The 288,358-nt window shown below is 39.6% G+C and overlaps 3 protein-coding genes, 2 long non-coding RNA genes and 1 pseudogene across 14 annotated transcripts in view; 4 read left to right on the top strand and 2 right to left on the bottom strand.

Annotated features, from left to right (window-relative positions):
* Positions 1 to 3,792: 3,792 nt before the first annotated feature.
* Positions 3,793 to 4,153, bottom strand: LOC107522146 (small nuclear ribonucleoprotein G-like; annotated as a pseudogene).
* A 64,340-nt stretch (positions 4,154 to 68,493) lies between these two features.
* Positions 68,494 to 94,789, top strand: RAB14 (RAB14, member RAS oncogene family). Of its 2 annotated transcripts, none has more exons than XM_007539923.2 (8): positions 68,494 to 68,810; positions 75,814 to 75,872; positions 78,764 to 78,817; positions 81,440 to 81,617; positions 85,472 to 85,538; positions 90,890 to 90,977; positions 91,407 to 91,437; positions 92,512 to 94,789. In XM_007539923.2, exons 2-8 carry the CDS (start codon positions 75,821 to 75,823, stop codon positions 92,687 to 92,689), a joined length of 648 nt encoding a protein of 215 aa, XP_007539985.1. In that variant the 5' UTR covers positions 68,494 to 68,810; positions 75,814 to 75,820; the 3' UTR covers positions 92,690 to 94,789. The 2 variants fall into 2 exon arrangements, with proteins under 2 accessions (XP_007539985.1, XP_060056059.1); XM_060200076.1 differs by lacking the exon at positions 68,494 to 68,810 and adding an exon at positions 68,867 to 68,989.
* A 3,418-nt stretch (positions 94,790 to 98,207) lies between these two features.
* On the top strand, positions 98,208 to 98,937 carry LOC132540911 (uncharacterized). The gene is made up of 2 exons (XR_009552089.1): positions 98,208 to 98,542; positions 98,574 to 98,937. It is a non-coding gene; the product is annotated as an uncharacterized LOC132540911 (long non-coding RNA).
* Positions 98,682 to 200,672, bottom strand: CNTRL (centriolin). Of its 7 annotated transcripts, none has more exons than XM_016185013.2 (43): positions 200,557 to 200,672; positions 195,652 to 195,905; positions 190,997 to 191,127; positions 188,801 to 188,931; positions 187,758 to 187,899; positions 185,359 to 185,545; positions 181,346 to 181,539; positions 175,334 to 175,453; positions 172,383 to 172,611; positions 171,196 to 171,305; positions 170,306 to 170,500; positions 164,922 to 165,075; positions 163,373 to 163,593; positions 153,862 to 154,038; positions 151,460 to 151,594; positions 148,947 to 149,092; positions 147,322 to 147,529; positions 146,561 to 146,740; positions 143,532 to 143,711; positions 142,507 to 142,623; positions 142,077 to 142,227; positions 140,066 to 140,214; positions 137,860 to 138,040; positions 137,346 to 137,656; positions 134,484 to 134,689; positions 132,402 to 132,594; positions 128,058 to 128,188; positions 127,800 to 127,940; positions 127,568 to 127,694; positions 126,147 to 126,311; positions 124,166 to 124,325; positions 121,728 to 121,843; positions 121,429 to 121,646; positions 119,922 to 120,079; positions 118,937 to 119,010; positions 116,566 to 116,754; positions 115,935 to 116,160; positions 110,779 to 110,984; positions 108,853 to 108,993; positions 104,831 to 105,103; positions 104,596 to 104,658; positions 102,116 to 102,325; positions 98,682 to 98,927 (listed from the first exon to the last, which is right to left on the bottom strand). In XM_016185013.2, the coding sequence occupies exons 2-43, from the start codon at positions 195,872 to 195,874 to the stop codon at positions 98,913 to 98,915; spliced, it is 6,984 nt and encodes a 2,327-aa protein (XP_016040499.1). In that variant the 5' UTR covers positions 195,875 to 195,905; positions 200,557 to 200,672; the 3' UTR covers positions 98,682 to 98,912. The 7 variants fall into 7 exon arrangements, with proteins under 7 accessions (XP_016040499.1, XP_060056052.1, XP_060056053.1 ...); XM_060200069.1 differs by lacking the exon at positions 200,557 to 200,672 and adding an exon at positions 199,401 to 199,447; XM_060200070.1 differs by lacking the exon at positions 104,831 to 105,103.
* Positions 135,544 to 166,624, top strand: LOC132540910 (uncharacterized). 3 transcript variants are annotated; one of them, XR_009552088.1, is made up of 5 exons: positions 135,544 to 135,656; positions 139,604 to 139,675; positions 142,459 to 142,639; positions 147,449 to 147,532; positions 165,751 to 166,624. It is a non-coding gene; the product is annotated as an uncharacterized LOC132540910 (long non-coding RNA). The 3 variants fall into 3 exon arrangements; XR_009552086.1 differs by lacking the exon at positions 165,751 to 166,624 and adding an exon at positions 160,637 to 160,933; XR_009552087.1 differs by lacking the exon at positions 165,751 to 166,624 and adding an exon at positions 149,340 to 149,939.
* An 18,054-nt stretch (positions 200,673 to 218,726) lies between the features above and the next one.
* The window catches only part of C5 (complement C5), a 94,695-nt gene continuing 25,063 nt past the window's right edge, over positions 218,727 to 288,358 (top strand). Inside the window, exons 1-27 of the mRNA XM_060200064.1 lie at positions 218,727 to 218,831; positions 223,439 to 223,631; positions 227,427 to 227,589; positions 229,928 to 229,998; positions 232,809 to 232,900; positions 234,940 to 235,022; positions 237,386 to 237,476; positions 239,271 to 239,385; positions 242,229 to 242,355; positions 242,937 to 243,052; positions 244,869 to 245,051; positions 246,472 to 246,675; positions 248,510 to 248,719; positions 248,821 to 248,970; positions 251,401 to 251,530; positions 252,693 to 252,755; positions 253,592 to 253,789; positions 256,120 to 256,210; positions 257,149 to 257,222; positions 259,624 to 259,763; positions 264,069 to 264,296; positions 275,752 to 275,812; positions 277,670 to 277,759; positions 280,951 to 281,163; positions 281,621 to 281,696; positions 284,046 to 284,205; positions 288,155 to 288,250. Coding sequence (XP_060056047.1) covers positions 218,767 to 218,831; positions 223,439 to 223,631; positions 227,427 to 227,589; positions 229,928 to 229,998; positions 232,809 to 232,900; positions 234,940 to 235,022; positions 237,386 to 237,476; positions 239,271 to 239,385; positions 242,229 to 242,355; positions 242,937 to 243,052; positions 244,869 to 245,051; positions 246,472 to 246,675; positions 248,510 to 248,719; positions 248,821 to 248,970; positions 251,401 to 251,530; positions 252,693 to 252,755; positions 253,592 to 253,789; positions 256,120 to 256,210; positions 257,149 to 257,222; positions 259,624 to 259,763; positions 264,069 to 264,296; positions 275,752 to 275,812; positions 277,670 to 277,759; positions 280,951 to 281,163; positions 281,621 to 281,696; positions 284,046 to 284,205; positions 288,155 to 288,250 — 3,483 coding nt within the window. The 5' untranslated portion in view covers positions 218,727 to 218,766. The remainder of the gene's footprint in view (positions 218,832 to 223,438; positions 223,632 to 227,426; positions 227,590 to 229,927; positions 229,999 to 232,808; positions 232,901 to 234,939; positions 235,023 to 237,385; positions 237,477 to 239,270; positions 239,386 to 242,228; positions 242,356 to 242,936; positions 243,053 to 244,868; positions 245,052 to 246,471; positions 246,676 to 248,509; positions 248,720 to 248,820; positions 248,971 to 251,400; positions 251,531 to 252,692; positions 252,756 to 253,591; positions 253,790 to 256,119; positions 256,211 to 257,148; positions 257,223 to 259,623; positions 259,764 to 264,068; positions 264,297 to 275,751; positions 275,813 to 277,669; positions 277,760 to 280,950; positions 281,164 to 281,620; positions 281,697 to 284,045; positions 284,206 to 288,154; positions 288,251 to 288,358) is intronic.

The raw sequence follows: 288,358 nt of genomic DNA, 5'->3' as shown, positions 1-288,358 counted from the left end.
TGGTGTTGGGTTGGAGGAGAGGAGGAGCCCCAGGAAGAAAGGGAAGGCTACAGATACAAGGAGACAGCACTCCCTGGAAGCAAATGAGAGTGGGTGTAGCAGCTCCAGGAGAACTTTCTAACAGACCTGGGTCCGGATGGAAGAAAGAGTTGAGAGTTCCTCGTAGCGCCTTTATACACGGTGAAGGTATTACTACCCTGGAGTCAAAGATCCGTGGAGCAGGCTCCTACAGGGCCACCGCCCAGGAACTCAGGAGCCAAGCCTGAACGCCCCACAGAGACACCCCGAGCAGCCCTGCACCCCACCTGCAGGGGCGGGGACGCGATGAGCGCAGGTGCCTGCACACAGTGGGTCTGGGGAGTTGGGGGGATAAGACCTCGCAGCCCTCCTTTCTCTTCTCACCAACCCCCGCACATGCCCAAGTTCCATCCCTCTAGGTGCCCTGAAGGCAAGCGAGGTGGAGGAGAAAGGCTTTGCCGCAGCGATGCCCCCCGCCCCGGGACGGAGCTCCAAACGCGGAGGGGAGAGAGTAGAACCCAGAAGTCCGGGTCCCCCCCAGCCTGCCAGGGTCGTGGCCCCCCTCTTCCCCTACCTGCTGCTGAGCGCTGGCGACTGCGGCTACTGGGTCCAGCTGCGCTCAGCTGGTTCCGGGCGGCCGGGCGTGGGCGTGCGGGCGGCCGGGAGGGGGAGGCCTGGCGCGGGGAGCCGCCCTCCGGGCGGGAGGAGTTCGGGGAGGAGCTGGTCGCTCTAGGCAGCCAAAGGCGGGGAGGGGGGGGGGGAGCGGGTTGCGACTTTGGGGCTGGGCGGGAGTCCTTGGAGGGCACTGGGAGTCAGTCGCTTTGCCAAACGTCCCCGCCAGGGAGGCATAAGGCTCCCCACCTTTCACGCGAGGAAACTGAGGCCCGGAGCGTGGGGCAGAGGAACAAGCGCCTGCGATGGGTTAGGACCCAAAAAATGTCTTGGAGAGACAGCTTTCAGGTCCGGATGAGGAAGGACGGGGCAGGCAAAGTCCTCAGAGGCGAGGCACGGGTTCCCCGCAAAAGGAGAGGTGTGCAAGCAGGAGCTAGAGGACTCGAGGAGGATACAAAACAAAAGCACAATTTCCTTCTTTACTCGGGATGGAGAAACAAGAAATGCCAAAATGCACGCCTGTCCTTCCTGGAGAACACGAATCAGGGGTTTCGGGGTAGGCCTGGGTTGAAACCGCTTGACACTGGTCCTTTCACTTTGGCCAAATCATTTAACATAGTCTGGGTTCCCGCATCTGTCACAGAGGAGTCATAACTGCCTCTTAAGGAAACCAGCAGGGAAAATTCAGTGAAAGTAAGATCCTACACAACCCCAGGTATTCTGGGTTCCCTGTAGATGTGGTGCCAAATAGTGTTTTAGATGACTGAGACAATTTGTGTTGTCAAAAAGATGAGTGTAAACATTTTTGTAAGTTTATTTATTTTTTATTTACAAAGACAACTAGAGCATCACTCTAAGATGCCACTGATCAACTTCAACCTCACGCATGCAAATTTGGTGCTCTCCTCCCTGCCCCACTTGCTGGTTCATGCAAGAACACTTTTTTTAAAAAAGGTATACTTATTTCTTTTTTTAATAAAAGAGAGAAAGAGAGTGATCTGGCTTATGCCAAGTTGAGGGTTCAACTTTGGGCATCACACGTGCAAGTCCTGCACTCTGAGGAGGAGTCAGGACTGTACAAAGTCACTTTTACATAATACCTCAAAGTAAAAGAAAAAAATAGGTAAAAATAAAAAGGGCAGAGGGGTAGATAGCATAATGGTTATGCAAGCAGACTTTCATGCCTGAGGCTGCAAAGTCCCAGGTTCAATCCCCTGCACCACCATAAACCAGAACAGTGCTCTGGTAAAAAAAAAAAAAAAAAAAAAAAAAATTAAATAAATAAAATATTTAAAGGCACCTCTCAAGCCTTTGAGAAGTAGCACTGTTTTTTGGTTTTTTTTTTTTTAAAGATTTTATTTATTTATTTATTTATTTATGAGAAACATAAGGGGAGAGAAAAAGAGCCAGATATCACTCTGGTACATGTGCTGCTGGGGACTGAACTGAGGACCTCATGTTTGAGAGTCCAATGCTTTATTCACTGTACCACCTCCCAGACCACAATAGCACCATTCTTGATGGTGCCAGGAAAAGGACAAACTTTCAACAGCCTGGTACAGATGTGTGTGCCTCCAAGTTGAAAAGACTCACCAACAGGAGAGTGGTAGACCAGATGACTTTGAAGTCCATCCCTAGCAGCAGCCCCAGTGTTCAGCTGAGAAAATCTCCCTCTAATACAAGGTACAATGCACCATGCCAGTTATTTCCAGGTGCCAGGAAACCTAGCAGGAAAAGCTGATGTTGATTAGGCAGCAAATAAGATAATAATATTCACTTCCCAATTTCTCCTGGTTTTCCCGTCGGGCAGCAGCCTGGCTTTTCCACCTCCCTTTTCCTTTCTACAACACTCATAATTAGAGGAACCACTTCCTGGACATTTCTTGCCATGCTCTGGGCTTCCTATGTGTCTTTCATCCTCAACTCCTCCCCGCCTCCAACACAGGCTTTACTTTGTGTAGTTTTCAGATGAGGGGGTCAAGGTGTGGATAGTAGAAATTATCTCTCTCTTTTGGGCTCATACCAGTGACATCTACATGCTTGAGTCCTTGGCCCCTCTCCTTGCTCAATGTCCTCTGTCATGTTCTGCCACCCTCTCTGGCTTGGGAAATCCCCCAGTTCCACTTTCTCTGAGAGCTGAAGCAAGGTGTCCACCACTACCCAGGGAGGCAGACACTCTTTCTCTGCTGTTCTCTGCTTTTTCCAATGGCTGCAGTTGCCCATTGTGGAACTGGTAGAGAATTTCCAAAATTTTAGCCTCAGACTACGTGCTTATAATATGATTGTGGTGTGTTTGTAAGAAGGCCTCAACATGGAACAGAAGTGAGAATAAAGGGTTAAGAATGTGTAGAAAGACTGAGTGCATGCAGAAACTTTGAGACAGAGCAGGTAGTTGTGTAAAAGTAGAAGGCTGAAGTAAATGAACACAAAAATTGAGACAGAGAAGGTCAGGCTGAATTTTATAAGCAGAGGGTCAAGAAAGTAAAATGTTTCCTATAGAAAAAGCAAATGTGTCAACTTGTATCTATAATAACAAAGGTTACTGCCATATTTTGTCTTTAATTACTTATCACATCAGCTTCTGTAACCCTGGCTAGCTTCTTCTCCTAAAAGGTACCCCCTCTCTAGTGGTGTATCTTCTGCTGAAACTAAACTTTCCCAGACACAACTATGCATGAAAGATAACAGGTAACCATAACAGTGACTAAGGTAACCAGCCCCTGAGCAATGGGTACAAGTCCCACCTCCTTAGCCTTGCAGCCTCTGCTTCTGTAATAATGTTTTTTGCTCTCAAGCCTGCGCCTCCTATATAAGCTTGTATCAATCCTTTGTTCGAGGCCAGAGTTATCAGAATGATCTGTATTCTTGGCCCACACAATAAACACACACACACACACACACACACACACAAAAAAAACCCTCCTTTCTCCCTTCACCCACCTCAGCTCCAGTCTTCTTGATTTATAGCTGATTCCCTTAACAGAACATGGGGGACTGGGGTGTGGGTGGAATAAACACAGATGATTTGGTTCTGAACTTTTGATTATAGTCTCTGGCATACACATGCCCTGAAATTATCTAACATATCATTTCCACTCCCAAAGCTTCTCTCAGGCAAAGAATAGTAGACATTTGATTCTGCCTTTCTTTTTTTAAATTTTTTATTATTACAAAAGTTTATTTAACAAAACTCAGTAAGAAAATGTACATAACCTAATTTTTATATCAAAGTGAAAAGATGCAGTGGAAGAGGGGACATGTTGAACAGTCTTCTTGTTGAACAGTCATTGTGTTTATACTCATTCCAAGGCTTCTAAAATGATGATGCTATTTCCATGTATTACCACCATTCCAATGTTGTTTTGTTGCCCACTAGTTGCCATTTCCACACATTCATCTATCACAAGGTTCATAAACGGGTCAAATCCCTGCAGAATTCCTTGGACATGTCTACCGCCATTTAATTTCAATGACAACTTCTTGTCATAAATTTGTTCAGTTCGGGAGGATGAGCCTTGCTCATGGTGTCTACTCTGTGAGCTCAAAGACACTTTCCAGACAAAATTCTTGGCTTCTTCCACACTCCCACAGCAGAACCGGCGTCTGCCTAATTCTGCTTTTCTGTGGGACTTGCAAGTATAAAGTTAAGATGGAAGAAATGTTGGAGGACATATGGTTCAACCCTTCAGTTTAGAAATGGGGAAACAGAGGCCAGGTGGTGGCACACCTGGTTAAGTGCACACATTACAGTGCACAAGAAACCAGGTTCAAGCCCCTGGTCCCCACCTGCAGGGAGAAAGCTTCATGAGTGGTGAAGCAGGGCTGCAGGTGTCTCTCTGTCTCTCTCCCTCTCTATTACCTCCTTCCCCCTCAATTTCTGGCTGTCTCTATCCAATAAATAAACAAAGACAGTTTTTAAAAAGAAAGAGAAATGATTACTTAAAAAAAGAAAGAAATGGGGAGACAGGCCAAAAATGTAGAGGGTCTTGCTCTTCAACCCTATGTTTGCTCCATTTGGGACTTGAGCTGTCCAGAAGTGAAAGCTGACAGAAATAATTTATAATAATAATAATGATAATGATAATGATAAAATTATCATTACTTACATACAAGGATCAAAGCCGGGGTGCTTGACTTGATATATACCAACACCTGTGTCTCTACATATCCTAGTCAGGATAAGCACACCTTAGAGATGAAACAAACTTCACAATAAAGTGAGTCAAATCAATTTTTTGGTTTCCCATTACATGTAAAAGTTATGCTAGCAGCCGGGCTGTAGTGCAGCAGTTAAGCGCAGGGACTGGCATATGGATACAGGTTTGAGCCCCCGGCTCCCCACCTGCATGGGGGTGAGGGGGGTTGCTCCACAAGCAGTGAAGCAGGTCTGTAGGTGTCTTTCTCTCCCCCTCTCTGTCTTCCTTTCCTCTCTCAATTTATTTCTGTCCTATCCAACGACAATAGCAATGACAATAATAACAACAACGAGGGCAACAACAAAGGCAACAAAAATGGGGGGATGGCTTCCAGGAGCAACGGATTCATAATGCTAGCACTGAGCCCCAGCAATAACCCTGGAGGCAAAAAGAAAAAACTGAACACTGTAGACAAGCATTGCTGCCCTTATGCCCCCCACCCCTGAGAAAATGGCATTCAAAAAAGATCTGAAGTAGGAGGGGAAGAAGGGAGCTACAAGGATATCTGGGATAAGAGTCACAGTGAGTGGGGTAGATAGCATAAAGGTTATGCAAAAAGACTCATGCCTGAGGCTCCAAGGTCCCAGATTCAATCCCTGTACCACCACAAGCCACAGCTGCACAGTAATCTAAATAAATAAATCTTATGCTGACAAGGTACAGTAGCCTATGAAGTATGTAATAGCACTGTGTCTTGGGGCCAGTCATGTATTGCTACACTCAAGGACCTGAATTCAAATTCCTAATTCCCAACCGCCAGGGGGAAAGTTTCACAAGTGGTAAAGCAGTGTTGTAGATCTCTCTTTCTCTCTCTTTCCCTTTCCCTCTCTACCGCCCTTCCCTCACAATTTCTCTCTGTTCTAGCAAATGAAATAAAGTTAAAATAAATATTAAGGGGCCAGGCAGTGGCACATTGTGTCTTTAAAAATACATATACTTCTGAGTCCAGGCAGTGGCCCTCTGTCTTAAGTGCACACGTTACCATGCACAAGATCTCAGGTTTGAACCTTTGGTTACCAATTGCAGGGTAGAAAGCTCTTCTGATGCAGCCCAATTCACTTTGGCTGATGAAATTAATTTCTTGTCACTTTCTTCACTTATTGTGTCAGTAACATTTATAATAATAAAATAATAAATAAAAACAATAATAATAATAATAATTAAAATTATAGGGCCCAGCAGTGGCACACCATTAGAGCTCACATATCATCACGCTCAATGACCAAGTTCAAGTTCTGGGTCCCCACTGACAAGTGAGATGCTTCACAAACTGTAGAGCAGTGCAGCAGGTGTGTCTCCTCTCTCTTCCTCTTGCTCTCTCCCTCCCTTTTATTTGTTCTATTTATTTATTTATTTATTTATTTATTTATTTATTGATAGAGACAGAGAAATTGAGAGGGAAGGGGGAGATAGATAAATAGATGATAGATGATAGTTAGGTAGATAGATAGATATAGCTATAACACTGCTTCACCACTCATGAAACTACACACACACACACACACACACACACACACACACACACACACACACACACACAGTCGTAGTGGTCCCAGAGGTGGCTCAGTGGATAAAGCATTGGATTCTCAAGCATGAGGTCCTGAGTTCAATCCCTGGCAGCACATGTACCAGAGTGATGTCTGGTTCTTTTTCTCCTCCTATCTTTCTCATGAATAAATAAATAAATTCTAAAAAAAAATATGAAACTATAAGTTCCACTGGTGGTGGAGGATATAATGTTCATTTTACTATTTCACTTCAGTCATGTAGCTACTGTTAAGATAGGTATTAACTTCAATTTTGCAAACAAATGAAGCGGTTCCAAAAAAGACAATTGACCTGCTTAAGATTCCAGAGCTGGGTAAATAGCTGATGGTCAGATTCCAGGTCAATCTGCAAAAGACCCAGGGTCTTGCTATAGCCAAATGGAGGAAACTCAAGGGAAAGAGAAGGCCCCGCCTCCTATTCAGGGTGGGGAATTATTTAATTTCTTCTTGATAGTGTTTAGAGCCTAGTATTAGGCCCATCCCTGAGCAATTCATATAATGAACAATAACAACTCCCTGTTTCTTGATAGGAAAGATGGTTGGAATTGCTTAAGAAATACTGGACTACTTTAAGGAAAAAAAAAAAGTGAACTGCTATGCTTTAGAAATGAAAAGTAGGACCAGCAAAATAGCTGCTAGTGTTCATGCTTTGGTATATGTGCAACCCTAGTTTAGGCCCAGCCTCCAATGTATTGGAGGAAGCTTCAGTGCTGTAGTATCTTCACCCCTGCCCCCATCACTGTCTCAACCAGGAGCCATGAAGCTCTGGCAATGAAAAGATAAAATCTACAACAATAATGATTTTTAAATTAAATCATAAATAAAAAAGTAGGAAGTCGGGCAGTAGTACAGTGGGTTAAGCACACACGGCATTAAGTGCATAAGGATCCCAGTTTAAGCCCCCGATTCCCCACCTGCAGGGGAGTTGCTTCACAAGCAGTGAAGCAAGTCTGCAGGTGTCTATCTTTCTCTTCCCATCTCTGTCTTCCCCTCCTCTCTCCATTTCTCTCTCTGTCCTATCCAACGATGACGACGTCAACAACAACAGTAAAACAACAAGGGTAATAAAAGGGAACAAATAAATAACATTTTTTAAAAAGTGTATTATTAAAAACACACATAGAGGGGGTGGGATTGTGGTATACCCAGTTAAATGCACATTGTACTATGCACAAGGACCCCAGCAAGCATCTATGTTCAAGCCCCAGCTCCCCACCTTCAGGAGGGACAATTCACAAGCAGTGAAGCAGGTCTACAAGTATCTGTCTTTCTCTCTCTATGTCCCCCTCCTCTCTCAATTTCTCTCTGTCCTATCCAATAAAAACAAATGGAAAAATGTCCACCAGGAACAGTAGATTCATAATGCCGGCACCTATTCCTCTGCTTCTTTCTAAATAACTAGGCTATTTTTTTTTTTCTCTGAGTAAGGGACTTAGGCTCAATTGGAGTGATAATTAGCTGATCAAGCAGGCCTCACCCAGGCTGGGAAAGACTGCTTGGAAGTTTTTTGTTGTTGTTGTTTTGTTTTGTTTTATTTTGTTTTTTCTTTCTTAATCAGTTGTCTAGACTCAAGGTGCATGTGCTAACTGGGAGCTGTCCAAGCTGTAGACCCACTGCTTGGGCTTTTTACTCTGCTCTGTTTTATTATTACTATTATATATACATGCATATCCCTTTGCACCCCCCCCCCAGGTTGACCAAAATTAACTCTTAGTATACTTTCCATTGCTAGGCTACGAGGTTTCTTACTCATTGTGAGAGAAACTTGCCTCACTCTTCATACCTCCTCCTCTAACCACTCTCTGCCCTTCTCCCCTCTCCAAGCCAATTAAAAAAAAAAAAAAAGCCTCTCCTTTCACTGCTTTTTTTTTTTTACTGTTTTCTTCTTTTCTTTTTTCTTTTCTCTCTTTTTTTTCCACCTGTCTTCCTTTTTTTCTTCCTCCTCCCTCTGCTTTCTGAATTCACTGATACTCATATGTGAACTATTTCAGGGAAAAAAATCTGACTCAGAGTGGACTCTCTTTGAGTGTGTCTCTGCTCTACTTCCCTTTCTCCTCTTGCTACCCCTAGAATCTACAGTGGACAGTAGATTTGCATAATTGTCTATTCCTGCTATCCCTTTTTTCTTTTCTCTTTATTTTTCATTTGTATTTGGTTGCTATTTTTTCTTGAACTGGAGACATTGTGGGGCTAACTAGTATTAGTTAAACTGCTTCAGTCATAGCTTTAGTTACTATTGTAATTTCCGAGGGTGGTGATTGCATTTGTCATAAGGGTATTTAGTATAGCGAGGCTTGTACACAAAACACAACAACTGAGGAACAACAGAACATAAAAATAAAAAACACATTTAAAAAATGGGTAATCAAGAGCAAATAATGCCAGCACTGAGCCCCTGCAATAACCCTGGAAGCAAAAAAAAAAAAATACATAGACAAAAAAAAAATCTTTGAAGCAGGGCCATTTTTGTACTCTTTTATTTTGTATCAGTAGGATAAAAGGCCTGTGTCTTCTGTTTGTCCTTGGCTCTTAATGCTCTCCTGAGTATCGCATCCCCTATCTGTGGGTCTGAGGACAAAAAAGACGAATTAGTCCTAGGTTCAATCTTTGTATGGCCTGTGACCAAGGAAACAATTACAGAAGAGTGTCATGGGAAGTAAAACAGGAAGTTTGGGGTGGGATGAATGAGCAGCTGGGGGAACACAAACACAGTTCAAGAAGATTACAAAGGAGATGGATGTGCTCTTTCTTTTTTTTTCTTTCTTCCTTTATTGAGGATTAATGGCTTACAGTAAAATATAATAGTTTGTACATGCATAACATTTCTCAGTTTTCCACATAACAATTCAACCCCCACAAGCTCCTCCTCTGCCATCATATTCCAGGTCCTGAGTCCCCCCCCCCCCCTCCCACCTCCACCCCAGAGTCTTTTACTTTGGTGTAATACACCAACTCCAGTCCAAGTTCTGCTTTGTGTTTTCCCTTCTGATCTTGTTTTCCAATTTCTGTCTATGAGTGAGATCATCCCATATTCATCCATTTCTTTCTGACTTATCTTACTTAACATGATTCCTTCAAGCTCCATGGTGGATGGGTTTTTGAGGATGCTTCTTCATCTGATAATAATGCCTACCTCAAAAAAGTTGTAGGAAAATGAAATGGCATGCATGTCCTCCGCTTGCTGCAAGGCCTGGAACATAGATAGAAAGGGCAATGTAGGGGGCTGGGCGATGGTGCACCCGGTTAAATGCACGTAGTAAGAAGTGCAAGGACCTGAGCAAGGATCTTGGTTCCAGCCCCAGGTTCTTTTCCTGCAGAGGGGGTCACTTCACAAGCAGTGAAGCAGGGCTGCAAGTGTCTCTGTCTCTTTCCCCATCTCCCCCTCCTCCTTCAATTTCTCTCTGTCTTATCCAATAAAAATGGAAAAAATGGCCACCAGGAGCAATGGATTTATGGTGCAGGCATTGAGCCCCAGTGATAAACCTGGATGCCAAAAAAAAAGGGGGGGAGGAGGCATTGTAAACAGTAATTGGTATCTTATGTGCCTTCCATAGGTAAAGGAATTTTTAAAATTTTTATTTATAAAATGGAAATATTGGCAAGACCATAGGATAAGAGGAGTACAACTCCACACAGTTCCCACCACCAGAACTTCATATCCAATCCCTTCCCTTGAAAGCTTTCCCATTCTTTATCCCTCTGGGAGTATGGACCAATGGTCCTTGTAGGATGCAGAAGGTGGAAGGTCTGGCTTCTGTAATTGCTTCTTTGGTGAACATGGGCATTGACAGGTCAATCCATACTCCCAGCCGGTCTCTCTCTTTCCCTAGTGAGGCAGGAGTCTGGGGAGGCAGGGTTCCAGGACACATTGGTGGGGTCATCTGCCCAAGGAAGTCAGGTTGGCATCATGGTAGCATCTTTTTCAGCCACCTAGTGGCTGAAAATGAGTTAAGATATAAAGCAGAACAATTGTTGACTAATCATGAACCTGAAGGCAAGAATATTACAGATGAAGATTTAGGGTCTCCAATTTGGAAAAAGCTAGTAGGTCTATTTTAGATATATTCCAAGGGGCCCACAACTTTACTAGTTTTAAGGCATGATCTTATACCAGCATACATGAGTAGAATTATAGCAATAAAACCAGGTTGTGAGAGGACAACCAGGTTCCTGGGCATCTGCTCAGGACATGATTGCCTTCAAACCTGACAACAAATTGTCCCAAGTTGGATCAACTCTTACTCCCAAATTAGAGAAACTGAGGATCAGAGAGCTGGAGCCACCTGCTTATATTGCACAGCTGAGAAGTGGCAAGGGTTGAAAGAGAAGCCAGATTTCACCCCAAAGCCACACTTTCTTGGGTATAGCTGAGAACACACCAGGGACTGAGGAACTGCCAGAAGCTCTCATGCAGGATGCTGGGGCTGGCTCTAGAGGTTTCTGCTGAAGGGCACAGGGCCCATTGGCCTCTTAGCCCATGCCTGCCAGGAATGAGCCGGCTAGCAGGAAGAGCCGGCTTTTGTTCTAGATGAATCAGCCCAGCTGTTTCTGAAAGCCCAGCCCCACTCTTCTGGATTCAACAGACCAGAAGGCATTCAGCTGTCTCTGCAGGTCACTAGTGGGGTGGAAGGGAGCTGTACTTTGTATACTGGACTGCACCATTTACAGAGAGTTATATTATTACAGTGTGGAACAATGGGCTTTTCAAATGTTTTTTTTGCTGCATCGTGTGCTCCAAGTTATAGTGGAAACACAATCATCTAATTGCCTTCTTCGGAATTTGAGGAAACCAAACACACACACTCACACACAGACCAGCTGATCAGGATTTGGAAAAATGGAAAATATGTACATAACAGCTGATTGGATTAAAGTGTAAACTTGTAAGTTTTTCTTTCTCCTCCTTTCCCTTGTCTCTATTCCTTCAATCCTGTTTTCATTTTTCTCCTCTGCTGCCCATCTTTTTTTTTTAATAGAGAGAGAGAGAGAAAGAGAACACAGCATTGAAGCTTCCTTCAATACAGTGGGAGCCAGCCTTGAACCTGGATCATGCACATGGCAAAACAGCACACAATCCAGGGGAGCTATTTTGCTGGCCCTCCTTCACCTTTTCTTTCCACCACTATCTTCATAAGTAATAGTACTTATCTAGAGCCTAGATAACCTTGACCAGGGAATGAGGACAGTCAAATTCACTCTCTCTCCCACCCCTATTTTGCAGAACAATCCCAGGCAAGTCACTCACTCTTTGTACCTAAATTGCTTCATCCGCACACTGAGACAGCAGAAGGAGCCACCTCAACAAGAGGTTATACCTGATTCATGAAGCCAAGGCTTTCCCACCATCCACTTTTGCAACACTAGTCCTGACATGTTCTTCCTGCCCAAGAGGAGACAGAGAGTGCCAGAAGAGATAAAAAAAAAAAAAAAAAAAAGTTCTACAGTGGTGGTGTATACACACAATGGAATGCCACTTACTCAGTTGTTAAGAAGAACACAGTGGAATTTCTCTTTTGCTGCAACATGAATGGGAGTAAGCCAGAAAGGGAAGGACAAAGGGACAAATCCCAGATAAACCTTCTGGTAGGTGAGACCTAAAAAACAGAGGAAGGGACAATACAGGGTGAAATTTCAATACAGGAGGTGATGTGTGTCTCTCAGGGAAGACAGATCCAGTGCCTGTGTCCTATGGTGGAGGAGGAGGATGGTTTGGTGAAGTGTGTTAGTATCTGTCTTGGGAAGGTACTGAACTATAAACTGCTGTGATAATAATCCTCATTTTTGTAAATATAAATCAACATTTTCTCAATAAACTCATCTAAAAAAGGGAGAAAGCAAGAGAGGAAAAAAGTAATTTTAGATACTTAATTTAAAATGTGTCTTAGTCTTTATGAGAACTATGATGATCACCAGAGGGAAGGGGAAGCATAAGACCTTGGTTGGTATTATAATTATATACACAGTGTAGATGTAAAAATATACCCCTAAACTCTTATGTTTTTGAAAATCACTATTAAATCATTAGTAATAAGAATTATTTTAAAAGAAATGAGTTTATTTTTTAAGTCTTCAAAAACTCACAGTGCAACTGCAAGCACTTTAGCTCTCTCCTTCAACTTCTCCCCCTCCCTTCCCTCCCCCTCCCATCTACTCCTCCCCCTCCATCTCTCTCTTTCTCTCCCCCCTCTCTCTTTTTCTCTCTCTCCTTCATCCTCTCTTCCTCTCATCAAAATACAGTTTCTCTGGTGATGCTTTTCTTTCCTCTGATATGCTCCCCAAACTCTGAGCTCAGAGCTGCCCTAACAGAAAGGACACCAAGCAGGCAATCTGAAGTTTTGCTAACTCTAACCTCAGACAGATGATCTTGCACCCTCAACTCCCCCAACACATACCTTCTGCCAGGCAGGTGCCAGGGTGTCTGGGAGCTGTCCAGCTTCCTTACTGCCAAGGCCAGGCCTAGTGCTCCATTTCTCAGTCATTCTTCCATGTCCCAGCCAGCCAGAGTTACAGGAGCTCTATATCAGTCTTTGTCAGCAAGCCCACCTGAAATGACTCCGAGAGCCTCTCTCTTCTATATGAGTTTCCAGATGCCCTTTCAGTGAAAGTGAAATTGTCTTGAAAGGACTTGCAAGTTTGTTTTCACCTAGTAGTAAAAGAGGGAAAACAATTAAATTTTCAAGGAGATGCATGTGACACTGCTCTTAAAATACACAACTTGATTATAATAGAAAATACAATCAATACTCAGCAGTGGAGTGCCTGCCTTGTATGTGTGAGGTCCTGGGCTTAATTCCTGGCACCACATGAAAGTAACATAACCAGAATGAATTGAATTCCATGAATGGTGGAGTGATGCTCTGTTCTTCCTCTCAGAAAAATTACAATCAGGACCAGCAAAATTGCTTACTTGGATAGGGTGCTTCTTTGTATGTGTTAGATCCAGGTTTAAACCCAGTCCCCAACCCACAGCACTGAAAGAAAATTCAGTATTGTAGTGTGTCCCTCTCCCTCTCTTTCTCTCTCCCCTTTCTATCTGAAAAATGTCATACCATAGGGGTGAAGCCCTGGAGATGACAAAAAGAAAGACAAAAGTTACGACCATTATAATCTAGCTGTGTGGCATCTCTGACAATCTCTTAAGAATTTCTGGCACTAAGAGTGGGTAAGCTGTACATTATAACACTCTTGAGACAAATAGCAAACTTTATTAGCCTGGCATTAGTAGCCATACACGGTAAGACCCTGTTTTATCTCCCCAACCTCCATTTGGGCCCTGTATTCCTCTGCTGCTCACCCCTAGAAGGTCATATTTTCTTTCACTGCAGTACTTCAAGGTCTCTGTGCTCCAGTTCTCCATCTTGGGACTGCCCACTTGGAATTTTTCAGACTAAACTCATTCCTATCTTTTCAGACTTATTTTGGGGAAGTACTATTGGCAGAGCCTTCCTTGATTGCTCCAGGTTTCATTGTTTTAAGCATTTATTTATTTATTTCTGAGAGATAGGGTTGGGGGGGGGGGGAGACAAAAGAAACCAGAGTACCACTCTGGCACCTATAATGCTGGGGACTGAATTCAGGACCCCATGCTTGACAGCCCAACATTCCACCCACTAAACCATCTCCCAGGCCACTCCTCCAGGTTTGATTATATTACCATCCCTTTGCCATGCTCTCAATCCCCTTCCCAGGTCTCCAACATAATGTCTCATGGACTATTCTGTTGAAACAGGCTCCTTGGTTCTTTATCCAGAACCCTGCTTACTTTCTTTATAAATGATTGTCATTTGTAATGATTTAATCATTGCTTTGTTTACTGTTATTCTGAACTCCCTGGGTGAAGGGCTAGATGTCTCATTGTCTACTGCCTTTATGGCTTTTTAAAATATTTATTTATTTATTTATCTATTTATTAAAGATGGGGAGGGAGAGAAATAGGAAATGTTACATGTGATGCCAGGGAGTGAACTCACAACCACATGCTTGAGAGTCCAATCTTATATCCACTGTGCCACATGCTTGGTCACACACTCTCTATTGCCTGTTCTGTTTGTTTGTTTCTTATTTAAGGAAAGTAATGATTTACAAGCCAGTTGTCACATGGGTGCAGTTTCTCATCTTTCCATGATAAGTGTCTGTATACCACTTCCACCAGCAGCCCAGGTCTCCCTCCACCATGGTGCATGGGGTTCCCCAGTGCCTTCTCAACCACCTTTCACCACTCACATGTCCTTGTCCTTGCTACAATAGAATAGGCATGTCTAGTTCAAGTTTCACCCTTCTTTTTTTGTTTGTTTGTTTTATTTATTTATTATTGTATAGAGACAGAGAGAAATTGAAAGGGAAAGATAGAAAGGGAGAGAGACAGAGAGACACCTACAGCCCTGCTTCACCACTTGTGAACCTTTCCCCCTGCAGGCGGGGACCAGGGGCTTGAACCTGCATCCTTGTGCACTGTAATGTGCATGCTTAACCAGGTGCACCACCAGCTGGTCCCTTCACCCTTCTTTTTGAGGTGGCCAATTTGGGCAGAGTAAATGCTTAATACACTCATACTTGTCACTCAGTGTTACAATTGTCTACTTATGCTTTTCTAGCTACCAGCAACACTTGTGGCAGGGATCAAGTCTTATTCACTGTTATGCTTCCCAAGGCCCCAGTGAAGAATATGGCACAATGTAAGAGGCCAGTAAGTGTGGAATGATGACAGAGAACTAACATGAAATCAGGATGAGCAAATGATCAAAGAAACAAATTCGAAATACTCTGTCTAATACAATTGATGGATAGCAGTTATTCTGACTACTTTGAAGTGGCTCCTCTCTAGATTCTGCTTGCTTGACTGCTGAAATTATAATGGAGTTGGTGAAGGCTAACGTTAAAAAAAAATCACCACCAAAATCTACTGACTAGTGTGGCCTTTTATGAATAGGCAAGACATTGATATCAATTTACACTAATTAGTAAAGCTAGGGAACTGTCTCAAAATGTCTGCTTCCTTAACTTTCTAGATTAATATCAAGTATCTCCCTCTGGTTTTTCTAAGCTTTATAATTTTAAAAAGCTTGACTCACTACAGAAGTGTAGTATGGTACAGTGGTGTGTGTGTGTGTGTGTGTGTGTGTGTGTGTGTGTGTGTTGTGAAAGAGACACTATTACTTCTTTTCTCTTCACTTCTGATGTCATTTACCTAGAGTTAGCACCAGATCCCACAGGCTAAAAGCTCAGTCTGTGGAACCTGGAAGTTGACTCAGCAGGTAGGATACATGTTTTGCATGTTTGAGATTCTGGGTTCAATCACTGATGAAGCATTTGACCAAATGGTGCTCTAGTCTTTTTCCCTAATAAAAATAAATAAATCTCCTATTTATTTATTTAAGTAAATGCTCAGCTCTGAAGGATTCTTGTGTATCTGTCCATGGAGGTTGGAGTATTCTAACACCTCCCCCACTCCCCCCCTCACCACTACGACAAAGCAATCTGGTCCCAATGTCCTGAGATAGCCAGGAGAGGGGTGCCATCCTAGTCTGCCTAGATTCTTCCCCTTCTTCCTGGAGAAAGTGGAATCTGCATTACAGTGCCTTCCTGGCCCTTCATTCACCTAAAAATCCTCACTGCTAAAAGCATATCCACACAAACATTCTTGTTTCTGTCTAGTGGACTTTTGATTCTTCATGAGTTTCTGTTTCAGAAACATAGAAATACTCAAAATGATAAAAATCTAACTGGAGGGAGTTGGGCTGTAGCGCAGCGGGTTAAGCACACGTGGCGCAAAGCACAAGGACTGGCATAAGGATCCCGGTTTGAGCCCCTGGCTCCCCACCTGCAGGGGAGTCGCTTCACATGTGTGTGGTGAAGCAGGTCTGCAGGTATCTGTCTTTCTCTCCCCCTCTGTGTCTTCCTCCTCTCTCCATTTCTCTCTGTCCTATCTAACGATGACATCAATAACAACAACAATAACTACAACAACAATAAAAAAGGGGGCAACAAAAGGGAAAATAAATACAAAAAAACATACTGGAGAGATAGCTCACACAGTAGGGAGTGTGTATTGCCATGTTCATGATTCAGGTATGAGTTCCATCACCAAATGGGATGTCTCTGTCTGTGTGTGTGCATGTGTGTATGTATGTGGGCTATTGTTCTTTTTTTTTTTTTTTTTTTTTACCAGAGCACTGCTCTCTGGCTTATGGTCATCCAGAGGATTGAATCTGGGACCTGGGAAGCTTCGGCATGAGGGTCTGTTTGCATAACCTCTGTGCTATCACCCTTGCCCTCTATCTCTGTATCTGTCAAATAAATAAATAAAATATAGAAAAAACAAAAACACTTGACTCTCTCTTAAAGTTTCCAGTATGAGGTAAAACATGAGCTATTTGGGTTTCACCTAGATGAGTGATACATTGCCCTTTATGCACATACTAAACTTGAAATTTAAGAGTCACCGGTAAAATATATCCATGTCAATAGAGAAAGCTCCAGCTCTGTGTGATCTCTTCCCCTCTGTCTGTCTGAATGAAAAGGTGACTCAGGAACTGGGTGGCTCACCTGGTAAAACACACACATTACCATGCTTGAGCGCCTCTGTCCGCACCTGTAGGTAACCCCCTACATCTCCCTCCTTTCCCTCTCACTCATATCTATGAAAAACATAAAAAGAAAAAAAAGTGGCCATTGGAGTTATGGTGCAAAAAAATAGTAGCAAAAAAAAAAAAAAAAAAAAAAGAAGAAAAGAAAAGAAAAAAGAGGAAAAGGAAGGAAAAAATTGAGCACGTGTTAGACCCACCAATAGTAATAATTACACCAATAGTAGAAAGGAAACCCATATTATAGTGACACACCAAAAACTGCTACATGTGTGCTGTTAAAGGACTAATGAGAAGAATTCATCTCTTGAAGAAATTTCTCATGCTGGAGGTAAAACCCCTTCCAGCTGTGCTTATGCAAAGTCAAAACCCAAAGCCCAGTGTGGAAAAGAAAAGTTAAAATCATCAGCAAGAAAGAACGCTTCTTGAGTAAAGAGGTAATTCTGATTATAAATGACTCTTCCATGTTCAGTGGGGAAGCAATTACAGAAGCCAGACCTTCTACCTTCTGCAACCCTCAATGACCCTGGGTCCATGCTCCCAGAGGGATAGAGAATGGGAAAGCTACTGGGGAGGTGGTGGGATATGGAGATTGGGTGGTGGGAATTGTGTGGAGTTGTACCCCTCCTACACTATGGTTTTGTTAATTAATCCTTTCTTAAATAAAAAAAATTAAAAAAAAAAGAAATTTAAAAAAAGAAAAAAAAAAGAAATTATGTGTGTGTGTGTGTGTGTGTGTGCATGTGATGTCATCTTAGGGCTTCACAGCTCCTGGTTGACTTTCTCAGACAGGAAGAAAGAGAGAGAAAGACTGAGGGAGAATGACATCATAGCAAGAAATCTTCCCCAAATGCTACAGGGCTCCCATGTGGCATCTTGGTGGTTCAAACCTTCGTTGAAGGCAGGGCAGAGCAGGGGCAGTGCAGTCCAAGGTGACCCCAGAAATACTGACCATTAAATAAAAAAAAATGACTCTTTACCTTCTCTGGCTCAGGCTAAAAAGAGGAGGATTTAGTGCACTGGAAATGGGATGGGATGGGATGAAAGGAAAAGAAAGAATAGGGACTAGATAGGATTATGAAATAACAATGGTTCTCTAGGGTTGACTAGACTCACTACAACAGTGTCAAACTACATTGAGACTTTTAGAGGAAGTGACAGTTGCTTTGTGGGAGCCAGAACTTGCTATTGAATGTGTGTGACAGGATGTGAAGGCTCAAATGGTTTTACTACCACTACAGTTCAGTTTGTATTCGTTGCCCTTTCTTTCTCTACTTATCACATTATTTTCTGCTCACTTATGGAGTTTAGATGTTGAATCCTCCCTACCATTAAGAAAAGAGAATCCTAGGAGCTCAGCGGGTTAAGTGCACATGGTAAAGCACAAGGATTAGTGTAAAGATCCTGGTTCGAGCCCCCGGCTCTCCACCTGCAGGTAAGTCGCTTCACAGATGGTGAAGCAGATCTACAGGTGTCTTTCTCTCCCTTTCTCTGTCTTCCCCTCCTCTCTCCATTTCTCTGTCATATCCAACAATGACAACATCAATAACTACAACAATAAAACAACAAGGGCAACAAAAGGGTAAATAAATAAATAAGTGAATCCCGGCATAGGATCCCTGCTCTAGCCTCTGACTCCCCACCTGCAGGCGTCTCTTTTCATATGCAGTGAAGCAGGTCATATGTCTTTCTCCCCTGCCCCCACAGCAGCAATAACATCTTTCTCTTCCCCCCGACAGCAATAACAACAATAATAACAACAACAAACAATAAAAATGAAGGCAATAAAAGGGAAAAAATTAAAGAGAGAGAGAGAGAATCTTCTTTTACTCATGTGGCTGGTTTGTATTAGTTGCTGATGATCCCGACTCTAGATTTACTAAGCCATCAAATCTCCCTTTAAATAAAAACAGAGGAACTAGAAGAAAGAGGGAAGGACTATTGAGAAGGTGGGAAGAAAAAACAGAAAATTTTCTCAAAAATTGGATATCTGAGTGTTGTTTTCGCCGGGCTGGCTTCACAGGCGGGTAACAGACAACCAGGGACTCATGGTTGAGCTGTAGGCAGTATCTCTTTATTCATGCAGGACACAGCACAATCTAAGCCGAGCTAAACTAAACTAAAGGTACCGTAAAACTCACAATGCTGTCTTTATATATACTTGCCAAGTAGGATGGAAACAGGATGTGACATAGAGAGGGTGGAGAGAAAAGTGGTGAAAATCAGGGTGTGACAAGGAGAGGATCAGGGTGTGACAAGGAGAGGGGGTGGAGCAGGCGAGAATTCTATCACTGAACCACTAATGCCCTGGAGGGAGGGTGGTGCTTGTTAACAGCGGTTATGTAAATAGAATGAAGTGGTTATGTAAATAGAATAGTGTTAAGCAGGGGGGATTTAAACCAAATGAAACAGAAGGGGTCTCATGCATACCAACATCTGAGAATAGAAGAAGGACAAAGTGACAGGGAGGGTAACCACAAGAATCCCACTGAGCTAGTAGCTAATCTGGGGCAGTTCATCAAAAGAAATGAGGATTGGGCACTCAACTGAGCTCAGTAAATGAAAGTGGCTATGAGCTTTAAGAGGTAGTGTCTGAACAACAATGAGCCAGGTGAGAGTAGATTCATACACCAGGGGTCAGGCTATGGCACACCTGGTTAAGCACATACATTACAGTGTGCAAGGATCCAGGTTCAAGCCCCTGGTCCCCACCTGCAGGGGGAAAGCTTCATGAGTGGTGAAGCAGTGCTGTAAGTATTCCTCTGTCTCTTTCCCTCTGTATCTCCCCCTCTCAATTTCTCCCTGTCTCTGCCTAATAATAAGTAAATAAATAAAAAATATTTTTAAAAAAGAAAGTATGTGCACCAAGCTCTCCTATGTATAATGTGTTTATCTGTGGGTAACTGGTCAACAAGCTATTCTTTGGTATCAGTAATGCCTGTTCAGCTAGAAAGACACTCATCTATACTATAGAACTTCCAAAGGAAGGCTCATCACTCCAGATGACACACACCTACACAGTGCTCTGGAAAACACAAACCCAAAACAAGAGCATGGAACCCTGGCCCCAGGAGCGAAGATAAGAAAGCTCTGGACATTGTACTTGGTGGATGGGAGAGAGAACACAAAAAGTAAGATCTGAACTAAGAAGCTTAATTCCTTTTGAGATGGGACACTCCTGTAGAACACAGATAGGGAGTAGTCTGGATGAGTACCTGAGAAAACTGACAGTATTACTCATATACTTAAAACTTTCTGAGCAATGCAGGAGTTGGCATAATGTTTGAGCTCTGGATTTGCAAGCGTGAGGTCCTAAGTTTGATCCCTGACACCACATATACCAGAGTACTTGTTCTGGTCTCTCTCCACCTCATAAAATAGCTCTTCAAAAAAATTTTTTTTTGTTTTAATATTGTAAAGGCTCCTCTCCACTTCCAGGGTGAATTCCAAATTTCTCAGCTGGGGGTAGACAAAGTTAGGCTGCAGTAACAACTACCAGATCCTAATGAGTTAATACAACAGGTTAATTTCTGTTTCACAGTATGTATTTCAGCATGTGTCTCACATAAATCACCATGACCCAGTCTGATGGAAGAAGCTGGTGCTCCTGAACTGCACCATTTAGAATACAGGACTGCCTTATGGTCACTGAGGAAAGGTTAAGAGAAAACTTGTTTGCTGTTTTATTTTATTTCATTTCATTTTATTTTTGCCTCCAGGGTTATTACTAGGGCTTGGTGCCTGCACTACAAATCCACTGCTCCTGGAGGCCATTTTCCCCACTTTTTAAAAAATAGGATAGGACAGAGAGAAATTGAGAAGGGAGGGGAAGATAGAGACTGGGAGAGAAAGATAGATACCTGTAGAATTGCTTTATCGCTTGGATCGACCTTCTCGTGGTGCATCCCGTGAGTACCCATTCATTGGGGAAACTGACGATCCTTCCTAGCCGACTGAATCCACATGGATCCCAGTCACTTTCAAAGCCAGCAACAAGCAGCTCCTGACAGCTTTCAACCTGACCTGTTGACTGGCTACGGAAGAAGGGCAAATGCTAGAAGAAGAAGAATCACTTGTGAAGTGACACCCCCCCCCCCAACGCAGGTAGGAAGCCAAGGGCTCAAACTGGGATCCTTGCACTGGTCCTTGCTCTTCATCCTATGTGCACTTAACCTAACCCAGTGTGCCACCACCCAGCCCCTTTGTTCATTTATGTACTTCATCCCAGAACTGAGGTCTGTGACTTCTGTTTATAGCCCACTTGTGAAACAAGTTATGTAGTTACCTATAGCAAGAATATGGAGGCAATGTGAGGAGTGAGGGCTCGTTGGTGAGTGCTAAGTATCACTATCACAGATAATATTTGACACTCTTTGTGGTCTGTCCCTAGGACTTCTTTCACCTTCAAGTCCTTCAGCTCTACTGCTCCACTTCCCAACTCAGTCCAGCTCTGGTCATAAGCATCTTCTTGCAGCTCCCAAGTCTGTCCATCAACCATCAGTCCCTCATACTTTCACACATGCTGGTTCCTGAACATAAAGTGTTCTTTTATACCTTCCCCATCTGCTGCAAACATTCTTTCTTGTTGGTAGTTGTGGTGGTAATAGTGATGGTGGTGGTGCTGGTCATGGTTGTCACTGGGGTTTCACCATTCCAGGCTCCAGGTCAACCTTTTCAGTTAGAAATACAGAGACAGGCAGTGACACACCAGGTTGAGCATACATGTTGCAACATGCACTGGCTCAAGCCCCCAGTCCCCAACTGCAGAGGGAAAACTTCATGAGCAGTGAAGCAGTGCTACAGGTGTCTGTAGCACTGTATGTCTGTATGTCTTCCCCTTACCTCTTGATTTCTGTTTCTATCCAATAAGTAAATAAGTAATTTAAAAAAAAAATAAATACAGAGGAAGAGAGAGAATGAAGGACACCATACGGCTAAAGCATTCTTCATTGTGGTGTGGGCCAGAGTTATACCCACCTATCTGCAAATATTCTACTCCTTTTAAGTCAGTTCCCAATCTCATATCAAGTCCCTCAGGATAAAATCAATTTTACCTTCTCAGCTTCAGCTGACAATACCTCTTTTTTATTTACCTCCATTACTAAGGTCTGTGGAACTAACTTCCTATCATCTTCCACATCAAGGATACTAATTAAATATTTTTCAAACAGGAGCTTCTACATGAGACATTTTCTTTTTTTTATAAATATTTATTTATTCCTTTTTGTTGCCCTTGTTGTTTAATTGTTGTAGTTATTATTATTGTCATCATCGCTGTTGGATAGGACAGAGAGAAATGGAGAGAGGAGGGGAAGACAGAGAGGGGGAGAGAAAGATAGACACCTGCAGACCTGCTTCACTGCTTGTGAAGTGACTCCCTTGCGGGTGGAGAGCTGGGGGGCTTGAACTGGGATCTTTAAGCCGGTCCTTGTGCTTTGCGCCACCTGCACTTAACCCGCTGCACTACTGCCCGACTCCAATGAGACATTTTCAAATGCCTTCCCCTACACCAAACAGGTTGTGAATTCTGGACGGTTCAGACTAGGTCTTATTCCACTCCCTCATTACCTATAGCACACACACACACAAAAATTAGAAAGTGTTTGGGTGGGGGTAGGGATTGATTGATTTGGCTTTGTTTCATTTTGAATGTTGATTTTTAAATAATTGTAAATAGGTCTTTGAGAACTGAACACTGACTCTGTGTGTTCTATTACCACTCAAAAGTATACTCTAGAAACAAGATGAATAAGTCACCCTCAACACACACAAAAGAAAATATTCAGAGAAAGAACAGAGACTCTTTTAGAAGATTTAGTCATTGGTGTATGAGTTTTATAATAATACCTGTAGGAAAAAAGTATTAAAGTTCTGTTGGGTACATTAACATCACCAGAGCTACCTAAAAAAGACGGGAAGCCAGCTGTAGAAGATAGAGGTTAGGTAGAATCAAGGCAAAGCACACAAAGGGCAGCACACAGAACTCACTTTTGCGTCTGTTTCTTTCTGGGTATATAATTTACCATTGGTACTCATTAAAACCCAAGTATTTCTACTTCCCAGACAACAGCAACTTGAACCATCAGACCACAAGTTGCTGAGTTTCCAACTCCTTTCAAGCCAGTCATATTCTTTGACTTAGTTTCAAAACTACAGAAAAAGAGCTGATTGGTGAAGCTGGCTCACATGCCCACCTGACCCAATCATAGGTAACCAGGGAGGAAATTCCACATACCACAGCTGTTTCTTACCATGACCTTGAGGTTTATGAAGGAACCAAGCTCACATACAGGAATGAAAAGAAAATAACAATGGTCGCCCACTAAATTGAGGAAGGAGAACTATTTTCAGAGAGAAATAATAAATAAATATATCTACTGAAAAGAACAGCTCATAAGGGCACATTATTGGTAAAGGAGTTAGAATAGCAAGAACCCTTGCATCTTTTTATACATCATCCTGCCAAGTCCTGTCAGTTTCGTCTTCTAAATGTCTTATGAAATATCCTCAGCCCTCACCACCATCACCACCACCAGTTCCATTGCCTCAGATCCTACCTTACCATCTTCAGTCCAAATTGTTGCAACAGATTCTTTGTATGTATACCTTTTCTTTTTTAAATATATTTTTAATGTTTATTTTATTTATTTATTCCCTTTTGTTACCCTTGTTTTATTGTTGTAGTTATTATTGTTGTCATCATTGTTGGATAGGACAGAGAGAAATGGAGAGAGGAGGGGGAAGACAAAGAGGAGGAGAGAAAGACAGACACCTGCAGACCTGCTTCACCACTTGTGAAGCGACTCCCCTGCAGGTGGGGAGCCAGGGCTTGAACTTGGATCCTTATGCCGGTCCTTGCACTTCACACCACCTGCACTTAACCCGCTGCGCTACAGCCCAACTCCCTTCTTTTTTTTTTTTTTTTAATCTTTTAAAACCAGGTTAGGTTTATTTGGACCTGTTGGCATGGTAAGAACTAGAAGAGTGTAGACAAATAAGTGGCAACTGTATGCAAGTTCTCTCATGTGGTAATAGATGAGCCCTTGGGTGCTGACAGTCTTTCCCCAGTGTCACAGCCTGATCACCTATGGCCCCAGGTTTCCAACTCCTCAGGGGCTACAGTGAAAACTGAACTTCAGTTTGCCTCTGTGAGAACCCAGGTGGCAGCAGGGAGCCAAGTCTTCTCACTTTTTGAATTCTTTTTAATTATCTTTCTTTATTTGTTGGATAGAGACAGTCAGAAGTTGAGAGGAGGGGGAGATAGACAGATAGGTAGATAGACAGATAGATAGATAGATAAGTAGATACCTGTAGCACTGCTTCACCACTTGCAAAGCTTACCCCCTGCAGGTAGGGATCAGGGGCTTGAACCTGGGTCCTTGCTCATTGTAACATGTGCACTCAAACAAGGGTGCCACCACCCAGCCCCATCACTTTTTTCTTATTAGTGATTTTATATTGATTTACAAAATTATAGATAACAGGGATATAATTCCACACCTTTCCCACCACCAGAGTTCTGTGTCCCCATTCCCTCCTTTGGAAACTGGTCATAGAAAGGGGTTGACTATTATTTCTATTACTATCTATCTATATTTATATATATTTGTCCCCATTTTTCCTATGGTCCTTCCTTCTCTTCCTTTCTAAGTCACGTCTACTACTTCTGAGTCCGTCCCCGCACCCCCCCCCCCCCCCGCCACTTCCTCCCCGCCCCTTCTCTCTAGGGATTTTGAAGGAATTGCAATTCAGAGCTTTCTGTCATCTTCCCCTAGCACTTACCCTCTAGAGTATGGACCAAAATTCTTTATGGGGTGCAGAAGGTAGAAGGTCTGGCTTCTGTAATTGCTTCTCTGCTGGATTTGGACATTGGCAGGTCAATCCATAACCCCAGCCTGTTTCTATCTTTCCCTAGTGGGCTAGTGTTCTGGAGAAGTGAGGTTTCAGGACACATTGATGAGGTCATCTGCCCAGAGAGTTCAGGATGAAATTGTAGTATTATCCACAACTTGGCAGCTGAAATGCAGTAAGATATTAAGCAGGACAAAAACGTTTAACGAACAGGAACAGGAATAGAGCAGATAGGAATAGAGATTTTAAGGGTGAATAGAAGTTAGAAAGTCTAAGCTATGTTCCTAGAGGGCGGAGATAATGGTTATTTTTGCTGGAGCTTGATAGCTAGCCTACAGATGAACTAAAAATATTGTCTGGGAAGATGGTGTCAGAATTGAGAACAGGACTAGAAATATGGATCAGGGCAGAGTATAGCTCCCAAACATGAAGAAAATATATAAATACAATTAGCTTTACCACATCAGTCTGATCCAGGGCCTGTATCTATTCATATTTAGCCCAGGAGCCTGTGTAACCTCTGAGTCCCTGTCAGTGTGAGCTCACAGTCCATGGTCACAGCTGGGAACATTCTATATGCACTCACTTCAGGACCAGTTTTCCTGAAGTGGAAGGGTAAGATGACCCAGCCTCCTTTCAGTGAGTGCAGCAGTCCTTACCATTGCTAGTTCATAGTGAGGGTAGAAGAAGCCTCAAGAGGGCTTTTAATGATGTTCCTGATGGAAGTGATTAATGATGGTGGAGAGAGGGATCTATTAGAGGTCTAGGCCCACTGAATATATGGAGGAACCCAAGGATTCTCTAATTAGGGCCCCAGCTGATGAGGTGGCCTGGCAATGACCAAAAAGGCCATCATTAAGTGAGCCAGTTTCTTGCCCTTTTCCAGTTTTTGTAGTCCCTTTTTACCTGACAAGCTTAGGCTTTCTCCTACTTGTTAAAGCATTGAGTGTCATTTGCTGTATCCAAATTGGTATTAAGTTTATAGGCTCTGGCCACAGGTTAGGGAGGAAGTACACCTAGGATTTTAGTGCAATCTAAGCTAACCTTGAGTTGTACTACATTTACTTCTTTGGTGATTCTAATAAAGGTTATCATAGATGTACCTCAGAGAAAGGATACATGTCTTCTATATAAGACGCCCTGTGTTCAAGCCCCAGCAGTAACATAAATAAATAAATAAATAAATAAAATTTAAAACACACATACTTACAGAACATACTCCAGAAGGTAATATTGCAAGATAGAGACCAGATTAATGGTTGTCAGGGTCTGAGGCAGAATGGATGGTTTGACCATAAAGGGGCAGCATGAAGGAATTTCCTAGGATGACAGAACTAATATCCATCTTGACTGAGGTGTTAATTATACAACTACATGTATTTGTTGAAACTCGTAGAATTTGGGCTGAGGAGACAGTATAATGGTTATGTGAAAGGATTTTCATGCTTGACTCAGAAAAGGTCCCAGGTTCAATCCTCAACACCAGTACAATGGAGAGCTGAACAATTCTGTCTCTCTTCTTAAAAATAAATAAGGGGTGGAGCAGTAGCGCTCATAGTGAGAAGCACAAGGATCCATGCAAGGCTCTCGATTCGAGCCCCAGGGGCAGTTCGGGTCATCTCTGGCTCCCCACCGATGGAACATAGCAGCGCACCGGCCATGGCCTGTTCGATAACGATTGAGGAGGACCCAGTCATAACGTGCTAGGTCAAAGCCAGGTTGACACTTGCAGGGGTCTGTGATGAGGTGTTTGTTCTTTACCTCAGCTGACTGCCAGCTCTGTTTCCAAGAGTCTGGAACAGAGAAGTTCAGTGTAGGCATAGGGGACCAGATTGGGTGACGAGACGTCAAGCGTTGGACAGGGTGGGCAAAGATATCCGCGTATATTGGCAGGTCCGGTCGAGCATAGACGTGGGAAATGAACTTAGATGATGCCGCATCCCGACGAATATCTGGTGGGGCGATGTTGCTAAGAACTGGCAGCCATGGAACCAGGGTGGAATGGATGGTTCCAGAAATTATCCTCATGGAGGAATATAATTTGGAATCGACCAAGTGGACATGGGGGCTACGGAACCATACTGGGGCACAGTATTCTGCAGTGGAATAGCATAATACCAGAGATGATGATCGTAGTGTGGAAGCGCTCGTGCCCCATGAGGAGCTGGCCAGTCTTGCAATGATGTTATTCCTCGCGCCCACCTTTGCTGCAGTTTTTATGAGATGTTCGTGAAATGACAGAGTGCGATCGAGAGTAACGCCAAGATAGACTGGCTGGGCTTCATGCCGGATTCTCGTATCACCAAGCTGCACATTAAGCTCACGCGAGGCCGAGGCATGGTGTAGATGGAAAACAGATGATACCGTTTTTGCAGTGCTAGGGATTAGTCGCCATTTTTTACAGTAATCAGATATCACAGACATGAGTGTTTCCTCGAGGATGTCGAACTTGGATGCCTGAGTTGCACAGCAGATGTCATCGGCGTAGATGAACTTCCTTGAAGAAGTTTCTGGGAGGTCATTGATGTAAATATTAAATAGTGTAGGAGCCAGAACAGAGCCCTGGGGGAGGCCACTTGAGACAAGTCTCCATCTGCTAGACTTGTCACCCAGATGCACCCGGAATCTTCTGTTTTGGAGAAGAAACGATATAGTGTTGGCCACCCATGGAGGCAGGCATCTTGAGATCTTGACCAGGAGACCACGGTGCCAGACCGTGTCATAGGCTGCTGTGAGATCAACAAAGACAGCACCCGTCTTTAAATTCTTCTGGAATCCATTTTCAATGTAAGTTGAGAGGGCCAGGGCTTGTTCGCAGGTAGATCTTCCTGGGCGGAAACCAGCCTGGGTGGGTGATAGGAATTTCTCTGTAAGATGAGAAATATGTGACAGAAGCAGCCTCTCAAGGAGTTTGTAACACACGGAGAGGAGAGAAATTGGTCTATAGCTGGCGGCCAATGTTGGGTCTTTCTTTGGTTTCAAAACCGCTATAATCTTCGCACGACGCCAAACTTTGGGCACAGCTCTCCTCAATCGCTATGGAACAGGCCATGGCCAGTGCGCTGCTATGTTCCATCGCTGGGGAGCCAGAGACGACCTGAACTGCCCCTGCGGCTACAGACAGACTATGACCCACATAGTCAACGACTGCCACCTCTCCAGATTCAAAGGAGGTCTCGAAACTTTACATCAGGCTCAACCTGATGCTGTTGACTGGCTACGGAAGAAGGGCAAACGCTAGAAGAAGAAGAGAAGGGGAGAGAAAGATAGACGTCTACCGGCCAGCTTCACTGCTTGTGAATTGACCCCCCCTGCAAGTGGGTTGCTGGGGGCTGGAACCGGGATCTTTGCACCAGTCCTTGTAAGGGTCCTTGTGCTTCACACCATGTGCGCTTAAGCCGCTGTGCTACCTCCTGACCCCCAGATAAAACTTTTTTTTTAATATTTATTTTTTTTTATTTATTCCCTTTTGTTGCCCTTGTTGTTTTATTGTTGTAGTTATTATTGTTGTTGTCGTTGTTGGATAGGACAGAGAGAAATGGAGAGAGGAGGGGAAGACAGAGAGGAGGAGAGAAAGATAGACACCTGCAGACCTGCTTCACCGCCTGTGAAGCGACTCCCCTGTAGGTGGGGAGCCGGGGTTCGAACCGGGATCCTTCAGATAAAACATTTTTAAAAATAAGAAAGGACACTTGAAAAGAAGGACATTAGAGCAGTGGCATCTACCTGGTAAGCCTTACTGAGATGACGATGAGTTTTTTACTTGAACTGCTCTGTTTTGTTAGGGTGCTAGATTCTTTGGGTTATCATAATAATCATAATATCATAATAATTAGATTCATAGCACAGTGGGTTAAAAGCACATGGCGCAAAGCACAAGGACTGGCATCAGGATCCCGGTTCAAGCACCAGGCTCCCCAACTGCAGGGGAGTCACTTCACAGGCAGTGAAGCAGGTCTGCAGGTGTCTATCTTTCTCTCCCCCTCTCTGTCTTGCCCTCCTCTCTCCATTTCTCTCTGTCCTATCTAACAAGGACAACAACATCAATAACTAGAACAACAATTTTTTGAAAAAGGGCAACAAAAGGGAAAATAAATAAATGAATATTAAAAATAATTTAAAAATAACTATTCGATTCAATCTCTGGTACTACACATCCATGTCTGGTCTGCACAGCCAGATGTTTTTCACACAGCATGCATGGGCATTAAGAAAGTCTCTGGTAAAGCTTATGTAGTTAATGATTTCCATATGCAGTACTCTGGCTGGTCTCTCTCTCTCTCTCTCCCTTCCTCCCTCCCTCCCTCCCTCCCTTTCTCTCATAAAGTAAATAGGTCTTCAAAAGCATGCCAGAGCTGACGTCAGCATGGAAGAATGACAAAAAAAGCAAAGCTATCTTGCTGCCCTGGACCACTCATCACAGGAGGAATAAGTGTATTCTATCTTGTATATTTGTTTGTTTATTTTTGACACCAGGGTTATCAGTGGGGTTTGGTGCTAGCACTATGGATCCACAGCAGTCATTTTTTTCCTTTCTTTTTTTTCTTTCTATTTTATTGTATAGGACAGAGAGAAATTGAGAAAGGAGAGGGTATAGAGAAGGAGAGAGACAGAGAGACACCTGCAGACCTGCTGCTTCACTGCTTGTGAATCGTGGCCCCTGCAGGTGGGAAGTGGAGGCTTGAACCCAGGTCCTTGTGCTTGGTGATATGTGTGCTTAACCAGGTGTGCCACCACGTGACCCCCCTAATTTGTATTTTTACTAGAAGAGTTTAGCTTTGCCTCTATGTAAGCCAAGATTATTGGACAGAGACAGGAGTAAAATACCAAGGATATTGATCCTATTCTAGAATAGGGTCTAGCAACCCATAGAATACAGTGATAAAATTATCTATTCTAATCTTTTGTCTCTTTGGACAAACTAAAGCCCAAACTCAGCAACATAAAAGGGAGATGAGACATGGTGATACCAGTAAGGTACCTATTTCCAGAGGCCTTGGGTGTTTAAAACTAGAAGAATGACAAGTTCAAGTCTTGAAAATTTGTTACAATATTGAAACTCAGGGCCCAAGGACCCAGGTTCAAATTCCCAGTCTCTCTCTACCCAGGGAAGCTTCCTAAGTGGTGAAGCAGTGCTGCAGGTGCATCTCTTCCCTCTTTCCCCTAGATTTTTCTCTGTCCCTATCCAATAAATTAATAAATTATTTATTTATTCCCTTTGTTCTTTTACTGTTGTAGTTATTGTTGTTGTTACTGATGTCCTTGTTGTTGACTAGAACAGAGAGAAATGGAGAGAGGAGGAGAAGACAAAAAGGGGGAGAGAAAGATAGACACCTACAGACCTGCTTCACTGCTTGTGAAGAAACTCTCCTGCAGGTGGGGAGCAGGGGTCTCGAACTGGATGCTAACCTGCGCTTAACCTGCTGCTCTACTGCCTGACTCCCAATAAATATATTTTTTAAATAAATAAACAGTTAAAAGACATGGAAACTCAAGGCTTTTCTATAGTCAAGTAAATAATATCTTATCAAGGTCATGAGGTTGAGATCACTAGAAGTGAAACTTTGATTCAGGAACTCATCGCATTTCATATAGCACACCTGCTTTGTCAAGCATATAGCACAGGTTCAAGCCTAAGCCCCCACCCACACACAGACACACTGGAGGAAGCTTCAGTGCTGTGGTGTCATTCCCTTCCTCCCTCTGTGTCTGTTCCTCCCTATCTGAAAAAGTAGGCTCAGACTAGTGAAGCTCCTATGACAATAACAAAAATATAGAAAAAATAATTTGACTTCAAGAAATTCAGAGATGTGGAGAATGACATACCAATAATTTCTGAGATATTCATCGTAGAAGAAAAGAGAACAGGAAAAGGGGGGGAAAACCCAAATGTTCAGCAATGAACAATGCTATAATGTAGTAGTAGTTAAGAGGAATGAATTCTAGCTTGTCCAGTTCTCAGCTATGTGACATTAGACAAGTTTATACATTTCTCTGGATCTGTAGTTTCTTGTTGGGTAAAAATGGAATGATCGGAGGCTGGGTGGTGGCACAGAGGGTTAAGTGCACATGGCGCCAAGCACAAGGACAGGAGTAAGGATTCTGGTTCAAGCCCCGGTTCTCCACCTGCAAGAGGGTCGCTTCACAGGCGGTGAAGCAGGTCTGTAGGTGTCTATCTTTCTCTCCCCTTCTCTGTCTTCCCCTCCTCTCTCGCTGTGTCCTATCCAACAACAACAGCAGTGGCAACAACAATGATAAACAATAAGGGCAACAAAAGGGAAAAAAAATAGCCTCCAGTAGCAATGGATTCATGGTGCAGGCACCAAGTCCCAGCAATAACCCTGGAGGCAAAAAAAAAAAAAAAAAAAAAAACACGAAAAATGGAATATTAGTGTTTCTGAATCAAAGGTTTATTTTTCTCCTCTCAAAATGTGAATTACTTAAGAAGCAAGGCAGGAAAAAAAAAAGAAGCAAGGCTGGTACAAGTTTTTTTTTAAAGTTTATTTCAAGTTGTTGGAAGGTGGTAGGTTTATCTTTCAAAGAACCATCTTACTCTGAGACTGGGGTTCAGGGGCTCTAAGGGTAGAGGGCCTGTGGCAGAAGGTGTTCAGTCACAGAGTCATCTGACTGACACAAAAGGTACTATCATAAGATTATCCACCTGACTGAAGGATGTCTCAACACAAGGTGGTTTGACTGGTATTATTCCTGTCACAAGGAGTGAATAGCTAGTGCCTAGTGGTTTATAAAACTTGGAGACAGTAGGGCACCAAAGTAAAAACACTGTGGTGTGGGGAAGGTGGACATTCGGCTTCCCGGGGCGGCCGGGGGTGGGGGTGGGATGGGATACAGCCTTTGGTGGTAGGAATGGTGTTTATGTACACTCCTATTAAAGTGTAGTCATATAAACCACTATTTAATTAATATGAGAGGGGAAAATTGATCATATGTCTCAAACTTTTTAAAACACAGACTGAGTCTTTTTAATACATAGGCTGAGTCTTTGATATGTTGACTCTCTCAAAAGCCTAGACCAGGGAGAATAGAAGCAACTGGTGGCACAGCTATATACAAGATGCTGGGTATTATACAGCAAACCCTAACAAAGGAACTTTTCAAAGTTAACCCAATTACTAAATAACGTGATGATAACAATAACTGTCCATTGTCTTCTTGAACCCTAAGACAGCAGGAAACTCACATTTCTACTATAGAGCCTACATTTCCCCCAGTCCTGGAACCTTAGGGTGGGGCACACTTTCCTGCATGCTTCTCTGAATTCATATCAAATAATATTGCATCCACTGATCACAACCTAATCTACGCAACAAGTGCCACCCCAGCATGCTTCACTTCAGACTGTGTCCAGAGACTTCAGGTGTGGAATGACAACCCTTCAGCTTCATCACTCAGGTAAGACCTTTCCTTTTACAGTATTCTCTAATTCCATTCCAGGTGGTCCACTCCCCAATAAAGTCCCCAAACCTAGATATAGACCAGGTCCCCTGAGATACAGCATATGTTCACACGTGTCCATTAACCAGGGAAAAATATATACCTGAAAGCGAAAGTACACAATAGTCTGCAGTGAGTACCCACCAACACTTCATCTGCACTATTCTAGCCTTTTGGTCCATGATTGTTCAAAAATTTGTTTGGCTTTGTATGTTAACTCTCTTTTCAGCCACCGGGTTCCTGATGTCAGCATGATGCCAACCAGACTTCCCTGGACTGACGACCCCACCAATATGTCCTGGAGCTCCGCTTCCCCAGAGACCCACCCTACTAGGGAAAGAGAGAGGCAGACTGGGAGTATGGATTGACCAGTCAATGCCCATGTTCAGCGGGGAAGCAATTACAGAAGCCAGACTTTCTACCTTCTGCAACCCACAATGACCCTGGGTCCATGCTCCCAGAGGGATAGAGAATGGGAAAGCTATCAGGGGAGGGGATGGGATATGGAGATAGGGTGGTGGGAACTGTGTGGAGTTGTACCCCTCCTATCCTACGGTTTTGTTAATGTCTCCTTTCCTAAATTAAAAAAAAAACAAAAAAAACACAAAACCTTGGAGACAGTCAGTAAACAGTAAACAGACCCTATGGTCTCCATAACAACTTCATTGTTTCCTGGTGGTCTAGTTGACAAAATTCTGGTAAAAAAGTATCTATGTGGAGAGCAAGATGGCATCTGTAATGCTTGCTCATGTACAGTAGGGTCTACCATCAGGCCATGGTGAGGATTAAAAGAGACAAGAATTGGACTGGAGGGACAGCATAGTGAGTACACAAAAATTTTTCATGCTTGAGCCTCTGAGGTCCCAGGTTCAATGCCAGCATCACCAAAACCCAGAGCTGAGCAGTGCTCTGTATATCTATCTCTCATTAAAATAAAATATTTTTTAAAAGGAGATAACTGTTAAAAAGCACTGTTAAAAACCAGAAAAAAACAAACAATGTGACCTCTTCACAGAACCAAGCCAAATATTTTCTGACTCTTGGCTGACATACAGTGAGGATGCTGGATTTTAATCAGTTATTCACTGCAGGCCTTTGTAAATTTCCTTATAAATACTTAGAACAGTGTCTGACACATAGCAAACACTCCCAAAATATTAGCCATTAGAGACAGATTATATTTTTAGATGAAAAATGGTGGAGCTTTATTAAATGTCTTTTAAAAATATTTGTTTACTTACTTAGTGGAGAAAGAACCAAACCATATACATTTCCAGGGAGTGGACTCAGGATCTCATGCTTGAGAACCCAAAGCTTTACCAACTGCACCACCTCCCAGGTCACAAAGTGTTCTTTGAAAAGAATTATCATTGGGGACCTGAGTCTGTCACTGTTCATGATTAGACTATTTCAAAGATCTATAAACTATAGAAAAGTGGTAATAATGAAAATTATTCTTTCCCATACAAACTGAAATTGACTTTGTCTTATAAATGCACAATTTAATAGATGATTCCAACATCACTTTATTACTATAATGATAACAAACTTTGCATCTATCAACAAGTTTATTTTTGTATATATGTATTTTTCACTGAACTGACATTAATAGAGTACCTTTGATGGGGAAAAATTATCTGATCTGTGGAGAAGGCAGAACTTAAGGTTTTTCTTCTAGCTTGCTTTTGTTTGTTTTTATTTTTGTTTTGTGTAACTTCCCCTCCATCTGGTCTCTTCTTTCTTCCTGGAAGAACTTGTGTCAATTTAACTGACTCTCCTTTCTTTCTCCAAAAGTCAGGAAATATTTAAGATGAAATCTAACACATAATTTGGTGATGGGTATGGTATAGAATTATACACTGCAAAAATCTTACAGTCTTGTAACCCACTACTAATCAAATATATATATGTATATTTGCCTTCAGGGTTATCACTGGGGCTCTGTGCCTGCACCACGAATCCACTGCTCCTGGAGGCTGGTTTTCCCATTTTGTTTCCCTTGTTGCGCTTGTTGTAGTTGTTATTGCTATTGTTGTCATAGCTGTTGTTGTTGTTGTTGGATAGGACAGAGAGAAACCAAGAGAGGAGGGGAAGACAAAGAGGGGGAGAGACAGATAGACACCTGCAGACCTGCTTCACTGCTTGTGAAGCGCCCCTCCCGGTAGGTGGGGAGCCAGGAGTTCCAACTGGGATCCTTATGCTGGCCCTGGCACTTTGCGCCATATCCGCTTAACCAGCTGAGCTACTGCCAAGGCCCCTCAAAATGATTTTTTTAATTTAAAAAAGGAGATCTTATTTTTTAAAAAAGGATATCTTAGACCAACAGTTTTTGAAAAGTAAGATCTAGAAAAGGGAGGGTCCCACACAGGAATCACACAGCAAATTAGATATTCTTCCATTGGGACCCCAGATCCAGAGTCTTTGCCTGATGAATGTCTTTTCAAAAATTCATTTACTTAGGATAGTTAGATAGACCAGGGAGTCGGGCGCTAGCGCAGCGGGTTAAGCACACGTGGCGCAAAGCTCAAGGACCAACTTAATGATCCCGGTTTGAGCCCCAGCTCCCCACCTGCAGGGGAGTCGCTTCACAGGCGATGAAGCAGGTCTGCAGGTGTCTATCTTTCTCTCCCCCTCTCTGTCTTCCCCTCCTCTCTCCATTTCTCTCTGTCCTATCCAACAATGACAACAATAAAACAACAAGGGCAACAAAAGAGAATAAATAAATAAATATAAAAAAAAAAGATAGACCAGCATTCTGGCATATGTGATGATGGGGATCAAACTTGGAACCTGATGCTTATGATTTCATTGCTATACCCACTGCACCACTTCCAGGTCCACTGCTTAGAGCATTTCAAGTAGAAACTGTTTATTTTCCATTTTCTTTTTAAGAACCTATAGAAGGATAGCTTAAGGCCACTCACACCACCACACTGGACAAATATGTAGCCCTGAGAAAAGCAGGTAGATGGAAGAGAACTTTCCAGGAACAAGTATAGAGCTGTACTTCAGAGTTTTCACTAAGATCAGGGAAGAATATATCCCTCCCTTCTGGGAACTGGGCCAGGAAAGGGGAGCTACTTTTAGGACCCAACAGGTTTTTAGTAGACTGAAAAGTTGCCTGCCATTTAATTGGATCGTGTGTGTGTGTGTGTGTGTGTGTGTGTGTGTGTGTGTGTGGACTTGTAAGCAAAGATAGAAATCCCCTTGAAATGGAAGAATTTAGGACAATAAGGGCAGAATAAAGGAAAAGCTGAGCTCTTGCTGTGTGTCCAGGGTTATGCAGCCCCCCCCCAAAAAAAAAAAAAAAACAGAAGGGAGAGGGGCTCTGTGAGATTGAAGAGGCCAGATTAGACAATGAATTTTGACCTCCAGTCTTAAGTTGCTTCTTATTTCAAGACTATTCCTCTGTCTTCAGGTCCTGAATCTCACATTTTTGCCATTTCAATAAACTAACCACAATACTGTTGACTTAATATTTTCCTATGAGTCTGTTCACTTATAATAACCAAAACAATTTTTTGAAGAGCATTTAAATGTCTACAGCATGGGAAGTCAGCCTCATTTCCATACTAATAAATAACTGGAAAGCAAAATGCTGTAATTAAATTCTAGCTAGATACTATCATCGGTTCTCTTTTTAGACAAGACATTGCACACATCAGAGAACTTTTAGAAGGAGATTAGAAAAAAACAAACAAACCTAAGCCTTTCCTTGATTTAATCAGAAGGAATGTAAGCTGATCGAGCATGTAATACCTCTGTGTGAAAAAGCTTTAGTAAACTTTCAGTTCTACCACTGATCACTAGCCAAGCCTTGGAAAAATGCTTTGGACAGAGGACCCCTCTCTTGTGCATTAGCTGAGTGACCACGGGAAGGATCCTCAACCTCTCTGATCTTCTGATTCCTCACCTGGAAAAAGTTAACTGCCAAGTGATACCCTATTCCCTAGGTGTCTCCAAATGGCAATAAAGGTGATAATGATGAGGATGCTGAGATGCCACCAGGAAGGCTTTGGTACAATGTCTGAATCTGAACCTTCTCTTCTTAGTGGGTCTGCCCTCTAACAGATCCCTCTCTGTCACCATCACTAGTCATCTCCATCAGGAACAACATAGTGGATCCAGTTGTGGGCCTCTCCAGGACCTTGCCCTAAATGTGGGTCAACAATATTAAGGACTGTCCCACTCTCCGAAGGGAGACTGGGTCAACATACTCTGTCACTTGAGGAAGATTGGTCTTGTAATGAGTGCAAGCTAGAATGTTCCTAGCTATGACCATGAAATGTGAGCTCAGACCTACAGAGATGCAGAGGTTATACAGGCTCCTGTGCTGAATATGGGCCCCAGAGCAGATCGATGGGGTTTACAGTTAATGGTATTTATATACTTGTCCCATATTTGGGAGCTACTCTCTTCCCTGATCCAGCTTTCTAGTCTTATTCCCAACTCTGACACCATCTCCTCCAACAATACCTTTAGCCCACCTGAATGTTAGCTGTCGGGCTCAAGCAAGAATTAGTAAAGTCATGGGCCCCTTGGAATACACCTAAAGTAGACTTCCTAACTTTTCCCAAAATGGAGAGCCCAAATTTCATCTTCTATATTCTTACGTTTAGGCTCCTGATCACTAAACAATTTGTTCTGCTTTATATATTACTACTTTTCAGCCACCACATTTCAGATGCTACTATGAAGCCAACCTGACTTCCCAGGGCAGATGACCTCACCAATGTGTCCTTGAACCCCACCTCTCCAGAGCCCTACCCCACTAGGGAAAGATAGAAAGAGACTGGGAGTATGGATCGACCTGCCAACACCCATGTCCAGTACAGAAGCCAGATCTTCCACCTTTTGCACACCCATAATGATCCTGGGTCCATACTCCCAGAGGGATAAAGAATAAGAAAGCTTCCAAAGAAGGGAATGGGATGCAGAACTCAGGTGGTGGTAATTGTGTGAAATTGTACCCCTCTTATCCAACGGACTTTTCGTTCTTAATTAAATCAATTAAAAAAAAATGTGGGTCTGCTATCTGGTGCCACAGAAAGTCAAACACTAAAAGAACAGCTTTTAAAGGAGGGGCAAGACTTTTTTTTTAAACTAACCAAGGTCTCACCCACTCCACTATATATATATATATATATTGAGAGAGAGAGAGAGATTGAGACCACAGTCTCAGAACTGTGGCACTACCACACTACTAAGTGGTGCCAGGAGACCAACCTGGGTTACACACATGACAAAGCAGGAACCCTACTCAGAGAGCTATTTTTTGGGCCCTGGAACAGACTTTTTATTGCTGTTTAGTTGTGCAATTGAGGGCTGGAGAAATAGCTCACTTGGATACTGTGATGCTTTCAACATCAGCAATAACCTTGGTGACAATCAATCAATTAATAAATATAAAAAATAAAAATAGTGCCAAGTGAAAAAATTCAGCTGAGGAATTTAAGGGCAACCAATGGAGGAGATTTCTAGAAGGCAGAGATGATGCATCTTCAGATAACAAATTTTCTTGAGTTGCAATGTTTATTAGATTATCAGATATTTAAAAAGAAAAGAAAAATAAAAAAGGACTTAGCCTTGAGTCCTATCCAGGTATAGTCACTGTAATGAATTGTCTGAAGTCTGTATCAAGAGCCCTAGCTCCAGTTTGTATGGTTTCATAAGAGACCATTTTTATTTAATAACCAGTTGCTAACCAACCCAAGTGAGAAAAACTGGAAATGTTAACTTGGAAGGCTATAGCCAGATAGCAGAAACATTTAAGATTTGTTCAGGTATTTATAGGCCAAAGAAAACACTTCAAAAATGTTTAGAGGATCTGAATCTGATATTCACAACGTATGTTACTGAAACAAGTGTTTTTCTCTGCCTTCATCCCAATTCTCACAAATAATCACAGTATAAGTAGTTCATTTGCAAATGAGGTTAGTTGCCATCAAGTTGGCTGGTTATTTTGCAGAAGCACAGTAAGAACCAGAGATAACCATACCAGTTCTTTCTATTTACTTTGTGGAGGAATCCTTGTAAAGGAATTTTAGTTGGAGTTCTCAGTAGTCTCTCAGGATCCAGGAGGCAGGTCAAATCTCACCATCAGAATCCATCTGTAATATCTATATTTGGGGGTTAATCCTTCTTCTTGAGGTTCCCAAAACTTCCCCTGGAATTTCAGGACCTGCCAAGAAGCTACTTACATTGTTCTCTCAGTAGAATGGAGAGTAAGATATTGGGCTGTTGGGCAGGGGAGATAGCATAATGGTTATGCAAACAGACTCCCATGACTGAGGCTCTCAGGTCTCAAGTTTAGTCCCCTGCACCACCATATGCCAGAGCTGGGCAGTGTACTGGTTAAAAAAAAAAATCTAGAAAAAAAAAAAAGATATTGGGCTGTTTTCTTCTTTGTTGTCTCTGAGATCAATCTTTATGCCTGGAACAGTATGGCCTCTAATACTTAAGTCAAAGCTCTGGAAAATATAATCAGTTGGTTTCTATTACAGGGAAAGATAAAAGTTCTTCCTTGATTTATGCAAACACACATTCCCAGGAGAAATAAGCTTACTGAAAGTTTTCACATTTGATGATATCAGGAAGAGAACAAAATAAGTGTTTGTGTTTTACTTACATAAAGATGTAATTGTTGCAGGTTAAGTCAGCTCAAACAAGGGGAAAATTCTTAAATTTTGGAAAGGGAAATCCTCATTTTAAAATACAAAATCATTAGAAATTATATTCATCAGAGGCATAAAGAATAGGGAAACTTCCAATGAAAGGGATGGGATATGGAACTCTGGTGGAGGGAATTGTGTGGAATAGTATCCCTGTTATCCTACAATCTTATTAACCATTATTAAATCTAATAAAATTTATTAAAAAGCAGAAGACGTATTGATACCACTACATGAAAAAAATTATATTTATCCTCATCAGTTCATTCATTCTCATGTACAAATATCTTGACCTCTTGTTGGTAACTTTTAAGAGTCAATTTTTTTGTCTTGTAAGCTCTGAGATTTTTTTATCCCAAGTTTCATGATAAACTTGTACGTATAAAGTCTTTGACAAAGTCTTTTCCTGTGAATCTTTCTGAGTATAATGCACTGGAATAAGTAATAGTTACTGTAAGTGGCAAAAGGCTGTAAATGATCATAATTAGTACCAAAGAGACAGCTCACTTTGTAGGATGCCTGTAGGATGTCTACATTCAAGCCATGGCTACACATGGGAGGTGCTCCAACAATGGAAGAAGTTTTTATACTGCAGGATCTCTCCCTCTTTCTGCCTCTATATCTGAATGAGAAAAGTGACCAGGAATGTTAAAGTTGCACATACGGTAGGCCCCAGTTACAGACACACACACACACCACACACAGGCAGGCACACACACACACACACACACACACACGCAACACACACCTAAATTAAAGATCTTAATATATAGCAACTGATAAAGAAATTTGCTTGAGTGTGTGGCACATTTTAGGATAAACAGAATTGACTAGAACATGTAGCCTCTTAATAATTTTCTGGAGTAGGGCACCAAAGTAAAAACCCTGGGGTGAGGGTGAGGGTGGATATTCAGCTTCCCAGGGCGGCAGGGGTGGGTGGGTGGGTGGAATGGGACACAGTCTTTTGGTGGTGGGAATGGTGTTTATGTACACTCCTATTAATTTGTAGTCATATAAATCACTATTTAATTAATATGAGAGGGGAAAATTGATTTTATGTCTCTAAAGCACAGACTGTGTTTTTTAATACATAGGCTGAGTCTTTGATATGTTGACTCTCTCAAAAGCCTAGACCAGGGAGAACAGAAGCAACCAGTGGCACAGCTATATAAAAATAATGTCAAAGGATATAAATTATGGTGGTGTTTGGATATGATACAGCAAATTCTAACAAAGGGATTTTTCAAAGTTAACCCAATTACTAAATAATGTGATGATAACAATATCTATTGTCTTCTTGAACCCTAAGACAGCAGAAACCTCACATTTCCACTATAGAGCCTATATTTCCCCCAGTCCTGGAACCTCTATGGTGGGGCACACTTTCCTGCATGCTTCTCTCAATTCATACCAAATAACGTTGCATCTGCCGATCACAACCATATCAACGCAATGAGTACCACCTCAGCATGCTTCACTTCAGACTGTGTCCAGAGGCTTCAGGTGTAGAATGACAACCCTTTAGCTTCATTACTCGGGTGAGACATTTCCTTTCATAATATTCTCTAATTCCATTCTAGGAGGTTCACTTCCTGACAAATTCCCAAAACCTAGATATAGGCCAGGTCCTGTTAGAGCATATGTATCCATAAATTAGGGCAAAATATATACCTGAAAGCAAAAATACACAATAGTCTTTAGTGAGTATCAAGTTCATAATGAAATAGCATCCACTTAGACTTAGATGCCCTCCTCACCTACCTCCTATTACAGTTCTCTCACTCACCCCAAAGCTAACCTTAGCAAAGCAAGGACTGCAAAAGCTGAATAAGGGCAAGAGACTGGCATACTTTAACGATGACTCTTTAGTCACTATCAGGCCATTCCACCAGCTGGGGCCCTAATCGCGGAGTCCTGAGATTCCCAAACAGACATGATGGGTCTAGACCTCAAATAAATCTCTCTCTCCATTGTTACCAGTCATCTCTATCAGGAACAACAAAATAGACCCCTTTGTGGGCCCCCATAGGACCTTGCCCTCAACTTGGATCAACAACGGTAGAGAATGTTCCATCCTCCAAAGAGAGGATGGACAACATACTCTATGCAACACCTGAGGAAGATGGGTCGATATTGGGGCAGCTTGGAATGTTCCTACTGATGATCACAGAATGTGAACTCAGATCTACAGGGATGCAGAGGTCACATAGGCTCCTAAGCTGAATATGGGCCCCAAACCAAATCAAATCGATGGGGTTTACAGTCAACAATATTTACACCCCTTTCCCATTTTAGGGAGCTACTCTCTTCCCTGATCCAGCTTTCTGTCCCTTTTCTAGCCATGACATCACCTCTTCAGACAATAACTTGGATCCACCAGCATATCAGATTTCAGACTCAGGGGAAAAAACCAAACAAACAAACAAACAAAAAAATAGTATAGCTACAGGCCCTTTGGAATATAACTAAAATATGCTTACTAGCTATCCACAAAATGGAGGGCCCCCAACACATCATCTGCACTATTCCAGCCTTTAGGTTCATGATTGTTCAATAATTTGTTTGGCTTTGTATGTTAACTCTCTTTTCAGCCACCAGGTTCCAGATGCTACCATAATGCTGACCAGACTTCCCTGCACAGATGACCTCACCAATGTGTCCTGGAGCTCCGCTTCCCCAGAGCCCCACCCTACTAGGGAAAGAGAGAGACAGGCTGGGAGTATGGATCGACCTGTCAATGCCCATGTTCACCGGGAAGCAATTACAGAAGCCAGACCTTCCACCTTCTGTAACCCACAATGACCTTGGGTTAAAGAATAGGAAAGAGGGTTAAAGAATAGGAAGGCTATCAGGGAAGGGGACGGGATACGGAGATCTGGTGGTGGGAATTGTGTAGAGTTGTACCCCTCTTATCCAATGGTTTTGTTAATATCTCCTTTTTAAATAAATAAATAAATAAATAAGAAAATATAGAAAATTAATTTTTACATAATTTTAGTACACTTATAATAATGTCCACATATATTCTTAAAAGGGTACTAGGCTCAAGTCTGGGTCACATGCATGGAAAAGCAAATGTACTATCTACGTGAAGTATTTTGTCCACTTTTGCTTTTACCTTTCAGGGAAGTTCCTGTGATATACTAACATTCTTAGCTGACACTGTTTTAGTCTATAACAGAACAACTGAGAAAGTTCAGCTTATCTCCTCTCATAGCTAAATCTAGTATCTGAGATGAGTTCTCTACTTTCTGTATTTTCCTTTCTGACAAACCGTGGCAAAGGAACCCACTCAGATATAATTGGATCTCTTTTCTCATTTTCTTTTCTTCCTTATAATATCCAGATCAATTAGACTCTTATAGTTTCTCTTTTTTTAAGCTTGCAATACTGGTTTTCTGAAGGAACATCTTGTTTTAAAAAATGTCAGAGGGAGGGGCAAAGTTACATGAGAAGGACCTGTATTTTCCTCGTACCTCAAGTAAAGCAGGGCTATAGTTCATTGACTGACCCATATAGAAATGGACATGAAACACAGGCAATCTTCCACAGCAACAGACAAGAGGTCTTCAGGTACAAGAACATGAGGAAATATTCTTCCCCAAGAAGAAAAGTGTGTGAAGGTAGACCATGACTGGGCAGGGATCTATGTGGTACAGACTTTGATCTGTGCTGAGTAACCAGTGACCTAATCTTTGTATTATTATTATTATTATTATTTTTGCTTACAATAGAAAACAAGAAACTGGAAGCTGTGAACAAGTAGGAGGTCCTGACATCAAATCTCCTGAGGACTACCACAGCTATGCTGAGAGGTGGAATAATAGAGGCGATATTAGAATCTAACAGACCCTAGGGACAGATCCAGGAATATTCCACCCTTAGCTAGCAGAAGATTTAGTTGGAAACTCAGAGATATTTACCAAGATGGCTAACTCCTGGCCGAAAAAAAACAGACCATGCACTTATCAGCCCACACCCGACTGCTAGTAAGCAACCAGTACCCTTATAGTCAACAAGTGGCCTGCAGACCTCCCAAGGTGTACCCAGTCAGTAAGGAGACCTGACTGATTGCTCTGCTCCCTTGCCAGCTAACATTCTACCAGACTCTATTCTCTGCCAGCCCCAAGGTGTAAAAGTTGTCATTACCTGGACTAAGACCCCGATCTCCTTTCAGACCTGAACCCCACAGAAACCTAGTGACTGCTAAGTGTTTGGAACATTGAACCCTTTGTTGATTGCTATCTAGGTTGACCTTAGTGCTATAGCCTCTGTCAAGCACTTGTGCCTGAGAATTTTTGCTCACTTCATAGGCCTGCTCAAGTACAGACCCCTGATCCAGGTCTTCATGAAGTCTCAGAGGAAGTGACCCACACTGATGAACCAAGATAGCAACTTGAAGAAAACCCCAAATCCAGCATAGCTATCTAATACCTAAAGAAGACGTCAAAGGGAGTCGGGCTGTAGCACAGCGGGTTAAGCGCAGGTGGCACAAAGCACAAGGACCGGCATAAGGATCCCGGTTCGAACCCCGGCTCCCCACCTGCAGGGGAGTCCCTTCACAGGCGGTGAAGTAGGTCTGCAGGTGTCTATCTTTCTCTCCTCCTCTCTGTCTTCCCCTCCTCTCTCCATTTCTCTCTGTGCTATCCAACAACGACGACAACAACAACAATAAAACAACAAGGGCAACAAAAAGGGAATAAATAAATAAAATAAATAAATAAAAAGAAAACATCAAAGCAATGATCTTAAGGATGCTCACGGAAATAGTTCAATAGAAGGAAAATCCAATAATCACAGAAAGTATGAGAGGATTCATAATAGAAATAAGAATGGTAAAGAATATCATGACTGAAGAAATGGCCAGCAGAAAAACAGAAGTTAAAACTCTAAGTGGTAAGTTGGAGGGTAGGGCAGAAGAAACAATAAGAAAAATAACAAAGAACAAAAACAAATGAAGATAATTATGGGATAATATTAAAAGGAGCATTTGCGTCATAATTGTACAAGAAGAAGAGAGGAAAGAGAGAGAAAGGGACAGAATTTTTTTTTTTTTTTGGTGGTTGGGGGAATGGCTCCAGGAGCAATAGATTCATAGTGCAGGCACCACGAATCCACTGCTTCTGGAGGCTTTTTTTTCCCCTTTTGTTGCCCTTGCACATTGTTATTGTGGTTATTATTATTCTTGTCATTGATGTCATTGTTGTAGGATAGGACAGAGAGAATTGGAGAGAAGAGGGGAAGACAGAGAGGAGGAGAGAAAGATAGACATCTGCAGAAATGCTCCACCACCTGTGAAGCGGACCCCCCTGCAGGTAGGGAGCTGGGGACTCCAACAGGAATCTTTATGCCGGTCCTTGTGCTTTGTGCAGTGTCTGACCCCTCTTTCCCTTTCTGCTTTCCGTCCCTTCTCAATTTCTCTCTGTCGTGTCAAATAAACTGGAAAAAAGAAAGAGAGAAAAGGGAAAAATGACCTCTGGGAGTGATGGATCTGTAGTGCTGGCCCCAGTGATAACGCTGGTGGCAATAAAAAGAACAATAATAAAAGAAGCCTCTCAGCTGATTTATCAATAGCAATTCTGAAGACCAGAAAGGATGGCATTGACATATTCAGCATTTTGAATGAAAAAAAGATCTCCGTCCAAGAACACTCTACTCTTCCAAGTTTCTACTCAGATTTGGAGGAGTGATAAAGAACTTTTTTAATAGAGAAATTAGTCCTATAAGAAATACTACAGGGACCTCTATAAGAGGAATTACTTCACTTGTTGGGAGTATATAAACAATGTAAGACCATAATCAAAGTCAAGTGAAAACAAACCTTTAAACTTGGACTGGAAAATAAGGTTACTGGGGGGTCAGGCAGTAGCCCAGTGGTTATGCACACATGGAGCAAAGCGCAAGGACAGGAGTAAGGATCCAGGTTCCAATCTCTGCTGGGGGTCTCTTCACAAGCGGTGAAGCAGGTCTGCAGGTGTCTGTCTTTCTCCCTCTCTGTCTTCCCCTCCTCTTTCCATTTCTCTGTCCTATCCAACAACAACATCAATGGCAACAATAACAATAACAACAGCAAGACAACAAAATGGGAAAAATGGCCTCGAGGAGCAGTGGATTCTTAATGCAGGTACTGGACCCCAGCAATAACCCTAGAGGCAAAAAAGAAAAAGAAACAGAAAAAAAAAAAAAGAAGGTTACCAAAGGTGACTTGGAGGTGGAAATGGTCAAATACACTGAAGAGGAGAAGTATTTGTACTTTTGTGTTGGGTGCAGGGAAGAATGGTAACATATTTTGAAGGGAGTGAATGTGTATTTCTAAAACTTATATAAACTCCTAAACCAAAGTTACTTTAAGGACAAATAAAACATTTCAAAATTTTCCATCTCCAAATGCCCAAAAATGTTCACCACAGGATTATTTTTTGAAGAGTCCTTTAAAATACCTTGTCGGGGCCGGGTGGTGGCGCACCTGGTTGAGCGCACATATTACAGTGCACAAGGACCCGGGTTCGAGCCCTGGTCCCCACCTGCAGGGGGAAAGCTTTGCGAGTGGCAAAGCAGGTCTGCAGGTGTCTCTCCCTGTCTCTCTCTCTCCCCCTCCTCCTCTCAATTTCTGGCTGTCTCTATCCAATAAATAAATAAAGATAATTTAAAAAATACCTTGTCAAGCTTCTTTTTTATTTGTTTTTCGCTAGGGCCCCACCATTTTGTATTCGTGTTTTCAGAAAGAAAGGGAGGGGCTGAGAGAAAGCAGGAAAAGCAGCACAGCATAAAAAGCTTCCCCCAGTACTGTGGAGACTAGATTTGAGGTGCATACATGCATAGCAAAACAGGAACCTTCCTAGATGAACAATCTTGCTGACCCAAAAGATGGATTTATTTATTTATTTATTTACCTATTTATTTATTCATTCATTCATGAGAGAGTACCAGAGTATACCTCTGGTATATGCAGTGCCTGGGATCAAAGCTGAGATCTCATGCTTGCAAGTCTACTGCTTTATCTACTGAACCACCTCAGGATATCTTGTTAAGCTTTAGTCAAGATGAACAGAAAATATTTCTGGCAATGCTAGAAAAGCTTAGAATCATTTCACAAATTAATAAAAGACCTAGCAAAATTTCCTTAAGTTCTAATAATGGGAAAGCCCTGTCTATAGTTAGTTATTTCAGCACAAGCAGTTCTCAAGATGGCAACAAGAGTGAGTGAGAGCTGTTCAGTGCCATGATTTCTTTCTCATGAAGGTGACAAAAGGTAAATCAGTGGCAATGGTGGACACAGTAGGAGGAGGATATGTAGAAGTACTGAGGCTTCCTATCTTATTTTTGGGTTTTTTTTTTTGTTTTGTTTTGTTTTGTTTTGTTTTTTGCCTCCAGGGTTATTGCTGGGGCCTGGTGCTTGCACTCGAATCCACTGTTCTGGAAGCTATTTTCCCTTTTCTGTTGCCCTTGTTGGTTATCGTTGTTGTTGTTGTTATTGCTGTCATTGTTGTTGGATAGGACAGAGAGAAATGGAGAGAGAAAAGGAAGACGGGGGGGGGGGTAGAAAGATAGACACCTGCAGACCTGCTTCACCACTTGTGAAGAGACCCCCCCTGCAGGTGGGGAGCAGGGACTGGAACTGGGATCCTTGAGCCAGTCCTTGCGCTTTGCTCCATGTTTGCTTAACCGCTGCACTCCTGCCCAACCCCCAGTAGGGAGGTTTTAGCATCATTTTTGTGAATAGTTTTTAGGTCTTAAAAACCTTGCCTGAGAGTCGGGCGGTGGCACAGTGGGTTAAGCCACGCGGCGCAAAGCGCAAGGACCGGCGTAAGGATCCCGGTTCTAGCACCCGGCTCCCTACCTGCAAGGGAGTCGCTTCACAGGCGGTGAAGCTGGTCTGCAGGTGTCTATGTTTCTCTCCCCCTCTCTGTCTTCCCCTCCTCTCTCCATTTCTCTCTGTCCTATCCAACAACGAACAACATCAACAATGGCAATAATAATAACCACAAGGAGGCTACACAACAAAGGCAACAAAAGGGGGGAAAAATGGCCTCCAGGAGCGGTGGATTCATGGTGCAGGCATCGAGCCCAGCAATAACCCTGGAGGAAAAAAAAAAACCTTGCCTAAGGCTAGCTAAGATGGTATCACTACACTTTTTTCTTTTATTAATTTAGTCTTTTCCAATACGCAATTTAGTTTGGGAACACTCTAAAATTTCTCATTCCTATTAATTGGGACTCAACCAAGTGACATTTTAAAAAAAATTTTTAAATCTTTATTTGCTGGATAGACAGTCAGAAACTGAGAGGGAAGAGGGTGACAGAGAGGGAGACAGAGAGACACCTACAGCACTGCTTCACCACTTGTGAAGATTTCCCACTGCAGGTGGGGACCAGGGGCTCGAACCTGGGCCCTTGAACAATGTAACATGTGCACCACCACATGGCCCCCACCAAGTGACATTTTTATAGCTTATCCAACAGTGCAACATTCACTCCCAGCATAAGACACAGCATGACAAGGTAATTTGTTGCATATTAACAGCTTTTAGATAAGTCTTGAATCTCTTGGAGCTGAAATTATAATTTAGGAGAGATATGTTATTATGTTTGAACGGTGTTTTGTTTGACAGCATATTTTTCAAGATACATGGATATTTTCGAATAGGTAGCAGGTACTAATTTAACTCTATTCCATGACCAAGTCGTCCTTCCCTCGGAGTGTGCTTCTTTTCTTTATTTGGAGAGAGGGTCTTTAAAGAGATAAGTTTAGAGTGGGCACTAATCCAGTATGACACATTTATTTATAGGAATAGGAAATTTAAGACACAGGCCCTGCTAGCACCTTGATTCTAGACTTCTAATTTCCAGAACCATGGCAAATTACATTCCTATTTATTATTGAGGTTTTTATTTTATTTTATTTATAATTATTATTATTTTGCCTCTAGAGTTATATCTGGGGTTCGGTGCCTGCACTATGAATCCACTGCTCCTGGAGGCTTTTTTTTTTTCATTTTGTTGCCCTTGTTGTTATTATTATTATTGTTGCCATTGTTGTTGTTGGATAGGACAGAGAGAAATCGAGAGAGGAGGGGAAGACAGAGTGAGGGAAGGATAGACACCTGCAGACCTGCTTCACCACTTGTGAAGCGACCCCCCTACAGGTGGGGAGCCGGGGGCTGGAGCCAGGATCCTTACTCTAGTCCCTGCATTTTGTGCCATGTGCACTTAACCTGCTATGCGTCTGCCCGGCCCCTCCTCAGGTTTTTTTTTTTAACAGGGAGCAGATTAGCCTTATTATAGGACTATTTACACTTTATTTATTTATTTATTTATTACTAGAGCACTGTTCAGCTCTAGCTCATGGTGGGGACAGGTGGTTGAACCTGGGACTTTGGAGCCTCAGGCATGAGAGTCTTTTTACATAACTATTATGCTATCTATCCCCCCATTTATTGTTGTTATTGTTACTATTACTACTGTTATTATTATTAGTGTGTAGTACTCCATTACATATGCTGTAGGGAATACAGTGGGGACCCCTATACACCCTTCCAACAACAACTTGAATCAAAAAAGAGTGCCTCCTCCAGGTGAGTCTCTAATCAGGTGACACTGCTCATTCTTCCCAAGGTGCCAGGAATTATCAGCTCATGCCACAGCAATAGGAAGAAAAAAGACAAGACACACTAGGAAGTTAAACTAAGTTGATCAGGGACAACTTGAACATGAGGTCTGTAGTAAGGCATGGAATAACTAAAGAAAAACAATGTCTTTTCATGAATGCTAGGTTTTTGAAATTGGAAATTCAAATTAATTTTTCTCTGCTCTTAAAACAATCATTTTCACATCATCGTAGGGCATAAACTAGCATTTACTATTATTGCATGTTATGTTTTATATTATTGCCATGAACCAGGTGCTGTGCTAAAAACTTTCAGATGTTGTACCATTTAACCCTCCCCACAAAGCAATGAAAAACTCCATTGGGGGGGCCGGTTTAGACACCAATAGTACTTAACGCAAGGACCTGCACAAGGACCCAGGTTATACCCGCCGCTCCTCACCTGCAGCAGGGATGCTTCGCAAGTGGTGAAGCAAGTCTGCAGGTGTCTTTCTTTCTCCCTTTCTATCTTCCTTCCACTCTCAATTTCTCTCTATCCTATTGTATAAAAAAAGAAAAAAAAAAAAAAAAGGAAGTGGCCTCCTTCAGCTGTGGTTTGTAGTGCAGGCACCAAGTCCCAGCGATAACCCATGGAGGCAAAAACAAAACAAACAAACAAACAAAAACTCCTTTGTATATGAGAACATTGAGGTTACCTTCACTAGATTATAAGAGCTAACCCCTATTCATTGACTACAATGTGCCAGGCACTGAACACTTTTTATGTAAGTTTATTGAATAATAATAGTACCTATCTCCGTTAGTACATCTCTTTATCTCCTTTGACACATTGACATGAGGAAACTGAGGCCCAAGTAACTTGCTTGAGTTAGTGCTGAAGCTGACTGTAGTCTGTGTTAGTCCAGATCCAATGTCCTTGTTTTATAAAGGCAGCTTGTAGATGAAAGACTTAAAAGAATATTAGTCCGGGGCCGGGCAGTAGCATAGCAGGTTAAGCGCACATGGCGCGAAACGCACGGACTGGTGTAAGGATCCCAGTTCGAGCCCCCGGCTCCCCACCTCCAGGGGGGTCGCTTCACAGGCGGTGAAGCAGGTCTGCAGGTGTCTATCTTTCTCTCCCCTACTCTGTCTTCCCCTCCTCTCTCCATTTCTCTGTCCTATCCAACAACAATGACATGAATAACAGTAATAATAACCACAACAATGATAAAACAACAAGAGCAACAAAAGAGGGGGAAAAAAGACTTTCAGTCTTATTGTTTTCTCATTCATTCATTCCTTGGTGAGTGCTCTGATTTTATGCTCCCCCTCCCACCCCCCATTCTTGCTGAGCACTGCTCAGCTTTAGCTGATGGTGTAGGGGATTGAACCTGGAACTCCAGAGCCTCAGCCACCAAAGCCTTTATACATTTCTGGAAGGAGGCAGTTAAATTTAGCAAAGTCTCACAGATGCAAGTGGTCTAGCTTGGATCTCAGGGACCCCATCTATGAAACGTGAGAGGATCTAGCAGTGGGTCTCTCGAGGACCTTCTGGCATCAAGAGTCTACAATTCTGTGAATCCCTGGTCTTGAGAAGAGGTTGCCAATTAGTGTTAACTCTTGAACACATGGAAGTTAAGGCCACCCTACACATACTCCTTAGAAATCTGGGTATGATTAACAGTCAGTACTCTCTGTGTTTGGTTCTGCACTCATGGATTCAACCAACCCACATCCTCATGGTTGGTTAAATTCATGAATGCAGAAACCATACAGAAAAATATCCACTTAGGGGCTGGAGACAGTTTACCTGGTAAATTAAATGCCTTGCCATATATGAGGCCATGCATTTGAACCTAGTGCCACATGAGAGCATCATGGAAGTGATGGTGCGGTTATCTCTGTCTTTCCCTCTCTCTAAATAATGAAACAAAAAAAAATTATCCTCAAAGCTGTTCATTGGTGATATCTCACACACAAAACCCAGGTGCAGTATAGAAAGGGAAGGGAAGAGAAGGGGAGGGGAGGAGGGAGAGGAGGAAGGGAGGGAAAGGGGGAGGTGTTGGGCCTTAAAGCCAGCAACCCAACAGGGAGGGGAGGGGAGGGTAAGGGAGGAGAGGAGAGGGGAGGGGGAGGGGAGGGGAAGAGGAGGGGAGGGGAGAGGAGGAGAAAGGAGAGGGGAGGGGAGAGGCAGGAAAGGAGAGGGGAGGAGAGGGAAGGGGAAGGGGAGGAGGGGAGGGAGGGAGGGGAGAAGGGGAGGGGATGAGGGGAGGGGAGGGGATGAGGGGAGGGGAGGGGAGGGGTAGGGAGGAGAGGGGAGGGGAGGAGGGGAGGGGAAGGGAAGGAAGAGGAGAGGGGAGGGGAAGGAAGAGGAGAGGGGAGGGGAAGGAAGAGAAGAGGGGAGGGGAAAGGGAGAAGAGAAGCGGGAGGGGAGGGGAGAGGAGAGGAAAGGGGAAGGGAGAGAAGGGGAGGAGAGGGGAGGGAAGGAGAGGAAAGGAGAGGAGGGGAGGGGAGAGGAGGAGAGCTGAGAGGAGGAGAGGAGAGGAGAGGAGAGGAGAGGAGAGGAGAGGAGAGGAGAGGAGAGGAGAGGAGAGGGGGGAGGGGAAGAGAGGACATGAGAGGAGAAGGGAAGGGGAAGAGAGGACAGGGGAAGAGAGTGAGGAGTGGAGAGGAAGGGAGAGGAGAGGAGGAGAGAAGGAGAGAGGAGAGGAAAGATTTCATTTACAAGTAGACCTGAGTTCAACCTTTGTTTTTTTCAAAGATCAACTGATTTCATACAATATATGCTAGATTGCCAATGACAATTGAGTGATAGAGCTAGGATTTTGGCGTAAATCCACTGGCCTCCAAAAGCTTTTCTACTTCCTCCTGGGAAAGCAGAGGAACTGAAACAGCGACTGAGCAAATACCAGAGCCCAACCAGTTCTGCACAGCAACATAAATGGAACCAAAGGCAAATGACCTAGAGCTCTGGCTGGGGATCTAGCTGGGCATGGACCTGTTTCGCCCTCTTGTGGAGCACTTCCAAAATGTTCTGCCCTGTCTGTCTTCTTCTTCTTCTTCTTCTTCTTCTTCTTCTTCTTCTTCTTCTTCTTCTTCTTCTTCTTCTTCTTCTTCTTCTTCTTCTCCTTCTCCTTCTCCTTCTCCTTCTCCTTCTCCTTCTCCTTCTCCTTCTCCTTCTCCTTCTCCTTCTCCTTCTCCTTCTCCTTCTCCTTCTCCTTCTCCTTCTTCTCCTCCTCCTCCTCCTCCTTTTTTCTTTTTTCTTTTTTCTTTTTTTTTTCTTTTTTTGATATCAGATTATATGAAAGGAGGGAGTGGAGAAGTAGCTTTTCCCAAAGGTGTAAAAACCCAGTAACCAGGGGTCGGGCAGTTGCTCAGCGGGTTAAGCGCACTTGGCGCGAAGTGCAAAGACCAGCTCAAGGATCCCGGTTCCAGCCCTGGCTTCCCATCTGCATGGGAGTTGCTTCACAAGCAGTGAAGCAGATCTGCAGGTGTCTTTCTCTCCCCCTCTCTGTCTTCCCCATCCTCTCTCCATTTCTCTCTGTCCTATCCAACAATGTCGACATCAACAACAACAATAATAACTACACCAGCAATAAAACAACAAGGGCAACAAAAAGGAAAATAAATAATAAAAAATAATAATAATCCAGTAACTATAGTCATTGTCCTCAAACAGAGACTGCTTGAAGGTATTAGTTACTTCTAGTAAAGTTCAGCTGCTCTTTGGTCATGTATTAATAAAACAGGAGTTTTGTTTTGTTTCATTTGTTTACTTCCATGTATACACAGTAAACATACTTGTCACCAGGGGTAAAACAAAGAATCCAACAGAAATGGCATCTTTTTTAAAAAAAAAACTTATTTATTTATTCCCTTTTGTTTTATTGTTGTGGTTATTGATGTCGTTGTTGGATAGGACAGAGAGAAATGGAGAGAGGAGGGGAAAACAGAGGGAGAGAAAGATAGACACCTGCAGACCTGCTTCACCACCTGTGAAAGAACTCCTCTGCAGGTGGCAAGCCAGGGGCTCGAACCGGGACCTTTCCAGCATTCAAGCAGAAGTTCCAGCATTCAAAAAATAAATTTCCTTTTTTAATTTTTTATATTATCTTTATTTATTTATTGGATAGAGACAGCCAGAAATTGAGAGGGAAGGGGAAGATAGAGAGGAAGAGTGAAAGAGAGACACCTGCAGCCCTGCTTCACCACTCATGAAGCTTCCTCCTGCAGACAGGGATCAGGGGCTCAAAACTGGTTCCTTTTGTGCCATAACATGTGCATTCAACCAGGTGCACCACCACCTGGCCCCCTCAAAATAAATTTCTTTATTTTTTTAAATGTAGATTTTTAAAATATTTATTTATGTACCCTTTTGTTGCCCTTGTTGTTTTATTGTTGTAGTTATTATTGTTGTTATTGATGTTGTTGTTGTTAGGACAGAAGTGGAGGGAGGAGGGGAAGACAGAGATGGGGAGAAAAAGACACCTGCAGACCTGCTTCACTGCCTGTAAAGGGACTCCCCTGCAGGTGGGGAGCCGGGGGCTTGAAACGGGATCCTTACTCTTTGTGCCACGTGTGGTTAACCAGCTGCACTATGGCCCAACTCCCCAAATTAATTTCTATGTGTTATTTGGGATAGGAGTGAGATTAGGAGAAAGTTGAAAAGGAATAGAATCCATCTGTTTGTACCTTCCTGGCAGACTGAGACCCCTCAACCTGAGGAACATTAGACTGTATTGTTTTCTGACATCAACAAACCTCTGTGGTTACATATGGGGTGGGGGAAGCAGCCCTGGAGAAAGTACAGTGGATAAAACATTGAATTCCCAAACATGAGCTCCCAAGTTCAATCTCTGGCACTGAATGTGCCTGAGTGATGCGCTTATTATTTCTTCCACACCCATAAGTACATAAAAATTGGGGGGGGGAGATAAAAACCCAGAGAAGGAAATGACATATCCAAGGTCACATGCCTGATTTAATTTTGTTTCTATTTTACTATTTTATTTTTATGGTAACCTTCATTTGAAAGCTTATAAGTGATCTAGAAATATATATTATATCCTTCTCAAAATGCATTATACCACCACAAAGCCCATTGGACTACTCCTTCTCTGTGATCCCCCACAAACCCTTTGTTTACCTCAGTTATAGTCCACAGTCTTTGTTGAGTTTTGCTTGGTTTTTTTGTTTGTTAGTTTTTAATTTTTGCTTTGTTTGCCTATTCCCTATGTGTTAGGTCATTCTATATTCTAACTTGACAGAAGGTCCTTTGGTATTTCTTATAAGGTGTGTTTAGTATTCTAGCTGCTATTTGGAAAGCTCTTCAGCTGTCTTTCAAACATGATCTATAACCTCACAGGATAAACTATTCTTGAATGAAGGTCTTTTCTATTCAGAACTTGAAATCCATCCATTCAATCCTTCCTAGCCTTTAGAATTTCTGTAGAGAAATCAGTTGATAATCTTATGGGATTTCCTTTCTAGGTGATACTTCTTTTTTCTAGTAGTCTTCAGAATTATCTTTGTCTTTGATCTTTGGCATTTTAATAATTATGTGTCTCAGTAAGTGTTGGGAATACACTATATTTGGACTCACTTTTCTTAGTGCTCTTTTAACTCCCTGGATCTAGGTCTATCTCCTTCTTTAATTTAGTAAGAATTCTCAACTGACACTTCTTCAAATATGAATTTTGTCTCATTCTCACTCCTCCTGCTTTCCACTGCATAGCCTGGTATATGCCTGTCTACAGGTGTTGCACTCATTTTTGTTTTTGCTTTTTTTAATTTTTAAATTATCTTTATTTATTTTGTAGAAATAGCCAGAAATTGAAAGGAAGGGAAATGTAGAGAGGAAGAGAGACAGAGAGACACCTGCAGCACTACTTCACCACTTATATAGCTTTCCCCCTGCAGACAGGGACTGGGAGTTTGGACCCAGGTCCTCACACATTGTAACATGTGCACTCAACCAGGTGTGCCACTACCCAGCTTTTTAAAACCTCAACTACTACATATTTAATTTTTAAATTTTTTTTTGCTTTTTTTTAAACCTCAACTACTACATATTTAATTCTGATCACTTCTATGAATTTTTCTTTTTTTACTTTTCTTTTATTTACTTATTTATTTTTTGTCTCCAGGGTTATTTCTGGGGCTTGGTGCCTGCACTATGAATCTACTGCTCCTGGAGGCTATTTTTTCCCTTTTGTTGCCCTTGTTTATCATTGTTGTGGCTATTATTGCTGTTGTCATTGTTGTTGGATAGGACAGAGAGAAATGGAGAGAGGAGGGGAAGACAGAGAAGGGGAGAGAAAGATAGACACCTGCAGACTTTCTTCACTGCTTGTGAAGCGACTCCCCTGCAGATGGGGAACCAGGGGTAGGACAGAGAGAAATGGAGAGAGGAGGGGAAGACAGAGAAGGGGAGAGAAAGATAGACACCTGCAGACCTTCTTCACTGCTTGTGAAGCGACTCCCCTGCAGATGGGGAACCAGGGGTTCAAACTGGGATCCTTGAGCCAGTCCTTGCACTTTGCACCATGTGCGCTATTGCCCAGCCCCCACTGAATTGTTCTATAATAGTTTCCCTCATCATTTCTCTGGACTTATCTTCCTCTATAGTTCTCAATTCAGTGAGTATCTTTACAACTATAGCTTTAACTTCTTCAGGAGGTCTACTGAACTTAGGGTTTTCTTCCAGCTGGATCTTGGTCCATCATTGTATGTGTTTTCCTCTGTCTTTCTGTTATGTTTGATTTTCTGTAAAGATCAGGGTCAGAAATCCTCATGTGAGCAGGTCTGGGCAGTGACTGGCTAAGGCTATATTGCCAGGAAGTTTAATGGTACAAGTGCATTGCAAAGTGGTGGGAGAATTTGGCAGCCTTCACCAGCGGGTTTATCTTTGTGGCTTCATCCCCCAGGGTCCCACCTCTATACAACTCTGTGTCCACAACTTGAGTCCCCCAATGACTATTTTAAATCACTAGCAACTTCCTTGTGTTACCCTTTTTCTTTTTCCCTTCTCCACTATTGTAAAGTTGTGGACACAGAGTTGTATAGAGGTGGGGCAAGTTAGACACACAACAGTGGAGGTAGCCAATCCACAAAGGCAACCAGACCTGGGCTGAAGTGGGTAGCAGCAGTGGAAGTCCCAGCTAGCCACTGCTGGACTGCCTAGCAGTCAAATGGGCATCATCAGGCAACCATGGCAGAGGTCCAGTGGGGGGCAAGATGCAGTGTCAGAAGCAGCCTTCTGGGCTGGGTAGGCAGGAAGTACAGTGGATGGTGGAAGTGAACCTGGTTGGGTGGTATGAAACCAAGCAGGTAGTGGATCTTTATCTTAGATGGGGACATCTTGGGGTTGGGCAATGGCACACCTGATTGAGCTCACATGTTATAATGCTCAAGGATCTGGGTTCATGTCCCCAGTCCCCACCTGCAGTGGGAAAGCTTCATGAGTGGTAAAGCAGGGCTGCAGGCATCTCTCTCTCCCTCTCTGTCTCCCATGCCCCTCTCAATCTCTCTCTGTCCAATCAAATAAAAATAAAATAAATTTAAAAATTGATTAGCTGATTTCAACTGAATTAAGTCAAGCCCTCATTTTCAGTTCAGGGAGTTATCTATCCCACTCTCATATTATCCTCATCCTCAATTAGTCAGCAACCTTTACACCTAGGAGCATTCAAAATCACTAGGATTTTGAAGACGTTTGATTTTATTATTTTGAGGTAATTATATTTTGGAGTACATGTTAGACCTCTTCAAATGCAAGTTACTATACTGTGCCCACCACTACAGTAGCACTGTCTCTCCACCACTGAATCTCTTTGCCCTTTGCTAGTACTCCTCCCACCACTGGTAGCCTCAGTTTTGCTTCCAGAATCCAAAGCTGTATTTGTTTGTTTTTATCACGTGAATTCACCACTGCAGGCCAACTTTTGGCAGAGACAGCAACAGAGGTATGGAGCACCAAACCTTCCTTCAGTAAGGTGGGGGCTGGGTTCAAATATGGGTTGCACACATGACAAAGCAAACACTCTTCCCAAGTGAACTACTGTGCCAGACCTGGTTTAGTCTTGTTAAATACATATATTTAAATTTTTCTTCCTTTTATTGCCCTTGTTTTTTATCGTCGTTGTTATTATTGTTGTTGTTGCTGTTGTTGTTGTTGGATAGGACAGAGAGAAATGGAGAGAGGAGGGGAAGACAGAGGAGGGGAGAGAAAGATAGACACCTGCTGACCTGCTACACCACCTGTGAAGCAAACCTCATGCAGGTGAGAGCCTGAGGCTTGAACCAGGACCTTTAAGCTGGTGTTTGCACTTCGTGCCATGTGCACTTAACCTGATGTGCCACTGCCCAGCTCCCGTTAAATGTATTTTAAGACTTTTATTTCTTATTTTTGTTTTATGAGAGTGTATATGTGTCTGCATGTGTGAGCAAAGCACTATTCCACTACCCATGGGCCTCTCTTCACTTTGCTGGACATCAAACCTAAGGTCTCATGCACTCAAAGCTGAGGTTCTGTTGTTGAGCTACATCCCCAGAACATGGATAACATTTATTTATTTATTTTAAAGGATTTTCTTTTTTAAAAATTATCTTTATTTATATATTGAATAGATACAGTCAGAACTTGAGAAGGAAGAGAGTGATAGAGAGAGATAGAGAGATAGCTGCAACACTACTTCCCCACTCTCAAAGCTCTTCCCCCGCAGGTGGGGACCAGGCACTTGAACCCAGATCCTTGCACACTGTAACATGAATACTTAACCAGGTGTGCCACCACCGAGCCACACAACGGTTACTTTTAAATTACTAATTTTTCCATTTAATTTAGATGATGATGATGATCAGTTGCAACCTAAAAGTAGGTACCCTAAACTTGAATCCAAACTTCACCTCAACTTTGTGTTTAAGCCTGTGAAATGGGGTTATTAACCCCTATTTCATGTTATCATGAGGACCAAGTGAAGTACTGCATATGCCAGGAGGTGATGTTGCAATTAAGCCCAACATGTCATTCCTGAGCAGAAAGAGAGGGCTGGGCACTCAATACAAAGTTTTAATCACCCCTGACTGACTCAGACTGTTAATGAAGCACCTTCTTGGGAGTGCAATATTTTACAAATTAGCAAACCACCTTTGTACCTGTGGTCTCATTTCGAATTCTTATGTTGAGGTTCACAGGACAAATACTGCTATGTCCATTTCACTGAGACCAATACAATTTTAGAGATGCCCCAGGGTCAGTTAGCCAATAAAGAACTCTTACTGGCTGTACCCAGCTCTGGGACTTGTGTATACATGGAAGGGGAGGGAGTTGGAGAGCTAAATTGAGTAACGATACACCTCTATACAAGAGAGAATTCTTTTTTTAAAAATTTTTATTTTATTTATTTATTTTAAATTTGTAAATTATTATTTACTTTCCCTTTTGTTGCCCTTGTTGTTTTGTTGTTGTAGTTACTGTTTTTGATGTTGTCGTTGTTGGATAGAACAGAGAAATGGAGAGAGAATGGGAAGAAAGAGAGGGGGAGAGAAAGATAGATACCTACAGACCTGCTTCGCCACTTGTGAAGCGACTCTTCAGCAGGTGGGGAGCCATGGGCTCGAACCAGGATCCTTACTCCGGTCCATGCGCTTCGCGCCACATGCGCTACTGCCCAACTCCCTATAGGAGAGAATTCTATACAGGAGAGAATTCTATGTCCCAGCTGTGTCTACATGATGTCAGAAGACTTGCCCTGGCTAACCAGTTGTGAGCAAAAGTGATATGTGTCACCTTGGGAGAGAAGCTTGATGTTGCTGGGTGTAGTTCCTCCCTCTACAATGCCCCAGTCCCCTTTCCTTCTTCTGTGCAATCTGGCAATGTTCCAGAGAGAGTGAGTAAGCTAAAGAGTGCTCATGTAATAGGAGTGAGCAAGAAATAAACTCCTGTGGCTGGAAGACATTGAGATTTGGGGGTCATTTGTTACAGAGTAAATGTCTACTTTCTTCTGCTTATACATCTATAAAGGCAAAAATTCTTTCCTGGGTCCAAGGAGTAGAGATGTTAGACTCTGGATAAGCATTAGCTGGCTGGAGTGTGGTGTGTGTGTGTGTGTGTGTGTGTGTGTGTGTGTGTGTGTGTGTGTGTGTGTGTTTTGACACAGTGAATATGGGAAAAGAAATGTCTCATAGGTAGGAGCTGGATGACGGGCATATCTTACCAGCAAGAGCCCAGGCTCAAGCCCTGGTCCCCAGCTCCAAGAGGAAGCTTCATAAGTGGTGGAGCAATGTTGCAAGTGTCTTCTTTCTCTCTCCCTCTTCCTATTTCTGTCTCTATCAGAAAGGAAGAAAGAGAAAGGAAGGAAGAAAGGGGAAAAAAAGAAAGAAGGAAGGAAGGAAAAAAGGGGGGAAAGGCCACTGGGAGAGGTGAGTTGTCATGTGGGCATTAACCTTGGTGGAAAGAGAGAAAGAGGGATGGGATGGGATGGGATGGAGTGGGATGGGAGAGAGAGCAGACAAATATGGAGAAGTCCTTTTTCCTTTTTCTATCCTTCCTCTTTCTCTCTTTTTTAAAAATATTTTATTTATTTATTAATGAGAAATATAAGAGGAGAGAGAAAGAGCCAGACCTCACTCTGGTACATGTGCTGCCGGGGATTGAACTAAGAACCTCATGCCTGAGATTCCGAGGCTTTATCCACTGCACCACCTCCCGGACAACTATCCTTCCTCTCTTAAAAATTATTGTTATTCTGCAGGGACTGTTCTAATCTCTGTTACATTTCATGATAGGTGACAAGTGTTTTTTCCCCCCTAATTTATATGAGGAAATTGTTTCAGGAGCTATTGATTGGTTCTCAGAAATACTAATAGCAGCTACTACTTCTAGAGGTTTCATTTACTACCAGACACTCTACTAAGAGCTTTTTGTGCCTTACTTCATTTTCTCCTTACAACTATCCTAGAAATTAGCTACAACTATTTCCTTATTTAGAATAAGGAAATGAAGAATTTGAGGCCTTAGGGAACTTATCTGAAGTTACACAGTTTCTAAGAGGCCAAGCTAGCATTCAAATCCAATTATAGTGTTGGGTTACTTCTGATTTACCAATTTGTATCCCTTTTGGATTTGTAGTCTTTATTATAATTGCTTTCTTTCCTATTTCTCAATCTACTCTTTTTTGTCATTTTTTTATTTTTATTTTTTTATTTATTTAAGAAAGGAGACATTAACAAAACCATAGAATAAGAAGGGTACAGTTCCGCACAATCCCCATAACTCGATCTCCATATCCCATCCCCTCCCCTGATAGCCTTACCATTCTCTATCTCTCTGGGAGTATGACACAGACTGAGTCTTTTTAATACATAGGCTGTCTTTGATATGTTGACTCTCTCAAAAGCCTAGACCAGGGAGAATAGAAGCAACCGGTAGTACAGCTATATACAAGATACTGTATATAGCTATACCAAACCCTAACAAAGGGACTTTCCAAAGTTAACCCAATCACCAAATAATGTGATGATAACAATAACTATCCATTGTCTTCTTGAACCCTAAGACAGCAGGAACCTCACATTTCCACTATAGATCCTATATTTCCCCCAGTCCTGGAACCTTAGGGTGGGGCCCACTTTCCTGCATGCTGCTCTCAATTCAAATCAAATAATATTGCATCCGCAGATCGCAACCTAATCAACACAACGAGTGCCACCCCAACATGCTTCACTTTAGACTGTGACTTCAGGTGTGGAATGACAACCCTTCAGCTTCATCACTCGGGTGAGACCTTTCCTTTCACAGTATTCTCTAATTCCATTCCAGGTGGTCCACTTCCCAATAAAGTCCCCAAACCTAGATACAGTCCAGGTCCCCTGAGATAGAGCATAGGTTCACACTTGCTCAATCTGCTCCTTATGCACCATGGAAGGAAGAGGGGAATCTTTTCTCTTAAGTCCTGGCTTCAAAGAAGAAGAGTTTTTGTTTTTGCTTTCTGTTTGTTTTTGTTTTTCCCCTGAACACACATTTTTAAAAAATGTTTTATTTATAAAAAGGAAATATTGACTAAACCATAGAGGGGTACAACTCCACACAATTCTCACCACCAGGTCTCTGTATTCCATCCCCTCCCTTGATAGCTTTCCTATTATTTAACCCTCTGGGAGTAGGGACCCAAGGTCATTGTGAGATGCAGAAGGTGGAAAGCTTGGCTTCTATAATTGCTTCCCTGCTGAGCATGGGCGTTGACAAGTCGATCCATACTCCCAGCCTTTCTCTCTCTCTCTCCCTAGTGGGGAAGGGCTCTGGAGAAGCAGAGCTCCAGGACACACTGGTGGGGTTGTCTGTCCAGGGAAGTCAGGTCAGCATCATGCTAGCATCTGAAACCTGGTGGTTAAAAGAGAGTTAACATACAAAGCCAAACAAATTGTTAACCAATCGCGCAAAGCACAAGGACAGGCATAAGGATCCCGGTTCGAACATCGGCTCCCCACCTGCAGGGGAGTCGCTTCACAGGCGGTGAAGCAGGTCTGCAGGTGTCTATCTTTCTCTCTCCCTCTCTCTGTCTTCCCCTCCTCTCTCCATTTCTCTCTGTCCTATCCAACAACGATGACAACAACATTAATAACTACAACAATAAAAAAAAACAAGGGCAACAAAAGGGAATAAATAAATAAAATAAAATATTTTAAAAAATTGTTAACCAATCATGGACCTAAAGGCTGGAATAGGAGCACACATTCTTAACTTAACTTCTGTCTCCACTTTACCCACTACTATTAATTTTAATTTACTGAGTAGATTAAGGGTTGGTCCTCTTGGTAAATTTCAGAATATCTGGTCAAGCTCAACTAGGCACTGTCTTTTATGGGAGAGAGCTACTCCTGGGGTCTAACTCTCCTTCAGCAGTAGGTTCTGTGAAGATTTTTTTTTTATGTTAGAATTTGTTTTTAAATTAGCAATTTTTTTTTCTGTGAAGATCTTTACAGACAACTTCTGGGGCCTTGACTTACATAATAATAGAGGTAATCTTCCCCCCCCCTCATTTTTTTAATCTGTGATTGTGAGTTATAGGAGTGTAAGATTCAGAGTATATAGTTCCACACCACACCCATCACCAAAGCTCTTTGTCTCCAACCTTTTTTTTTTTTTTTTCCTCTCCAGGGTTATTGCTGGGGCTTGGTGCCTGTACTACAAATCTAGTGATCCTGGAGGCAATTTTTTCCCTTTTGTTGCCTTTGCTGTTTATTGTTGTTGTGGTTATTGTTGTTGTTGCTGTCATTGTTCTTGGATAGGACAGAGAGAAATTGAGAGAGGAGGGGAGGGGAAGACAATGGCAGGGGGAGGGAGAAAAAGACAGACACTGCAGATCTGCTTCACCACTTGTGAAGCAAACCCCCTGCAAGTGAGGAGCGGAAAGCTCGAACCAGGATCCTTATGCTGGTCCTTGTGCCTTGTACCATGTGTGCTTAACCTGCTGCACTACCATCCAGCCCCCATCCCCGACCTTTTGGCCTCTCTCTGCTTATCTTTGTTTTAATTTTTGACTTGTTCAGAAAACAAGAAGACAAATAAGATGCTATTTATTCATAATTCCCCAGAGAAGTCAAAAAAAGCATCCTGAAGGAATCAAGGTGGTTTCTCTCCATGTGTCTTCCTTTACTTAGGAAACATTGGGGTAGAGAAGATCAGTATGTCTGCGGCCCTGGTTATGAATGTGTATGTGTGTGTGTTTCCTCTTACTGCATACACACCCCAATCTTTTAAAAAAATATTTGTTTCCTTTTGTTTATTGATGTCATCATTGTTAGATAGGACTGAGAGAAGTGGAGACAGGAGGGGAAGACAGAGAGGGGGAGAGAAAGATAGACACCTGCAGACCTGCTTCACTGCCTGTGAAGTGACTCCCCTGCAGGTGGGGAGCCGGGGGCTGGAACTGGGATCCTTACGCTGGTCCTTGTGCTTTGCGCCACCTGCATTTAACCTACTGTGCTACCGCCTGACTCCCGACACACCCCAATCTTGTGATTTTCTTGGAGCCCTTCTTCGGTATTTTAAAGAAGGTATCCAGTGGCTGAAGAGGTGGATCAGTGGGTAGAGCACAGGATTCGTATTTATGATCTCTGGTACCGAATATGCTGGAGCAATACTTTTACCTCCCATTCTCTCACTGACATCTTAAAACATTTTTAAAAGGCATACCTCCCACCCCTTATGTAAAGGTGAAGGGTGGTCCCTCCCCCTACAATACTGCATGTTTTCCTAAAGATTAACATCCTCTCTATCTCTCTATAACCCCTCTCCCCTACCTTGCAGAATGTAGGTTTGTCATATATAGCTTGTTTCCAGATTTGGGCCTCAACAACAGCTACAAGACAGTGGGAAAAATCTGTCTTAAAAATCCAGTTACATGAGCACAACTCTATTCTCTCCTCTTTTTTATAGTATAATAAATGCTGACATACTATAATACTTCTTTTCATCTTCTCATTCTCCTGTTTAGGTATTTCCTAGAGATCATTCTACATTAGATTATATACATGTGCCTCATTCATTTTAATTGCTGCATGTATTCCACAAAATGAATGTCCTAAAATTTATTATAACAGGTGTTCATTGATCCTCTACGGTCTTGCAACTAAGGTGTTACAGTGAATATCATGTGCACATGTATCTCTTTTTGTATAAGCAACCTTTAAAAAAAGTTAACTAGAGACAGGGTGTCAGGGATTATACAGGCTTCTGTGCTAAATATAAATAAATATGGGCCCAGATCAGATTGATGTGGTAAAGCTAATTGTATTTATATTTTTTCTTTAAGTTTGGGAGCTGCTCTCTGTCCTGATCCAGCTTTCCAGTCCTATTCTCAATTCTGACACCATCTTCTCAGACAATAGTTTTAGTCTACCTGCAGGCTAGCTATCTAGCTCTAGCAAAAATTATCAATCATGGGCCCCTAGGAAAATACCTAAAATAGTCTTTCTAGCTTCTATCCACCCCAAAATCCCTGTTCCCATCTGTTCTATTCCTACTTTATAGTTCATGTTCATTAAACATTTTCTCCTGCTTTATATCTAGTTGCATTTCAGCCACCAAGTTGTGAATGCTGCTACAATTTCATTTTGAACTCCCTGGGCAGATGACCTCACCAGTGTGTCCTGAAACACCACCTCTCCAGAGCACTACCCTACTCGGCAAAGATAGAAACATGCTGGGGTTATGGATAGACCTGCCAGCACCCATGTCCAGAGGAGAAGCAATTACAGAAGCCAGACCTTCCACTTTCTGCACCTCATAAAGAATTTGGTCCATTCTCCCAGAGGATTAAATGTTAGGGGAAGATGACCAGAGTGCTCTGAACTCTAATTCCATCAGAATCTGGAGAGAGAAGAGGAAAAAAAGAAAGTGAAGAACACTCAGAAGTAGGTATGACTTAATAAGGAAGAGAAGTCAGAACCATAGGAAAAAATGTGAAAGGACAGATGGTAAATAAGCATAATGGTTAAGGAAAGAGACTCTCATGCCTGAGGCTCCAAAGCCCCAGGTTCAATTCCCTACACCACCATAAGCCAGAGCTGAGCAGTGTTCTGGTTAAAAAAAAAATGTGGGAGTTGGGCAGTAGCACAGTGTGTTAAGCAAGGTGATGCAAAGCGCAAGGACCAGTGTAAGGATACCAGTTCGAGCCCCCCAGCTCCCCACCTGCAGGGGAGTTGCTTCATAGGCAGTGAAGCAGGTCTGCAGGTGTCTATCTTTCTTTCCCCCTCTGTCTTCCCCTCCTCTCTCCATTTCTCTTGGTCCTATCTAACAACGATGACATCAAAAACAATAATAACTACAACAATAAAACAACAAAGGAAACAAAAGGGAGTAAATAAAAAAAGCCATGTGCTTTAATTTTAAAAAAGTGCAAAAAACCATGTATATATATATATATATATATATATGTGTGTATGTCAACCCTTATCTGCTGTTTCAGTTTCCAGTGGAGGGAATGGGGAAACAGAACTGGTGGTGGGAAAGGTATGGAATTATACCTGTTGCCTTACAATTTTGTATATAAATATTAAATCATTAATAAAAAATATTTAATATAAATATTAAATCATTAATTAAAAAAAGTTAAGTGGGGGTAGGGCAGTAGCATAGTGGGTTAAGTGCACATGGCACGAAGCGCAAGGACCATGTAAGATCCAGGTTCAAGCTCCTGGCTCTCCACCTGCAGGGGGGTAGCTTCATGAGTTGTGAAGTAGATCTGTAGGTGTCTGTCTTTCTCTCCCCCTGTATCCCCTCCTCTCTTGATTTCTCTCTGTCCTGTCCAATAACAACAACAATGACAATAATAATGACAACAACAAGGGCAACAAAATGGGAAAAATGGCCTCCAGGAGCAGTGGATTCATAGTGCAAGCCCCAAACCCCAGCAATAACCCTGGAGGCAAAAATAAATAAATAAATAAATAAATAAAAATTTAAAAAGTTAACTAGAAGCACTGACAGCTGCTTAATATCCAATAGATAAGCCTCAGTTATGCTATAATTGGTCACGCAGCTTTTACTTAGATAATTCTGTAACTTATTACAGGAATTAACTCCTTCTACTGTTTTTAATTGAACTGCTTAGAATGTGAGGTAAAGAACAAACACCTCATCACAGACCCCTGCAAGCGTCAACCCGGCTTTGACCTAGCACGTTATGATTGGGCCCTCCTCAATCGCTATCGAACAGGCCATGGCCCGTGCACTGCTATGTTCCATCGCTGGGGAGCCAGAGACGACCTGAACTGCCCCTGTGGCTACAGACAGACTATGACCCACATAGTCAACGACTGCCACCTCTCCAGATTCAAAGGAGGTCTCGAAACTTTACATCAGGCTCAACCTGATGCTGTTGACTGGCTATGGAAGAAGGGCAAACGCTAGAAGAAGAAGAATGTGACAGGCACTCTGCATTGACAAATTTCTCTTCAACATAGCATCAAAGTCTTTGGCAAATTTCGGTAACAATTAAGGGTCTACATTTCAAATGCTGCAAGTGTAAATACAGGATAAAGTATGAACAGTGTTAGGAATAACATCTCTGAAGTTATATGTGTTCAAGTTATAATAACATCTCTGAAGTTATATGTGTTCAAGTCTCCAGCACTGTCAATTTTTTACTTACATGACAGTTTTGTCATTTATAAATTGGGATGAATATAGTACTGACTTAGTGGAGGGGGTTACTGGGATTAAATGAGACCATAGCATGATTCTTGGGATGGTTTTTTTTTTTTAAATTTATTTATTGGGGAATTAATGGTTTATAGTCGAGAGTAAAATACAATAGTTTGTACATGCACAACATTTCTGCTTTCCACATAACAATTCAACCACTAGGTCCTCCTCTGCCATCATGTCCTAGGACCTGAATCCACCCCTCAACCCCAGAGTCTTGCTTTGGTGTAATACACCAACTCCAGTCCAAGTTCTACTTAGTGTTTTCCCTTTTGTTCTTGTTTTTCAACTTCTGTCTGTGAATGAGATCATCCCATACTCTTCATTTTCTTTCTGACTTACCTCATTTAGCAAGATTCCTTCAAGCTCCATCCAAGGTGGGGTGAAGAAGATGAATTCACCATTTTAAATAGCTGAGTAGTATTCCATTATGTATATATACCACAACTTTCTCAGTCATTCATCTGATGTTGGACACCTGGGTTGCTTCCAGGTTTTGGCTACTACAAATTGTGCTGCATAGGTATACACAAATCTTTTTGGATGGGTGTGCTGGGTTCCTTAAGATATATCCCCAGGAGAGGAATTGCAGGGACTTAGGGTAGGTCCACTTCTAGCCTTCTGAAAGTTCTCCAGACTGCTCTCCACAGGGGTTGGACCAATTTACATCCCCCCCCCCCCCAGCAGTGCAGGAGGGTTCTTTTGTCTCCACAACCTCTCCAGCATTTGTTGCTACTACCTTTGGGACAGTTTTTGATACATAAGCATTTGGTTAGCGCTAGCTGCATATAAAGATCTCAATTCAACTAACAATCGGACATACAGAAGCTTTTTAGCCAGGTCTTAATTCATTGTTAGACAAATAATGATTCAGAGCTTTCTTCTTTATTTGGCATAGGTAAATTTATGTATTACTATTTTTATTCATGTATCTTTGTTATTTATTTTGGATAGAGACAAATAAGTTGAGAGGGAACGGGGAGATAAAGAGACACATCTGCAGCACTGTTTCACTGCTTATGAAGCTTTCTCTGTACAAGTGGGGACTAGGGGCTTGAACCAGGTCCTTGAGCACTGTAATGTGTGCAATGTACCAGGTGTGCCACTGCCTACACCCCAGATAAATTTCACAATTTCAGAGACATTAAATTGTGACCACAAACAGCACTTAGAATTAAGGAATATAGGAACAGAAGCATAGACCTATTGGACTGGAAGAGATTTCAGAATTACCTTATATTAGAGTATTGTGGACCAATCATTTTTACATGCCTTCAATTTTTACATGCAAACATCTTTGCATATATAATCTAAGTAATTTTCATAAGAACCTATGTGAGATATATAATCGGTATCGTTCTTATTTTGTAAATGAAACTCAAGATCTGAGAAATCAAATGATATGCTTAAGGGTGTATCATCAATAAATGGCAGAAAAAGGACTAACACATAGAGGTCTTGCTGAAAATAAGCAGTTAGTAAAGTAGCATACGCTTTTCCAATGAAATTGGATTGCTGATGGCAGAAGCTGTTTATAAACATCTCAAATATCAAGAGGGAGCTGCATTTCATTTTGGGGGAATTGGATGATAGGCTGTCTCAACTATTAGGCACAGCAGGCACAAAACTTAGCCTCCATAATACTTTAAAATATATTTTATATTTTATGTTTATAAGACATGCACATGGTCCAAAACACTGTTCAGCTCTGGTTTATGGTGGTATACGGGGGACTGAACCTGGGGCTTCAGAGACCCAGGTAATGCAAGTCTTTCCCATACCATTATCAAAAAGGAAAAAATGAACTATCTGGCTGAAGAAAAATGCTTTGTGATGTAACTTAATAGTCAAGTCTCAGTCAATCATTAGTAAAATATAAGCATGCACACATACATATACACACATATGCACCAACTAAAACAAGTGCTTGTTTGCCGCAGGAATCATATGGCCTGTACCAAGGTGTGCTAGACATTGAGATTGCGATAACAGAACACTGTTGGAAGATAGACCCCACATTCTGAAGAATGTGATCAATTTCTCTCTTCTCTACAAAGGCTTCCCCAGAAGGAGGGAAATAAGGCCAGAGGTGAAGAATACAGGGCAGAACTGTATGTGTCACAACCTAGCTGTGTGATCCTGGATATGTGGACCAAGTGACTCAATCTGAGCCTAGTTTCGCCATGGTGGGGGGGGGTGGACCTCCTGGGGTTGTTGTCATCAATATACAGGAAGCATTAAAAAAGAAATCAGTGTTGAATGAATGCACTGTCTGTTTAGCACAGTGACAGGTGTTAAGCGTCCAGTCCGGGAATTAAAAAATAATCAAGCGACCCGGAAGGTGGCGTAGTCAATAGGGCGTTGGACCATGAAGTCCCCGGCTCCAAGTCGGGGTCGTCTGTGCCAGAGTGATGCTCCGGCTCTTTCATAAGCATTGTTATTATTTTAAAGTTCTCTGACCCACTGTCTCTCTTTCCTAGTAAATAAATAAAATTAATGTTAAAACAAAACACAAAGCAAAACAAAACTAAGAGCGATAATCATACACCTGCGAGAGCAAGAATCAACCCAGCCGACTGTAGGCGAACCCGCGCAGTAACTACCCCGTGACTCGCGTACCCACGACCGCGCCTGCGCCCACATGCTTTCCTCCGCCTAGCTGGACGAGAGGGGTGGAGAGGCGGGTCTCCCGGCGGCGCGACGAGTCCAGAGAAGAAGACTGAGGAAGGGGCGGGGCTAGAGGGGCGGGCCAGGCCACCTTCTTCCGGGCTCCGCCGGATGCGCACGCACCCTTCTGCCCCCTTCTTTTGTGGTCCGGCCCATTGCGAGGGTGACAGGAAACCCTGTGCAGGGTGCGCCGCCATCTTGGACCTGCCCGAGGAAGACCCTGAGGGAGCCGCGAGGGCCGTCTCCGCCGCCACCGCAGTGCCGCGAGCGCGTCCGCACCTCTCCGGCCAGCCCGCTACCTGCCGAGACCTCGGCCGAGCGCCCCCGCCCCCGCGTCGCTGCGCCCGCACTCCTCTTCCTCGTCCTGACGCCCCCTCCCGCCCGGAAAGCTGCCCAGCCACCAGCAACCCCCCAGGTATCGCAGGCGGGTCTTCCGCAGTGTCCGTCCGGCCGAGGCCGCCTCGCCTGAGCCTCCGAGGCCGGGCAGTGGGGACGCCGGCGAGCCGGGGTGGCGCCGCAGGACGGGCCCTCGTCAGGCCACGGCGAGCGCGGGGTGGGCGGCGGACGCCCGGCCTGACAGCGCTCCCGGGCGGGGTGAGTGTGTCCCCGCGCCGCGCCCGCCGCAGCCCGGGGTGCTCCCTGCCCGGCGCGGAGCCGCGGGAGCAGCGGGGGAGGGTGTGTGCCGCCGCCCGGCCGGGCCCGCTGGCTTCTCCCCCCTCGGGCCCCGCGCTCCTGGCCGCGGTTCGCCGCCGCCGCTGAGGGCCACCCCCACGGCTCCCCAGCTCCGCCCGCCAGCCCCAGACGGGGCCGGTCCCGTCCCGCGGGCCGCCGCGGCTCCGGGCTCGAAAGGCAGCCGCCCCGGAGTCCGGGGCGAGGTGGGTGGGCCGCTTGTGCGCTCGGGCTGGGACGGGGGGCCGGCCTGCGGGGCTCGACCTCGGATGAGGCCTAGGACATCTGATAAAACCCGGAGCTCAGATTAGAATCTAAGACCAACGAAGGCAGAAAGTTTTTTTGCATTTCTGGAATTTCAGGAGAGAGGGAGAGAAGGGGGGGGGGAAGTGGGAGGGGAAGTGCAAGCGTCTTTTCAGTGGGTTGCTCTTAGCTCTGTGCCAGACGCGGATTTAGGTGGTTTTTTTTCTTCGTGCTCTGGTTGATGTCGCCCTCGCTGGTAAGTAAAGTTAATTCTGTATTTACAAGCGGGGAAACTGAGGCTTGAAAGTTGTGATGTGGCTCCGTGAATGACGGTCCGGGCAAACTTGGCTCCCTGCTCTGTGGACCGCGGTGTCCGCACTCCGCTTGTGAGTTGAGCTCAACAGACGTGACCGCAGGCATTGCAGCTCCGACTTCATTTCTCATTTCTCCTGTGTTTCCACTGGATGACAGCTTCTCACTCAGCTCTCAGCGGCGTCGTCCACGGTCTCACCTCAGAGGCACGGCGGGGTTTTCATTGAATGTTTACGGCGGAGCCCGGGGTTACTGGAGGGCAGGTGCCGTCCTGCTGGCCCCACATCAAGTGTTGAAACCGAAGTTTATGGCTTATTATTTTATTATCCAGACTGCTTTTTGTCTAGAAGTGGTTCTCGAGGACAAGCTTGACCTTGGAGTAATCCAACTCCAGCTCTCTCTTCCCTGCAAGATGTTCCAAATGTTTTTCTTCAGAGCTCTGCTTAGGCATTTTTTTGTAATTGTGTCTTGAGACGTGTTAACAGATTTGGGTGATGTGGCCTAGGCTTCTCGCGCCAGTACTGCCACTTCTCATTTAGTGACTTTATTCTAGTTACTTAACCTTTGAAACTCAGTGTCCTTTACATTTTAGGCTGGTTTGGGATGGGGGTGGGGGGTGGAGTTAAATAGAAAGAGTAAGTGCCCCATTGCCTGTAGTGGGTGTTCAATAATCAGACAGATGAGAGGAACATACCGTGGAGAATTGTAGAATTATGTCTTAGCCTTATTTTTAGCTTTCTCTTTTAATAGTACACGGCCATGAATATAACGCCTGAGCTGATATCTTTTTATTGGTAGTTGACATTTAGACACTCAACATGATAGTAGTGATAAGAGACAAAATCTCAAGTACAAAATTCCCTGGGATTAAAGCTACGTTTTAATTTTTTTCTGTGTCTTCTTGGAATCAGTTATGTAAAAATTTACAGTTAGCATCATATGTTCTAAGGAGTAGAATAAAATAGCTCTGTAACAGTTGTGAAAGGATTAGTCATTGCATAAGTAATACAGTATGGAACCAAACAAAAAAATGCTTTCACTTATTGGGGTGTGTTTATTTTTTCAGAAAAACTTAAATGACATTTCATATTGTGTTCTCCATATTATTTTTGGTTAATGTGGAAGTGATGCTAAAATACATGAATGGAAATTTTTGAATTTTAACATTTTATTCTGCATAGACAGTTTATTCAGTCATTTCCCTATTGATGGCAGCATAGATTGTTGCCAGATCTTTTCCAGTAAAAAGGATGCATTAAGTGCATTTGTACCTCGGCCTCCTGTGCTGAAACTTCAGTCTCTGTAGGGTACTTTTAAATTGGTTTCTTGACCAGGGTGATTTGGATTATTATTTTTTTTAAGAATATATTTTGAACTTTTTAAAATATTTATTATTTGTTCCCTTTTGTTTCTCTTGTTTTTTTTATTGTTGTAGTTATGATTGATGTCGTTGTTGTTGGATAGGACAGAGAGAGGAGGGGAAGACGGGGGAGAGAAAGACAGACACCTGCAGACCTGCTTCACCGCCTGTGAAGTGACTCCCTTGCAGGTGGGGAGCCAGGGGCTCGAACCACAGGTCCTTGTGCTTTGCGCCACCTGCGCTTAACCCTCTCTGTGCTACTGCCTGACTCCCGATTTGGATTATTTTTAAGATTTTAACAACATATCAGTTCCATAAAAATGTGGCAGAGCATATTTTTCCCCAGAGGATATGAAATTGCTTATCTTCATATATCTGCACACTTCAAAACTTAACATTTGTTTATCTGTGTAGCCTTATTTGAAGGTGCCTGTCTCAACATTCGGGAGACTACTTGATACTTGTTTGGGCACAACATTGATTAGTATTTAATATGCATATAGAGACTATTTAAACTTAAATGTGTTGGTTTGGAACTATATCCAAGATTTTGTTAGCTAAAAAACATGATGCAGAGTTTGATAGCATGTCACATCTTAAAATATATTTCTCACTTTAACTGTGGTATGTTTTATGCTCAAGATACATGGTTGGAAGAAAATCTTTGGCTAAAGCAGTATTAAGCACAATTAATTTTTAAAGGGATTACAAGGCAATTAGTGCTTAATATATAATTAGTAAGCTTTTATCTTGATAGCAGGACATTTAGAGCTGAATTTTACAGTAAAACTAATTTTTGAGCATAATTATCTTTCTCTGATATTTGATTTTATTTTAATAAATTATCGTAGAGAAAAATCTTATCATCTTTGGAATCAGGCATGAGTTCAAATTCTAACTCTCTTATTTACTAACTTGTAACACTGGCCAAATGACAGGTTTTCTCTCTGTCTCTTCACTTACGTGAACATAATGCAGACTTACAAGAACCAGGAATTTACTCAGCAAATGTTAGCTTCAGAAACTTTAAGTAGCTAGAATGTGAATTATTACTAGTGGTTATGTATCAATATTAACAAATCTGATTACGTGCATTCTGACTATAATTTAATACTGATTATTGAGACTATTTACAACAGGTGAGTGAAGTGAGAAAAATGCTTGTGTCTTAGAGTCACACACTGTTTCAAGTTTGTCTCCTAATTGAGAAGAATGTTTCAGTCAAGTTTGCCTCCTAACTGAGGAGAATGTTCCAGCGGTTGAGATGGTTCATTTTAGTTAAACAGTCCTAGAGTCAATGCAGACTTGACTACTTTTGTGACTTGGGCTTATTACTCCCCTGTTGAGTATGTTATCTGCAAAATAAAAGACAGTAGCAACTTAAATTATTGCCACCAGGGTTATTGCTGGGCCTCATTGCCTGCACAGTGAATCCACCTTTCCCAGCCACCTCCTTTCCTTTCTCTCTCTTCTCCCCCTCCCCTTTTCTTCCTTTCTTCTCATTTAATTTGACAGAGGGAAATTGGGAAGGGAGGGGAGATATAAAGGCAGAGGGGAGAGAGAAACATAGACACTTGCAGAGAGGTGGGGAGCAGGGGTCCATGCATATGGTAATGTGTGCACTCAATTTTTAAAAATTTTTTATTGTATTTATTTATTTATTCATTTCCTTTTGTTGCCCTGGTTGTTTTATTGTTGTAGTTATTACTGTTGTTGTCATTGTTGGATAGGACAGAGAGAAATGGAGAGAGGAGGGGAAGATAGAGAGGGGGAGAGAAAGACAGACACCTGCAGACCTGCCTCACCACCTGTGAAGCTCGAACTGGGATCCTTAGGCTGGTCCTTGCGCTTTTCGCCACGTGCGTTTAACCCGCTGCACTACTGATGTGCACTCAATTGAGCACGCCACTGCCTGACTCCCTGTAGTAACTATTTTAAGGGTAGTAGTAATTCTTAAATATGATTACATGTAAAATATCTAGCATATTGTCTATCATATGTAGAAATAGTAACTAACAATTTTGCTAGTGGCTTACTGTATATTTAATGACACTTGTTGACTGAATGTAGTAGTTTTTCTTAAATTAGAGGCATTAAAGTAAATTGTATCTGAAATTGTGATATTTCCCTTTTAACTAGATATAGTTTATATTGACTAATGCATGGATATGTATTAATTTGAAATTAGTCATCTCAGTAAATACTTAATCCTTATGTGGTTATTAGCAAGTCTACAAATTATTACAACTTGAGTTGTAAATCCACTAGCCTTTAGAGCATTTTGAGTAGAAATTAAGATTGTTAGAGGTCATAGTTATAATATAAAATGGAAGGACACAAAGTATGCAGTGCAGCAACTTTTAGAACAGTGGAAGGAAATGGGAAAATCAGAAGGGGACAAGAATGAGAAAAATAGTAATTTTAAGATGACTGACTGCATGATTACTTTTCCTCAAGTTTATTTGGGAAAGAGGAATTTAAAAGAATTAAAGTTAATTAGAAGGAAAGTCTGAAAGAAATGCATGTTAAGAAGTTAATAACCTTTAAATGTAATTTTTGTTATAAGATTATTTTTTCCTCGTGTCTGGGATCTGGCTTAGATAATGGTGAATAATCTAGAGCAGTATTAGCCTTAGGATCAAGCTCATTCTTAAAAGTTTGAGCACCTAGTGTTTGAAAAATAAAGATTCAGTTGCGATCAGAGTCAATTAATCTAACTAGAAAAACTCCCTTACCTGAGAGAATAATTTGAAGGAGTATTCTGCATTGTGGAAGACTCATTAAAAATGTGTTACCACATGTCAAGATGAAATGGGTAATGAGGCATCTACTTTTGTTGAATGTAAATCTTGCAGTTGAGCGAGAAGACTTAAATTGCATGAGGTGATTAATAATTTATTGTAATTAACAACTGACTCTTAACCTTATGATAATAATAATCATTTACTTGTTTTAAATGTGTACTTTTTCTAGAGCTTAGTTTTTCTAATTACATGGAGCTATCATTTGAAACTTGATATGTAGTAGGTACTAGCGGCACTATAAATTTCTTCAATCTTGTCAGGTGCCTGGGTTCTGAAATGTGACAGCTTTCTAAAAACAAAAACCAGATAAAAATATATTGTCAATCTTACATTTTTAAATAAGGTTAAACTGTCACCCAGATGCAGGATATATATTTTTTCTTAAGATAAAACTGGTTTGAAAACAACTTTATTAAGCATTAATACTAATATTAGAGTTCACCTTTTGTTTCTCTAGCACCTAACACTGTCTGACACATTTAAGCCATGCATTTGAATAAACTGGAGGTGTTTTTTGTTTGATTTTGGTTACTGGAAGTATGAAAAAAAAAGTAAATGAGAAGTCTTTTAAGTGTACGAGGGTATGGAGTAGACTGGTCTTTTTAGAATTAAAAATTAAAAATTTCACAACTACAGGTAATATTTTATTATTTCTCTTCACTCCTAGAATAGTATACAGCAGGCATTTGGTATAGTGCTATCTTCAAATCCTAGGTTAAGCTTTATGAAATTCCCAGTCATTAACTTTTTTAAAAATAACTTTTTTCTTTTTTAGTATTTTTATTTATTATTGTATAGAGACAAATTGAGAAATGGGAGATAGGGAGAGAAAGAAACAGACAACTGCAGCTCTGCTTCACCACTTGTGAAGCTTTCCCCCTGCAGGTGGGGACGGGGGCTTGAACCTGGGTCCTGGAGTACTGTAAAGTGTGTACTTAACTAGATGTACTACTGCCTGCCCCCCCCCCCCCAGTTTAGTGACTTTAAAAAGAATATGTAAGAATAATACTTGCAGGAGTCGGGCAGTAGCACAGTGTGTTAAGCGCAGGTGGTGCAAAGCGCAAGGACCGATGTAAGGATCCCGGTTCGAGGCCCCAGCTCCCCACCTGCAGGGGAGTCACTTCACAGGCAGTGAAGCAGGTCTGCAGGTGTCTGTCTTTCTCTCCTCCTCTGTGTCTTCCCCTCCTCTCTCCATTTCTCTCTGTCCTATCTAACAGTGACATCAAGAACAACAATAACTACAACAATGAAAAACAACAAGGGTAACAAAAGGGAAAACAAAGAATAATACTTGCTTTTGATTTTAAGTCAGACATTAATTTGGGTGCTACGTTAATCACTTTTTTAAACAAGTAGGTAAGGGGCTGGGTAGTGGTGCACCTGGTTGAGCACATGTTACTGTGCACAGGAAGGAACCAACCCAGCCAGGTTCAAGCCCTTGGTCCCCACCTACAAAGGGGAAAGCTTCTTGAGTGGTGAAGTGGTGCTACCGTTGTCTCTCCCTCTGTTTCCCTCTTCCTCCTCAATGTCTATCTCTATGCAATAAATAAAATTAAATAGACAAGGTTTTATGTGTTTGTAAGTTGGTTACTTTGTATGACTGTTTTGTAAAATGAGAGTTCTGAGCAGTAGACTATCTGTACTTAACTCGACTACTGAACGGGGTAGGAACCTTAAGCAGAAGTGCAGAAGTGCTGTATATGTATATGCTAAACTTAAGTTTATAAAGATGTCCTTATTTGAAAATTTCCAGAATAACATTTCTTATTGGGTATTTCTTAAATTGATGTATTGAAATTGTTTTTGATATGAAGGATAACAGATATTTTTCTACTATATACTAATAGTTAAGCAGTCTTCAACTCAGAATTTGCATTTAATCAATTTGAGAAATGCAATTTTAGTCTGATTTCTTATAACCAACTGCTTGTTTATATTCAATTTAATTTATTAATGCCTTTTTAAAGGATTAGCAGTGCCGAATAAGTTCTATGTACTTCTGAAGTAACAGCTTTTTTTTTTTTTTTTAGTGCCACCATGGCAACTGCACCATACAACTACTCTTACATCTTTAAATATATTATTATTGGTAAGTTTATTTAACTTATTTTCCTGTTGTACAAAGGAGGTTAATGGTTGAAGTATCTAAATGTACTTTCTAACAAGCTGTTCCAGATGTGAATGCATTTACAGCAAAATTAAAAGTAATTTGATAAGGTTTATTTCTGTATTAACAATGTACTTTCTGTATTTGGGTTCTAGTTACTTCTGTAGTATAATATTGGGTACTTATAAAATGATGCTGGTTGTTCCTTTAAAAAGTTTTTTTTAAACAATTTTATTTATTTATTTATTAATGAGAAAGATAGGAGAGAGAGAAAGAACCAGACATCACTCTGGTACATGTGCTGCTGGGGATTGAACTTGGGGCCTCATGCTTGAGAGTCTAATGCTTTAGCCACTGCTAAAGTGTTTATTTATTAAATGTTTAAATGGACCACGAAAAGTGTTTATTTATTAAATGTTTACATGGTAGAATGCAAAGAAAGAGGACCTCTCTCTGAGTATGACTCAGTTCTGGCATAAGGTTTGCCAGGGGCCTAAAGCACTTCAGTTGCTGCTTTCACAGGCTGCCTGAGCTGTCTCCCGCTGTCCCTACCCCCACCCCCAGAGATAACCACTGTAGTTCTCCCACAGTCTTAGAGGTTGACACTTTTTTTTTTACATTTGTATGTTCAGTTCTCTATTTTGCATATGAGTGAAACCATTCTATAGTTGTTTTCTCCAATTCAGTCTACTTTACCCCCAAGGACACAGTATTATCTTCTTCTTTTTTTTTAATTGTCTATATGTCCCATAATTATTTTATCTAGTCATCTGTTGATAGGCATTTTGGTTGTTTCCCAAGATTTTGCTACTGTGAATAAAGCTGCTATAAACATAGGGGTGCACATATATATATCCCTTCAAGTCAATGTTATTATAATGTCTTTGGGTAAATGCCTAGGAGTGGAATTGCTGGATCATGAGGTATTTCCATTTGTATTTGTTTAAGGATTCTCCATACTGTTCTCCATAATGGCTATACAGATTTGCTCTCCCATCAGCAGTGTGGTAGAGTTTCTTTCTCTCCACATCCTCTCCAACACTTCACTTCTCTTGTTTTATTGAAGGAGCCTATTGTCACAGGTGTGAGATGTAATTTCAGTGTGGCTTTAATTGCATTTTCTCTAATGTTGCTGGCTCTGTTCATTTTTATGAGAGCAAGACCAGAGCACTAATCAGCTGTGGTATATGGCTGTGCCAGAGGAAACTGGGAATTCTGAGTCTCACACTGAACTAACTTCCTACTCCTGACGGATATTCTTGAGGCATACCTGAGAGCTTATTAATGATACAAATGAGATTAATTTCCTAAGAGTCTTGATACATTCCAGAAATATAATGAAGGCCCTCTGACTCCTCCAGAATTCAGAAGTTGATCGAGAGCATTAATTCAGAATTATGTAGTTTATATGAAATGTAATGTTGGTGATTATTCCATAGGTTTCAAGATTTTGTTCAGATTAAATGGCAGTACTATTGTTACAAGATATCACTGGATATCATAGTTTTTGGTTATCACATTAGAACAGTTGGTTTATTGTTTCTCTTTTTACGGTTGTCATTTTTTTAGATCTTTAAAAAATATTTTAGTATTATTTTTTACTTATTTTGGATAGAGACAGAAATTGAAAGGCAAAGGGGAGATAAAGAAGGAGAGAGAAACTGATACCTGCAGCATTGCTTCATGACTTGTGAAGCTTACCCCCTACAGTAGAGTTTGGACTGGGGACTTGAACCAAAGTCCTTTTGCACTGTAATGTGTATACTCAGTCAGGTGCGTTACTGCCCTGCCCCTGTTTGTTTTACTTATTTTTTTAAAAAAATTATCTTAATTATTGGATAGAGACAGCGAGAAATCAAGAGGGAACGGGTAGATAGGGAGAGAGGCAGAGAGACACCTGCAGTCCTCCTTCACCACTTTTGGCCCTTTCCCCCTGCATGTGGGGACCAGCAGCATGAATCCGACTCCTTGTGCGTTGTAATGTGCGCTCAACCAGTTGCACTACTACCTCGCCCCTTGTTATTTTTTTTTTTTTTAATGAGAGAAGAGCACAGGAAAACCAGAGAAGCACTCCAGCCAGGGCCACACAGTGCAAGCCAATTGGTTTGAACCTATGTAATTATTCATTTATTCATTATTTTATTGCCACCAGGGTTCTGGGGCTTAGTGCCTGCACAACGAATCCACCAGATTTTCCTATTTTTCTTTCTTTATTTGATAGGACTGAGAGAAGAGAGGGAGAGAGACGCTTGCAGTACTTGTCCTCCCTGTAGGTGGGGACTCTCTAGTCTTTGTACACAGCAATGTATTCGCTTAACCAGGTACACCACCATCCAGCCCCCATGTGGCTATTTTATATTGATTCTCTAACAAAAGGCAAAAATTGTTGTGATATAGTCAGATAATATCAGTTTTTTTAAGGTTTTCATGCAGTAAATGCATATTTTTTTTCCTGGAATTCTCTAAGATCTGTGAGATAAGATGGACCTAGTGAACAAATTTCTAAAACTTATTCTCCTTATTATATTCTATCTCGTTACACTCAGAAGTCTTTTGCTTTTTTATACATGGTAAGGAAAACGAGAACTTTGAAACAACTTAAAATAAATATTACCATTACAGTGGTCTATTTAAAAATATTTGCCAGCTAGTGACTTCTTAGTAACACAGTGTATGAGCAAAATCCACAAAGGTTGGGGTAATCAATTTGTACATCACTTTGAAAATTGGCCAATAGGATCTTTTTGATAGGACTTTTGAATGTCCCAGTAATTAGGACATGATGTCCTAAGGGGTAAAACAGTCATTGCATATAACTATCTATAAAAGAATGAAATAGAGACTTTTAACTGCCACTTTTTTTTTTTTAACAGGGGACATGGGAGTAGGAAAATCTTGCTTACTTCATCAGTTTACAGAAAAAAAATGTAAGTTCAATATGTAAAGCTTTAATAAGTTGTTGTCACTTTCCTTTTAGTCACTTTCCTTTTAAAAAATATTTTCAGTGTATTCTGCATTTAAATAAAATTCTTCCCTGTATGTTCACTTTCACCTTTAGGGAGAGAATGTGTTTGTTAATTTCAAGTCTAAATTTTTCTTGTTCTCTGAATATCTTTTAGAGAAATTACTTTTTTTTTTTTGTGCAGATCAAAATTTATTTTTACTTTGTCACCTCTACCTTAACAGCTATATATTCTTTTCAGTCAGTATACAGTCAGTATATATTACATTTTAAACATTAAAATTAAAGCATAAGGCTTCATTTAGTGTCCCCCCCCCAAAAAAAATCACATTCTTGAGGGGGATGTAATTTTTTTGTGTGTGTGTATGTTTGTTTTTTGTTTTACCTATGGGGCTATCGCTGAGACTCAGTTCTGGCACTACAAATCCATTGCTCCTGGTGGCCATTTTTATTGGATAGGACAGAGAGAAATTAAGAGGGAGGGAGAGGGGAGAGAGAAAGATAGACAATCTTCAAACCAGCTTTACCTCTTGTGATGCATCTCTGTTGCAGTGGTAATGGTGGTGGTGGTGGTGGGACACTCGAATACGGCTTCTTGCTCAGGTGCATTTAGTACTATGTATGTGTAACTGGGTACGCCACTGCCCAGCCCCTTGGGAAATAGTGGTTTACAGAGTTGTTGTCACATAAATAGTTTCTTACCTCCCCATGTTAGGTGTCTAAAACCTATCTAGTGAGGGAGAATTGACTATATATAATTTATTAGCTAAGAAATAATAAATTGGGGACAGGTGGTGACACACCCATTAGATTGCATGCATCATTACTGTGCGGTAGGACCCAGCTTCAAACCTTTGGTTCCCACCTGCAAGAGCAAGGGAGATGGGGAAACTTCATCAGAACTGCAGGAATGTTGCAGATGTCTCTCTTTCTCTTTCCCTCTCTGTATCCCCCTTCTTCTAAATTTCTGTCTCCAAAAGAAAGCAAGCCAGTCAGAGGAGCAATAGATTTTGTGCAAGTACTGAGCCCCATCAGTAACCCTGGTAGCAGTTACAATAATAATATATAGGAAATAACTTAATTTGGAATTCTTCAGTCATTAGAGTGCAGATCTCTCTTTGAGTGGAAGGGACAAATTTATTTATTTTCTTAATATTTTATTTTCCTTCTTTGTTGCCCTTGTTTTTATTGTTGTGGTTATTATTGATGTTGTTGTTGCCAGATAGGACAGAGAGAAATGGAGAAAGGAGGGGAAGACAGAGAGGGGGAGAGAAAGATAGACATCTGCAGACCTGCTTCACCGCCTGTGAAGTGACTTCCCTGAAGGTGGGAGCCAGGGGCTCAAACCGGGTTCCTTACACTGGTCCTCCAGTTTCGTGCCATGTGTGCTTAACCTGTTGCACTATATAGCCTAACCCCCTGGGAACCTATTTATTTTATGTACAAGTATAGTTTAAGTTGTGTCAATATAATTGAAATTGCTCCTGGAGTATATTTTTACTTAATGTAACATTTTATCAAGTATTTAGTAGTCTGTGGGGGTTTATCAATTATAAGGAAACTTGTCCTAGTAGATTGGATATACATAAGTTGCCAACGTACATTATAAATACATACTAAACACAGTGGTTTTCTTTTTACAAATACTTGTTACGGGTGAGAGGAGTGGAATGAGAGGATAAGAATACTGCTCAATGCTGGTGTGAAGTAGTGCTGAGGGCTTGAACCTGTAGTCTCTTGTCAGGGAGCCTGAGACATGCAGATTGAACTATTTCATTAACCCATTTACAGGGTGATTTTCTTTGATATATTTTCCAGGAAAAAATTTTACTTGATTACCACTCCCTAGAGTTCTTTTTTTATTAAGATTTTTTTCTTGCCATGAATAATTTAAAAAACATTATTATATTATATTTATTTATTTATTTATTGGCTAGAGACAGCCAGAAATTGAGAGGGAAGGGGGTGATTCAGAGGGAGAGAGACAGAGACACTTGCAGCACTGCTTCACCACTTGTGAAGCTTTCCCCCTTGCAGGTGGGGACTGGGGACTTGGACCTGGGTCCTTGTGCATTGTAACATGTACTCAACCAGGTCTCTCCCCCCCCCCCCCGAGTTCTTGAACCCTGGACTGACTTTTATCTAATGATTATCTAAAGGCTAACTAGTATAATGTTGGTATTATGAAGAGTTTATTGAAATATTTAAATAGTAGATTCTATTAGGCTAGGATTCAGTGAACTATAGCCTGTAGGCTAAATCCAGTCACTTCTTGTTTTGTAAATGAATTTATTGGAACACAGTCATATCCATTTTATATATTAGCTGTGACTACTTCTGTGCTCCAGTAGTAGAATCGAGAGGTTGTGACAGTTTTGAACCTACAAAATTTAAAATATATTTTCTCTGTCACAGAAATTTAATCATGTTTCTGTGATTTTCTTTACCCCCCCCTTTTTAAACTTTAGTGTATAACCTGCAAGCAGTAATAAGTAATTTGATTACCCAGTGAACTTTCCCCTTGCTATTCTTTATTTTAAGCTTTCTGGAAGTTGGAATATAATGTATTTCCTTTCCCCTTTAACAGTTATGGCTGATTGTCCTCACACAATTGGTGTTGAATTTGGTACAAGAATAATTGAAGTTAGTGGCCAAAAAATCAAACTGCAGATTTGGGATACAGCAGGACAGGAGAGGTTTAGGGCTGTTACACGAAGCTATTACAGAGGAGCTGCCGGAGCACTTATGGTGTATGATATCACTAGGTAAGAGTTTACAATTTTTTCATCTTTAATAGTTTTAAAAGAAAATCTTCAGGTAGTCTGCTTTCATTGATTTAGGAGTTAAGAAATTTGTAATACTTTGACAGTACACTTATTTAGGTTTTATGGTTTCTTCTCAAATTGTTTAAGATTTGATATAATGTTGATTTCCTTTTCTGAAAGTGGGTATGACTGAAGAAAACCTTTATGCTGGTGGAGCTAATAGAAGAATATTGTTCTGAAAAGCAGCATCAGTTAAATTATTTGAGGTGAAAAAATATTTTACATCAAACTTTGTTCTTCTTATCTTACTAGAAAGCACATTTTTGAGTTACTGTATTCAGCTTCTAGTGTTGAAGTTTATGTTCTCAAAATAAGGCTTGAGTGAAGAACCAAGTAACTGCTAATGCAGTATCATCAATTTTTAAAAGTTCTATGGTTGCATCTGTGGGTGTTTGAATAATTGTTATTTGCTTATATTTTTTGTTCTTAATTGAAGTGATTTATATAATCATGCAGGGAGATTAAATTTATTTCAGTATTGTTATTTCTGGAAGCTAGGAACACTTTATACAAAGTAACAAAACAAAACCATAAAGGTTTGACTTCAGAGTGGAAAATGGTGGCATCTCGTTAACTCTGTGCTGTTGGCTGGAAATTAGAAAATGAGGGGCCAGGCAGTGGCTGCCTGGTTGATTGCACTTGTCGCAATATGCAAGCACCTGGGTTCAAGCCCTTGGTCCCCACCTGCAGAGGGAAAGCTTCATGAACAGTGAGACAGTGCTGTAATCGTCTCTCCATCTCTCTCTCCCCCCTCTCTCTTCCCCCCCACCCCTTTCTATCACCCCCCTCCCACTCCCTTTCCCTCTTCACCTCCCTCTCCCTCTCTCCCACCTCTCCTTTTCCCTTCCCCCTCCCTCCCACCCTCTCCCCTTTTATATATCTCCTTTCCCTCTTGATTAAAAGGGGGGTGGGGGCAGGGCCAGGTGGTGGCACACCTGACTGAGCACACATGCTACAATGCGCAAGGACCCAGGTTTGAGCCCCCAGTTTCCACCTGTAATGGGAAAGGTTTGAGTGGTGAAGCAGAGCTGCAGTTGTCTCTGTCTCCCTCTCTATTTTCCCCTTCCTTCTTGACTTCTGGCTGTGCCTATCCAATTAAAGATGAGGGAGAGGAAGAGAGAAAGAAAATGGGCTGAGTCATCTTATATGCAGCAATTTGGTTCTTGTCTCACTTTTGGGGTGGAGGTGGGTAGGGATAGGTAGTGGGGCCAGGTGACAACCAGATTTTTCAAACATATTTCTTTTATGAAAATGTTCTATACTGTTTCCACTTGAAGAGTCATGACTCACATGAACATATTAGAACCCTGAGAAGTTGTGCAGTAGAGAAATTTGGGAAATGCTACCTTAGAGTAAAGATCGCAAATGATTATAGTGCTTGAAATCTCAACAGATTCTAGAATTGGGCAGCTGTTTCAGGGTGAAGCAATTGAAACAGCTTTAATGATCTTCTATAGCCAGGCAATTGGTAACAAGATCAATAAATAGCATTGTGTGAAGAGGATTAGCTGTCATTTGCACAGGACATCCTTTTATAGGAGTGCATTCTTAAAGACCTTCATAAAGATTCCATTCATTATTAATGTTAATAAAATTTTACATGTGTCGGTGTGTGCTTATACTATTTCAGTTTATAGTGTTGTCTAGTTTCTTGGGTTTTTTTGTATATATGATCTTGCCCCCAGCTACTTATTGTGATAATTGACAATTAACATTGTGTAAGTTACTTAAGAGAGATAAAATAATGATTTGATAATGTATGTTTTGCTTTTAGATATACCTTTTAGGGATAGTAAATACATTTAGTAAAAGTTTTGTTCTTAGCATCAAAAGTAATTCTGCTGGAATCAGCCAACATGTTAATTACCTGATAAAAACAAATGTGGTATGTCCATACAATGGGATATGATTTTTTTAAATTTCTTTATTGGGGGATTAGTGGTTTATAGTTGAAAGCAAAGCACAATAGTGTATACATGCATAACATTTCCCAGTTTCCCATATTACATTTCAACCCCACTAGATCCTTCTCTGCCATCATGTTCCAGTATCTGAACCCCCCCTCCCCCCAACCCAGAGTCTTACTTTGGTGTAATACACCAACTCCAGTCCAATTCTGTTTAGTGATTTCCCTTTTGATTTTGTTTTTCAACTTCTGTCTGTGAGTGAGATCATCCCATATTCATCCTTTGTTTCTGATTTATCACACTTCACATGATTTCTTCAAGTTCTATCCAGGATGGGTTGAAGAAGGTGAATTCACCATTTTTTAAAAATTTCTTCATTGGGGGATTAATGTCTTATAGTCAATAGTAAATACAATAGTTTGTACATGTATAACATTTCCCAGTTATTTTGAAAGAAATACATATTTTATTTTTTTAAATATTTATTTTATTTATTCCCTTTTGTTGCCCTTGTTGTTTTATTGTTGTAGTTATTATTGTTGTCGTCGTCTTTGGATAGGACAGAGAGAAATGAAGAAAGGAGGGGAAGACAGGGGGAGAGAAAGACAGATACCTGCAGACCTGCTTCACTGCCTGTGAAGGGACTCCCCTGCAGGTGGGGAGCCAGGGCTCGAACTGGGTCCTTACACTTTGCGCCACGTGCACTTAACCCGCTGCGCTACAGCCCGACTCCCAGAAATATATATTTTATACCAGCCTTGACAGTGTGACTGTATTGGTTTGCAGATGCAAAAATGTTTCTATTGAATATCACTCGTTAGAAATTTTGATATCATTTTGACTTCATCTTGTGAAGAAAAATTGATTAAAATAATAAAAATAATTTTAGTTTTTATTTTATACTGAATTTTGAATTCAAAATGGTTTCCTTTTTATTTGTTTTTTGGCCCTCCAGGCTTATTGCTGGGGCTTGGTACTTGCACTATGAATCAACTGCTCCTGGCAGCCATTTTTTTCCCCCATTTTATTGGACAGGGCAGAGAGAGATGTGGGGGGGGGGAGAGACAAGTGGAGAGAAAGACACCTGCAGACCTGCTTCACTGCTTGTGAAATGACCCTCCTTGCAAGTGGGCACTCAAACCAGGATATTTATGCTTCTGATTATTTGCGCTTAACCTGGTGCGCCACCACCCGACCCCCTCAAAATGGTTTTCCATCAGGTTTCTGTCATTCCTTACTTGTTTACTAGTCTGTTTACAGATGTACTTTTACTTTTTTTTTTAATTGCTATTGACATTGAGTAGTGGTATACTGCACATATACTTTTAAATTTAAGTAAATAATTTGTTTTTGACAAAAGTTATTCACAGAATTGTTGAATAATGTTATTTAATTTTCCCCTTTTTTGTATTTGTTAGTTTGGTTTTCCTTTTTTTTTAAATTTGTGGCTTAATAATAGTTTATGAAAAAAAGCCAGCTGAGACCTTGTGAGAACTGTGATGGTGGCAGGGGTTGGGGGAGAAGCTCAGAACTTTAGTGGTGAGTGCTGTGTGAAACTATTTCTTCAATCTTCTAATCTCATGAGCCACTATTTCTCACTAATAAAATTCTAAGAACAATGGTTTGTAAGATTATAGGGCTATAGGAACATAGTTCCACACCGACCATCAAAGTTTTGTGACCTCCACCCAAGTAATATGGAGTTATTTATTTTAAAGTGGTAGGTTTGACTAGGTTTTTGAATGATAATGTGCTTATATTCTGTAACTATTCTTTAGGAATCTAGCCTGCTGATTAAAGTGTATATTTAAATTATTTTGAAATCTCCTCCTTTTGAAAATGGCAGTGTATATGGTTCATCACAAATGTAAACTTTAATTTTTGCAGAAGAAGTACATATAACCATTTAAGCAGCTGGTTGACAGACGCAAGAAATCTCACCAATCCAAATACTGTAAGTTAAATGCTGCCTGTTAAACAGGAAATTTTAAATCTTAAACTTAACCAGAAAAGGAAAGTCATTTGCTAGTAGAGTTTTGCATTTAGGTGCTAAGAATAAGTATTTATTTTTAAATTATTTGAAGAAAACATCTTTTCAGTGCTAATAACCTACGTCAGGTTTTGTGTCTTATTTTGTCTTTTTGTTTACATTTGTACTTTAAAAACATGAAAGTTTTAAAGGGTTGGAGGTCTTCATTTAGAGACTGACTCTCACTTCAAAAGGAATCTGCATTCATTTAATAAAATGTCATTGGAAAAAAATGGACAAAATTTGTAGATTTATATAAATACTTGTATCTGATATTTCTTATAACTGTATTAAAATTATCTCAATAAAATTTAAGAAGAGAATTCTACATGCTCTTAACAATTGATGTCTTAAGACTGGGGAGACAGTGTAATGGTTATGCAGATGACTTCTTGCTTGAGGCTCTGAGCTCCCAGGTACATTCTCCAGAACCACCATAAGCCAAAGCTAAGCAGTGCTCTGGTAAACAACTTTCTGAACTAGTCTGAGAAGATACTAAGGTTTTTTTAAAATATATTTTTTAATATTCATTCATTTATTCTGTTTTGTTGCCCTTTTTTTTATTGTTGCAGTTATTGATGTCGTTGTTGGGTAGGACAGAGAGAAATGGAAATAGGGCTTAGACAGAGGGGGAGACCTGCTGACCTGCTTCACCGCCTGTGAAGCGAACCCCCTGCAGGTGGAGAGCCGGGGGCTCAAACCAGGATCCTTACACTGGTCCTTGCGTTTTGCTCCACCTGCGCTTAACCCGCTGCGCTACAGCCCGACTCCCAGATACTAAGATTTTAAAGACTAAGCACTATGCTAGACTCTGCATTATACAAAGAATAACGTGCATCTTTGAGCTTCAAAAGTTTAGTAGGAAAAGAATCAGTGGATACACAAAGAACTATTCTTCAAAGCAGAGTGAAATATGAGTATGGAGTAGTGATGGCATAGTGCTGGAAATGCCCAGGATGAGCAGTGTCAACTACACAAACCAGATGTTGTTTGAGCTAAGACAGGTGCTGGGGGTGAATACTGTTACTGCATAGTATATAGACTTTCCAGAACAAGTGAGGATAGGCCCTGAGCTACACTGACTTTGAGCTTCTCCAGAATAAGGCTTGTGTTTTACTTAGCCTGAACCCCAGCACCTGATAGAGGTTTTCTTCAGTGAAAATGACTTTCTATAGTCATTGGTAAGATTGACTTTCATCAGAGTCAATTAAAATGTCAAAATTATAGAGAGGGTGAGCAGATTTGTGGTTGCCAGGGTTTTGTGATAGGGATGGAGAGTGTGTGGTGTGTGACTACAAAGACATTTCTAGTACTAACATTTTTTTTGTAGTAATAGACCAGGTCTGCATCTTGATTGTGATAACTTACATCTGTCTTAACTGCAGTGAGATCACATAGCACTGTACATGTGAGAGAGTGTTAAACTAGTAAATCTGAATAAGGGCTGGAGCATACACCAATGTTGTTTTCTTGGTTTTGAGAATGCCTTTTGACTATTAGGGAAGCTCAAATAAGGGCGTACAGGATCTCCTGTTCTGTAAGCTTTTGCAGTTCTATAGTTATTTTAAGTCTTATAATCTTGCAGAATAAATTCTTTTCTTAAAGTTAATTTACCCATAAGTACGCCAACCCTAGACAGATATGCCAAAGCCATACTACATACACCTAAGGCTACTTTTTTTTTGTCTTGAGAACTTTTTTTTTGTTTTTGCCTCCAGGGTTACTGCTGGGGCTCAGTGCCTGCACCATGAATCCACTGCTCCTGGAGGCCATTTTCCCCCCCTTTGTTGCCCTTGTAGCCTTGTTGTGATTATTATTGTTGTTGATGTCCTTCACTGTTGGATAGGACAGAGAGAAACAGAGAGAGGAGGGAAAGACAGAGGGGGAGAGAAAGATAGACACCTGCAGACCTGCTTCACCACCTGTGAAACGACTCCCCTGCTGGTGGGGAACTGGGGGCTCGAACCAGGATCCTTCTGCCGGTCCTTGTGCTTTGCTCCACGTGCACTTAACCCACTGCGTCACCGCCCGACCTCCCTGAGAACTTTTTTAAAAAGTAACACTCTTTAAAATCTTTCTTTTTATGAGTGTGAAGGGATGAGAATAAGCAGAGCACTGCTCAGCTCGGGCAAATGGCAGTGCCAGGGATTGAACCTTAGGCCTCACTTCACACATGTCAAGTTCTGTGTTCAAATGCTTAGTTCTTTCCCTGCCTTCAGAAATTCCACATTTATATAACTTCACATATGTAAATTATCTCAAAGTGGATATTGATATTAATATTTTGCTTTGTGTTGGTTTGTCAGAAAAATCATGACATATTTTTCTGTTTTTCTATGTCAGAATGCTTTTCTAACAAGTCAACATTTGAATTTACTGCTTATGTGTCACCTTAGTCTTTCTACCATTGTGGGTATATATACATGTTATGAGTTGCTACAAATTTATTCCTGCCTAGGAATAGTGAAGAGTAGGGCAATATTTGTCTAAAGGTTATAATTTGGAGTTTCTACTTGGTTTCTAATATTCTACTACCAATTCCCTAAAGATGTTGATTTTCAAAAATTAATTGCCTTAATGTTTCCCTATATGTGGCCTGAAGGAATTGGCATACTGGTCTTTAAAACTTTTGAAGTTCCCAGAAACTTTTGAAATATATAATGGAAGCCAACAAGACTTTTCAATGAATGCCTTTGTTTTATAATAAATTTGCTTAATTTCAGTGTATTAACATATCCCTTAGAGCTTGTGCATAGGCCCTTAGTAATCATAATCCTTGATCTAGAGCAGGTATACTTTATGGTCTTTTTTTTTTTTTCTTTTATTTGTAAAATAGAAAGTATCGACAAAACCATAGAATAAGAGAGGTGAAATTCCACACATTTCCCACCACCAGAGTTCCACATCCCACTCCCTCCATTAAAAGCTTTCCTATTCTTTATTTCTCTAGGAGTATGGACCCCCAGGGTCATTATGGGGTGCAGAAGGTGGGAGGTCTGGCTTCTGTAATTGCTTCTCCTGTGGACATGGGCATTGACAGGTTGATCCATACTCCCAGCCTGTCTCTATCTTTCCTTACTGGGGCAGGGCTCTGGAGAGCTGAGTTCCAGGATACATTGGTGAAGTTGTTTGTCCAGGTGAGTCAGGTTAACATCTTGGTAGCATCTGCAACTTGGTGTTTGGAACATATATTCCTTTGCTTCCTCCTTGTAAGGTGGGGTTGATTGTGGCAAATTCCTTTAGTTCTTGAATATTTGAGAAAACCTTTATTTCTCCCTCATATTTGAAGAATAATTTTGCAGGATACAATATTCATGGCTGGAATTCCCTCTCCTTTAGAACTTTGAATGTCATTCCACTCTCTCCTGGCCTCTAGAGTTTGTACAGAGAAATCTGATGAAAGTCTTATAGCTCTGCCTTTGTATGTAACTTCTTTCCTTTCCCTAGCAGCCAACAAAATTTTTTCCTTGTTGTTGACTTTTGATAGTTTTACAATAATATGCCTTGGCATTGGTCTTTTTGTATTTGTAAATCTGCATGATCATTCTGCCTCTTGGATGAGAATGTTCTGATGGTTTCTTAAGTGAGAGAAGTTCTCAGCTAAAATTGCTCTGAAAATGGACTCTGGGTCTTTGGCCTTGTCTTCCTCTTCAGATATACCTATCATTCTTATATTCCATCTTTTGATGGAGTCTGCAGTTTCACAGAGTTGCTTCAGTCTTTCTAAACCATTCCTCTCCCTCATCTTTCAATTGAAAGAGCGGCCTGGCTGTATCTTCTGGACTGGAGATTATTTCTTCTGATTGTGTGGATCTATTTGCTAAGCCTTCTACCTGGGCATAGGTTGCAGTTAGGGTGTGTTTTACTCCCTGGAGTTCTGACTGAAGTTCTTTTAAGAACTTAGTGATGTCTGTTATAAGTTCATCTCTCATGTGTTTTAATTCCATAGTAACGTGCTCTTTTAATTCTTGCTTAAATTCTTAGAGAGCCCTTATAATGAGCTCTGTGTAGTCTGTCTCTGAGAATCTCTATAAATCTGTAATTCCTTGGATTTGTTTCATTTCTGTTTGACTGATACAGCATAGTTGACTGTTTAGTTGTTTCTCCACCTGCACATTTTTTGTGCTGGTTATTGATGGCCAACAGGAGGTGCTGTTGTAGTCTCTAGGTTTTTCTTTATGATCTGCAGTGTGTGGGATGGGGTGGGGGGTGGTGGTTGTTTTGGGCTGCCTTGCGTCACAAATGCACTGATTTATGTAGTGTCCTTGCCTTGAATTCAGAAGGCTAAAGCCCCCGTGAGTCAAAGACTGAGAGGTTTTAAGTCCCAGTCTCTCTTCTTCCGGCACTAGGAACAATGTTGCTTTGCTGCGCTTAAAGTGAAATCGCCAGAATGCCCACACTGCCCAAAATTCTGATTTGACTTTGCTGTTCTTCAACCCGCTCCCACACCCCTTTCTGTTCTGACCACACACAAGCACCCACCTGAAGCTGCAGAACTTTCAGCTGTATATTATGACTTCAGTTGGGTCTCTTGTTGTATTTATTTGTTGTTTCAGAAGGAGAGGTGATTTGGTCCCAGTTATTCCACGGCCACGTCTCCCGGAAGTCCATGGTCTTTTTTTTTTTATATATATACATATATTTATTTATTCCCTTTTGTTGCCCTTGTTGTAGTTATTGTTGTAGTTATTGGATAGGACAGAGAGAAATGGAGAGAGGAGGGGAAAAGATAAACATCTGCAGACCTGCTTCACTGCCTGTGAAGTGACTACCCTGCATGTGGGGATCCGGGGGCTTGAACCAGGATCCTTACGTAGGACCTTGAGCTTTATGCCACGTGTGCTTAACCGCTGCCCTACCGCCCGACTCCCCATGGTATGTTTTTTATCTTGTGTTTCCTTTTTCTTTTTAATGACTTAAACTAAGAATGGTGCTTATAGTTTAAAAAAAGAAAAAAAATTAAATGCAGTATATGCATATTGTTGAACCCACACACCTGTTAAGACACTTTCCACCTTTTACAGAAAGTTTGTATTTCCACCTTTTACAGAAAGTTTGTAACCACTGACCCTGGTGATTAATGAGATTCCACTTACTAATTTCATGATTCTGTAGTCCTGTGTTATAGATAATTGCTAATACTTAGTTTTTTGGTGGGTTTTTTTTTTTGAGGTGTATATCTTTTTCTATAAATAGATTTGTATTTTAGAATTTTTATTATTGACTTAGATGGTTGCTTTTGTTCTAAGATAACTTTTCTTTTGGTCACACATTAGGTAATAATTCTCATAGGAAATAAAGCAGATTTGGAAGCACAAAGAGATGTTACATATGAAGAAGCCAAACAGTTTGCTGAAGAAAATGGTAGGTTTCTTTTAAAACTTTAATGACTACTTAGGATCACACTTGGGAGGGTTTCTAGAGATGAGATTTTGACACTACAACTTACCTCCATCTCAAATTCACTCTTTCATAAAGTAGCATGGTAGGAGTAGTGACAACTGATGGGATTTGGATTTTATCTATTGAAAAGACTGTCTTGTAAATTAATTTGAGGGGCTGGGTGGTGGTGTACCTGGTTGAGTGCACATTTTATAATGGTTCAAGCCCCGAGTCCCTACCCGCCGGGGGAAAGTTTTGCAAGTGCTGAAGCAGTATTGCAGGTGTGTGTCTCCTATTCTATCACCCCCTTCCCTCTGAATTTCTGGCTGTCTCTATCCAATACTTAAATAAAGATAGTAATAAAAAATTAATTTGAAAGGTCTTAATCAAAATCTGAATTTCACTTTTTAGGCTTATTGTTCCTTGAAGCAAGTGCAAAAACGTAAGTATGGCCAGTATATACATCATTTTAATTATATCTTATAGATCATTTTTAATTATATTAAACTTCCTGAAAGTAGAACCACATATTGGGTTGCTGGAGAAGTCGTAACAATATTTTTTCTGTTTTCCTGTACAAAAATGCATCATACCTTTTCCAAAAAGCCCAGAATATGAAAAATGTATAATGTTTATAGCACCAAAAGTAAACAATTTCTCTTGTCTCCTGTTTTCACATTTCAAAATAGTTTTTGGTACTTTATCTAAAAAATTATACTTTGATTATGCCCACTAGTAATCCAGGTTATTGAAAGTGTATTAGCAGTAAATAAATAAATAAAGAAAGAAAGAAGCCTGACATTTAAAAGTAAGGGTAGGTTTGGCATCTTGCCTTCAAGCTTGGTCAAGCCATTCAGTACTTTTGATTATTATAAGAAGCATGACAAGAAAGTAATGTCTTAGGAACAGTCAAATAAATTAACATTTTTCCAATTTTTATCCCACGTCCATTGAGTCCTAAGACTCCCATTATAATTTTTATTAGTCTAAAAAAAAAAAAAGTCTCTGCAGTGTTGAGAAGTTAGTTCCTCTTTATCTATTTAGCCTCAGCTGTATTGTTACTCCTAAGAGAACCATATTTAGGTGTGAACTTGGCTAAGCTTGAACATATAGCACTATCACATGATAAAAGCACCACAGTTCATGCTTGGCTAATTAGACTACACCTCCCCAAAATCCTATTTTATATATTTAGAGTACTAAACATATATATTGTTTTGAGTACTTGCTATTATAACAGAAAAAAGCCAGTCATAGCTGTCTAATGAGTAGCATTTAATGATTAGGTAGGGTTTGTAGAGACAGCACTTAGTACTGTGTTTATATGCTTTCCATAGAAAATATTTTTCCATGTTGTTCTCTTAGCTCAGTCTTCTGGTAATCTCTTATTAGATGACAGTGGCTAAGTTGAAGACATCATGGCAGTTGACTAAAGGTTAGCAAAAGGTCAGTGTATAATGTCTTCTCTTTTGTAGAAAGCTGTGGTTCTTGAATAAGGTTGTCACTTGCCTTGTAGGGGAGAGAATGTAGAAGATGCTTTCCTTGAGGCTGCCAAGAAAATCTATCAGAACATTCAGGATGGAAGCCTGGATCTGAATGCTGCTGAGTCTGGCGTACAACACAAACCATCAGCTCCACAGGGAGGTCGACTAACCAGTGAACCACAGCCCCAGAGAGAAGGCTGTGGCTGCTAGTGACCTCTTTGCAGTGGCACTCATTTGACCTTTCACCTCTTGTCTGTTGGAAGCAGTACTTTTTACTGCCTCATTGTCTTCTGTACATCTTACTGGGTTTAATTAAAAAAAAGAAAAAACTACTCTGTTTTACAAACAGTTTAACACAATACTAAACTGCTAAACAACTAGATGTAATCAGGTTATCAAAGGCAAGTAGAGTAATAAATCTCTCCTGCATGGTAAATTTAGATTTCCCCCCTTTGATTGTCCTTGTGATAGGTATGTCACCAATACATGATTTAAACTGAGCACTGATCCTGGACTTCATGATTTCTACTCCTCTCTCTTTTTGGTAACACTTTGTCTCACTGTACGGTTTAATTTGGTATCTTAAGCCTTTCTCCCCATCTTTAACTGTTCACATATGTTTGTTGTAGTCAATAAGTTTATTGCTGTGAAATAATTTCTGATGGTAGAGAAGAGGTTCTGTAATTGCTTTTTGTTTTGTTTCTGTCGGGTAAATTCCTGGTTGTGTAGCTATCAGTTTTCTAGAGGAGGTTTGCTTGTCTTACCCTTACACTGGGAAAATACCCATTTATCTTTTTTTCTTGTGCTTTATTAGTAGCTTTGTCTTTTTTTTTTTTTTTTACATCATATTATCCTTTTCTCTTTAGCAGAAAGTAAATATGTATAAAATTTGAAGGAACCGAACTAACGATACGTTCTGTGTATATTATTTTAATGAAGAAAATAAAATGATTACTGGCATTGGAGCAGTATAAAATACCAGTTTGTACAGTATGACCTGTATGTGACCATGTTATTCCCTTCCATTTCACACAAGGAAATAGAGACAACTGCAGTTCACAAATAATACTGGCTCCACTCTTTGGTGCTGGCAGTTTTGGGGACATTATGCTGGAAAAAGCTCCTAGCATGAGAGGATTAACACTAGCAGATTCTGTTCCATCTTTGCACTGTGGCTTACCTGCTGATATTCTGAACTATTCTTGTGCAATCGACAGTGTGCTAACCTGCTTTTCTCTTTTTGTAAACATTTTGCATTACAGGCTGCATTTCTTGCCTTACTGTATAGAGAAAGAAAAAAGACTGGGTTTATTGCACATTTAAGCTTTTATACCTATATCTTGGAATGGTAAGATTATGAACCAGACAGCCAGAACCACATGTCTGCTGTTAAGGGATTTTAAATTGTGCATTTTTAACACTACAGTGAAATAATTTAAGATATCCTTTGTGTTCATAATATGAGGGGATATTTTATGTCTCTTTGGCATAAATTATTTTGTGAAAGGGAAAGTGTTTGTAATGGTGTTTCAATGTTAGTATCAATACAAAGTTATGACTTTGTGCTAAGTGGTTTGACCACTGAAAGAATACTGTAATACAAGGGAAATAATCTTATTTCTTTACACAGCAAATTTATGTTAGCACGTTCTTTACTTTCCTTGATTGATTTCTAATTGAGTTTAATGGTTTGGGTTGGTACTTGAGTCATTTGTAGTAGGAAAGGTAGACCATAACATATTCTATCAAATGCACTTAGATCAACTGCTGTGTTTAAAATACACATTTTAAATCCCTCTTTACAGACACTAAAGTATAAAAAAACACATCTATCTGGGTTGTAAACACGTGGTAGTACAAGAGTATTGTATAGTCAATGTTAAATAAAAGCCAAAACTGGAATGTGCAGAAAATAGGGTTTGGTTAATTTGTGGACTTACCTTTCTTTTTGTCTTTAATTTTTTAAAAACAAGATTCCTGAAGTAGGTTGATAAATTCTGTTAAAGACTTAACAGTGATCCATTTTGCTTACACTGTTGCATCACAGGGGACTTGCCCAGGGACCATGACCTGCTGGTGTGTGTATATATTTACAAAAACAAAACAAACAAACCACCCTCTGGGATATAAGGTAGCAATCACAAAAACTGCAGCTTGTCTAGGTGCAATACCCTGATTCCCAAAGTTAGTTACAGTGAGTCTTATGTTTTTGTGACAGGATTTATTCAGACTGCTGTACTCTTCATTTTATGTAACAAAATGCTATTAATCTAAATATTTGTAAATAAAGTACCTGTATCTAGATTAAAATTGTTTTGTATTGTTTTCTGAACCATAACAGGATTTCTTTATTTTATTCAGACAGTTATTGGCACTAGTTGTCAGTTTTTGTTGCAAAATTGTTATTTGTGGTATAAAGGGAGAAGTCTAGCATATAAATCTACATTACTTACTAAGCTAGTTGTTATCCTTATGTTTGTATCACACTTAGAATATTTCAACCCTTTTCAGTGTGAGATTGGCACAGTTGGTGGCTGATAGTATTTTTCTTTGACTGTACTTGGGGCCACATTCTGTTATTTGCATGTGCAATCACTATAATAAACTTGGGTACTCCAAAATAAGAGAATCAGATTGTCACAACATTTGTGAGTGAGGCACAGGATGAGTACAAGAGAATGTAAATCATTTCAATGTTTAATCCATGAGAGTTTGCTACACATGTATCTGATTCTCTGAGATGAGTTTTATAAACTATTTATCTTCACACTTATCTGACTTCTCTAATTTTATAAGATTATAGTGTTGAGAACTTATATATTCATTGTTTTAACTTACAGTGTTGAGAACTGTGTATTTATTGTTTTCAGTGTAGTTTTTATATAGATAGAGGTATGTGGTCAGTTTACTTCCCTTAAAGAACAAGTGGCTACTTTCTATTACTATTTTTTTGTAGGAATGTAGGGAGGGTTCAGGTGGCAGCTTAGAAAGAAGGTTACCTTCATTCAGCACATGGATGGAATAGGAAACTGTTCCTGGAAGATTTCACTAATTGTAAATAGGCCAAGCTTCTAAGTGCTGTGCTGACACTTGTGAAAGACAAAGGAAATGTAAGTACAAAAGACACTATCACATTTACTTTTATTTCAAAAGTAAATGTCTTCTAAGTAACTTACTGTGTATTTTGTGTCAAACTTTTTCCTAGAAGAGTGTTACTTATTTTAATCAAGGGGGTTAATGCTTTACAGTGCAATCATTAGTGTATGCATGCAATTTAATTATATAATAGGCACCTAAAGTTTTCTCCCTCTCCTCCCTTCCTAGAGTGCTTTGCTTTGGTGCAGTACACCCGTGTCCAGTCCAGGTTTCATTTTGTGCTCTCCCTGTCCCTACTTTAATAAGTGAGATCATTTGATATTCCACCTTCTCTTTTTAGCTCCTCTCACTCAGTGTGATGTCTTTATCCAAGAGGAATGCAAAGGAGACAACCTTATCCTAAATAACTTTTAGGATTATAAACCTCAGTAGGTGGTGAGATGTCATAAAACTGTGCTAACCTGTATTGTAACACAGCACTATACCAGTTATGGCTCAAAAGCTGAGCACCTAGAAAAGAGGTTTAGGGAATACTTGAAAACTAGGTCTATTACATGTATTTTCTTGTGCCACTTACCTCTTAGGAATGAGTATTCCCTTATAGCTGCGACAATGATTGTTGGCTATTTTTTTTTTAATAAAATACTTAATGGGTCATATAATTGAGCCATTAATTTATTTTATTTTATTTTTTGCCTCCAGAGTTATTGTTGGGGCTCAGTGCCTGCACTACAAATCCACTGCTCCTGCAGGCTGGTTTTCCCATTTTGTTGCTCTTGTAGTTATTGTTGTCATAGCTGTTGTTGGATAGGACAGAGAAATGAGAGGGGAAGACAGGGGTGGGGGGAGATAGACACCTGCAGACCTGCTTCACTGCTTGTGAAGCAACTACCTTGCGGGTGGGGAGCCGGGGGCTCGAACCAGGATCCTCATGCCGGCTGCTTATGAAGCAACTCCTCTGCAGGTGGGGAGCTGGGGGCTGGAACTGGGATCCCTACGCTGGCCATAGCATGTAACCCACTGAGCTATCGCCCAACCCCCCAAAAAGTTCAAAATTTAAACACCTGGAGTAATTTGAATTTATACCACTAGCTAAGAAGTTCCAGTTTCCTGTTTTTATTTGAGAGAAAACACCACATATGCAGTAGTTCTTATATAGATTATTTTATGAGAGAACTAGAAGATACTCTGACCTACACGGGGGTCAGAAAATGGACTGCGTGCATGCAAATCCTGTACTTTACCCAGTGTCAGCGCCCAAGCTGCTGAAGTATAAGAATTTTATAGTAGATACTTTCTTTTCTTTTTATCAGAGCACTGCTCAGCTCTGGCTTGTGGTAGTGCAGAAGACTGGACCCTGGTACTTTGGAGCCTCAAGCATTAGAATCTCTTCGCATAAGAATTATGCTATCCCTTTGGTGATGGGAATGGTGTTTATGTACACTCCTAGCAAAATGTAGACATATAAATCAGTAGTTAATTAATATGAGAGGGGGAAATCAATTGTATGTCTCAAAGGTTCTCAGGAGACAAACTGAATCTTTTTAATAGATAGGCTACGTATTTGATATGCGGACTCTCTCAAAAGCCTAGACCAAGTAGATTGGAGGCTTCCAATAGCACAGCTATATACAAGATACTGGGTACTGTACAGCAAACCATAACAAAGGGACTTTTCAAAGTTAACCCAATTAACAAATAATGTGATGATGATATTAACTATTGATTGTCTTTTTGAACCCTAAGACAGCAGGAACCTCACATCTTCACTATAGAGCCCCTACTTCCCCCAGTCCTGGCACCCATGGATAGGGCTCACTTTCCCGTATGCTTCTCCCAATCCATACCAAATAATATTGCATCCGCCGATCACAACCTAACCAAAGCAACGATTGCCATCTCAACATGCTTCACCTCAGAGTGTATCCAGAGACTTCACGTGTGGAATGACAACCCTTCAGCTTCATTACTCGGGTGAGACCTTTCCTTTTATAGTACACTCTAATTTCATCTCAGGTAGTTCACTTTCTAACAAAGTCCCATAACCTAGACATACACCAGTTTCTGTGAGAGAGAGCGTATGCGCACACGTATCCATAAACTACTGCAAAATATATACCTGAAAGCAGGATTACACTAGAGTTTGCAGTGAGTACCTCCCCAACACTTCCTCTCCACTATTCCAATCTTGGGATCCATGTTTGCTCAACAAATTGTTTGGCTTTGTATGTTAACTCTCTTTTCAATCACCAGGTTCCAGATGCCACCAGGATGCTGGCTAGGCTTCCCTGGATTGAAGACCCCACCAATGTGTCCTGGAGCTCAGCTTCCCCAGAGACACACCTTACTAGGGAAAGAGAGAGGCAGACTGGGAGTATGGACCGACCAGTCAACGCCCATGTTCAGCGGGGAAGCAATTACAGAAGCCAGACCCTCTACCTTCTGCAACCCTCAACGACCCTGGGTCCATGCTCCCAGAGGGCTAGAGAATGGGAAGGCTATCATGGGAGAGGGTGGGTTATGGGGATTGGGTGGTGGGAATTGTGTGGAGTTGTACCCCTCCTACCTTATGCTTTTGTTCACTAATCCTTTCTTAAATTAAAAATTTAAATAAAAAAAAAAAAAAAAGAATTATGCTATCTCCCCTGCCTTATAGTAGATTACCTTCAAGTGATGAAAGGTTTTTTTTTTTTTTTTTTAAGTATTTTGATTTTGAGAGAGATGCAGAGAGAGAGACAGAGAAACACCAGAGCACTACTCAGCTCTGGCTTATGGTGGTACAGGGGATTGAACCTGGGACTTTGGAGCCTCAGGCATGACAGTCTCTTTGCATAACCATTATGCTATCTACCCCTGTTTGTGATGAAATGTATTATTTGCACAATATGTTTATTTCTAGGCAAAAGTGGAAAGCTAGTTGGAAAGTGGTCATTTTCTTAGATTTATGGTTAGTGTGGATGCTTTATGGTATAGTAGATTTGGCAAACGCTAGAAGAAGAAGAAGTAGATTGGTGAAAAGTGAATCTAGACAACAGACAAGTTTTATTTTTTATTTCCATATGAAAATAAACTTTAAGCAAAATTCCAAAAATCAAGATTTTTATAAAAAACAAAGTACCCTCAACAATATAGTACCCTGGTTTAAATTATATATTAACTATTCTGATATGTACAAGATATTTACAAAAATCCTGGCATTGATAAATTACAGTGGAATTTTTGCATCTAAATCCACTGGAACTTGATTCAAAAAACCAAGTGGTGTTCCAATTATGAAGTTGAGGTAGTGGAGAAGGTATTTCCTCAAATTTATGCAAGATGATTGTTCCTCATCTGGCTAGGTCAGTCTTTCCTAAATAAAGTAAGAAAAAAGGAAGGAAGGATGAATTCTTGTTAACTAGATCTTAAATTAACATAAAATGACATGATTTTTCCCTTTAGACCTCTAGATACAGAAGGTGAGAGACAAAGCAGGTCTTTGTGCATGGTGATGTATGCGCTTTACTTGGTCAGCTAGCTGCTGTCAGGAGCTGATGAGACCAGGTCATCAATCTCAATGCCTGCGCATCTTCTAAATCTCAATGCCTGCGCATCTTCTAAACTATAAGTTGTCTTATTTGCAAAGACATCTACTTTTCAATGTCCACCCTTTCCCCACCCACTGTTTTTTCCCTCTTCTTTCCCTTTTAAATATTTTACTCACTCCTGTGACTATTTCCTTAACTAGTGTTTGGATGTTGACCTCATTATTTTGTGCTTCAACCTTTGGGGGCTTTTAGCTGGACTCTTGTCCTAGTTCATTTCTCCAATTATTTCTTCCTGTTGGTTTAACCATTTTATATAGTACATTATGAGGTCCCTCTCTCAGTACTTTGCAAATTACTGATCACTCTTGCCTGGATTGACTTGTGTCTAAGTAAAGTACATAAAGGGTTCATAGTTTTGGGAAATGACAGTTGTTTCAATAGTATTTTAATCCCTGAGTTGGAGTTCAGTGCTTTAAAAGTCTCTTCGTTTTCTTCCCTGTAGGCTATGGGAGCCTGAGGGCTTTTAAACTATAAGTAGGCTTCTTAGACTCCTGACCAAGAGATAAAGCAGGGTGTGGCAGAGATAATCCAGTGGTTATGCAAAGAGACTTTCACAGCCCCACCGCTAGGCCACCAAGCTATAGATCTCCTGAGCTATAGATTTTCTCCTAAATTTCCTCATTCTCTGTCCTCTGGTATCAGCACAGCCCCCCCCCCCCCCCCCCCCCCCCCCCCGCTGCTCCAGCCTCTGAGGGCAGTAGCAATGGAGACTCACAGTTGCATTTGGTGAGTTTAGGGGAGTCCTCTCTTCCCTTCAGTTGTCCCCTTGTTGGTGAAACAGACTGGAGGTGGTGTCTCAACTGGTAAACTGCCAGACTGTTACCAGCCATTTAATCTCTTCCCTTGGCTCCTCTCTGTCCACGAGCCATGTTGTGGTCCCAGGTGGTCTCCTTTGGTATCCCTCCCTTTTAAATATTTTATTATAAGAGGAAGAAACCAGAGCACCACTCCACTTTTGTATACTGCACTCCATTGCTGAGTCACTTCCCTGACCATGCCATGACACTCTAAAGGCCTAACCTGAAACCTAGGAAGGATTGGGCCTGTTTATACCATAAAGGGTTTTATGGTCTATAATTAAATCTGGGCTCAGCTGCTAATGAGTGCGTGCCTACAAAAAAGGTAATTGTCCTTGGATATTCCTTGTGGCTTAACCGTATAAAATACTGCTCTGCTAAGTATTGATTAGCCTATAAGTCCTGATTTTGTCTTTTGCTGTGGCCTTTATTTACATAGTTTTCCATTTTATATAATTTCCTTCTCTGTAAAGCTTTTTTTTTTAAATCATCTTTATTGGATAGATGACAGCCAGAAATTGAGAGGGGAGAGGGAGACAGGGAGAGAGAGACACCTGCAACCCTGCTTGACCATCTGTGAAGCTTTCACTTTGTAGGTGGAGACCGGGGACTCAAACCTGAGTTCTTGTGCATTGTAACGTGTGCTCAACCAGGTGCACCATCACCTGGCTCCTAATTTCCTTCCCTATGAAACGGTAATTCCTACTTTGCACGAATGTAAAGACTAAGTGACAGTAGATATAAAATATTTGGTACATGCCCACAACAGGCTTTCAAAATGCTATTAACAAAATATTTAATATTTGCCAGTTCACAAGTATATTTCATATTTTAATCTAAATCTCACAGAAAACCTCCTTTGTGATATTCAAGGATTTTTTTTTTTTTAAATATTAAGAGGCCTGCTTTCAGGGCAGGGCAGGAACGGGCACACATCACCATGTACAAGAACATAGATTCAAGTCACCAGTCCCCATTGGGGGAGGCTTCTTGAATGGTGAAACAGCTGCAGGAATCACCTTCCTCCCCCCCCCCTTTTTTTTTTTTTTTTTGCCTTCAGGGCTCGATGTCTGCACCACAAATCCACTGCTCCTGGAGGCTATTTTCTTTTTCCTTTTGTTGCCCTGGTTTTATCATTGTTGTAGTTATTGTTACTGATGTCGTTGTTGGATAGGACAGAGAAATGGAGAGAGGAGGGGAAGACAAAGAGGGAGAGAAAGACACCTGCAGACTTGCATCGCCGCTTTGAAGTGACCCCATTGCAGGTGGGGAGCTGGGGGTTCAAACCAGGATACTAACGCTGGTCCTTGGGATTTGCACCATGTGCACTTAACCTGCTGCGCTACCGCCCGACCCTCCTCCTCTCTCCCTTTTTATTTTTCCCTTTTTGTTGTCCCCCCTTTTTTTTTAATTGTTGTAGTTATTATTGCTGCTGCTTTTGTCATAATTGTTGGATAGGACAGAGAGAAATGGAGAGAGGACGGGAAGACAGAGAGGGGGAGAGAAAGACAGACACCTGCAGACCTGCTTCACTGCTTGTGAAGCAACTGGGGAGCCGGGGGCTCAAACCGGGATCTTTACACCAGTCCTTGGTACTTTGCGCCATGTGCTTAACCACTGCGCTACCTACCACCCAACTCCCCCTCTTTCCCTTTCTATATGCCCTTCCCCTCTCAATTTCTCTCTGTCCTATCTGAAGGCAAAATGCCCTCTGGGAGAGCAGTGGATCACTGAGCATGCACTGAGCCCCCATGATAACTTTCAGGCACAAAGTCTGCTTTCAAGCAAAAAACCAAGGGATAACAGTATCTTTGCTAGTACAGGGAGACAGAAGACTATAGACATGAAATTGGCCTTACAGATAGAAGCTCCATATACTGTTAGAGTAGAAAATAAGGACGTCAAGAAGTGGAGGGCATTAAAAAGCTTAACTACATCCCTTACAGATGGACAAGTTCACAAATTTAGTTTGTTTCCTAAGTATTTCACTTATCTTCTTTTTACATCAAGCAACCTGTTGGTTCTAGTTTCCCCAAATCTTTCCTACATTTTCAAGTGATTAGTAGACATCTATAGTTTGAACTTGGATTATATACTCCACACTTTTCAGTTATTCCCATCGTTAAGATCAAACTCCTCTTAAAGAGTTCTCTTACCTGGATTCGTCCAAGGTGAGAGCCCTCAACAAAGGAACAGTCAAGCTGAGAAAAACTGGTTGAAGATGATGAGGTATCCACAGAGGTGCTGGTGACCAATTCTCCTAAAGCATCAACTTGTCTCTTCAAGCTGTGTAGAGTACCCTCTGTTTGTCGCTTTCCTTTAATTAACACCTCTGCTTGCTTGGACATACAATGTCGAAGTTGGGCCTGAAAGTATGGGAGTACAATTTTGGATTTAAATAAAAAAAAATAATAAGCCAGAACAAATAGCACCCTCATGTTTAAAATTTCATAAGTAAATCTATCAAAGTAGAAATGGCTGATGAAAACACTCTTGTGTTAATGAAGTACCAGATGGCTACTCTCTGTGGGTCAACTACTACCCTCCTATGGTGCCATTTACTGGGTCTTTTACTCAATTCTTTTCTCTGTAATAATGTTTAGGATTTCTGCATCCCCTGCCATCCCATTAAATGACTGATCTCCTTTTTTCTGTCCAGACTTAGAAAATTTGTTACTTTTGTTCCAGTTTGCTACTTTTTAGGAGTATAGCCCTCCCCTTTGGGGGGCACGATATAGTGCCTATCCATTTTGTTTGTTCATTTCTTTAGTGTTTGTTTGGGGGAATAGGTGATAGGAATGGGGGAGAGAAGTAGTAGTAGTTTGCTTTGGCTAGTTCAATGTTGGAAGTATTCAACTTGAGATATTTGGCATATCTCTCTGGGAAACTGCTGACTGCCTGTTCTCCCTCACTTGCCAGGTGTTCTTTCATTCTAACAAAGTTTTTTTTTAAACTGTAATTATCTTTATTTATTAGATAGAGACAGCCAGATATCAAGAGGGAAAGGAGAGAGATTGAGACACCTGCAGCCCTGTTTCACCACTCATGAAGCTTTCCCCATGCAGGTGGTGACTGGGGGATCAAACCTGGGTCCCTGTGCACTGTAACCTGTGTGCTTAACCAGGTGCGCCATTGCCCAGCCCCCCAACAAAATATTTTTGTTACACACACCCCACCAACAAAAAAGATTGGTTTATCCTTGCTTCTGTCACTGGCTCACATGTATTTCATCCTCAACCCTAAGATCCCTAGGACTTTTTTTTTTCTCCCATGTTATGACTTTGAAATGACTCCAAGTCTGTAGTCCAACAGAACTTTATATGAGAATAGGAATGCTTGGTGCTTGTGCTTTCTAATAAAGTAGCCACTAGTCATAACTCACTGTTAAACCCTTGAAATGTGTCAACCAAAGAACTGCATTTTTAACCTGATTTAATTAGAATGAATTTGCATTTAAGTAGCCGTTTAAGTAGGCTGCAGGATATTGTTGGATGCCAAGGGCCTCTGCTTAACACAAGAACATGGCATCCTCTCAGCCAATGCTGAACACATAACTTGTCTCCAAAGATGCATTCTGTCCTTTATTTTCCCACCTGTCATTGTTCAACTCCCACCCATATATACTTTTTTTTAATTGCCACCAGGATTGTTGCTGGGACTTACTGCAGACACTAAGAATCCACTGCTCCTGGAAGACTTTTTTTTCCTCTTTGAAAAATTTCTTTTTTTTTTTTCTTTTCCCTCCAAGGTTATTGCTGGGCTCGGTGCCTACACCATGAATCCACCGCTCCTGGAGGCCATTTTTCCCCCTTTTGTTGCCCTTGTTGTAGCCTCGTTGTGGTTATTATTATTACCATTGTTGATGTTGTTCGTTGTTGGACAGGACAGAGAGAAATGGAGAGAGGAGGGGAAGACAGAGAGGGGGAGAGAAAGATAGACACCTGCAGACCTGTTTCACCGCCTGTGAAGCGACTCCCCTGCAGGTGGGGAGCTGGGGGCTTGAACCGGGATCCTTACGCCGGTCCTTGCACTTCGTGCCACATACGCTTAACCCACTGCACCACCACACGACCCCCGAAAAATTTCTAGTTCATTTGACAGGACGAGTATTGAGAAGGAGGGAGAGGAAGAGAGGCAGAGAGACACAAAGCTGCAGACTTACTTTACTGCTTGTGAAGCTTCCTCCACCTGTAGGTAGAGGCTGGGGCTCAAACCTAGTATGTGTGCTCAATAAAGTGCACCAGTACCTAGCTCCCCCAGCCCCCATATATACCCTTAACTCCTAATCTTAAAGCCAACACTGACCACTCAGTCCTAGATTCCTATTTCCATTTGCCTACAGATCTCTCAAGACCATAAAACTCAACATGTTCTGAGCAAAACAAATTACCTAACACCAAGCCTGCTTTTCTAGTATTCCTAATCTTTCTCACACCAGACTCATTCACGATAAACACTGATCCTGCTAATTACGAACCATATGAAGCCTATTTCTCCACGTTTCTACCTTGTAATCTACCAAACACCTATGAATACTGCAATACAACAAAAGTGGCAGCAATATATGGTTGCAAGCAATTTCCCCCCACTCTCCTCAATGTGCCAAGCATCTCACACTATTTTTTTAAAGAATAACCTTGAGTCGATCTTCACGGTGACGCAGTTTCTCCCGGAGTGCCTCTCCACGCCAGTGCTCATCCTTTTTCAGAGAGAAAGGAAAAGATCAAGAGTTACCAAATATCACTATCAGTAACCAGCCAGACTCACTTCTACCCTCTTCCCCCAAACCTGCAATTTTAGCTTGTGTGGGAGAACTGGGAGCCAAATTATTCAACAAAATGCAGAGAACAGAAGGATAAGTAAGCCCTTACTGTTATGTGAACCTGGGAAAATTTCAGTTTATCTTCAAAAGGTGATGGTCTTTCATTCATGGTGAATGGAAAGTTCTCTTTCAAGCTTTCCAACCCTCCTTCCAGGCTTTCATTTCTTTCTAAAATAGCTTCTAGACTTGACGGTAATTCTGGAGCAAACTGGTTGAGATTCTTTAGGCTGGCTCTGATTTCATCTTTCACTTCAGATTTAAGCACTTTCATTGCTTCACTGATTTCTGTTTGTCTTTTCTCCAAATCTTTTTGGTTTGCCATCTAGTGAGTGGGAACCAAACATTATTGGGTCAAGTATGGGACTTGAAACTGAACAGCTTAATGTGTCCTGTATTTAAAAATCTACAATGTCAAAACCAATATGATTATTCAAATTGTAAAAGTTGTGATTTCTCAACCATTCAGGTATCTTTTTAAAAATTATTTTTTATCTTTTTTATATTTATAAAAAGGAAACACTGACAAAACCATAGGATAAGATGGGTACAACTCCACACAATTCTCACCACCAGATCTCCGTATCCCATCCCCTCCCCTGATAGCTTTCCCATTCTCTATCCCTCTGGGAGCATGGACCCAAGGTCATTGTGGGATGCAGAAGGTTGAAGGTCTGGCTTCTGTAATTGCTTCCCTGCTGAACATGGGTGTTGACAGGTCGATCCATACTCCCAGCCTGCCTCTCTCTTTTCCTAGTGTGGTGGGATTCTTATCTGTAAGGTATCAATTAAACAGTTTTACTGGCATTCTGATTGGAGCAACTTCCATTTAGAAAAGAATGGGCACAATGTTCCTTGAGAAACAATTCCTTAAACAAGAAGTCAAATATTTCTACAGTTAGACAAAATTATTCTAATCTCATTTCCAATAAATGCTACAATAAGTATGGCTTAGGGAAAGCTAGCCATCTTCTGAACCTGTTAACTCATTTACACATGAAAACATTATATTCAGAAATGTGACAACTAAGTGACGGTTTACATGAGGACCTTAATTGTACTTAATAAATGACAATAATGAAACAGGAAGGTGAGAAAGGGATCATTTACTGAGGCAAGTCCTGTATGATCTAGATTTAAAATAGTAATGCTGGAAGCAGTCTTAGAGTTGGTCAGGGCCAAGTGGTGGCATACCTGGTTGAGTATACATGCTATTATATTCAAGTACCTGCATTCAAGCCCCCAGTCCCTCCTACCCCTTGCAGCCTCACCTCCCAAAAGTTTTAATTTTTTTAGGTAAAGAACCTGGTGGTTTGGGCAGTCTAGAAGTTTCCTCAGGTGCTAGAAATTTTGTTTATGGGGGCTGGGCGGTAGTGCAGCACGTTAAGCGCACATGGTACAAAACACAAGGACTGGCTCAAGGATCCTGGTTCAAGCCCCCGGCTCCCCACCTGCAAGGGGGTCACTTCACGAGTGGTGTAGCAGGTCTGCAGGTGTCTATCTTTCTCTTCCCCGTCTTTCCCTCCTTTCTCGATTTCTTTCTGTCCTATCAAGCAACAACAACGATAAACAATAGCAACAAAAGGGAAAAAATAGCCTCCAGGAGCAGTGGATTCATAGTGCAGACAATGAGCCCCAGCTGAAGGCAAAAAAAAAAAACAAAAAAAACCTGTGTATGTGAGATGACTTAGTTTTCTCTATTAAAAGCTCAGTGAAGATAATGGTCATATCCACTGCTAATTAGCCCACATTTGCCGAGGTTTGAATGTATTAAAAGTTCTTTTGTCTACAGCTAAAGGGTATAAGGCAGGGTATATATGGTAGTGAGGTTCATAGCAGTTTCATTTGTAGAAACCAAATGGCTACATGGGGTCACCCATAGGACAAAATGTAGTAGGATCAACCAAGTGGCCACAACAAGCTGAAAGTTCAGCGTTAGCCCAGAAAATACTAAGGAACAGCTTTGTAAACATGGACTGGTTTTACACCCTCTGGAGTCTTTTTTCTTGCTCAGGGGTTTGGTTCGTAGATCTGTTTTGATTTAAACTATGGTATTTTGATATTTTCAACTTATTTTTTTGGGACATGATAAAATCTTATGGGGCTGCCATTTTATCTTTCAAATTTTAATACAAAATACTTATTGGGTTTAAAAGAGTTATTTAAGAAATAAAATCATAAATTATGGTGAGGTCTTGTATGATACAACAAATCCTAACAATGGGATTTTCAAAGTTTACCCTATTGCCAAACAATCTGGTTATAGCAATAACTATCTATTGCCTTCTTAAACCCTAAGACAGCTGGAATCTTCCCCTTTCTCTATAAAGCCCATACATCTCCTGGTCCTGGAACCTCTAGGGTGGGGCTCACTTTACTGCATGCTTCTCTTAATTCCTACCAACTGATACTGCATGTGCTGATCCCAAGCTAATCAATGCAACCAGTACCACCTCAGCATGCTTTACTTCAGACTGTGTCCAGAGACATCAGGCATGGAATGTCAACTCTTCAGCTTCATCACTCTACCACCAGGTTCCAGATGATACCATGATGCCAACCCAACTTCCTTGGGCAGAGGACCCCACCATGTGTCTTGGAGCCCTACCTCCCAAGATCCCTGCCCCACTAGGGAAAGAGAGAGAGGCAGGCTGGGAGTATGGATTAACCTGTCGATGCCCATGTTCAGCAGGGAAGCAATCACAGAAGCCAGACCTTCCACCTTCTGCACTCCACAATGATCCTGGGTCTATACTCCCAGTGAGATAAAGAACAGGGAAAATGGATCAACAAAGGTAGAGAATGTTCCATCCTCCGAAGGGAGGCTGGACAACATACTCTACCTACCAACTGAGGAAGATGGGTCCTGAAATTGGGGCAGCTTGGAACGTTCCTACTCATGACCATAGAATGTGAGCTCAGATCTACAGGGATACTAAGATGGATTTTCAGAGAATGCTCTAATGTCCTAATAAAAAGGGTCCTGCAATTTGAAAAATCTGAGTCTACTCTGTTGAAAAGTACAAAGAATTTCTTTTATCATTAAAATAATAAAATACTTCTGTAGACACCTATCATGGGGAGATGAGAAATTGTACCCTTGTGTCAACTGTGCTGTAAACTGTTAACCCCCTTCATAAAATGACTTTTAAAACAAAAAAGGTTTTCCATTAGTGTGTAAAGGAGTTTGAATTCTTCTCATAAATGTACCTCAGGACAAGCTGATGCAGAAACATGGGAAAAAAAAAAAACAAAACTACAGGGATGCAGAGGTCACAAAGACTCCTAAGCTGAATATGGGCCCCAGATCAAATCAATGGATGTTTGTTTACAGTCAACAATATTTATATACCTTTCCTATATTTGAGAGCTACTCTCTTCCCTGACCCAGCTTCCCATCCCTTTTCCCAACCATGACATCATCTCCCCAGACAATAACTTGGGTCCACCTGCATATCAGAGGTCAGGCTCAGAAAAAAAAAAAAACTAGTATAGTCATGGGCCCTTTGAAATGGCCTATTAGCTATCTACAAAACGGAGACCCCCAAATCTTCATCTGCAATATTTCAGCTTTAGGTTCATAATCAATTTGTTTGACTTTATATGTTAATTATTTTTCAGCCACCAGGTTCCAGATGCTACCATGATGCCAACTGGACTTCCCTGAACAGACGACTCACCAATGTGTCCTGGAGCTCTGCTTTCCCAGAGCCCCACCCCACTAGGGAAAGAGAGAAACAGGCTGGGAGTATGGATCAACCTGTCAACAGCCATGCACAGTGGGGAAGCAATTACAGAAGCCAGACCTTCCACCTTCTGCATCCCATAGTGGTCCTGGATCCATACTCCCAGAGGGTTAAAGAATAGGAAAGCTATCAAGGGAGGGGATTGAAGATGGAGTTCTGGGGGTGGGCACTGTGTGAAAATGTACCCCTCTTACCCAATAATCTTGTCAAGATTTCCATTTTATAAATAAAAAATAGCAAAAGAAAATCTGGGCCTCTTGAGAAGTGAAAGCATGTAAGGAGCGCTTTGTCCTAGGCTGGCCAAGTGCTCCCAGGTGCACATACCAACCTGTTTCTTAAGCTCCATGTATTCATGCTGCATCTGATTGAGTTCCTTCATTAAGCGCCTGGCCCGCTCATGGTTGTCCTGGGCCACCTGTTCAATTGTTGCCATTTCCTTCTGCATGCAGCTCTTCTCCTGCTTTTGCTCCTAGTGAGAGGAAGAAGGAAAGGAAGAAAATGATTCTGGAAGCCACCATGTGGAAGTGTGTGTTGTTAACTTACACACACAAACACTAGCTCTGTTCATTTCACATCTGGGCCTCAACTCCTCTAGTTATAAAATGAGGACAATAGGAGGCCAGGTGGTGGAGCACTGGGTTAAATGCCCAGAGTACTCAGTTCAAGGACTCACACAAGGATCCAGGTTCGAGTCCCTGGCTCCCCACCTTCAGGGGGGTATGCACCACATCTTTCTTTTCCCCTTTCTATCTTCCTCTCCTCAATTTCTCTCCTGTCCCATAAAAATGGAGAGAGAAAAAAAAAAAAGTCCACCAGGAGCAGTGGATTCCTAGTGCTGGCACTGAGCCCCAGCAATAATCCTGGTTGCAATAAAATAAAATAAAATAGAGACAACCGCCTGCCTTTTAAAATATTAATCTATTTGTTTACAAGTGAGAGAGAAAGCAACCATCATTACTTTGGCATATGCAGTGCTGGGGATTGAACTTGGGACCTCATGCTTTTTAATAAAAATTTTTATTATTATTATTTTGGCTTCATTTTTTTTGGGGGGGGTAGGGGGAACCTCATACTTTTAAGTACAACATTCTAGGCCCTGCACCATTTCCCAGCCTGCTCTCTGCTTTCTTTAGCAGCTGCAAAGTATATGTGGTCAGAATTTGTTAGCTGAATGTTTATATCTTAGATCTACAACCTTATCTTTGGTAAGTTACTTTCTCTTTCCAAGTCTCCATTAATTGTAAAATGGGAACAATAATACCCACCAACACAGGGCTAGCTAACTGAAATCTAGACAGCCGTATACTATCATGTTGCCTATAATTAGTTTTAAGGTTACTTACTGTTGCTTGCAAACCACATGTTCTAGAAATTTCATTTACACCATAGGGGCCTCTGAATTTCTCTAGAAGCTTCTAGAAAACTCCATTTCCTTGAAGGTACCTAGTGCTGACCAACCAACTCCAGCCACCACTAACTGCTTTGAGCTCATCTGAGTTATTACCTCCCAAAGTTTATTTTGAGATAAAAGCATGATAGATTGAGCTTTCTGGTTTTAGGATAGTAACTAGTTAAAGTTAATATTGGACAAAAAGGGCAGAATAAGAAAATTCTGTGAGCACTGGTTGCATCTGTGTAAAACTGTCCTTAGAAGCCTACTGGGAGTCGGACAGTAGTGTAGCAGGTTAAGCACACATGGTGTGAAGTGCAAGGACCAGCATAAGGATCCTGGTTCAAGCCCCGGCTCCCCACCTGCAGGGGAGTTGCTTCACAGGCAGTGAAGCAGGTATGCAGGTGTCTTTCTCCACCCCCCCATCTTCCCCTCCTCTGTCTATTTCTCTCTGTCCTATCCAACAACAATGGCATCAATAATAACTACAACAATAAAAAATAAGGGCAACAAAAGGGAATAAATATTTATTTTAAAAAAAAATCCTTCTAACCCCCATCCCCTTCAGACTCCTACCAAGCTGAGGGTAAACTGAAGTTCGCTGACAGTGCTCTCTGGGGCACTGTTCTGCTTAAGTGGACAGCCAGTGCTTCTCTAGCAATGCAGCCCAGATTACAGGAAAAATCTACTATCAGCTGCAAGAACAAGTTACACACACACACACACACACACACACACACACACACACACACACACGGTTAGGAACTAATTGACAGATAAATTATTTTCTTTGCAGTCAAGAAGCATTTTAGACATTTAAATGCATCATATCCTCATAAACTGCCAGAGGAGGAGGGGACTCACAAGAAGGTTTTTCTCCAGCTGGCTCCTCTGGATCTTAAGTGCTTCCTTCAAGGTAGCAATCTGATTCCCAGCTTGCTTTCTTTCTGTCAAAAACTGGTTCCGCAGGAGGCTAAAGTCTGCCCTCATAGAGTCCGTCTCTTTCTGGAGAGCAAGAAGCTCATTTGACTTTTCCATTAATTGCTGCTCCCGTTCTGAAAGCTGTTGTTCTGAAATGAACATTTTCAGTAGTTTAGCCAGAGACCTTGGACTGGCTGTGGGCAAAGCTTCTCTGCCCTTGTGGGTAGATTGCATAAAGACGTGCCACCTGCCAGGTACTTTTCTCCATCATGAGTCTTCCAAGTGACCCCCGACCCACATTAGAGTGCCAGGAAAGAGCCCAGAGAATTTCAGACATAAATGGTTCTTGGGTGGTCTGATCCCTAAGTGACAGCTGTTGTCTTTCCTTTTGAGTCTTGGATACCAATGAAAGGATACAGCACCAATCTTGAGATACAGGGAATGTAGCTGAGACTGCTGAAATTTTAATTAATTTTTATTGGGACCAGTGCTCCTTTATTTGTGGTCTGGGAGGTGACGCAATGGATAAAGCATTGGACTCTCAAGCATGAGGTCTTGAGTTCAATCCCTGACAGCACATATACCAGAGTGATGTCTGGTTTTCTCTCTCTTCCTATCTTTCTCATGAATATATATATATATATATATATATATATATTTTTTATATATATATTTTATATATATTTTATATATATATATATATATATATATATATTTTTTTTTTTTTTTACCAGAGCACTATTCAACTCTGTCTTATGGTAGTACAAGGAATTGAACCTGGGACTTTGGAGCCTTAGGCATGAGAGTCTCTTTGCATAACCATTATGCTATTTACCTCTGCCAATAAATAAAATATTTAAAAAATAATTTTTAAAATTAAATCTTGCTTTTAATAAAGAGGAAGACACCAGAACTTTTCCCCTCATGGAAGAAGGTGGAGTGTAAAGAACACAAGATTTGGAGCAAGATTTCCCCCTGCAGGTGGGAATGGGGGCTAAAACTCAGGTCCTTGAGCACTGTAACATGTGCACTCAATCAGGTGCACCACCACACACCCTTTCTTTTTCTTCTTTTCTTTTTTATCTTTATTTATTGGATATAGGCAGCCAGAAATCAGAGGGTAGGGGGAGATAGACAGGAAGAGAGACACCTGCAGCCCTGCTTCACCATTTGCAAAGCTTACCCTCCTGCAGGTGGGGACCGGGGGCTTGAACCTGGGTCCTTGCACATTGTAACATGTACGTACACTCAACCAGGTGTGCCACCACCCGGCCACTTTCTTTTTTAAATCAGAGCACAGATCAATTCTGGCTTATGGTGGTGTGGGGAATTGTATTTAAATTATGGAGCCTCGGGTATGCACATCTCTTTGCATAACCATTATGCTACCTCCGCTGCCCTTAAAAATAATTCTATTTTCCCCTCAATATTCTATTGAGAAAGAAGAACAGAAAGGGAAACTCAAAGCAGGATTTGACTAAGTTTGGAATAGGGCACCAAATTAAAAATCTCTGGGTTGAGGGTTAGGGCGGATGTTTGGCTTTACTGGGGTGGGGGAGAAGATGGAATGGGACATAGTCTTTTGGTGGTGGGAATGGTGTTTATGTACTCTCCTATTAACTTGTAGTCATATAAATAAAAAAATATATAATTCTGTTTTTTTGGTTTTTTCTTTGCCTCCAGAGTTATTGCTGGGGCTTGGTGCCTGCACTACGGAATCCACTGGTCCTGGAGGCTATTTTTTCCTTTTTTGTTTTTTTATTGCTGTTGTTGTTATTATTGTTGCCATTGTTGGATAGGACAGAGAGAAATGGAGAGAGGAGGGAAAGACAGAGCGAGTGAGAGAAAGATAGACACCTGCAGACCTGCTTCACTGTTCATGAAGCGACACCCCTGCAGGTGGGGAGCCGGGAGCTTCGGGGATCCTTGTGTTTCATGCCATTGCGCTTAACTCGCTGCGCTACCACCCGACCCCCAATAATTCTTTTACATAACAGTGAGTTAAATTTTTTTTTTTAATGTTAGAATAACACCCTGATCATTTTATTTTTTTTACTTTTGCAAAGCCATGAGTAAGTTTATTTGTTAACTCTTCTTTCTTTTTTTTTGTACTCTTTTATATATATATATATATATTTTTTTTTCCTACTTGATTCTGTAAGATTTCTTTCTTTTAAAAAATTTTTATTGGTGGGTTAGTGGTTTACAGTCAACAGTAAAATGCAGTAGTTTGTACGTGCATAACATTTCCCAGTTTTCTTTTTTTTTTTAAATTTTTTATTTAAGAAAGGATTAATGAACAAAACCATAAGGTAGGAGGGGTACAACTCCACACAATTCCCACCACAACTCTTCTTTCTTTTAAAAATTATATTCATAGTTTAGTTTGTATTTACTTTTTTTTTTTTTTTTTTTAAACCAGAGCACTGTTCAGCTCTGGCTTATAGTGGTGTAGGAAACTGAACCTGAGACTCTGGTCTCAGGTTCAGTTCTCGGTTCTTTCATTCTCGGGAATGAAAGTCTCTTTGCATAACCATTATGCTATCTACACCCGCCCTTTACTTTTAGGTTTTTTTTAAATAATGAAATGGCTGAATTTGGACTTATCAAGAGTCCTTGGAACTTCTGAAGGTATGGTTATGGAATAGAAACCAGTTTCAGATGGCTCTCCTGGAAAACTAGAAAAAACAAAACAAACAACAACAACAAAAAAATGAAAAAAATCACCTGAAAGCTCAACAAAATACAACCAGGATTTCTTCAGAAACCCACTAAGCCACAACCACTTGTGGATGTTACCACAATTTCATCTTGAACTGCCTGGGCAGAGACTTCACCTATCTGTCCTGGAACCTTACCTCTCCAGAGCCCTACCCATTAGGCAAAGATAGAAACAGGTTGGGGGTATGGATGAATTAGCCAATGCCCATGTCCAGCAGAGTAGTTACAGAACCCAGAACTCCCACCTTCTTCTGCACCTCATAGAGACTTTTGGTCCATACTTCCAGAGGCGTAAAAGTTAGGGGAAGGTAACCAGAAGGCTCTGAACTGCAATTCCATCAGGACCCCCAAGAGAAGAGGAAAAAAAAAAAAAAGAAGGGTACTCAGAAAATAGTAGGTGTGTTTGGTGTATTGCACCAAAGTAAAAGACTCTGGGGTGGGGGGAGGGTTCAGGGGGAGGCTCAGATCCTGGAACATGAAGGCAGAGGAGGACCTAGTGGGGGTTGTACTGTTATATGGAAATGTTATGCATGTACAAACTATTGTATTTCACTGTTGATTATAAACTAGTAATCCCCCAAAAAAGAAATTAAAAAAAAAGAAATAGTGTGAATTAGAAAGCAGGACCATAGAAAAAATAGGCATACATATATAATAGTCACCCCATATCTGAGAGAACAAATGCAGTTTCCAGTGGAGGGAATGGGGACAGAACTTAACTTGGTAAATAAACATTAAATCACTAAAAAAAAAAAAAAAAAAAAAGTCCTCCTTGAGGACTGGGTAATGGACAATACCAAAGGGAACTCTGTGGATGGTAGAAGAGTGCTTTGTGCATCTCCACTTCTTTTTCTTTTTTATTATCTTTATTTGTTGGATAGAGACAACCAGAAACTGAGTGGGTAGGGGGAGATAGAGAGGGAGAGAGACAGAGAGACACCTGCAGCTCTGCTTCCCCACTTGCAAAGCTTTCCTCCTGCAGGTGGGGACTGGGGGCTCGAACCCGGGTCCTTACGTGTTGTAATGTGTGCATTCAACCAGGTGTGCCACCACCCAGCCCCTCTCCACTTCTTTTCTTTTTCTCCTCCAGTTTACAGAATTTACAAAATTGGTGAGGCTGGGTGGTCGTGTAACTGGTTGAGCACAATGTGCAAGGACCCAGGTTTAAGAACCCAGACCCTACCTACAGGAAAAAGCTTCATGAGTGGTGAAGCAGGGCTGCAGGCCTCTCTCTCTCTTTCTCTCTCTCTCTCCCCCCCCTCTCTCCCCCATCCCTCTCAATTTCTGGCTGTCTCTATCCAGTAGATAAATAAAGATAATTTTTTTTTAATTTACAAAATTAGTACTGCTTTTTTAAAAATGTTGCGGTTCGGGAGTTAGGACTGTGAATAAATCACTGGGCTTACAAGCATGAAGCTCATTTAAGTCCCCATCCAGAGAGATGGCCTGGTTCTCTATCTTGTGAAATGAAGAACACCCCCCCCCCCTTTTTAAGTTCTCAGTGAAAAGAACAAATTACTCATAACCCCCTAGGTCCCTATTTCCATCAAGTTCACTTAGAGGAAGATGAAAACACTTTCTGAGGATTACTAAGCTCTATAGTCTCAGAAAGGGACAAATCAATTATTGATGTGAGAATAAATATTTAATCCTAGATTCCCATGTAAATTTCACTTGCACTTTGCTCAATAGAGAGCAAATAGACCTACAGGCAAATTCTTACATTCTGGTATCATTCGGTATATCAAATTTGGACAGACTAGAATCGCTGATGCTGTTTTCTGACTAGTTGAGATTGAATTAATCATTGTTACAAAGCTCCGAAATAATGTGCTTCAGAGAAAGCCTTTGAAATAGCTTTTAGCACTTCCTTGCCTTAGTGCTCCAATTCCTTGAGCCAATAGTCTTGAAGGCAATAATACAGTCCAGTAAAATGGCCTGATATTGTCAGGTCAAATTTCTTCTTTGTAAAGAAGCCAAGTTTCCTTTGCATCTCTGAGCCTATTTTGTCATCTCCCACAGGAGATACTATACTTTCTGTCTGGCTTTCCCTGTCTCTGAACTAAGGCTATAGCTCTAGTCTGTCTTGTAATATTGTTATTTTATTTATTTAAACCAAAGCACTGCTTGGCTCTCCTCTACCATGGTGCTGGGGACAGGACATGGGTTCTTTGGTGCCTCAAGCATGACAGTCTCTTTATATAACCACTATGCTGTCTCACCAATCCTCTCACAGGGTAAAGGGGATCAAGAAATACTGTACTTTCTGTCCTGCTTCCCCCATCTCTGAAGTAAAGCTGTGTCCCAAGTCTCTCTTATACACCTAATAAGACAACCAGCAGATTCCCCCAGTTAGTGCTCTGTCACAAAATACATACTGGTTTGAGAAAGTGTCTTCTCCAGGGTCTCACCCCTCCTTTCCTCTTCCTGTAGAGTCCTCACACGCTCTTCAGCTGCCAACATTTCTGTAACCACCTTGTCCAGTTTGCCTTTCTGGTCTGTTAGTTCCTTTTCTAGCTGCTGCTGCTGCTCCTTCAGTTCTGTTTTACTGGCTTCAAGTTTCTTTTCTTCACTTTCTCTCTCTTTCCGGAGTTTTTGAGACATCTGAATTAAAAAAAAACAATCTTAGTCGTAAAATACTCAAATATCCAGTGTGAGGGGACATTTGTGGACATTAAAGTCCAGGACAACAGAAAGTAGATAATAGTCTGTGATGACTGAGTGAGTTCCTTTTACAAAGGTGATCAAGCAGGATCTAAGAAACTATTTGGTAAGTCTGTGAGAAAAGGATCTGAGCAGCAAATGGCTCACAGCCACCAAGATTCTATACTGAACCAATGTTCTGTGGTTTGCAGTCTATATTAATATCAAAAGTATCTTTTAGCTATACAAAGCAGTTAAGTCAGTCACACAGGGGGTAGTTCTCAGCAGGTTTCTGCTGAGGGGTAAAGCTCACACAAGTAACAGTGTTCCCTTTTAGGGAAAATCAGAAATCTCTATCAAGAGTACCATTTCTTGTTCTGCCAGCTTCATCTTGTTTTCTTCAATCTCATTCTGAAGCACTTGAAGTTGTTGCTGTTTTGTCTCCCCTTCTTTCTGGCAGTCTTCAAACTTTTTTATCCACTCACTGATGCCCTTCTGGAGCCTAGACTGCTCACTGAGAAGCACATCCTTATGCTTGGTGGTTTGCAGCAGGTCCTGTAGGAGAAAGAACAAATTAAATCTACTAAAAAGGTCACTAGAAGTGACCAGTGTCACACTAGTATCTAAGTCTCATAAAATGAGAAGAATAAAGGTTCTGGGCGGCCGGGTGCTGGCATACCTGATTGAGTGCACGTTACAATGTTCAAAGGACCTGGGTTCAAGCCCCTGGTCCCTACTTGCAGGGGGAAAGTTTTGTGAGTGGTGAAGCAGTGCTTCAGGTCTCTCTCTCTCCCTCCCCTTCTACCTTCCGTACCCTTTCTATATTGCTGGCTGCCTCTAATAAATAAATTTTAAAAAAAGAATAAAGATTCTGTATCCTTTATTATCTCAAAAAACAAAATCAATCAAACAAAAAACTCTTAACTCAGAACTCAATGTAATAACTGGCTTTCCTCTCTTTTAGTAAGAAATCAAGATGATAAAACATTATCAGCATCTCAGCAAGAACACTCAGGTGCTCAGAAATTTAATTGTTATGTCACTGAGGTAGGAATAAGCAACATTCACTTCACAGATAGCTAAAAAGATCAAGAGAATTTTGAGTAAGGTTTAATTTGCATTGAAAATGAATCCAAAGTCATGCTTTAATTACTACTTAAAAAGTATTTTAATGCTAATTAAAAAAATATCATTATTTGATAGAGACAGTCAGAAATCAAGAGGAAGGGGGATACAGAGACGGAGAGACACTTGCAGCCCTGCCTCACCACTCGTGAAGCTTTTTCTCTGCAGGTGGGGACTGGGGACTCGAACCTGGGTCCTTGTGCACTGTAACATGTGCACTCAACTAGGTGCACTATTGGAATATTTATACAGGTTGAAAATAAAGAAAAGAAACCTCTTTGTTCAAGGATTTCAAATCAAGCACTTAAAAAAGTTACCATACTTAGAATGATACAGAAAATATAAGAACATGTGATGAATTTTTTAAATATCTATCTTGGGAACACAGAATCCTAGAGGTAGAAAAATTTAGATGTTTAGCTAAATTTTGAAACTCAAATTACAAAACTATTCTCACAGGGCAACACTGAATTTACCTTGACCTTGGTCATCAGAAGTACAAAGGCTAAAAATTCACTCTATTCAATATCTGACAAGATGGGGGCTCCAATTTGGCAGTTTTTGGTTTTTTTTTTTTTTTTTTTTTTACATGTAGCTCACTGAGTGATCAAATCTGAGTCCAGCCTCTGGAGGCTACATATGTGCCATGTATCTGTGGCTGGAAGATAGTTCACTGAATAGAGCTTATATTTTACCATGCTGAAGTAGCTGTCTGAGTTTAAGCCCATGCACAGCACCAAAGGAAGCTTTATGAGCAGTACAGTGGTGTCTCTCCTCTCTCCCTCTCTGCCTTTTTTAACTAAAATTAAAAGAGAAAGCAAACAAAAGCAAAAGCAGTTCACATGTGACAGTGCAATCATGCTGGCACAAAGACCCAGCCAAAATAAAAAAGATGATCCAACTAATCTCTGCAGTCACCAGTGGAATTTCTGAGACACTGGGCTCTGGCCTAACAACCACATTATTTACTTACTAGCTTTGAGTAAGACTTTACCAAACATTTTACTGTTTAGCAGACTATTTTTACTGTTGACTAAAATGAGAAAAAGTTTGCTTTGTAAAGCTTGTGTGCATCAATGGCTCTGTTAGTGTGAAAAGAAACTCCAGGTTACTTGAGTTTAAATTTTTTTTTTTTTAATATTTATTCCCTTTTGTTGCCCTCGGTTATTGTTGTAGTTATTATTGTTGTTGCTACTAATGTCGTTGTTGTCGAATAGGGCAGAGAGAAATGGAGAGAGGAGGGGAGGACAGAGGGGGAGAGAAAGACAGACACCTGCAGACCTGCTTTACCACCTGTAAAGCGACTCCCCTGCAGGTGGGGAGCTGGGGGCTCAAACCGGGATCCTTACACCAGTCCTTGCACTTTGCACCTCCTGTGCTTAACCCACTGCACTACTGCCCGACTCCCTAGATTACATTTTTAAAGAATTGTTTATTTATTATTGGGTGGAGACAGAAATTGTGGTGGGGGGGGGGAGACAGTTATCTGAAGACCTTCACCACTTGTGAAATTTTCCCCCTTGTAGGTGGGGACCTGGGGCTTGAACCCAGGTCCCTGTGCACTGTAATGTGCCACCACTTAGTCTTCCTAGATTACATCTGTTAAGCTTACCTGTCTTATTAAACTTAAATCCTCTTGGGAATCAACTAGTTCTTCTTGCAGTGAGTTTACTGCTTCTCTTTTTTCTACAAAAATAATATCCACATAAAATAAGAAACACATATATATATGTATATATATGTAATATCTTTATTTTCACTATCTTTCCCCCACCCTTGAAAACAGAGTGGAAGTGAATTTTAAGATGATTTTTGTTAAATATATGACCATGCCATGCTACTTTACTAAAAGCCGAAAGAGCTCCATGTAAAATTCAGGTCTCAGTTTGGAGTAAAAGATATACAATGTCAAATTCTCACAATAAAAAAGTTTATAGGTAATCTTTAGTGTTAATAAAGTACCTGGCTTACAAACAGGCACCTTCTACAGTGCTGATCAAAATCTAAATTTGGGGCAATCTTTCAGGAAGACAATTTGGGAACAAATTTTCTATCTACACTAGTTTTGTACATTATTGTCTGTGTGAATTTGAAAATGCCACTTAAAGCAAGTCACAAAGGAACTAAGGTGAAGTTACCTCAAATGTAAATGGGTAAAATATTAGTTTCTACTCCTAAAACTGTTACAAGGAGGTGGCAGAATGCAAACAAAACTCAAAACAAGTATCTCATTTTGGTTTCTAAAATTACACACAGACCAAAAAATGTAGAAGGACATTTACTATTGGAACTGTGGCATTAGGTGAGTTATAATTTTTTCCTATCTTTTCACTATTTTTTACCTGGCCTCTAAGGAAAATGAACAGTTTCTGAAATATCACATACCACACATCTCAACTAAGTATACAATTTACTGGCTTCTCGTGTATTTACAGAGTTGTTCAACATCACCACAACCTGATTTTAACATCGATGTCACTTCTAATGTGACAATTCACGTACAATAGCATCAATTATTTCTGTAATAAAAACCAAAACATTTAAAAAAGAATGTAACAACAAGAAAACCGCCACATCTTTCTAGTCGTGCCTCAGACCTTGTAGCTGTTGCTGCATTGCCGCAATGTCTTTATGCATTGAGAGCTTGTCTCTCTTTAGTCGGTCCAATTCCTGCTGCAGTTTTCTGACATCCAATTGTAATGTTTCTAGGTTTGATTGCTCCATTTTGCTGTTCTCTTCTGTAGCTGTTAAAACCCTACCATACAAGTAGACAGGAAGTCAGGATGACAAATTTTAAAAAGCTCAGGCACACATAAGCGACAACTGAGGAATAAATACACTTGTGCAATGTGGTTAGAGTCTGCATGATTACTAAGTCCCCAAAAAACATAGGCTTCTTCACCTAATTTTCAATCTTATTTAAGTTTTTCAAATAGGAAGTTTTGAAAAAACAGGCACACTATATTGAACTTCTATAAAATGAAGGTTAAAAACATGGATAGTATCCAGAACTCCAATAATCTGAGAGACTAGAATGGTCTGCTAGCTTCTGATGAATAAGTAAGTAGGAATCACAACTGTATGTATGAGAATTTGTCCCTAAGACAATCATGAGTGTGCACTCTTCTCCATAAATAGAATCAATACTGCATTCTTCTTATTGCTGAGTAGTCTATTTCATGGTATGTGTGTGCACATTTTTTCCCTATCTGTTCACTAGCTAATGTATATTTATGTTCTTTCCAGTTCGGGGTCATTGCTAGCAAAGCTATTCTGAACATTAATGTACGTGCATTTTCTTCATGGGTATATATTTTCACTTAAGAGCAAATGCCTAAAAGTGGGGTGGACAGATCTTCCAGCATGCAAATGTTTGAATTTTTCTTCTGACACAAATTCTTTCATCTTTTTAAATTTTATATAAATCTATGGGGGGCTGGGTGGCGGTGCAGAACATCCAGTGAAGTACATACACATGTTAAGTACATGCACAAGGACCTGGATTTGAGCCCCTGCTCTCCACCTTGATACTATGAAGTGTGGATGCTTCATGAGCAGGTCTACAGGTGTCTATCTTTCCTATCTTTCTCCCTCCTTCTCTATCTACCTTCCCTCTCAATTTCTCTCTGTGCTATCAAATAAAAATAAAGTAGAAAGAGGGGAGAAAAAATGGGGGGAATGGCCACCAGGAGCCGTGGATTTGTAGTGCTGGCACCAAGCCTCGGTGATAACCCTGGCAACAATAAAAAATAGTAATAAAATAAAAAACAATAATTTTATATATTGGAAAGAGACAGAAAGAAACTGAGTTGGAAGGGGGAGATAGAGAGAGAGGAGGAAAGAGATAGCTTTACCACTGCTTTACCACTCATGAAACTTTCCCCTGGCAGGTGAAGAGATTAGGGGCTTGAACTTAGGTCCTTGTGCTTTGTAGCATGTATATATGCTCTGCCAAGTGAGCCACCACCTGGCCCTCAGTATCTGACTTTTAAACTAACTGACAAACTCTTCCAATGTTATCATTCTAGCATTATACAATTTTAAAATAATGCTTTAGCCTTTTTAATACATGCTGCTGCAACTTTTATCTGGTTTTGCTCTCACCGTCTGGTTTGTGTCAACTTCTTTTCCCAGCTGTCACATTTCTCCTCGAGATCTTTTTTTTCACTGCTCAAAGACTGAACACATGACTGTAATGCTTGTGTCTCAGCAGATAAGTGCTCGATTTCCCGTTTGTTTCTCTCGAGGAGCTGCTTCTGCCATTCTATTTCCCCTTTCTTCTGCAGGGCTGTCTGTTGCAAATTCTCTAACTCCAGCTTCTCCTAAACCAGATAAAAGAAGATTCAAACATGCTGAAAGAGAAGGACTGCAGTTTACTAAGGGCAAACAGTTCTGTTTATTACCTCTAGTATTTCAACTTGGGTCTTCTCTAACTCAGACACCTTTTGGTCATGCTGTAGCCTCAAATCTTGCAGCTCATTATTTTCAAGTTGCAACATGTCCAGAATATTTTTTAATTCTGACAGAAACAAAGCAGGGTTCACACTAGTAAGTAAAGTCAGGAGACATTTATAAAATGAAACAGAAAATGCTATGTTGACTTAGACCTAGCTCTTAAATGCATACCTCATACACAAAAGAATGAACTGAGTGCATTTATATAAATAAAAAAATTAACCAAAATAGAAAAAACTTAAAAATGTTGTTTGCTTGGAGTCTGGTGGTAGCGCAGCGGGTTAAGCGCACGTGGCGTAAAGCGCAAGGACCGGCATAAGGATCCCAGTTTGAGCCCCCAGGTCCCCACCTGCAGGGGAGTTGCTTCACAAGTGGTGATGCAGGTCTGCAGGTGTCTGTCTTTCTCTTCCCCTCTGTCTTACCCTCCTCTCTCCATTTCTCTGTCCTAACAACAATGGCATCAATAACTACAACAACAACAACAAAAACAAGGGCAACAAAAGGGAAAATAAATATTTTAAGAAATTAAAAAAAAACTGTTGTTTGCTTAGATTTATATAGTTTGTTGCCCTCTGAAATACACATTTTGCTTTTTTCTAATTTTTTTCTTTTTGGATGGCACAAAAGCATTATGTATGGATGATCCCACCACTCCTGGGCTGACTTTTCAAACATTCATTTTTATTTTAGGTATGTGTGCATGTGTGCTTACTTAGTTATTTATTTGAAATAAGAGAGGCAGAGAGGACAGAGACATCACAGCACCAGAGACTGTCCCAGTGCTATAGCACGTCTATGGGCTGCTAAGACTCGAGTGCCATGCATATGCCCCCATATATTTAACTATTTTTCTTAGTATTTTTCCTTAGCATGGAAATTTTTTTTTCACTATAGAGGATTTGGTTAAAAAATAAAAATCATTCACTATCCTGCTAATCAAAGATCATTCCTATCCCACCAAAAATTAATGTGCTTTCTTTCACCTACAAGAGTCTGAGTATACGCTCGTGCATGCGCACACACACACACACACACACACACACACGAATTTTTTTTCCACACAAAGAAAATAAACAGAAAGTATATTCAATAGTCAGTTTTTAATCTATTTTTTCATTCTCCTCATGAGTGTTATTTTATTTTTTTATATTTATTTATTTATTCTCCCCTTTGTTGCCCTTGTTCTTTTTTTTTATTGTTGTACTTATTATCATTGTTCCCATTGATGCTGTTGTTGTTAGATATGACAGAGAGATATGCAGACCCGCCTCACCACCTGTGAAGCGACTCTCCTGCAGGTGGAGAGCTGGGGCTCGAACCGGGATCCTTATGCCAGTCCTTGTGCTTCGTGCCACGTACTCATGAGTATTTTTACGTGCCACTAGATATTAAAAAATTATGCAGCCAGGAAGGTGGTCCAGCAGATAGAGCAAAAGCTTGCCTGAGTGGGGTCCTGAGTTGAATCTCCAGCACCACATGTTTTAAGAGTGGAGTGGTCCTCTAGTCTCTCTTTCTTTCTAAGGTAAATCTTTAAAAATTCACAAAAATGCTAAAAATATGAATTTTAAATTTTGTTCCCCCATTTTTTTTTTGGTAAGCAACCAACTTAAGTGGTGGTTTACTCTGTGTAGCAGAGTAATAAAGGCTTAGTTTTCTTTCTTTTTTTTTTAATCTTTTAAAATTATGTCTATTTACTTATTGGATAAAAACAGCCAGAAATCAAGAGGGAAGGGTGAGATAGAGAGGACGAAAGACAGAGAGACGGCCCTGCTTCACCACTCATGAAACTTTCCCCTGCAGGCGGGGACCAGGGACTAGAGCCCGAGTCCTTGTGTGCTCAACCAGGTGCGTCACCACAATGCCCCTAGGTTTAGTTTTCTTAAAAAAAAAAAATACATATATATATATATATCTGATACACATATAAATGCTTATTCTGGACAGGAGTAGATAGCATAATGGTTATGCAAACAGACTCTCATGGCTGAAGCTCCAAAGTCCCCTGCACCACCATATATATGCCAGATCTGAGCAGTGCTCTAGTAGAAAAAAATAAAATAAAATAAATGCTTATTCTCTCTAAATAACTAGAAATGGGCTATATGCTTCAAAAGATGTGGATTTTAAGAGTTTTAAGACATAAGAGTGTTCCAAATTATAGTTCAATAAATAGGTGAAAAGTGCTATTTTTTTCTGGCCAGCAATAAGCATGATTATTTTGCTTTTAAGTAAGCCTTACCAAGTTGAGTGGTAGAAATTAAGAGCACATTATTTTTATAATCTATGTTTCTTTGCTATTACAAGTAAGTTAGACTTTAATAGAATTTTGATATCCTTTTCTGTGACCAGTCTCAAACTTTACCTGATGGCTTTCTTTAAAACTTACCAGTTTTATGGTTAGACATCTGTACTACAACTACCTGGAGATTTTTTTCCTCTTTTTCAATTTCCTGCTTTATAAGTACAAGTTGAGTTTTTTTTTCATTAACCTGAACATTCAGTTCTCCTTTCTGAAAACTCAGTTCTTCCAGAAGAGATTTTACTTCCTGTGGAAACAATAAATAAGTTAACCTCTTTAAAAAAATTTATGAACATAAATTGCTTTAAAATAATTTGTTACTTACTGTCATATTCAAAAGAAATTCTAAGTTGGAAACAAGCTCACTTTTTGCCTCTATGTGAAGAATAGCACCATATTTAATGTTCATTTATTTCTGAATAGCAAAAGAAAGTAATGTGCCGTTTTCCTTTGTTGTTGCTGTTACTGTTACTGGGACACTCTGGGCTAACTTTTTTCAAATAGGGAAGCTTCCTCCAATGTCACAAAGCTGTGTGGTATGTCAGGGGCTGGGACCTGGTTTGTGCATATGGCAAAGAAGGTAGCTTCCCAGGTGAGCTCTCGCTCCAGTCCAGTAACGTGCTGTTTTTTGCATCGGTATGTATACATAGTGTTCACTATATTCAAGGTGATGTGTTGTAGTGGAAAATAAAAGGTCTGATTCAGACCTGTTTCCTGTCCCTAGGAGATTTAGTCCCTCATGAAAATGATGCAACAAAGATTAAGGTGCCTTAGGAAATATGTCCAGAATGTTACTAATCTCAGAAGAGAAATGACTTCCAATGTAATGAAAAGTTATTTTAGCGGCTCAACATTAGGCCATGGAAAATGGTAGGCCCTAGGAGGAGGTGGGAGGTCCTGGTGCATGATGGTGGAAAAGGACCTAAACTGGGAGTGAGAGGTTTTATAGACACCTGTCATGGGGAGATGACAAATTGTACCCATGTGTCAACAACTATACTGTAAACTATTAATCCCCCAATAAAATGATCTGAAGAATGTTAAAAAAAAAATCCTCAAGCAAGAGAGAAAGAGAAAGGAGATAGGTGGTAGGTTCAGAAAAGAATTTCCTGGAGAAGAAAGATTATAAGAAAGGGACAGAGGGGCTGGGGAGACAGCATAATGGTTATGCAAAGCTTTTATGCTTACAGATCTAAGTTCCCAGGTTCAATTCCCAGCACCACCATAAGCCAGAGCTGAGTAGTGTTCTGATCTCTCCTTCTATGTCTCTCTATTTATTTTAAATAATAAAAATATGAAAAAACAAAAATATAGCAACACTAAAGGAGGAAAGAATAGAAAAGAAAGAAAGAGAAAGGAAGAGGGACTGGGTGGTAGCACACCTGGTTGAGAGCATATGTTAGTTACAAAGTGCAAGGACCTGGCTTTGAGCCCCCAGACCCCACCTGTAGGAGGGAAGTTTTGCGAGTGGTGAAGCAGTGTTACAGGAGTCTCTCTCTCTCCCTCTCTATCGCCCCCTCCCCACTAAATTTCTCTATCAAATAAATAAAAGATAATTAAACAAAAAAAAAATAAAAAAAGATGAAGGTGGTCCGGGAGGTGGCTCAGTGGATAGAGCATCAGACTCTCAAGCATGAGGTCCTGAGTTCAATCCCCAGCAGCATATGTACCAGAGTGATGTCTGGTTCTTTCTCTCTCTCCTATCTTTCTCATTAATAAGTAAATAAAATCTTTAAAAAAAAATGAGAAGTCACAGATAAAAAAATTTTTTAAAAAAGATGAAGAAAGAAAGACAGGAAAGATTAGAGGGAGGGAGGGAGGGACAGAAGGAGAAATGGAGGGAGAAAAAAAGAGAAAAAAAAAAGAAAAGCACAGAAGCAGGAAAACCTTGAACAGGTCCTGAAAACATCAGGGGACAGCTATGTTTGGCATCCACAGTTAATACCAGTTATTGCTGAGGGTCAGGATTTGGGGCTTTACATTAGTATTTGTGGAGAATCAATAAAGATCTCAAAATCAGTCTCTAACACCGTATTGAGGCTGTTATGAAAACATCGAAAAAACATACCCTAATGTGATTACATTTCTCTATTACTTCATTTTCTCCCAGCCTCAGAGCTTCCTGGAGATCAGTTTTAGCCTGGACCATGCTGTTCTGGAGTAGATGTAGTTCCTCTCTTTGATGTTCTAATTGCTGGTCCAATGCAGTCATCTCCTGCTGCTGACCTGCTACCTGCAGTAAAGAAAAGCAAAGAATGCAAAGTTTGACCAAAGTCATGTATACTCAGTGCTGAAATCGAAAATATTTGGTCCACCTATAGGCTGTGGGAAGAGACTAAGAGCCAGTCCAATTCTAATTACCTTAGTAACAAGTCAGACAGGTCAGGCTGGTGGTGCAAGAACGATGTCTAATGAAGACATGAACTCACATATCACTCAGATCATAGCAAAACAACCACATAGATATGTCTCAGGTTATAGTTCTCAAAGAACTTTCAGAACTATATTACATTCCATTTGGCAATGCAAGTTAGTTAGGGACTTATGATTTCTTATGAATTTACAAATTGCTTGTATTTTTAAGGACAGATACACAAACACACACACACACACTACACACATCCACGTGTGTGTGCATGCTTACAGAAAGATGCATAAAATGCAGATATACAAAACCCTTCAAGTCCCCCCTTACTAAAAGACCATGTTTATACTTTGATAGCCTAAAATTAAAACACAAATGTTCACAAACACTGTTAATGTAAATGTTTTCAGAGAATATCCTGTTCTGACATTCACTTTTTTTTATACAATAATGTATCAGATTATTTTATAATTTTTTTTTCCTACCAGAGCACTGCTCAGCTCTGGTTTATGGTGGTGTATGAGACTAAACTGGGATGTTGGGGCCTCAGGCATGACAGTTTCTTTGAATAACCATTATGCTGTCTACCTTAGCCCTAGGATTTAAAATTTAATCAACTATTCCTTTCGTTTCTATGAAATATTGCCTCATTTATTCTCTATATTATTTTTGTACTTTCAAACTTGTATAAGAAAATGTATTCTTTTTTACGAAATATTTATTTATGAAGGGGGGAGGGAAAGAAAGAGCTGGAGCATCACTGTGTCACATGAAAGTCTAGCACCTTATCCACTGAATCACCACTAGGGTTGCAAATCTAACTTTTTCCCCCCTTTTTTGTTAAAAATTATCTTTGTTTTAAATTTATTTAGATTGAGACAGCCAGAAATTGAGAGGGAAGGGGGTGATAGAGAGGGAGAGAGACACAGAGACACCTGCAGCCCTGCTTCACCACTTGTGAAGCTTTCCCTCTGCAGGTGGGGGCCGGGGGGGGGGCTCGAACCCAAGTCCTTGCGCACTACAACATGTGCGCTCAACCAGGTGCACCACCACCCGGCCCTGCTAATTTAACTTTTTATAGTAGGCTGCATGAACAGGCTCTTTTGAGACACCTGTTGCCATACCTGGGTTTTCAGGTTTTCTAACTCAGTTCTCTTGATCTGTAGGAGGGTCTCAGACTCTTTTAGGACCTGCAGGTGGTGATCCTCATTGTGTTCTGCGGTTTCGATGTCTTTTTGTAGCTTCTGCAGCCTACAAAGCATGTAAGCAGCATTAGAGCAGATCTGAAGAGGCACTGACCTGTAGGAGGAGTTTTCTAGCAGAGATTCCTGATAGGCTCATATAAGCCATACTTACTCTGCTGTCAGTTTTTCCTTCTTCTTGTTTAGACACTGGAAGTCTGAGTCTTTTGCTGCAACAACTTTGTTGATTTCTTTCAGTATTTCTTCTTGTTCAGTTTTGTGCTGTTCCAAAATCTTTGTGTCAGCCTGCAGCAACCTAAAGGAAATCATTTTATTCCTTCTAGGCTCCTTCATATGCAATATTATACAGAAAGTATTACCTAATTTGGATTAATCTCACTGATGACATCAATGACTCAAGGATTCTGCCTACCTGAGTTGCTGGTCTGCTTTGACAAGGTTAACAGCAGTTTCCTGAGCTCTCCTTTCTAACTCTTCAGCATCTGACTCGGCTTGCAATAAATTTCTCTTGGCATCAGCAAACTTTTCAACAGCATTTTTTGTCTAGAAAATAAACCATTATTAAAATGAATCCTACTACAAGCCAGCAGAATAGTTCACTTGGAAAGTGGGCTGCTTGGCCAAGCACATGACCCATATTTGAGTCCTTCTCCCCCTGCACTCAAGGAAACTTTGGTGCTGTAGTCTTGCACAATCTATCTCTCCCTCTCTGTCTCTATGTTTAAAGAAGAAAAAGAAAAAGAAGCAGTTAGTTCAGTTATAAAACCCACAGATATACTGGTACAATTCCCCTGGGAAAAGAACAAAACACTTACAAATATGTTCATTTACTTTGACACTTCAAGTATTCTAAGAACTCAGAATAAAAGAGCTAGTGCACAAAAATTAACATGTACACTGAGATAATATAAAATTTGTCAACTGACAGGTTGAGTGATAATGCAACCATACAATGGAATACTGTAGGTGGCCTTTAAAAGAAGATGGCAAGGTAGCAACACAGAATACTGAAGATCAGAAGTAAGGTGAAAAAAAAAAGTTTTTTAATAGTAAAACCACATTAAGAACAACTAGCAAAACTGTATCTGTGTCAACAAAGACAGGAAGGTTATGCAAATCATTTTGAGGGTTGCGAGGCTGTGAATGAGCCTTTTATTTGAAAATAACCCATGGGCTGTGAGATAGTTTATCCAGTAGTTCACATATTTTACCATGTGAAAGGACATTGGAACCCCCATGCACAACACCAGAGAAGGTTCCATGGACTGTGGAACAGTACTATGGTGTTGGTCTTTTTCTTTCCTTTTCTCTGTTTCTCTCTAGCTGAAATTAAAAGAAAAGGGGGAAAGAGTCCACTGTGACCAGTGGAATTACACAGGCACAAAATCCTGTCATCGAAACAAAAAACCTGTGATGCTATTATTGTCAAATAATGACTTACATCATTTTTTTCCCCATCAAAGTATCTACTTAACTAAGTGGCAATGTAGTGCCTTTACCAAGATTCTTGCTGTACTCTAGCTATGAATTAAGTAAAATATCATTAATCTGAGATTATTTCATTATGATTGAATAACACAGATATTACATATTTTTAAATGTTTCAATAACCTTTCTATATAAGACTGAACAAAAATAGTATTTTATATAGACCAAACTGGTTTCTTTTTCTGTTTAAAACAAGAGGCTACTGGAGGGGGGTTGTTTCTAGGAGTGCTGGAAATACATGGGCTAGTAGTCCCAGTAAAACCATGGCAGGAAAGAAACAAAAACACAAGAGGCTTATCAAAAAGCCATCAAAGGTCCAAAAATAGAATTTAGTTTGCACTTGGTTGAGCAGTGACTCACCTTCAGTCAAAAGGCCTGTTTTTCAGTTGCTCTAGAGTCAGAGGCATATGTACATTAGCCTGATATATTTTAAATATCCTGTGTGAATGCAAAAGGGTTGGCAAGTTCCCAAACAGGTAGATTCTATCATAAATCTCTACATTCAGGTAACCGAGGATTTTTTTTACGGCTTGTCAGTTTCAACTACAAAACCCTCAGACAGAACTCACTGTGTACTTTAAACCAGGCTTTTGAGAGAAAGAGAGAATTGTATATGTGTGTGTGTTTTGTCTACATCAGGTTTTTTTAAAAAAAAATATTTGATTTATTATTTATTCCCTTTTGTTGCCCTTATTGTATTATTGTTGTAGTTATTGTTGTTCTTATTGATGCTGTCATTGTTGGATAGGACAGAGAGAAATGGAGAGAGGAGGGGGAAGACAGAGAGGGGGAGAGAAAGATAGACACCTGCAGACCTTCTTCACCGCTTGTGAAGCCACTCCCCTGCAGGTGGGGAGCCGGGGGCTCGAACTGGGATCCTTAGGTCAGTCCTTGCGCTTTGCACCACCTGTGCTTAACCCACTGCACTACCGCCCGACTCCCTCTACATCAGGTTTTAATATGACTGGCACATTTCTTACAAAATGCAACACTTTCTCCCTCTCTCCTCTTTTCCACACTGCGTCCCTTACTCACTTACCTTACTCCCTTTGCCTACTACTGGCATTAGCATTTTTTTTTTTTTTTTTTTTTTTTACTTAGCAGTGATAACTTTTTGAGTTGTGATACACTTATTTTCCTCTCAGGATAATCTAACATGTGACAAAAGGAATTTATTACCTGAAAACAGATAAGGCCACTTACCCATTCTCATTAAAGCCACTCAAGATTTCTTTAACAATGGTTAAAGAAATTCATTTCAATTCCTGAGTAATAGTTATTTATTAATTTAAATTGATTCATGTTGAAATAACAATATAGTTTCTGAGATGCCTCATGTGGGTAAAAGGTCTTTTTACCCTTCTTCATTCCTGTTCCCCCCACCCTTTTGAAAAATATAAACAGAGAGGCAGAGAGAAAAGAGTGAATGAGACCATAGCACCAAAGCTTCCTTCCATGGAGCTGGGCTTGAACCTAGAGCTTCAACATGACAAAACAGCACACTTACCCATGCCAACCTGGGTAAGGAACTGTTTTCATCCTGGAATTCTCAAATTAAAAATAAATAAATAAATAAAATCTCAGAGCCAGGCAGTGGCACACCTGGTTGAGCACACTTTATAATGAACAATGATCCAGGTTCAAGCCCCTGGTCCCCACCTGCAGGAGGAAAGTTTTGCAAGTGGTGAAGCAGTGCTGCAGATATCTGTCTCACTTTCTATCTCCCCCTTCCCTCTCAATTTCTGATGGTCTCTATCCAATAAATGAATAAAGAAAATTAAAACATTTAGAAAGAAAGACTGTGTAGCTGAGTGGATTTAAAAAGGAACTAAGGGCAGATAGCATAATGGTTTTGCAGACAGACCTGAGGCTCCAAAGTCCCAGGTTCAATCCCCTGCACCACCATAAGCCAGAGCTGAACAGTGCTCTGGTTAAAAATAAAATAATTAAAAAAAAGATAATAAAAAAATTTAAAAAGAAACTAAGACCCATCAGTTCTATGCCTCTAAGAAACATATATGAAGACAATAATGGGGGGGGGGGAGGAAGGGCAGGAACAGCTATTCTGATATCCAATAATAATAACAAAAAATAAAAATCTCTTAGTGAAGCAGAAACTAGCTTTGTGACCATAAGCTGGTTACCAACCTTTCTAAGGTACACCTTTGTTTTCTTTTGCCTACAGGGTTATCGTTGGGGCTCGATGCCTGCACTATGAATCCACTGCTCTTGGAGGCCATTTTTTTCCATTTTGTTGCCCTTGTTATTATTGTTGTTGTTGAATAGGACAGAGAGAAATCAAGAGAGTGGTGGAAGACAGAAAGGGGAAAGACACCCGCAGACCTGCTTCACTGCTTGTGAAGCGACCCCCCCTGCAGATAGGGAGCTGGGGGCTCGAACTAGGATCCTTGTGTGGGTTCTTACTTGTGCTACCGCCCAGGCCCTTCTGAGGTACATCTTTGAAGTGAGGCAATAACTATCTTGTTTTAAAAAATATTTTATTTATTTACTGATTATTGGATAGAGACAGAAATTGAGAGGGAAGAGGAGATAGATAACCATAGCAAGGCTTCACTGACTGTGAAGCTTTCCCCCTGCAGGTAGGGTGGGGGGTTTATACCTGGGTACTTGTGCATTGCAACACCTGTACTCAACTGTGTGCACCACCACCTAGTCCCACCAATAACTATCTCACAGAGTTTCCAGGAAAGTTAAATGAAGTGACATTTCTAAAATAACCAATGTGTGGCCATAGTAGGGCCTCAAGAAAAGGTAGGTCCTTTTAACTATCTTTCTGTGTTGAAGTCTAAATTCTATCTCGGACCAAAGAATACCTGATTTTACATCACTATCAACTTGGAAAACAACAACAACAACAACAAATAGGAATCTTGTAAGGTCCATTGTCATGTTATAAGAATAGAATATCTACCAATTTAAAAAACACAGATGAGTACCCAGATAATTTTTAAACAATGCCCACAGGAAAAGGAAGAGGCGTGTATTAGGAATTTAATGACTTCAGGAACTTTAAATGTACCACTTCACTGAAATCATACTGAATTTATATATTTTTAGTTTGAATTTATAGATGAGGATAAAAGCTCAAAAACATAAGTGAAATATGCCCAAACTTTCACAGCAACTTACCTACCTACCAGAGTTCTAGTTTGAAGCCTGGCTAAATTGGATTATTAACACGTTTTCTTTCTGGTACTTCATGTGGATGACAGTAAGATGCCTTACCCCAAACCACAACAGTACTTACTTTCTCTTTCATGCCTGAGAGTTCACTCTCAGCCTCTGCCAAGAGCTGATCGGCTTCTCTGAGCTCTGCTCGACGCTTTAGAAGAGTCTTCTCAATACACTCAATTTCATCTACAATATCATCATGGTGTTTGAGCGATTTTTCAATTTCTAGTTCATTCATAAGACACTCAACATTTCCATCAACAGAATCTCTAGAAAATTATACATACATACATTAAAAATTTTAGATGTAGTCAATATAGACACTTGCACTCTATCTGCTAAAGAGCACAATGATTTTATATGAAAAGGGACAGAAGAAATAGGTACATGTGATTATGCTCAAGGTTGTTTTTTACCTTTTTGGTGAACATGGCATTCTATGACAATAAATGCCTAATGTATATAATGCTCTTGTTATGCCCTATCAAACATAATGGTAAAGACTGATGCATTGTCAGCACTTGATAGAGATATGTTGACACTTTTACTTTTCTGGGGTTGATAAATAAAACAAACCATTACACAAAATCTCCCATCCCTGAAAACTACCCCCTTCAAGGTCCAGCTCATAGTAAGTCCTGAAAATGGCCTAACTAATGACAACTGATAAATCAGGAAAGCAGGACTTGATAGTTCAAAAGTAGTATAACAAAACTATTCAGAAATGGGACTTTGACAGGAAAAAAACATAAAAAATGATTTCATTCATATACTAACAGGCTCTTGCTCTGCATGCGGTTCTAGTATTTTTTTTTTTTTTTGGTGTGACTCCTGCTGTCCTGTCAGGCCTATTAGTTATAGGTTTGCTCCTAGAAGGCAGAAACCATATCTTACTCATCTCTGTCTAAAATGGGTCTTCCCCTCAACCCTGGGCTACCTGGACTACTCTGGCTTAAGCGACAAAAACTGGAAACTGTCATAATTTGTGAACTACTGAAGAAGACGGATTTCTATATAACTGACTCAATCAGCTAATAATGCATTGGTTAATAGACCTTGCTCTAGGTGCTGGGGCAGAGAGAGGAAGGCCAGCCACCATCCTGGGCTTACAATATAAACAGAGCTATACACAAGACTGTATACCTCAAACTGTGGGAGTCTGAGATAAGAGAGGTTTGTATAAGAGGGGAATATTTTTCTGTCTTCTGGATAGGATGGATGGAGCTAGGCAGGGGATACAGAGGGCATTTCAAGCAGAGGATAACGTATACACATGTGGTAAGACAAAAGAAAATTCAGTGCCTGAGAAGACAGGCAGGGGTTCAAACCTTGGAATATCAATACAATACTAAAATAGCATAGTCAGATTTTTAGCCATGTACAAAGTAGAAGAGAGGGAAAGAGGCTAGATGTGAAAGGCCAGTGTAAACATTATTACAGTGGCCTAGAATGAGACTGTTTAAACAAAGACCTAGGTTGTGGAGGTGAAAGAAGGGGAACCAGGTTTGAGAGCTCTTTGTGTACAAATTACATGGATTGGGGCCTGGTGGTGGCACACCTGATTGAGCACATATATTATAATGCACAAGGACCCAGGTTCAAGCCCCCAGCCCCACCTGCAGGGGGAAAACTTTACAAGTGGTGAAGCAATGTTGCAGGTGTCTTTCTGCCTCTTTCCTTTTCTATCACCTACTTTCCTCTCGATTTCTGGCAATCTCTATCCAATAAATAAATAAACACAATAAATTTTTTAAAAAATTGTATGGACTTGAGATTAACTGGATGACTTGGAGACTGAGGGAAAGTATGGAACTAAAGATACCTGCTATGATTTTAGAGTAACTGGTGAGAGGGGATTATTGTGCCATTATCTCCAGAACTGATTTGGATTACTGGCCAAGAGAACTTCAAACTGCACCATCTAATGTGGTAACCACATGTGGCTATTAAATTAATTAAGTTCTGTTCCTCAGTTCCAGAAGCCATGTTTCAAGTGTTTGATAGGAACATGTAAAGGTCACTGATTTAGACAGTACAGTTCTAGGACTTTTCCAAGGTTACAGAAAGTTTTATTAGGTGATATAGGCATGGATTACTTTTACCAAACTGACACCATATTCATCTGAATTATAAAAATAAAATCACTAGAAATAATTACTTCCGATGCTGATGTCTCTGGATGGTTCTATGTAATTCTTCTACTTCATGCTCCAAGTCTCTCTTTTCTTGCAAAAGACCATCAATGTTATTATGCAGTACGTCTAGTTCTTTCTCAGATTGCCGCTTGAATGTTCTCATCCACCATTTCTGTTTCTTTGATTTTAAATGTTGTATCATGTCTTCCAATCTAGAAACTTCATTCTCCTAAGCAAAGGAAAAAAAAATGTAGAAATGTCACACAATGTTTTTATTTCCTGTCAAAAGTTGAAATTAACTATGGCTAAAAATGTCATTTATGGTATGAAAATGATAGCTTCTAAGACTTCTTCTATGAAAAGTTAAAAGTCAACTTTTTCACAAACCACAGATGAAACTAGTAAGACTAATACAGCTTCAGCTTTTCCATCAGTTCAACTGTTGCCCACAGATGTTAACTGAGGAATTCTTGATCATTTCTGCTTCCCAAGTCCAGTGCTACACGAGAGATAAACACACATGGTTCTTCTTTCTCTGGGCATGTGAAAGAGATCTGTCTGAAATGGTTGCCCAAAACAAAGAGTGTTTTGCCTAGATTTTAAAGAAAAAAATGAAAGGGGAAAGAAAGATGTAGGCTAAAGAAATAACATAAATGTAGCGAGTCATAAAAATCTATCTGAGGCATTGAGATGCTAGGTGGTGGCTCACCCAGTTAAGTGCATATATTACCAAGTGCAAGGACTCAGGTTCAAGTCTGTGCTCCCCATCTGCAAGGGGTCTATTTCACAAGAGGTAAAGCAGGTCTGTAGGTGTTTATCTTTCTCTGCTTCTATCTCCCCATCCTCTCTTTAATTTCTCTCTGTCCTATCTTATAAAAATCAGAAAGAGAGAGAGAGAATATGGAAACAAATGACTAATGGGAGTGGTGAATTCATAGTGCTGGCACCGAACCCCAGCGATAACCCTGGTAGCAATAAAACAAACAATAAAAATGTAACTGGGAAATTACAGAAACAATGGGGTAGTCTTCAGCCATACCTGAACATGCCTGATTTTGCAGAAACAATGGGATACTGGTAGAAAGTAAAAGAACTAGGTTTTAAGAGCTGATCAAATGTCCAACACTCAGAACTGCTATAAAAATGACATGCACAGAAAACTGAAGGAAAACATGAGTGGCTGTCATTTTTACAAGGTAAATACATGCAGTCCCTTTGAAACTAGCCTGGGGCTAGTAGTTAGTCATCAGCTGTCCTAGTCCTTCATTTCCCTCTCAACCTGAGAGGGAAAGGAAGAAGAGTAGAGTTTCTGGTGTCTTAGATTTAAAGAATGAGTGTATAATACATCTTATTTCTTTAGAGTTTTAAAAGCTATAATCTAGGGGCCAGGAGGTGGCACACCTGGTTAAGTGCGCACATTGTAGTGCACAAGGACCCAGGTTTAACCCCCCGCCCTCCCCATCTGCAGGGTTGGAAAGCTTCACAAATGGTGAAGTAGGCTGCAGGTGTCTCTCTCTTTCCATCTCTACCTGCTCCTCTCTTCTCAATATCTCTCTGTCTCAATGCAATAACAAATAAAAACAGTTTTTTTAAAAAGCTACCGTCTAGTCATTTATTGCAATTTAAACAGAAAAAAGGGGGGGGGACTATGAAATACAGTAGAATTTACACAGTTCAATCAGCTATAGTGCCTACAAATAAATGTTGTGCAATCATTAAAACATGGTTTAAAAACATCTGTAAACTCATGGGGAAATATTTTTAAGTGAGAAAAACAATAGAGGCCAAGTGGTAGCGCAGCGGGTTAAGTGCACATGGCACAAAGCACACCGACTGGCGACTGGCGTAAGGATACTGGTTTGAGCCCTTGGCTCCCTAACTGTATTGGGGTTGCTTCACAAGCAGTGAAGCAGGTCTGCAGGTGTCTATCCTTCTCTTCTCCTCTCTGTCTTCCCCATCTCTCTCGATTTCTCTGTCCTACCCAACAACAATGACAGCAATGACAACAATAATAACAATAAACAACAAGAACAACAAAAGGGAAAAAACAGCCTCCAAGCCCCAGTGATAACCCTGGAAACAAACAAACAAAAAACCAATATAAAGTTGTGTGTACTATAAGGACAAAGGGAAAAAAAAATCAGTAAATTCTACTCTTTATAGATAATCCCCACCAAAACCTAGTTGTATGATGCTAAAACATATGTGCACACAATATATGTGTATACAACATACAGAGGTGTGCGCACACACACGTAACACATTTATGCATAGGCACAAGTATCTGACTACACATTCAAAGACTTTCCAGCTTTCTAAAAGTGGTTAATTTCTGGACTGAGAATATTTCTGATAGAAAACAGCTACACCAGGTTTACAGACTGGCTTGGTACCCAAATTCCTGTTTAGAGTAGTATTTTAATAATAAAAGTCTTAGGGGCCAGGTGCTGGTATACCAGGTTAAGCACACATAGTAGAAGCATAAGGACCCACGTGCAACGATCCCAGTTCAAGCTTCCAGCTCCCCACCTGGGCGGTGTGTGTGGGGGGGTTGTGTGTGTCTCTCTCTTTCTCTCTCTCTCTCTATTCCCCCTTCTCTCTCAATTTCTCTCTGTTCTATCCAAAAAAATTGGAAAAAAGTGACCTCTCGGAGCAGTGGATTCGTAGTGCAGGCACTAAGCCCCAGCGATAACTATGGAGGCAAATAATAATAAAATTATAACAATAAAATTCTTGTTCAGTTCTAAAAATCAGCACTATACATGCACCTTGGGAAATAGAGCATTCATAACAGGTCAATTTATTAAGTATAGTCTTATGTGGCTCCCTCCCCCCATGGAAGCAGTATAAATAGAGGAAAAATACATGTAAATGTCTGCACTTACTAAGTTATGATGTTCCGGGACATTGCAATGCAGCACACCCAAGGGGATGAGTGGGACAGAGAAGTTGGGGGGTGGAGGCCCATACACAGTGGGGGCCCCAACAGGAGGTGGACCATAAACAACAGTGCCAGCAGTGAGAGCTTGGCTATTATTTGACAAAGGAGGAGGTGGAGCATACAGGGTCATGCCCTGGGGTACAGGAGAACCATCAGGAAACACAGTATAAATCACATATCCGGGAGGAGGCACAAATGGGTGCTCCTTGTCCTCCAGCTCGCTTTCTTCTGGGCTGTCTCCTCCACCATCTGCATCTTGAAAGAAACAAACATTAGTATATTTTTGAATATACGGGGGATTGAATATTGGACTTCAGAGCCTTAGGCATGTGAGCTGGCTGTATAACCAATTATGCTGTCTTCTCAGCCCTAGATCATGTTTTACGGATATCAAGGACCCAATAAAAAGTTATCCAACCTACAAAAGAAATGTAATTCTCTCATGTAGTTAAGCTTACCTCTATTTGAAAATGATTTATGTAATCCACTCCTGATGGGAGAGTAAACCCAGTAACCAAAGGCAGGTGGAGGTCCAATGCTCTCCTTCCCATCCTGTTGTGTTTTTCCAGCAGGAGTTGAAGCTGTGTACTTTAGGCCAACACCAGAGTCCTTGGTAGCCTGAGAACTGTGGCTGGAGACCTAAAGTAATGGCAACAGAGCACTCTATTACCAAAACACATGGCTAGTTAATTATTACAAACAGGAAGAGATGTCAAAATCTAGAGCAAAGCTGAAGTGTAGTAAGGTTGAGAAAGACTTAGTTTCTCTTAATAAAATATAACTCTCATGTTTCCTTGACAGAAGTACAGTCTGATTACATGGCCATGCAAACTGTGTGCCTGTGCACAAAGCTGAAGTGTAGTAAGGTTGAGAAAGACTTAGTTTCTCTTAATAAAATATAACTCTCATGTTTCCTTGACAGAAGTACAGTCTGATTACATGGCCATGCAAACTGTGTGCCTGTGCACATGGTACAATTTATTTCATTCCTCTGCACTTGATCAAGTTAGGGAGGAAATGCAGAGAGGAGGACTGTGTGACCCTATTCACACTGTGTGTACTATGGATAGAGTCTATTACAGTAAAGCATTTGAAATATGGTGAAGCAACGAACGCACAGGCTTATTTGGTATATCACTTCAGACATAAGAGGTAAAGTAGTGCTACAGGTTTCTTTCTTACTTTCCCTTTCAATAGACAGCACTGTTGGTCTATCCCCCGAACCCATGCTTCCCAACAGTTTTCTTTCTCTGACCTATGCTTAGTGTCTCAAAAATTGAGGCAAATAAATATTGAACTTCCAAGGGAACCTGGGTATATTCATTTCTGTCTATCCTGAAAGCCTGGCATGGTTCTAAATAAAGCTCTACTCTGCTACTCTCCTCGTTCTGTAGGTCTAGCCTGCAAACTCTTACATAGCGAAGGCTCATACTTTTTTGTTCTACTCTAGTTTCCACCTCTAGTCTTGGTTATACCAAAGATGTTAGTTTCCTTTTAGTTTTCTGGCAGGGTGATCTCAGATTCTGCTCTCGTGGGTGTCTGATGAATGCTACAAATTCCTGAGATCCTAGTGTGTTGAGCTGCTTCTCCCAAACTGTTGTTTGTTTGTCAGATTTGAACAGGGTGTGAGCCAACCAGATCCTCTATTTCAGACAAGTGCCACCAACAGTGCTCTCCTCACTTCTCACATTCAAATACCAAACCTTGCCCATTTGTCTCCTGAACATGACTTAATCCTACCTTTTCTTTTCTAGCTCCATCACTCTAGCTCAGGTTCACCTGGATGAGTTAAAACACCACGAGAATTTTACCCATCACAAACCTCTTCACTTGGCCTAATTTTTTGACATAGACTATAGCGCTGCTCATAATACACACTTTCATTTCCCAAGCTTAATCTAAGTCATTTTTTTAAAAAATCATGACTAAAATCTACTCTTCTAGCTTCACTATTCACTGTACCCACACAAGTCTTCTGCCACACAAGGGTGCACGTCATGGCTAAAACAAATCTACTTTATACACAAGCTGTTTCCTCTCTTCTAGCTGCTGACTTCACAACATGGCCTATGAAGCCCTCCTCCCTGAACTTCCCTAAGAATTATTTTCACTTGTCTGCAATCAGAGCAGAAAGAACAAGTCTGCTGTCACAGGTGTGCCTCAGTTTTGTAACTATATCAATGTGTCTGTCTTCACCACCAGTTCAGCAAGGATTTGAGAATAGAAATCCTATCATTCATCATCATGGCACCCTACCACTTGACCTACACTTTGGTAAGTACTAAATATTTGTAAAAATGAAATGAAATTCAGCCTTAATTTTTGTATGAGCTACTGCAAAATTCTACACCCACTTTTAATATGCTCTCAGGGCTCCAATCACTTTACTCCTGACATTATTCAGGGAGCCCACAATGTAACATCTAAGTGGACAATTTCCATCTTCCCTGGGAAGACTCTAATTCCATCTTAAATATTAACATTTGAGACCCTCAACAGTGGCTTAACAGAAATGTTTTTGATGCCTGTTCACAAATTCAGGAAACAGAATACTATTTTAATAGTATTTAATACTTTTTTACTATTTAATACTTTTAATACTATTTAATACTTTTTTCCCCCAAGAAAATTCAAGACACACTCCCAGAATCATAGATTTCCTACTTTTGATGATGATGGTGGTGGCATAAAATACCAATAGCCTCGTCTTTTGAAAGGATCGGCTATGCTGCTGATATAATCATTCTGACAAGAAACTTCACGTCGGAGTTCAGCAATTTCTTCCAAAACATTTTCAAAGCTTCCTTTATTATCTGTAAAGGGAAATCATTCTATGAAGTTGGGGGCTGGGCAGTGGCATGCCTGATTAAGCACACATATCACCAAGTGCAAAGCACAAGAATCTTGGTTTGAATCACTGCTCCCTACCTGCAGGGGGCTCACTCCGTGAGTGGTGAAGCAGGTCTGTAGAGAGAGAAAAATTTCTTTCTCTCTCTCACTCTATTTCCTTATCCTTTCAATTTCTCTCTATCCTATATAACAAAAAGAACTAGAAATAAGTAAAAAAAAAAAAAATGGAAAAAGGGAAATAAATAGCTGCCAGGAGTGATGAATTTGTAGTGCTGGCACCGAGCCCCAGTAATAACTCTGGTGGCAAAAGAGAGAGAGAGAAGGAAGGAAGGAAGGAAGGAAGGAAGGGAGGAAGGAAGGGAGGGAGGGAGGAAGGAAGACAGAAAGAAATCATCTACTATCTACTTTAGATGGTGGCACACTTGACTGGGGATCTGGGTTCAAGCCCCTGTTCCCTATCTTCAGGGGGAAGCTTCTTGAGTGACGAGCCAGTGTTATAGGTCTCTCTCTTTCTCCCTCTCAGTCTCCCCTGGCCCTCTCAATTTCTCTGTTGTATCAAATATAAGAAAAATGAAATAATTATAAAGATAATCTATTTCCTCTCAAGATACAAAAATGACTCCATGAGAGCCAGTGAATATTATCAGTTCCTTAAAAATAACTTCCACCTCACCTGTAGATTTTGTTTTAATTAATCAATTAATTAATTAATTAGTGTGAGAGAAAATCAGAGCATCATCCTGGCATATTTAGCATCAGGATTTCAACTTGGGGCTTCATATGTGCAAGTCCTGTGCCCTGCAGGCAACATTAAAGAGCTTTTGTTAACAGAAAGAGTAGACATGCTCGTCTCTTGTTTTATTATTTTAAAGTAAACTGTTATTAAATTGTATAGTGAGTCTGAGAATGAAACTATAACAACCTGAAAAACAATTTATTTTGAAAATGTGAAAAGAAACCTCCTGTCTCTTTGTATCCAAGTTGCTTAATACTATAGTTACATAAAATGCTTCAAATTATTTGCTTTGAAAGTGAACATTCAGGAAAAAAAGTGTTAACCAATTGTTTCACACTTTGTAAAAGCCTCAGTGCTTATAGTGGGGGCCAACTGACTGGGGGTGTGGTAATATGCATACAATGCATGGGTGGCAAACCAAACCCCTGAAATCGTTAATTTTGTAAAACACTGGTATGTTACTAATAATAAAAATTTAATTAAAAAAATAAACTAGTGTCTAGGTGATACAATGGATAAAGTGTTGAGCTCTCAAACATGAGGTCCCAAGTTCAATCCCTGGCACCCCGTATGCTGGAGTGATGCACCAGTTCAGTCTCAATCACTCTCTCATATAAATAAATAAAAATTTAAATAAGTAAATCTTTAAAACTAACCAGTAGAGCACACAAATTACCACATACAAGGACTGGGTTCAATTATCAACCTCCAACTGAGGGGAATGGTTAGGGGAAGGTTTCTTTGTCTACGCCCCAAACAGAAACAAAATAAAGGGCCATCAGGAGTGGTAGTAGAGTCATAGTGCAAGTACTAAACCCCACGACTGCCCTAGTCCTGGCTGTAGTAATAATACTAATACTAGTTATTATTATCATTACATAATAAAGACAAAATAAATGAAAAAGTTTTATTTGGTGTAAGGAATGGCTTGTCTTTGTCAAGCTAATTATCAAGGATCTGTAATTAAGCATTGTAATCAATGCACTGTAACAGCTGAAATAAATATACTAGAGCTGAAAAACAAACAAGATTATTTGAATTTAGAACAATCAAAGAACTATTACCAAAGTCAAAAATCTAATACTTTACCGGCCTCAGTGAGATCTAGTAAATTCCGCAGCCTCTTAATCTCTGTTCTTTGTTTCTCCATTGTCTCATTCAGCTTTTGAATTTCTAGCACCTGTGGATGTGCTTCTCCGTGTACTCCTGCAGAGCCTACTTTTTCCATCTCAAGTTGCAACTATTGGAAAACCATATATACAAAGTTGGCAATAAATATTCTTTTCCAGTTGCACTTAAAACTGCAATTCTATAATTTTAATTGTCATTTCACTTCTGAGGAAGCCACATCGCTCCATATATTTAAAATGCATGGTGCATGGCACATAGCTGAGGATAAAGTACTGATTTGTCTTACTGGTCATACTTTAAAGTTCACTGAGATGTCACCTACCAAAATTCATTCTTTTAGGAACTGGTAAAGACCCAGATCTAAAGGTCTCAAGGTATCCGCACTGACCTGCTCTTCTCTGTCCCTAAGAAGATTCTGCAGGAGCTCGATCTCTGCTTCTGCTCGGGCGAGATCTTTGGCTGCTTGTGCAGCCTTCCGACTGAACTTCTCCGCTTCCAGCAACTCCTACTGGGACAGAGGTGTAAGAATGGCACTGTTATTATTAACACATGGTTCCTCTTCGCTTTTTCCTTCCAGCACACTGATTTCTCTGTTTTTATCAGATTGCTTTTCTGACAACTTTCTCTGTTTTTATCAGATTGCTTTTCTGACAAATGCATGCATACATGGTCCCAAGTCCTACCATGCTTGGTGCTGTTCCTGTCACTTAGTAGCCTGCTCCACCTCCCTATGGGAGCCAAATGAGCAGGGTGCTGCATCAGAAAAAGCAAGGGATATGTATTTTTTTTTCTGTTGCTCTACAGCCTTCCATGACTGTGTCTCTCTGGTTTCTCACCATTAGAGCTTCTCTCCTATGAGCTATCGTATTTTCATTAGCACTGGCACCGTATAAAGATCCTAACAGACTTGTTGTAGTAGAGTTCGTACTATGTGTGCTTAACCTGTGTGCCACTGCCTGGCCACCCCAGACTCCTATCCTTTGTAGGCATAGTTTGTTTCATCTGAGGGCTCCACTCAGGACTCAACAGAGTAGTGGATCTATGGTGGGGCCGGCATGAGGGAAATACAATCTTCAGGTTTGAAGAGAAACGGACAATTTTATAACAATTCATAAAACAGCCAAGGTTTATAATAAGAGACCAGTAATACAGACTGGTAGGTTTTTTTTTTTTTTTTTTAACCATGTATATTAACACCATTCCTACCACCCCCCATAGTGAAGCTAAAAATCTACCCTCTCCGCTTACCCTTACTTTGGTGAAATACTCCAAACTTAGATTCTATTTTGTCTTTCCCTGTCTGTTTTTTCTTTCTCAGTTTCTGTTTATGAGTGGGATCATCCCATACTGTTTTTTTTTCACACAATAGCAGCAGAACAAGTATTGGAAACTTATTCTAACATGTGAACCCACCTCTGCTCGCTCCTGGTTAATTTTCTTAACAGTTCCATGAAGGGATTTAAGTTGGTCTTTGGCAATGGTGAGCTCAGCTGTGGCTAGCTTATCAGAAGCAGCTACTGCTTTCTTTAAGTTCTTTAATTCCTTATCTAAGCCAAGAAACTGTTCCTGAGATTTGGCATCTTCATATTTCTTCTAAAATAGAGAGAGACGAATTACATAGTAGCAAAGAATTAATATGTCAGCTCCATGAAGGTAGAAATTCTGTTTACTACTACTTGTCTTATACTTAGAATAAAAAATATTCATTGAGTAAGTAAATATATAGGGGTCTGGGCAGTGGTACTCTGGCTTAAGTATACATATCACCATCTGCAAAGATCTGAGTTTGAGTTCCCGCTCCCCACCTGCAGGGAGGAAACTTAATGAGTGGTGAAGCAGATCTGCAGGTGTCTAGCTTCCTCTCTCTCTCTTCTTAATTTCTCTCTGTTCTGTAAAAAAAAAAAAAAAAAAAAAAAAAAAAGGCACCAAGCCCCAGCAATAAACCTGGTGGCAATAAAAAAAAACAAAAAAAAACTCACTGCCGGGCACTACCACAGTGAGTTAAGCACACATGGCACGAAGCACAGGATCCACAGTAGAATCCTGGTTCAAGCCCCCAGCTCCCCACCTGTAGGGGGGTCGCTTCACAGGTGGTGAAGCAGGTCTTCAGGTGTGTATCTTTCTCTCCCCCTCTCTTACCCTACTCTCTTGATTTCTCTCTGTCCTATCCAACAACAACAACAAGGGCAACAAAAATGGAAAAAATGGCTTCCAAGCGCAGTGGATTCATAGTGCAGGCACTGAGCCCCAGTGATAACACTGGAAGCAATAAATAAATAAATAAATAAATATAAAAATTTTTAAAGAAAATAAATATGTAAAAACTGTCTGATAAAACTTAGAATTAAGTCTTCTTGGGGAGTCGGGCAGTAGCACAGAGGGTTAAGTGCACGTGGCGCAAAGCGCAAGGACCAGTGTAAGGATCCCAGTTCAAGCCCCCAGCTTCCCACCTGCAGGGGAATCGCTTCACAAGCGGTGAAGCAGGTCTGCAGTTGTCTTTCTCTTGCCTTCTCTGTCTTCCCCTCCTCTCTCCATTACTCTTTGTCCTATTCAACACGATGACATCAATAACAACAATAATAACTACAACAACAAAACAACAAGGGCAACAAAAGGGAATAAATAAAATTTAAAAAAGAAAAAATATTTTAAAAAATACTCTAAAAAAAAAAACCAAAAAAAAAAAAAACACCAAAAAAACAAAGAATTAAACAAAGACAAATCATACAGGTACTCATATACTTAAGATTTTGGTTTTTATTTCCCCAAAACAAAGGGAGCTACTAGAAAGGTAGTGGACAGACAGGAGCCAATTTATGACTCTGAAAGATCATGTTGGTGCAGAAGGACCTGGGTTTGAAGCCCCACTCCCCACCTGCAGGGGAGGAATGCTTCATGAGAGGTGAAGCAGGTCTACAGGTATCTACCTTTCTCTCTCCCTCTCAATCTCCCTCTAACTTCTCAATTTCTCTCTGTCCTATCCAATACAATATAAAGGAAATGAATAAAAAAAGAAAAAAAAAGGATGAGCCCTAGCAATAACCCTGATGGCAATAACAGCATAACATAGCATAGCACAGCATAGCATAGCATAGCATAGCATAGCATAGCATAGCATAGCATAGCATAGCATAGCATAGCATAGCATAGCATAGCATAGCATAGCATAGCATACAATACACAGAAAGACCATGTTGGCTGATCTGTGGAGCAGGATGAGTAGAAATGGGAAAATTGTCAGAGATGGTGATACTACTTGTCTAGAAGAGAGGTGAAGGCTAGATGACAGTGAGGGCACTGAAAAATAAAAAGTGTATATCCCAAATAGATTTTACTTGATTTATCTATTCCCTTTTGTTGCCCTTGTTGTTTTATTGTTGTAGTTATTGTTGTTACTGATGTCATTGTTGGATAGGACAGAGAGAAATGGAGAGAGGAGGGGAAGACAGAGAGGAGAAAGACACCTGCAGGGAGTGGCTTCACAAGTGGTGAAGCAGGTCTACAGGTCTTTCTCTTCCCCTGTCTTCCCGTCCTCTCTCCAATTCTCTCTGTCCTACCCAACAATGAAGATGTCACCCTGTAGGGGAGCCAGGGGCTTGAACCGGGATCCTTATGCCGGTCCTTGAGCTTTGCACCACCTGCGCTCAACCCCGCTGCACTACTGCCTCCCTCCAAATAGCTTTTAAAGATAGACTCATTAGAATCCAGGGACTCGTTAGTTCTCAGTGAAGCACAAAGCAAATCATTCACCTGGGGAAGTGAGAATTAGATAGGTATGAGAAGTAAGAAGGTATGAAACAGTACAGCAAGGGAGAATGAGCTCACCAGAGAAAAGGGCAACACTGCTCTTTTCAGTCTGGTAGCCAAGAATTTATAATACCACTGTGCTGGATGAGTGACTTTTTTCCCCCCTTCACAGGAATACTTAGTGAGGATATAGACCCACCCAAAAAGATATAGACAAAGTGTTGTCAGGGAAGTAAGGAGAAAAGGGTGAGGGACAAGTGGTAGCTCATGGAATTTAAGTTGAACAAAGGAGAAAGATAGGAAGGAGGGCTAAACAGAAAAGCTATAGCTAGTCTACTAGAATTCTCAATCAGGCTCAAAAATTAACATTGTGGGAGCACTTGCAGGGTAAGAGGTTATGGTCAGAGTAGGATGCTTCTGCTTTTGATTTCTGAACTGGTTAAGGTCAAGGATGAAGCAATGGCAGTAGATAGTTAAGGTGAAAGGAAGAAGCTCAAAGAGAAGTCAGGATGTGAGAAAGAAGATGAGGAGTTTAAACTAACTTCCCACAGAGATATTCAACTGGGTAAGGAAGCTAACATGCTAACATTCCAGTAGTATTTAAGTACTAATCAACTCTGAAATCACTTCTTAAATCCCCAAATCTCATTTCCAACTACCAAGATTCAAGTGTTCTATTTTCCTAATAGTTGTACCTTTTTCTCTAACTCTTGAAGTTGGGCTAGAATCCTCTCCTTCTCCTCATCAGCTTCCTGAAGCTGGAGATCTGTAAAACCTTGGATTTCCTCCATACTTTTTAGATTCTCTTGCAAGTAGTGAATTTCATTCTCCAACTGTTGAATTCTTGCAGCATGTTGCCTCTTATCAAAATTAATCTGTGAAGAAATTAAGTTTCAAAGATGACTTTTAAGCAAAGCAAATACATATGCATATTGGTAGCAGGGATTAAACCCACTGTATCATACATGCAAAACAAGGGCTGTATCACACTGACCTATATCCCCAGCCCAAAGTGCAATCTTTTTAGAACATCTTAGGTCATTTTACTAAAGCATAAATAATTTTGTACTGAGAAGTTACAGGATATAGTTTTGTCATCAGTATTACCCAGGATTCATTTTAATGTTTCCCTCATCATTAGTACCTTTAAGATCGCTCCTCAAATCACATTCTGAAACTATACTATTACACTCTAGCAATATGGTATGACTGACCTCCAATTTAAGAAGCATCTTTCAACTTATGTCCTGAATTGGGAAAATACAGTGTTGGCAAAAAGCCCTAACTATAAGACTAGTAACCTTATAAAGAGTTGAATTTTCACTATACCCAGTTTGCTAAAAGTGAAAATAGCAATTGTACGATATTTACACAAGAAAGGAAGCATTGTAATTTGCTGAAAAATGTGAATATCTGTCAAACACTTCCCTCTATTTGCCTCTTGCCCTTTTCTTACTCTTGCTTCAAGGGCTCTCTCACAGGCCTGCCTGAATTCTTCTTGTCCATTTGCCAGCTTTTCTTGCTGCAGAGTCATTTCTTCTTGGAGCTTTCGCTCTCTAACTTGTGCTTCTTCTCTTTCCCAGTGGGAACGTGCAAGGATTTCACCGAGTTGTTTCTGCAGATCAGCAAGACTTCTCCCCAAGACATCAGAAGGACTATGAATTCTGGTAAGAGGGAAAAAAATGATAAAATCTGTCATTTTACTTTTGGTGCTGAATGCTGGGTATAAATATGTAGCTAACACTAGAACAAAAATAAAGAGTTTTGTGGGGTGGAAATGGTCTCAATCCATAGCAACTTAGTGAGCATCTCCTAAGTGTAAATCATCATTTTATGACTATTGTTACCCAGAAAACACAGGCTCCTATTAGACTAACAATGCTTGCTCAAAGAATCAATGTCCTGTTCATGTATTGAAAGTAGCCTCAGTTTTCTTTTCATACTTGATTTCCATTAACATGCATAATGTAATGCTTCTTCCTGATCATATTCAATGAATTTTCAAGAAACAGCTATTCTTAAAACCTTTCTATTTTAGGGACCGGGTGGTGGCATACCTGGTTGAGAACATGTGTTACAGTGCACAAGGACCTAGGTTCAAGTCTCCAGTACCCACCTATAGGGGGAAGCTTCATGAGTGGTGAAGCAGGGCTGCAGGTGTCTCTCTGTCTCTCTCCCTCTCTATCTTCCCCTTCCATCTTGATTTCTGACTGTCTCTATCCAATAATAACTAAAGATAATAAAAAAATCTAAAAAAACACACTTTGTATTTTAAAAAATTAAGTGGTACCAAAAACTGTAAGAGATATAAAATGCAAAAAAAAATTAGTGACAAACAAGCAATCTTTTATCTCCATGATGAGAATATAGAAGAGAAACTTTTTTTCATATTTATTTATTTATTCCCTTTTGTTGCCCTTGTCGTTTTATTGTTATAATTATTATTGCTGTTGTTATTGATGTCATTGTTGTTGGATACGACAGAGAGAAATCGAGAAAGGAGGGGAAGACAGAGAGGGGGAAGAGAAAGACAGACACCTGCAGACCTGTTTCACTGCTTGTGAAGCGACCCCCCTGCAGGTGGGAAGCCAGGGGCTCGAACCGGGATCTTTATGCTGGTCCTTGCGCTTTGCATCATGTGCACTTAACCCACTGTGCTACCACACGACTCCTGTAAGAGGAGCTTTTTAAAAAAATATTTTATTTATTTATTCTCTTTTGTTGCCCTTGTTTTTTTTATTGTTGTTGTTATTGATGTCATTGCTGTTGGCTAGGACAGAGAGAAATGGAGAGAGGAGGGGAAGACAGAGAGGGGGAGTGAAAGACAGACACCTGCAGACCTGCTTCACCGCCTGTGAAGTGACCCCCTGCAAGTGGGGAGCCAGGGGCTCGAACCGGGATCCTTACACGGGTCCTTGCGCTTTGTGCCACGTGTGCTTACCCCGCTACACTACCGCCCGACTCCCAAGAGGAACTTTTATGAAATAAATTGACTATTAACAGTTACTGGAGTTTATCATTGACCCACACACATTCACAACTCAGTTCACTTTGTACTTGGAGGTCTCTATTTTTTCTTACCTCATTTCTCTAGCTCCTGACTTCAGCTTTCTCCTTAGTTCATCCACACGAGCTGCCACTTCTTCTGGACGAATCAAGCCATCAACCACATTGTAACGGTGGTTTTGGAAGTCTTTAAGCTGTTGTTTTAACAGAGTATTGTCATCCTATTAAAAGGGATAAGGGGAAGTAAAAGTTAACCAAAACAGTGTGGATAAAGCTTGAGACTTATGAGCAAGAAGCCTTAAGTTTGACCCCTATCATCACCTGTGCCAGAGTGATGCTCTGGTTTCTATCCTTAATAAACCTGTAAAAATAGCCAAAATAACATTAAAATCATATATCCACATTACTAGGCAAATGATGGTTTTATCTAATCCCCTTAACCAATTTCTAAAAATCTTTTTCATTCAGGTTGATAACAGCTCAATCTACTGATCAATCTGAAGTCACAAAAGACACAACTAGGCAGTATATGTCTCCTGGTGTGATGTAAACAAAAATACATATGGACACAAACTAACTGGAATCTTAATAATTCTCCATATGTGACACAGTAACATCTTAATCAATACAATGGGGACACAACCAGAACATCTAAAGCATGGGAAGCAATAGAACATCCATTGATAACACTGCTAGGACTATGTAAACATATATAGAAATGGTAAGTTCAGTGGTCCGGGAGGTGGTGCAGTGACTAAAGCATTGGACTCTCAAGCACGAAGTCCTGAGTTCGATCCCTGGCAGCACATGTACCAGAGTGATGTCTGGTTCTTTCTCTCTCTCCTATATTTCTCATGAATAAATAAATAAAATCTTAAAAAAGAAAAAGAAATAATAAGTTCAGAATTATTTTGTGAAGATCTATTTATTAAAAAATATAACAAAGCAAAAAAAAAATATATATATATAAAAAACAAAGGGGAGCCAGGTGGTGTTACACCTGGTTGAACACACATATTACCATGTACAAGGACTGAGGTTCAAGCCCCTAACTCCGCTCTGCAGGGGGGGAAACTTCACCAGCAGTGGAGCACTGCTGCAGGTGTCTTTCTTTCTCCCTATTTCCCACTTCTCCCAATTCCACCAGGACCTGAAATGTGTGTCACCAGCAATCTTTGTTTTTATGCTATCACTCTAAAGGATAAAGCAAATCTGGAAAACACCACAGGAAGTCAGGCCCTAATTCACTTATCTGAGAGAGAAAAGGAAGGACACCTGGAAGTAGGTGTAGGTAATAGGTGTAGGTGTAGGTGTAGGTGTAGGTGTAGGTAATAGGTGTAGGTGTAGGTGTAGGTAATAGGTGTAGGTGTAGGTGTAGGTAATAGGTGTAGGTGTAGGTGTAGGTGTAGGTAATAGGTGTAGGTGTAGGTAATAGGTGTAGGTGTCACTTAGAAAAGAAGTGAAGGGACCAGGTGGTGGTGCACCTGGTTGAGCATACATGTGACAATGCGCATTGAGCTCCCAGTCCCCACCTGTAGGAGGAAAGCTTTGTAAGTGGTGAAGCAATGTTGCAGGCGTCTTTCTGTCTCTCCCTCTCTATCACCCCCTTCCATCTAGATTTCTGGCTGTCTCTATCCAATAAATAAAATAAAGAATAAAAAATTTTTTAAAAATTAAAAAAGAAAGGAAGTGAAGGCAGGGCCACAGAAAAAAAATGGGCATCTTCATAATATACATATATATATGTATATATATATATATATATATATATATATATATATAAAGTTAACCCATATCTGTGACCTTGATATTGCAGTTTCCACTGGAAGGGAATGAGAATACAGAACTCTGGTGGTGGGAACAACATGGAATTATACCCTCTTGTCTTATAATTTTGTAAATCAATAATAGTAATAATAATAACAACAATTCTACTGCAACCTACTCTCATTAAATTCCTAGGTAATTACAAAGATAGTTCAGGGGGGAGCACCTATTTGATTATTTAAGCTCAATATGGTGACAAATTTATTACTAGGAAGAACACAGGGTATTTTTTTTACTCATATTTATTTATTTATTCATTCATTCCCTTTTGTTGCCCTTGTTGTTTTATTGTTGTAGTTATTGATGACATTGTTGTTGGCTAGGACAGAGAGAAATGGAGAGAGTTGGGGAAGACAGAGAGGGGAAGAGAAAGATAGACACCTGAAGACCTGCTTCATTGCCTGTGAAGTGACTCCCCTGCGGGTGGGGAGCCGGGGGATTGAACCAGGATCCTTACGCCAGTCCTTGCGCTTAACCTGCTGTGCTACCGCCCAACTCCCATCACTCATAATTTTACATAGTAGTGACTACTTACTATGGATCCCGCCTCCATCTCTTTGCATCATAACAACAGAAAGGATATGCATAATATTAATTGTAAAAAAGACGGGCTCAAAGTGAACAGAGGCTATGGGACTACCCCATCCAGAATTCCTTCTTTTCTAATTCAAGATGCTTACCAAGTGTTAGAGCAGATTATTAAATTTTACTAGAGATATCAACATCTAAGCAAGAATATATTCCAACCCAACAGATCTTACCTGCAGTTGCTTAAGTTGTGTACGGAGCTCACTATTTTCTTGCTCTTTTTCTTCTGAGAGCCGGGCTTCTCCAAGGGCATTCTGGAGGGCTTGCTTTTCCTTCACAAGTTCTGCTTGAAGGGCTGACTGTTCTAACTATTATTGTGGAAAACAATAATAATAAAAACATAAGTAGCAATAATTTATGATCTAAAAGGACATAAAATTTATATATGCATACATTTTCTTGCTAAATGTGGTTTACAGGTCAGACAAAAGAAGATTCACTATGACCCATCTCTCTTCTGGTTTGAAGGCCAGTCCTGGGAGTTCTGATGCCAAGAAAGTTTCCTTTTTAGTACCCAGTGAAAAGACTAGGCCATTTTAATATTTTTTTTCAAGACTTATAAGGAAAAAAAAAAAGACAACACATTCTGAGCTAGTTAGGGCTGGCTTAAACACTTTGGGGCAGCGGCAGGTGGTGGCACACCTGGTAGAGCACTCATATTACTATATGCAAAGACCTGGCTTCAAGTGAGTGCCTCTATCTCTCACATTCTGTTTCCCCACCTTCCCTTCTATTTCTTTCTGCCTATATCAAAGAAGAATGAAAAAGGATGAGAAAAGAGAGGCAGAGTAAAGGAAAGGAAAGGGAAAAGGGGAAGGAGAAGCAGAAGGAAAGAAAGGGCCCCCAGGAGTGGTGGAGTTGTCATGCAATCACTAAGCCCTAGTGATAACCCTGGTGGAAAAAAATTGCTATTATTTACACAATATACAACTATCATTTTAATTGTTTCCTCCAACCTCTATTGTCTGTACTCTTACAACTATACTACTGTAAGATTTGGTACAATCTGGTCAATGCCAAGTGGTCATTTGCTAACAGATAAGGAATTAAAAAATCAACATAATTATTGCTCTGGAGGAAAAAAAAACTTCTACTTCCTTTTCTAATCATATGAATGCTGTCTTACATGTATTTCTAAGGTTCAAACTACCTTATTTTATTTCACTTTAACTAGAAAGTACCAGACACTGTGAAAACAGAGAGGCACATATAATGCAAGTATTCACTGTGCTCCTCTAGGTCTGGTGGTGGAGATGAACAACCTAAATACTTCATTGTCCGACACATGAAAAATGCTTTAACTATTCACAGGCTATAGGAAAATCAAAGTAGAGTCTTGCACCCAGATTGTTAGTAGGTCAAGGAGGAAGGTCATGGTGGGCTCTTTGGCAATAGCTAGATAAAATTGTGTTTTCTTTCCTTTTTTAAAAAATTTTTTATATTTATTTATTTATTTTCCTTTTTGTTGCCCTTGTTGGTTTTTTTATTGTTGTTGTAGTTATTACTGTTGTTGTTATTCATGTCATCCTTGTTAGATAGGACAGAGAGAAATGGAGAGAGGAGGGGAAGACAGAAATGGGGAGAGAAAGACACCTGCAGACCTGCTTCACTGCCTGTGAAGTGATCCTACTGCAGGTGGGAAGCCAGGGGCTTGAACCAGGATCCTTATGCCGGTCCTTGAGCTTCACACATGTGGTTAACCTGCTGTGCTACTGCCCGATTCCCAAAATTGTATTTTCTAATCTCACAAAGAATACACTATAATGAGCCTCAGCCTTCCTCTTTAGTCTTTTCTTTCACTACTTTTTCCTTGCTCTTGAAACACTTTAGGCATATGTTCAGCACTTCCAAAGCCCTGTGCTCTCTCTCCTAGGGAAAGAAACCTAGAATACTCATATCTTCTGCCCTTTCATCCCTGTTTCCTCTGGCCAAATCCTACTCTTCTTTCAAGTCTTAACTGAACAATCATTTCTGTATGGCAGTTTCCCCTGGTTACTCCTCCTCTGCCACAGAAATTTGTTTCTTTTTCTTTCTCCTATAACTGATTCACCTACTAAACTTTTACCTTCACAAGGATAGTGACCATGTCTGTACCACTCCCTGAAACACCCATGATACCTGACCTTAATAACTAGTCAATAATGAATGAGTAACTGTTTTTCTAATGTGTAAGTTCACTTTAAATTCGTATTTTATTCAACCAAAATATGAAAAAGTGAAATAAAATGTAATACAGACTTAAAAGGTGTCTTTGAAAGTTGTTTTGAGCAAAGAAAACTAGAATTCATTGATTACCAATTGTTAAGCGTTTTTTATATCCATTATTTCATTCATCCTTACCATATCCCAATTTACAGCTGAGAAAACATTTTTAGAGATTTGGAATCATGAAGTAATTCCCCAAGTTCAAAGAAGTGTAGTAGGTGCATTCAGAATGTGTAACTCTAAAAATATGAAGTTTTCATCACTTCATATACATTTTACTCAAGAGTTTAATCTTAGATGAACAAAAGAAGGCTAGTATGTTAAGGCCACAGACTACTAGGTTTTGATATGGATTCATACGCTAGCTTACCTGGCTGAGCCTTCGAAGTTTTTCCAAATCTTCCTTGAGCTGGCTGGCTTCAGCATCCCTTATTTTAAGCTGAGCCTCTAGTTCAGCCTCATAGGCACTGAGATCTCCCTGGGCCTGCTGCAGAGATGCATTTGCCTCATACTGCTCCTGGAGGGCACTTTCTAGCTCTGCAACCTCCTGGAATAATTCAGTGTAAGTTTAAGCACAAAACTTTCACTGTGCTGCTGAAACATCTGCAAGTTATTATAGGTAACATGAGCACTGCAAACCAAATGCCGGCCAGTCATTGCTGGCCTCACACCAAGACTGTTCATTAGCAGTATAAAGAAGTCATGGATATTAAGGATGGAAAACAAAATTCTGACTAGATATAATCAGAAATATCAGTAAGCCATCAATACATCTTCCAAAGAAAACAGCTGTGTAGTTCCTTGAATGTTTCCAAAAACATAAGAAGAAAAAACAAAGAAAGAAGGATAAGATTTGAAGTAGATTTTTCCAGATATTGGAACAACTGTGTTTTTTTAATTAATTATTTCATTGTAACTTCACAGAAACCATGTAAGAGAAAGCATTATCCCTATTTTACAATGATCTACTAACTAGAGAATGACCATTTAAGTAAACCATACTCCCAGAGGGATAAAGAACAGGGAAACTTCTGGGGCTTGGTGGCAGTGCACTAGGTTAAGTGCACATAGTAGGAAGCGCAAAGACCTGCACAGGATCCAGGTTCCAGCCCCCGGCTCCCCACCTCTGGAAGGGGGGGGTGTCACTTCGCAAGTGGTGAAGTTGTTTTACAGGTATTATGCCCAAGCAATAGAGAGAGAGAAAAAAGCAAATGAGTGCTAACAAGTAAATATATACATACTAGTTAGCATATAATGCAGATTTAGTGAGGCCTGTTTTTTTTTTTTTCTTTTCTTTTTAAAATGATTAAATGTAACAGTTTTCATTTATTTATTTGGAATCTTGACTAATCAGATCAAACTATTCTGGCTAAAGAAAAGAAACCTGTGATAAGAATTTCTAAAGAAGAGTTTCTCAGTGGTGGTTAAAAACCACCTAGGGTGCATCTGGTTGAGTGAACATGTTACAATTCGCAAGGACCAGGGTTCGAGCCCCCATTGCAGGGAGAAAGTTTTGCGAGTGGTGAAGCAGTGTTGCAGGTATCTGTCACTCTCCCTCTCTATCTCCACCTACCCTCTAGATTTCTGGCTGTCTTTATCCAACAAATAAATAAAAAGATAATCAAAGACCACCTAGTATTTGAATCATTTGATTTATTTATTTAAAACCCTAACTCTAGGGGGTCAGGTGGTGGCACACCTGGTTGAGTGTACACATCACAGTGGGCAAGAACCTGGGTTCAAGCCCCCGGTCCCCACCTTCAGGGGGAAAGCTTCATAAGGGGTGAAGCAGGGCTGTGGGTATCTGTCTCTCCCTACCACTCCTTTCCTCTCTATTTCTCTCAGTCTCTATCCAATATAAAATTGGGGGGGGGCAGGCAGTGGAGCACCCAGTTTAAGCGCAATTGAGCCCCTGGCTCCCCACCTATAGGGCAGATGCTTCACAACCAGCAGAGCAGGTCTGTACATGTCTCTGTCTCTGTCCCTCTCTATATTCCCCTCCTCTTTCAATTTCTCTCTGTCCTACGCAATAAAAGTGAAAAAATGGCCTCCAGGAGCAGTGAGTTCACAGTGCTCCAGCGATAACTATAGAGGCCAAAACCAAAAAAAAAAAAAAAAAAAAAGGAATTTATACAAATGACAGAAAAAGCAGATAATCTGATAAAAAATGGCAAGTAGTATGAATACAGAATTCACTAAAGAGGAAAACTGAATGCCAAACAAAGCAAATGAAAAGTTTTTAATCTCTACAGTTAAGATGATGAAATGCAGTTAAAGACAAAATACTGTATTATATAGACACCATAAATGCACACATATGCTGTATATACAGAGCATAAGGGATCAAATTAAACAAGTCATATGGAAAAAAAAATAGATAACAACAGAATGTGGGCAATTTGTAAGACAACCAGTCTAGTATCTAAACACATACAAACACACACACACACACCCAAAAACACCTATAAAAGACATTTTCGGCACAACTGGAAAAGTATGAATATGGCTCAGCTATTACATGGCATTAATTTTCTGATTTCTAATAGTGGTATCATAATGATATAGGAAAATGCCCTTATTTTTTAAAGAGAAACATAATGTAAGGAAGGTGTCATGACTGCATCTTTCAAATGACCCAGTCCCCCCTCACCAATTACAGCAAAATGTTTATGACCCAATGAGATAGACAGATGTTAACTGACATTCTCCCCACAATTTTTTTTTTTTTTTTTTTAATACTCCAATTCCATTTCAGGTTTGACTTGTGTTTTCTAATCTTGTTTTTCAACTTCGGCCTGAGAGTGAGATCATCCCATATTCATCCTTCTGTTTCTGACTTATTTCACTCAACATGATTTTTTCAAGGTCCATCCAAGATCGGCTGAAAACGGTGAAGTCACCATTTTTTACAGCTGAGTAGTATTCCATTGTGTATATATACTACAACTTGCTCAGCCACTCATCTGTTGTTGGACACTTGGGTTGTTCCCAGGTTTTGGCTATTACAAATTGTGCTGCCAAGAACATATGTGTACACAGATCTTTTTGGATGGATGTGTTGGGTTCCTTAGGATATATCCCCAGGAGGGGAATTGCAGGGTCATAGGGTAGGTCCATTTCTAGCCTTCTGAGAGTTCTCCAGACTGTTCTCCACAGAGGTTGGACCAATTGACATTCCCACCAGCAGTGCAGGAGGGTTCCTTTGACCCCACACCCTCTCCAGCATTTGCTGCTGTTACCTTTTCTGATGTGTGACATTCTCACAGGAGTGAAGTGATATCTCATTGTTGTCTTGATTTGCATTTCTCTGACAATCAGAGACTTGGAGCATTTTTTCATGTGTTTCTCGGCCTTTTGGATCTCTTCTGTGGTGAATATTCTGTCCAATTCCTCCCCCCATTTTTGGATGGGGTTATTTGTTGTCTTGTTGTTGAGTCTGGTAAGCTCTTTATATATGTTGGTTATTAAACTCTTATCTGATGTATGGCATGTAAAGATCTTCTCCCATTCTGTGAGGGGTCTCTTGATTTGGGTAGTGGTTTCTTTTGCTGTGAAGAAGCTTTTTAATTTGATGTAGTCCCATAGGTTTATACTTGCCTTAGTCTTCCTTGTAATTGGATTCGTTTCATTGAAAATGTCTTTAAAATTTATGCGGAAAAAAGTTCTTCCAATATTTTCCTCTAAGTATCTGATAGTTTCTGGTCTAACATCCAAGTCCTTGATCCACTTGGAATTTACTTTTGTATTTGGTGAAATACAATGATTCAGCTTCATTCTTCTGCATGTTTCAACCCATTGTTTCCAACACCATTTGTTGAAGAGACTCTGCTTCCCCCATATAATATTCTGGGCCCCTTTGTCAAAGATTAGATCTCCATAGGTGTGGGGCCTCATTTCTGGGCTCTCAATTCTATTCCACTGGTCAGTGTGTCTGTTCATGTTCCAGTACCAAGCAGTTTTGATGACAATGGCCCTATAATATAGTTTGAGATCTGGCAGTGTGATGCCTCCGGTTCTGTTCTTTTTTCTCAAGATTGTTTTGGCAATTCTAGGTCTTTTCTGGTTCCAGATAAACATTTGTAGCATTTGTTCTATTCTCCTAAAAAATGTGCTTGGGATCTTGATGGGGATAGCATTAAATTTGTAGATGGCTCTGGGTAATATATTCATTTTGATGATGTTAATTCTTCCAACCCATGAGCATGGAATATCTTTCCACTTCTTTGTGTCTTTTTCAATTTCTTTGAGTAGTGACTCATAATTTTCAGTATACAAGTCTTTCACTTCTTTGGTTAGGTTTATTCCTAGATATTTTATTGTTTTTGTTGCTATAGAAAAAGGAACTGATTTCTGGATTTCAATTTCTTCTAACTTAGTGTTTGCATAGAGGAATGCCACTGACTTTTGAATGTTAATTTTATAGCCTGACACATTACTGTATTGCCTGATGATTTCCAAAAGCTTCTTGCTAGATTCCTTAGGTTTTTCCATGTATACTATCATGTCATCTGCAAATAAGGAGAGTTTGACTTCTTCTCTTCCAATCTGTATTCCTTTAATTCCTTGCTCCTGCCTGATTGCTATGGCAAGAACTTCCAACACTATGTTGAATAGTAATGGTGATAGTGGGCAGCCCTGTCTAGTACCTGATCTGAGGGGAAATGCTTCCAGTTTTTCACCATTGAGTATGATGTTGGCTGTAGGTTTGCTATATATAGACTCCACTATCTTCAGGAATTTTCCATCTATTCCTATTTTTTGTAGTGTTTTGATCATAAAGGGATGTTGTATTTTGTCAAAGGCTTTCTCTGCATCTATTGATATGACCATGTGGTTTTTGGTCTTGCTTTTGTTGATGTGGTGGATCACATTGATTGATTTACGTATATTAAACCAACCTTGCATGCCTGGGATAAACCCCACTTGGTCATGATGAACAATTTTTTTGATATACTGCTGTATCTGGTTGGCTAGAATTTTGTTCAATATTTTCGCATCTATGTTCATCAGAGATATTGGTCTGTAGTTTTCTTTTTTGGTTGTGTCCCTGTCTGCTTTTGGTATCAGGGTGATGTTGGCTTCATAGAAGCTGGCAGTCTCCCCACAATTTTATAAATGCAAGAATCTTATTATAATAAATATATATAATATTTAACTCGTCAGATTCGCAAACATTAAGTCTGACAAAACATTACATTTCCTGATAATTATTCTGTGTGTATGTTAGAAATGTCCCCAGACCCCACCCACTAGGGAAAGAGAGACACAGGCTGGGAGTGTGGATCAACCTGCCAACAGCCATGTTCAGCGGGGAAGCAATTACAGAAACCAGACCTTCCTCCTTCTGCATCCCATAGTGACCCCTGGGTCCATACTCTCAGAGGGTTAAAGAACAGGAAAGCTATCAGAGGAGGGGATGGGATAAGGAGTTCTGGTGGTGGGAATTGTGTAGAGTTGTATCCCTCTTATCCTACGGTTTTTGTCAATGTTTCCTTTATATAAATAAAAATTAAAAAAAAAAAAAGAGAAAAAAAAATGTCCTTGTATTGATGGGGTTTACAGTTAACAATATTTATATACTTTCCCCATATTTGGGAGCTATTCTCTTCCCTGGTCTAGCTCCCTAGTCCTTTTTCCAACTCTGACACCACCTCCCCAGATAATAAAGGTCTACCTGTATATTAGCTGTCAGGCTCAAGCAAAAACTAGTAGCATAGTGACAGCTAAAACAGACCTACTAGCTTTTTCCAAAATACAGACCCTATATCTCATCTGCTATATTCTTGCCTTTAGGTTCCTGATTATTTAACAATTTGTTCTGTTTTTTTTTTTTTATTTCTTTATTGGGGAATTAATGTTTTACATTCAATTCAACAGTAAATACAATAGTTTGTACATGCATAACATTCCCCAGTTTCCCATTTAACAAAACAACCCCCACTAGGTCCTCTATCATCCTTCATGGACCTGTATTCTCCCCACCCACCCACCCCAGAGTCTTTTACTTGGGTGCAAGATGCCAATTCCATTTCAGGTTCTACTTGTGTTTTCTTTTCTGATCTTGTTTTTCAACTTCTGCCTGAGAGTGAGATCATCACATATTCATCCTTCTGTTTCTGACTTATTTCACTTAACATGAATTTTTCAAGGTCCATCCAAGATCGGCTGAAAACAGTGAAGTCACCATTTTTAACAGCTGAGTAGGATTCCATTGTGTATATATACCACAACTTGCTCAGCCACTCATCTGTTGTTGGACACCTGGGTTGCTTCCAGGTTTTGGCTATTACAAATTGTGCTGCCAAGAACATATATCTTTTTGGATGGGTGTGTTGGGTTCCTTAGGATATATCCCCAGGAGAGGAATTGCAGGGTCAAAGGGAGGTCTATTTCTAGCCTTCTGAGAGTTCTCCAGACTGTTCTCCACAGAGGTTGGACCACGTGACATTCCCACCAGCAGTGTAGGAGGGTTCCTTTGACCCCACACCCTCTCCAGCATTTGCTGCTGTTACCTTTTCTAATGTATGACATTCTTACATGAGTGAAGTGTTATCTCATTGTTGTCTTGATTTGCATTTCTCTGACAATCAGAGACTTGGAGCATTTTTTCATGTGTTTCTCGGCCTTTTGGATCTCTTCTGTGGTGAATATTGTGTCCAAGTCCTCCCCCCATTTTTTGGATGGGGTTATTGTCTTGTTGTTGAGTTTGGCAAGCTGTTTATACATGTTGGTCATTAAACTCTTATCTGATGTATGACATGTAAAAATATTCTCCCATTCTGTGAGGGGTATTTTGGTTTGGGTAGTGATTTCTTTTGCTGTGAAGAAGCTTTTTAATTTGATGTAGTCCCATAGGTTTATACTTGCCTTAGTCTTCTTTGTAATTGGATTCGTTTCATTGAAAATGCCTTTAAAAATTATGCGGAAAAGAGTTCTGCCAATATTTTCCTCTAAGTATCTGACAGTTTCTGGTCTAACATCCAAGTCCTCGATCCACTTGGAATTTACTTTTGTATTTGGCGAAATACAGTGATTCAGTTTCATTCTTCTGCATGTTTCAACCCATTGTTTTCAACATCATTTGTTGAAGAGACTCTGCTTTCCCCATTTAATTTGTTCTGTTTTATATCTTAATGCTTTTTCAGCAACCAAGTTCCAGATGATACCATGATGCCAACCTGACTTCCCTGGGCTGATGAACTCATCAGTGTGTCCTGGAGCCCTACCTCCCACTAGGGAAAGAGAGAGACTGGGAGTATGGATTGACCTGCCAATGCCCACGTTCAGCAGAGAAGCAATTACAGAAGCCAGACCTTCCTCCTTTTGCACCCCATAATGACCCTGGGTCCATACACCCAGAGGGCTAAAGAATAGGAAAGCTATTGGGGAGGAAACAGGATATGGAGCTTTGGTGGCAGGAATTGAACCCCTCCTATCCTATGGTCTTGTCAACATTTCCATTTTATAAATAAATTTTTTAAAAAATGTCCTTGTTCTCAGGAAACATCTGCAACAATATTTAGGAGCATAATATCTGCAATTCTCAAATGGTTAGTAAAAAACACATATAAAATATATAAATCATTAGAAATTATATATGAGAGAATGATAAGGCAAATGTAGCACAGTACTAACTAGTGAGTCTTGAAGGTTTTAAAAGTTATTTGTATTATTATTATTATTATTATTTTTTCTTCAGAGCACTATTTAGCTCTGGCTTATGGTGGAGTGAGGACTGAACTTGGGGTTTTAGAGCCTCACGCATTAGTCTTTTTGCATAACCAAGATTCTATCCCCTTAACCTATTTGTATTTTTCTTAACTCTGCTATTAGTATGAAATTATTTCAATATAGAAACTTAATAAAAGTTGGACAACATCAAGGTGTTGACAGGGATATGGTGCAATGTTAGTCCTCACAATGCTAGTAGGAGTAGACAGTGATGTAATCACATGGATAGCAATTTGATAGTATTCAGTGCAATTGAAGAGATAAATACTCTGGGAATCATGTTTTCATTCTGAATGCAATTCTCATGCTCAAAATGCATATAAGAATATTATGTTCCATAATTTTAGAAACAGCAAAAGAGGGGGGTGTCTAGTGGCACACTGGGTTAAGTGTACATAATGTGATGCTTAAGGACCCGCTCAAAGATCAAAGTTTGAGCCCCTGTCTCCCCACCTACAGGAGGGTCGCTTCACAAGTGGCGAAGCAGGTCTGCAGGTATCTGTCTTATCTCTCCCCTTTCACTATCTTCCCCTCTCCTCTCAATTTCTCTCTCTTTGTCCTATCCAAAAAAATGAAAAAAATTTCCATAGAAGCAGTGGATTTGTAGCGCAGACACCCAACCCCAGCAATAACACTGGAGGCAAAAAAAAAAAAGGAGAAGAAGAAAAAAGAAATAGCAAAAGAAAAGAATGGAGACCACCCAAGAGGAGAATGAATAAGTTATAAATTTATAGTACAAGATAACAGAATGTACAAATTAGTAAAATATAGTAGAGCTACATTTATCAATGACAGTGTGTGTAAACACATACACACTTTTCTTTCTTTTTTTAATCAGAGCTCTGCTCAACTCTAGCTTATGGTGGTACTGGAGATTGAACCTGGGACTTTTGGGACCTCAAACATGAAAGTCTTTTTGCATAACCATTTTGTTATCTCCTCAGCCCAAAATGTATTCTCAAAACATAAAAATGAAGGAATAAAGTGTCTAAGAATATATATTACAACTTTAATATTAACCTAAAATTATGCCAGGCAGTATCTATATACTGGAGGTAATGCATCTGGTTGAGCGAACATGTTACAATGCACAAGGATCCAGGTTCAAGTTCTTGGCCCCTATTTGCAAGGGGAAAGCTTCATGAGCAGTGAAGCATTGCTGAAGTGTCTTTCCTTCTCTCTCTTACCTTTCCTTTCCACTCGACTTCTCTGTGTCTCTATCCAATAAATAATAAATACTTAAAAAGGCAGAGGCAGGAATAACCATGTTCAGGATTTTATACTTCTAAAAGGGGGTACACAAAGGTTTCATATATATCTGTAGTGTTCTAGTTATTTTTTAAATTTTTTAATTATCTTTATTTACTTATTGGATAGAGACAGCCAGAAATCAAGTGGGAAGGGGGAGATAGAGAGGAAGAGAGACAGAGAGATACCTGCAGCTCTGTTTCACCACTCACAAAGCTTTCCCCCCAGAGCTGGGGACTGGGGGCTCAAGCCTGGGTCCTTGCACATTTTAACAAGTATGCTCAACTAGGTGCCCAGCCCCAGTGTTCTAGTTCTTAAGGTGAGCTATGAGTACATGATGCTGAACTTTACTTTTTATATATTTACATGCTAGAGAAGTTTCATACTACTAAAATGCACAAATTCAGATTTCTAGGACAAGCCTACTTTTTGAGGGTGAGATAAAGAATCTGGGTTTTCACAACTGATAACAGTTTTCCAAGTAACTAAAATAGAGCAAATAAAATCTCTAGATAAATGGCAATCAATCAGATGTACTACAGGTTACTTTATAACACTATGTCTTGTTATCTGTAAAATAATGTTGAAGTTATGAATTAATAAAATACATTTTATTTAACTTTGATGCACAAGTTAGAAAATATAAACATTTAGTACATTATAAAAGTTAATTTTTTTTATTCTTATAGTCATTTGATAACAATACTTTCCAGGGTAGAAAATCAGCTAAGATAATTATTTCTTTCCTTAAAAGGAAAAATAGTGATTTAAAGTATACCATAATAGAAACACCATTAAACAGCTACTGATACATTTTGACACTGTTCCTAACCTTCTTAACTATTTTAGCTATCACATACCTTTGACACTATGGAAAACAGACAAAAATAAATGAATCATACCTTTCTCATGTTTTCTGCATCTATGGCAACTATTTCCAGTTGGTCCCTCTCCTGCTCAACTTCTGTTAGTCTCTGCAGCAATGCCTCTTTCTCATTCTGTAGTTTTCTGCACTCATTCTGGGCCTGAGTTGCCTGGCCTTTGACAGTTCCCAGATAGTCTTGCAACCCACTAATGACACCTTCTAAATCCTTCTTCAAGGCTTCATTTGCTGCTATCTGACCTAGACAAGATGGATAAAAGGAAGGTAATATAATTAAGAAAATTCGTTCAAGTGATATGATTATTAAGTTTAGTCTCCACAACTATGTTACTAGAGAAGAATGAAATTCTAAGTTTTCAATGATTTTTTTAAAGACATGATACTGTCCATCAGTGTGCAAGGCCCCAGTTTTGAGCTCTCGATCTCCACCTGCAGGGGAGGAAGCTTCACAGGTGGTGAAGCAGGTCTGCAGGTATCTCTCTCTCTCTCTCCCTCTCTATCTCCCCCTCCCTTCTCAATTTATCTCTGTTCTATCAAATCCAATAAAGTTTAAAAAATAAAAATAAATGTTTAAAAAATAGTACATTCAAGGGGCTGTGTAGAGCTGTACCTGGCTGAGCCCATGTTACCATACACAAGGGGCCCAGTTCAAGCCTCTGGTCTCCACCTGCAGGCTGGAAGCTTCATGAATGGTGAAGCAGCGCTACAGGTGCCTCTTTTTCTTTCCTTGTTTATTTTCCCCTTCCCATATAATTTCTCTCTGCCTCTACCCAAAAAATTAAAAAAAAAAATTAAAAGATTAAAAAAACTTTAAAAGACATTATATATTTAGACTGCATTGATTATAAAATACTTAATTCACAGTGTACAAAATTTTAAAATAGTGATTTCCAAATAAAATAATAAAAATATGCACAGCAGGTAGCCAGGGAAATAAGAACATCTGGTAGAGCACAGGCCAACCACACCTGATTCAATCCCTGATGCCAAATGTAACGTAATAGTACTCTCCTTCTCTCTATTTCCTCTCTCAAGTGAAACTCAAAAAAAATTCTTCAATGCCACAATTAAAATTTTCATTATAAAAGTAGGTCCTAAAATTATTCATGCTTTTCTGTTAAAACGTCCTTATTCTGGATTCATGCTTTTCTGGGTATTATTTGTCCTTTTTTGTTTGTTTTTTTGCCCCTAGGGTTATTGCCGGGACTCGGTGCCTGCACCAGGAATCCACTGCTCTTGGAGACCACTTTTTCCCCTTTTGTTGCCCTTGTTGTTGTAGCCTTATTGTGGTTATTGTTACTGTTGTTGATGCTGTCATTGGATAGGACAGAGAGAAATCGAGAGAGGAGGGGAAGACAGAGAGGAGGAGAGAAAGACAAACACCTGCAGACCTGCTTCACCGCCTGTGAAGCGCCTCCCCTGCAGGTGGGGAGCCGAACGCTTGAGCCAGTATCCTTCTGCAAGTCCTTGCAGTTCTCTGTGCGCTTACCCCACCGCGCTACCATCTGACTCCCCGTCTTTTCTTAATACTGAAATTGATTTACCTTAAAATTACATCAAATTCTCACCTTCTGTCAGCTGTTGTTCAAGATCCTTAATCTCTTCAGTTTCTTTAGCAATTCTAGAAAGTATTTCATCCAAACGGCTTTCAAGCTGTTTGCACTGTTTGTTCATACTGTCAAGTTGTTGTTGTTTACCCCTTTTCTGAGCCCTCATATGGCACTGAATTAAAAAAAAAGTCAACAAAATTCCATTTTAATGATTTTTAAAATAACAACCTTAACATTCCTAAAGAAAAAACAGAAAAAAAAGTTAACTATTATATGTGATATATCAGGTCATTTGTTGTTTTCATGTTAAGTACTCTTCATTTAAACCTCATGTCAACTTGATGTGAGAACCATTTCCATTTTACAATCTGCTCAAAATGAGAATCAGAAAAGTTAAGAGTAGGTAATGTAGTCAAGTTCAGTTTTCTTTGTACTGCACTCAAATGTCTTTTTAAAAAGGTTTTCAGGGGCCAGGAGACATATATATACTCACAGGGGAAAACGATATTCTGATATGTTAGCAAGGACATCTGGCTGGAATATTTACAGGAGTTTTTTTTAATATAAAAATTTATAGACAAAAATACCTTTATGTCTAAAGAAATACCAAATGTATTTTCTAAAAGGTTGCTTATGAAAAAATACAGGTATGAAATAAATACTTGGAATTCAAGTGTCTTTTCAATTTCAATACAAAGGAATACTTCTGTTTCTGGGTTTAATAAATTAGGAATTAGGAAAGACCTCAAAGACTATTCAGCCCAATAATTCTTCTTGAGATGGAGGGTTCTGCTAAGTATATTCAGTCAATCATTACATATATACTTTTTTTTTTTACCCCATGTAGAAAGAGTTTTCACACATTCACACGCCCACTCATGAGAAGCTCATTACACAACTACAATCTAGCTGGAAGGACTGAATTGTGTTCCTCAGGTGCGCTGACGGCAAAAAACAGAACCAAGAATCCAGTCTGACTCTTCCTTCACATGTGAGAAACCGGATCCTCAGCTGCATAAAATGACTTGCCCATATGAAGACAAAATAGTTCCTTAGGCAACTGTTTATATGGAGACAGAGTAATTCCCCAGAGAACTTTACCCTCTCACTCAACCCTCTCAGCTCCAGTTTGTGGAACACAACAATAAATCAAAAGAAAGTTATCAGGAGAAAAGCAAAATATAGATAGTAGAGTTCCAAGGTTCTCAAGTTTAAAATCCCATCTGGATTATAAAATAACATCTCTCAGTTTTAGATGTCTGCTGCTTCCAAAAGAAAAATGAAAAGCCTCTTCATTTCTGAAGAACAAAACGAGTGGCAACTTGATTGGAAGGTTATTTACTACTAGAAAAGTTGATGGGATTTTCAAAATCCTTCAGTCTACATTACCAAAATACCCATCTGAATATTTTCTGAAATGCTAACTTCCCCTAACAGCTTAAATTCTATGTAAATGTAGGGTAGTTATGGTTTCAAGAATAATAAAATACTAATTTCCTGAGGTCACATATAACAATAAATCTTTAAAAAATCACAATAAAAAATTCACTGAAATCTCTATCCCCAGGATAACAAACAAAACTCAACAAAGAAAACAAAACCTAATTCAAATCAGTAAACACATGAAGCAAAGTGGATTGTGGAACTCACAAAAGAGTTATTGTAAAAACAGGAACTTAACATCTCTGACTCCTCCTCCTTTTAAGTCTTTTGTACTGAGAGAAAATGGTCATACCTTAACTTAGAGTACATCCTGTTAAAACTGAGCCGTTGAGAGAAGAGAAATTGTGGGAGGAACACTTTCTAACGCTGTCTTCAAATCCATGTGCACTTGCCTCTCTGACAGCCACATTTTTGTAAGCAATTCTGAGTTTCAGCAACTCCCCAACACTTCAAACCGCATTCCTGGCAGAGTGAGAGGCAGCTCAACTCATCCAATCATAAAGCAGCCTCTGCAAGCATGCCCCACCCTCCGAGCTTTAAATCACAACACAGGAAGCTCCCGGGCGCCAATCACACACCACCTTTGCAACAGATCAATTACTAGGGGCTAATTCCCTCCGGAAAATAATTACCTTTTGCCCTGGCAAAAAGAGACAATTGTGTATTTTTCCCATGGAGAGGAGAAATACAGATGTTCTTTATTCTGACGTTTGAGCGTCTAGCTATGTACATTTTTATAACCAAAACGTAATCTTAGCTTTTAAATAGTTTTTCTTTTGAGACCTAGATAAATGTTTATTACCTCTAAGATAGTTTTGAAGTCACTTTATAGCAATTTCTCTCTTTTATAGAAAATGTCATAGTCTCTACCTGTTTCTAAAAGGGTGCTTGGAAAAATCATTTAGTTTTCCTAAATCACATTTTCATCATTTGTAAATTTGAGGGGAAAAACCAATCTCATGTGAATGCTATGACAAAGAACCTCACTTGTATATGTAGAAACCCCAGCACAAAGCAAGACATACTGTTGCAATGCAATGTTTTCCACCATATTTTTTTTTCTTTACCAGAGCACTGATCAGCTTTGACTTAAGGTGGTGCAGGGGATTGAACCTGGGCTTTGGAGCCTCAGGCAAGAGAGTCTCTTTGCATAACAAAACCCCCATAACTAGTTTTATCTAACCTCTCAAACTTCATTTTTAAATGTACTTATTAACATGAGAGAGAAAAACAGAACCAGAGCATCACTCTGGCATATATGCTGCTGGGGATCAAACTGGTGACTTCATGCTTGCAAGTCCAGTACTCTAACCGTTGTAACACCTTCACAGCTACTCAAATATCAACTTTTAAATTGTGTGCTATTTAGAAATGTAACTGGTTCTATAGTAAAAAATGAATAAAATCTATCTGCAGTTATAGAAAATAAATAAGAAACCCCATTCTTCATTCTTTCCCCTAACTAAAATGTTCACATTTTAGAGTCTAAAACAAAGTACCTGACACTAATGCAATGAGGAAACAATGCAAAAAATAAAATAAGTCCCTCTGAGTGAACATACTAATTAGAGCCATTCCCAGAGCTAGCAAAATAGCTCACTTGGATAGTGGATTTATCATGTTAACCCAGGTTTGATCCAGGTCTCCAACATGCTTTGGCACTATGATCTCTTTCACTCTTTCTCTCCTCTCTGTCTTAAGGGGGGGAAAAAAAAGAAAGGAGGAGGAGGAAGAGAAGAAGACGATGACTCAAACCAAGACTGTAACTTTATTTATCTGGGTAGAGACAGAGAGAAATTGAAAGGGGAGTAGGGAATTACAGAGGGAGAGAGACAGAGAGACACTTGCAGCTCTGCTCCACCACTTGTGAAGCTTTCCCTCTTCAGGTAGGGGCCGGAGGCTTGAACCCAGGTTGTTGGGCATTGTAGCATGTGCGAATAGCCAGATGCACCACCACCTGGCCCCCCCAAGACTGTAAATTTTAACAGCTGGATTTCAGTAGGTTTAACAGATCAAAAAAGGAATCAAGACTGGTTTGTATGCTTCTTGCCAACTAACATTGACAGCGTTGGATACCTTCAAAACTTGGATATCAGGGGCCAGGTTTGAGCCCCCGTCCCCCACCTGCAGGGAGGGGAAGTCCCTTCACAAGTGATGAAGCAGATCTTCAGGTGTCTATCTTGCTTTCCTCCTCTCTGTCTCCATTTCTCTGTCCTATCCAATAACAATGACAGCAATAACAATAACAACAAGGGCAACAAAAGGGAAAAAAATGGCCTCCAGGAGCACTGGATTAGAAGTGCAGGCACAGAGCCCCAGCAATAACCCTCAAGGCAGAAAACAAACAAACAAACAAACAACCTTGGGTAGGCGGAGGGTAGATAGCATAATGGTTATGCAAACAGACTGTCATGCCTGAGGCTCTAAAGTCCCAGGTTCAATCCTTGCACCACCATAAACCAGAGCTGAACAATGCTCTGGTTAAAGAAAAAAAAAGAAAAAAAAAACCCTTGGGTATCACTTCTGCTTCTAATTCATATATATATGGGAATCCAGTGAGTATCACGTAGGCTCTCTGCCAAGAATATTACAGTCATTTGTTACAAGCAAATATACTATAGCCTTGCTTCTAATTGAACACACAACTAGAAGATGCAGCAAAAATGCTTTGAGTAATGCCTATAGGCAGATTCCTTTTTACCTTCCACTGTAAAAGAAAGTTTTTCTCAACTTAGAGCTGGCCTATCGAATACAATTCTTTCTCAGGGACATTACATAAAGTGACAAACTTCTTAACAAACTGTAATAAAGTTAAATACTACAAACATAAGCTGCAGACCCCCAGTCACAGTGGCTGCCAGATTCACAAATGCTCTGGAATAGGTACTACCACTCTAATGAAAGTATGAAAATTCTTTAATTAAGGTTACTTTTATTTTATTATTATTTTTTTATACCAGGACACTGCTTAGCCCTGGCTTATGATGGTGCAGGGGACTGAACCTGGGACTTTGGAGCCTCAGGCATGAGAGTCTCTTTGCATAGCCACCATGCTACCTGCCCCATTTAAGGTTATTTTTGCTTTAAATGTTTACTACTAACAAGTCTTTGGCTTTTGTTAGAAACAAAATGTGTGTCATGATAAGGTTACCTTTTGTCAAAATTAGCAGGTCTGCAAAAAATATCTTTAATTTACTAAAATATTTACAAAGATAATTAAGTAACTTGTCAAATATTTAAAGTAGTATTTTTATTACCATGCTAAATTCTATAATTTCTCTTAATTCATAAATCTTAAAACTCTTAAAAATAACCATATTAATCTAAGTATACCAATAAAATGTGCAGGAAACAGTTTTACCTCTATTGTTCAAATATTTGCTAAAATATAAGCTATAAGTATGACTTCTCAGAGTAGAGACAAAAAAAAAAAAAATTATCTAACTCCATCATCCAGCCACCTGACCACTTGTGGCCACAATTTAGGAAAACAATCTGAACCTCTTTTAGCTCTCCCGTCTTACTATCTTGTTTTTAAGAAATAAAATTAAGCAAGGAGGAAGGGTAGTAAGTTTAGAGAGCATCTTAGAACAGGCCTGAAATACAGTGAAATCTAATCACTTAGAAATGTGTACCATGTACCCATCATTCCACTAAATGCTCACTCCTTCATGCCTTAGATTCTTTTGTAATGAACACACACATTTATATGCATGAATATGTCATGTATACAATGGATACATACAATGTATACACAACACATATGGTGTACATATATATCCACACATATATGCAGCATATACCTACATACATGTAGAACATGTATGCATTTATCACTCACATTTTACAGCAAATTAAAAGAGGCTTTCAGAAAGGACCCATTAACTAAAATTGATGAGATGTAATTTTCATAAGAGTACTTTAGTTCCCCCAGAACAAATCACAATCTATTTACTTACCTGTTTTGGGTCTTTGGAATCCAGGCTATCGATGACTATTTGCAGGTCCTTGATCTCTTTCTGTTTTTCAACAATTTCTTGCTTTAGTTTTACCATTTGCATTTCCAGATCCACAGCTTCTTGGCGCAATTTATTTAGAAGTTGGAGCCTATCACTCAATTGCTTGAAAAGAAGGTCTTTTTCTGCTTCTGAAATCTAATCTCCCCCACATCCCAACACACAATTAATTAACAATAGACTGGCCAACACTGATGTAAAAACTTAAGTAAAACAACTTTTATAATTAAAAAAATATATTCTATTGTCTATTAGCTTTGTTATAAAAGGAAAAGGTAGCCCCCTAGGGGGGTGGGAAGCTTCACGAGTGGTGGAGCAGTGCTGCAGGTCTCTCTCTTCTCTTCCTCCTTCTCCTTCAATTTCTCTCTGTGCTATCAAATAAAAATAAATAAATAAAGAGCTACATTGGAACAGAAAAAAAAGAATAAAATAGCCATTTCCACAACATTTTAATACTTCTAAGATATATAAAATCATTTTATAATAGCTATGACAATAAGTAAGAGGTAGATATGAAGTTGTCATTCTAACAAAATAACTTATTAATAATAACCATGATATTAATGGCAATTGAACCTATAGACCACTTATTCATGAGTCACCTCCCTGACACAATTTTGAGGTGGAGAGAGGAAAAGAGGGAGAGATACTAAAGCACTGTCCCACCATTCATAGAGTTCCCTTGGTGTTGTCCATAATGCTCCCACATGATGTTGGGGATGGAACCCAGGACTTAACATGTGGTAAGGCATGTGCTGTACCCATACAATCATGTCTTATACCCTCACATTTCATCTTTTGCCTTTTGTCTTAATATTGTTGCTTTTACATACTTTTTTAAGTCGTATAGCTTCTTCTAGTTGTTTAAATTCTGTAGTAGCTCTTAAAATTTGTTGTTCTGCTTTTTCAATTTCACCATGCAGTTCTGATAGTTGAGTTTGTGCTACAAAATAAGTAACACACAAACACACAGATACACATAAGAAAATTGTTTTTAAAAATATCAAAATCTAGTTAACAGCTAAAATAGTTTCACAATATACTCTCTAATTATAATTGATCATTTTATTTGTAAAATTCTTAGTATAAAAGAGATTTTACCTGATACTCCCAACACTAAAAGATTCTTTTGAAAAATAAAGATTGTAATGGAAAATATGTACTTAGATATCACTAAATTATAATCAGGTTTAAGGTTGTTTTTTTTTTAATCTGTATAAGAGGCAAATGTTTTATAAAGGCATGCAATATTAAGAAGTTCATTACTGCAGAGTCTCTCCCAGCTGGAGGTGATCTCACATTAACTGCTCTGTACCTGAAATGCCCAATGTCACTTTCTCCCCTTCTGTCTCCTATAAAACAATGCACCTCTTGAAGCTAGTCTAAACATATTCATTTTTGCTTTCCCTCTTCAAAGCTTTAGCATATGGCATATGTATAATATGTGGTTACAAGTCTTATAATAATGAATAAAGTAGTAATTTACTTGCTTTATTTTTTGATATTGATATTTAACTATTTGATTTACATCACTATAAATACAGGAAGAACTCAAGAGGAGGATATATAGAAAGAGAGAGAGAGATGCCTGCAGTACTGCTTTATCACTCATGAAGTTTCTCTCCTGCAGTTGGGGACCTAGTGCTTGAACCCAGGTCCTTGCACATTATAACATATGTATTCAGCTGGGTGTGCTACCTGTATGTGCTTTAATCATGACTAGTTATGCATCTGAAAGTAGAGTTCCAATGGTGAGAAGGAAGTATTGACAGGATGAGATTTAAGTATTCTTGGATCCCAAGGATATATTGTCATCAAATTACTGTCAAAACCTCTATTTTTTTTTAACCATAGCAGGAAACACTCATAAATAATCTCTTTTACTTTACATTTTTCATAGAAATAATTTAATACCTATTGTCTGATTCATTAAATCAATGAAATGTGTCTATATTCAACCTGTTTATATATTTTAATATACTTAATGTTTCTAAAGAGTTAAAAAATAACTGTTTTTAACCTGTACTTATTTTTTTTTCCTTGTCTTCCAATTGTATGTCCAATGGTGTTTGTGCTCTCAGGTTCACATGCTCATTTCTAAGTTGTTCTGCTTCAACTTGCTCCATCTTCTTGATTGCTACTGGCTGGACATTAGCAACAATGTAACTCTCTGTTGCGAACATATTTCTCTTATATCTGGATTTGCCAATGTAAGGGCTTTCACCTGGGGATTTATCAATTTCAACATACTAAAAGCAAAATAAATTAAATTTATGATTTAAAAATAATTTCCAAGTAGCCAAATGACATTAATTTTATTAGTAAAAAACATATAATAGAACTGCCTAAATATTAATTATGCATGCCTAGAAACTGAAAAGATTACATATCATTTTTTTGTACCACAATGAACTAGAACAAAAACGAATATATCAAAATGAACTAGAACAAAAAATGATTTCCAAAGGAATTCTCCTATCCCTGAAGAGTGAGTTTAATTAAGTTGCCTAATGAAAGTAGTATCTGCAGGGCTGGGCAGCTCATCGGGTAGAGCACATGCTTTGTCATAAGCCTGGCCCAGGTTCAAGCTGTGATGCCACATGGGAGGCACAAATGTAATGGAGGAGACTCTGGAGCTATGGTATCTCTCCCTGTTTGTCTGTATCTCTCTCCCTATTTTTCCTAAATGAAAAAAAGCAGCGGACAGCAGTGAAATTCAAGGCCTCGTTACAAGAATTGCCTACAGTTAGCTATGTGTGATTTTTAGCACTGCTTAATCTCTCAAATTGGAAATCCAGATATTTTATTTTTGGTTTCTTGACTGATAAGTAAAATGAGTCTAATTATTTTCTCTTAAAAATTAATGTATTAACATATGAGAGGGAAGAGAATGAAAGAAGCAGAGCATCACTCTGGCATAGATGATTCTGGGGATGAACTCAGGAACTCATGCTTTTAAATCAAATACTCTAGCCACTGCATCACTTCATGGGTTTGAGTCTAATGTTAACAATTAAATTTTTATACTATATAATAGATATTTCTGGTTGGAATCACTGGGCTTTAGAAATTATGTGGTTTAAAGCCAGAAGATAGCTCAGCAAAAAAGAACTGAGTCTTACTGTGTGGGGGCTCTGGGTTCTATTCCCATCATCACTTGGGAGTCCACGGATAGCACACCAAGGAAACTCCATGGGTGGTGGAGTAGTCCTTTCTCATCTCTCCCTTGACTTTCTTTGTTATCTGTCCTTCTCTCTCTCTTTTTCCTAATTATACAGAATAATAAAATTGGGCCAGGGAGATTAATTCACTCTAGTGCACATGGTTCATTATCTGCTACCACATAAAATAATAATACTAAAGAAGTGGTCTACACGCAGCAGATGGCACTTGTACAAATAATGGCTAATAGTAAACCTAGTAATTACTGATGAAGCAATATGGGGATAACTATTGCACTGGCACTGAAGAAAGTAGTACACATTTTATGGAAGTATGGAATTAAGAAAGATGGTCAGCCATACTCTCAAGTGAAGTAACTTGGGCTAGAATGCTGTTTTGAGTATGCACAGTACCATGTATGAGGACCAGGGTTCAAGACTCCAGTTCCCACCTGCAGCAAGGAAGGTTCCTGAGCAGTAGATCAGAGCTACAAGTGCCTCTCCTACCTGTTTTTCTCTCCCTCTCTAGTTTTGTCACCACTATTAAAAATAAATAAATAAGACTGGCTGCTTGGGACAATAGAGTCATGCAGGCACCAAGCCCCAGTGATAACACTGATGGCAAAAATAAATAAGTAAAAAAAAAAAAAAAAAAGTCTGAATTATGAATATGGCTATAGGTGAAGAGTTTTCTGGGGCACAAGGACCCACGCAAGGATCCCAGTTTGAGCCCCCAGCTCCTGACCTAAAGGGGGATTGATTCACAAGTAATGAAGAAGATCTGCAGGTTCATCTCCTTTCTCCCTCTACCTCCCCCTCTCCTTGCAATTTCTCTCTGTCCTGTCCAATAAAATGGAAACAATGGCTTCCAGGAGCAGTGGATTTGTAGTGCCAGCACTGAGCCTCAGCGATAACCCTGGAGGCAAAAAAAAAAAAAAGTTTCCTAAGACATCATTTTTAAAAAATATTATTTATTTTTTAAAGATTTTATTTATTTGTTAATGAGAAAGATAGGAGAAGAGAGAGAAAGAACCAGACATTACTCTGTATATGTGCTGCTGGGGATTGAACTCAGGAGAGAGTACAACTCAGCTTAAGAGTACAATGCCTTATTGTACAAGCCACACTTAAAAATATTTTTTTTAATTATCTCTACTTACTGGATAGAGACAGCCAGAAATTAAGAGGGGGGGAAGATAGAAAGGGAGAGAGACAGAGAGACACCTGCAGCACTGCTGTACCACTTGGGAAACTTTCCTCCTCCAGGTGGGGACCAGGAGCTTGCACCTAGGTCCTTGTGCAGTGTAATGTGTATGCTCAACCAGGTGTGCCACCACCTGGACCCTGGGGTATCTCCTTACCCCTTTTGGATAGTGCTCAAATTCATTGCTCAAGCACATTATAGTTTATTTTTTAATCTTTATTTATTTATTGGATAGAGACAACCAGAAGTCAAGAGGAAGGGGGAGACAGAGAGGGAAAGAGACAGAGACACACCTGCAGCCCTGCTTCACCACTTGCAAAGCTTTCCTCCTGCAGGTGGGGACCGACAGCTCAAACCTGGGTGCCTGAGCATTGTAACATGTACGCTCAACAGTTCGCCACCACCCAGCCCCTTATCAAACACATTATAAATGTGTCACAGAGTGGATATACTTGAATAGTACAGAGCCAATCAAACACCTTCATAACAAGAAAGTGAAGCTATTAAATGACAATTTCCTTTTAACATCTCTCCTACCACCCACCTTCCCTGAACTACATCACGATGGCCTTATGTCTAGATTACTAAAACACTAAGATAACTCACCTCTGATGGATAATAATTGAGTGGCTCAAATTTAGCATCAATTTTATAAAAGGCCAACTCCTGTTCCAACTCATATTGTTTCTGACATGCTCGCGTTAGTTCAATGGTCTTCTGTTTTAGCTGTTGGCCCAAATTGATATGAAGCAATATGCAGTGTCAGCATAAAGATACAGTGGTATGGCAAATTCAAATCATAATCAATAATTAGATTTTCAAACACTTCAAGCAAATACACTGAACAACATTCAGAACATTTCAACTGAATTCTAAAGCATTAGAAAAAAAATTATAAAACTACCACTTTAGAAGAAATCACCTAAGAGACCTTTGAAGTTTTTATGTTATTACAGGATATAATGAATAATGATTTTTATAAAACAATTTAATTTGTATTATCCACACATGAAAACCATTGTGCATCTTTAGGTAGCTAACCTAAGCACCTGTTTCTAAATTTCCTACTAGTACAAATTTATTTAACTTACTCTGATTTTAATGATGGTTTCATATCATGAATAAAAAGACATGTGACACTAAGCTTTATATTTATTTTAGTGTGATGTCTGTGTGTGAATCACAAGGGCTTCATGCAGTTCCATTTCATTGCTTCTGGGAATGACAACTGTTACTTTGTTTTTTCCATATTATTATTTTGCATCCAGGGTTATTTTGGGTCTCAGTGCCTACATTATGAATCCACTACTCCTATAGGCCATTTTTTTTTTCCATTTTGTTGCCTTTGTTGTTATTGTTACTTTATTACTGTTGTTGTTATTGCTGTTGTTGTTGCATAGGACCAGGTCATTGTACAGAGAAAGGGAAAAGCTTCAGAGCACTGTTCCACCATCTGTGGAACTTCTACTGATGCCATGGTGCTCCAATGTGGTGCTGAGACTTGAACTCAAGGCCTTGAGCAAAAAACACCCTTGCCCTGCTGAACTATCTTCTGGTCCTTATTTTACATTAATTACAAATAAATTAGAAGGAAAATGAGGATAATATAGCACTTCAGATTTAAGTGTCCAGAACATTTAAGAAAATATTTTATTTGACAGAACAGAGAGAAATTGAGAGGGAGATAAATAGCAAGAGAAGAAGAGAGACATCTACAGTTCTTATTCACCACTCATGAAGCTTCCCCCTGCAGGTGGGGTCAAGGGGCTTAAACCTGGGTCTCTGCATATATGCTCAACTGGGTGCACCACTGTCCAGCCCCCAGAACATTTTTTATAATAGAAGATAAGGAATGGTAATATGCTTAATCAGATATAAATATGTAACATGTTTTAACAATGTAATTCTTTAACTACAACTTTTTATTCTTAGAAATTATATCCTAGATTGGTGAACTTTTAAAAATTTACATATTAGATTAGTGGCAGGGATGTTCTCTGGTGGTCTAGTGGTTAGGGCTCAGTGTTCTCACAGATGGCAGGAGTTAGATTATTAACTAAGTATTAGTACCAACCAATCCTGAGAGTTTATTTCAAAGGTCCCCTAGGTGAGTTTGCCCTCTTGGGGGGAGGGGAAAGTAGTATCTGATAAAAGATACCAGATACAAAACATGCAGAAAAAAATTTCAATATAAAAATGCAAACTGAAGGGTGTAAGACATAAAGGAAACAGACATTTTACAAGACCTGGGCATTCAAACTCATGCATGATTTAAGTTACAGCCACCTCCTGATTATCTGTCAGAGTGAAAATAATGCTAGTCTGGGTACTATTCAGAATTCACTGTGTGTACAATGTATTTATATACAGATGCTATATCTTACTGAATCTTCACAACTACCCTATGAGATGAAGAAATTCTCACAGAAAGGTTAAATAACTTGCCCAGTTGCACATCTCCAAGTGGGAGACGGAGATCAATTAAAGTGTCCTGATTTCAAATACAACACTTCACTGTACTATGTTTACTGTCCTCCTTCAGGATGTCCAGTTATTCCATATCGACACTTTCACTGAGTGTTCATAAGTCTGAGTCTCAGCTAAGAATTTCAATTAATTTTGGGCTTCTTTACCAAAAAGTCATTAGCAATGAACACAGACAAATGTGGCAGCAATCATGGAGAATGCATATAGGAAAATGATAAATATTCTGTTTCTTAAAATGCCCTTATGTCTTTTACAGCTCTGGGCTTTGAATACAGGAAGTAATAATAATAATAATAATAAGTCTGCTAAAGAAATAAGAGCAAAATAAGACTCAAGCAATCAGGAAATTTGCCTAGTTATGATATTAGATATGGATAATCAAGAGTTGACTGCATTTAACATATTTACCAGTAAGAAAAACTGATACAAAATCCCCACACACACATTTAAGTACACTCACCTATGTATACATCCATTAAAAACTATACATAAACCCACAGAAGTACATTTCTTAAGAACGCGAGCCAGTTTCAGAACTTGAAAGACACAAAAATCTGTAAGCACAAGCCATCATGCAAACCATGGAAAACACACAGTGTGTAATTCATTCCTGAAAGAACTACCTTTAAGGAAGAATAAATAATCAGCAGAAAAGGGTCTGCAAGAAACCAAGGGCTAGAAGGAGAAAGAGCAAATAGAGACCATCACCTGGAGAACTCTAGAGATTAAGCTGAAATAGGATTTGCAGTTCTCTACTGACAATTTACCTGAGGAATATATGGCTACTAGTATTTGCACTGCTCTTATATGGATATACTTTTTCATCATTCGAACAACTAGTTACAGTACCACCTTTAATTGTTTAACTTTATTCATTTCAAAATTTTTTCACATTCATTACCTTATGAAGTCCTCACAACTATGTGAGGCTGACAGAACAAGCAAAAAGAAAAAAAAAATCTAATTTTTAAGATGATACCAAACAATATGAGTTAAATGCCTTTGCAAAATGACAAAAGGTAATGTTAATGTTGATAAAGTTAATCAAAATGAATATTCATTGGTGGTAGAAGAGTAAGACTACTGCAGAAGTCTTACTTCAATGTTACATTACTTTTATGCTATATATTAGTTGACCAAATGCAAGATAAATCACTGTTTTTTTAAATTTTTTATTTATAAAAAGGAAACACTGACAAAACCATAGGATAAGAGGGGTACAACTCTACACAATTGCCACCACCAGAACTCCGTATCCCATCCCCTCCCCTGATAGCCTTCCTATTCTTACTTTATGAGACTGGAAAACATTGTGCAACTGTAGATAATATTACCACTAGATACTCTGTGAACGATAATGGAAATTATTTTACAAATGTAGGTATTTAGAATAAGGTTCACTATGCTTTTTTTAAACACAGGACTGTCCTTTGGAAAAATAAGAGCAACATGAACTGTCAGCTTAAAGAGAAATGTAAAATGATACATACTTGCATAAGTGAATGCATGCAAGTTTTATGCTCTAATGCTGAGCTATCTGACTTTTGCCTTTATATTTTAAATTCAAATATGAAGGGCAGAGTTCACTAATAAGAAAAAAAATGTTATGTAAATCCACTCTACTATGGAATGGAGCGCAACAGAAATATTTTTAATGTGAAGACATTAATAATGATCAGGTTACTTAACATCATGTATAATATGCCCTCAGAATACAGTTGACATATGTGAAAACTAAGAGGCCTATGAAAGTAACCACAAATGATTTGAGTACTTGATAAACAGAACTGAGGAGGTCGTCCTGATTTCGTTTCTACCAGTCCCTCTAGATAAATTGTCTTTTTTACCCTCAGGCAAAGAAAGAGGTAGTTAAAATATTAAAATTTCAAGTAGAAATGTCTATTTATAGAAGAGGGAACTCTTCTTGCTAAAAGCATAATGCTAAAGTAGCATTCTTGTCAACAAGTAAGCAACTAGAATGCCAATCTTGAAAGAGAAGCAAAAAAATAAGGATATCTAAGATTTTATTTATTATATTTAATGTATATTCCATTTGTGAAACTTCCCCTTTTATGGTGGTCCCACATGGTGGCCAGGGGCTAGAACTGGCAGCCCTGTGCATGGTAAAGGGTGCACTCTATGAACCCTCATGAACTTTCATCAGCTCCAATACTGTCTAATAGCTGCCATTAAAATGTTTATTTATTTTGGATAAAGACAGAGAAATTAAAGGGAAAGGGGAGTTAGAGAGGGAGAGAGAAAGACACCTGCAGCATTGTTTCACCACTTGTGAATGTGGGATGCTTCCCACTGTAGGTGGGGAGCCAGGGCTTGAACCCAGGCCCTTGTGCAGATAGATAACATGCACCTAGAAGAGAGTACCACCAACTAGCCCTCCTACCAGCCCATCTGCCATTTAAAAATTTTACCTAATGGGTGTTATTCAATCACTTTAGTTCTATTTCTATGAAACAGACTTTTGTATATCTCAAATAGTCATCACAGTTTGCTGGGTTTCCAAATTTTTAGCCTGAACACCCGTTACTTTGACTTTCCCTTATAGAATATGATTTTAAGACTTCTAAATATCTGAGTAGGGCATTTTATGAATATGTTATCATCTATCTAAATCTTTATCTTTTAAAATATATTTTCTTATAGCCTGGGAATTGGCTCAGCAGACAGAGTATAGGACTTGCATCTGTGAGGGCCCAAGTTTGATACTCCACCATATATGATAGGGCAGAGCTATGGGGGTTCTCTTTCCCTCATGAAATGTAATATATATATATGTTTCAACCATAAAGCTAAATTACTTAAACTTTAAACATTATAGATATGTATGAATGGCAATCCAAAAATGTTCTACAATTCTATTCCACGGAAATAACTGCTATAGTTTAATACACAGACTAACATTTTCATTACACAAACTTATTTGTTTTTATAGATAGGATTTTATTTGATTTACTATTTTACAACTAGAGTTTCTTTTTTTTCCACATAGCAATATGTTAGACATCACTATATATGAAGATATCTAGCTATAGCCAATTTTATTAAGTAATTATTCTACCATATGATTTCACTGAAGGATATTTTCATGCTGTGTCAGGGATGGAACTGTGTCTTGTATATAAGCTCTACTGCGAAGCTAACTTCCAAACCCAATTTTAATTTAATTTAATTTAATTTTACTCTTTTTGTGAGAGAAGAATGAAAAGGCACCAAGGTACTGTCCCATGATCTGTGGAGTTGTATTTGTCTCTGTCCTCATACTCTCATGTGGTATTGGGAATACAACCTGGAGCCTCACACATCAAAGGCCTTTGTTCTAAGTACTAAGCCACCTTCCTGGGTCCCAACTGAGGGACATTTTGATTATTTCAAGTATTTTGCTAACAAATAATATTGCACTGAGCATCATAATTTCTTTCCCTCTCCTTCTCTCTCTTTATATTTAAGTACAGGAGGGATCAGGGAGATAGCGGAGTGATTATGAAAATATTTTCTTGCCTGTGGCTCAGAGATCCCAAGTTCAATACCTGTCACCACTGTAGGCCAAAGCTGAGTAAAATAAGTAAGCCAGCTTTGATAAAATATACAAATACACATGTGTATACAGACATACATATACACACATACATATAAAGACACATATATCTTTATATGGTCTTGCTACCATTTCTGCAATGCATTATTGAAATTATATAAGTATTATATAATTATAAGCAATGTAACTATAGCAGTAAATGAATAATGTACATATCATACTAATATTGTCAATATATAACATAAGACAGGTCCATTTAAATTTGGACTTTTGCTAAACCGCCTTCTAAAAGTTTTGTCGACAACCTCACCCATAATATTGCTACTTAAAAAAACAAAAACATCGAGGAGCAGTCTGACCAATGCCACATAGTGTAGGCTTCTCCTCCCTCCTTTGTTCCAGATACTATGCATCATAACAAGTAGCAGCACAAATAACTACAACTCGTAAAATCTACACAGTTAAGCCACATCTTCCCCATTTTATAGCAAGGAAGTTGTGTTTTTAGACATAAGGACAAAGAACTCTGTATTTCAAGAGCATTTAGTCAAACCAGTGTAACTAACATATAAGCTTACCAATTCATTTTTCGTGCTTAGATTACTCTCTAGGTCCACATAGTTCTGTTTCTGTAACACAGCCTCCTCTTTTAATGATTTATTCAACTTTTCTTGATTTTTAATTTCTTCAAGGAACCTTGACTGTTTGCTTTTAAGCTCTTCAGTTTCCATCGTCTTCTTTTCTAAGTCTCTTTCCAATCTTTCTACCTCTTCTGCCAATAAAAAATTTTTATTGATCACTAATTTTCCTACTAGAAGGTAAGAATGTTGTAAAAAATGTAACACAATAATACTTTAAACAATTTTACCTACTTTTATTTGATAGGAGAGAGGGAAATTGAGAGCAGGAAGAGCTAGGGAGGGAGGAAGGGGACGAGAGAAAGAGAGAGAGAGAAAGAGAGAGAGAGAGAGACCTGCAACACTGCTTCACCTCTCCTGAAGCTTCCCATGCAGATGGGGACTAAGGACTTGAACCCAGGTTCTTGTGCATGGTAACATGTGTATTCAGCCACGTGCACCACTCCCACAATTTTACTTTTATAATTACCTACTATGGCTTTGGGAAAAAAGACTATATTCAGCTTGAAATTGATTTATATTAAGATATAAGAAGATATTATTATTTAGATAATGATTTGAAAAGACATTTTCAATTCACTTACATATTTAATTCAATTAGCACACTGATTAACAAGGGGTCCCCCCCAGGTTTCCTATGAAAACATGTAATATTTCATTTTATATTAGTAACTAGGAAAGGATGCTATTATAGGTCAGAAAGATAACTCAGTCTGTTAGAGTACCAGCTCGCATGGATGAGACTCCAGAGGCTGTTAAATTCAGTCTCCTGCATAATCTCATCCCATAGCTGGGTAGTATTCTGGTCCTTTTTCTCTCATAATAATTAAATAAATAACACTGTAAGCATATTTTTATGTTAACAATAACAAAAGACACTGTAAGCATATTTTCAAAGCACTATGTTACCTTCAAATTAAGTTTTCTGTTACTGTTAGGATAGGATCCAGAAGAGATATTGATAGGGGAGGGGAACAGAGAGGGACAGAGGAAGAGCACAGGTTTTTAGTAACACCACTGCCTGGTACTAATTTTTTTCCCCAACTCCTACTGGGTAAACAATCACCTGGCCTTAGCTGTTTATTTTGTTGGCCTAAGCAAATAAGGAAGTCTTAGAAAAAATAGAATTCAATTTATTTATATTATATAGGTCCACGGTGGTACAGCATTATGTAACAACATCTATTTATATGTCCACTACTAAGACCTGAGTTTCTACCCATCACTATATAGTTGAGCCCTTTTACCCAATTTATTTAGCCCATTTTCTCTTCCCTGCTGGTAATCATTATTTTGTTCTTATACTCTTTATTTATTTTTGTCCTTTTGTTTTAAGAAGCCTGCTCTAACTCCTCTTTTCTTAGGAGAGATGCTTCTCAGGGATGCTGTCACATCATCTGTACCTCTCCAGTGGTCCTCACCTTACAGGGAGTTATAAACTGGTCAGCTTGCTTGTATGCCTCCCCCCCCCAAAAAAAAAGCTTCAAAAGAAAAAATTGCATTAGTCAAGTTCATCACTAAATCCAAAGAATTCAACATATTAAAGAATCCTAATTAGCACCTGAATTCACAAATAAAACACTAGTAATTTAAAGGTTGCCTCTCATAGTATACCTATATGATGTCTTTTCTTTGTTCTCTTTATATTTTTTATAATTCCAAAACATAAATTTCAGGGTAACAAATGTTGAATTAGTAATCCCAAACTTATTTACCATTCTCCTCAAATATTAAATTGAATCATCAAATCATATGAAACTACAGTTTCAGTAAGTCAAAACATACTACATCAATTTCAAATGAGATTTTTTTAAACCACACAGGCTCATTTCTAAGATGGCTATTTTATATCTTCCTTTCTCTTTACACCTCTCCTTCGCCTACTTTCTCAGCTGATGAAGTTATTTCTCAAAGACAAACCAGAGTAGAATTCCTCTCTACACTACTCATGCGTATTCTTTGATTCTCCTACTGCTAGCACTGAGGTTTATCACATTCATTTCTAGCCCCAAAACTATGCCTGCCTGCCTTCCTTCTTTCCTTTCATTCTTCCTTCCTTCCTTCCTTCCTTTCTTGTTGGTTTTTTGTTTTCAACTTTAAACTTAAAGAAAAAAAATTATTAGGTAGCAGGGGAAAGAAATTGGGAATAAAAATTTCACATCTCTTCAAACTATCTCCCTTTGCTCACTCTCTGACCCATTATGATTTAGCATTTGCCCCCAACTGTTTAACTGCTCTTGTCAAGTGAACCATATACTGCCAATATGATCACTGTGCTGTGTTCTCCTTAATTCACATTTCAACAGCACTCAACATACTTGACCACTTCCTCTTGAAATCTTTGGGCGTTTGCAAGCTACCACTTCCTTGTTCTCTCCTACCTGACTGACCTCTCTTAAATTTCTTTAGCTGGCTTTTCTTCTTGCTCTTCCCACTCCCTGCCCAAATGAGTTAATAGATTCAATTCCTGTGGAATTGACTATTACTTTAATGCTGATGACTCCCCCAACTATGTCTCTAGTATAGGTTTCTCTGAAATCCAGATTCACATTTCCAACATTCTACTTGATATCTCTGCTTGGTTGTCATACATTCAAAACCAGTATTCTGAATTCTACCATCTTTATAACACCTTTGTTCACCACTGACCCAATCCAGAAACTGGAAATTTTCCAACCCATTAGAGTGGATTATGCCTCCAAAACTGATAGGTTTATTCAATCATAAGGCACCTAAATGCAGACTACTCACATTTCCAACCTAGGTTACTGCTGTAGTTTCCATTTATTTATTTATTTATTTATTTATTTAATCTATTTATTTACCAGAGCACTAATTAGCACTGGCTTATGGTGATGGTAGCATTGAACTTGGGTCTGCTCATGCCTCAGGCATGAGCTTCTCTTTGCATAATCATTATGCTATCTACCCCCAAGTAGTTTCCTATAAAGTTGTTTTATTTTCAGTTTGCCTTATTCCAAGTCATTCTCCATCCTATATCAAAAACAACTGTCTTAGGGGGTCGGGCGGTAGCACAGCGGGTTAAGCGCACATGGCACAAAGCGCAAGGACCAGCGTAAGGATCCTGGTTCCAGCCCCCGGCTCCCCACCTGCAGGGGAGTCGCTTCACAGGCCGTGAAGGAGGTCTGCAGGTGTCTGTCTTTCTCTCCCCCTCTCTGTCTTCCCCTCCTCTCTCCAATTCTCTCTGTCCTATCCAACAATGACAACATCAATAAAAACAACAATAAAGCAAGGGCAACAAAAGGGAAAATAAATAATAAAAAAAAAAGTTGTCTTAATGCACAAGAGGACCCCATCCCACCCCACAATAAAAGATGCTGGCAGTGGTTTTCTTCATTCCTTCCCTTTTTTTTTTTTTTGCAGTGGTTTTCTTTCCACTACACCTAGATCATAATTCAAATCAAAGACTTTGCACCACCTCATCCCTTTTCTCACCTCTCCAAACTTTTTCTTTTCTTGCACTATCTTGCAGTCATAATGATCTGACATTTCCTAACTCATAAGAATCTTGCCAACCTCAAAGCACAAACTGATCCTTCTCCTTGAATACCTCTCTTTATTCTTTCTTGGCTTTTCTTTCAATGTAAATGTCCCTTCCTCAGAAAGCCATTCTTTTACACTATTTTCCCAAAAGTATTACTTTATCTGAGCTTACTTACATTTTATCCTTTTCTTTAAGAAAACACAAACTGCCTAGAGGCAATGCCATATCTTGCTCACCAGCCATTGTATCCTTACTGCCAAGTACAGTGCCTGGGTTACAGTGCATCCTCAATAAATATTTGTCACGTTAATAGATTTATGATGCCCTATGCTAAGTTTTAATGCATTATAAAGTTCCTAAAGTATTTCTCTAGATAAGTCCTGAAAATACATTTCTCTCCCATCCAAATTCAGTTTTATTTATTTATTTATTTTAAGTATCTCCTTACCTAAACTGAATCTCTCAAAAGCTTCCTGTCTGGCTTGCGTGTTTACTGGCTGACCTTCCAAGCTTTCTAGTGAACGAAGGTGGAAAACAGTAAACTGGAAGTAATGAGGAAGGGTCACAATTGGGTTTTCACTTAACGTCAGAGAAGTCAAATCTTGAAGTGGCTTCAACTTGCTTACATCTTGGAGCTGAAACAATATATAATTTGTCATAACATACCAAATAACAGTGTTTTTATATTATAATATACATCTAAAATTAGCAGTTACAAACATCCCTAAAGAGATTAATTAGTAAATTAAGGAGATTCTAGTTACACAGTAAGGACTTATTAATATAATCTATTAGCTAAAAGTATTTTGAGAGAAGAAATAGAATACTGAGTATTGACATTGTATCAGGACATGCTAGATATATCCTATATACTATATATACTATATAATGGTAACTCTACAATTTACGCTATTAAGTATCATCTTAATTTTACAGACCAAGAAAATGAAATTCAAAGAAATTAGGCGATTTGTCCAAAGATCAGAGATTCCAAATGGATGGGTCAGGATTTGAATTCAAGTTTGCAGAAAATTACACTGAATGTCTTCTCTATACTGATTGAACAAATAGAAAATATAAGCATCTAATAAAAGATAATTTTTGTAGATCTTCAAATAAGAGTTATAATTATGAATTAGAAAAAAAGGCTCAATGGAGATAATACATTTTTGAAATTATATTTTTATGTTTCTCCATTTTAAACAGACTTGTAGGGAGATGAAGGAGTCTCTAGAGTCACAGAAGGCAGTTTTAGGCCCACACTGGAAGGTTCATCAATTATTTTCTATTCTATGTCTGATAGTCTTTAAAAATAAAACATGGATTTATCACTCTTAAAAAGATTTAAGTAAATAAATGTTTTTAAAATAGTTTATATTAGTTATTAAACAGGATTTACAAAACTGTAAGATTTCAAAGGTATAGTTTCATACCCGTATGTGTGCATGTAACTAAATAGATATTCTGATTTATCAAGTACTTACCAAACATCTATAGTAAATTATACTGCAGAGAAAAACTGTTCCTTTATAAAAATAAACTAGTGATTTATCAAAACAAATAATACTCAATTTTATCATTAAGATTAACTGATAATTATTTTAAAAGTTTACAAAAAGTTTATAAGCCTAAAAAAAAGATATTCAGTGCTTGAGATTTTGGCAGAAGTTGTATGATTTTGAGTAAAAGACTTAACTTCAAAAAAATTTTACTTAAAAATATGAAAAATATTGTGTTATCTAACTCATCACAGCCCTATAGTCTCTGCATGGTCTCTGTAATAAAAAGCAGGTGAGCACATGCTTTGCAAGTATGAAGCCCTAGGTTTTGATTCTCAGAAAAGAAAACAAAGAAGGAGGGGGAGGAAGAGAAAGGAAGGAAGGAAAGAAAGAAAGAAAAGAAAAGAAAGTATTATGGTGCTCAAATGAAAGAATGGATGTAAAAATGCCTACTCTCAGTTACCATAGAACTCTGCTAAATCAGGACTTTATATATTTAATTACATTTACAGGATCCTACATTGTACTGGGATTTAATTTTTGATCAAAAGATTAAGGATTTTAAAGAATAAATCCTTTTGTTTTATGATCAGGGATGTGACTCAGCTGGTAGAACACAGGATTTTCACAAATGAGGTCCTTGGCTCATTCCTGGGTACTGTATATGCTAAAATGTTGAAGCGTAGCATAGATCCAGTGTCTTTCATAAAATTAATGAACACTTCTTTTTGAAAGTCAAAAAATTCAAATTCAAATTTAATTATTATTATTATTTTTTTTGCCACCAAGATTATTGCTGGGATTTAGTGCCTCTGAAATTCCTTGGCTCCCAGCAGACTATTTTTTTTTAATTTATATTTATTTATTCCCTTTTGTTGCCCATGTTATTTTAATGTTGCAGTTATTGATGTTGTTGTTAGATAAGACAGAGAGAAATGGAGAGAGGAAGGGAAGACAGAGGGGGGAAAGAAAGACACCTGCAGACCTGCTTCACTGCCTATGAAGCGACTCCCTTGCAGGTGGGGAGCCGGAGGCTCGAACCAGGATCCTTACACTGGTCCTTGAGCTTTGCACCACCTGCGCTTAACCTGCTGTGCTACCACCTGAGTCCACCCAGCAGACTCTTGACAGGAGGGAGACAGAGAGAGAGGGAGAGAAAGAGACAGGGAATTATTGTACTACATGTAAAGCTTCTCACTGCAGGTGTTCTCATGTGGTGACCAGGGGCTCAAAGTTGGGTTGCTGTGCATGGTAAAGTTTACCATGGGGACTATCTCCAGGAAACTAAAATTTTAATGTCTTTTAATAGGTTAAAAATGTTTTTTTAATATTGTTTTAAATAACTTACCGATGATATTTTGTTGTCTTTCAGATTGAGGACTCTTAAAGATTTTAACTTCTTCCCTAACCATGCGGGAATATGTTCAATTTCATTTCCTGCAAGATTGAGCTTTTGCAGATTATACATATGCTCTATACCTTCGATTTTGCTGGAAATCAAAGAATAAACTTGAGCTTAGAGTCCCACCACTGAATTATTAGAATAAACAGTCTTGGTGTTATGCTGCTTTTCATAATAAGTTTGTCAAACCTTTTTCATAAGTGGGAATCCCTCCAAAAAGTGGCTAAAGATAAATTTACTAGACAGCTAAACCATCATCCTTTCATTGCTGTGTCCAATAATCCTACCTCCCATATTATCAGACATCAGTACACAATAACAGAGAAGAGAGCCTGTCCATGACAGCCTCACTAACCACTCACTGTGAAGTAAATACCAGCAGACAGGGAGGAGAGAATGGAAAAATTCAACAGATAATTACATTGGGTTTTGTCTTGCTGATCATTAGATGTACCAAGTCTAATGTCAGGGGAAAGTATAAAGACAGTCTCAAGATTTGATAATTGCATCATTTTTTGTCTACAAAACTTTCTAAATTGTGGTTTTAGCAACTATTGGTTTTCTGATGTTTTCTTCCTCACAGATAATAAGCAAAGTACATCAGAAATAACACATAAGATCAAAAGAAGTTAAAACATCCTACGATCAAAATGACAGGGTTAAAACATTTTGCTTCATGTCAACTTTCTTACTGTTATAAAGTAATAGGTCATAGGCTATATCTGGCAATACTTCCTGTCAGAAATCAGTCTGATGAAGTATGAGACTCACAATGTGTATTTCCTTCGATAATGACAGACATTATTCCAATCTTTAATAATGCCAAAACATGAAGGCAGTTATTATATATGAAAGGCTAGACTATCAATGAATAAGGATCAAAATGCCTATTGTTTCAAACTAGTCTTTCACTAATCTGGGCAATATAAATATACTTTTCCTTAATAACAACAACAACAAAACCCTATACTGGAGAAGTATTTACTTACCAGATTTTATTATATGATAAATTGAGTTCACGTAATTTAGACAGCTTGTCCACCTTCTCAATCTTCCCTATCAGATTGTAGCTGAGATTCAGTACTTCAAGTTTAATACATTTTTCCAAATTTTCAATATACTAGTTGGAAACAAATAATACTTTATATAACAAATACATTGAAAGCAAGTAAATATGTGTATCAAGGCTATTTTTAAATAGTCACCAGAGTCTAAGAAACTCTACTGCTACCCTGGACAGTAACTGGGTATACCTTTCCTGGACCAGAAGTAGTAGTTTGTTTCAAGTTAGTAAACCCTCTCTGCCCCTAAGTAGACAACATTTCTCCATCTAAGAAGTTCAAGACTACCCAGTAAGAATTTCCACAGCGGGTGGTCCACCTCCTAACAAAGCCTTAAAACCTAGATATAGACCAGGCCCCATGAGATAGGGCAGATATACATATGTTTCCATAAATTAGGGCAAAATATATACCTTAAAGCAAAAATGCACAATAGTTTGCAGTGAGTCAATAAATGAAGCAAGCAAGTAGAAAGACCTAAAAAGACACCATAAAGTTCATAATGAAATAGTTTCTACTTAGAACTAGATAGATAACCTCCTCGCCTACTTCCTATTATACTTACCTCAATCACTCCAAAGTTAACCTTATCAAAGTAAGGACTACAAAAGCTGAATAAGGGCAAGAGACTGGCATACTTCGAATAGATCCCTCTCTCCATTATCACCAGTCATCTCCATCTGGAACAATATAATGGACCCCTTTGAGGGGCCCCCATAGGACCTTGCCCTCAATATGGATCAACAATGGTAGAGAATGTTCCATCCTCTGAAGGGGGGTTGGATAACATACTCTATCTACCACCTGAAGAAGAGGGGTCCTAAAATTGGTGCAACTCGGAATGTTCCTACTCATGACCACAGAATGCGAGCTCAGACCTACAGGGATGTAGAGGTTACATAGGCACCTATGCTGAATATGGGTCCCAGATCAAATCGATGGGGTTTACAGTCAACAATATTTATACACTTTTCCCATATTTGGGAGCTACTCTCTTCCCTGATCCAGCTTTCTGGCCCTTTTCCAGCCATGACATCATCTCCTCAGACAGTAACTTGGATCCACCTGCATATCAGATGTCAGGCTCAGGAAAAACTAGTATAGTCATGGGCCCTTTTGAATATAACTAAAATAGGCCTACCAGCTATCTTCAAAACAGAGACCCCCCAACTCTTCAATATTCCAGCTGCAATATTCCAGCCTTTAGGTTCATAATTAATCAACAATTTGTATGGCTTTATATGTTAACTCTTTTTCAGCCACCAGGTTCCAGATGCTACAATGATGCCAACTGGACTTCCCTGGGCAGACAACCCCACCAATGTGTCCTGCAGCTCTGCTTCCCCAGAACCCTTTTCCACTAGGGAAAGAGAGAGACAGGCTGAGAGTATGGATCGACCTGTCAACGCCCATGTTCAGTGGGGAAGCAATTACAGAAGCCAGACCTTCAACCTTCTGCATCCCACAATGACCCTGGGTCCATACTCCCAGAGGGTTAAAGAATAGGAAAGCTATCAGGGGAGGGGATGGGATACAGAGTTCTGGTGCTGGGAATTTGTGCAAAGTTGTACCCCTCTTATCCTATGGTTTTGCCAGTGTTTCCTTTTTATAAATAAAAATAAATAAAAATTAAAAACCAAGTTGTTTAGAATAATGTACATATGTAGTATAATTTATAAATAAAGTAGCAAACATTCCAGAGCAGGAATCAGAGCAATTTTTTTCCTAAAAGTTCAGACTGAAAATATTCTTCACTTTGCAGACCATTCCATAAACTTTGTGACAACTACTTACCTATGCTATTATAGTCTAAAAACAGCCACAGAAATATGCAAATAAATGTAGTTATGTTTCAGTAAGTTTTCTTTACAAAAATAGCCAGTAGGTACAATTCAGCCTGTGACTTATATTTTGTCTTCTCTAGAGTGAGTTGATAAAGTATAGAATAATAGACACAAATCTGATGATGCCATACTTAAATGACGTACAACTTGAAACAGTAAAAGGTCTGCTACAAATTAGGCAACCATAGAATAAGCTTAAGTTACATACATCTAATATTTTTGCAGTTTTAAAGCACAAAATAATAACAACATCTACTTTCAGAAATTGTTAGTAACCTACCCTAAATTTCTTGCCACCATCTTTAGAAAGTGAAAGATTCAGAGATTTTACCAATGCCAAATTTTCCTGTTTCGTAAGCTTTTTAACAAGGGCCTCTGTAATATACCGGACTCCTGTATATGAGTCAGTTTCTGAAATTACAGAGATAGTTCATTATCAATACAGGAAAATTGAAAAACAATTTTTGATGCTATATAACAAAAAAATTAAATAATTAAAAATGTGAAGTCAGTTCCTAATTGTAATCATTGTAATAACATTTTACTTTAAATATTTTCTAATAGCAATGTTACACTGTATATATTAGTTATATGACAAATTCTATTTTATATTTAAAATTTTACATTTTAAACTATAACAATTTGTGCAGGGTCTTACAGCTAGCAATATGCAAAGCACAGATTTTAATAATAACCTAAGTACATGAATCTAAAACTGACATTTTAAATCCTATGCTGTGCTGATGGTTTTTAATTTTTTTTTTTCCCTTTTGTTGCCCTTGTTGTTTCATTGTTGTAGTTATTTTTACCTTATGCCGGTCCTTGCGCTTTGCACTACATGCACTTAACCCGTGCGGCACTACCGCCCAACCCCCACAGCACTGAGGTTTTTAACAATATTTTAACGTCAAGTTTTTAAGAATAAACTGTTGGCCCAACAAAATAACTCACCTGGATAGTGTACCTTTTTTTAATTATTATTGCTACCAGTTGTCACTAGTGACTTGGTGCCTGCATGGTGAACCCACTACTCCCTGAAGCCATTTCTTTTCCTTTATTTTTGACAGAGACAAAGAGAAACTGAGATGGAAGGGGGAGTAGACAGGGAGAGAGAAAGAGAGACACCTGCAGCACTGCTCCCGCGCTCATGAAGCTTCCGTCCTGCTGATGAGTATGGAGGCTTAGGCTGGGTTCTTGCACATAGTAACATACACGCTTTACTGGGTATGCTACTGCCTTGCTCCAATAATTTGCTTTGACATGCACATAACTCAGGTTGGAGTCTGGTCCCCACTGCATGGAGGAAGCTTCAGTGGATGGTGTGGAGTCTTTTCCTCTCTGTTTCTCTCTATTTGAAAAAGTCAGCTCAGAGAGGGGCGATGGGAAGGGGGGAGTCAATTGGTATTACTTAATTACTGGCTTAAATTTCAATCTAAAGTTCAGAAACAATAAAATTCTCTTAAATCGGGAGTCCGGCGGGTTAAGCACAGGTGGCACAAAGCGCAAGGACTGGCATAAGGATCCCCGTTTGAACCCCCGGCTCCCACCTGCAGGGGAATCGCTTCACAGGCGGTGAAGCAGGTCTGCAGGTGTCTGTCTTTCTCTCCCCCTCTCTGTCTTCCCTTCCTCTCTCCATTTCTCTCTGTCCTATCCAACAATGATGACATATATAACAACAATAACTACAACAATAAAAGAAGGGCAACAAAAGAGAATAAATAAATATTTTAAAAAAGAATTCTCTTAAATCCACTTTTCCTATTTTTTTCCTAGTAAGAAATTAATTTTTTAAGTAGGGAAAATTACAATATACTTTATAGACACAAAGTACTAAAATTTGATGAATAGGAGGACCACGCGGTAGCATACTGGGTCAAGAGCACATACTACAAAGTGCAAGGACTCGTTTTAGAGTCCTGGTTCAAGCCCCCGGCTCCCCACCTATAGGGGGGTTGCTTCACAAGTGGTGAAGCAGTTCTGCAAGTCTCTGTCTCTCTCTCTCCCTCATCTCCCCCCACCTCTCAATTTCTCTCCATTCTATACAATAAAAATGAAAAATGGCCTCCAGGAGTTGTGGACTCATAGTGCTGGCACCAAGCCCCGGTGATAAACCTGGAGGCAATAAATAAATAAGATTTGACAAATAGCACACCTTACCCTAAGATTTTCCCGAATAATGCCATCAGAGTTTCTTTAAAACATTTTATAAAAATAGCCCCCCAAAAGTATATTACTTATTGATCTTTCACTTTATTCTGGATTCAGTTCCAGACAGTGGTCCAAAGTTTGTGGTTCTGTGATTATTTTTGAAAAGCTAATATTATATTTATTTTAGTTCAAATAAGATGTTTTTGTTTGTTTTAATCAGAGCATTTACTTCTCAGCTTTCACTTATGGTGGTGTGAGGGATTTTAAAAGGAGAGGTTTTTTTTTTTAATGTTTCTTTTAGATTTTTTAAAATATTTATTTATTTTCCCTTTTGTTGCCCTTGTTTTATTGTTGTAGTTATTGTTGTTATTGATGTCGTCGTTGTTGGATAGAACAGAGAGAATTGGAGAGAGGAAGAAAAGACAGAGAGGGGGAGAAAAAGACCTGCAGACCTGCTTCATCACCTGTGAAGAGGCTCCCCTGCAGGTGGGGAGCCAGGGGCTAGAACAGGGATCCTTACACCAGTCCTTGCTCTTGGCGCCACAAGCGCTTAACCCGCTGCGCTACCTCCCGGCTCCTGAGGTTTTTTTGTTTTTTTTAATTAGTTTTTTTAGGAAGTAAAACTAATAAAATTCTAAAATATTAGTTAAATTAGAATCAAATATAGGGGACAGGCGGTGGTGCACCTGGTTAAGTGCACACATACAGTGCACAAAGATTTGGGTTCAAGCTCCTGGCCCCACTTGCAGAGGGAAAGCTTAGCAAGTGGTGAAGCAGGACTGCAGATGTCTCTCCATCTCTTTCTCTCTCTCTGTCTCCCTCCCCTCTCCATTTGTCTCTATCCAATAATGAATATCCATATACATATTTAAATTTTTAAAGAAAGATTAAATGGTAACAATAATGTAGTAGAAATGTTAATAATGATAGTTAATTAATACAAAAATGATTATCTAGGTTAATAGAGTTTGTATTTATGCAGCATCAGGGGATGAACACAGGGTCTCCCACATGTAAAATATCACAGGAAGGCCTCCTGGGTCCAATTTCCCCCCACTGTTTTATTTAAGAGATAGGGTATAAGAAATGACATAAAAAAGGGAGTAGAGACACCTCAGCAATGCCCCACCGTCCATGAAGCTCTCCAAATGCCATCCATGTTACTGTTATGCAGTGCCAGGACTTAAATCCAGGCCCTTGAAGTTGGTAAAATGCATAATCAATTGAATAAGCTATCTCCCACTCCCAGTCAGTAGAGTTGAATGGTTATGATTTCATGACTTAGCAACAAAATACAAAGTTTTCTTTCAACTTAATTTCATTAAGTTCTTATAAAGAATCTACTTTAGAAAACAGATCCGCAAATGAACAGACCACTTTCCGGAAAGAAATAAAATAAGAATCTTGGCTGATACATGCATGTGTCATTAGTAGAAATCAATTTACTCCAGACAAGGATTTAGCAGATACACTACTTGGCAAAGCTCAAGGGTAGATGATATTTGTTAACTGAATTAAGCAATCCATATCCACATAAACACATTTCCCTTCCCCTAGCAAAAGAGAATGGAATATTTGGACTATGAACTCTAAGGCATTTTCCCACTATAGGAAATAAAATTTTCCCCTTTTTGCAAACTTTTTCTTTTTTTAATAGTTATAATTTTATTGGACAGAGACAGAAATTGAGAGGGAAGGAGGAGACAGGGAGAGTTAAAAAGAGACAGATGCAGCACTGCTTCATCACTAGTCAAGCTTTCCCTCTGCAGGTGGGAACTGAGGGCTTGAACCTGAGTCCTTGAGCATTATAATATGTGTGCTCTGTGATGTACACCACCACCCAGCAGCTCCTAAGATGGTCTTTCCCTCTCTCTCCCTCTGTCTCTTTCTATCTGAAAAAAAAAAAAAAAAGCAGACTTACAGTAGTGAAACCCCAGTGCTGTCACAAAAAAAGGAGAAACTACAGATGTTATCTAAAATAACTCAAGAAACTAGTTTGGTTGTGGATATATTTTCTTTGCTGCTATCAACATATCATACCTACTATCTATTTTTTAAAAATTTCTGCCCCAAATTATACCTTTATCCATGAGGAGACAGAGTATCTAGTAACTATAAGCGCTGGTGAACTAAGGCTAGCCATAATATCCTTCCTTGATTTTTTTCTTTCTCTCTCTCTTTCTTTCTTTATTTATGCTTCTTAAGAGTACAAGTGAGAAGGAAGGACTCAAGGATCCCAGGCAACAGCAGAGCATTTTCTAGCTGTGACCGAGGGAGGACTGACAGTGCTCAACAGCAGGAGAGGATAGTAGGTCAAGTTCTGCAGTCCCACCCTTGGTCCAATGATATTTTTTCTACGTGTAATCTAATTTTATTAATAATCCTCATTTAGTTTTTCTTTTAAAAAATTTTAAACTACATTTAATTAAATATGATACAGATAAATTGATGAGGGGAGGTGGACAGAGAAAGAAGACACCTGCAGCACTACTTCACCTGTGAAGCTTTCTCTCTGCAGGGGCCTGAACCAGGGGCCTGGAGCATGGCAACATGTGCACTCAACCACCTGGCCCCTAGTTCCAGACTTTTTCTTAACATCTTCAAATGTCTTCCTAGCACTCTAAGGCCTGTAATCTTTACTGCCTTTATATAATTTAAGCCAATAAAATCAACTGGACATGCTCACACGAGGCTATTTGTTAATCTGGGCCAAAAATATAAGCTCAATATTTTCAATCTCTACTTAAGAATAGGTGATCAAATTATTAGATTAAAAAAAAAAAGTACCTCTGTGGTGTTGGTAGTCCAAAACCATACTCTTAGATTCATCTGTAATCTCGATTTGCCCAGGCCACTGTCTTCCAGAATGAAAAGGCAGAATCTCAGATCCGCTTAAAGGTGAGAGTGACCTAGATCTCATACTGGACACAAGAGATGATGGGCTAGGAGAGTGAGATGATGATGACATCTTTGCTTTGGAGAATGTTTTTTTCTGAGAACCTCTCTTCATTGCAAAAAGAAAGTCAGGTGTCCATTAAAACCTGTAAAAGTTTTTAGCATAGTTAATAAGATTAATATTCAGAACTGCCAAATCACTAATATCTAGTACTTTCAAGATTACAAATTTGTAAACTCAGAGGCTACAGATGCTAAGACCCACATTAATCTAAACTGATGGACTAGGCATTCTTTTGGACATTGATCCCCTCAGAAGAGCCCCCACCTCAATTTTTTTTGAATCAAATTAGTCACAATATCTTTCTAGCCCACCAAAAGTCCTAGAGCAGGAAGCTCAAAATATTTGGCAGCCAATAATATTTAATATTGATGAGTATGCTCTCCTCCCTGAGATAGTTTATTCTTTGTCTTCTGAGACACCATACTCTCCTGGTATCTTCCTGCCTCCCTGGCTACCACTTGGTATTCTTTGCTGGTTCTCATTGCACTAAGTCATTATTATTAATAATAGACAGGACAGAGATAAACTGAGAAAGGAAGGGAAGATGGAGAGGGAGAGAGAAAAATTGACACCTGAGACCTGCTTCACTGCTCAAGATGTATCTACCCCCATCACCCAGCTTGCAGGTGAGGAGCAGGGGCTTGAACCCAGGTCCTTGTGCATGGCAATGTGTGCACTCAACCAGGTGCAACAACCTCCAGCTCTCTACTAAGTCTTTAAATGTCAGTTCAGTAAGGTTCTCTTCCAACCTCTCTCCAATCACCTCAGACTACCTAATGCATACAACTGCCCAGGGGGAGAATTGCCAAGAATAGTAAAATAGAACTTCTATACAGGGCTGATCATATGTAAGATATAAAAAGGTACTTTCACTTCTGTCATTTGTTTCCTCAACTCTATAGGATTCACCCGCACTGACTTCCAAACAGCCTCAAATGCCTGCCCTCCATTTCCTTCTTTCTCCCCCCACCCCCTTTAATTGTGGTAAGCATAAAATTTGCCTCTTTAATCATTACTAAGTATAAATTCTGGAAATTATATTCATAATTCTCCATAACACTCTTCATCTTGTGAAACTGAAATTTCATCCCTATTAAAATTAACCCCTATTTCCCCCTCTCCAGTCCTCGGCAACCACTATTTTACTTTCAACAACCACATAGTCATTCAAGGAATGCTTATTTTTATCTAAAACAATTCTGGAATTTTTCTTTGCATCCTACTTAGTTTTCCATTTCTATATATCTTTTTTTAAAAATATATTTTAAAATTTTATTTATATAACAGAGGAAATTGAGAAGGAAAGGGGGATACAAAGGGAGACGAGACAGAGACACCTGCAGAACTGCTTCACCGATAGATGGTGAAGCTTTCCCCAGCAGGTGGGGTCTGGCAGTCTTGAACCTGGGTTCTTGTGCATGGTAACATGTTAACTTAACCAGGTGCACCACCACCGACCCTCTATATAGTTTTTTCTTATAGCATGATAGAAAAATCATAAAATTATTACTGTGTAATAGCATAAATGCTACATACCGTGTATACGTCATATATTTTCAGTTTCTTAGTTTAAAAATGTGAATTCAATATTTATGTGCAATTATTCGGCAATATGTAAGTAAATCTTCTAAGTAAATCTTCTCAAAACACTAAACCTTCCTGACTTTTCACATAACACTGTAATGAATAAGACCCTTTGGGTCTCAATAGATTAGTATGAGGTTCTTTGTTTACCTCTCTATATTTATAAAATTCTACCTTACTGATAAGAGGCTGAAGAAATTAGACCAACACCTTCTTTAAAGAAATTGCAATATGAAAGACTAAATAATGGTTCCAATGTCATGATGCATTTTTATATATCCTCGTTGGATTGAAATAACTGAGAAAACTGGACTGAAACAAAAAATTTGTATTGTCATAGAACAGTTAACTCAATCAACTGGGCTTAGAGAATGGCTGACATTATTTCAGAAACTACCACTGGAGGTAGTCAATCTTGAACAATACATTCATTCATTAGTGATATAACAATATTTTACAAAATTATAAGATTTCACAGGTATAAGTCACCAAGCCCTCCACCAAAGTTCTGTGCCTACCCATTCTCTACACCCAGCCCTGAGAAGCACCATAATTCTCACAAAGTCCAAAAGACAGTTTTCTTAACTAGTAAAACAAGCAAGCAAACAAACAAACAAAAAACCAAGCTCAGTGGTCTTAGTGATCTATATATCACATATGAGCAAAACCATCCAGAAATGGTCCTTTACCCCTTGATTTTAGTTAGCATAATCATCTCCAGTTGCATGCATTTTGTTAAACAATGAATTTAAGGAAAAGATACAGATGTTGTTTGACTTAGCATGTAGTTTGCAATCACAAAGACCAAGATGTAGAAAAGAGAGAACTGGGAGTCAGGAGGTAGCTCAGTGGGTTAAGTGCATGTGGTGTGAAACACAAGGACCAGCATAAGGATCCCAGTTCAAGCCCTGCAGGGGAGTCACTTCACAGGCGGTGAAGCAGGTCTGCAGGTGTCTGTCTTTCTCTCCCCCTCTCTGTCTTCCCCTCCTCTCTCCATTTCTCTCTGTCCTATCCAACAGCAACATTAATACAACAACAATGATAAACAACAAGGGCAACAAAAGGGAAAATAAATAAATAATTAAAAAATTTTTTTTAAAAAAATAGAAAAGTGAGGGCTCGGTGGTGGCGCACCTGGTTGAGCACAAATGTTACAGTGCTCAAGGACCCAGGTTTGAGCCCCCAGTCCCCACCTGCAGGGGGAAAGCTTCACAAGCGGTGAAGCAGGCCTGCAGGTGTCTCTCTCTTCCTCTCTATCTCCCCTACCCTCTCGATTTCTGGATGTCTCTATCCAATAAATAAAGATTAAAAAAAATAGAAAAGAGAGAACTGGGAAATAGGACTAGAGTGTGTAAAGGAGCAAGATAAAGTGGGAACAAGTCCTCAGGTGGACATACATTTTGAAGACCCAAGAAGTGATCTACAGAGCAAGAGGAAGTCATTGAAGCGATTTAATGCTTATAACCAGGCATCAAAATACCAGGCATCCTGTCTTTACCAAACTCAGATGCTTTCCCTGATCTAACTTAAGTCATGACTTCACAACTTAGTAAAGACCTCTACCTCTAGCTAGCCTTTTCTAACATTTCTAACTTGCCATCTTCTCTGATCTTCTTTGAATGAGGCAGATCTTGAGAGTCCCCAAATATTCCATCTCTGTCCAGTTAATCTCAAAATGCATCTTTCCCCATCCTATTAGCATGCCTGAATTCCCCTCCCAGATCTGTCTCCAATCTACTAAATTCCACCTCTTTCCATTAATTAATTAATTTAGTCATACTATTTTATCAAGTAACTTCTGTTTCAAGAACTAAGATAAATTCCAAAATTCAGAGCTGGGAGGTGGCTCAATGGCTAGAGCTATGGATTTAGCAATATGAAGTACCATGCTCAGTCTCTGCTGTCACATGTGGAACTGATGCTCTCTGGTTCGTTCTCTCTCTCTCATAATCACTGTGACCCAGGAGGTGACATAGCAGGTAAAATGTCTGACCTGTGAGCATGAGGTCCTAAGTTGGATCACTGGAATCAAGTATCCCAGACAGATGATCTAGTTCTCTCTCAAACCACTATAAAGAAATCAAGAGTGTCTTTAGATAACACAAAATTATATTTCCTGATTATGCATAAAGTCTGCACTAAATAGTCTCCTTTTCACACCTTATGGTTAGAATTAAATAATTATTAGTGAAATGACAAAAATAGTGCTGGTTTCGCCTAGAGTGTAAGTTAAGACTATTTGTCAATCAAATTTGTTGAATGAAGAAAGTGCAATGTTAAACCCTCTAAAGACATTACAAAGTTTAAATCCTGCAGATGCTGTAAAAGATGCGAATTATAATCTCTCTTACAAGTGACAGAGTCACGTTCAGAATTAAGAACTTGGTTCTTAATTTCTGAATTTGAAGGGTCTGAGTTCAAAATTGGCTCTCCATTTACTGTGTGCCATTAAGCAAATTACTTAACCTCTTTGTTCCTGTTTCATTACTTATCTTTTTACAAGTGGAGAAAAAAAAGTAAATTCAGGACAGTTAATAAAAACGTGCCCAAAGTGCCTGAGAAATGAATACATGATGGCAAAATCAAGGTCAGAACAGACGTTTTGCCTTCAAAATGCACCGTCTCCTGAGACGCCAAAGTCTTTGCCTTTCCCTTCCTTTGAACGTTTCTTCCCAACACCTTAACACCCAAGTTTCTCCCTTTTCATCTGTTCTGTATCCCGCCCCATGGCCAGGCACCTGTCAGTCACGGCATCCAGGCACCTGTCAGTCACGGCATCCTGGCACCTGTCAGGGCATCCCGCCATCCTTACTCCCGTGGCTCCGCAGACACCTGCCACACCTCAGCCGCCCCTCCTTAGGGTGGGGGCTCCCATTCTGCTCCGCGTCACCCCCAGACCCACCCCACTGGGCTCCTGTCGCCCCCACCCGCAGCCCTGACCTCCGCCCCCTCCGCCCCGCCCCCCTGCGGCCCTCCCCCTCCCCCGCCCCGTCCAATCCCAAACTCCCAGGCACACACCCCTGTCTCCAAAGCATCCCGAGCCGACCCACCCCACGCTTGCTTCAGGCCTTCTAGCCCTGGCCAACCACCCCCCGACCCCAACTCCTTCCGGATACCGAGGAACTGCCTCGACCCGGTCTGACACTCACTCTCGGGAACGAGCTGAGCGGGCCCGCGGAGCGCGGTGGAGCGGGAGAGGCGCCCGGTTCTCCTTTCAGACGCGCAGTGCAGCGGCCGCCATCTTGCTGTGTTGCGCCGGTTGCCCAGAAGCGGGGCGCGGGCGGGGGCGGGGCTGGAGGGGGCCACGCCCCTCCCGAGTTGCTGCGAGGGGCGGGGCGGAGTTTCCCCGCCGCCTTTGCCGCCTTTGGGGTCTTTGGCGCCTGTGCAGCCTTTGCAGCTGGCGCAAGAGAGACCTGAGCACGTGGCGCGCGAGCTAGGTTTCCTGGGCCTGTTTATCTTGTGGGAGGGGAGATTTCCTGCTGCAGCCACACACTCACGCGTCCCCTGTAGCTGAAGCTAAGCTGCAGACATCTCCTGCCTAGACTCAGGTGCACCCCTGGGATCTGGGGCAGAAGGCGACCTGAGAGGCCTCCAGCTCCCTTACTCCCTCAATTTCTGATGCTGGCTGCTGACCCAGGTTTTGACTTTTTCTCTCGCGGCCTGTTTCAGAGGTGACTTGCCACCTTCTGATTCACATGCGTAAACCGCTGAGCAATCACACCTTGGATGAGGAAGCCAGACCAGTTTGGCATTCCCAGTAGCAGTTATTCCTGAGGGCTGTAGAGGGCAGACATCAACTTTGGTTGATGAGGAGAAAGCTACTACAAGAGGCTTCGGAGGAGTTTAGTTGGGGATGGCCTAAATTTGGCACTTAGTATTAAAGGCCCAGGTCATACAGTGAAATGTTTTGAAATATTATCACCAAGACCCCTTCCTCTAGTCAACCTTCTATTTCAGAGTTTGTATCCTGGACAATGTCATCCTCAGAGACTCACTCTACTAGCTCCGAAAATCTCCTTTGCTGTCATACCATAACCCTCTACCTTTGACAGCTTGCTGGCTCAAAAGACCCCAGTTCCAGCACAATTCTTTCAAATTTTAGTTAACTTTTTGTTTGTTTGTTTTTTAACCAGGGCACTACTCAGCTCTCGCTTATGGTGGTGTGGGGGACTGAACTGGGCACTTCAGAGTCTCAGGCATGAAGGTCTTTTGCATAGCTATTATGCATGCCGTCTTCCCAACACAATTCTTAACTTTAAAGTGATTTCCTCTCCCTCCTCACTGTTTTCTTGTTGTCAGTTTCTTTCTGATTTCATCATAGAGTTTATTATCCTTTTCTGTTTCAGAAATTCCCTCTTTCAGTACTTCAGTTTCTTCATCCATGACATGGGATAATCATACCAACTTCTTACAATTATCCTGCTCCTTACAAAATTTAATGCATGTGAAGTGAAAGCACTTTGAGTATCTTCTCCATAGTAAGTTCTCAATATGTTTTAGTTATTTTATTCTTAGATAAATGTTTCCCAGAAGTGGGTTTTAGTTATTTTATTCTTAGATAAATTGTTTCCCAGAAGTGGCATCTCATCCTAGGTCTGGAAGAAGAAAATAATCAAGGAGAGTAGAGTAGGGAAGAGTTTTCAGGGCAAAAGGGACAGTTTGTGCAAATCTCAGGAGAAGGGGGCCCAGGAGAAGAGCTTGGTAGTGAAATGAGTGTTACGTAGATCAATATGTATGATGCAAAAATCTGGAGTGAAGAAACTAATTCTGCAAAAAGGGCCCTAGTTATACCACATCTGGCCCTTGTAAATTTCTTAGACACTCACTTTAAAGATGGATTCAGATGATTGCCAACAGGGGGCATCATCCACACATTTATGCAATAACAAAACTCCACAGTTTTTAATTAAAAAAAAATATATATATATATATATCCTTTTTTCAAATCACAATTCAGGTGACATTTATTAGTTTGGAGTGTGCCCATTGCTGGGGTTCAGCAATTTCTATTACTTTTGGTTTAACTCTTTTTACCACCATAGAATTAGATTTATTGTGAAGCCTCACTATCCTTCTTAAAATCTATAGTGATATTCATTATCCATTATTATTATTATGGGATTCACTTTTAGCAAATCGTGATGTATTGATTTAGGTCTCTTATTCATTGCCATCAACTATACGCAACTGAAGGATGTGTTTTTTTTTCCCCAAGGATAATCTTGGTTTATATCCAGTTAGCCTTTGCTGGGTATTCTCCAGTCTCACCTGAACTAATTTTCCTCTATCCACATACAGGTCTTAGAGCCATCAGAGGAAAAAAATCTCCATTTACTTATGTTTAATGTTTACTGCCTCTCTTATCTCTTAGCATATGAGGTCCTAAAAAGGCCCTTCCTCCACAGATGAGGAATAAGGGTAGGAAATGAGTGATGGAGCTCTTTCATGCCAGACTAATTTGTATTAATTATTTAATATGAAGCTGTCACTGTCCTGAGTTGTATTTACAATACAAATACTAGCCATAGCAGAATGATCCAGTTATCCAGATTATAGTAAAGCTATTCTGTTTGTTTTAACTTGCCTTGTGTTTCACAACCAATTCAGACATTTTGCATATTTGATTTAGAGAATAATTAATTGTCAGAGTAGGGATGACAGATTCTACTACTGCCATTTCTTTTTATACCTTACTTGCTAGTGTGACTTTAAAATTTTGCTTAGTTACAGGCATATTAAAATTTTGCTTATTTTTTGTAATTTTGCTTATTTATTCCAAATCTTACTGAGTGAAGTGTAGTTTGTAAAGTAAAAACATCCTATTCTGTATCTAAAAGCAAAACTCTGCACTCAACATCTGTCAATCTTGACATGTAAAAATGATCTCACTTTGGGCATGAGTATAGGATGGTCTGCACTGTGTGAAACATCAGATTTCTTGGTTCTGGCTTGCAAAGCCCTCAATAAGTTTCCATTAATATACTGTGCTTGGTTTTTGTTTTTGCTCCATCTCTTCCTCTTTTTACTTTTTTGTCTATACATAGTAAAACCCTATTATGTACTAGTCTGTGGTAATGTATGGATGAATAAGTTAGACATAGTTTCTGCCTTCAGAAAGATTGTGATTTAGTCAGAGATACACAAAAATAAGATACTGTGACAATGGAGTAGAATTCATGACTTGGTGGTGTTCCGTGTGAATCATGTTTAGGTTCAGAATAGGAAAGACCTATGGTGTCTAGTAACTCATAACAATATTACACACATTAATCTTGGGCTATTTCCAGTGTCAAGATGTGTAGAGATAACACTTGAGGAATTTGGGCCTAGCCTTATTAATTTGAGTCATCTCTAAAGAGACCTGGGAAAGGCCTGTGTGCTCAAGTACAAACCAAATCAACTCAGGTAAACCCTGAACTTCTTTGTCTCTGAGTTTTGTTTCCAACCTGAATCTGTATCATGTAATTATTATTATTTTTTTAAATCAGAGCACTGGAAGCATCCCTATTCTTTACCCCTCTGAGAGTATGGACCAAAGATACCTGGGGTGCAGTAGGTCAGAGGCCTGGCTTCTATAATTGCTTTTCTGCTGGACATGGGCATTGATAGGTTGATCCATACCCCCAGCTGGTCTCTACCTATTCCTAGTGAGTAGGGCTCTGGGGAGGTGTGGTTCCAGGACACATTGGATCATGTATTCATTATTCTATCATCTGACAACAGTTTGTTGAATGTCTGAGTGCCTTTTAGTCATTGTAAGTTCTATTATATATATCCCCATTTGTATTTGTTAGACATTACCTCTTCTTATGGAATTTGTAGTCTAGAAGGGAAAACAAACAAATGAAGAGTTAATTACAAGACTCATTAACCTATCTACCAGTCATCCCAATAGTACCTAGAGACTTAAAGTTCTGTGCAGTTAGATGGAGACTTTGGGGAAGCCCAAGACAATAGCATCATTCATAGACATAATCTTCACCAGAAGATATCCAGAGGGTCAATTTTAAAAATAAAAACATTTTTTAAACATAGGAAGAAATGTTTAAAGTCACAGATTATCAGAAAATGCAAATAAAGACAACAAAGAGAGGGACCATATTTGAGTGCATATGTTACAGTGCGCAAGGACCTGGGTTTAAGCTCCTGGTCCCCACCTGTAGGGGGAAAGCTTTGCAAATGGTGAAGCAAGGCTGCAGGTTTCTCTCTGTCTCTCTCCCTATCTTCCCCTTCCCTTTCAATTTCTGGCTATCTCTATCCAATAAATAAAGATTAAAAAAAGAAGAAGAAAGGGAGTCGGGTGGTAGCGCAGTGGGTTAAGAGTGGGTTGCGATCTTAAGGAAAAGAAACAGAAATGGAAGCATCACACTCCCAGACCTTAAACTATATTATAAAGCCATCATCATCAAAACAGCATGGTACTGGAACAAAAATAGGCACACAGACCAGTGGAACAGAATTGAAAGCCCAGAAGTAAATCCCAACACCTATGGGCATCTAGTCTTTGATAAGGGGGCCCAAAGGATTAAATGGAAAAAGGAGGCTTTCTTCAATAAATGGTGCTGGGAAAACTGGGTTGAAACATGCAGAAGAATGAAATTGAACCACTTTATCTCACCAGAAACAAAAATCAACTCCAAATGGATCAAAGACCTAGATGTCAGACCAGAAACAATCAAATACTTAGAGGAAAACATTGGTAAAACACTTTCCCACATACACCTCAAGGACATCTTTGATGAATCAAACCCAATTGCAAGGAAGACTAAAGCAGAAACAAACCAATGGGACTACATCAAATTGAAAAGCTTCTGCACATCCAAAGAAACTATTAAACAAACAGAGAGACCCCTCACAGAATGGGAGAAGATCTTCACATGCCAGACATCAGACAAGAAACTAATCACCAAAATATATAAAGAGCTCAGCAAACTTAGCACCAAAAAAGCAAATGACCTCATCCAAAAATGGGCAGAGGATATGAACAAAACATTCACCTCAGAGGAGATCCAAAAGGCTAACAAACATATGAAAAACTGCTCTAGGTCACTGATTGTCAGAGAAATGCAAATTAAGACAACACTAAGATACCACCTCACTCCTGTAAGAATGGCATACATCAAAAAGGACAGCAGCAACTAATGCTGGAGAGGATGTGGGGACAGAGGAACCCTTTTACATTGCTGGTGGGAATGTAAATTGGTACAGCCTCTGTGGAGAGCAGTATGGAAAACTCTCAGAAGGCTAGACATGGACCTTCCATATGATCCAGTAATTCCTCTCCTGGGGTTATACCCCAAGGACTCCATAACACCCAACCAAAAAGAGGTGTGTACTCCTATGTTCATAGCAGTACAATTCATAATAGCTAAAACCTGGAAGCAACCCAGGTGCCCAACAACAGATGAGTGGCTGAGAAAGCTGTGGTATATATACACAATGGAATACTATGCAGCTATCAAAAACAATGAACCCACCTTCTCTGACCCATCTTGGACAGAGCTAGAAGGAATTAGGTTAAGTGAACTAAGTCAGAAAGATAAAGATGAGTATGGGATGATCCCACTCATCAACAGAAGTTGAGTAAGAAGATCTGAAAGGGAAACTAAAAGCAGGACCTGACCAAATTGTAAGTAGGGCACCAAAGTAAAAACCCAGTGGTGAAGGGTAGACATGCAGCTTCCTGGGCCAGTGGGGGGTGGGAGTGGGCGGGAGGGATGGGTCACAGTCCTTTGGTGGTGGGAATGGTGTTTATGTATACTCCTAGAAAAATGTAGACATATAAATCAGTAGTTAATTAATATGAGGGGGAAAATCAATTGTATGTCTCAAAGTTTCTCAAAACACAAACTGAATCTTTTTAATACATAGGCTGTGTATTTGATATGCGGACTCTCTCAAAAGCCTAGACCAAGTAGATTAGAAGCATCCAATAGCACAGCTATATACAAGATACTGGATACTGTACAGCAAACCATAACAAAAGGACTTTTCAAAGTTAACCCAATTAACAAATAATGTGATGATAACATTAACTATCAATTGTCTTTTTGAACCCTAAGACAGCAGGAACCTCACATCTCCACTATAGAGCCCCTACTTCCCCCAGTCCTGGAACCCTTGGATAGGGCCCACTTTCCCGTATGCATTTCCCAATCCAAACCAAATAATATTGTATCCGCCGATCACAACCTAACCAACGCAACGATTGCCACCTCAACATGCTTCACCTCAGACTGTGTCCAGAGACTTCACGTGTGTAATGACAACCTTTCAGCTTCATTACTCGGGTGAGACCTTTCCTTTTATAGTACACTCTAATTTCATCTCAGGTAGTTCACTTTCTAACAAAGTCCCATAACCTAGATATACACCAGTTTCTGTGAGAGAGAGCTTATGTTCACACGTATCCATAAACTACTGCAAAATATATACCTGAAAGCAGAAGTACACTAGAGTTTGCAGTGAGTACCTCCCTAACACTTCCTCTCCACTATTCCAAGCTTGGGATCCATGATTGCTCAACAAATTGTTGGCTTCGTATGTTAACTCTCTTTTCAATCACCAGGTTCCAGATGCCACCAGGATGCTGGCCAGGCTTCCCTGGATTGAAGACCCCACCAATGTGTCCTGGAGCTCAGCTTCCCCAGAGACACACCCTACTAGGGAAAGAGAGAGGCAGACTGGAAGTATGGATCAACCAGTCAACGCCCATGTTCAGCGGGGAAGCAGTTACAGAAGCCAGACCTTCTACCTTCTGCAAACCTCAACGACCCTGGGTCCATGCTCCCAGAGGGCTAGAGAATGGGAAAACTATCATGGGAGGGGGTGGGTTATGGAGATTGGGTGGTGGGAATTGTGTGGAGTTGTACCCCTCCTACCTTATGTTTTTGTTCATTAATCCTTTCTTAAATAAAAAATTTAAAAAAAAAAAGAGTGGGTTGCGGGCAAAGTGCAAGGACCGGCATAAGGATCCTGGTTCGAGCCCCCGACTCCCCACCTGAAGGGGAGTTGCTTCACAAGCAGTGAAGCTGGTTTGCAGGTGTCTATTTTTCTCTCCCCATCCCTGTCTTCCCCTCCTCTCTCCATTTCTCTCTGTCCTACCCAACAACAACGTCATCAATAATAACTACAACAATAAAACAACAAGGGCAACAAAAGGGAATAAATATTTTTTAAAAATTTTAAAAAAGAAAAAAAAAAGAAAAGAAAAATTACACAGAAATCATTGCCTTTCCTGACTTCAAGATTCCATTTAACTCTTAAGTATTTTAAATTATTGGTTAGTAAAGCTGCTTCTCTTAAATGCAATAGATGCATCTGGAGTTATTGTACAATCAAGCAGAGTCATTGATATGTGACTGAAAGGAACAGATGCAAAGAATATTTGGTCTTATTTTTCTCACATGCAGGGAGAGGTGTCCAGTGACACCTTCTTGGGCTCTTCTACATCAAGGCAGGGGTCTGATAGAACAGACCAATTATAAGCAACAAACTTGTCTGCTCTGTTCAACTCAATAAGCACCTTCCACAGCAAAATATTTCTGTGAAGATTGAGTGAGTTAATACATCTAATACATGTAAAGTACTTGAAACTTATAAGAGCTCATTTGATTATTAGCTGGATTAATTAAACATTTATCTTTCAATGATACTGAGGTTTGTGAATGTGTTGCCTTTGTAGGTATGGTTTATAGACCATCAAAAACAACATACAAAGTGGATTTTACAACAGTAAGAGGTTACACATTTTGGGGTTAAAAGTCATGGTAATTTGTCATAAATTACTGATATTTTCCAGTGTGTATTTCAAAGACCCATTCTCAATATTATCACAGTCTGAAAACTAAACAATAAAGGTGAGGTAGTGAGGACCTGGGGTTTTTATTTTGACTCATCTCAATCCAGTCTCTGAACACTCTAGGCTTAGTCTCCCCACCATAGTTACACAATGGGTGAAATCCTGTAAGAGGGTAAGGGTCTTTGCAAGATCCTTGGCTTTTTGACAACCTTAAGGATCTGACCCCTTCATCTAATGACAAGACCAGGTAAGAAGGGTCAGACTAAGAGACAAAAGGAGACGGGTCTAGTTCACACCCCTATTTTGCCCAGGCTAAGATGAGAATGGGGCATTGGAACTGGGCTGGGCAGTGGCACACCCAGTTGAACACTCACATAACCATGACCAAGGATTTGAGTTCTCCCCACCTGCAGGAAGGAAGCTTCAAGAGTAGTGAAGCAGAGCTGCAGGTATCTCTCTTTTTCTCTACCTCCCCCATTCCTTTTTGCTCTATAAAAACAAACAAACAAACAAACAAACAAAAAAGCCATCAGGAGTGGTGAATTCATCATGCAGGCACTGAGCCCAAGAAATAACCCTGATGGAAAAAAAATATTTTTGGAAAAGTACAATGTATAAGAAAAACATGTAAGTTACAATTAATTTATACATAGCTTTATTCTGTACTTTGCCCATACTTCATAGAATCTTTTGGCAGACATTCTTGTAATAAGAATGTGACTGAAGCTGTCATTTCTGTTGCCTCTGTAATACGGGAAAATTTAGATGACACTAGGGAAACAAGGATGTTTATAGAAACACTAGAGACAAAGGTAAGAAGAACTCAAGCTACTTGTACAAAATGGGGATTTGGAGGCAATTGACTAATTAAAAGTGACCTTTCAACCTCCAAGGTTCATAGAACTGAAACAAACAAAACCAAACCAATAATACTTTGGGCTTTGGGAAGTTACACTGAAACTTGACTTTGAATTTACTTCTAGAAATAGTTTTATCTCTTCATGGACATGGTATCATCAGATAAACAGTCATGCCAGAGTATAGCTGCAGGTTCTGAATGGGTTGAAACATGATTTTGAGTCAGAATATTTTATTTTATTTTATTTTATTTTATTTTATTTTATTTTATTTTTGCCTCCAGGGTTATTGCTGGGGCTCTGTGCCTGCACTATGAATACACTGCTCCTGTGTTGTTACGTAACTTAAAAAGGGGTTTTGATGGGGGCTTCTGTGGTGTGTGAAAGGATTCACAACGGGGAGCTGGGAACAACTGGTTTAAACAATACAAGGTTTATTAGGGTGAAACTGGTAAAAGGCAAAATAAGCACTTATCATCAAGGGTTAAGAGTTTGCTAGGTCTATAAAGTCTAAATATAGTTATCAAAAGTTTAGTCCCATAAGATAAACAATAATCAGCTCTGGTAAAGGTTGCTCATGGCTGTTGAGGGGTCTAAAAGTTTACCGGCTAGCAGAGTCTTAGGTGTCAGTTCCCAGGAGAAGTAGCCATGGCGGATGGATGCCTGGAGCACCTCCGTCGAGATGCTTCTGACCAGGAGAAGCAGCAGCCAAAAAGCATGAGTTCCAGCTGGCTGTACTTTTCTTTGTACACCAGCACAGACTGGATCCACCCACAGTCCCCCATGTACCTGCGCAGACCACTGCATACTCTGTCGCCAAGGCTGACGTCAGCATTGTGTCAGGACTTCCATCCATGGTCGCCAATATACTGCATCACCACACTCCTTGAGGCCATTTTTTCTCTTTTGTTGCCCTTGATGTTTATCATTGTTGTTCTTATTGCTGTTGCTATTGATAGATTGGACAGAGAGAAATTGGGAGAGGAGGGGAAGAAAAAGGGGTGGCCAGAGAAAGACACCTGTAGACCTGCTTCACCACCTCTGAAACAATCCCCCCTTGCAGTTGGGGAGCTGGGGGCTCAAACAGGGATCCTTATGCTGGTCCTTGCACTTCGTGCCATGTGCCCTTAACCCACTGCGGTACCACTGGACTCCCTGGGACTTTGTATCTTTTTACCATCCTCATTCATTTCACTCACACCTTATCCTTGCTATATCATATGTATCACTTCCTGCTATATTGTCACATATTTATTTATGTCTCCTAGACTTGAAAAGGAAATTTTTTTTTTGGTCTGGTAAACTATTGTGCCTACTCTGCTCATGATGTTACTAAGATACTCTTGGGACTACCACATCATTTTGACAGTGATGATTTTACAATGCACAGGGCAGACATGGTGGTAAGTGGAATGAAAGAGAGAGAGGAGAGAGACACAGAGAACAGAGGGAGAAGATGTGCACATTTATGCACATGATCTCTAAGAAACCCCAAGTATTCAATAACATTGATACAGACAATGCAAAACATCTATACTTCTCTACTGCCATCCCCCAACTATAAACAATTTAAAGGAAAGAGGAAAGAAACAATAGAAAGGTTATGTCAGACTCCCTTCCATACCATCCCGCCTCCCCCCTCCCTCAGGGGTGTGCTCCTAAAGAGAAACTGGTATCAGGAAGAGGGGACCAGTAGGCTTCTGGGAAGGTGCTTGTATAGACTTTTAGCCCCATCTCAATCTTCCAATCTTCATAATTTGCTCAGATGAAGGTGGGTGTTACTGTGTCAGGTCAGATGTCCTGCTGTTTGTGGGTGGTGCTAAGTCTGGAATGTGTTGCCATGTTGCCTACCAGCTGAGACATCAGGTATGGTCTCTGTATTGGTTTGTCATGTGTAATAGGTAAATAGTGGAAAACAGATCTGAGGTGGAGAAAGTTTATAGAAAAGAAGACTTCACTTTTCCAAAGAGAGGGCAAGGACCAATTAAAGCAAATGTCCTTGAAGGCAATTGCAATACAATTTTGAAAACTACAAGCAAGATACATGGGGAAGGCGTAGGAAGCTGCAGCAGTGCTTCTTATGAAGTCTTAGGGAGGAACCACAAAGCCACATGTTGTGGAGGTCATTGGTGTGGCTTATCTCATAGGTGGCTTTGGGAGAGAACTGGTGTATTTCACATTGGTATCAACTCTGGCAAGAAGCCCTAAATGATGATCCTGGGAAAGCAAGTCTGGGAAGCTTTGTGTTTTTCTCTTTTTTAAAAAATATTTATTTATTTATTCCCTTTTGTTGCCCTTGTTGTTTTATTGTTGTAGTTATACTGTTGTTGTTGATATCGTTGTTGGATAGGACAGAGAGAATTGGAGAGAGGAGGGGAAGACAGAGGGGGGAGAGAAAGATAGACACCTGCAGACCTGCTTCACCGCCTGTGAAGCGACTCCCTTGCAGGTGGGGAGCAGGGGCTCGAACCGGGATCCTTACACCGGACCTTGTGCTTTACACCACCTGCGCTTAACCCGTTGCGCTCGACTCCCGGCTTTGTGTTTCTTAATGGCAGATTTCCTTAATGACCAGCTCCTTATCTTGGGTGGGCACACTGTTTTCTCAGTCATCAAGAGATGGGGGATGTGGGAGGGCTAACAAGGCCATGCAAGAGCAAGGAACCATTGTTTCTGGGTACCAACTCACCAGCATCATCTTCACCATCATAGTGTCAAAGCCCACTCGGTTCTAATGAATATTACTTAACACTCCTCCCCCCAATCCATAGGGAGGGTGGAAGAAACTCAACCTATTATTCTTCTTTCCCTCCAAGTAAAGAAAATACAAGTTTAGAAAAGATAAGAGTACTCTGGGAGCATCCTAGTACTCCTCTAAGTACTGCCTCCTCTTGCAGGTACGTGTATTACTGATGTGCTGAAGTTGTAGATGTCGAAAGACAACTTCCTGGCCATCAATAGCGATGCTGCCAGAGTCCATTAAAGGGGATGGTTTCCGGGAGTCGGGCTGTAGCAGCGGGTTAAGCGCAGGTGGCGCAAAGCACAAGGACCGGCATAAGGATCCTGGTTCGAACCCCGGCTCCCCACCTGCAGGGGAGTCGCTTCACAGGCGGTGAAGCAGGTCTGCAGGTGTCTATCTTTCTCTCCTCCTCTCTGTCTTCCCCTCCCTCTCTCCATTTCTCTCTGTCCTATCCAACAACGACAACAGCAATAATAACTACAACAATGAAACAACAAGGGCAACAAAAGGGAATAAATAAATTTAAAAAAATTTAAAAAAAAAAGGGATGGTTTCCAACACTGAACCTAAGTAAGTAAATGTAGGGCACTAAGGTCATTTTTTTTGTTGTTGTTTGTTTGTTTGTTGCTGTTTGTTTTACCTCCAGGGTTGTCACTGGGGCTGGGTGCCTGCACTACAAATCCACTGCTCCTGGTTGCCATCCTTATTCCGTTATTGTTGTTCCTGTTATTGTTGGCTAGGAAAGAGAAATTGAGAGGAGGGGAAGACAAAAAAAAAGGAGAGAACCCTAACAGTAGGTGGCGCTATTAAATACACTCTTAAACTGCTCTCTCTCTCTCTCTCTCTCTTTCCTGTATTGGGGGATTAATGTTTTATATTTGACAGTGAATACAATATTTTGTAGATGCATAACATTTCTAATTGTTCCACATAACAATACTACCGCCACTAGTTCCTCTGTCATCTTTTTCCAGGACCTGTACTCTTCCCCACCACCACCCTATGACTGTTCTTTTAAGTATTTTGTGGACCTTGAGAGCTTGTTTGGAGGTTCTAGTAATGGGGCACAGCTACTCCTGTACCCTCAACTGAAGACCATCCGTCTGTATTCGGGGAAGGCTGTCCACTTCTACTGAGCACACAGCTTCAGGAGGGACGCACATGGAGTGATGAGGGAGGAAGGGGACACCCGCCTAGCCAGCAAGATCAGCTGAATCAATCCTGGCGATCAATGGGGTGACAGATGTTGCAGCCAGATCGCCCTCATATCCTTAAGTATTTTATGTATTTAGTTTTTTTTTCCAAGCTTTTTTTCCTTAGTAGTGATTCACCAAAGTTCTGTGCCCCCACATTGCCAACAGTAACCACCATAGTTCTCACGAAGTCTTAGAGGCTGTTTACTTCTGACTTTTTTTTTCTCTTCTTTTTGCAAGTTCCTGTGTTTCTGTTCTCTAGATTCCACATGTGAGTGGAACCATCTGGTAGTTAGTTGTCTTCCACCTCTTTACCTGTTTCTTTAAGCATAATCACCTCCATTCCATCCATTTTGGCCCAAAGGACACAATATCATCTTTTTTTTGGTTGCAGAGAAGTATTCCAGTCATCTGTTGGTGGGCATTTAGGCTGTTCCCCTCCCTTAACTATTGCAAATAATGCAGCTATGACTTAGGGATACATATGCCACTTCAGATGAGTGTTTCCATGTCCTTTAAATAAATGCCTTAGAGTAGTACTAGTGGGTCATAAGGTATTTCCATTTTTATTTGTTAAGAACACTCCACACCATCTTCCAAAGGGACTGCACCAGTTTGCATTCCTACCAGAAGTGTAACAGAGTTCCTTACTTTTTCTCCAGCACCTTACCAACACCTGTCATTTTCGATTTTGTTGAAGTAGGCTGTTCTCACAAATGTGAAGTGGTATCTCAGTGTAGTTTGTATTTGAATTTCTATAATGATAAGTGAAGTAAAGCATTTCTTTATATGTCTAAAGCCATGTGTATCTTTCTTTCGAAAGCTGTCTACTCAGTTCTTTTTTTCTGATGTTTATTGGGTTGTGTTTCTTATTTTTTAATTTTTTAAAATTATCTTTATTTGTTGGATAGAGACAGTAAGAAATCAAGAGGGTAGGGGGAGATAGAGAGGAAGAGAGAAAGAGACACCTGCAGCCCTGATTCACCACTTGCAAAGCTTTCCCCCTGCAGGTGGGGACCAGTGTCTTGAACCCAGGTTCCTGTGTATAGTAACATATACATTAAACCAAGCACACCACTGCCTGACCGGATATATATAATTTTTTAAAAAGATTTACTTGCTCACTCACTCACACATTTATTTTTATGAGAGAGACCAGAGCACTGTTCAATTTTGGCATATGTCAGGGCTGGGTATTGAAGCTGGGGTCACTGGAATCTAAGGCATGCAAGTCCTATTCTATAACATTGAAATATCTCCTTAGCCTGCTAAGTATCTTTGTATTTATTTATTTATTTATTTATTTTTCTAGAGCACTGTCAGAGCTAGCTTATGATGGTGCCGGGGATTAAATCTGTGACATTGGAACCTCAGGTATGAAAGTCTTTTGCATAACCATTATGCTATCTTCCTGATGCACTGATGTCTTTTAAAATTTTTTAAATTGTATTTATTTATTTATTGGGTAGAGACAGCCAGAGATCGGGAGGGAAGGGGGTCATAGAGAGGGAGAGAGACAGAGGGACACCTGCAATCCTGCTTCACCTCTTTCAAAGCTTTCCCCCTGCAGGTGGGGAGCAGGGTCTCAAACACGGATCCTTGTGCATTATAACATGTGCGCTCAACCGGGTTTGCCACCACCCAACCCCCTAAATATCTTTTTAAATCCATTTAAATTTTCAGGAACACAAGTGACCAATGGGAAATATTTATATATGAGGTTCTCCAACTGGATGTTTGTGCTCCAGGATTTTCTCTCACATTGTTATGACCAAGCATTTAAATTGACTATACTCTACAGTGCTAGTAGTTGTAACCCATGTTTTCAAATGCACAACAAATTGAGACTATAGATAAGTTAGTAATAGTAATAGTAGTTGATTGATTTTTTACCCACTTTCTTTCAAGTAGCTCCAGCTCAAACTGTTTTAAGGGTTGCAAAACTTGTGCTTGGAAATTTTTTCTTCTTAGAGACATTTTGTCAGTCATTATTATCCTCTTTTCTTATAATAAGACTATTTGTCTTATATATAATATACATGTAATATTTTTCTTATCACTGCCAATGTCAGTGACAATTGTATCACTAGTAATTGCTGACAGCATTCCTCCTGCTATTAATATCCAGCTTTGAATTCACTGTATTGCCCAGACATTTCTGTTGCTCTTTAGCTATGGGAGCAGTCTTTTGGCAGTGCCCATGCAGCTGGTACCACCTCAAGTCATTCTTTAAACTACTGCCAGCCAAGTCTCCTTTGAATTTCCTTTCTATATCTCATAGATTGTTGCATGCTTCACATTGGTTTGGTCTCGCTCTCCCCTTGCCAGGAGAATTGGTTTGGCCCTTGCTAGTTTCGCTCTCGTTTTCTCCCCGCCCCCTATGCTAAGGACGTGCATAGTCCCAGGAGGAGCAGCGGATGGGAAGAATGATGGGGAAGCACATGGTGTGGTGATTTGCCCGTTGGTGAATAAAGATTAAACTGCAGCTTCTCAACCAGCCGTGTGTCTCTGGTCGTCTCTGTCTACCACCGCGACGCTAGCCCAGCCTGCTGAAGCCAGTCTGAACTTTAACAACAACAGAGGATTACTAAGGCAGTTCTTTGTTGAATTTCAGTTGATTCTTTATTAGATATCCCCACCGCAGAGCTTAAGGCATAAAACTATGGGCTTCAGCCAAAGTACAGTTTCAATGCCAAAGATTGCATCATACCTAGAATCATCCACTTGCCAGGACATCATCCTTGAATAAAACTTTCGTGAATCTCAGTTCTCAATTTAAAAGAACTAATTTTTGAGGAAATGCCTTGGGTAGTTTACAGAGTTGCAAATGGCACATATGAATTGCAAGGGGACAGGTATAGTCCAGAGTCCCTCTCCTAACACTAAACATGTAGCAGGCTTCTGAAGTTAGTAATCTAGTGGGCTGTATATCTGAAAACCATAATACATCAACTATAGCTGATTTCTTCTTGTTACCTAAATATATAAACTATTGGTAGACCTCCCTAAAAGTCTGATTTCTAAAGTCATACACAATGAAATTCTCTATCAAGTAATTCTCACAGGTGTGAGTTGGTATTTCACTGTCATTTTATCTTGCATTTCTCAGATTTTCTTATGTCATATGGATATTTTACATCTGTCTATTCAGATCTTTGACCCACTTTTTAATTAAGTTATTTGGATTTTTGTCTTTGAGTCATGTGATTATTTTATAGATGTTTGATATCAGTCTTCTGTGAGATATGTCATTTGCAAATAGTTTCTTCCTGTTGTTGGGTTGCCTTTTTATCCTTGTAGCATTTTCTTTCGCTCTCTAGAAGCTTTTCAAATTAGTGTAGTCCCATTTATTTAATCTTATTTTAGTTTTACTTGTCTATAGCATTGAGTCTTCTTCAAGTACATCTTTGATGTTAACGTCCCAGAAGTGTTTCAACAATATTTTCTTCTATGAATTTTATAGTTTCAGAATTAATCTCTAAGTCATTGATCCACTTTGGGTCAATTTTGGTGTATGGCTAAGTGGTAGTCTAGTTTTGCTTTTCTGTCTTTCTCTCTTTCTTTCTTCCTTTCTCTCTCTTTTTTCCAAAGCACTGCTCAGCTCTGACTTAAGTTGGTGTGGGGAAGTTTCATTTTTCTAGATAGAAGTCCATATTATTTCAACATAAGAAAAACATTTAAAAAATTGAATTGTGCTAGGGGGACAGCATAATGGTTGTGCAAGTGACTTTTATCCCTGAGGCTCCCCAGCACCACCTTAAGCCAGAGCTGAGCAGTGTTCTGGTCTTTTCTGTATCTTTCTCTCTGTATCTCTCTATCATTCAAATAAAATATATAAGAAAAGAAAAATTGAATTATGGTAAAATGGAACTATATGGACTTAGGGTGGGATAAAAAGAAATATGCCAATGGTTCACACATCTAATTATCTATATTTACCCTAAAATGTAAGCAGAGTTCCTTGCACTTAAAATATAAATATTGTCTATGGTGAACTGAACATTTTCTCTTTTTTCTAATTGTCTTTTCCCGAAAATGATGACAAAAGTGTTCTGTTTGTTTTAACTTGACCCATCTTTCGCAATCCAGCTTAATTATTTTACAGATTTCCCTTTGAAGCAAATGGGCTAGATGTTCAGACAGTTGTGGCAAGTTTTAGTTGTTTTTGATAACATATGCAAGAGCTATCTTTGGCAAAATTTGAATATTAAATTTCCTTTGTGTGTCCTGTTTTCCCTAGTGAATTTCATTCCAAAGTGTTGGTAAAATACAACTATATGAATTAAAAGCCAGGAATGCCAATGTGAGCATGAAAAATCTGAATTAAAGAAAAAATGTTTAGAGAAATCTATTTTGTTTCTTTAAAACCTAAGACCCATTACTAAGGCAGAAATGACCATTAATTCAAAAAAGCTAGTAAATAAAAAAATGCTATGAATGTAAAAACTCATAAAAACTGTTAAAGATAAGTTATTAAAGATAAGTTAAAATATTATTCAAAATTAATTACTGTATTAGACTCAGTTTTTCAGGAAATTTTGCTTTTCTTGAGCTCTTATACTAAGATTACTAAAATCCTCACTAGAAGGTATAGCAGGAGTAGCAGGAGGTTTTCATTTTATTTTTGCCACCAGGTTTATAGCTAGGACTTGGTACCTGCACACAAATCTAACTTTCTTGGCAGTTAATATTTTCCTCTTTTTCCTTTTTCCTTATTTGATAGGACAGGGAGAAATTGAGAGAGAAAGAGAGACAGAGAGAGAGAGAGAGAGAGACAGACAGACAGACAGAGGAAGATAGATACCTACAGCACTTGCTTCATCTACTGTGAAGCCTCCCCCCCTCCCCCCCCCCCCCCCCCCCCGCTTGATTGAGCCCAGGTCCTTGCACATGGTAATGTGTGTACTCAACCAGGTGCACCATCACCCATCCCTGGAGTTTATTTATTTATTTAATAAAATATTTATTTATTCCCTTTTGTTGCCCTTGTTTTATTGTAGTTGTTATTGATGACGTCGTTGTTGGATAGGACAGAAAGAAATAGAGAGAGGAGGGGAAGACAGAGAGGGGGAGAGAAAGATAGACACCCGCAGACCTGCTTCCCGCTTGTGCAGCGACTCCCCTGCAGGTGGGGAGCCAGAGGCTGGAGCCGAGATCCTTATGCCGGTTCTTGCGCTTTGTACCACCGGTGCTTAACGTGCTGCGCTACCGACCGACTCCCTAAATAAAATATTTTTAAAAAGCTATATGTCTTACTGGGTTCTAGCTTTGAGCTATTCATCTTTTATTAAAATATTTTTATTTTGTTTAATGGGAGATAGAGAAAGAATAATATGTATTATTACAGAAATGTTATATATGTGGAGAGAGACATTAGAGAACTGCTCAGCTCTGGCTTATAGTAGTAGTAGGCATTGAACCCAGGACCTCAGAGCCTCAGCCATATAAATCTTTTGCCTAATCATTATGCTGTCCCCCCACCTCAAATATTCATTCAACACTTTATTTCCGTTAAAGTTAAGATCCCTTTATTTATATGAGTCAAACTTAATTCTCTAGGAGCAAGTCCCTACAAAATATCTCGTCTTTATACCTGGGCATAAAAGGGAGTTTTAGTTTTGATTTTAGTTTCCTTCTTTAAGTCTCTCTCTCTCTGACATTAATAATTAACCAGTAATCTAACCTTTCTAAACTTCCCAAACTCAATTTATTTAAAAGGAGACTAACTTCAAGAAAGTTACCTTCCTGGTTTACTGCTATCTCCAGTCATGGGGCTTTGGGGCATACTTTGTTTTTTAATGTTCCTAGGGAAAAGTTGGGGACAGGAGCAAACGTAAGTAAAAAATACTTATCATCATTTTTTAAAAATATTTTTTTATTATTGAATGGAGACTGAGAGAAGCTGAGAGGGGGTGGGGAGGTAGAGAGGGAGAGATACAGAGAAATAGCTTCAGCACTTGTGAAGCTTTTCCCCTACAGGTTGGGATCTGGGGCTTGAACCTGGGTCCACGCTCGCTGTAATGCGTACGCTTAACCAAGTGCGTCACTGCCTGGCCCCTCCACCTTCATTTCTGCATGCATCTTAGCTGTGATGAGCAAAAAAGTAAACTCAACACTTTGTTAATGTGACCATAAATTTCTGCATCTGAGAATGCCACTGAATAATCTTCTCTCTGTATGAAAGTCATGGAAGCATTTTGGTTCGTATGCAGCTAATGTGACAGCTTTGTGGGATTGTTATTCATAAAAATTTTGCATCAGGAGTTACTCAAATTCTTCAAAAAGGCAATCAAATTCACTCAAGATATTAATTTTTTTTTACATTCACTGCTTATTTCTATTTGGTATATAGGCTTCTTTGTGTTTTCTATGTACCATACATGTTAAACAAAGAGTACTTTAGGGTCAATTCTAATTCTATCATTAGTAAAAACTACTGTAATTATTTATGACTATATGAGATAGTTCTTCAAATTTTAGTGTTATTATTGGAGTACTGTGTATTTAAATCTTTGTTTTAAAAAAGTCTTCTCACAGCTAGAAATAATGTGTTATTTTTGAAAGAAGTTGGAGATTATCTAGTCTAATCTATTTATTTTACTTCTGAGACAAGTCCATTTGGGGAAGTGTGTTGCCAAAAGCCATCCAGCTAAAGGTATATGGATGTAGAACTTATTGACATATTAGTGTCTCTTTGTCACTTTGATTTTTCCCATTTTGTCATAGATGAATGCATATGTATGTGTTAAATATATTATTAATATAAATACATACTTAGATGTCATAAATTGATAGCTTTCTCCACCCCAATCTGATTTTATACAATACTACAATTTCACCATGATCTCAACTTTGATTTATTCCTTTTTGAATACGAAGCACTTAAAGAGCAGATTAAATCAGTTAAATTAGTGAGTTAGAACTAGAACTGAGACCCATAATTTATTCAGAGTTATTCTGAATTCTTTCCACTATACTCTTCTGGCTCTATAACTATTTACTTTGTTTCTCTGAAAAAGTGAAAGTATACCATTTATAATATGGTAATAAGTCAATTTAACTAGTTGATTCAACAATTTTTTAATTGCTTCTTAGGGTTATTGCTGGGGCTTGGTGCCTGTACTACGAATCCACCACTTCCAGCGTCCATTTTTCCTTTTATCTATTTATTATTATTATTGGATAAGACACAGAGAAATTGAGAGAGGCCAGGGAGACAGAGGGAGAGAAAGATAAACAGCTGCAGACCTGTTTCATTGCTCCTGAAGCATACCCTCTACAGATGGGGAGGGGGGGGTCAAACTCAGTCCCTTGTGCTTGGTAATATGTGCACTTAACCAGTGTGCCACCACCGAGCCCCCTGATTCAACAAAATTTCATGAGAAGTGATTGGTTCTAGAGAGAGACTATAATGCTTGTTTTGTAGTGGGAACAACAAATAGTGGATGAATGAATGAAATGAGGGTTCAGTGGATAAATGAATAAATAAGGTCAAATAATTATCAGTGCTTTGAAAAATACAGCTGAGTAAGACAATAAAGAAATGATGGGGGGCTGGGCAGTGGCACACCCAGTAAGTGCACATATTACCATGTGCAAGTACAAATAGTGGATGAATGAATGAAATGAGGGTTCAGTGGATAAATGAATAAATAAGGTCAAATAATTATCAGTGCTTTGAAAAAATACAGCTGAGTAAGACAATAAAGAAATGATGGGGGGCTGGGCAGTGGCACACCCAGTAAGTGCACATATTACCATGTGCAAGGACCCAGGTTCGAGCCCCAGCTTTCCACCTGCAGGGGGGCTCTTCATGACTAGTGAAGCAGGTCTGCAGGTGTCTATCTTTTTTTCTCCCTATCTCTCCTCCTCTCTCAATTTCTTTCTGTCCTCTCAAGTATGAAGAAAAGGAAGGAAGGAAGGAAGGAAGGAAGGAAGGAAGGAAGGAAGGAAGGAAGGAAGGAAGGAAGGAAGGAAACGAGAGGTAGGGCTAACAAAATAACTCACTTGATAGTGTACTGCTTTGCTGTGTACAAAACCCAGGTTCAAGCTCCACTCGCACTGCACTTAAGGAAGCTTCAGAAAGAAAGATTGGGAGACTGGGTGGTGGCACACTAGTTTAAAAAAAGTACATGTTACCATACTGAAGATTCCAGGTTTGAGCCCTGGCTCCTCACCTACAGGGGGAAACTTCATGAGCAGTGAAGCAGGTTTGCAGGTATCTATCTTTCTCTCTCCCTCTCTTTTTTTCCCTTATCCTCTCAATTTCTCTCTATCCAATCAAATAAAATAGAAATGAAAAAAAATGACTGTTGAAACCGTGCCCCATAATAACTCCGGTGGCAATAAAACTAACGAACAAAAATGAATGGAAAGAAGGGAGGGAAGGGCACTATTTAAAGTGTGGATAGGAAATGTTCTTTAAGTTGGTAACCATGCAGGACTAGAGGAAGTGAGGGTACAAACCACACAATTAGCTGAGGAAAGAATATGTCCATTAAAAGCCAAAGTAAAAAAAAAAATTTTTTTTTTTTTTGCCTCCATGTGTTATCCCTGGGGCTCGGTGCCTGCACTATCAATCCACTGCTCCTGTGGGCATTTTTTCAATTTTTTTTTTGTATAGGAAAGAGAGAAATGGAGAGGGGAGGGGGAGATAAAGAGGGAGAGAGACAGAGAGACACCTGCAATCCTGCTTCACCACTTGGGAAGATTTTCTCTTAATCTGGTTCCTTGTACACTGTCATGTGACACCTAAGTGAATTCCAGGTTTGGCTATTACAAATTGCACTGCTATGAACATAGGTATACACAAATATTTTTGGATGGGTATGTTTGGTTCCTTAGGATATATCCCCAGGGGAGGAATTGCAGGGTTATAGGATAGGTCCACTTCTAGCCTTCTGAGAGTTCTCCAGACTGCTCTCTATAGGGGTTGGACCAATTGACATTCCCACCAGCAGTGCAGGAGGGTTCCTTTGTCCCACACAACCTCTCCAGCATTTGTTGCTGCTACCTTTTCTGATGTGTGATGATCTCATAGGAGTGAAGTGGTATCTCATTGTTGTCTTGTCTGGAGATTTTTGTTTCTCTTTTACAACTTGCCTATTATTGTCTCTAAGTTCGCTGTGATTTAGAATAATTGTCAAGTAAGTTTTAAGGGATCAGTTGCTTCCAAAGTAATTTTATTACAACTAGAGTATATTTATTTACACATTTTGTTGAGGTAAAATTGGTTTACAACGCTGTGTATGTTTTAGGAGCAAAATCTCACATCTCTTCCAACTTGTAACCTTGACCTCAACTATATGTATAACAACTAAGAGAAACCTGACCATACAGTGTTATAAACATTGTGACCTTGGTCAAATTAACTTATCATCTGTAAAATAATAGTAATAATAGTGACTACACTGTTGACTTACTTTAAAGATTGAAAAAAAAGCTGCATGTAAAATGTAAATACAGTTGCTGATAATGTGGCAACTACTTGATTATTGTATCACTATCTTTGTCTAACAGCTATTATTCTTCCAGGACATCAATTGTTTATTTGATAGTTATTTACTTAGCTTTCATTATATTGCTTTTCCAGTGTATGTCTGAGATCATTAAAAATGTGTATTTTTTATTCTTTCCTTTCCTTTTCTTTTATTGCCACTAGGATTATCTCTGGGGCTTGGTTCTTGCAGGATGAATCCACTGCTCCCAGAGGCCATTTCCCCCCTCTCTTTTTGATAAAAACAGAAAAATGAAAGGAAAGGTGAAACTGAGAGGGAGAGAGAAAAAAGACACCTGCAGCACTGCTTACCCATTGTGAAGCTTTTCCCCTGCATGTGGGGGGGGTGGGGTAGGGATGGAGAGGGACAAGGACGGAGAGGCTTGAACTCTGTTCTTTTTACAAGGTAATGTGTATACTGTTGCACCATAAGATAACCTCTTTTCAACAAGCTTAGTGATATGAATTCATCTTAATATTTATCAAGTACTAAGGATGTGAAACCTTATATACATGCGATTTTACCCATCCCACAGATTATAAAGGTGAGATTTTTTATAGGATAGCCATTTTAGTTTCAGAAACATCAGTAACTTTCCCATTGTCACTTGAGCCAGTAGATGGCAGAGCTGCACTGAATCTCTGCTGCCCGTGTTGCATTTTTTTTTTCTTCATTGGGCAAAAATATTGACTCTTTATGTTCCATTTAGGATTATCAGGTCTTCCTTTGCTTTATAAGGGTAGATGAAATCTGTAACTCTGTTTCTCATGTCTTATTTTCAAGCTGTTTCTCCTTGGAAACAATACAGAAATGGTCATAGGTCACATGTCAATTTAGATTTCTCATTATTGCTAGATGAGGAAGTGAGCCTATTCTAAATTGAATGTCAAATTACAATGTTACAAAAAAAATGAGTTGAATATTCTATTTCCTATCTCTACAGGTATGTCATTTCAGCACCCAAAGTATTCCGTGTCGGAGCATCTGAAAATATTGTAATCCAAGTTTATGGCTACACTGAAGCATTTGATGCCACAATCTCTATTAAAAGTTATCCTGATAAAAAAATCAGTTACTCTTCAGGCTATGTTCATTTAACAACAGAAAATAAATTTCAAAGCTCTGCAATCTTAACAGTATGTATATAGATTTTATTTGCACATATAGTCTATTCTTAAAACTTATAAAGTTGTATATTGATAACATAGAGACTTGATCATAGATACCATTCTACTACTGTGTGACTAGTGATGTCAGCAGCTAATGATAATCTGAGTGACTAGGGCCAGGGAGGTGGCTTAGCTATAGAGTACATGTCTTACATGCATTTCAAAGCCCTGGGTTCAAACCCCAGCACCATGTGAAAAATGTGTGTGTGAAGTAGAAAATTCTAAATAGAAAAGTGGTAGCTATTTTTTGAGTAATGTAAATCATAGCATTTAAAGTGGAAAATAAAATTGTACTAATGTGAAACAAAATGTTTAGAAATTAATTTTAAAACTTGATTACAGTGAAAATTATTATTAGAGAGATATGACTATGCACAGTGATATAATGCATTGCCTACAAAATCCTATAGATGCTACTGAACATTTGTTTGTTTAAACTTCAGTATTCTCCAATTAGTTTGCAAATGTAATAAAAATTATTGACTTCTAACAAAGGTAGTTCTCACTGAAAATTTAGTTAATAGAACAACAAATAAAATTTCATTCTATTAAGATACTATAGTATCAGCTTGATTCAAGAAGTTCTTGCAACTCTTATTACAAAAATCTGAAGATTAAAAAATAATTTTATACTTGCTATGCACTCAAGGGAATAAATATAAATAATATGCTGTTTTAAATTCCAATATAAATTTAAATATTTAAAAAACAAAATAAAAAAGACTGATAGACTTGAAAGGGTCTCAGAGGTTCATTTAGAAAGGATTCTCAGGGGGCCGGGTGGTAGCATAGCGGATTGAGCTCACATGGCGCCAAGCACAAAGGACTGGAGTAAGGATCCTGGTTTCAGCCCCTGGCTCCCTACCTGCAGGGGATTCACTTCACAAGTGGTGGAAGCAGGTCTGCAGGTATCTATCTTTCTCTCCCCCTTTCTGTCTTCCCTCCTCTCTCCATTTCTCTCTGTCCTATTCAACAACAACAACAACAACAGTTACAATAACAACAACAAGGGCAAAAAATGGGAAAGATGGCCTCCAGGAGCATTGGATTGGTAGTGCAGGCACCCAACCCCAGCAAAAACCATGGAGGCAAAAAAAAGAAGAAAAAAAAAGGATTCTCAAATGTGAGCCTTTTTTTTTTTTCCAGGAATTTTAAACTTTATTCAGGGAAATTGAGGACACCCACATGTTGGAGTACATGTGGGCTGAGAGAGAAAGAAGGAACAAGAAAGCCATTTATTCACATGTTGGCAGGCCAACCTCAGCAGAAAGAGAGAGAGATCATGTGTGAGCTATTTTTAAAAATATTTTATTTATTTATTTGCTTATTTAGATAGAGACAGAGAGAAATCAAAAGGGAAGAGGGTGATAGGGAGAGAGAAGGGAGAGAGAGATCTGCAGCACTGCTTCACTGCTCATGAAGCTTCCCCCTGTAAGTGCAGATTGGGGACTTGGACCCTGGTCCTTGCACAGTGTAACATGTACACTCAACCAGGTGAGTCACTGCCTTGGCCCCTAAAACACATTTCCCAAAAGTCTTATTTTCATTAGATTGCTGAAGCCACTAGTCATACATGCATGAGTATTATGTTTAAGTTTATATCAATTAAGTGCAGCTAAGTAAAAAATTAATTCCATTAGTCACACCACCCACATTTCAAGTGCCCATACACTCCTGTGAGAATGGTATATTAGACAACATAGATATCTAACATCTCCATCATCATAGAAAGTTTTATTAAATGGTGCTGGGTTCAGTGATTAATTGAAAAAGTATATTAAGGTAGGGAGTCATAAAACTGATGCATATCTTAAGTATTTAGTTTTGTCTTAATATTATAATTATCTTTATTTGCCAATTGTCTGATTGCCAAGGTCTTCTCTTTAAGTTTGGATCCAGCAGTTGGAGGTCAAGTCTTATTTGCAATGAGTCATACCTTAAATGAGTCATTTGTTTTCAGCTCTTCTTGGTTTAAAGTGGATAAAAAGCTTAAAGATAACTTGCAAAGCAATCTGACTGCAGAAATTTTGTAGATCTTTACTGTTTTCTAAGTTTTTATTAGTGCTTCTATATATCAAAATTCACAGTTGGTTTTGGTGATTAACTTTTTCTTCCTTGTAAAAACATTTTTTTCTTAAAAAAAAAACATTTATTTATTTCCATGAGAAAGAGAGAGAGATAGACAGAGACAGGGAGAGAGGCACTAGAGCACTATTCTGGTTTATCGTGGTATTGGGGATTGAACCTGCAGCCTCTGGAGCCTTAGGTATGCAAGTATGGTGCACAGTGCTATTTCCCAGGCCCAGTGATGAAATTATTTGTTTTATTTTATTTGGGGATTAATGGTTTATAGTAAATATAGTTGATCATACATGTATAAAATTTCTGTTTTCTGGAAAACACTCTCACCTCCAGCATAGGCCTTCCTCCACCATCATGCACCAGGAGTTGAAATAACCTGCCCACCCCATAGACCTTTACTTTGGTGCAATACACCAGTGATTAAATTCTACTTCATGTTTCTAAAGCCTAACTTTTCAGTAGGACACTTTTTAACTTTATTATTTTTCATGTATTTAATTTTCATAGCGTGCAATGTAAATAAAGTGTATACTTACACTTACACACATAAATTGGGGAGTATGCATCTTAACCTGTGGGAGCAGAAGGATATAGGTGTAGTACAACTGTACTGAAAATCAGCCCAGATGTTGATGGAGAGGATGAAGGGCCTAGGCTAATATAGAGAGTCAATGGAGTTTGTTGAGAGAGATTTTTGTTCTCTTTCTTTTTTTTTTTTTTAATATTTTTATTTAGTTATTATTGGATAAAGACAGAGAGTAATTGAGAAGGCAAGAGGAGACAAGGAGAGAGACAAAGAGACACCTGCAGCTCTGTTCTACCACTCCTGAAACTTTCCCCTGCAAATTGCGACAGGAGCTTGAAACTGGGTCCTTGCACACTGTAATGTGAGCGCTTAACCAGGTGTGCCACTGCCCAGCCCGGAGAGATTTTCTAGTAATTGTTACTTGTAGTGCTCAGTCTACATATTTTCTTTTTAAATATATGTTTATTTATTTATTTATTTATTTATTTATTATTGGGTAGAGACAGAGAGAAATGGAGAGAGGAGGTGAAGGGAGAGAGGGAAAGAGAAAGCCACCTGCAGACCTCATTCACTACTTGTGAAGTGACCCTCTTGCAGGTGGGGAGCCGGGGACTCTAACCAGGATCCTTGAGTCTTGGCACTTCATACATACTGTGCACGCTTAACCCGGTGCACCACAACCTGGCCCCCTAAAGTAAAATTTTTTTCTCTCCATGAAATCAGTGGTCTGATCTTATGCAGTCACTGGGAGAAAATAAGTACGGAACCCATATCTGTGATCTTGGGAGAACTACTGCAGTTTCCAATGGAGGAAATAGGGGTCACGGAACTCAGGTGGTTGGAAAGGTGTGGAGTTATACCTGTGTTATCTGATAATTTTGTAACTTAATATTAAATCACCAATAATGATGATGATGATAATAATAAGGAAACCAAAAAAATTACCATTGTATGGTGCCCAAGTGTTATTATTTTTGACACTGAAAGACTTTGGGCAAGATTTGCTTACTCTTGTTCTTTACTGCTTTCTAAATGACACATTCACATGCTCATTTTTCATTCTAATAAGATTACAATGGTACTTAGAAAATTCACTTGTTCATAATCCTAAAATTAACCTACTTTTCCCATAAATATTTTCTTTTATATTATAGATACAACCCAAACAATTATCTGGAGGACAAAGCCTAGTTTCACATGTGTATTTGGAAGTTGTATCAAAGCATTTTTCAAAATCAAAAAAGATGCCAGTTACCTATGAAAATGGATTTCTGTTTATTCATACAGACAAACCTGTTTACACTCCACACCAGTCAGGTAGTGTTAAAGATGCTTCTTCTTATGAGGGGGAACATTGACACTAAGTGTAGAATGTTTCAACAGTTGGGGATAAGGTTGCAACTTGCAAACTTAGTGACTTTTATAGTTGTGGATACAATGTAAATCAAAAATTTTTTTGGAAACTGATAAATAAAAATTAAATGAATTTTAACTTTAAGTTTGATTTTAAATGTAACTTGTAATAATGTGGAATTTACAGAAACAAGTATTACCTACCTCATCTGTTTTATTCAAATAGGAGAAAGCTCTTTAAAAATTGTGAAATGTTAAACAATTGTGAAATGTTGTATCATGCCTTAATTATTAATCAAGCATAAGATATAATTACAAAAAAAGCCCAATTTAGCAATGGGAATATAATTCACTATAAAAACAAATTCTAAAAACTCTTCCACTGACTTTGGAGCTAAGCCTCATATTCAGAAACAAATCCAGTCCTAGCTCTACCTGCAAAAACGAAACTAGATGACAAAAACAGTAAATGAATATTTTTTTTTTTAGAGATAATCTAGTTAAGAAAGTTTTTTTGAGAGGTCAGGTGGTGGACCACCTGCTTGAGTACACATTTAATGTGCAAAGACCCAGATTCGAGCCCCTGGTCCCCACTTTCGGGGGAAAGCTTTGTGAGTGCTGAAGCAGTATTGCAGGTGTCTCTCTGTCTCTCTTCCTCTCTATAATCCCCTTCCCTCTTGATTTCTAGCTGTCTCTATCCAATAAATAAATAAAGGTAATAAAAACATTTAAAAAATAAAAAGAAAGTTTGTTTGAACACTTTTGTTTCTAAGGCTCTTCTTTTAAGAAAGAGAAAGGGCAGGCTACCGGTTACAACATTGTGATTGAGATATGACTGGATTTATTCCAAGTAAGACAAAAGTAAAACAAAAGTATGAGCACTGTTCAAGTAAGTTCACTTGTCTTCAAAGTTGTTGATTTTTCCATCTCCATTAGAAACTAAATTTATCTTTAGAAATAGCTCTTTAAAGATATATAAGGAAAATCTGTTTAAGATGTTAGGAATTTAAAAAAAATGATACTATATGATATTAGAAAAGCCAGAATGTGTTTTTACATAGAAAATAAGAAAAAATAATGTCATGAGTTTTCAGACAACCCAACAGTTCATATGCACACGACCGAAGTTTAAGCCAGTCCCTGTTACATTGGAGGAAACTTGTGTGTGTCTGGTATTTTTATCTCTCCCTCTGTGTTTCTTTCTTTCTTTTCCTCCCTCCCTCCCTCCCTCCCTTCTCTCTCTCTTTCTTTCTTTCTTTCTTTCTTTCTTTCTTTCTTTCTTTCTTTCTTTCTATTCCTTCCTTCCTTCCTTCCTTCCTCCCTCACTTCCTTCCTTCCTTCCCTTAATATTTACTCATTTATTTGATGGAGACAGAGAAATTGTGAGGCAATGGGAAGACAGAGAGAAAGGCAGATACCTTCACCATTCATGAAGCATTCCCCATGCAGATAGGGACTGGGGACTTGAACTCAGGTTTTCAGGTGCTGTACTGTGTGTGCTCAACAAGAGGAGCCACCACCTCCCCCTCCTCATCTCCCTTATTATCTGAAAAATGCAGTCTGGAGCATTGAAGCCAACAACAACAACAAAATGTTATTAATCATATGTCTAGAAACTAGCTTTTGCCTTTGTAGATATGGATTTTTGTGCACTGAGTTTTGTGATTGAGTTTTAAACATATCTTTTATCACTAGGGCTTGGTGCATGTACAATAAATATACAGTTCCCAGCAGCCTTTTATTTTTTACTTTTTTTTTTATAGGACAGAGAGAAATTGAAAGTGGTGGAAAGTTAAAGAATGAGAGAAAAATAGAGACACCTGTAGCACTGCTTCATCACTCATGAAGGGGTGTGGGGTATGGGGTATGGGGGCTTGAACCCAGGTCCTTGAGCGTGCTGCTGTGTGCACTCAATCGGATGTGCTACCGCCCAACCCTGACACTCATTTTTTGTAAGGATACTTATTGTAAAAACAAACAAGCAAAAATACAAACACCAATTACAGGTAGTAGTTAAGTAGTTCATCAGGTTGAGCACATACCTTAGAATATGTTAGGCCCTGACTTTGAGCCCTGACACCACATAGGAGCATCATGAGCAGCACTGGGGAGCACTGGGAGCAGCACTGGGAATACTGGAGCAGTACCTTGGTGTGTTTCTTTGCTTGCTCTCTCTCTCTGTCTCTCTCTGTCTCTGTCTCTCTCTCTCTCCTTTCTCTGTCTCTCTCAATAAAGGAGAGTGAAAAAAATTAAAATACCCTGTGTTCAACAGTGTTTTTGATGTTATCAATTATTCTTACAGTAAAGGTGAGAGTCTATTCACTAAATGATGACTTGAAGCCAGCCAAAAGAGAAACTGTCTTAACTTTCATTGTAAGTATGTTATTTATTTAATAATTTAACTCATCTTCAGGACCAGATACATTGTTCCATAATCCTGCCCTAGAGCCACATGGATGCCTGTGGTCCCATGTAAGGAATGTGATCCCAAAGCTGTGGGAAGTGTCCTGAGAATAGCACTCCAGAGACATCATCTTAGAAGCACTATGCATGATGGGCTACACGGATAAAGAAAAGCCAGGAAGATATTTAGCTGTGATTTCCATTCTTACTTGAAACAGACCATTGAAACTCAAGGGAAAAAAATACCTTAAAGCCATAACAATGAATTCCATAGTCACAGCACACTGTAGTAAATTTCTCATGTAATAACCAAATGGCCCAAAAACATGTAGTTATTTAAACAAACAAACAAACAAACAAACAAACACGAGAGTGGGAGTAGATAGCTAAATGATTATGCAAAGAGACTTTCATGCTTGAGGCTTCAATGTCCCGGTGTAAATCCCCCGCACCATACGCCAAAGCTGAGCAGTGCTCTGGTTTGGTTGATAATAATAATAATAATAATGAAAAGCAAGCAAAATCCCATTTAAATAATTTTCAAACCCATGTACAAAATGTAGTTTATGGCACATCTTTATCATTTTGAGTGTTTTCTCAAAATCCAAGTGTCCATACTGCTGTTATAAAATATCCTATTTATAAGTGCATTTTATAGTATACCTGTTTAGGGAAACTTCAGATTAGGAGATAGAAAATTTGATTCTGCAGGGGCCGGGTGGTGATGCACATGTTACAATGTGCAAGGACCCAGCTTTGAGACCCCGGTCCCCACCTGCAGGGGGAAAGCTTTATGAGTAGGGAAGCAGTGTTGCAGTTATCTCTCTGTTCTCTCTCCTTTTCTTTTTTTAATTTTTTTTATTTATAAAACAGAAATATTGACAAGACTATAGGATAAGAGGGGTACAAATCCACACAATTCCCACCACAACTCTATATCCTATCCCCTCCCCTGATAGCTTTCCTATTCTTTAACCCTCAGGGAGTATGGACCCAGCGTCATTATGGGGTGCAGAATGTGGAAGGTCTGGCTTCTATAATTGCTTCCCCACTGAACATGGGCATTAGCAAGTCAATCCATACTCCCAACCTGTCTCTCTCTTTCCCTAGTGAGGTAGGACTCTGAGGAGGTAGGGCTCCAGGACACACTGGTGAGGTTGTCTGCCCAGGGAAGTCAGGTTGGCATCTATGTTAGCATCTGGAACTGGTGGCTGAAAAAGAGTTAAGAACAAATTGTTGACTAATCATGAACCAAAAGGCAAGAGTATTGCAGATGAAGATTTGGGGTATGTGTTTTGAAAAAAGCTAGTAGTTTTATTTTAGGTATATTCCAAGGGACCCATGACTTTACTAGTTTTTGCCTGAGTCTGGTAGCTAACATGTAGGTGTACCCAAGGTACTGTCTGGGGAGATGGTGTCATAGTTGGAAAAAGGACTAGAAATCTGGGTCAGGGAAGAAAGTAGCTCCCAAATATGGGGAAAGTATATAAATGTTGTTAACTGTAACCCCCATAAGTTTGATCTAGGGCCCATATTCGGCACAGGAGCCTATGTAACCTCTGCATCCCTGTAAGTCAAAGCTCACATTCTATGGTGACAGCTAGGAATATTCCAGGCTGCACTAATTTCAGGACCCATCTTCCTTGGGTGGTAGGTAGAGTATGTTGTCCAGCCTCCCTTTGGAGAATGGAATAGTCCCTACCATTGTTGTTCCACATTGAGGGCAAGGTCCACAAACGGGTCCATTATGTTGTTTCTGATGGAGATGACTAGTAAAAGTGGAAAATAGGATCTGTTAGAGGTCTAGGTCCATCATGTCTGTGTGGGAATCCCAGGAGTCCCTGACTAGGGCCCCAGGTGATGGGGTGGCCTGGTAGGACTATAGAGTCATCATTAAAGTATGCCAGAATATGAATTCAGCTTTTGTAGTCCTTCTTTTTCCCTTTCTTTCTTTTTTTTTTTCCTCCAGGGTTATTGCTGGGCTCGGTGCCTGCACCATGAATCCACCGCTCCTGGAGGCCATTTTTCCCCCTTTTTGTTGCCCTAGTTGTTGCAGCCTCGTTGCGGTTATTATTGCCATTGTTGACGTTGCTTTGTTGTTGGATAAGACAGAGAGAAATGGAGAGAGGAGGGGAAGACAGAGAGAGGGAAGAGAAAGACAGACACCTGCAGACCTGCTTCACCGCCCGTGAAGCGACTCCCCTGCAGGTGGGGAACCGGGGGCTCGAACCGGGATCCTTACCGGTCCCTGCGCTTTGTGCCACGTGCGCTTAACCCACTGCGCCACCGCCTGGCTCCTTCTCTTTCCCTTTCTATCTCCCTCTTCCTTCTTGTTTTCTGGCTGTCTCTATTGAATAAATAAATAAATATAATAAAGAAAGGAGTTCTAAAAAAAAAGAATATTTGATTCTGGTATCTAGAAAAATCTAAGTTTATAGTAGTTCTTATAACATCAAGTCTTCCTATACTTTTCCTTATTTATATAATAAAGAGTCAAGTCTCTGTTGAATGACTGAGTCTGGGATTGTCTACTTATCCTTTTCTTTTGGTGAGGCAGGAGCTGGAGAAGGGTCCAAAAAGAGAGAGGGAAGAGATTTAAATGAACTGTATTTAACTATCTGAGTATTTCAATTAAATTCCATTTTCACATTTAATTTAAAGACATGGATATTCATTGGTATATGTTTCTGTGGAGCAAAGAAATTTTACCAGTTAATTTTAAAATGTGGTTTATGTGCTTCATGTGGTTTGTTTTACTTATATATTTTTTTCCCTTGAAGGATCCTGAAGGATCAGAAGTTGACATTGTAGAAGAAAATGATTTTACTGGAATAATTTCTTTTCCTGACTTCAAAATCCCATCTAATCCTAAGTATTTAAAACTATTTGTTAATAGTTTTTTTTTTTTAACATTTTATTGGGGAGGAGGGAAATACTGGCATATAGGACAGTTGTTGACACAATAAGTACAGCCTATGAAAAAGCACATCTATAATTTTTGTTGTTAGACAGAAAATGAGTCAAATGGAGCCATCTAGTGTTAACAAAGCATGACAGTATGGGGCAGGGGGAGCAAGGTGATATAAAATCTTCCTTTTCAAGTCTAATGAAAAATTAGGCTCCATTTCTGACAAACCAACCAACAAACACATCACACTACTTCTCACCAATTCTTTTTACACATAGAAGTTACTATTTGCAAGAGAGAAAAAATAGTCCCTGGGCTTTTTCTTTTCCATTAATTAATTAATTAATTTTAATATTTTTATTTATTTATCTATTTTATTTAGAAGCATAACTACTCCAGCCTCAAAGGAAACTAATAGATTATCAGACTAGAAGACTGGTGTAGTCCCATGTCTACCTCTGAGAGTTATAAAAATGTATATACTTTGTCTGTGAAAGGCATATTTAAAGGCGGAACATGTTCTGAAAGTTATTTCTTCCACCTGGCCCCTTGATAAAAGATTGAAGAACATCTTTTAGCAGAGTTTAATGTAATGATTCTCTGGATATGTTTTGCATACTTAGCAAATTATATACTTCCCTATAAATGCTGTCAAGTACTATAGTACAGAAATGATCATCTTATTTTTATAATTTACCCAACTTCCCCTTGTGACCATTGCTCCAAAAGAAGTTATGCCTCAGTCCTGACAGTCTCTCATGAGTGGCATTTCCCTATCCCAGTACCTTTGCACAAATTGTTCCCTCTGGTTAGAATATGCTTCACCTTGTTATTCACAAGGCTGGCTGCTTGCTTATTCTTTAAAACATGGGATAAATAAAAGAGGTATCTCCTAATGCATAATCTAATGCACTTCTCTTCATTTTACGCTCATATCTTGATTTTTGTAATTACTTATTACTTTATTTAGCTTTTTATTCCTTATTTAACCAGAAACTCCTGAGGATGGGGTTCATGCCTGTACTGCTCACTGCTGCCTCTTACACATCAGTATAACAGATACCTGATTAATGTTATAGAAATAATGATAATAACAACCGTAATAAAATTTTGTTAACTGCATAACAGAGTAGGGTAGATATTATATTTCTTATTTTACATATAAGGTTAGGTAATTTATACATATTCAATCTCCTAGTAAATGAAAAAGTGGGAATTTGAACTTCTATGAATAATTTCGTTTTTGAAGACAAGATTCTTCTGCCTTACTCTTTTCCTGTCTCCAGTGCTTAATCTAGTGTTCAGGAATTATTTCTGCATAATTATTGTTAATTAAACTTGGGTCATTTTCCTCTGTAAATAAACCATGTTTTATTTCCACCAACCATACTTTAATTTATTTGAAATGTGATTTTTATCATGTGCATAAGCTTACCTACAGTACATGTTTCTAGAGAAAATTGTGGGGGTCCCTATATAGTGTGAGTATTAGTTTTATATTAGTTAAAATTAAGCTCCAGGATTAAGTAAATTCTCATATACCATAAGGTTTTTTTTTTAACTCAAAACTATAAACTATGCTAAGATAAATACCTGAAAGAATAGCACAATGTCTGAAACACTACTGCATTGCCAAAACATCTGAAAACACTAAAATTTTCTTGTTAGAAATTTTTACCAGAAAATATAATACCTAAGCTATATATAGCTTTCTCTTTTTTAAGTCCTGTGGGGGGAGAGGAGGGCAGAGTTGAGGGTCATTGCTAGGCTTTCACTGCTCTGGGTCAAAATTTTCAGATAGGAAAAAGAGACATAGAGAGGGAAGATTCCATAGCACTAAATCTTCTTCCATTGATAGGGACCTGACCAGATCCTGGGTTATATGCATAACAAAGCTATCTTGTCTGCCATCTTTTATTTCTTTGAAACAGGACTTGGATTTTCTTTGCATGAACTAAAAATATTTGATGACCTCTGTTATTTTAAATATTTTGCTTCCACAGGTATGGTGTGTGGAAAATTCGAGCTAAATATAAAGAGGACTTTTCAACAACCAGTGATGCATATTTTGAAGTTAAAGAATATGGTAATTTCTAACAATGAAAAGTTTATCTATACAGCGCTATAGTTTTTGAAATAATCCTTTTAATTAATGTCTTTAACCCCAAATTTCTCCCAAAGAAAAAGATTTCTCCCAAAGAAAATTTCTCCCAAAAAAAAATTTCTCCCAAAGAAAAAGCAGTCTGCTAGGGTGGGTAGAAGTCTTCTTGAGGAGATAGGGAAAGTAGTAGTTATTGAAACATCTGGACTCTAATTCCAGTTTGTCCTTGTTAACCTTGAATAAATCCATCAATATCTCCACACTTATATTTCTCATCATACAGCTAGATATCTAGTCTCTTGAAGAGCTTGACTAGTTAAGGTCCTGCCCAGAATTAAGATTTTTAGGAGAAACTTTAAAATAATCCAGAAATGAGGTGGGTGGGAACCAGAAAAACTAATAAATCACTTACCCAAATCATTACACCAAATGAGTGGTGCAGAATAAGAGCAATCGGATTTCCTTATCACTAGTCCACAGCTATTTTTTTCCTGCTTCACAAACCCTTGACATATTTATTTGGAAATATAAGGTATTCTTATTGTGAAATTAGTCATGGTTTGGGGTTAATAATTAACATATAGTGGCTTAATTTTCCCATTTCTCGTAATTGTTTGCTGGAGTATTTGCGTACTCTGATAAAGGTATCAAAGATAACAAAGTTAACATTCTTCTGCTTGAAGTCATTTTTATTCCTCCAGGAAGCCTAAAAATTGGAGGATACATGCACAGTGTTAACAGTTAACAAAGGAAACAATGACAAATTTATTATAAAGCAACTCAACTTTAAAGATTCTAGGTTTTCAGTTAAATAGAATCCTAACCTATTTCACTTCCTCTGTATGTTTTTGATGCTTTATATAAGTCTGGAATTCACCCACCTCTGATGACCCGTAGTCACTCTCCTAATTCTCCAGGTTCCCTCCTGGACTACTAAAAGTCACCTAATTGCTACCTCTGATTCCAAGTTATTTTTGCTTCACCAAAATAATCATGAAGTGCAAATTTCCTCGTTAATTCACAATGAAAATTCCCCCCATTAGGTCCTCATTCCTTTTACACTATAAACACAATTCTTCATTTTGAACCAGTCCCCCCTACTAATTCACTTTTTAGTTTCCTTTTGTACCACTCCTCCCTCTCAATTCCCTTCAGTGGTAGTGACTTTTCATGTGCTATCTATCTGCCTAGAACACTTTCTCCCAGCCTCATTGCTTAACTTACTCCTACACACTTGAAGTTGAGTAAATATATATTCCTCTTAATTCTCTTTCTTGGTTTGGAAAATCAATTATCTTATTCTTTTGAATTAGCCTTTGCTTTTAGTCATTTAGTCTCCCAATTTTCTATTACTGTTGTGCAAGATAGTAAAATTAGACTATAAAAGCCTTAGTACATGACCCAAGTTAATGTAAATTTAAAAACAGTACCATAGGGGAGTCGGGGGGCAGTGCAGTAGGTTAAGCACAACATGGCGCAAAGCACAAGGATTGGTGTAAGGATCCCGGATCAAGCCCCTGGCTCCCCACCTGCAGGGGCGTTGCTTCACAGGCGGTGAAGCAGGTCTGCAGGTGTCTATCTTTCTCTCCCCCTTTTTGTCTCCTCCTCATCTCTTCATTTCTCTCTGTCCTATCTAACAATGATGACATCAATAACAACAAGAATAACTACAACAACAATAAAAAAGCAAGAGCAGCAAAAGGGAAAATAACTATTAAAAAAATTTTTTTTGAAAGTACCATATTGACAGGTTAAGATGTTTTCTCATGGATAATTAAGACACTAAAGACATTGGGGGGAAAATACTTTTTTGCCAGAGTATTTAATTTTGCATAGATGCCTCTTCTTAATTAAATTGTATGCTCATTTTTCTTCACTAAACTTGGAGATCTGGTGGATTTTATTTATGAAAAAAGTGGGAAAAATTAAATAATCAGTAACTTTCATTTTCTCTTGAATAAATATTTAGTTATGCATGTTGAACATATGCAAATTCAAGATTATGAGAAGAGTGAGAGAGTAGCAATCTACAAAGATAAATTGAGAATAGTCACTTTTATTTTCAAGGTGCCCATAATCAGTTACCTACAATAAGCACTGAGGTAGAAGTATAAGCAATATGCTTCTGGTATGTAAGAGCTGGATCTCCCTCTGGGTGGGAGAACAGGAAGCTGCCCAGAGATGGTGATAATGATTACGATGATGGTTATGACAAGGTAGATACTGTATTGATGTACAGTTCCCCTAACAACACCATAAACTGCAGTTGATTGAGTACAGTTTGTTGCTATATTTTAAAAGCTACTTTGGTTTAAATAATAATAGTGACTCTTTGATTTTCTTTCCAGTGTTGCCCCATTTTTCTGTCACAATAGAACCAGAAAATAATTTCATTGGTTATAAAACCTTTAATAATTTTGAAATTACTATAAAAGCCAGGTAAGAAATTTATTATTTTTTTTTTTAGTTAAATTGAGCACTGCTGTGGATTGATGATAGCTGCCCAAAGTGAGATCTGTGATTTTTTTCCCCCAGGGCTATTGAGATATAATTGACATATAACATTATGCAAATTGAAGGTATGCATCTGAGGTCTGTAATTTATTGGCATTGTCTGCCATGATTTGGAACCAGTTCTGATTTAGCTGATTATGATGTTAGCTTTGTGGATTATTTACCAGCAAAATTGTCCCCAACAATTTAAATCTAATATGTGTGTTTAGAAATCATCATGACTTAGGATACTGAGACTGATGTATGACATTTTCTTGCTATTTTTAAATGGTTTTATCAGCCAGCTAATACTGAATAACTACTTCTTTATTTTTTTGAAGGTATGTTATTTTAAAAGACTGTTGTTGTCCCAGAACTCCAGCAGCACATCTCCCCAAGTTAAGCACATATTATCACCAAGTTGTCTTCTCCCTCCTAGGGCACTGGACTCCCAAGTCCTTTGCAACCCCTGCCTATCTCCACCACTTTAATCCTTGTATCTGCTGAAACAGATTACTGTTTACTAATGATTAAACCTTATTTTCCCTTGTTTTGTTTCTTAAGCTTCACCTACAAGTGAGAACATCTGGTATTCATCCTTCTTCTGGTTTAAATAGCTACTTCTTGAAAGCTTTAGAACTACAACCATTTACAAGGCAGTGGGCAGTTTTGCTGATCTGGGCCAGGCTGATGTCAGCTGGCTCACCCATGTGCCTGTAGTCAGTTGGCAGGCCAGTTAGAAGCTGGCAGGCCAGTTAGAAGCTGGCTTGTTTATGAAGATCTTACTCATTTGACAGTCAACTGACATCTAACTGAAGTTACAAGGATGACTGGACCATTTGTGTCTCTCATTATATTGCAGGCTAGACTTTAGCAGCAACAATACTCAAAAAAGAAAGAAAGAAAGAAAGAAAGAAAGAAAGAAAGAAAGAAAGAAAGAAAGAAAGAAAGAAAGAAAAAAAAAAGAAAAAAAACCCAGAAGTTTTCTTGAGGACTTGTCTTGGACCAGGCTTGAGAATTGACACACCATCACCTCTGACACATTCTTTTGTTCAAGAAAATTACAAAACCAGAGAAAATGAATTCCTTTTATACTCTGCATGTAATTGAGAATTGAGCTTAGTTTTGCAAATAATCAACCACAGTAGCTGAGATTATTTTAAAATGACAATGTACTGTTGTTATTAAAAGTAATACCACAGGATATGGTGATTGGGTGGTGGGAATTGTGTGGAGTTGTACCCCCCCATCCTATGATTTTGTTAATGTCTCCTTTCTTAAATAACTAAATTAATTAATTAAAAGAAAAAAAGTAATACCAATTTATACAGCTACATGTGCCAGGCACTTTTAAAAACACCTTCTTTGTATATAAACTCATTTACTCTTTTGAAAGTGAGTAGGTACTCTTACTACCCCATATTACAAATGGAACAATGGGGGGACATAAATGTCAACAAATTTGTCTGTACAACTAGTGAATCTCATGGCCTGTTTCATGTGTCCTGTAAGAAGGAATTCCAGACCTCAGTCTTGTGATCTTAAAATCAGATTTTTTCATTGGTACATGGCATTAAAAATTCATATTTTAGCTTTATTATTTTACTTTACCAGATGTAATAGTGAATGAAAGATACTTTAAAGCTTATCAAGTGCTTTGTGTAATTTTAGATTGTTACATTTTTATCTGACTTTACTATTGTAACTATATTAGTAAAGATTTTTTGGTATTTTTGACAGATATTTTTATAATAAAGTAGTCACTGAAGCTGATGTTTTTATCTTTTTTGGAATAAAAGAAGACTTAAAAGATAGTAAAAAAGAAATGATGCAAAAAGCAATGCAAAGCACAATGGTAAGATGTTGAAATGTATGTTCACTTGTTACTGACAATTATCGTGAATGCTAAAGATGGAAAATTAATTAAAAATTGTAAAAACAAAACAAAAAACCCTTTATTCTATATTGGTGTAGAAATTGAAATTTAAAATCCCTATGGGCTTCTCATTGTCCTTGGGATAAAGTGCCTTTTTCTAGGTATCATCTAGTCTTTTAGTCTCATTTTGATCTAGTCTCTCCTCCAGCTCTTTGCAATACTGCTCCCTCTGTTTGGGGAATACTGTACCCCTCTCATCTCTTTTTCCAAGTAATTCTTCCTTATTCCCTAAGTTTCTACATTGGCATCTTTTCTAGGAAGTTTCCCCTGACTTCTCGACATGAGTTATACTGCTCCTGCCCAGTACTCCTTTACATCTTGAATCTGAATTTCTCCTAGTGGAGCATGTTTCACACTTGATTCTAGTGGTTCTCAGCCAGGGACATGTTTTATCCTCCAGAATTCATCTGGAAATTTCCAGAAACGTGTAGTTGTCACAACTGGGGAAGAGGATACTACTAAACTCTTCCTTTAGAGTTTAATAACTTGTAGAAAGCACAGAACAGTCCCCTGCAACAAAGAATTATTCTGTCCAAAATGTCAGTGGTGCTGAGGTCAAGAAACCCTTTTAACTGTACTGGTTTATCTAGCATTCTCTACTCTCACTGGGTCTGAATCATTCTCAGTATAGCCCAGAACCAGCGTGGCTCCTGGCAAACAGTAGGTGGTCCATAAATATCTGCGAGTAATAAATTCATTAGGAAGTTATTTTGTCCATGGGTAAGGACTGTGCTGGAACTTAGGTGAGAGACCTGGTCCCCTTCTCAGAATTCTTTATAAAATTCTGTATAAAGAACTTGGGCTTTTGCCCTTTTACTCACCATTTCATACTCATGTATTGAATATTTTGCTTCATCACTTGTCTAGTCTTTCTTTACTCAAACAAAATTATTTTATTATTTATTTATTTTGCCTCCAGGGTTATTGCTGTGATCGGGTACCTGCACCACAAATCCACTACTCCTAGAGGCTATTTTTTTCCTTTTGTTACCCTTGTTATATTATCATTGTTGTGGTTATTATTAGTATTGTTATTGATGGCATTGTTGTTGGATAGGACAGAGAGAAGTGGAGAGAGGAGGGGAAGACAGAGAGGGGGAGAGAAAGATAGACACCTGCAGACCTGCTTCACCGCTGGTGAAGCAACCCCCCTGCAGGTGGGGAGCCGGGGGCTGAACTGGGATCCTTGTGCCCCTTGCTTACCCGTTGTATTTTTTTTCCCTCCAGGGTTATCAGTGGGGTTCAGTGTCTGCACTACGAATCCACTGCTCCTGGAGGCTATTTATTCCCCTTTTGAGGCCTTTGTTTTTTTTTTTTTTTTTTTTAAATAATTTATTTCTTTATTGGGGAATTAATGTTTTACATTCAACAGTAAATACAATAGTTTGTACATGCATAACATTCCCCAGATTCCCATTTAACAATACAACCCCCACTATGTCCTTCATCATCTTTCATGGACCTGTATTCTCCCCACCCACCCACCCACCCCAGAGTCTTTTACTTTGGTGCAATACTCCAATTCCATTTCAGGTTCGACTTGTGTTTTCTTTTCTAATCTTGTTTTTCAACTTCGGCCTGAGAGTGAGATCATCCCATATTCATCCTTCTGTTTCTGACTTATTTATTTATCATTGTTGTTATTGTTGTTGCTGTCGTTGTTCTTGGATAGGACAGACAAACTGAGAGAGGAGGGGGAGACAGAGAGGAAGAAAGACACCTACCTGCAAACCCGATTCACTGCTTGTAAAGCGACCCCCCTGCAGGTGGGGATCCGGGGGGCTTGAACTGGGATCCTTACGTTGGTCCTTGTGCTGTGTGCCACGTGCACTTAACCTGTTGTGCTACTGCCTGGCCCCCTGTATTTTTCTTTAAATTACTTATTTTTTTAATTTTAATTCCCACCAGGGTTATCAAGTGGGACTCAGCACTGGCACTACGAATTCACTGCTCCCCGGTGGCTACTTTTTCCCCTTTTTTGGTAGGACAGAAAAATTGAGAGGGGGAATAGAGAGGGAGAGAGAAAGAACAGCACCTATAGTACTTGTTGCACAGCTTGTGGAGTGTCCACCCTGTAGGTGGGGAGCGGGACTTTAACCCCTGTCTTTAAGCATGGTAATGTATAGGTTCAACTGGGTGCACCACCACCAGCCCCCCTGCACCCCGTTTTATGTTTTTAAATAGGTGCTGAAATATAAAAGCCATGAAATCAAACAAATATCATAAAATTCAACAAACTCAGTTAAGAGCAGAAATAGGGCCAGTAAGATAGCTCACATGGGAGGGTGCTTACTTTACCATGTGAACAAACTAGGTTCGTGCACAGTCCTCTCCACACTAGGGGAAGTTTCAGGCCTATGACGTCTTTCCCTCTGTCTCCCTATCTCTGTCTTTCACTTTCTGTCTGTAAAATTTGGCCCTGAGTAGTGGTGAATCCCCAATGATAATAAAAGAAAAGCACAATTATAAAATGAGAAGCCTAAAAAAATAGATGACTCGGGTTGGAAGAAGCTATCTGCTGGTATTAAAAAGATCCATTAAAGCTGTGATATTTAAGACGCCTCCATATCTTTAATTCCAAATAAATAAATGAGAAAATAACATTCTAGCCTTAATTGTGGACTCAGTCATTTGCTTTACTGGTGGTAAGAAAACATTCCTCAGATTTGGTTTCAGTTGAGAGACTAATAAAAGCAGATTTTATACTATTTCCCATTTAATCTTCTCTGAAATGACTCTTTTTTTTTTTCCTTTTTAAAAAGTTGACAAATGGAATTGCTCACATCACATTTAACTCTGAAACAGCAGTTAAAGAGCTGTCCTATGATGGTCTAGAAAATTTAAACAACAAGTACCTTCATATTGGTGTAATAGTCATAGAGTCTACAGGTAAGTTTCTTTTTTTCAATGCTTTTGGGTGTTTCTGTTTTTCTTTTTCATCAGCTCACTGCTTAGCTTATGGTGATCCTAAGGATTTAGTACCTCAGTCATGAAAGTCTTTTTGAGTTATGTTCTCTCCCCAGCCTGTGAATTTCTTTACTATCTTTCTTTCTGCAGATGCCTATCACAGGGAGACGAGAAATTGTACCTGTGTGTAAACAACTGTACTGTAAACCATTAACCTCTGCCCCAATAAAATGATTTTTTTTTAAAGTCAACGTGGGGAGTCGGGCTGTAGTGCAGCGGGTTAAGCGCAGGTGGCGCAAAGCACAAGGACCGGCATAAGGATCCCGGTTCAAACCCCGGCTCCCCACCTGCAGGGGAGTCACTTCACAGGCGGTTAAGCAGGTCTGCAGGTGTCTATCTTTCTCTCCTCCTCTGTGTCTTCCCCTCCTCTCTCCATTCCTCTCTGTCCTATCCAACAACGACAACAACAATAATAACTACAACAATAAAACAAGGGCAACAAAAGGGAATAAATAAAATAAATATTAAAAAAAAAGTCAACGTGATCCATTCAATTTCTTTAGGTGGATTTTCTGAAGAGGCAGAAATTCCTGGCATCCAATATATTCTCTCTCCTTACAATCTGAATTTGGTTGCTACATCTCTTTTCTTGAAGCCTGGGATTCCATATTCTGTCAAGGTAGATTGGGAGTGGTATTGCTGCTTAGTGTGTGTGTGTGTGTGTGTGTGTGTGTGTGTGTGTGTGTGTGTGTGTGTGTGTGTGTGTGTATGTGTTTCTTCAGTTTAGTGAAGTTTGGGATAGCAATTGGCAAGAGTGCTATAGGAGCAGATCAACAAGGAAGCTCATTAAGTAAAAGCTGACCCTCCTGCAGACGTTGACAGGGCTGGGCCTGCGGACATTGACAGGATTGTGAAACTGCAAGCCAGCATCAACCTGAGGGCAAGAGTTAGTGTTTAGTAAGATAGCCAGTGTTGGGCACTCACAGACATTGCATTAAACTACATGGAAGTAAACTCCTATACTTTTTTTTTAAACACTAGCATTTAAAATTATTAGGTGAAATGTTCTTAGAGGCTTAGGGTGGAGATATCATTCCTTGAAAATAAACCCTATCTTCTTGCTGTTTTTGAGTTCCTTTGTGTCTCTGTGGATGCATTTCTGTGCTTTTCTCTCTCCATCTCTGTAATTGCCTTTGTGCATGACTTTGTCTGCTCTTATTTCTCTGTACTGGTCTGTCCTTTCCATGTAACTCTGTCTCTCTTTCTTTCTTCTTCCTTTCTTCCTCCTTCCTTCCTTTCTTTTTTCTTTCTTCCTTTCTTTTTTTACTTTCCTTTTTTAATGCTTTAATGTTTTTTCTCCTTTCTTCATTTCTTTTTTTTAAAATGTTAATAGTATGGAGTTGCAGCATCCCTTTGACTTTTAAATTATATTTAATAGTTAATAGTTTATTATATAATAGCATCACATTATTTTCAAATTATCTACAAAATGGAAATTGCATTCCCTATTCTTAATTCAGGAAGCTAGAGCTGAATATTTTCTTTACTCCTTGAAAATGTGTTGCTTTTCAAAATAAACTTTAATACGATTAATATTTGTTTCCAAGGTAAACTCTTTAGTGAAAGGTGATCACCTAATTACAGGTGTGAGTATGTTGTGCTGCCCTATATGAGGGGAATGGGATGGGTACAGTTCAGCTTAACTTAGTCATCTGTAGGTGGCAGAGTTTATGTGCAAAATGCATTAAGATTAGTACCAGTCATTTTTAGTAGCCACAGTCTTGCCTCTAGCTTTCCACACTTGTGCACATTTTTACTACTTACTGTGGTTCACTGACTTTTAAGAGAAAATGATTTATGAAGCCCAAATCGAGTTTTGGACTTACTTGCAATTGCTTACATACATATCTGGAATGTGTAATAATATGTACTACTCTATAATGCATAATCAATTATATACTATATATTATATAAGCAAGATATATCACTATGCAGGATCTGCTATGTATGCTACCTTAAAATGTATTTTTATGTTTCACATCACATATAAAATAAAATAATGTGTAATAATACATCTTTGGGAAAATTATATATGAGCATATGCATGGTAGTAAAAGGTAGAGGCTAAGGGGGGGGAATAAACTGATGCTTTTTCATATTAAAAATAGTTATTCCCAGAGGTGATTGACTCATTTCCTCCTTTATTCCATCCTAAACCAGTCTAGGAAATACAGAAGTTAAATAGCAGGTATTACATCTATTTGGTAGGCTGAACAGAATAATATTTACATGTGAGTCTATTTAATGTACAAGAAAAGCCATTCAAAATGAGTTAACTAAAGAGAATTAAACTTTCCTGTAAGCTGAGAAGAGACTTTACTGACTTGAATAAGAAGAATTTATATTTTGGTGGAAAGGAAATTATTTCAGACTTGGTATGTTTCATTACAAGTGATGAACTGGTGAAATGAATTTATATTGTTTTTGACAAATAGGTGCAGGCTAAGGATTCATTTGACCAATTGGTAGGCGGGATCCCAGTGACTTTAAGTGCAGAAATGATTGATGGGAACCAAGAGGCATCTGACTTGCAGTTAAAGAGTGTAACTCGTTCCAGTGATGGAGTAGCATCATTTGTGGTTAATCTGCCATCTGGAGTGACGGTGATGGAATTTAACGTGAGCAGAATTCTCCTGTTAAGTTTTCTAGGACAACATGTACTTTTGACTGTGTGTTTTGGCTAGTGTGCAGAACAGATGCAGCAGACTTTATACAAGACATTTATGCAGTGAACACTTCAACAGTTTTAAATCAGATAAAAAAAAAAGAGCACCACGGGCAATATTTTAATCCATCGAATGGTCCTGGCAAAAGACAAAGCTATCAATTATTTATCTGGGAATTGTTTTCTTTTGCACATAAAGCTATCTTAGAGTTTGAGCTTTAGAGGAGATACAGCAATGAAAGTACATGGTAGGAATGTTCTCTTATTTCTTCTCCTCACTCTTTTTCAGGGCTACAAAATAATCATATTTTTTTTCTAGCTACATAAACTATTCTACTTTAAAACTATTCCCTTTCAACAAATAATGTGTACTCTCCTAATCCCAAATTAAAAGTGTAAATTAGTAATATGTGTCAAGAACACACATAAATCCACTGTCATCTACTGAGCACTTACAGAGTGTTGGGCATTATGGAACACATTTAATACCCATTTAATCATCTCTTTGTTTTAGGGAATACTAGTTTTTCCATTTTGCAAATGAGAAAGCAGTCTAATTTCTCTTGTGATTAAACCACCTATCGAAAGTTAGTGAATGATAGGATTGGATTGCAAACCAAACACATATCTCATCCCGGAGCTATTAGCTTTTGCTGTCAGAGGCTGAGAATGCTGCGATGGTGTCATTTCTGCCTCACTCCATGTTTACAAGCTCTCCTCTGTTCCACTATACAATGAAACCAGACCCCAAGAGTCTGCAGTGCCAACTTATAACTTATGCTCCACCAGATCTCAAGACTGCCCCCACCATTACCAGTCTCTTACTTCTACCAACCCAATCCAGAGGAAGGAGAGATCCCAACTTCAACAGAATTTCAGAAAAGATACATTCCCATTTGTTCCAGAAACCTCTTTCATTTTTATTTCACCACATTGCACCACCATAACCCATCACCTTTTGCTATACCAATTATTATCCAGTCTTTCCAAAGTTTACTTTATACCACAGCTGTATAAACATTAGCATGATGAATCTTTTTTCTTTATTTGATATTATGAAATTTAGAAATTATAAACTGAGGTCTGGGTGGTGGCACACCCTGTTCATTTCACATGTTGCAATGCTCAAGGACCCAGATTCAAGCCCCCAGTTCCCAATTTCATGAGCAGTTAAGTAGTGCTGCAGGTGTCTATCTCTCTCCCTTTCTACCTCCCCCTTCCTTCTCAATTTCTCTGTCTTTATTCAGTTAATAAATAAGTAAATATAAATAAATGAAGTATTTTTTAAAGAAATTTATAAAATGAAGAAAGGTATGCTTCACAGAAAGTATGCCCTAATATTCCACACATCTTTCTTAAAATTTTATTTTTAGGTCAAGACCAATGACCCTCATCTTCCAGAAGGAAATCAGGCCAGCAAACATTACCAAGCAGTAGCATATTCATCTCTCAGTCAAAGTTACCTTTATATTGACTGGACTGAAAACTATAAACCTTTGCTTGTAGGAGAATATCTGAATGTTATTGTTACCCCCAAAAGTCCATATATTGACAAAATAACTCACTACAACTACTTGGTAAGTATAATATTCATTGATTTACATCTTTTCTCCTACTTAAAATGTTTTCCTTTGCTTAACCTGGTGCACTACTGCCTGCCCCACCCCCCAGACCTCTTTCTTTTCTTTTAAATTTCTTTATTGGGGAATTAATATTTTACATTCGACAGTAAATACAACAGTTTGTACATGCATAACATTTCCCAGTTTTCCATATAACAATACAACCCCCACTGGGTCCTCTGTCATCCTTTTTGGACCTCCAAACCTCTTTCTAATGTATACATTTCATTGGTATGGAAGAGGGGTTCAAATCCTACTGTTAAGAACTGAATCACTGAGCTAGGAGCTAGCTCATTGGTTAATATGTGCCTTACTATAGTAGAGGCCCTGGTTTTGAACTCAGACACACATGGGAGACTGGGGGAACTCCATGGGTGATAGAAAGGTTCTGTGCTATCTTTCCTTCCCATGTTTTTTGCAACTGAGCAAATAACCTTAACCCAAATAATGTGTAAGTTGTTTCTAAATAAATGGCAGAAGAACTTGTCCCCAGAAGGCCTCTCCTGGGCCTCTGGATTTATAACCTGGTACTGCATTTAAATAAAAAGGGTCTAGTATATCATAATCATTCCAATTTAGCAGCTCAGTAACATCCTTATTACACCAAGTATATTAAACAGAGGTGGCCAGTCAATCTCGTACATGAAATATAAGACAGAATGTGCAAAGAATGTTAGAGCTTCCTGACAATTGCCAAAGAAATGGATGGATAGAAATATCCCATTGCCAGATTACTGTAGGTCAAACAAATGTAAATGAGGATCTTAGATCATATTGATGGATGAAGAAAATGCAAACCTGTTAGGGGTTACATATTATAATCATATAGGCAGTTCTACTCTCTAAGGACAATAGACAGGATCTTTTTTTAAATAATCTTTTAAAAATTTATTTTCCCTTTTTGTTGCCCTTCTTGTTGTTTATTGTTGTTGATGTCGTCGTTGTTAGATAGGACAAAGAGAAATGGAGAGAGGAGGGGAAGACAGAGAGGGGGAGAGAAAGATAGACACCTGCAGACCTGCTTAGCCTGTGAATCAACTCCACTGCAGGTGGGGATCAGGGGGGCTAGAACAGGTATCCTCACGCCGGTCCTTGCACGCCGGTCCTTGCACTTTGCGCCGCGTGTGCTTAACCCGCTGCGCTACCGCCGGACTCCCAATAGACAGGATTATAAGGGCATTTTGTTTTTGTTAAATTTGTCAATTTTTTTGAACTGTGCACCTCCATTTCAGGACCCGGTGTCTGGCTTTAAAACTTAACCTTCTAAAGAAGATGCACACCATATACTCACTTTTTTTTTTCTGATCAAATGAAATTTTAGTGACTGTGTGATACAGCAGATTTAGGATCAAATTCTTAACTCTCTTAATTCCTACTTTTCTGTTTTTGAGCTGAAATCAGTATAGCATTTATGGGTGGCCAGAGGTAGCTTGGTGATTATGCAAAAAGACATTCATGCCTGAGTCCCTCAAGTCCAAGGTTCTGCCTCCTGCACTACTATAAGCCAGAGCTAAGCAGTGCTTTGGTCTCTGTGTCTATCTCTGTATTTTGCTCTAAATGATTAAAAGGCATTTAGTTAATTCTTGAGAGACCATTCCTGCATATGCACAATGATATTCCTATCCTATTCGTTTTGTAAGAATTAAAGAAGTTAAGTAAACATAAAAGTTCCTGGCAAGTACAAGTCCACACGTGTTATTTTTCTTAATTTCTTCTCCAGTTCCAAGCTCAATACTAAACACAGATTTTGTTTTCTTCAGTAACTGATGCTACCATTGTTTATTTTTAGATTCTATCTAAGGGCAAAATTGTCCACTATGGTACAAGGGAGAAACTTCGAGATTCATCTTATCAAAGTATAAACATCCCAGTAACAGAGAACATGGTTCCTTCAGCCCGCCTCCTGGTCTATTACATTGTCACAGGAGAGCAGACAGCAGAATTAGTGTCTGACTCAGTCTGGTTAAATATTGAAGAAAAGTGTGGCAACCAACTCCAGGTAAGACAAAAATTATGGTTTTCAATAAGAGACTGTAAACACACTGTCTATGAAGTTCTGCCTCATACAAGTGACCTTTTCTTTACCTAATGATCTTTTAGGTTCATATGTCTCCAAGGACAGAAACATATTCTCCAGGGCAACATGTATCTCTTAATATGGCAACTGAGTCAAATTCCTGGGTGGCTTTAACGGCAGTAGACAGCGCTGTATATGGAGTCCAAAGGAGAACCAAGAAGCCTTTGGAAAAAGTTAAGTAGTGCATAGCTTTATCTGCTGGTGTCCTGTGGCTCTCTACAGTGCTCTACTTAGTATGGCCATTGCTATAGAAAGGGCAAACAGTTAAAGAAAATCTAGGCCTGGGGCCAAGTGGTGGCTGGTGGCTCACCTGGTTGAGCATATGTGTTACAGAATGCAAGGACCTGGGTTGAAACCCCCAGTCCCCACCTGCAGGGCAAAAGCTTTACAAGTGGTAAAGTAGGACTGCGGGTGTCTCTCTGTCTCTCTCCCTGTCTCTCCCCCTATTCGTCTCAATTTCTGGATGTTTCTATCCAATAAATAAAGATAATTAAAAAAATTTTAAAAGAAAATCTAGGCCTGCTTTTTAAGAATCTCTTCAGAACAGTGGTTATTAGGAAGGCAAGTCATTCTTGTGTTGGCTCCCAAAGCACAAGTCTATTCTTTTTTCTATTTCTGAAACTGCAATGGAGTCATGCACTTTAAAATCATATGACCAGAGTAGGGAGATAGCTCAATTGTAGAGTATAAGACCTGCATGTTTAAGGTTCCACATTCATCCCGCAGTACTTTATATTCCACAGCTAATGTGCTCTGGTATCTCTCTCTCCCTCTCCCTGTCCCTGTCCCTCTCCCTCTCCTTCTGCCCTCCCCCACACGTAGGTTAAGCTATACAAAGAAATATATGACCATAGTAGCATCATATTTATGGAATAAAAAGGCCATCAGTTTGGCAGGGTTGGGAACTGGTGAGCAGAGGGTGAAGACTCAGTAGTAGTAGCAGCAAAGAAAAGACTAAATAGGCAGCCTCTGAGTTGTCTTTTTTTTTTTTTTGCCACCAGTGTTATCGCTGGGACTGGGTGCCAGCACTGTGAATCCACTGATCCTAGAGGCCATCTTTTTTCCATTGTCTGTTGTTGTTGCTGCTGCTGTTGTTGCTGGATAAGACAGAGAGAAATTGAGAGAGGAGGGAACGACAGAGGGGAGGAGAGAGAGATAGACACCCGCAGACTGACTTCACCGCTTGTGAAGTGACCCCCCCTCCAGGTGGGGTGCTGGGGGCTCGAATGAGGATCCTTGTGCCAGTCCTTGTGCTTTGCGCTATGTGCATTTAACCCATTGTGCTACCACACAGCCCTGTTTAATTCTGTTTTTTACTCTGACTGAAGAATTTACTCTGACTGAAGAATGGTGCAGAAGAATTCCCCATTTATCTGCTAGTACTATATTATACTATAGGTTTGAGTTTCTTTAAGTAAAGTTAAAAAAAACGGAAACTGTAAAATAAAACATTCTGAAAGGGAAAAACATTTGGGACCAAAATTAAAACTGAAATAAATACCTCTGAGTAAATTCTTACCCATTTACTACCTGGATCCCTCTTTCCTAAAACATAAATTTGTGGGGGGTTTTTTTGTAAATTAAAAATCAGTTCACTCATTTATGCATTTATTTACTTATATTACTGATTGCAACATGCATTCTATATATAAAACACCAGAGGTCAGTCAGTTTCTTTTTTTATTTATTTATTTATTCCCTTTTCTTGCCCTTGTTTTATTATTGTAGTCATTGTTGGATAGGACAGAGAGATATGGAGAGAGGAATGGAAGACAGAGAGGGGGAGAGAAAGATAGACATCTGCAGACCTGCTTCACTGCCTGTGAAGTGACTCCCCTGCAGGTGGGGAGCCAGGGCCTTGAACCGGGATCCTACCGCCGGTCCTTGTGTTTCACTTCGCACTACATGCGCTTAACCCATTGCACTACCACCAGACTCACGGTCAGTCAGTTTCTAACAGTATATTCTACAAAGTTTAAAGACTGAGTTCTTGACTTAATACTGAATATGTAGAAATTTATAATACAAATGGACAAACTAAAGGAATGAATTGGGAGTTTGTGAAATGAACTATTTATGGATTTTACAAGTTTACCACAACCAGGTAATATTCATGCCTTTAGTTATTATTTTTTTAAATATGTTCTTTTTAAATTATCTTTATTTATTTATTGGATAGAGGCAGCCAGAAATTGAGAGGGAGAGGACAGGGAGAGAGACAGAGAGACAGAGAGACACAGCTTCACCACTTGCAAAAATTTCCCCCTGCAAGTGGGGACTGGGAGCTTGAACCTAAGTCCTTGAGCATTGTAACAATGTGCACTTACTCACTCAACCAGATGTGCCACCACTTGTCCCCAGTTGTTGTTATTATTATTATTATTTTAAGATTTACTTTTTATTATAACTTGGAATGAGAGAGGAGAAAGAGAGGGCCAACGCATGCTCAATTCTGGCCTCTTGTGGTGCCAGGGATTGAACCTGGAAGCTTAGACCTCAATCATGTAATCTGGTGTTTTAATTGGCAGACCCCCTCAGTTCTTCAGAGGAGTGAATTATACAAGTACATATGAATAGATTCAACATTTTTCCTTTCTGGACAGGTATTTCAACAACTTGAGAAGAGTGACCTGGGTTGTGGGGCTGGTGGTGGTCGAAATAATGCAGATGTTTTCCGTCAGGCTGGACTCACCTTCCTCACCAATGCAAATGTAGATGACATACAAGAAAATGGTAAAATGCTCAGTATTTTCTGTGTATTTTTAAAATTTATGACTGAAATTCATATTGATTGTTTGATGCCATACTTTATTTCCCCCCTCTGTTAGAATATTCTCTACATTGATGCTGATGATATGATTACTTAACTTTCCCATATAAAATGTTCCACTGACCTTCAGGACAAAGTACACATTCTTTTGTGGAGTATCAACAACTTTCCATGATCTTTTCTCCAGTTCTTTCTAACTCTCTCATCCTGCTTTAATTTACGCTGTGTTTACATATGTAAAACTCAGTGTAGTTCTTGGGTTATACTATGCCATTTTACACCTTTTGGACCTTTCTGTATCAGGACTGTTTTCCCTTTTAGTAGTTGAAAAGCTACTTTTTACCTACTAAAAGGTAAAACATGTACAAGTGATCATTCTCTCCTTGTTTAAGGTGAGTTCACCACTCACAAAACTTTCCCCCTGCAAGTGGGGACTGGGAGCTTGAACCTAAGTCCTTGAGCACTGTAACAATGTGCACTTACTCACTCAACCAGATGTGCCACCACTTGTCCCCCAGTTGTTGTTATTATTATTATTATTATTATTTTAAGATTTACTTTTTTATTATAACTTGGAATGAGAGAGGAGAAAGAGAGGGCCAAAGCATGCTCAATTCTGGCCTCTTATATCATATAACATGATATGATAGCAGTACATCATTGGTTTATACATCTTGTCTTAGCCATTACACTCTAAATTTAGGGGCAATGACTACAACTTAATCATTCTTTCTATGGTTTTAAAGTTGTTCATAATTATACTTGATATTATCATTTGCAATAATATGTCACAAAAACAAACAATAGTGTGCTCCCTCTTAAATACATGGGTAGTTTTCTGTAGTCAGTGAGTAAAATGGGTTTCAACATTCAAAAACTCAGATTAAACATGCCAAATCATGTCACTATATTATAGGCTCCTCCAGTATAAAACAAGTCATATTAAGATGTATAGTGTATAGTACCTAATTGAAAGCATACTCTCAGTATTATTGAATGAATGAATGACTTGGAAATGTTTTAAATATTTAAATAGTTACGTGAATTTTTTTGAGATTATTTTTACCTCCTTATTTCCCCTCCCCCCTACCTTTATCTTTTCTTTATTTATTTTAATTTGCACAGATGAACCTTGTAAAGAAGTTCTCAGACCAAGAAGAATGCTGCAAAAGACAATAGATGAAATAGGTATGTTAAAATTTTTACTGTGTTTGTAAAAAAGTTATGGTCATACCATCAAAAACTGGATAAAGGAGCCAAGAAGATAACACAAAAGTTGTACACAGGACTTGTATGTAAGAGATCTCAGGTTTAATCCTTAGCACCACCAATGGCTAGAGTTAAGAAGTATGTTGTTGGGGCACATAGCATAGCAGGTTAAGCGCACGTGGCACAAAGTGCAAGGACTGGTGTAAGGATCCCAGGGAGTTGCTTCACAAGTGGTGAAGCAGGTCTGCAGGTGTCTTTCTCTCCCCCCTCTGTCGTCCCCTCCTCTCTCCATTTCTCTCTGTCATATCCAATAACAACAACAATAATAACTACAACAATAAAATAAGAAGGGCAACAAAAGGGAACAACTAAATAAATATTAAAACATAAAAAGAAGTATGTTGTTTTTAAAAAGTCAGAGAAAATTAAATATTATCTAATCCTCCTTAATTAAAAATAGAAAGGGTGAAAAGAAAGCTATTGGGTTGTCAGAAAAGTTATGATGCATTTTTGTATAGGAAAACATAAAAAAATATGTCATGAATTTTCCAACAGTCCAATACATAGAGACATATCACTAACCTTTTTCTGAAAGATAAATTCAAATAAATCTGATAAGTCATTTGTCATAACATCAATCTGAGGAGTATAGGTGTTTATTTTCTAGATTTAATTTCTCTCTTAAATAATTTTGTATGTGTGTGTTTGTGTGTTTATGTGTGATATACGTCAGTAGAAATTCAGTCCCTGGAGAGTCCTTCTATGCAGGAAATATTAGAAACCAACTAAGACTATTTGTATAATTGCCATTGCAGCTGCTAAGTACATGCACTACAAGGTGAAGCAATGTTGTTATGATGGAGCTTTTCTCAATGATGCTGAGACCTGTGACCAGCGAGCTGCCCGTATCATAATAGGTCCTAACTGTGTCAAAGCTTTCAAAGAATGTTGTGTCGCTGCAAACAAGTTCCGTGATGAGATGTCTCATAAAGATATACGACTGGGAAGGCTACGTAAGTTCAAAGTTTTTCATCAGAATTCTTTCCAATGTGGGGACTTCTGTGAGTACTTACACTAAAAGCACAAGTGTCATGCTCTACTTAATATTGAAAGTAGAAAAGATAGTAAATGTCCTTACAGTCCAATTATTATGTAAACTTGAATGATTGTCTCTTCTTAGTTTCAACCTTCTTGTTCTTTTTGTTGGTGATGGTGATACAGGGGCTTCCCACCTGCAGGATTCCAACATTCCTGGCACACTTTCTCTGTTTTTCCTTTATTTTTTTTTGATTGAGAGGTTAATAGTACATAGTACAGTTGTTGACACATGGGTATAATTTCTCATCTCATCAAGGCAGATTTTTTCCTTTACATTTCAGAGAGAGGGAGAGAGAGAGAGAGAGAGAAAGAGAAAAAGAGAGACGTGACAGTACAGTACCATTCCACCATTTATAAAGCTTCTGCTGGTACCATGTATGGTGTTCCCATGTAGTACCAGGGACTTGGACCCAGATTCTCATGTATGGTAAGGAATGTGCTCTGCTGGTGAGCTATCTCCCAGGTCATATATATTTTTTTAAAGCAAGAAGTTTGGGCCAGATAATCTCCAATATGCCTTTGAGTTCTGCAGTGGCAGAACTATGATTCCATAATGGACATGAATTAAAAATTCTGCTGGGAGAAAGTAAAATGAAACGTGAACTGGGCATGGTGTATTACTTCAGAATGAAGAACTCTGAAGAAGGAGTGCAGAAGGAAGGAGGGGAGGGGAAGAGACCTTTGGAGTCTTGGTGCATAATGAAATTATACTCATGTGACAGTGACTGCACTGCATCAATCCCCTCAGTAAAAATTGTTTATTCATATATTGACCAAATACAGCATAATATTTCTAAATTTAACATAAGGTCATTACGTAAAAGTTAGAATTTTATTTTACTTTTAGCCATAATGCATGTTTTCAGAATTTATAGACTACAAGGAAAATCTCAAGACTTTAAGGACCTTAGCACCTTCATTTATTTACATATATTGTTAAAACAAAAGCAGAGTGTGATAGTTCTTGCTTTATGTTTCTGATTGTTTTTGCTCAACAGAGAAATCTTAAACATGTTTTATCTGAATGGATGTATTTCTGTTTACATAAATGCAGCCACTTACTAAAGACATGTTATTAGATGCATTTAGGCTATTTTCAGATCTTTGCTTATTCCAAGCAGTATTATCATGAATACACATGTTTAGTATTGTTCAGTTTTTCAGTTTCATTTCAGTTGTATGGAACTCAGGCTCTACAGCAACCTTTTTTCTGTACTAGCTCTGCCCCTCATTCCAAAGACCTTAGTTTCCCACTATTCCTATTATTATCGCCACAACTCTTTAGGGTTCTCCCTCCAGACAGCAAAACTGGAAATTTTTGGAATTTACTTAGCCTGTCTCCTTTCTCTCAGGGATCACGGTCCTCGGTCTCTCATGTCCTAAGGCATGAAAACTGTTGTCCTATATAGTTTTCCAGTTTTTCAAGGCCTAAGCATAGCTCTAGTCCCTATTAATGCATCTCACAAGCAGAAGTTGTTCATTTTTATTAAAGTCAACTGCTTTATTGCTGAATGAAGACAAGAAATCACACAAACCTCCACATTTTATAATGTAAACATGATGGTTGCAATTATAAACACACAAATACATTTATAGACTGATTAGTATTGTGTATAAGCTGGAGAACTCTAAACATGTACCAAACATTAAAGATTAAAGAAACAGCTTCCCTGGATTGAGGACCCCACCAATGTGTCCTGGAGCTCAGCTTCCCCAGAGACACACCTGACTAGGGAAAGAGAGAGGCAGACTGGGAGTATGGACCGACCAGTCAACACCCATGTTCAGCAGGGAAGCAATTACAGAAGCCAGACCTTCTACCTTCTGCAACCCTCAACGACCCTGGGTCCATGCTCCCAGAGGGCTAGAGAATGGGAAGGCTATCATGGGAGAGGGTGGGTTATGGGGATTGGGTGGTGGGAATTGTGTGGAGTTGTACCCCTCCTACCTTATGCCTTTGTTCACTAATCCTTTCTTAAATTAAAAATTTAAATAAAAAAAAAAAAAAAAAAAAAAAAAGATTAAAGAAACAAGACATTAGAGATACTTTATGCTTTGCCCTGTAAATACTATTCATGTAGAAATCTTAGACCTTTATAGTTTTGTTTCAAAATCACTAAGCAAAATATTTCAGTGGCCTTTCAGAAAATGCTTGAGTTACAAATTATTGACCATATTTTAAAATTGACTAAATGTATAGCTTATACTGTTTTTCCATAATTGAATATATATCCCCCCCCCCCAGATATAAAGACCCTGTTACCAGTAACCAAGCCAGAAATAAGGAGCTATTTCCCAGAAAGCTGGTTATGGGAAGTTCATCAGGTACCCAGAAGGTATTAAACATTTTTAACATTTCTCTGAAAAAATTTGGGGAAATGCTAATATTATGGCCTAAAATGTGGAAACTGTGCATTTTCCAATAGCTTATTTAAGAGTTAAGACAATATCACTATCTCTCACCTACCGGTAACTGGATTAATGACCCCTCTCAATTAGCCCCATGCCTGTATTACACCGTGTTAACAAACTGCTTACCTATCTGCCACATTAAAATGTAAATACCTACAAGAGAGACTCAATTCAGGTTACTATTTGACATCTAAAACTTAACAGAGACTGGCTTATAGAGATTTTTAAATAAATGTGTTGAATCAGTGCCCACTGCTTCTACATTTTTAAATGCTTTTCTTGGTAGTTATTGTAGCAAATTACAAATGATTTATTTAACTGTCTCTTCTGAGAGCACATGTTTGCTGTACACTCAGAATAAAGCACTATTCCTTACACAATGCTGGTCAACATAGCTGTTTGTTGAATGAAGTGAATAGACTTATAAACTTAATCAGAAATATTTAATTACCACTTCTCAGTCTTTTGATTAAGATCAAGTGTAGAGATATATGATTGTGTTAACTTTGTTGGGAGCAAAATTTAAAAATACATAACTTTGTTCTACTATTTTTAAACTTACTACTCAGTGAACATAGTTTTCTTTTTGTTTTTCTGTGACTTAAACTTGAAATGTTACAAAAGCATCCTTCTGAATTTGAATTCTCATAATACAAGTGGAATGCCTAAAAACATGGAACAAACAGAAGAGCTAGTCAATATATTTTCTTGCTTGAGTTTTCCTTAATACTGGGAATAATTTTGTCTTATGAGTTTTTTTCTTTCTGCTAAAGCAATATTAAAAAAAATCTGTTAATGAATGCTGTCAGCTTGGGTTAATCAATGTTCCCTTGCATTTGAATACCAACATTTTAATTTCCAGAAAACAGTTGCAGTTTGCACTACCTGATTCTCTAACTACCTGGGAAATTCAAGGTGTTGGCATTTCAAACAGTGGTAAGAAATCGCAAATTACAAACTTACTTAAGGAGATACTTAACTAGCAAAATTTAAGGGTTGGCGGGGGGGATTGTTCTGCCTCCAGGGTTATTGCTGGGGCTTGGTGCCTGCACTACAAGTCCACTGCCTCCTGGAAGCTGTCTTTTTCCTTTTTGTTGCCCTTGTTGTCTATCTTTATTGTTATTATTATTGCTGCCATTGCTGTATATATTGTTGGACAGGCAGGACAGAGAGAAATCGAGAGAGGACGGGAAGACAGAGGTAGGGAGGGAAAGATAGACACCTGCAGACCTGTTTCACTGCTTGTGAAGCAACTGAGGATGGGCATTTTTAAGCACAGAGTGAAAAATTAACTCAGGGCATTGTATATCCAAGAGGCTGTACTACCAAACAGCCTCCCAAGCTCAGTTTTTTCATTTTTTAACTTAGAGAGCTGGGGGTGGGGTGGAACGGTGGTTTTGAGACTGCTCCACCATGTGTGATGCTTCCCCAGTGCTATCCATGGTGGTTATATGTGGTGTCAAGGCTCAAACCCAGCACCATGTGCATGGTAAGGCATATACTCTACTGAGTAAATGTCTACTTAAACCAGCAAAGTGGATTTTATGTTACTGTCTGTTTTCTTTGCGTCTCATAAAAACTATCCTTTTTAAAGTATTACAAAAAGTCTGAATATACCCATGTTTTTCTAACCATATGGGTTTTTCCTTTTCCTTTTTTTTTTATTAATCATTTGATAAATGCTAATATCAAGCTTCCCCTTCCCATTGCTTTCACTGTGGCTGGGAACTTGATGAGTAAGTGACTTCTGTCCAGGACATTTACCCTTTGGGGTGATATGGTGCAGATACTTTCAGGATTGGCTTTGTTTACTTCTGTTTATTATTACTGTTAATATTATTATTATTTTAATTTTTTATTTATAGAAAGAAAACATTGACAAAACCATAGGATAAGAGGGGTACAACTCCATACAGTTCCCACCACCAGATCTCTGTATCCCATCCCCTCTCCTGATAGCTTTCCTATTCTTTAACCCTCTGGGAATATGGACCCAAGGTCACTGTGGGATGCAGAAGATTGAAGGTCTGGCTTCTGTAATTGCTTTCCCGCTGAACATAGGTGTTGACTGGTCAATCCATACTCCCAACCTGCCTCTCTCTTTCCATATTGTTATCTTATGAAGCCTAGGTCTCCATAATAAAAATTGCATATATATCTTTTTTGTTAATAATTTGTTTATTTATTTATTTATTTTCCTCCAGGGTTATTTGCTGGGCTCGGTGCCTGCACCATGAATCCACCGCTCCTGGAGGCCATTTTTCCCCCTTTTTGTTGCTCTAGTTGTTGCAGCCTCCTTGCGGTTTATTGCCATTGTTGACGTTGCTTTGTTGTTGGATAGGACAGAGAAATGGAGAGAGGAGGGGAAGACAGAAAGAGAGGGGGAGAGAAAGATAGACACCTGCAGACCTGCTCCACCGCCTGTGAAGTGACTCCCCTGCAGGTGGGGAGCCAGGGGCTCGAACCGAGATCCCTACGCCGGTCCCTGCGCTCTGCGCCACCGCCCGACCCCCTAATTTGTTTATTTTAAACTTTATTTATTTATTTACTTATTTTTAAAATATTTATTTATTCCCTTTTGTTGCCCTTGTTGTTTTATTGTTGTAGTTATTCTTGTTGTTGTCATTGTTGGATAGGACAGAGAGAAATATAGAGAGGAGGGGAAGACAGAGAGGGGGAGAGAAAGATAGACACCTGCAGACCTGCTTCACCGCCTGTGAAGCGACTCCTCTGCAGGTGGGGAGCCAGAGGTTCGAACTGGGATCCTTATGCTGGTCCTCGCGCTTTGCGCCACCTGCTGCACTACTGCCCAACTCCCAACTTTATTTATTTTATTTGATAGAACAGACAGACATTTACAAGGAAATGGGAAGATAGGGAAGGAGAAAGACACCTGCAGACCTGCTTTACTGCTTGTGAAGCTTTCCCCCTGTAAGTGGGGACCAGGGACTTGAATTCAGGTTCTTGTTTGTTGTAGTGTGTGCACTTAACCAGGTGTGTCACCACCTGGCACACAAAATTGAATATAATCTTAATAAGACAGTAGTGAATATCTAAAAACCAAAAATGTGGTGTTTTTGTTGATCAACATTCTCATGCCCTAAATATTTATTAACTGTCTATTTACTGTACAGATACAGTTTCTGTTAATGTCAACAATTATTAAAATTAAAGCCCATGAGGAAAAAAATACAAGGACACAGTGTGACCCTGCAGAGGAAAGCATAAAATAATATATTCCTTTTTCCTTGAAGCAAAGCACATGTGAGGCATTTTAATACTGCTAAAGTATTTTAGAGATTCCCTAATATATTTCTACTTGCACTTTGGGCTGAAGGTATATGTGTTGCTGATGCTCTCAAAGTAAAGGTGTTCAAAGATGTCTTCATGGAGATGCATATACCATATTCTGTTGTAAGAGGGGAACAGATTCAATTGAAAGGAACTGTTTACAACTATAGAACATCTGGCTTGCAGGTAAGCAGCTACTCATTATAAGTTTGAGTCAATAGAAAAAGAGAAAAAATTCCTATTCTTCTGAGAATCCTAACACTGGAATTATACATAAAAACAAAACACAAACAAATTTCAACTCAGTTGAACAGGCTAAACAGAGCATTTACGCTGTACTAAATATGCAGCTTAATAAGTGAAAAGATTAATAAAAGAGAAGAAGACAAGAATTCATACATCTCCAATTTAAAGAATACAAATTCCTAAGATAATCAACATGCAAAAAAAGATGAATTCACATTTAGTTTATCACCCTGGATTCTTGAGTGCTTTTATCTCCTGGCCTCTTAACAACCCTTTCCTTTCCTCTTTTTTTTTTTTTTTACCATTAATCCTCATCTTAGCTCTGTAGATGATGTTATTTCTTCAGAAATCTTGATTTCAGACACCCACCAGCCAATCATGACTTGCTTCCCATCTTTCCAGTTCACTAACCCTGTTACTTACTTCATAGCTACAGCATTGCAGCATCATGAAAACCTCCAGGGCACTGACTCCACCACTTTCTTTTTGTCCATTAACAACAAGTTAATGTCATACCTTTACTTCACTCCTTGCTCATCAGAATTCCTAAATTATCGGTACATTCAGACTGTTTAAAATCTTGTCAGCTCCCTTGATTCTCTCTTTTTCCACTGTACACATTATGAAAAAACTCCAACCATAACCAGAGCCACCATTTGTCTTCTTGCCACCACACTTACAAAGAGAAGTAAAATTATATTTGAAATTTGATAGATACTTTCCTGGATTTATAAAGGAATGAAAGAGAAACTGACCTGCCTACAGTACTGACTCTTTTCTGTTTCAGTTCTTTTGTTTTATATAGCGTACCAGGAAGCAGCAATTTCTAACCCTTGGGGCAAAACTAGCATGTTGCCATGTTTTATTATGACCTATAAGCCAGACAGTTTTCATGTTTCTTAAAAATGTGAAAAGAATGTTTCCTGGCACGGAAAACTCTGTGAGATTCAAATTTCAATATCTACAAATAAAATTGAAGTTGCACTCAGTTATGTAGGTACTGTCCGTGGCAGTTGAGTAACTGTTGCACAGGCCACACGTAGTACTTTCATCACACTGTGCTGCTGCTGCTCAGAGCACAGAATTGCAAGGACACAAGTACAAGTCAACAGTGTTTAAGTGCCATACATCTTACTATGTTGTCATTACTTGATTCTTTTTTAAATTGTCAGCACATGTATATCATATCAAGAAACAAAAATTGCTCTGACAATAACTTTTAAAAAAGATTTGTTTATGAGAGAGAAGGAGAAAGAACTAGAGTATCACTTGGGCGCATGCAATGAAGGGGATTGAACTTTTGCCTGTGAGTCCAACACCTTAATCCACTGTACCACTTTCCATGCAACTCTAGTAATATCTCAATGGTGTCCCTATCAGTTACCTTTCCTTTTGTGCATAGATCATTTTTAATTTCTTTATATCTAGTAATTTTGGATTAACTGTTGCTCTTTACTACTGGAGTGCTACAGAGACTCAAAAGTTTTGTTCCTCTAGAGAACTTGTATTTTGGATTATATGTTTTGGCATTGGTCAAACTTAATTCCAAATCCTGAACTCTCAGTTCAGTTTCCTTTGCACTAAAGATGTCTGCCTACTGGTTGAAGCTATATATATATAAAAATCTCTCAGCCAGTGTTACTTCCTTTTTTCAAGTGTCACCTTTTCCACATTCTAATGCCATTTTACAGTATTTTTAATATGAATTTTGTCTAAATTTTGTAGTTACTATTCATAGGTAGGTTGACAAATAGGAGCTCTTTGGCTATTACTACATTTCAAAGTTTATTTTGATTAGTGGGACCATTGGCCCTAAGTGAACCTAGGGCTTCTTTTTTTTTTTTTTTTTTCTCCTCCAGGGTTATTGCTGGGCTCGGTGCCTGCACCATGAATCCACCGCTCCTGGAGGCCATTTTTTCCCCCTTTTGTTGCCCTTGTTGTAGCTTCGTTGTGGTTATTATTATTGCCCTTGACGCAATTCGTTGTTGGATAGGACAGAGAAAATGGAGAGAGGACAACAAAGTATGCCACTGCCCAGCCCCAATACTTATATTTTAACATAAGAAAGATAAAACCAGGGCCAGGTGGTGATACACCTGGGTGGGCACACATATCCCACCTGTAGGGGAAGCTTTATGAGTGGTGAAGCAATGCTGCAGGTGTCTCTCTTTCTCCCCGTCTCCCCTCCTTTCCTGATTTCTGGCTGCATCTATACAATAACTAAAGATATTTTAAAAATTAAAAAAAAGAAAGAACTAAAACACCATTCTGGCACATATGATACCAGAAACTCATGTGTTTTTTTTTTGTTTGGTCAGTTGGTTTGGTTTGGTTTTGGTTTTTAGATATAAACACAGAAGAGCGGCAGAGAGAAAAAAAAAAAAAAGAAAGAAAATGGAGAGAGGAGGGGAAGACAGAGGGGGAGAGAAAGACACCTGCAGACCTGCTTCACCGCCCGTGAAGCGACTCCCCTGCAGGTGGGGAGCCGGGGGCTCGAACCGGGATCCTTACACCGGTCCCCGCGCTTTGCGCCACATGCGCTTAACCCACTGCGCCACCGCCCGACCCCCAACCTAGGGCTTCTTTACATTTTCATTATTTTGTTCATTTTAAAAAAATTTTATTTATAAAATGGAAACACTGGAAAGACCATAGGATAAGAGGGGTGCAATGCCACACAATTGTCACCACCAGAACTCCATGTCCCCTCTCTTGCCCTGATAGCTTTCCCATTCTTTTTTTTTTTTCCTCCAGGGTTATTGCTGGGGCTCATGCCTGCATCATGAATCCACTGCTCCTGGAGGCTCCCCCCGCTTTTGTTGCCTTTGTTGTTTTATCTTGTTGTGTAGCTTTCCTATTCTTTAACCCTCTGGGAGTATGGACCCAGGGTCATTATGGTGTGCAGAATGTGGAAGGTCTGGCTTCTGTAATTGCTTCCCCGCTGAACATGGGTGTTGACAGGTCGATCCATACTCCCAGCCTGTCTCTCTCTTTTCCTAGTGGAGTGGGGCTCTGGGGAAGTCATGGATTCCATGAAATATACCTAAAATAGAGCCTAGAGCTTTTTTCAAACTCCTGCTGGAGTTTAAAACACAACCCCTCACCCTGGATGTTTTCTCAAGAAGATTGTTAGCAAGAGGAAGGAACTATCTGTTTTTGAAAGATACCTCAAAATCATTTATCATCATCTTCATCATCATTTTACTATCAGGGTTACTGCCTGCAACAATGAATCCTCTGCTTCCAGAGGCCTTTATTTTATAATTACTATTTTTTGTGTACTTTTTCTTATAGAGACAGAGAAAAATAGAGCTGGTGAGGGCGAGAGAAAGAGAGACACCCAGTGTACTACTTCACCATTTATGGGGCTCCTCCCCACTCCATGTGGGGATCAGAGGCTTGAACCTAGGTCCTCACACATGATAATGTGCACTTTACAGGGTGTACCACTGCACGGCCCCCAAACAGGTTGTTGAATATTAACTTACATGCACCATGCATTCAGATTCTTATGGAGTTATTCTTTGGGAATTACTTCTCAATTCTGCCAGTTCTTAGATTTTGAAGGGAAAATGAAAAGTCTTCAGCCAGAAGTTGGGAGATGATAAAATGGAGGACTAAAGAGATCTTGCAAGTTTTCGTATCGCACAGTTAGTAGGAGGCAGGGCCAAGACCTAAACCTACGTCTGGAGCTGGAGTCTGGCTGTAAAGTGGCACTAGTGGAATGTTCACAGTAGGTAAGAGTGGAAAAATAAAAGGCATCACATTGGGCAGGGCCTTGAGTGCCAAGAGATTGAGTTTTGAACCATTCATAAAACTATTATTCTTTGAAAGCAAAAATTGAGCCAAAGGATAAAAATGATGAAGACCCACAGAACACCTGAGCTGGGGTTTCCCACAGTCTAAAGTACAAACATATAAAGAGACAGTGGAACAAATGTTATCATGATATGAGCAAAGAACTCCAGTGGGCTTTGCCCCTGATTTAACAGGTAACAGTCTAAGGAAGATAGGCACTGTGTTTGTTGTTATCCATCCACATTGCTAGGCTCTACAACAATTTACATATGTGTGTGAGAAAATCTGAAAGAAGTTTCCCCCTTTGTCTCAGAATCTCAGGGATTGTTTAACACTGTAAAATGATCAATGGTGAGTTTATATCTATACAAAGAGCATGTATAATGTGCATGCATGTGTTTGTATATATACACACATAATTGTTCACTGGTGATCTTTTATTTTCAGTTCTGTGTTAAAATGTCTGCTGTGGAGGGAATCTGTGTGTCAGGAAGCTCAGCCAGAACCCCTCAGGGGCCTAAGCCCTCCAGATGTCAGCTCCAGAAAATAGAAGGCTCCTCCAGTCACGAAGTGACCTTCAGCGTGCTCCCTTTGGAAATCGGACTCCACAATATCAACTTTTCATTGGAAACTGTAGTTGGAAGAGAAATCCTAGTAAAAACATTACGAGTGGTGGTAAGAATAACATGTTTATTTCTGGTTTTGTAGGAATATTTTTTCTTTCTAAAAGAAGTTTTTTTTTTTCTTTCTAACAATTCACACTTAATTAATTCAGAAAATGGGACAAGAAAAATGATAGCATAAATGCATTGATATGCTGGGTAGACTGTGCAGGAATCTGGTTGCCGAAGTGTTTTTATTTTTTATTTCATTCTTGTATTGTTCTCGAAATTTTCACCGAAATTGCACTATAAATTATTTTTAAATTTTTATTATTTATTTATTGGACAGAGACAGCCAGAAATCAAGAGGGAAGGGGGAGGTAGAGAGGGAGAAAGACCAAGAGACACCTACAGTACTGCTTCACCACTCACAAAGCTTTCCTTTTCACAAAGCAGGTGGGGACCAGGGGCTTAAACCTGGGTCCTTGTGCACTGTAACGTGTGCTCAACCAGGCACACCACCACCCAGCCCCGAACTGTAAATTTGTAAATAAGAAATTGTGATTATTGAAGAAAATCTAGAGTGTTGAACCCTCCCCCCAAACACACACACAGAGGAATACCATTTGGTACCCAGTCTTCCAGAGATTTTTTTCTCAGCATTTCAACACATTCAGATAGCGTGTTTTGATATCTGTGCATCAGACATTATAATACATTATCCATACTATTAAGTATTTTCATATTATGAAGATTGAGATAGATTCCTTTTTTATCACAAATTTAACATTCATTTTTTTCCAATTTGCTTTATTGGTATCTTATTGAAGAAGGAATAATAAGAACATGCCTCCACACTATACACTGTCATTTATTTTTCATTTTTTAAATATTTATTTGTTTATTTATTCCCTTTTATTGCCCTTGTTGTTTTATTGTTATAGTTATTGTTGTTTTTGTTATTGATGTCACCATTGTTGGATTGGACAGAGAGAAATGGAGAGAGGAGGGGAAGATAAAGTGGGGGAGAGAAAGATAGACACCTGCAGACCTGCTTCACCACTTTTTTTTTTATTTATTTCTTTATTGGGGAATTAATGTTTTACATTCAACAGTAAGTATAATAGTTTCTACATGCATAACATTCCCCAGTTTCCCATTTAACAATACAACCCCCACTATGTCATTTATCATTCTTCATGGACCTGTATTCTCCCCACCCACCCACCCCAGAGTCTTTTACTTGGGGGCAGTATACCAATTCCATTTCAGGTTCTACTTGTGTTTTCTTTTCTGATCTTGTTTTTCAACTTCAGCCTGAGAGTGAGATCATCCCATATTCATCCTTCTGTTTCTGACTTATTTCACTCAACATGATTTTTTCAAGGTCCATCCAAGATCGGCTGAAAACGGTGAAGTCACCATTTTTATTTTATTTTTTTTTTATTTAAGAAAGGATTAATTAACAAAACCATAGGGTACAACTCCACACAATTCCCACCACCCAATATCCATATCCCACCCCCTCCCCGATAGCTTTCCCTTCTCTATCCCTCTGGGAGCATGGACCCAGGGTCATTGTGGGTGGCAGAAGGTAGAAGGTCTGGCTTTTGTAATTGCTTCCCCGCTGAACATGGGCATTGACTGGTCGGTCCATACTCCCAGTCTGCCTCTCTCTTTCCCTAGTAGGGTGTGTCTCTGGGGAAGCTGAGCTCCAAGATACATTGGTGGGGTCTTCAATCCAGGGAAGACTGGCCAGCATCCTGATGGCGTCTGGAACCTGGGAAGTCACCATTTTTTACAGCTGAGTAGTATTCCATTGTGTATATAGACCACAACTTGCTCAGCCACTCATCTGTTGTTGGACACCTGGGTTGCTTCCAGGTTTTGGCTATTACAAATTGTGCTGCCAAGAACATATGTGTACACAGATCTTTTTGGATGGATGTGTTGAGTTCCTTAGGATATATCCCCAGGAGAGGAATTGCAGGGTCATAGGGTAGGTCCATTTCTAGCCTTCTGAGAGTTCTCCAGACTGTTCTTCACAGAGGTTGGACCAATTGACATTCCCACCACCAGTGCAGGAGGGTTCCTTTGACCCCACAGCCTCTCCAGCATTTGCTGCTGTTACCTTTTCTGATGTATGACATTCTCACAGGAGTGAAGTGATATCTCATTGTTGTCTTGATTTGCATTTCTCTGACAATCAGAGACTTGGAGCATTTTTTCATGTGTTTCTCGACCTTTTGGATCTCTTCTGTGATGAATATTCTGTCCAAGTCCTCCCCCCATTTTTGGATGGGGTTATTTGTTGTCTTGTTGTTGAGTCTGGCAAGCTCTTTATATATGTTGGTTATTAAACTCTTATCTGATGTATGACATATAAAGATCTTCTCCCATTCTGTGAGGGGTCTCTTGGTTTGGGTAGTGGTTTCTTTTGCTGTGAAGAAGCTTTTTAATTTGATGTAGTCCCATAGGTTTATACTTGCCTTAGTCTTCTTTGTAATTGGATTCGTTTCATTGAAAATGTCTTTAAAATTTATGCAGAAAAGAGTTCTGCCAATATTTTCCTCTAAGTATTTAATAGTTTGTGGTCTAACATCCAAGTCCTTGATCCACTTGGAATTTACTTTTGTATTCGGTGAAATACAGTGATTCAGTTTCATTCTTCTGTATGTTTCAGCCCATTGTTTCCAACACCATTTGTTGAAGAGACTCTGCTTTCCCCATTTGGGTCCCTTTGTTAAAGATTAGATGTCCATAGGTGTGGGGCCTCATTTCTGGGCTCTTAATTCTATTCCACTGGTCAGTGTGTCTATTCATGTTCCAGTACCAAGCAGTTTTGATGACAATGGCCCTATAATACAGTTTGAGATCTGGGAGTGTGATGCCTCCAGTTCTGTTCTTTTTTCTTAAGATTGTTTTGGCAATTCTAGGTCTTTTCTGGCTCCAGATAAACATTTGTAGCATTTTTTCTATTCTCCTAAAAAATGTGCTTGGGATCTTGATGGGGATAGCATTAAATCTGTAGATAGATGGCTCTGGGTAATATATTCATTTTGATGATGTTAATTCTTCCAACCCATGAACATGGAATATCTTTCCACTTCTTTGTGTCTTTTTCAATTTCTTTGAGTAGTGACTCATAATTTTCAGTATACAAGTCTTTCACTTCTTTGGTTAGGTTTACTCCTAGATATTTTATTGTTTTTGTTGCTATAGAAAAAGGAACTGATTTCTGGATTTCAATTTCTTCTAACTTAGTGTTTGCATAGAGGAATGCCACTGACTTTTGAATGTTAATTTTATAGCCTGACACATTACTGTATTGCCTGATGATTTCCAAAAACTTCTTGCTGGATTCCGTAGGTTTTTCCATGTATACTATCATGTCATCTGCAAATAAGGAGAGTTTGACTTCTTCTCTTCCAATCTGTATGCCTTTAATTCCTTGCTCCTGCCTGATTGCTATGGCAAGAACTTCCAACACTATGTTGAATAGTAATGGTGATAGTGGGCAGCCCTGTCTAGTACCTGATCTGAGTGGAAATGCTTCCAGTTTTTCACCATTGAGTATGATGTTGGCTGTAGGTTTGCTATATATAGACTCCACTATCTTCAGGAATTTTCCATCTATTCCCATTTTTTGTAGTGTTTTGATCACAAAGGGATGTTGTATCTTGTCAAAGGCTTTCTCTGCATCTATTGATATGACCATGTGGTTTTTGGTCTTGCTTTTGTTGATGTGGTGGATCACATTGATTGATTTACGTATATTAAACCAGCCTTGCATGCCTGGGATAAACCCCACTTGGTCATGATGAACAATCTTTTTAATATACTGCTGTATCCGGTTGGCTAGAATTTTGTTCAATGTTTTCGCATCTATGTTCATCAGAGATATTGGTCTGTAGTTTTCTTTTCTTGTTGTGTCCCTGTCTGCTTTTGGTATCAGGGTGATGTTGGCTTCATAGAAGCTGGCAGGGAGTATTCCAGTGTTTTCAGTCTTCTGGAAGACTTTTAAAAGTAGAGGTATTAGTTCGTCTTTGAAGGTTTTGTAGAATTCATTTGTAAAACCATCTGGTCCAGGACTTTTATTTTTGGGAAGATTTTTGATAACTGTTTCAATTTCATTAGCTGTGATGGGCCTGTTCATGCTATCGACTTCCTCTTTACTTAGTTCTGGAAGTTGGTAGGTATCTAGGAAATCGTCTATTTCTTCCAGGTTCTCTAGCTTGGTGGCATATACTTGTTCATAGAAGCCTCACATGATATGTAGAATTTCTGCGGTGTCTGTTGTGATATCTCCTCTTTCATTTACTATCTGATTTATTTGGGTCTTCTCCCTTTTTTGTTTTGTGAGTCTGGCTAAAGGTTTGTCGATTTTGTTTACTCTTTCAAAGAACCAACATTTACTTTCGTTGATCTTTTGTATGGTTTTCCTATTCTCAATGTTATTCATTTCTGCCCTAACTTTAGTGATTTCTGTCCTTCTGGTTGCTTTAGGGTTCCTTTGTTGTTCTTCTTCTAGGTCTTTAAGATGTGCAATCAGGCTGTTTATTTGTGTTTTTTCTTGTTTCCTAATGTGTGCTTCTGTAGCTATGAACTTCCCTCTTAGGACTGCTTTAGCTGTGTCCCAAAGATTTTGATAGCTTGTGTTTTCATTTTCATTGAACTCTCGAAACATTTTGATTTCTTCCTTTATTTCCTCTTTGACCCAGAAGTTGTTAAGAAGTGTGCTGTTGAGCTTCCACATTTTGGCACTGTTACTAATCTTTTGTTGATTGTTAAGTGTTAGTTTAATTCCACTGTGGTCTGAGAAGATGCTTGGGATGATTTCAATGCTCTTGAATTGGCTGATGCTGTCTTTGTGGCTTAATATATGGTCTATCCTTGAGAATGACCCATGTGGATTTGAGTAAAATGTGTATTCCAGTTTCTTGGGATGAATCACTCTGAAAATGTCCAATAGTTCTAGTTTATCTATCTCTTCATTTAGCTCCCTTATGTCTTTATTGATTTTCTGCCTGGATTATCTGTCAAGTTGAGATAGTGGGGTGTTGAAGTCCCCTACTATGATTGTGTTACTGTTAATATATTGCTGTAGCTCTTTCAGTAGAAGTTTGATGTATTTAGATGGCTTCTCATTGGGTGCATAGATGTTAATAATTGTTAAGTCCTCTTGATTGACTGATCCTCTGAGCATTAAGTAGTGTCCATTCCTATGTTTTTTAATCTTATCTGTTTTAAAGTCTATCATGTCAGATATGAGAATAGCTGCTCCTGCCCTTTTTTGTGGGCCATTGGCTTGTATGATAGTTTTCCATCCTTTCACTTTAAATCTGTGTTTGTCTTGTTGAGTTAGGTGGGTTTCCTATAGACAGCATATTGTTGGGTTGTGTTTTCTGATCCATCTTCCTACTCTGTGTCTTTTAATAGGTGAATTCAAGTCATTGACATTTATTGATATCAAAGATTGAAGATATTTTAATGCCATTCTTGTAGAGTTTTAGAGTGTTTTGATATATGTCCTATTTGTGGTGGTCTGGTTGTTTTTAGGAGACCTTTCAGAACTTCTTTCAGGGCAGGCTTGGTGATGGTTGCTTCCTTCAACTGTTGCTTGTCTGAGAAGGTTTTGATGCCTCCATCCAGTCTGAATGACAGTCTAGCAGGATATAGTATTCTTGGCTGAAAGCCTTTCTCATTGAGCACTCGATAGATATCTTGCCATTCTCTTCTGGCCTGTAGTGTTTGTATGGAGAAGTCTGCTGCTAATCTTATGGGTTTTCCTTTGTAGGTGACACTTTGTTTTTGTCTTGCAGCCTTCAGGATCCTTTCTTTATCCTTATTCCTTTCCATTCTAAGTATGGTATGTCTTGATGTCTTTAGGTCTGGGTTAATTCTGTTTGGGACCCTCTGGGCTTCTTGAATTTTTATGTCTTTGATGTTGTCTAGACTAGAGAAGTTTTCAGCTACTATGGCCTGGAAAATGCTTTCTTCCTCTCCTTCTCTTTCTTCCTCTGGTATGCCAATAATGTGTATATTGTTTCTTTTGAAGTCATCCCATAGGACTCTGTTGTTGTTTTCAGCATCTCTTAATCTCTTTTTTGAGATCTCTTACTTCTTTTTTAGTTGTCTCTAATTCATCCTCAATCTTGCTAATTCTTTCTTCAGCCTCATAGATTCTATTCTCTCTGCCCTCTACTGTTTTCTGGAGTTCATCTATTTTGTTGTCCTGCTCTGATACTCTTTTAGCTTGTTCAGCTAGTTGCATTCTTAGTTCAGCGGTTTCAGCTTTCAGCTCTCTAATAACCATGAGATAATTAGTATTTTCTTCCATATTCTCATTTGTTGTTCCTGCATTTCTGATTACAATTTTTTCAAATTCTTTACTCACTCCTGTTATTATTTCCTTAGCTAATGTTTGGATGTTGAACTCGTTATTTTGTGCTTTACCCTCTGGAGGACTTTTAGCTGGACTCTTGTCCTGGTTCAATTCTCCAATATTTTTTCTTGTTGTTTCAACCATTTTATATATTATGTTATGAGTTCCCTTTATCAGTACTTTTCAAATTATTGATCACTATTGCCTGGATTGACTTGTGTCTAAGTAAGTTAATTAAAGGGTTCACAGTGGTGGAAGTTAACAGTTATTTCAATCCCTGAGTTGGAGCTCAGTGGTTTAAAAGCCTCTTTTTTTTTCTTTTTCTCCTTCCCTGTAGGCTATGGGAGTCTGAGGGCTTTTAAACTATCAATAGGATTCTTAGCTTAATCACTGACTCCTCACCAAGAGATCTTCTTCTTCTAGCGTTTGCCCTTCTTCCGTAGCCAGACAACAGCGTCAGGTTGAGCCTGATGTAAAGTTCAAGACCTCCTTTGAATCTGGAGAGGTGGCAGTCGTTGACTATGTGGGTCATAGTCTGTCTGGAGCCGCAGGGGCAGTTCGGGTCGTCTCTGGCTCCCCAGCAATGGAACATAGCGGCACACCGGCCATGGCCTGTTCGATAGCGATTGAGGAGGGCCCAATCATAACATGCTAGGTCAAAGCCGGGTTGACGCTTGCAGGGGTCTGTGATGAGGTGTTTGTTCTTTACCTCAGCTGACTGCCAACTCTGTTTCCAAGAGACTGGAACAGAGAAGTTCAGTGTAGGCATAGGGGACCAGATTGGGTGACGAGACGTCAAGCGTTGGACAGGGTGGGCAAAGATATCCGCGTATATTGGCAGGTCCGGTCGAGCGTAGACGTGGGAAATGAACTTAGATGATGCCGCATCCCGACGAATATCTGGTGGGGTGATGTTGCTAAGAACTGGCAGCCATGGAACCGGGGTGGAATGGATGGTTCCAGAAATTACCCTCATGGAGGAATATAATTTGGAATCGACCAAGTGGACATGGGGGCTACGGAACCATACTGGGGCACAGTATTCTGCAGTGGAATAGCATAATGCCAGAGATGATGATCGTAGTGTGGAAGCGCTCATGCCCCATGAGGAGCTGGCCAGTCTTGCAATGATGTTATTCCTCACGCCCACCTTTGCTGCAGTTTCTATGAGATGTTTGTGAAATGACAGAGTGTGATCGAGAGTAACGCCAAGATAGACTGGCTGGGCTTCATGCCAGATTCTCGTATCGCCAAGCTGCACATTAAGCTCACGCGAGGCTGAGGCATGGTGTAGATGGAAAACAGATGATATCATTTTTGCAGTGCTAGGGATTAGTCACCATTTTTTACAGTAATCAGATATCAGAGACATGTCTTTCGTGAGTGTTTCCTCAATGATGTCGAACTTTGATGCCTGAGTTGCACAGCAGTTGTCATCGGCATAGATGAACTTCTTTGAAGAAGTTTCTGAGAGATCATTGATGTAAATATTAAATAGCGTAGGAGCCAGAACAGAGCCCTGGGGGAGGCCACTTGAGACAAGTCTCCATCTGCTAGACTTGTCACCCAGATGTACCCGGAATCTTCTGTTTTGGAGAAGAAACGATATAGTGTTGGCCACCCATGGAGGCAGGCATCTTGAGATCTTGACTAGGAGACCACGGTGCCAGACCGTGTCATAGGCTGCTGTGAGATCAACAAAGACAGCACCCATCTTTAAATTCTTCTGGAATCCATTTTCAATGTAAGTTGAGAGGGCCAGGGCTTGTTCGCAGGTAGATCTTCCTGGGCGGAAACCAGCTTGGGCGGGTGATAGGAATTTCTCTGTAAGAGGAGAAATACGTGACAGAAGCAGCCTCTCAAGGAGTTTGTAACACACGGAGAGGAGAGAAATTGGTCTATAGCTGGCGGCCAGTGTTGGGTCTTTCTTTGGTTTCAAAACCGCTATTATCTTCGCATGACGCCAAACTTTGGGCATAGACTCAGATTCCAAGATGTGGGACAGGAATGAAGCAAGCCACTTCTTTGCTGCGGGGCCCAAGTTAAGAATGAGTTCTGGGGTGATGTTATCATAGCCAGCAGCTGTTCCCGGTTTAGCCCTCTTCAAAGCATCTTCTAGTTCAGACAGTGTAAAGGGAGAGAGTTTTGGAGATGGACAAGATAACCGGAAGTGGGATGACCACTCGTGGGAAATTTCTCTTTTCCAGACTGGGTCGATCTTAGCACGTCCAACTTGAGTTAGGTGACTGGCCACTGAGTTTGGAGATACGGGAGGATGGGAGACGGGAGGGGGTTGGCTACCGGCACCCAGTCTGTGAAGAAGCTTCCAGGCCTTCCTACTTGAGTGGGTGAAGTTCAGACTTTCCGTGAGTTGTTGCCAGCAGGCTTGGCGTGCTGCATCCAGGGAGGCAATGAGATGGTCAGCCACATCTGGGTCACCCGACTCATCATACTACTTTAGTAGTTGCTCGCATTCAGCATCAAGACAAGGCGTATAGTTAGCACGTCTCCCACGAGGAATGGCTTGGGAAGCTGCTTTGAAGATGGCTTGGCGGAAGCGCCTGTAGTAATCTTCAGAGGGGATAGAGTTAATTGGAATTGCAGGAATAGATTTGTTGGTAAGATCGCTGAACAGACGCCAGTTTGCTTTTCGAAAGTTCCATCTTAGTTTCTCCGAGCACAGAATCAGTGGGAGCTGGAGACCAATGTGGATGATAGCTGGGCGGTGATGACTGTGCGGGAAGATCTTGAGAACTTGTCTCATAGCGGGAAAGGCTTGGCCGTTGACTGTGCTAATCCAGCACAGGTCGGGTGATGAGTCTTTATTCCATCTAGCACTGTCTTCTGAGTTTCCTGGTTAGATCTCTGTTCCCTGGTGTCCCTTCCTGTTGCTGCTCCAGATTCTGAGGGTAGTAGCAACGGAGACTCAGAGTTGCACTTGGTGAGTCTCTGGGGAGTCCTCTCCTCCCTTAAGCTGTCCCCTTGTTGGTAGAGCAGACTGGAGGTGGTGTCTCAACTGATAAACTGTTGAACTGTTGGCAGTCACTTAATCTCTCCTTAGGCCCCTCTCTCCTCTCTGTCACCAGCCACACGTGTTTGTACTCACCAGTGATTTACTGGGTTCCTGTGGTCATTCTAGTCCTGTCTTGTTTCGGTCCCGGGTGGTCTCCTTTGGTATTCCTAGTTGATCCAGGAGAGGAGAGGGGAGGAGAGAAAGCGATCTGCTGCTCATAGCTCCGCATCCAGAAGTCGAATCTCTGCTTCACCACTTGTGAAGTGACTTCCTTGCAAGTGGGAAGCTGGGGCTTGAACCAGGATCTTTATGCCGGTCCTTGTGCTTTGTGCCATGTGTGCTTAGCCTGCTGTACTACTGCCCGACTTCTTTTTATTTTTATTTTATTACATTTTTATTGGGAGCTTAATGGTTTAAAGGGGAAATGCAAAGTAAAACTTGGACTGGTATGGTGTATTGCAACCAAAGAAAGGGATTCTGGAGATAAGATTCTTTTTTGTTTGCTTGTTGCCTTTTGGTTTTTTTCCAGTTGACTTTTATTTTCTTTACTGGGGGAGATTAATGGTTTACAGTCAGCAGTACAGTAGTTTGCACGTGTGTAACATTTCTCAGTTTTCCACATAACAGTTCTACCCCTACTAGGTCCTCCTCTGCCATCATGTTCCAGAACCCGAATCCTCCCTCTGCATCCCAAAGTCTTTTTACTTTGGTGCAAGTCACCAAACCCAGTCCAAATTCTGCTTTGTGTTTTCCTATCTGTTCTTATTTTTTCAACTTCTGTCTATGAGTGAGATCATTCTATATTCATCCTCTCTCTGACTTTGGAGATAAAGTTCTTGACAAGAGTTCCTTGACTAGTTAACAATGAACTGGGTCTTCCTAAGTTTTCATTCTCTGAACTCCATTTTTAGGCTTGAAATTCACTTCAGTAAACATATTAACTTATTTTGTGCAGGACACATTTTGTACATCTCTTGATAGTGATTCCTTGAAGTCAGTTTGCCTCCGTTTCTTTCTAATGGTGTGACATTGGATGTTTCTTCATCCTGTCTGTATCAGTTGCCTTATCTGTTAAACAGGAATAATAATAATGCTTGAAAGGTTAAATGAATAAAAATATTCAACACACTTAGATAAATTACTTGACTTATAGTAACTTCTGTTTTTTATTATTATGCAAATAGCTAAGAAATTATATTCCTTCATAGAAAGGATTTTTTTTTCCTCTAGGGTTTTCACTGGGACTCAGTGCGGTTCTTCTTCTAGCGTTTGCCCTTCTTCCGTAGCCAGTCAACAGCGTCAGGTTGAGCCTGATGTAAAGTTTCGAGAATCCATTATTCCAGCAGCCATTTTTCTGGGGTTTTTTTCCTAATTTTTTATTAGATAAGACAGAGAGAAATTGAGAGAAGAGGTGGACAGTGAGGAGGAGAAAAAGATAGGCACCTGTAGACCTGCTTCACCCACTTGTGAAGTGTCCTCCCTACAGAAGCAGGAGGACTTGAGCCTGAGTCTTTATGGTTGGTTAATATGCCTAACCAGGTGCGACACCACCCAGCCCAAGAAAGGATTTTTAACTGGAAAAGTGGTAAAAAAAAATGTTGGTCAAGTCCCCACCTGTAGGGGAGTCGCTTCACAAGCAGTGAAGCAGGTCTGCAGGTGCCAAAAATGTTGGTCAAGGGAATTCAGTTCATATAAATTTAATTATATTTTCTTTTTAAAATGAGAATTTATTCTTTCCCCTTATTTTATTTATTGGATTTTAGATAGAGACAGAAACTGAGAGGGAAGAGAGAGAGAGACAGAGAGAAAGACCCCTATAGCACTGTTTCACCATTCATGAAGCTCCCCCAACACCACAGGTGGAGACCAGGGCTTGAACCCAGGTACAATATAGTGCATTGTAATATGTGCACTCTATCAGGTGCCCCATAGCCAACCCCTAAGACTTATTTATTTTCATGAGAGAAAGACAAGAGAGAGAATAGAGCACTGCTCAGCCCTGGCATACAGTGGGACTAGGGATTGAACCTTGGACCTCTGGGACACATGTACACATTTCATGCTCTACCTCTGGCTAATTCCCTGATTCTCATTATGTCCTTAACTGGATAATTTCTATCTTTATTTTAGCCAGAAGGTGTGAAAAGGGAAAGTTATGCTGGTGTTACCCTTGATCCAAGGGGTATTTATGGTAAGTAAAATTATGTTTTATTTAGTATACCTTCTGTAGAATGACAAAATTATTTTTATTAAATAAATTCTTATAGTAGAAAAATGATCTGATACAGTTATGATAAAACTTTGCTGTTGTACAGAGAGGAAAAGTGTCTGAGTTAGACTGAAAGGAGGAGGTGGAAAGAATTATAGAGCCTGCTTCCCAAAGGAGCTAATCATCACATCTTGCTGACTAAAGAATTACATTAGCTATTTTTAGATTTCAGTTCCAAGAACAATTTTCTTTCCTTCTTCTTTCTTTCTTTCTTTTTTTTTGTTTTTTTGGACAAAATGACATGCTTCCTTTTTGTTGTTGAATAAGATTTATATGACCTATTTATTTTCTGCCTTGAAATGACTAAGATGCTTTCAGTCAAATTTAACACTTTATATAAAGAGAATATATTAAGCCTGGGGTTTGATTAAAATACTGTTTTTAACTTTAATATTTGTAATCTTTTTTTTAATTTAAGACTAATCTACAAGACTATAAGATAAGAAGGGTACAATTCCACACTATTCCCACCACCAGAGTTCCGTATCCCATCCCCTTCACTGGAAGCTTTCCTTTTCTTTATCCCTCTGGGAGTATGGACCTAGGATCATTATGGGGTGCAGAAGGTGGAAAATCTGGCTTCTGTAATGGTTTCTCCACTGGAAATGGGCTTTGACAGCTCGGTCCATACTCCCATCTTGTCTCTCTTTTTCCCTAGTGAGGCAGGGTTCTGGGCAAGCGGGGCTCCAGGACACATGGTGGGGTTGTCTGCCCAGGGAAGTCAGACTGGCATCATGTTAGCATCTGGAACCTGGTGGCTAAAAGAAGAGTTAACATATAAAGCCAAACAAATTGTTGACTAATCATGAACCTAAAGGCTGGAATAGTGCAGATTAAGATTTGAGGGGTCTCCGTTTTGTAGATAGTTAGTAGGCCTATTTTAGTTATATTCCAAAGGGTCCATGACTATACTCAGTTTTTTTTTTCTGAGCCTGACATCTGATATGCAGTTGGGCCCAAGATATTGTTCATTGTTCCCAGCCTGTTTCTTTCCTTTTCTTACCTTTCTTTCTTTCTTTCTTTCTTTCTTTCTTTCTTTCTTTCTTCCTTCCTTTCTTTCTTTATTTCTTATCTTTATCTGTTGGATAGAGACAGTCAGAAATTGAGAGGGAAGGGAGTGATAGAGAGGGAAAGAGACAGAGAGACACCTGCAGCACTGCTTCACCACTTGTAAAGCTTTCCCCCTGCAGGCGGGGACCAAGGGCTTGAACCTGGGTCCTTGCGCACTGTAACATGTGCGCTCAGCCAGGTGCGCCACCACCTGGCCCCGTTCCCAGCCTGTTTCTATCTTACCTTAGTTGGGCAGGGCTCTGGAGAGGTGAGGTTGTCTGCCCAGGGAAGCCATGTTGGCGTCATGGTAGCATCTATAACTTGGTGGCTGAAAAAGCATTAAAGTATAAATCAGAGCAAACTGTTTAATAATCAGGAACCTAAAGGTAAGAATATATCCTTTAAAAAAAAGCTATAAAAATATAGCAGATGAGATTTGGGGTCTCTATTTTAGAAAAAGCTAAGAAGTCTATTTTAGGTATACTACAAGGGGCCCATGATTTTACTAATTTTACCTGAGCCTGACAGCTAATGTGCAGGTAGGCTAGAGATATTATCTGGGGAGATGATAATGGTGTCAGAGTTGGAAATAGGAAAAATGTGTAATCTTGCTATAATAACTTATTTTTGATTAAAAATATTTGTCAATAAGTATACTATAGTGCCTATAAATAATCTTCCCTCTCACAAGAACTCTGTGCAAATCTAATGATCTTTTGTAAATTTTAGGCATTGCGAGCAGACGAAAGGAGTTCCCATACAGAATGCCATTAGATGTTGTCCCCAAAACAAAAGTCAAAAGAGTTGTGAGTGTCAGAGGTAAATTTACAAATGACATTTTAATGCCTTATTTTACTTCTTACTTCAGACAAAAATCAAATATCTTCATGATTATTCTGGTTCTTCTATATTTTAGTGTATATAAATTACTTCTAAGATTACCCTATTCCTATTCCCACCTTTAAACTTTTCTATCTTATTCCAGTGGCCTGACTTAATGGTAATTTATTCTCTCATAGTGGAGGTTGGGAGCAGTCACTGATGCATAAAAAAATTATCTCAAAATGGGGGCTTCAGCTGCTTCTAGATTGAAGGACTATTCCACAATCTTAACAGCCAGGTTTATTGCAAAGCAGACTTAAGGGCTTGCAAATAATCCCAAGAGAGTACCATTGCTCTGCTTAAAGTCCCTGAGGTGTTTTCTCCCCTCCAATATGTTTGCAGAAGAGGCAACTTTGCTAGGTCTTTACCTGTTCCCTACCCTTTGTATTCAGTAACAGACACATAGAAATAATAGAATGTGGGAGGTCGAGAGCACAGCAGGTTAAGCACATGTGGCGCAAAGCGCAAGGACCGGTGTAAGGATCCCAGTTCGAGCCCCCTGGCTCCCCACCGGCAGGGGAGTCTCTTCACAAGCGGTGAAGCAGGTCTACAGGTGTCTATCTTTCTCTCCCCCTCTCTGTCTCTCCTCCTCTCTCTCAATTTCTCTCTGTCCTAGCCAATGACAGCAACAACAATAATAATAACCACAACAATGATAAAACAACAAGGGCAACAAAAGGGGAAAAATGGTCTCCAGGAGCAGTGGATTCATGGTGCAGGCACCGAGCTCCGGCAATAACTCTGGAGGCAAAAAAAAAAAAAAAAAAAAGAAAGAATAGAATGTTCTAACTGCTTTTTATTTCAGATTAAACCTTCAAGTTACAAAATGTTAATGAAAAGAACCTTTTCGTCTCTTTTTTGATGCTAGAACTTAGTACTCACACAATTTTACTGCTCCCAGAAGGTTGATTATTTGTTTCCAAACACAGAGAGAATGATCGAAAAGTAGAGAGGAAGAGATAGAAGAGGCATCACAGTGCCACTTCACTGCTCAGAAGTGTTGCAATTGCAGGGTGTTCCCATTTCTGGGACAGGGGCTTGAGCAGTCCCAGAAAGAACCTTTTTAATCCTGTTCAATGCTACTGTTTGATATTCAAGAAATTGACTTGTCAAAGTTTACAAGTTGGGTCAAAACCCTTACCATAGCATTCAAATTCCAGCTGCTCACCTGCTTTGTGTGAGCAATGGATTCATATGATGATTCATATGATAATTAATAGAATTAATACATAGAGCTATCAGGTCAAACAACAGCAACTAGCTAGTAATGTCTGCATTTTTTTTTTTTTTTTTGGAGCAGGGGCTTCATGCTTGTGCAGTTTCACTTCTCTGGGCCACTTTTTCATTCAGATAGAGAGACAGAGAGGAGAGACCACAGCACTGAAGCTTCCTCCTGTGCCATAGTGCTTCTCATGTGGCAAGGCTCTACCAGATGAGATGCCTTTCCATCACTGGTGATTCTTTTTCTTTTTAGTGATTTAATATTAATTTATAAAATTATGAGATAATGGGTATAATTCTACACTCTTCCCACCACCAGAGTTCTGTATCCCCATCTCCTCCATTGGAATCTGCAATGGTTCTCCCAATGTCACAGATACAGGTTGACTAGTCTTTCTTTCTTTTTTAAAAAAAATTCTTTATTGAGGGATTAATGGTTTATAGTCAACAGTAAAATACAATAATAGTTTGTACATGCATAATATTTCCATATAACAATACAGCCCCCACTAGGTCCTCCTCTGTTCCAGGACCTTGAACCCTCCCACTCCCACCCCCAGAGTCTTTTACTTTGATGAAATACACCAAGACTATTATTTCTATAACTATTCATATTTAAACATATTTGCCCATTTTTATCTATGTCCCTGCCTTCTCCTCCTTTCTAAATCCCACCTACACCTGTTGCTACTTCCAAATGTCCTTCTTCTTTCCCTCTTCTCTCTCTGGGTCCTGATAGAGTTGGAATTCAAAGCCCTCTGGTCATCTTCCCCTAACATTTCTCCCCCTCTGGAATATAGACCACAATTCTTTTTGGGTTGTAGGAGTTCTGGCTTCTGTAATTGCTTCTCTGCTGGACATGGGCATTGACAGGTTGATGCATAGCCCCAGCTTATTTGTATCTTTCCCTAATATGGCAGAGCTCTGAAGAAATGAGGTTCTAGGATACATTGATGAAATCATCTGCCCAGGGAAGTCAGGATAAGATCATAGTAGCATCTGCAATATTGACTGAAAGGTGATAAGATAAAAAGCAGGACAAAGTGATAAAATTAAACAACAACAGGACCAAAAAGTAGGAATAGAGCAGATGAGAATAGTAATCTTAGAGTGGACAGAAACTAGAAAGTCTATTTTAGTTATGTTCCCAGGGGCCCATAACTTTGATAATGTTTGATTGAGCTTGATAGCTAACAAACAGGTGGACTAGAATATTTTCTAGGAAGATATAGTCAGAATTGAGAATAGGGCTAGAAAGCTGGATTAGGGTAGACAGTGGCTCCAAAACATGAAGAAAGTATACAATTAACTGTTACCCCAATAATTCAAGGTGAGGCCCATATATATTCAATTTAGTAAAGGAGCCTGTGTAATCCCTGAGTCCCTGTCAATCTGAGCTCCAACACTGGTGATTCTTTTAAATTCATCATACTAAACATCTTTTTTCTCTCTTAATTTGAGAAGCAATACAACTGTATATTAAGAAAAAAAAAAGGAAAATAAGAGTGGCTGCTCTTATCCCTATTTAAAATATACTTAGTGAGGCTGGGAGGTGACACACCTGGTAGTTTGCGAATGTTACTATGCACAAAGATTTAGTTTCCAGCCTCTAGTTCCCACTTTAAGGAGGAAGCTTCATGATATGTGGATCATTGCTACAGGTCTCTCTCTCTCTCTCTCTCTCCCTCTCTTTCTCTCTCTCTCTCTCAACATCTCTCTTACCCTCTATCCAAATAAAAGTTTAAAAAATGACTACCAGGAACAGTGGAGTCCTGCAGAAATGGAGCCCCAGCAGTAGCCCTGTAGATAAAAATTGATTGATTGATTGCTTATATTTACTCAGAATTTGGTAGAACTATCTCTACTTTGACTTTTTATTTGTTTGTTTGTTTGTTTGTTTGTTTTAGGACTGCTTATAGGTGAAGTCATGTCTGCAGTTCTGAGTGAGGAAGGCATTGATATTCTCACCCACCTCCCCAAGGGTAATGCAGAGGCAGAATTGATGAGTGTTATTCCAGTATTCTATGTTTATCACTACCTGGAAGCAGGAAATAATTGGAACCTTTTTTCTCCTGATTCATTAACTAAAAACCAGAACCTGAAGAAGAAATTAAAAGAAGGTAAAAGATCTGTTTTACACATTATCCATAAAAGTGTTGTGAGATTTGGACTAGTGGTCTAGTTAAACTAGTAATTATTATCCAAAAGTTAAATTGTAAATGCATTTCAGCCACCAGAAAAAATCTGAGGCAAACTCTACTATATAAGTAAGAACTTTTTGGTGTAGCACTTTGGCTTAGCAAAAAGCTTGGATGTGAGGCAAGACATCTGCATTGTAAGTCATGCAAAGCACATCCTTCCTTCTTGACTGAGCTCAGAATGTCCTACTTGATCATTCTTAAGTCAAGAGATTCATATACTTCCACTGAGAAGTTTATCACTGGTTAAGATATTATTCTTGATGCCTAAACCAAAGAAAGATGACCTTGCCTACGGAGTAATGTAGCACTCCTTGAGTAGAAATATGGGTCAATAAAACACTCTTGGTTTCTTGTTTTCTTTTTCTGGTGCTCTTAGGGCTGGTGAGCATCATGTCCTACCGGAATACTGACTATTCTTATAGCATGTGGAAAGGTGGAGATGCTAGCACTTGGTAAGTAGAAAGCTTTTATTTACATTTTAGTAGTAATTGATTAATTAACTGAAGAATAGCTCCCTAATAGAAACTCCATTTACCCAGTTATTCAGACTACAAGTCTATTCACCCTTCACTGTTCTCTTTCTCTTACAAGTCACACCTGACACAGCAGATGCTTTTGTCTGCACCTTCAAAATACATCCTAAACTTGACTGCTCTTAACCAACCCCTACACACCATGCTGGTTCAGGTCATTCTCATATCTCACCTGGAGTTTTGCACTGACCTCCTCTCATCTTTCAGCTTTAGTCCTTGCTTCCTTCAGTCTGTATTCCATATGGCAGCTGCAGTGACACTGCAAAAACATAAGTTAGATCACTCAAAACCACTCAGGGAAAGAATGAATATGGATGGGATGATCCCACTCATAGATAGAAGATGAAAAATAAGAACAGAAGGTAAAACATAAATCTAGAACTTAGACTGCAGTTGGTTTACTGTACCAAAGTAAAGGACTCTAGCATCAGGGGAGTGTTAAGGTCCTGGAACATGATGGACAAGGAGGACCTAGGTGAGTAGTTAAGAGTGTTTGTGGAAAACTAAGGAATTCTGCACATGTACCAACACATGTATTTTACTGTTGACTATAAACCATTAACCCCCCCCCCAATAAAAAAAAGAGCAGTCAGGAGCATCCCATCTTTTTTTTTAATGATTTTATTGGGAGATTAATGGTTTAAAGTGCAGTTGTATTGTTAAATGGGAAACTGGGGAATGGTATGCACGTACAAACTATTGTATTTACTGTTGAATGTAAAACATTAATTCCCCAATAAAGAAATAAATTTTAAAAAATAAAGTGCAGTTGTTGACACATGGGTAAATTTTCTCATCTCACTAGTATACATGTTTGCAAAACATTCTCAACCTCAACTTAGCTCCTTTTTCACCATCATGCACCAGGACCCCAAAGCCACCCCCTCCCTTAAGACCATCCCTGTCCTCCTTTCCGAGAATCCTACCAGGTGAGCAATTCCTCACCCCTTAAAATACATTTTAAGGAAGGAAATGAAATCAAACTTTTAAATCAGTGGTAGAGTACCCAAGATCAACAGATAGAAAATAAGGCTTACATGAGTGACCCTGGATTTGATCCCTGGTATCATTTGTGATAGAACTGCATCTCTCTCTCTCTCTCTCTCTCTCTCTCTCTCTCCCTCTCTCCCTCCCTCCCTCTCCTTCTCATATAAAATAAATAAATAGGGGCTGAGCACCTTGTTACCATGTGCCAGGATGCGGGTTCAAGACCCTGGACCCCACCTACAGGGGGAAACTCTCACAAGTGGTGAAGCAGTGCTGCAGGTGTCTCTCTGTCTCACTCCCTTTCTATGTCCCCCTTCCTCTCTATTTCTATCCTATATATTTAATTTAAAATTAAAGTTAAAATAAATAAACAAATAGATAAATCCTAGAGAAGTAAAAAGAAAGTGGGGAGGGGATTGGAGTCAAGTGGTCTATCTGAGAAGCTAAAGAATTGGTGGTTCTCTGGTTAGCTAAGTGAGAGACTCAAAGGAATGGATGTTGAGACAGTTCAATAATGATGAATTAGATCCCCTCTTATATTCTCTGGACAGTATTGGCTGAAACTGACATTGCTTTTAACTATATAAATAAGATAATTAAAGATTCCTTGTTAGGTAATGAGTTCTACATCAAAGGAAAGGCTCAAGAGGAAGTGATATCAATACTCTCAGGGATGTCAGGAAAAGGGATTCAGGCCTCAGATAGAGAGATATGTGATATGGTTCATGAAATTTTTTGTATCCAGAATTTTATTATACTTTAATGTTTCTTGTTTATAGTCAGTGTCTTGACTCAAAACTACTTGACTCAAAAACAACTACTGAGAGAGTACATTTTAACTTTTAATCATCAGACATTGAGTTCACTTGTGTGCTGTCTAGCAATGTTGTAATCACAGATGTGCTATACACAGCTGCTGATTGAATATTTCTGAAGAACTTCCTAAATTCATGCCTTCTTCCATACAATAGTGACAACTTACAATTTGCAATGGATTGATTGATGGATTTGTTCATTTATTTATTTTACCAGAGCACGACTTGGCTCAGGTTTATGTTGGTGCTGAGGATTGAACATGAAACCTTTGGTGCCTTAGGCATGAAAGACTTTTTACATAAGCATTATGCTGTCTCCCCAGCCTTGCATTGGATTTGTCTAATTTAAAATGTAGGGCTTTTTCTTTTCTTTTTAGAAAAATGAGCTTTGTATGAACCAAGCACAAAATTGAAAGCCAAAATTGATCCAGTGCCTAATATCTATTGATTTGATTTTGTCTTAAAGGTTAACAGCTTTTGTTTTAAGAGTTCTTGGGCAAGTAAATAAATACATAGATCAGAACCAGAATTCAATCTGTAATAGTATGTTTTGGCTGGTTGAGAATTGTCAACTAGAAAATGGATCTTTCGAGGAAAAGTCCCAATATCAGCCAGTAAAATTACAGGTAAGGGGGTGTTGGATGTTGGCACACAGGGTTAAGCACCCATTATACCAAGCACAAGTACCAGTGCAAGGATCCAGGTTCGAGCCCTTGGCTACCCACCTGCAGGGGAGGTCACTTCATAAGCGGTAAAGTAGATCTGCAGGTCTCTATCTCTCTCCCTCTCTATCTCTACCTCCTCTCTCAATTTCTCTCTGTCCTATCCAAAAATAAAAAAAATGACTACCAGGAGCAATAGATTTTTAGTGCAGTCATGGAGCCCCAGAAATAATCATTGAGGCAAATAAAATATAATTATAGGTAAGGAGCCCAATTGGACAGATTAATGATAGCTTTGTTTACAAGTTTGAGTTTGTTCTCATCCCATTTTAGGAGGGTAAATAAGCAAGGAAAAAAGATAAATATAACCTTACAAGAAAATCTTCTGAGGAGTCGGTGGTAGGGCAGTGGGTTAAGTGCATGTGGCGCAAAGCGCAAGGACCTGAGTAAGGATCCTCGTTGTAGTCGCTTCACTAGCTGTGAAGCAGGTTTGCCTGTGTCTTTCTCTCCCTCTCTCTGTCTTCCCCTCCTCTCTCTATTTCTTTCTGTCCTATCCAACAATGATGATATCAATGACAGCAACAATAACAACTACAACAACAATAAAAAAACAAGGGCAACAAAAGGGAAAATAAATAAATAAAATATAAAAAAAAGAAAATACTCTGTATTCAGACAAAGTTCTTCTTTTACTGTTCTTCATAAAATTTTATAGTTCAGGTTAGATGCCTCACCTCATAGTCATTGGTATTTAACAGGAAGGAAGTGCTAGAGAACCTCAAAATCTGTGGTTTGTACCACAAGTACAACTTTGGTACAAAAGTTCTCAGGAACTTTTTAAATTGTTGAACTTTGTGATTTGTAAGTGAAAACTGAAAAAAATGTAATTTTTACATTTGTAATCTGTACATTGTTCACGTATCTTTAGTATAGAATCTATACCTGAAACTCAGAGCCTCCTTGCAGATCAGAAGCTATAAAGTCCTGTCACGAAGCAATGAAGATTCCCTATTTACACTCTGCTGGAAAGAGAGATTAGGGTAATCAATTTTGAAAGTACAACAGAGTATTGACACTACAATATTGTTTTTTAAAATTTTTATTGTTTATTTATTTTCCCTTTTGTTGCCCTTGTTTTATTGTTGTAGTTATTATTGTTGTTGATGTTGTCATCGTTGTTGGGTAGGACAGAGAGAAATGGAGAAAGGAGGGGAAGACAGAGAGAGGGGGAGAAAGAGAGACACCTGCAGACCTGCTTCACCGCCTGTGAAGTGACTCCCCTGCAGGTGGGGAGTCAGGGCTCGAACCGGGATCATTAACATCGGTCCTTGTGCTTCACACCGCGTGCACTTAACCACTGCACTACTGCCCGGCCCCCACAATATTCGTATAGACCAGAACTACAAAGTAATTACATCTCTTCAAAATATCACTACAGTGTTTTACTACTTAGAAAGTTTCTTTAAGACTAAATAGTTCCAAGGTGTGGGGTTCATTTTTCTTACCTCAGTCTAATCTTTTTCTTGCCAGGCATACCTGGCTTCCCATCGAGATCTCATAATGGTTCTTCATAATGGTCAGAGCTGATTAAACTCCAATAAGAAATGAGGGTGACTAAACATCCTCTAGGTGTTATCTGAAGAATACAATACTATAATAATTTTTTCTTAAGATACCCACCAATTCATCCATCTACTTGCTTTTATTGATCATTCACTGAGCACCTAATGTTTCCAAGGACCTAGTATGAACTAAATAGAAAAGGAATAATGCAAAGAACCCCTGAGTACCCTTGTCACAAAGAAGCTCATTCATCAGTCGGGGTAAATGTGGTATAAGGTCTAGCAACTCTAATCAAGATAGGTGTGTTTATTCCTTTACTCAACACATATTATTGAACTGTAACAAGTTATATATGGTAGAGACAGAGAAATAGGTGTGATCCATAAAGCCAGGAAGGGGCATGAGGCTGGTCCACCTAGTTGAGTGTACCTATTACATTGCACAAGGACCCAGGTTCAAGCCTTCCACCCTCGTCCATACTTACAAGGGTGGAGGAAAGCTTCATGAGCAGGGAGGCAGTGCTGTAGGTGTCTTTCTCTCCTTCTTATCTCAATTTCTCTCTGTCCTAGCAAATTAATTAATAAATGAATATTTTTTAAAATTTTTATTTAAAAAAAGTAAACACTGATAAAATCCATAGGATAAGAGGGGTACAACTCCACACAATTCCCACTACCAGAACTCCATATCCCACCCCCTCCCCTGATAGCTTTCCTATTCTTTAACCCTCTGGGAGCATGGATCTGGGGTCATTATGGGGTGCAGAAGGTGGAAGGTTGCTATAGTTGCTTCCCTGCTGAACATGGATGTTGGCAGGTCAATCCATACTCCCAGCCTCTCTTTCTCTTTCCCTAGTGGGGCGGGGTTCTGGGGAAGTGGGGCTCCAGGACACGTTGAGGTCGTCTGCCCAGGGAAGTCTGGTTGGCATCATGTTAGTATCTGGAACCTGGTGGCTGAGAAAAGAGTTAACATATAGAGCCAAACAATGAATAACTTTTTTAAAAAGATTAAAACTTAAAAAAAAAAAAAAAAAAAGACCAGGGAACTGACAACCTAACAAAAAAGTCAGACATAAATAATTTCAAATGTGTGATACATGTTAGGAAAAAGTAGATATTTTTACTCACAATGAAGACTTAAACCTAAATTGAGGCAAATTGGAAACAATGAGTTTACTAGGCTCCTGGAAACTAAGTAGGAGGAAAGCAAGATGATTGTATTCCAAGGGAACAAAGATCTTGCCTAGTGCTTTGAAGTAGACAAAGACCAAGGCTCATTCAAATAGGTGGGAGTAAGTGGCACAAAGAAAAAAGTTGAAGGGGCCAGGCAGTAGCACAGCGAGTTATGGGCACATGGCACGAAGTGCAAGGACAGGCATAAGAATCCCGATTTGAGCCCCCAGCTCCTCACCTGCAGGGGCGTCGCTTGACAGGCAGTGAAGCACATCTGCTGGTGCCTGACTTTCTCTCCTCCTCTTTATCTTTTCCTTCTCTCTGGATTTCTCTTTATCCTATACAGCAACATGGGAAAAATGGTCTCCAGGAGAGCAGTGGACCAAGCCCCAGTGATAACGCTGGAGGCAAAAAAAAAAAAAAAAAAAAAAAAAGTTGTAGGTTAAGCAGAGAGCATTTCTTGGATGATCCTATTGTGTTACAGTGAGTGTCACATTCTTGAAGAAATCATAGGGGTGAACAGAGGTTGGGAAGTGCTCTATAGAGGAGGTAACATTTTAGTGGGGTCTTGAAGAAGAGGTTGGATTTAAATGTGCTGAAAAGTATAAAATGGGGGGGGCAGGCAGTAGTGAAACCAACTAAGTGCACACATTACCATGCACAGGGACCAGGGTTCAAGCCCCCTGCTTCCCCTCTTGCAGGGGGAATGTTTCACAAACAGTGAAGCAAGTCTGCAAGTGTCTATCTCTCTTTCTCTCTCTCTCCCTCTCTCTGTCTCCTCCACCCCTCTTAATTTCTCTCTGTTCTATCTAATAAAATAGGAAAAGTAGGGGTGGAGGGGGATGGCCACTGGAAGGGGTGGATTCATAGTGCAGGCACCTAGCCCCAGCAATAATCCTAGTGGCAATTAAATTTTTAAAAAAGAGAGAGAGAGGATAAAATGGGACGTTGGGGCAGAGAGGTAGAGCAGAGATGAGCAAGTGGAGGCACGCAAGTAATAAAAACACAGAGTTTGAATAGAAATGGAAAACAAAGAAAATAAAAAGAGAAACAAACAATGAGCATCCCAGTAGGAATGCATGAAGAGAGAAAAGGGAATTAGGCCAATCAGATATTAACACCAAGTCCTTTCACCTTAAAGACAGCACTTCACTCTCTGCTTAAAACATTTTTTTTAGGGTACCTTGCCTGTTGAAGCCCAAGAGAAAGCTTTGTATCTTACGGCCTTTGCTGTGATTGGGATTAGAAAGGCATTTGATATATGCCCATTGCTGGTAAGCTACTTTTCTTTCTCCCGCAGTCACCATCTATTTATATGTCACATACTGGGGTGGGGGTGGGGGGAGACCTTGAAAATAGTTTTAACTCAGAAGCAAAGGGTT

Source organism: Erinaceus europaeus, chromosome 10, assembly GCF_950295315.1.
Source record: "Erinaceus europaeus chromosome 10, mEriEur2.1, whole genome shotgun sequence".
Taxonomy (NCBI): Eukaryota; Metazoa; Chordata; class Mammalia; order Eulipotyphla; family Erinaceidae; genus Erinaceus; species Erinaceus europaeus.
This window is presented reverse-complemented; position numbering and strand designations above follow the sequence as displayed.

What these genes read in the sequence shown, in the direction of transcription:
- RAB14 (XM_007539923.2), top strand. Translation starts at nt 75,821, where the DNA reads ATGGCAACTGCACCATACAACTACTCTTACATCTTTAAATATATTATT. An exon ending in TCAGTTTACAGAAAAAAAAT is followed by an intron (nt 78,818 to 81,439) that starts GTAAGTTCAATA and finishes CCCCTTTAACAG; the next exon opens with TTATGGCTGATTGTCCTCAC. An exon ending in CTTGAAGCAAGTGCAAAAAC is followed by an intron (nt 91,438 to 92,511) that starts GTAAGTATGGCC and finishes CTTGCCTTGTAG; the next exon opens with GGGAGAGAATGTAGAAGATG.
- CNTRL (XM_016185013.2), bottom strand. Translation starts at nt 195,874, where the DNA reads ATGAAGAGAGGTTCTCAGAAAAAAACATTCTCCAAAGCAAAGATGTCA. An exon ending in GGACTACCAACACCACAGAG is followed by an intron (nt 191,128 to 195,651) that starts GTACTTTTTTTT and finishes CTGTAATTTCAG; the next exon opens with AAACTGACTCATATACAGGA. An exon ending in GGAAAAAAAAATAAGTACAG is followed by an intron (nt 171,306 to 172,382) that starts GTTAAAAACAGT and finishes CTTATTTTGTAG; the next exon opens with CACAAACTCAACTATCAGAA.